General features: G+C 42.7%; 3 protein-coding genes across 7 annotated transcripts; all 3 read right to left on the bottom strand.

Moving 5' to 3' along the window:
* Positions 1-6,750: 6,750 nt before the first annotated feature.
* RTP1 (receptor transporter protein 1) lies at positions 6,751-9,557 on the bottom strand. Its single transcript, XM_041003014.1, has 2 exons — positions 9,286-9,557; positions 6,751-7,292 (listed from the first exon to the last, which is right to left on the bottom strand). The coding sequence occupies exons 1-2, from the start codon at positions 9,555-9,557 to the stop codon at positions 6,773-6,775; spliced, it is 792 nt and encodes a 263-aa protein (XP_040858948.1). The 3' UTR covers positions 6,751-6,772.
* Positions 9,558-89,038: 79,481 nt separating this feature from the next.
* Positions 89,039-204,752, bottom strand: ST6GAL1 (ST6 beta-galactoside alpha-2,6-sialyltransferase 1). Of its 5 annotated transcripts, XM_041003090.1 has the most exons (9): positions 204,447-204,752; positions 174,137-174,278; positions 152,756-152,934; positions 112,280-112,419; positions 106,535-107,189; positions 103,012-103,109; positions 94,851-94,949; positions 93,527-93,701; positions 89,039-91,627 (listed from the first exon to the last, which is right to left on the bottom strand). In XM_041003090.1, exons 5-9 carry the CDS (start codon positions 107,136-107,138, stop codon positions 91,386-91,388), a joined length of 1,218 nt encoding a protein of 405 aa, XP_040859024.1. In that variant the 5' UTR covers positions 107,139-107,189; positions 112,280-112,419; positions 152,756-152,934; positions 174,137-174,278; positions 204,447-204,752; the 3' UTR covers positions 89,039-91,385. The 5 variants fall into 5 exon arrangements, with proteins under 5 accessions (XP_040859024.1, XP_040859025.1, XP_040859021.1 ...); XM_041003091.1 differs by lacking the exon at positions 152,756-152,934 and having other exon boundaries at positions 174,137-174,274; XM_041003087.1 differs by lacking the exon at positions 152,756-152,934.
* A 67,237-nt stretch (positions 204,753-271,989) lies between these two features.
* ADIPOQ (adiponectin, C1Q and collagen domain containing) lies at positions 271,990-280,077 on the bottom strand. The gene is made up of 3 exons (XM_041002873.1): positions 279,973-280,077; positions 273,555-273,776; positions 271,990-272,778 (listed from the first exon to the last, which is right to left on the bottom strand). The coding sequence occupies exons 2-3, from the start codon at positions 273,769-273,771 to the stop codon at positions 272,258-272,260; spliced, it is 738 nt and encodes a 245-aa protein (XP_040858807.1). The 5' UTR covers positions 273,772-273,776; positions 279,973-280,077; the 3' UTR covers positions 271,990-272,257.
* Between the last annotated feature and the right edge of the window lie 8,281 nt (positions 280,078-288,358).

The following is a 288,358-nucleotide window of genomic DNA, read 5'->3' on the forward strand; positions in this document are numbered from 1 at the left end:
ATCCAGCCAACACTTCTTATTGCCCCTACACTAAGAGTTCAGTGCATGCCACTCTCCCCCTGGCTCCAACACCAAGACTGTGCACAGAAGCTCCAATGGGAGAGGCTTTGTATTCTGGAATTTCCCTGAGGAGTTTATTTATGACACACAGGGTACATCTAACAAGTTCATCATGTGGTATGTGGCAATATGTGACAAGAAACAATAGTCCCATAGAAGTTTTTACAAGACAGGAACCCTGAAAAAGGCTAGAATTCATTATCTGTGGCAGGGCACAGGAAGGGTACACTCCAGACACCTTCCAGGTGAGTGAGAGAGTTCTTGGCTAAAACTAGGTGAGAGAGAGATTCCTAGCGCTCCCATGTCATGACAATGGATCTTAGAATAAGCTGCCCCATGCTCTGATAAAATCCTGTCATCTACGAAATAAAGTGGTGGAGTCTCAAATATTTTCCCAACACTGACACCCCATGACCCTGCAAATATTTGTTTTCCTTATTAGACTTTCAGAATTATAAAACTGGACAGTTGTCTAGGCCACCTGTTGAAATGTCAGCACTGACTCACCCCTCCTTAGTTCAGCACAGTCCCATTCTGGAGTATGCAGCAGCCCACTTCCAAATCTCCTCCCTCAGCACAGAACAGACCTGACTGGTGAGGTACAGACCCTTTCCATGTGGAATCACCCACAGGACTTCTATCTCCAGCCTATGGAGTCAGATAGAGATCTCCACTCTGAAATTCAGCAGGGAGATAATAAACCTACAGACACGTGGAAAAAGACATGCAATGAAACATCTAAGACCCATAGGCTAGGCTAGGGTTAACTCTGAGTACTGAAGACATTCAAAAGCAGAGCTGTATTCTGGGGAACTTAAAACAAAAAATAAAAAGAAAGAAAATCCACAGTCCCAGGCCAGGACACCTGTTCCAAAAGACTCATGAAGACTTTGAGCTTTCATCTCTCACAGACTGCTGTACTCAGCTAGGTAGTGAAGGCATTCGCTGAAAGACAATCAGCCTACAATGCCTGCACGAGGTAGCTGTTTCTGCAAATGTTTCGTGTAAGATAAAAAAAACAAACCACCAAGTTGAAAACATGGATTCAGACAGATATGTGTATATTAATGTTCATAGAAGCTTTATTCATGATAGCAAGAAGTAGAAACAGCTCAACATTCTCAAATGAATAAATGCATAGACAAAACACGGTACACACATACAATGGGAGTATTATTAAATATTACAAAAGAGGGAAATTCCCATATACATTATTACAAAGATAAACCTGTAGAACAGTATGCTAGGCAAAATAATGTGACACAAAAGAACAAATGTTACAACTACCATGACCCTAGAAAACTGAAGCTATGTTTCAGAAACAAACAGAAGAAAAAAATAAGCGACTATATGTAGATTAAAGTAAACAAATTTCAACTGTTAAATCCATAGAGATAGAAAATTGATGGGGGTTGGCATGGCATGGGGTGGAGGAAGATTAATGGGGAATAAGTGGTTGATTAGACCAGACTTTCAGTTTGAGTGAATTACAATGTTCTAGAGAAATATAGTTGCACAACAGTGTAAATCTGCCTAATACCACTGAAGTGGACAAGGAAGAGTGATTACAATGGTAAATTCCTTGGACAACAGAATAGACAGACAATTCCAAAACCAGTCTGGGCGCATCAGCTCTGAAGTGCCTGTGAAGGAGCCTAATGGAGATGTCAGCTGAGAGGTCAGCCATCAGTGTTAGTGGTCCAGATGAAAGAGACTTTATGCCAAAGGACTTGATTCAACTCATCAGCATACAAATATCAAGTAGACATCTCAGGACATATCAGATCACTCAAGGGATGTGGGTAAGAATAAAGTCCTTGGAACAGGACCGTAAAGAGCATTAACGTTGGGCCCGGCGCGGTGGCACAAGTGGTTAAAGGTCCTCGCCTTGCACGCCCGGGATCCCATATGGGCGCCGGTTCTAATCCCGGCAGCCCTGCTTCCCTTCCAGCTCCCTGCCTGTGGCCTGGGAAAGCAGTCGAGGACGGCCCAAAGCTTTGGGAACCTGCACCCGCGTGGGAGACCCGCAAGAGGCTCCTGGCTTCGGATCGGCATAGTATCGGCCCGTTGCGCTCACTTGGGGAGTGAATCATCGGACGGAAGATCTTCCTCTCTGTCTCTCCTCTCTGTATATCCGCCTTTCCAATGAAAAAATAATAAAAATAAATCTTTAAAAAAAAAAAAGAGCATTAACGTGCAGGAGAAAGGCAGAAGCAGATACTTTTAAAGGAAATGGAAAGAAGGAAATAGAACAACTGAAGTACAGCATTGGGGAGATGTGTCCCTGAAACCAAGCAGAGTGGTCAATGATGTTGCACTCCTTTGAGAAGAACAGAAAAGTAAGACTTATGGGCAAGAATTTAGCCTGCTGCTTAAAAGGCCAGTTAGGATGCTTGTACTCCATGCTGAAGTACCTGGGTTTCATGCCTGGCTTGGGTTCATGACTTCAGCTTCCTGCTAATGCAGTTCCTGGGAGGCAGCAGTGATGGCTCAGATTCTTGGGCCTCTGCTGCCACATTGGAGACCTTGATTGACTTCTCCTCTGCTGTGTTAGCCAAACCTATTCTGATCTTTGTGGATCTTCAGGATGTAAACTAGTAGCTCCCTCCCTGCCTATCAAATAATAACAATAGTAACAATAACTTTCAACAGTAATTGAAAGTGTGCATTTGCATGTAGCCACAAGATGCCTACTGATGACCTGTGCGACTGAAGATTATACTGTAGAATTAATGAGAAATGAAAATATGGAGACAGATCAAATTGATTATTTCTGAATTTTTAGTTGGGAAAAGACACAGAAAAGGCAGGATCTGGAGTCAAGGAAGAGGGTCAAGGAAGCAGCTTATATCTGGAGGAAAGAGAACGTGAGATCCCAAAAAGGCAGGCCCGTACAGCTCAAGTCTGGGCCTCCATCTCAGAGATGCCCAAATGGGGTTTGTCCAGAGCTGGGAACCTGGCGTGTCAGTCAGAGTTATTTCATTGAAACATACAGAGACAGTGGCTGACTTAAGTGTAAATGTAATGCATTGGAAAATGATGGGGAGAATTCACAGAATTTTTTAATCAAGACATTGGCTAACAAGTCTCTGTAAAGAATAAAATTTGGTCATGCTGGGCATTTGAATAGCATGAACTGTTTCACAATCATGCCGAAGGGGCTGGGGACCACTGAAATTAATTGCATTCCATCTGTTTGTAGTGGTTTCATCACTTATTCATCACTGCAGTTCCAATCAACCTCTCATTAAGCCCCTTGATTGGCACTGGGTGGAGAGGAAGAGTTCCTTGATAATCCTCCAGGCCAGATTCCAAGGAAACAGGTGATGGTTGGAAAAGGAAGTCAAAGAAAGGAAGTGAGTGCTGAGTCCCCCAAAAGAAACACAACCAGAAAAAGACTGCAAAGTCAGAACCTGAAACTGTCAACCCTGAGAAAGTTAGGGCAAGAACTAAAGCTTTGTCTTCAGTTACGCATGCACATAATCACACAATTAATGTACTCACAGTCCATAGTATAGGGACATTACCACCCCATAAGGCAAACCCTTAGCCACTGGAAGCCTAGACCCAGCAGATAAGCTCCTTCTAACCCACTCTGAATGATCCTGGGTGCATTTTCTAAGATATCTTCATGGCCCTGTGCAACTCAGCAACCAGGCAACGTAAGAGGCAACCAATAGGGTAAGATCTTTCATGGGCTTTCCCTCCTGACCCACTTGTCCCTCTTTCCTCATTCCTGCTTCCTAGAGCTACACTGAACTTCAGCTTCTGTTTTTAGGGGACCTGGGAAACTCAGGGGGATCAGAAGAGACAGTGGGGTGGGGCATGGGAGAGTGATGGAAAAGATCTAGACGAGAAGAGACATGAGTAAATGAGGGAGGTCAAAATTTACCAGAGATCCAAGGAGACTAAGGATCTCCTGAAAGACCCACATTAAACTAGCATCCACCCAAATCCAGATGCAGCCTCAGAACCCCTTATATGGTTTCATGTTACTGGCTTCTTAAAAACAGAACTCTGTTCCTCTCCAAGTAATTTCATTTAAACTAACTTAAGATTTATGAGCACAGGATCTAGGAAAAATGAATGATGGGGTGAGGGAAAGGCATAGAATATTATCACAAACATGACAATGTGCTAGCAAAGGGAGGACCTGGCAAGAGATGATCCATCTCTTTGGTTCAACAGATATTTCATTTAGTACCTGCCATGTACTCATTAGAGGTTTAAAAAAAATGATGTCTGGACTTCTTGAAGCCTACATTCTGGCATATACAAACCAATAGAATGTTTAATCAGTGTCCCACCAACCTCAGGGTAGCAGCAAGCCAAGCTGGAGCAAGTGACCTGAGGAGTTGTAAAGTTCCCAAGACAAAGCTGGGGAATGACTAGGACCCCTGAAGAGGGAAAGCTGAGCCCCAGTCCTACAAGGCCCCAGGGTATGTCATTTAGGAAAGCTCACAGCCAAATGTAAAGCCAGACACAAAACGAAACCTGTTCCTTAGAAGTCATGACACCAGGCAGCACAGGTAAATCACTTGGGAGGTTTTGGGGTTTTATTTTATGTTGTTTTTCTAATTCAGATAGAACTTTAGTCTCCATCCCCAGAAATTCTGAGCCAACTGGTATTGGGTGGAGGCTGAGCACTTGTATTTTTTGCAAAAGCTCCTCAGGATTTATAATGTGCAACCTGGGTTGAGTGAAAGCCTCTGCAGTAAGCAGTGGATCATCTGCGATAAGCCACAGTGTCTTAGAACCTAAATCAGGACTTGAAGGCAGTGGGTACTGGATAAGGAAATAAATACTGACTGAATGAGGGGCAGGGAGTCATGGGTGGTTACTACAAGCAGAACAAGGGCAGGAGTAAGACTAGCCTTATGTTGATCTCCTAAAGGACTGACTAGCATTCCTCCTGACTAGGGATAGGGTTTCCCTAGAACTGGGACTTTGCAGGGCCTGGTGTGGGTGCCCCACAGTGAGAGAAGGGTAGTGTGGGGAATCTCAAACAGTAATGACAACTGAGCCTGATGGAAAATGTCTTGTATTTATTCAGTGGCTCCTGTTCTTCCACCACTTACAGATGGTGATGACTTTGCACTAAAGGGGAGAATAATGGATGAAGGGGGCAAGGAGTTGGGATAATTACACAAGTGAGATATACAGAGTACAGGGTGGCATTCCAGGTCCTCTTTCTACCTTCCCATCATCCCCATTCTACACACCCACTACCAGTGTATGTCTTCTCCCAGACCAAATCATATTGCATTTCATTCTTAAATTTTTATTTTCCTCTGATTTGAGAAACACAGAGACAGAGATAGAGACAGAAGAAATTCTATTTCCTGATTCTATTCTCTGAAATGTCCACAATAGCCAGGGGGCGGATTATGCATAAGCAAGGCGCCTGGAACTGAATCCAGGGCTCCTGTCTGGGTACAGGGATCCAACTGCTTGAGTCAGCATCACTGCCTCACAGGATGCATAGTAACAGGAAGATAGAATCAGAAGTGGAACTAGGACTCCAACACAGGCATTCCAATATGGAATGCTCGTGTCTGAAGTGGCATCTTAACCACAGTACCAAGCACCTGTCCCCTTGCACCCCACATATCCCCATCTGTGGCAAAGCACTTTGTGTCTTCAGTGCTCCCTCTCTTGCTCAAGACATTCCATCCCTTTGGTTCTAGACGGGCCATCAGTTTTTGGCTAGGGCATCACACCTGGCCAAAGTGGAAAAATCACTCAACTACAGCTTTCACAGAACAAACCTAAAAAGGAAACAAAATACCTTAAGAGGCCAAGCCTCATCAATGTTCTAGCCATGAGCCCTGCTAAGAATCACAGACTTGGTCCCTGAATTCTGAAAACCCTCCATTAGAAATTTTTGTCTCCCAAGGTTTCCGTGCTATTGCTAAACCTCTTTCATCTAAGCCACCCATAAACTCGCTGCCAGTTCATAGGCTGTGGAAGACCTAGCCACACAGGACTCCAACCCAACACCAGTTTTCCAGCAGGCTGACCCTGGAATCTGTCGGGTATGCAGGGAAGCTGGAATCTGGGACCCTGTAAAGTAGAAGCCAGAGTCCTCATGGCCCCAGCAGCAAGGGGACAATGTGGTGTCACCTCTCCTCTCCCTTCATGGGAAACCTCTGCAATGTGCGTGCAGGCAGAGCTGCACATGAGGCTAACACAGAAAACAAAGACGTCAACTTAGGCTGCAACTACAGGACAAGGAGATAATAATGAGGTGGGGTGGGAAGGAGGTAAGAGGTGTACAGTGGAGCTCATTGCTGTAGCAATGTCTATGGAGGTCACCTAAAACCATAGATTGCATTTTTTAGAAGCAATTTTTTTTCCTACAGAACTCTTAAATGGAATTCCATCTAAGTGTGTCCTAATAGAAGCAAGAGGAGAAAGCTCGAGTTGGAGATGAGCAACTGGTCTGGGAGCTGGAAAACCACTCAGTCTACCTTCTAAGCCCAAAAGTCACCTACCCAGATCTTGGGGGTTCTGGGTTTCACTTTCAAAAGTCAATGAACTAGCCAAACCTTCAACTTCATAAATAGGAAATCTGAATAACTCCAGAGTTCCTAATCAGTCAGTGGTGCTACTGGAACTCAATCCCATTCCTAATCCAGACCTCTCCTCATTGCTTTCCTCCCACCAGATGAATGCCCGCGTGCCCACCAGGGTCAGGCACACCAAGGGCATCTTAGACGGAGCTGCTGAAAGAGAACTGCAGGTAGATAATCAGCAGCAGGACGGTGGCCCAAAACAAGCACCAAGGGATGGAGAAGAAGTTGCAGCCCGAACCTTCCTCGGTCTGCGGCTTGGTGGGACTCGGTGCCCGGGAGAAGGTGTAAGTGGTCGCCTCCTCCTCCAGCAGCTTCTCACTGGGTTTCCAGTGCACGATGCCCTCCTGGCAGGCCTCGCAGAACTCGCCACGATGCCGCCGGTTGTCCTGGCGGCTGGCCACGTGGATGCGGTACTGGCCGCCACGCTCGCCATAGCACTGCTCACGCAGGCTGGTGATGAGGTTGTCCACCAGGCTCTCGATGTTCTCCTCCAGCATGCTCGACTCGTCCAGCCGCGCCGTGCCGCACTCGTAGCACAGCTGCTTGAAGACGCGCATGCGCACTGAGCCTGCCCGCTGGGCGCGGTCCAGGTGCATGTGGAAGAGGATGACCACGTGGGGCGACTGCCAGGTGTGCCAGCACCAGGAGCAGTGGAACCTGCGGACAGAGGTAAAGATGGTATCTCCTCCTAGCGACAGCCTGCCCTGGGGAGGAGAAAGGAGAGGGCGGGTCCTGTGCCTAGAAGCAGAGGCGGAGTGTTTATTGCCCTGTGGGTTCCTTAGCTTGGAGGCTAGCGGGATCTGACCTCCTCTTGGCAAGCACCCTAGGGATTCCAGCGATGCCCTCAAGAGCCTGGCCTTGGAGCCACCTGGCACTCAGCAGTACCCTGGAACCTATCTTCCACATCTCTCCTATTTTCAGCTCCCTGCAAGCCAGATCTACGCCACCCTGCACCTGGATGCTTCAAAGGGCCGCTCAGCTCTCTGGTTCTCAGGCCAATGAATGCACAAACTGGAACTGGAGGCAGAGACACACTCCTCTGGATTCATTAGCTTTCCCGTGGAGGCCACCTAGCCCGCCCCTTGTGGGTACCTTTGGGACTGGAGCCAAGAATCAGCATTGCTCTTCTCCCTTCCAATTTTCCAAAGGCTTCTGCTACCTCCTCCCCAGTGCCACCCCACAAGCGGGCCCTGGGTACCACTCCTCATCTGGGCAGTTCATACGGTACACCCAATAAAGGCTTACTGCTCACATCTTTAAGTCTGACTATGGGAATGGCCAGCACCAGGAACAAATCAACTCTATGCCTTCATGTCCATGCTGACTTTGACCTGGTGACATACAGCCCAGGAGCTAGTGACACCATGATCATCTGCCTGCCCCTGACCAGTGCCAGCCAAGCCATCCAAAGACTTGGAAGCAGAGGCAGTCTGGCAGTCTATGTCTGAAGTGACCCCCTGAAGGCCATGGTTTCCTGGGTCAGCCTGGAGCCAGCTGGAGGAGCACAAGTCACCATCCAGGTCTGCGAAAGCCACAAGGCTTTCCCACTCAGCTCCTCAGCCTTTCAGGTCTTTATAAAGCTCCTTGGCCCTTTGCACTGCTGCTGTGAGTTGATTTAGGAGTTTTGTTTTCATTCTTATGCCTTCTCACTTACTCACATTGTTTGGGAAAACCATTTTCCACTCTTAGACTAGGCTACAAAATTTAGATTGAAAAATATCACAGACATAGAGCATAAACAACCCATCCATGATACACAGATAGTCAAAGGCAGAGCCAGCATCCAGCACCTAGAGGTGTCCAGTGATACTTCTCCAATTGAATTACACTGAACAGATTCAGATGAACCAATGAGCCTTGCTTTTGAGCCCCTGGCTGCAGCATGAAGCTGCCAACTGGCTACAATTTCGTGCTATTTTCAGCCTGAAACCAGCACATTGTGCTGATGTCCCAAGGTCAAGTCTTCACAACCAATAGGCAAGAATGCTAGAAGGCCATCTCAGATATTACCAGACATGCAAGCACAAATCACCTAGGGATTTTCTGAAAATACAGCCTTGATTTCAAGTCCAGGATGGCATCCAAAGTCCTGCCTCTGCAGCAACTTGCAGGTAGTGCTAGTTCTGCCACTCCCTGAACCAAAAGACACAGGTCTGTGCTGCCTGCTCATGTTGCAAATGGAGAGTGAGGTCCAAGCAGGAACCTGAATAACTCAAGGGCTGTGAGCTAAGGGTAGAGCCAGGTTCTAGCAGACCTCAAATGTTCCATAGGTTCAGTTAAATCACAGATCTCCTGGACCCATGGACCTCAAGTCCCTCTCGTCTCTGCTTTCAACTACTTTTTGAAAGATTTAAAAATCTGCAATCATATAAAATGTCTACATTTAGGATTCATATATTCTACCAGGTGTGAAAACTTGAGAATCAAACAGAAAATACACAGGTGAAGAGCTCAATAGAAAAGCTGAATCAAACTCAGGTGTCCTGGCTCCCCATTAGAGACTTATTCTCTGCCACACAGTCTACACTACTCTAACAGGAAGATCAAAGATAGATACTGAGTCCTATGTGTCTCCAGCTCTCCTTGCAAAGTGCCCACAGCTAGGCAGCCAGGGTTCTGCCTGCATGCTCTGATTTCCTGGGCTACTCACCTGCCTGAGGCATGCAGTTCCAAGTACTGTTTCCAGCCAGGGGCCAACACATTATGCTTGAGGTTGGGGTCTATGATGAGGTCCCAACTGTCTGCTGGCTTTGCTTCTTCCATCTTCTCGTAGAAGACCTTCTTCCATTCACCTGTGGTCACACTTTTACACATGGTCTCGTCAGGGGTGAGGGAGGGCAGGCTACACTTTAGTGAGGGCAAAGAGAAGGAAGGCAGGTGCAGGGCAGGGCAGCGCAGTCTCCACGGTCTAAAAATCCTCATCGACAGGACTAGAAGGAAGCAGGACCTTGCTCCCGCCTTTGTCCGCAGTGGAACCTGTTGCCACAGCAACCAGGCAAGGTGCCAGGAGACAGAGCTTGGGGAGAAAGAACTCTCCAAAGGAGGTTATCCCAGGGCCCTGAACTCCAGCTATGGAGGCAGGTTTCTGGGTCTGGCTGACCTGAGATAGTAGCAGATCTGACGAGAGACTGAGCTTCCAACTGTCTCACCCTGGTCTGCAAAGGGCATGGAGAAGTGAGGACTTGGGAGCAGGTTCGATTTCACCTTGCTTCCCCTGGAGGCATCATCATCAGCTGGCTGCTATGGTAACCATGATGCCTTAGGGAGTCAAGGAGAAATAAGAAAGGGGAAGAGGTAGACTCATTAGTAGATAAAGCAATAATAATAAACTCTTCTTCTGTATGCCGCTATCTCTTGACCAGGACTTCGCCAAGTGCAGAATGCAGTTGGAGGTCTCTTAAACCACACTTATTTGTTGTTGCTTGGAACTGTCTAGAGGAAGCAAGGCTCATATCCAAATCCATTTGACCTAATAACAATCTATTCTTGTACTCATTTCAATCATATCCACTTATCAAGCTTGGAGCCAGGGTATTGTAACTAGATCTATATCCAGGAAACATAATGGAATGGGATTCCTGCTATAATGGCCATGAACAAGAGCAGCCTCCTGTGCCCAAAGGCAGGAACCATTGCATCAGCCAGCCAGCCAGAAGTAGACAGGATAGTTTCCAAGATGATTACAGAAGACAGAAGGGGAGTACAAGTTCCACACAAAACAATCTGTACTGCAGATGCCCCTGTGGTAATTTTTTAAAATAAAGTATTTGCCCTTAAGTTAGGTCTGTCAATTTAAAAAATATATATTAAAAATAGGAAAAATTACAACAAATAAAAAAAAGTAATATTTCTACTGAAGATGAGTGATATTGATATCATGAGGTACATGTTTTATCTATAAAACACTTTAAATAACAATATACCAGGAAAACTTTCCTAGGTCATTGATAATCCATAGTAATGCTGATATGGGAGAACTAGGCAGGGAGCTAGATAGGAATAAGTAAGAAATTCAGTTACAGAGAGAGAAGGGAAGAGAAAGAGATCTTCCATCTGCTTATTCACTTCCCAAATGGATGCAACAGTCAGAACTGGGCTGGGCTAATACATGCAAGGAACTTTTTCTGTGTCTCACATGTGGGTGGCTTCTGCTGCTTTCCTAAGTGCATTACCAGAAAACTAGATTGAAAGTGGAGAGCTGTGGCACAAATTGGTGCCAATACAGAATGTTGGCATCACAGGTGATGCTTTAATGTCCTATGCCACAACACAGGCCCCTGAGCTGGAATTTCTGTCAGCTCTGCATCATAACTCTATCCCCGTGCCTTTTGGTCTAGCAGGCCCATTTTTATATGATGCATCTCTGACTTATTGGAGTTAGGAAGAAGACCGTGATGGCCATGTGGAGGTTAAGTTTCGTGTGAAGATACCATAAAACTCAGAAAACCTCATACATGCTAATCACCTGATTTATATATTCAATTATGGAGCCATGGTCTGTCTCACAAATGAGCCTGGTAACTTGGGAGAGGGCCCTTGTTTAACTCTGGGTTTGGGACAAGGCTTTTGTGTTCTTTGGTCTGATCCCATTCTCCTCATGGATAACTCTGACTCACTATGATGGGCATCTCTCCATGTGGGATGGCCCACACTCATGTGTAGTGCATACTCACTCTCTTTCTCTTTTAAATAAATCCTGCTCCCATTTGCATACAGTATTGATGTCTCTGCTTTGAATTCTTATTTTTTTGACAGAAAGTACCTGGAACAGAGTAAGAAACATAGGATCATGAAAATACCTTACAGACTGCTTACCTGTGTTCTATTTTATGAATGTTCATAATTTGTTTAGCCAATACTGCATTTGGGAACATTAACATTTTATCTCAGTTTCCCACAGTTACACTCTTCTACCAATGTGCATAAAACTTATCAACAGCATTCTGGTTGTGAGAGACAATGGTTTCTGAAACCAGAAAACTTATCCCTTGCCTCTACTCTCTGCACAAGTAAGTTATATAGAGCAAAATACAAACAGGCTTTTCAAACAGCACAAATTAAAGATAACCTGCAAATCTTGAAGTTTAAAAGTGAAAAGAAGGGCCTAAAAGTCCAGCCCCCAGGGCCAGCACAGTGATGTTTCAGACTAAACCTCTTCCTGCAAACACTGGCACCCCATATGGGCATTGATTCATGTGCCAGTTGCTCCACTTCCAAACCAGCTCTCTGCTTATGGTCTGGGAAAGCAGAGGAGGATGGTCCAAGTTCTTGGACTCCTGCAACCATGTGGGAGACTGAGAGGGGGCTCCTGACCTCTAGATATGGATCAGCTCAGCTCTAGTCATTGCAGCACTTTGGGGAGTAAAACAATGAATGGAAAACCTCTCTCTCTCTCTCTCTCTCTCTCTCTCTCTCTCTGTAAAATCTGCCTTTCAAATAAAAATAAATAGATCTTTTTAAGTCCAGTCTCCCACATGATACCAGACACCATCTTTCTAATGCTCCTTCGGCCTCTGCATGATTGTTTGATGCCTGGATTTATGTAAATTGAGCCTCTGTTTAGTCCTGTGAGCAACAGATAATAGAGAAGGAATATCTGTAGTGAGTAACAGCAGAGGCTCTAGAATCACTTCTATTATTTTTCTGAATTGAGCATGTCCTCATGGGTAAAGGTATACTCTAGCATGTGTATATATTTGTCATCACTTTAAGATTCTTTCAGCTTACAGTTAGGAGGTTACAGTTCAGGGTTGGGCCAACCCCTGGTCATGGCAGATGCAGAACAGTAATCACTTGATGAGCCAGAATACAGAAAAACGAGCAAGGTAAAACGTGAACTCAAGCAATAATCAAATGTCTCTGGATAACCACTCTTGGAAGATACGCCCCAACCTAAACACCTCTAACCAGATCCCTCTTTCAAATGTCTTAAGGATATCAAGTCTCCACCCTTAATCCATAAACCATTACAAAAAATATGTCCTTCTCTAATACATGCAATCAATTTCATTCCCAAAAATCTCAACAAATCTTGACTTAGTGCAATAATAATTCAAAAGTTCACAGTCTTCTCTGAGACACAAGAGACTCTCTTAGCTGTCAACCTTATCATTAAAAACATATCACATGCTTCTAAGATGCAATGGTGAGACGATGGGTGTATATTTTCACTTCAAACGGAAAAGACAAGAAAACAGAAAAGATTCACAAGATACAAGCAAGACTGAAAGCTTGCAAGGCAAACATTAAGTCCTAAACTTGTGTCTTTTATTCTGGACATGCTGCAGTGGTTGCCAGTCCTGCCTCCCAGAGCTTTGCTACTCATAGCCCTTGTTTCACAAAGATGAAATCTGGCTGGAATCCTCCATACCTCCATTGTGCTGCTGGTCTTTGCACATGTGCTACTCACTGAGGCTGCACATTGATTTCTGCAGCTCTCCCAGGCTAGCCTGTCACACTGCTGATAACTTTATGTAGTATCTCATGTCATTAGCACCTCGACTACTGGAGGTTTTCTTTGCAACTCCACTTCCACAGCTTCACTATACGTTACTTTACATAAGGGTTCCAGCCCTGAAACATGGCTCTCTGCCTGGCCTACAAGGCTTCCCTTTAAAATTTTGGTGGAAGTTGTTATGGCACCATAACTATTGTATTCTGCATGTTGGCAAAGCCAGCAGCACATGAACAACACTCAGGTTGGCCACCTTCAGGAGCCATACCCCGACCTGCCAAGCCCCAATCCTCCTGAGGCTCCTTTGTAAAGGAACTCTCTACTGGAATACCCTTGAACTTGATTTGAACTTCTATATCTCTGTTGGCCTGTGGTGGAAAGGGCAAACTCACAAGATCTCAGAAATGTCTTCATGGTCTTTGTTTCAGTGTCTTGGTCATTTGCACATAGCTTCCTTTTGCATGAATTTTCTCTGTCAAGAAGTTTCTTGATAATACACCGCTTTCTTTTCATTGCTTCTCTGGCCAGGCTGCCAGTTTTTTAAAATCTTTCTGCTCTGTTCTCTCTTGCTCCTCATTCAAAGAGCAGCCATTAACACTCATTCTGCAGCCTGGACAACTGGCTGCCTTGATGTTTCTTCTTCCAAAAATATAGTCCACCATCTTTAATTTCAGCCTCCCACAAACTCTCAGGACAGAGACACAATATATGTGACAAGAGTGAGGTTATCCAAGCCTGCTAAATATTGGCCACACCTTCAGTGGATGGCACGGGAATTGTCTAGCTAGTTCCTAACAGGTTGAGAGACCACCAATGGGGAACATCCATGCAAGTTTCTGCCCAAATAAAAGGAGGTCAGGGAATGCTTAAAATCTCAAGATCCTTTAGAAAAGATTTGCTATGTCTCCCTCTATCCTTTCAAGAAACACTGCTATCTCCAGGCTCCCTCCTGGGAGGTACTTTCCCTTTCCCTATTCTTTCTATGTTCACCTGGTCACTTTGCAAATAAAACTTCTTTGTCTGCAACTGATTCCTGCCTTTTTATTTCTATACTATGTTGAAGAAAGAATCCACCATGCTTTTCTGATAACAGTTCGCAATAAGATTTCTATCTAAAACCTCACACGAGTATGCCCTTTTATTGTCATCCACATTTGTACCAACATTCTGTCCTCAATCATCAGAATTGCTCATGAAGCTCAGTATGTGTCTCCAAACTTCTCTGACTTTTCCCAGTAAGTCAACTCCAAAGCCTCCACCACATCTTCAGGTATAGTTAATAGCAATGATCCTACTTCTCAATATCAAATTTCTGTTTCTCCACTTTTCATTAGTTTAACTACAATACCCAAGAAGAGCTTCTTGGGAAAGAAAACAGTTATTCTAGCTGACATTTCGGAAGTTACTGGGACTTCCATGATGGCTCAGTTGGCTAATTCTCCCCTTCAAGCCCTGGCATTGCATATGGGCACCAGTTAGTGCCCCAATTACTTCACTTCCCATTCAGCTCCATGCTATGGCCTCAAAAAGCAGCAGTAGAGGAATGTCCAAAGTCATGGGACCCTGGACCCATTGGGAGACCTGGAGGAAATGCCTGGCTTCCAATCAGCTCAGCTCTGGACATTGCAGCCATTTGAGAAATAAACCAGTAAATGAAAGATCTTTCCCTCTGTCTCTCCATTCTGTAACTCTCCCTTTCCAATAAACATAAGTAAATCTTAACCAAAACAATGTGGGAAGTAATAATTAAGGATCAGATGGCTCCTCATGCCACAGCTGATAGAAGCTGGTCATGGTGGGTCTGAGAAAGTGATTACATGGTTAACCAGGAAACAGATAGACAGAAAAGTAAAACTTAAGTCAAAATATTAATCAGCCTTCTCTCAAGAGCCACCCTCTGAGGGTACACCTCAATGACCTAAAATAACCCAACCCCATTTCTCAGATGCCACAATTAGATCAAATCTCTACCCTTAATCCAAAAGCCATTAACATGAAGACATCAAAGTTTAAGACATAAATCTTGGGGAGATAAGTCTACTCAACCCATAGCATGAGGTAAAGTATATGCTATTATCTTCTATAAATACATTTTAATTTGCATATTGATGCTGTGGAGATGTGAATTGTCTCGATTACAGCTCCTTTCTCACACAGAGGTAAGAATTCTAAGCAGAGACATACTTGAAGGTGCTCGAAGTGCAAACAAGATTTATTTCATAGATGATAAAGTGAACAAATATTCATGTGTGAGCATGGGAGGAACATCCATCAGAGGATCAGAGGATCACCCAAAGTAAAGAGGAGGAGAAAGAAAAACCTGAAGGGCACCCCCAACCATGTCCCAGATGAAATGAGGACTCTGCTGCATTTCCAACCTCTTCTACAAATATGATGTGATTCTTCAGGAGGCTGAAGCCATTTGGGAAGCTTCTGGCACCTCCACAAACTGCATATGGAGTTTAATATCCTTATGATCCACACACAACTCTCCTTTCTTATTGCTGGATGAGACACAGGGGCATCTTGTAAAGGTGGGTGATTTTGACTAACACAGAGGTAACATTCTGTTCTAGAGCTGTAAGATTCCCAGCTCACTCAACTTTAGCTAGCTGCCTACCTATCTACATTATGTCAATAACAGCAATCAGTTGTGGAACTTACTGGGTCCCTGGCATTATCTTAAGTACTTTGTCTATATTAATATAGCTCACCCTAATAATGGTCGTATAGAGTATCAGTAGCAATTCAGTTTGTTCCAATATGTGAGCTAAAGCATACAGGTTCTATAAACAGTCCAAGACACAACAAACTGGAATCTGAACCTATATTACTACCTCCAAATTCCAGCCTTTAACAATGCTCTGCCCAACAAGAACGCATCACCTGCTAATTAAAAATGTGCTTCTCTCTTCTCATTGTATGCTATGATCTTTCTAAATGACAAGAATTAGAAATGAAATATGTATCCTTTTAGCAGGCTACACTGAAGCCACAGCCCCTCTTCTGGAGGAAGAATGGCTTATATTTGTGCTTCCACAAGCTCCCTGCTTCTAATGAACATGCTGTCATCATTGCTGGACTTGGTAAAACAAAAATGTCCACAGACCCTTGAAACTCGGTATAAATATTATAGAGCTGCAAAACATTTATTTCTTACCAAAGCAATTATAGTTCAGAAAGTCATACCCAGTTATGCCAACTGGTGAAGATTTAACTATTTGATACCAGTTACCCTGGTTTAGTGAAACAAACACAGCCCTGGGAATTAAAAGACAAAAACAGATACCCCAGGTCTGCTACTGGGTGGTTTTGTGACCTTGGGCAAGTCACTTCCTTTTTCTTGATCTCATTTCTCTATCTTTTCAAAAAATTAAAGTCAATGACAACTCAAAGGCTCACTCTGTAGCCACATATTGTTTCAAAAAGCTTTATACTTAGAAGGAGACCTCTGGAGGGGAGAAACTTACAAGAGTCTCACCCAGTGATATCTTGAGCAGTTACATATTTAAAGAGCTCTGACAATTGTCACTACCGCATTTGCACTAGAGACAGTAGGGGAAGAAATTAAGTTTAGAGCCATAGAATCTTAATACTGGGAAGGACCTTGAAGTTCTCTGAGAGCCTACATTAAAGTTCTTAACACTTCGAGTTAATACTCATGCCTCTGACTGATGGCAATAGACATACAGATAATCAGCCTCAGAGTTGTAATAAAAGCCCCTGGCCAAGGTGAAAGTGGAGGCTGGAGTCCTCCTCAGAAAATGTGTGAAGCTGAGACAAATCTGAAGAGTGTTGCTTAATCTCCAGAACTAAGTATTTTGTTGCTACAATAGACGCTGTTATGAAAAACAAGTAGACAGAAAGTAAGAATCACCATAGATATGTGTGTGTCTGTGTGTGTGCTTATGTATGCATCCAGCTGATGCAATCCCCATTGGCACAAATTAAGTTTAATTTAAAACCTGAGCTTGCTATGCAGAGGTCAGTGTCACACATCCTTCTGTGAAACAGTGTTTTCCCTCACAGAACTATTTCTATCCAGACAAAAGACACTGCGGTGTTAAAACTTTCTCTTGATCTAATTATTTCTGGATCCACAATTTCAAGATTGCCAATCTAGACATTTTTGATCTCTAAAGCAGGAGAGCCCCAATTTTTGTGGAGAAAAGGCAAAAAGTTAAGATTGCTGATGCAGCACTGGAGACAACTTTGACAAAGCTGTTTGCTTTTCTACCCCCAGTAAATTCTCAGAACTAAGAAAAATAGCACTGCATTTTGGATTCAAATTCAAAGCATATATCACATTATTCCATCCCTGGCAAGAGAGGACTCAAAGTTAGTTCTATAATTGAGTCTTCCAACAATCAACTCACTGCCTTTTCTAGCTAGCTGCTTCACAGTGATGGGTGGTAAGTACAAACAATGAATGTCAGGAACTTTAAAATGAATCAGAAATGGTGCTATATTGAATATCACAATGGAAAAAAAGATAGCCATTAAAATCACAGCTAAATGCCCAAAAATTGACATGGTGACTGGACATGATTCCACGAGAGACTAACTAACAACCTCGTGACAGGTTAACCACATTTAATCATTTTCATGGGAGGCGAGACCAAGCTTTGTCTTCACTGGAATACAGTTACTACAGATGTGGCTTCTCCTTCCTTCCCCACAATACTCTGACAATGTGGACTTTCTTATTCACTTATCATTTCGGCTTTCTCCCACCAAGAGGGTTGGTTTCCAAGAAGAAAGAAATGTCTAGTCTTCTTAAGGCTAAGGCAAGAAATTATAGAGCATCACACCTGATAATGTTAGTCAAGACAATCACAAAAATAGACTGGTTTTAGGGGATGGGAAATAAATCCCTCCTGATGAAACACCTACCGAATAGGAAGGAATTGAAGATAGTCATCTTTGAAGACTTGACACTATAACTGATCATTTTTCCTCATCCTCCAAAAAAGCTGTGCACCTTGAGGAAGCTATATCAAAAATCTAAAACTAGATTTTGACATCATTTTGCTAACTAAGCAAATTAAGGATCAGAGAAGTAAAGGAGCCAAAGAGTTAGCTGCTCTGCCCAGCCCAATTCTGAAACAGCCAGAAGGAAGCAGAATGGCTATTCCCTTTGGAGCACAGCAATGGTGGTTTTTTGTCCATTACCACACACCTCTACATGTCTGATTCACGATCTATAGGAATCCCTACCTCTCTAATCTCTCCTACTACTACTACAGACGTTGAGTTTTTCTTGTAAGTTGCCACTCAATTTCCTCAGGCCTTGGTGTAGCCATTGCATTGGAGAGAACAACATCAGAGTCATATCTGTATTTTACAACTCCAGATTTTTCAGCCTCAGTCCCAAGTCCAAATTCCCCTAGTCTTCAGGCTCTTGAACTCCTACCTTTGTAAAATTCTATACTTACTTTTTGGAAACATAACCTGATCTTTGAAAAGACTCTGCATCAGGAACTGGTTTTTTTATGATTTATTCATTTTTATTTGAAAGGCAGATTTATAGAAAGAAGGAAAGACATCCGATGGTTCACTCCATAAATGGCCACCACAGCCAGAACTGAGACAATGGCTGGTATTGAGGGTTACTATCAAAGTTCAAAAATAACTGATACCCACTGAGAGTCGGGCAGTTAGCCAGCCTGAACATGCACACCCCTGGGTACTGAGAGCTCACCCTCCAGAGACAATAGTTCCAATCCTGCCTGATGGAAAGAGCTTCTTTTCTTTGTGCCACCATATCACTCCCTGAAACCTTGACTTGCTGTGCCTTGCAAGACAGAGCACTTAATAAAGATAAAACCTATGGTAGACAGACCACAAGTATTAGCTACTTTTAGAGAAGAAAGGAGTGTGTTATAGTGGTTTTTTTTTTTTATGTTAGGTACCTGTGCTTATAATTTGCATTGCCAGAACACTATTTGTTTAACTTTTTAAAAACAAAAGGTTTCATGAAAAATATCTTGTATTGAATTCAGACAGTTTCAGGAGAAGTATGGTGTATTCTATTCTCAGCACAAATCTTTTGCAATGGCATAATCACCTCAATTTGCTAATGAGAGTGTTATGGAAATCTTCAAGCACATATAAAAGTGAAACAAACAATGAAACTCCACATACATGCCACCCAGCTTTAGCACTCATCAGTAGTTTGCTATTCCTGGATATTCCCTGTACACAATTTCTGAGAATGCAGATAAAATCATAAATTGATAACTGGTGCACAGATGTTTGTTGTATTATTGTTTCCAGCTTCTTATATTTTAAATATTTCCATATCCAAAGGTAAATAACCTTCCTTGTTTATTGTGTTAGAGTTCTTTGGAGAAAAAGAACAATAGAGATTGATTGGCTGATTATAAGGAATTACCTCATAAGTCATGTGGACTCCGGTGTCATGTTATGTAAGAGGCGGCCCCATAACCCCTCACCTAAGGAGTTTGGCATCTCTTACCTTGCAATTTAGATGGTATGCTTACTTTTTTTTAATTTTATCATTGTTTAAATCATATTTCAGACATCCAAGAACTAGTCCTCTGAAAACAACTGGTATCTAATACGACTAAGTGTTGCCTATATATACCTTGTATGCATAGCTTCATGAGCCTATCTAGTAGGTACCTACAGCTGTGAACTCCCAAACTACAGGAGACAGAGCATTAACAAACCAAAAGAGCATGCAGGAGAGCAATGGGAAGACTGCGTTCTGTCGCTGCTACGTGACTGACCTCCCCGATCCTGCGCATGTGTCCCTAGTATCAGCAGAACTCTACCACATCATCTCAAAGTTCCCTCCCTGCTGTAAGAATTTGTGGCTCACAACTGTATGAAACACCTACAGCTTTGATAAAAGCAAGATACTATCCCAAATTGCCCTAGGTACACAGAATCATAAATAAGGAATTCTTTTCTATTTTCCCTATAAGGAGATACTGCTGTCTCCATAACTTTCCCTTACTAAATATTTTCTGAATAAATAGGGATCAAAGGTTTTCTAGAAACTTCCTCAAATCTTTACATTGTTAAAATTATAAAAGAATTCTCCCCCACCCCTTGGTGCATCAGTTCTCTGTTAGCTCTCTGTTACATTTTACCAAATCAATGTGTTTTCCCATTCCAGTTTTTTTCCTAGTTCTAAGTTAACTAAGCAAGGGTCTGCAAAAGAATGATGCTTATGTGTCGTGAAATCAACCTTTGTTCTCACACTTTAGGACTCCACCTACTGGGTTAATTCCATAGCAGAGTTCACAAGTTCCCCCGCAATCTGTTTTCATATGATGGGCTCCACTCTCTAGACAGCTCCCTAGAAGTGAGCATGGGAAAACAAAAGAAGATGCCCTGAATGCTTGGTCCCCTTCCTTGATGTGGGAGAACCACATGGAGTTTCATGCTCCTGGTTCCAGCTAAGCCTAACCTTGGCCTTGCAGTCATTCAGGGAGTGAACTAGCCAATGAAAGCTGACTTTCTCCCCCTGCTCCTAGTAACTCTGCCTCTGAATTAAATGTAAGAAATGTTTGACGAATAAATCACCAAAAATACTTCTTACCACCTGGGCCTTTTTCAACCCATCTGGCTGATCATTTTTTTTTTCCTAAAAACACCTGGCCTCTCACCTCTGTGTCTTTGTTCTTGATCCACTTCCACCTAAAATATCTTGTTCACATCTTCATATACATCACCTAATCTGCCCTGGCATAGTTCTTTCCTACATCAGCATGGTTGGATTGAGTTCTAATGTTATCGTACAGCAGCATCAGTGTTTGGAAGGATTCCATAATGTTTGGAAGGATCACTAGCATTTATTGAATTCTTACTATATGTCCAGCAGGCACTTTTCTGATGCCTTACATTTGCTGCTCATATCAATCTTATGAAGTATGTTTATCTACCCCTGGGTAAATCACACAAGACTTGTAATAGCTTAGTAACTCTCCCTGGAGCTAGCAGGTGATTATAGGAAGAATCTAAACCTGGGCAATCTGAAATCAGCACCCAGTCTATTAGCCACTGGGTAATGCAATAAGATGAATAATTATCTGCACTCTATAACAGGTAAGCTCCCTGGCTTACCTGGTGATGCAATCCCAGCATCAAGTACAACATCAAAAAAGTTGGCATGAATGAGTTAAATTCCTGCCTACTCTGGAAGATGCTTCCATTTTCCCTGCAGTGCTCCGTCTCTTCTGGGTTGCTACAAAATCTTCCTGGCACTATTAATTACACTTGCTACATTATTTTGTGTATCAGTGAGCTGTGACAATGATAGTACTTCTGTGTAATGGCAGGTGCTGTATCCGGTAGAATGAGAGCCACATGGGCTTAGTGTTCTTGAATTTGAGCCCAGGTGAATTCCTGGGTGGTAGACGGGAGCAATGAGAGATCTGCTGGGTCCCAAGCAGCTCAGCTAAGTTTTCTGTCCTTGCCCTCCATCCCAATGTGAAAACTAGTCTCACAAAGGAAAAGAAATCACTGCATACTTGGTTCACACCTGCTGAATAGCCTGCTGCTTAGAGGCTTGACTGTCAAGGGTGTGATTATTTTCTCACTCTGGGATAATGGGCCATGATGTGTCCCTTGGGTGGCAGTATTTGTAGACATTTTGTAGATTACTGAGTTAAGCAACTCACCCAGTGGAAGAGAAATTGCTGACACACCAGTCTATCACTGTTGCTCCCGGGCTTTTCCAACAGATGGCTTCCATACCACTCTCATTGTGCTGAGATGTCACCACTTCAGACACTCGGAACTTGCCAGAGGAAACCTGTGGATTCTGGAAATTACCTGTCTAATTATCCCAATCCAAGCTGCATCTTTTTCCAGCTGTGTGACGATTGAGTAAATGTTTTGACCTCCCTGTACTTCAATCTCATATCCATGGAATGAACAATATAACAGTGACCCCACTTGATAAACTTGCAATGAGTCTTTAACAAAATGTTTATGAGTCTTAGAATAGTCTGACATACATAGTAAATGTTGAACAAATGTCAGTCAATGTTATAAAATTTCTGCACTAGAATGGACTTTGAAGGTTAACCAAGTCTACTCTGATCCAGTTGAGAAAATGCTCTACTCTTTGTCAGCATTTCCAGCTTCTGCTTGAATTTCTCATCTGGAATCCTTGTTTCATGACAGATGCAATGAAGCATTGCCTTCCATTAAACTCTTCTCAATGAGGTGAACTAACTGCCATCCTGTTTCATGAGTACAGTGAATTATTATTGTTTTGGAACCACAGTGATTAAGTGTTACAACCCCTCACTCTCAACTTCATGAAGTCTTTTAGATATTTATTTATTTATCTATTTGAAAGATTTTGAATTACAGAGAAAGAGGGTAGGCAAGAGCAAAAGGAAGAGTAAGTGAGTGATACAGATTTTCCATCCATTTCTTCATTCCCTCCCTAATTGACCACAGTACCCAGGGTTGGACTAGTCTAAAGCCAGGAGACAGGAACTCTATCTACATCTCTCACATGGGAGGCAGGAACACAAAAGCGCAGCCATCTTCCGCAGGAAGCTGGATAAAGCAGGTTGCCAGCGTTAGGGCAAAGCTAGCGTTAGAGCAACATTCCATACAGGCACTGGTTCATATCCCAGCAGCTCCACTTCTCATGTAACTCCCTGTTGATGTGCCTGGGAAAGCAACAGATGCTGGCTTAAGCACTTAGATCCCTGCTACCCACACACAAACCTGGATAGGGCGCCCAGCTCCTGGCTTCAGTTTAGCCTTCTCGAACCTTTGCAGCCATTTGGGGCGTTAAGTATTAGGTGAAAAGTTCTTCTCTGTCAATGTCCATCACTAGCTCTACCCTTCAAATAAATAATCTTTTAAATGAAGAAGGAAGAAAAAGAAGAAGAAGAAAAGAGGAAGAGGAGAAGGAGAAAGAAGAAAGAAGAAAGTAGAAGCAGGATTCAATCCCAGGCACTTTGAAGGGATGTGGGCATCCAAGTGGGCAGCTTAACCTGCCCTTCCCCTTCAGATTTTAAAAATATGAAATTTAGAGCTTTTCTGATTCTCATTTCAAGATACAAATTTCAGAAAATGGTGCTGTGACTACTATTAAATACAGGAAGCAGAAGTCATGGGACAAAAGATCAAGGGTCTCTAGGAAGGAGATGTTAACACCTGAAGACCCACCAGGTACAGGCCCCACCATGTGTGTTCTATGCATCACCTCATACCTTTAGAAGCATTCGGACTTCCTTAATCACAGCAATCTGGAGCTTAGTGGCCTGCACCGACTACACAGTAAAGAACAGTCATCTTATGCCCATATTCTTCCTGCCTTAAGCCTCTAGAGTATCTTCATAGCATTTTTAATTTTTATTGTTAGCTGTTTGTATTGTGTATGAGTATACTGGGTGAGTGAAGATAAAGCACCCTTATCAAACACAGTCTGTAGGCTTCACTCTAGTTCCACACAGACCCCTCCTTTCTGCAGATGTCACCATTCCCCAGCTGCAGGATAATGGCTGCTAAGGGTCTCTTGGAATTCTCCTCCCCCACATCACTGACCCAGATCCTTTCATTTAACTCCATGAAAGGTAATCAGTTCCACGGCTACCTGCAGGATGGGCTGAGACTCAGTCTTAATCTCCTTTCTGCTGTACCTCCCCAAAGCTCTTCCATAAAGCTCTACTCTGAACTTTCCATGCAGTCTGCTTCCAGAAAACTCAACCTATGATACATTAGACTCCACATGCAGCATTGCCACTGATATACACCTGGGGCATCTTCCTTTCTTTAACATGCCTGAACAGGTGAACATGGAGTCAAGGGAGAGCTGATGTAAGACAGGAACTCAAATACTGCAAGTGAGGAAGCCACAGAATGAAATCTCCCCCTGGAATCTCATGGATTGGGAGTCTCAGTTCCTGCTACTCACACTTTGACAAAGGATAGAGAAATAAGGGGAGATTGAGTGACACATCCATCCTTAACAAGGATGATGTAAACTAAAATTAAAGGGGGTGGGAGGAAATAGAGAAATTAAGATATAGTAGAAGAAAGACGAGAAAAAAAAAGGAAAATTGCAATGAGAGACAAAGTGGTCACAGAAATAAACAGAGTAGGACAAAGAGGACAAACTCTTAGCAAGTGTACCTTGGAAGCCCAAAGTAACTAATTTTAAGTTTATACTTCTCATAGGTATAATGCCTTTGTGGCTTCAACGTCTTGTAGACATCACCTGGGTTACACTTTTATTTTTATTTGGCTTTTGTTCTCCTATGTATTCAGATTTCTAAGATCCACAAAGATGCCGTATTTGCCAGTAGATGGTGGCATGGAGTTTTTTGTGGGAAAGAGCTGGAACACACTGATCTAGCAACAACATTCTCTTCAGTGGACTAAGAGAAGGGAGAAGTCTGTGGACAATTCCTGATTAGTATTAAATTCTAAAACAGAGTCATATGCCCATAAAAGAGAGAAATACTCATGCATATTCTCATAAATTTATTTTACTCAGTGTGTGTCACAAAGTATTATAGTATTATAACAATAAAAATAATTTATGTCTTAAATCTGTTTAGACATCAAAGTAGTTTTCAAAGATGCATAAAATATAACAATACATTCTGTGTTTTAAAACTGCTGAAAATATCTAACAAACATACTCATTTCTCTTTGATGCAGCAATTCCATGTTTAGAAATCTATGCTTAAGATGTGCTCACCAAAATAGAAAAGGCTATTCAATATGTCTTCAGTAGTAATAAGAAACTCAAAACAATGCCAATCCTTAGCAAAAGGACATTTAATAATACATGGATTGTCATCCAGCAGAGAACCAGGGATCTAAGCAAAATTATGCAAATGCTCTATATAAGCTGTTACAAGGTGTTGTCCAGGATACTCTCCTAAATAATAAGTAAAGAATTAGAACAAAACAATAAGAAGAAAGCAAGAATGAATCAAGGGGCTCTATACAGAGACTCTTACCTTTCATATAAGGTTAAAAAGATACATTGAAAACAATGAAATTCTACCATTTGCTGCAAAATGAATGAAATTGGGGGATATCACGGTGAGTGAAAAAAGTTGGATGTAAATATTACATATACTTTTTTATATATGAATGCTAAAATGAAAAAATAAAAAATAAATATTTACTGGAATACACTTAAAATGAATGTAAGAGTAAATTAAAAGCTAAGAAAAGTTAGCACTCCTCAGTGATGAGGGTACAAGTGTAAATTAGATGGATCTAGGACTGGAGCCGGTCACACAGATGAATTCCATACATGTCCTGTACATGCCGTGCTGGAGAGTCACACAACCGGTTCTCTGAGTGCAACCACTGCTGTAAAAGAGGAAATACAAAGAGAAGATGGTGCTCAGTGCCTGTCAGCAAAGCAAACAAGCTTTTCCAGCTCAGCACCATTTCCAATCTGAGTCCTGACCAACCTCACCATGCCTTCGTTAGAGAGCCACTGTGAGATGCAGCCTCAACAACACATCCAAAACAAAGCCAACAGCCCTCCATTTTAAATCTTATTCATCAGTTTAAAGTCTTTACTCCATGCCCTAACCATCTGCAAAAGACTCTGTTCTCATTATTCAAGAAATTTTCCTTTGAGATACATGCATTCCAGTGTGCGTGCTAAGAGATGACAAGATGTTCATAAACGAGGTAGTCCCTGTCTTCAGAGAACTTAGTACACAGAGAAAGAATGGCATTCATACAATAACAGAATAGTGTTCAAGGTGAGACAGATTATGAAATTAAGCAGGTCTCTGCAAGTACAGAGAAGGCTCCAGTGAAAATTCTCGGGAAAAACTGTGTTTTGGAGAAGTAGCATCAGCACAATGGACTTCACTGGGAAGTGGCAGAGCCATCCATCACACAATATAAAAGAAGAACAAAGACATACAGAAGTGATTTGCACATCATGCTACATACTTAGTACAATACTAAGTATTAAGTAGATATATATAGTTGCCCATCAATTAGGCAAATCATATGCAAACTTTGTTAGTTTCCACAGAGATAGTGATGCCCAAAGCATCCCTTTCTGATGACTTTCCTCCAAGTTAAACTGACCAGAGATGGTAGCAGAGGCTTAAGCTTCTTCAATCAGCATTTATGTTCTGTGTTTACTTTCAGAAATGACAGAGACTCTTTGAAAATCATGTCTGTGGAGATTACAGATCATCTCTGGTTTCTGACAAATTTTTATTTTGCAATGATGCAAAAACAATAAATGTTCAGTAGAAACTGTACTTTGGTTTTTGGATTCTGACCTTTTATCCAGGTTAGATATATGTACTAGGAAATTCTCTCAAAATGCTGGGCAGATCCGCCGGCTCTGCTTCCCATCCAGTTCCCTGCCTGTGGTCTGCAAGAGCAGTCGAGAATGGCTCGAAGCCTTGGGACCCTGCACCCACATGGGAGACCTGGAAGACACTCTGGGCTCCTGGCTTAAGATTGGTGCAACTCCAGCCATTGCGGCCACTTGGGGAGTGAATCAATGGATGGAAGATCTTCTTTTCTGTCTTTTCTCTCTGTATATCGGACTGTTCGATAAAGCAAAAATAAAAATAAATCTTTAAAAAAACTGGACAGTGGCAACAGTCACAACCCACAGTCAGCCCCACAACCTCAAGGGGAAACATGCTCTACAACATACTACGTTGCTCAGCTATGTTGTTCAGCAAGTCAGATGAACTACATTTTCAAGTTTCAATTTACAGTAGGCTTATAGGGGCATGATTCCATAAAAGGTTGCAAATTGTTGTCTTTTGTTAAGATAGCTAGCTAGATGAACATACATACACATAGACATATTCTCATAAGCTGCTTTATAATGTCAATGTATGTGTGCCTACAAGGATATATAATTATATATATATGTGTGTGTGTGTATGAAATGTAATATTTACTTAAGCAGGTAAATATTATGTTTATACCCGTGACATTGTCTTCTAAACTCCAATGAGACTATCAATTCTCAGTATCTAGAGAAATATTTGAAATGAGCTTTGCACAGACACACAGGCAGTAAAATCTGTCATGAGACTGTGTCCCCAGAAATCCAACATTTAGCCCCATCCAGGTAGCCAGAAACACTTGCTTGCCCAGTGGTCTCAAAGACCACTAACATTAACCAGGAGGGATTTAGGCAGATATGTTTTAAGGATGGCAGAGAGTTGAGCCTAACTTCAAAATTTCTCTTCCAACAAAGTGATTGCCAGAAAACTCAGCTCTGATCTAAAAGGGGCTTTGTAATCTATTTGGCTTAAGTTCCAACTGGCATACAAATTTCTTGTGCAACATTCAATTACTTATCCATTGTTACACAAGAACTATTCTGAAACTTTTCTGATTTAACCCAACAATAATAGCAACAACAAAAATCAACTCTTTCACCCAGTATAATGTTTAGCATGTGGCTTAACTGAGTCATTCATGATCAGCAGCCAAGATTTGACCTGGGTCACAATCATCTGAGGGTTTGCTAGGGCTAAAGAATTCACTTTCAGGACAGTTTGTTTACACCATTGGTTTTTGTTAGGAGGTCTCTGTTTCTAGTCACCTGGACCTCTTCATGAGCCTGCAGCTGTCCTCACAACATGATGTTTGGCTTTTCCAAGTGGGAATGATGTCAAAAAGCACCAAAGAGAGAGAGAGAGACAGAGAGAGAAAAAACGCAAGACCTTCCATCCAATGGCTTGCTCTCCACATGGCAACAATTGCTGGGGCTGGTCTAGGGCCAAGCTAGGAGCCAAGAGTTCCATCCAGGCAGGTCTCCCTCATGTATACAGGATCACAAGCACATGGGCCATCTTCTGCTGCTTTCTCAGGCATATTATTAGGGAGCTGGATCGAAAATGGAAAACCCAGGACTTCCACTGGTGCCATATGGTATACTGGCACTGTAGATATTAGCTTAACTCATTAAGCTACATCATTGACCCCAGCCACTAGGTGTTTCATGACTTAGTCTCATTAAACCATAATTTTTCCATAGCATCCTACTGGTAACATAGGTTAACACTATTCATGTTCAAGATCACTACACAAGACGTAAATAAAGGAGTCAAAGATCGCTGGCCACCATCTGGGAGGCTGACCTAACCAATCAGAGGCTCTCCCTCTGCCTGAATGCTTGCAGCAATGGGAGCTTTTGTCACAAAGCAACTTGCCCCACCATTGGCCATCTCTGATAGAAATGTCTCACCGACATTTTGTTAGTTGTAAGTATCATCCCCATCTTTTCAATTCTATGTATTTGGAAGTTCACAAAATAGTTCCAATCATTCTAGAAAATAGCCCTTCAGACATTTGAAGGCAGTAACACTGTTCCTTCCTTCCAGTCTTTGTAAACTACACTCCACCCCATTCTACACTGCCAACCTTTTCTGTGAAATTGTAGGGGAAGTATCAAATATTTGTCTTAAAATATTTACTTATAAAGGGAGGATAGCACCCAGCTATCTCCACCGAGTGTCCCCGTAACAACTGCGGGACCTGTTAATTTCTTTACACCAGCTACCAAAGGCAGGCTCAATTTTTTCAAGAAGGAATATGATTATTCTTTAATATGCACAAATTAATCCACTACAGATCTTATGTGGGATCCAAAGAAGGGAAGAGAGTCATTGGGTTTCTCCTCAATTTATTGACTTATGCTAACCTCACAGATTATGGCTCAAGACACAAAGGACAGAGAATTCCATCTCAGGGTAGTCTATATAACAGGGTGGTGGGGATAGCACTGTAATAACCCACTTTTTGTGCAGCCTGAGAAAGGTTAATTTATGAAGAAAACAAATCTCTAACAGTTCTAGATGCTGAAAAATCCAGGTTCAGGACACCTGCAGGTTTGGCTGTCTGGTTTAAGCTCTCTCCACTTCTAAGATATTGCCTGACTGCCACATCCTCCAGAGAGGTGGTGTGCTGTATATTCACACAGTAGAAGGTGAATGGGCAGAGACTGAATCCTTTGAGGACTTAGAAAGACTCCAATCTTTCCCAAAGGAGAAGCCCTCATGACCTCACACTGGCCATCAGGTTTCAGCACTTGAACTTCAGAGTATACACATTCAGACCATAGGAGTAACTATTCAAAAAGTTGCAATCCTTATATCCTTACACCAGTATGTCCTCAAAAGACACCCTGAATGTGACCACTTTTAAAAGTCTCTACCACTTCACTTAGTCAAAATGATCCCATTTCTTTCCAGGGCTTTTGCAGTCCTTTTTAGTTTACCACTCTACTTCTACTTTGTTCCCTCAGAATCAATGTTCTACTCAGCAACTAGAGTGATAGCCTCCAAGATAATTTAGAACATCATGCCATACATCTGTTCAAACATCTCAATGGATTCCCGTTGCTTGCAATAGAATCCAACTTCCTCGTCCTATCTGAAAGTCCGTACCCTGTCTTTCCATCTCATCTGGTACTTTTAGACTCTTCCCTGTGCTTGTAATTACCATACTGGTCTTCTTGCTCTTCTTCAAACATCCCCAGCTCATTCCACCTCAACACTGTTGCTCTTCCATTTCACTTTGCCTACAGTCTTCTCTTGGACTTCCTGTGGCTTGCTGCTACTTCATCCACATTTCTATATACTGCCTTTTCTGAATGGTTTTTCCGAAATCACTCTATCACACCTTAAATCTTTACCATTATCAATTTTATTTTTCATATTTTTCAATAACAAGACTATACCAAGATAATCATTTTTCTATTTGTATAGTGTGTTTGCTTAATTTTGCATTGAAATAGCAAGAACAGTGTCCAGCGCTCAACAATATCAGATGAATGAAAGAGTAAGACATCCACTGAAGTGAATTTTCCTGGGCTACTTTCCCAAGACTTGGTCCTGGATTAAATAGTATTGTAAAAGGCATCTGTTTTTTAAAAGTTTCTCTGGTAAATATATTCATTCTAAATTTATTTTTGTTCTTATCTTCCTCTGCAGAGGCTGCTAAATCTGAACTTAGTGGTGGTAATAAAAACCTTTCCCCCCAGAGGAGGATTCTTTCTGAGTTCTGTGGACTCCTAACCCCTAGGTGTAATTTGGACAAATAGACATGTGAAACTCAAGTTTTGATGTTGGTATTCTTTGTTTATCTAAAACAGTAGCGCATACCTCAATGTATTGTGATGTTGTTATACTGCTACAAAACACAAGAGGGCAGCAAATCCAACTCTTAAAACCTTTTAAAGATGACAGGAGTTTTGAATTGATGTTCCATGCACAGGCTGTGTGTAAAAATGAATGAACTAAATAGTTACAAGCAGCAACCTACATAAGTCTTACAAGCATCAGCGAATGAAGCAAGACTCAAAAGCATACATACAATTGAATTCTAAGTACAGAATGTTCAAAAACTGAAAACTGATGTATATTGTTAAAATGCACGAAGAAGTGACAAAACTATAACAAGAAATGATAGTCACAAAACCAAGGCCTCAGAGGATGGAGGGTTTTTGAAGGTACACATGGAAGGCTGTTGGGGTTGAGGCAATTTGAGTTCACCTGCTTCCCTTTTCAGAAGTTATACAGGTATCCAATTTATACTAATTTGCTGAACTTAACATTAATGATCCACATTCATTTCCACATGCAGTTCTATATTTCACACTGCACTTTTTGTTGTTGTTATTGTTGCTGTTGTTTATTTAGGAAAGAGAAGATGTTAAGAAAGTGAAAGAAGGGCTCAGTGTGGTGGCCTAGTAGGTAAAGTTTTCTCCTTGAAGGCACTGGGATCCCAAATGGGTGCCGGTTCATGTCCTGGCTGCTACACTTCCCATCCAGCTCCCTGCTCTGCTGTGACCTGGGAAAGCAATGGAGGACAGCCCAAAGCCTTGGGACCCTGTACCCACATGGAAGGCCTGGAAGAGGTCCTTAGTTCCTGGCTTCAGATGTGCTCAGCTTCAGTTGTTGCGGCTGCTTGGGGAGTAAATCAAAAGATGGAAGATCTTCCTTTCTGTCCTTCCTCTCTCTTTATATCTGACTCTCCTATAGAAATAAATAAATCTTTTGTTTTTAAGTGAAAGAAAAGAGAATCCAGTACAGGCAGAAATACAGACCACAAAATAAAGAAGAGACAAAGCTCATAATTAGATTTTAAAAAGTAGATGCTGAGGAAGAGGGAGAGGAAAAAGAGGAGAGTTGGGAAGAAAGCGAACCAGGAAAACTCAGAAATAGATTTTCAAAGGAAAAAAAGAATGTAACAAAGCAGCAAGGAGCAGAAAACAAAGAACCAGAGGAGATGAAAAGTGAGAAAAAAAAAAAAAGAGAGAGTGGAGGGAGACAGAGATGTAGAAGATGAAGAAACTTCTGCTGGGAGGAAATATCAAACAGGAATGAAAGACAGAGAAGTGTGGTTAGCCTTGCCAGACAGGCTGGCACGGAGCCCAAAAGCCCCTGGGCAGCTCATCCAGAAGCCCGTGGGTCGTGACGAGAAGAGGAAGAGAGTAGAATGCTAAGGCATTCTGGATCTTCAGCGTCAGCAGAAAGTTCTCCATCTGCTGACTTGTCACAAACATAGCAACAGGGCCGAGGCAGACTGGTGGCACTAACAGGATGGATGGAAGAATTCACACCAGCCCATCTTACTTGTAGATTCTTATCTAAACCCTATAGGATTTTCTTTCTCGCTTTCTCTTCCTATTTTCACATTTAGCCTATTGCTTCCTCTCTTCTCCTTACCAACTTCCACTCTCCCATTTACTTGGCTGGGATCCCGAGTCAAATGGACATGCTGGACACAATCTGATGCCTTGGGCACACCAGTCATCTCATGCTGAAGCACAGGTAGAAAGGACAGAAATCAAGAAAAGAAATCGAGAACCAGAGAGATTCAAAGGCAGAAAGAGGCAGGGAGGAAGGGGAAGAAAGACACTCAGAGCGAAGGAATATAAAGTGTAACAAAGAAAAGAGGGCAAAAGAAAATTCTGAGTGTCCAAGAGAATTACCAGGGGAGAAAGTCAGGCAGCAGCTGGGGAAGCCCTGGGGCAAGGAAGAAACAATGGGCTAGAGACCCACAAGCAAAGAGAGAAAGCATTCAAGAGTAGGGAAGTTTAGATAAGGAGAAAGCACTGCAGTGGGGAGAAGAGTAGTGGGAGGAGGGGGGAGGAGAAAAAGAGCAAAAGGGAAAGGATTGTATCTTTAACAGGAGACCAGCTTGTCCACCTGTCATCTAATTGTGATTACATCTGAGGTTCAGTTTTCTCAACTGCACAATGAGATGCTTCCTCCACACATTTTCACAACAGCTAAATATGAGAGTGTGTGTAAAAGCTCACATTATTACAGTCACTGGGTGATTCTCTTTTCATGAAATGCTGCAGCTCTAATGCCAACAGTCAACACGACTCTAAATTACTCCTGTTTTTATTCCCAACATTCAACCTGATTCTAATGTGTGTCAAATGAATTGGACAAGAAGACCTCATAACTCCCTGCTACTTTTTGGAACCTGGTTTAAAAAAAACCTAGAGTCAGTTTGTGTAATTTCAGTACCTTATTCACAGGCAACGAACTCTACTTATCGTTGTTAACTGTGTCATCATACTCTTGGGGTGGCATGAATCTCAGCCCAGAGCCTCCTTCAATATATTGTGACACTTTGAAGTTAGTGAGAGCCACACGTCACCCTATGTAGAGAAGTTAGCCACAAGAGAAGTAGTTAGGATTGATTAATGAACAAATCAACCAAACAGTTCCCTCAGCTCTCTACCTATTTCCCTGAAAACTGCCTCCTCTCAAGAAACCTCTGGGAGATTCATTGCCTTAAACTAAAAATGGAGACTTAATATCAGAATCTATATTTTGAATTAGCAGACATCTGGGTAAATGGTGACCTAACTAAACTGGTTCATTACAAGCAGTGAACATGAAAAAATAGTTTTGGCAGAACGACTTGATCCAATGACATCGGATAGGAAGGGAGTATTTTGAATATAACATGCTATTTGTCACTGTCCTAAGGGAAAAGGGTAGAGAGAACTAAGAATAAAACAGCTATTTTGTTAAATACCATGTTGAACATGAAGGAACAAGCATTATAGTCACGGTGCCCAAGGACAAGGTTTGATGTCAAAAGATGAGGAATTTTCTCCTCTACCCAATGCCATGGAGCTTTGACACATGGTAGCTTCACTGTATCATGACACCCAGCAAGCAGCTACAATGCCCAGTGATCAAGATAGCACCAATGGGAGGAAGTAGCTCTGAAAGAAGGCAATGGTATCCAAAACAAAGTCAATAGCAACAGTGTTCAGCTAGGAGGAACACTGTGCAGCTAAAGCAATGCCAATGTTCAAATGAGCAGGAAAAGGAAATGAAATGAATAATCAGTGTCATCAGAACAATGCCCTAACCGCCAGGGCAGAGGGAAAACCAAAATGTTCTGGTAACTCTCAGAGATGATTATTGGGGAAGCGGCTTCTTTATTAAAATGATGCTTCTGTCCTAAACACTGTCAGGAGGAGGGAGAACCGGCTCTTTAGGAGACACAGTTGAACCCACAAGCTGTTGCTCTCACTCTTGAGTATCATCCTATGTATGAGAAGTAAGCAATCTGCACTGTCTGGAACAGTGCCGGAAACCAGACAATGGCTTACTCTGACATGACTGAGTCGTGGTGTTCCTCCAGATTCCTATGTGAAAAACACAAACTCAAGTCTGTTTCAGTCACTGCAGGCCTACCTTATGTCATTTACAATTTAAACCTTGGAACTAAACCCAAGAATATGGAACTAGTTACCAGATACAGCGCTTTGTGTGTACATGATCCCCAAGCAATCTTCAAGGTTACTGACTTCTGATATCTATTGACCCCCTTGCTATTAGCAACTATATATTATCCATCATACAAAAATTTTTTAAGCACAAGAATCCCCAGAGATTAGAGACAGCAGAAAAATAGCTAAAATGCATGAAAAGTAACTCCTTATGAGGGGTAGACCTAAATCAGAGAGAAGTGCTTTACTTTGGAGGGGTGCTTTACTTATTTTATAAAATACAAGAAAGAGAACTTACAGTATTTACAAAGATGGAGAAACTGAAAATAGAGTTCCAAGAAGGAAATGGTTGCATCAGATGAGGATTATCCTGAGCAGAAGGTCTATTCCTCCAAAGCTAAAAACACAAAAGATGAAGATTACAGATTCAGATACATGAGCAAAAACAGGAGTTAAGTAAAGCTAAAAGAAGATCCTACTGGTCAAGGAACAAGTACTAAAGGTAAGGTTGAGACATGGGGAGAAGTAATGAATGGAACAACCTTTGTGAAGAATAGAAGAGGAACTGTTTGAAAGGATAAGAAGGCCACAATTAAGAAATGCTCTAAGCTTACATGCAATGAAATTGTTTTCTGATTCGAATTGGCAAAAGTTTGAATACTTGCTTAATTTTTGCTCCCAATGCTGTATAAAGACAGGAGCAAATAAATGTAAAAAAATATAAAAACACAAAATAAATCTTCCATATGACCCAGCCATCTCAGTCTTGGAAATTGACCCAAACTAAATAAAATCAGCATACAAGACATTTATTTTATACTTATTTTTATTGTAGCTCAATTTAGAAAAGTTACAATAATGAATCAACTCAAATGTCCATCATCGGATGACAGGCTAAAGAAAATGTGGCATATATACACTGTGGAACACTGTTCAGTCATAAAGAAAGAACAAAACCCTGTCTTTGCAGCAAAATTGATACAACGGGAAACCATAATACTTAGTGAAATAAGTCAGTCCCCCAAAAAAACAAATATCATACATGTTCCCTGTTCTGTGTTAGTTAATACAAAGTACAAAAAAGGTAATCGATATGAGTGATATTGATATCTTGAGATTTGATTGTTGTTTTAAGCCTGTGTCATAGTCTCAAAACATAGTAGGTTTTTTTCCCTACTTACTATTGTTTAAAATATTTATCCAATGAAGTGTTAAGCCTGTAATTGTAAAGTGAAATGACAGTATACAATTATAAAACTTTTCTGAAAAAGAAGTAAGAAATGAGAAGCATGAGTGGGAAATGGGCAGAAGGGAGGAGAAGTATCTACCATGCCCCTAAATCTGGATTGCGAAATATGTGAAACTTGCCCATTTTATAGAAATAAAATAAGTTATAAAACAACAAAATCTATACCAACAGATACAAGGAGAATATCCCTACAAGATGGAAAAACAGTTAATAAAATTTTGAAAAACAAAATGGGTTGAATGAGTGTGAGAAGAGAGTAGCAAACCAACGGTGAGAGAACAGTGTGAAGCAGGTGAAATGATATAACATATGCCTGAGGCATCAGTATCATATGGGAACTTGTTAGGAAAAAGGATACTCTGATCCCACCAGAGACATACTATATGAAACTCTTTGCGAATGGGGCTTAGACATCTAGGATCCCAGAGGCTCTTCAGGTGTAGAAATTCTGCACAGTGTAAGTATAAAAACTACTGCAGTAAGTAGAGGGTCAAAACCCACAGTCTTAAGAATTTGAAGTGTCTGGTAGCACAGGAGTTCAGTGAGGCTAAATTTCAAAGTATTGGCTGAAAGTCTATTTGAAGAGAAGTTATAAGCCCAGATCCCTTCTCTCAGTTCAACCAAGTCAATAATGTTCTTACGATAGTTGATGAACACGTGGATTTGAAGCAAATGTACTGGGACCAGAAATGACTCAGAGAAACAATGAGTCAACACACCCAAAGAAAGAAATTATTGAAAGAATTTGATTATTGAAAAGTTTTCTCCACTCTTCGAAGATGAAAATAAAGATTATAATTGATGATTGATTTCTCTATAGGCATGTTGAAAGGTCTACAGATATTGACATGAGAGGGTAACATGCCAACCCAAGAAAAAACTGAGTCCCTTGTTGCCCAGTCACTATAAAGTAAGGCCCACTGGCCTATAAGCCCTATCTATGTTTAGTGCCTTTCTTGCGTATGAAGGGTCAGCCAACTTTCACAGAGCATTCGATGAAATCCTATGATATACGAGATGCAAAAACAGACTGTCCAAAATACAGGAGACAATGCAGATAGAAAAAAATCTCCCAAATATAATTAGTGTCTCTTAAAAGATAAGAAAAGATATTATGTAAAGGAAACAATGAGCAGTTATTAAAAAAAGTACTCAAAAATAAAAGAGCTTTTAGGAATTTTAGAAGAGTCTTTAGAAGAGGTTAAACTTGTAGGAAAAAATTAAATGGTAAAATTGAGATTTCTAAAACAGTATAATGAAACAAAAAAAGGGGACAAAGACAACACATAGGAGAAAATAAGCAAGAAATAAGAGATCAACCCAAGATATGTAATATTTAAATAATAAGGCTTAAGAGGGGAAAAAAGAGAGAAAGGAAGGGAAGAAAATTGTAAAATGAAATAATTTCCCGGCACTGCCACTACAAGACACAAATTTGTTTATTTAAGGGACCCATTGAACTATAAAAGCACATTAACTATAAAAGGAACCACAAGACATTATTATGAAATTTTAGAGCACCAGCAACAATGAAAAGATCCTAAAATTTTCCAGAGTCAAAGAAAAAGAAGTCACATACAGTCAGACACTGGCATTCTTCATAGCAACCCTGGAAATTAGCACAGAGAGTAAGGTCTTCAACATTCCAGGATGCATTTACTTCCTACCTACATGTATTCACTGAAAGAGAGTAAGGAAAAAGATTTTTGGACACAATATCTCAAAATATTTCCCCCTCCCATATATTCACTCTTAGCAAGCTAGAACAGAAGAAGTTTCAACAGGATGAGGGAATAAACCATGACTAAGGAAGATATGAGCACAGAACACAAGGGAGCTGTTGAGCAGAAAGAAAAAGAGGTTTTAGCTTGACGCTGTGAACAAGTCTTCTGCCCTGGAAAGCACTCCAGGACAGATTCTCAGAGGAGAGTTTTCTTTACGGAAGGCCAACCGTGGGTTATCACTTCTAAGATTAAGGTTTCACTTCTAATATTAAGGGTCCTTGGATGGTTTCATTACAGGTGCTGCCAGGAAATAGGGAATATTAAAGTCTGTCATTCGAAGATCTAGAGTCCATTCAAGCTCATCTCCGATGGCAGAGAATTTTCAGGTGGCTCATAGAGGAAATCTATTGAGACAATGAAGGTCACAATAACACATGTCACATGGGCCAGGGAGGAAAAATCCATCTGTTTTCTGTTTAGGTCGTGAGCTAGGACTCCTGATCTGACAAGAAATACTCTTCACTAGGACAAAAAGGAGAAGCACCATACTTGATAGTGCAAAAAAGAAACCTCCAGAGGCCCCAGTCATGGTGTAATAATTAAAGCTGTCAGCTGCAATGCTGGCATCCCCTAAGAGGACTGGTTCAAGTACAGGTTACAACCCTTCCAATGTAGATCCCTACTAACACTCCTGGGAAAGCAGCAGCAGATGACCCAAATACATGGATCCCTGCACTTACCTGGGAGATTCAGATGAAGCACTTGGTTCCCAGACCATCACTGGCTGTTGTGGCCATTTGGGGACTGAAAGATATGCTGTTAAAAGATGATAGAAGATATCCTGTTCTACTTCTCCCTCTCTATCTGTAACTCTGTCTTTCAAATAAGTAAATAAATATTTAGAAAAAAGGAGGAAGCATACAATAATCCAAATATCCATTGATATCTATGCATATTCTGCTCAACTGAGTGTATCTTTCCTGCACCTCCCCTCCCAAGCAGGGAGAAAGGGGCCCTATGTTGAAAATGGTAGACATGAAGGATACAGGAAAGCTTAGGTCAATAAGTATTTGGAACCTCTGCATTATAACATGGAGCATGATTCAAACTTACACCCAGTATGAGAGGTGGAGGAGTTGGGAACTTCAGGGAATGACCAGGAGCGACCATACAAAGCCATAGACGTACCCAACTGCAGATCAAAAATGTTTGGAGAAAACAATGTGGCTATGCTGAACAGGTCTAGAAGTTTCTTGTAATTCTTCTTCAAACACTGTGTAAATATTGTTAATATTTTCTTAGTTATTGTAAATAATCTAGAGATGATTTAAAGTATATGAGGGTTGCATAGGTTTTATGCAGATTCTGTTGCTATTTACAATAAACGAATCAAGGGCCTTTGGATTTTCATATGAAAGAGGTTTCCTAGAATCTACTCCCCATAGCTATAGAGGGATGACTGCCGGTCAGGAAAGAACTGACAAAACCAGACAGAGATGAATTAGGAACTGACACAGCTTAGAAAAAAACTTAAAGCTAAACCATCAAAGAAAAAAAATTGTGACATTCAAAGCAGCACAGAAAAAAAAAACATAAACTAAAAGCACTATGATGGACAGAGGGAAAACAAATGAGAAAATTGAGTCAAATTAAATATAAATAAGAGTGGAGATGTTACAGAAAAACTAGATCTGAAAGATACACAAAGGAAAGCGTAAGTAAATAAATATTTGGAATCTCTACATGTAAACATGGAAAAGCATGAAAATCAAACAATGTTTCAAAAAACTTTCCAAAATAAAAAGGTATTTGATTAAAAATGGAGAAGACACACAAATTTCCAGAAATAAGTAACAAAGAAGCATATTGTAATAAAGCTATTTAATTTCAAAGGCAAAGAATTCTTTGGGGAGCTCTACAAAAACGTTAAGTCACTTACAAAGGGAAAAAATAAGACTGACTTAAAATATCCCCAGAGCAAACTCAAAATCAGAAAATAATAGGATAATGCTTATGAAATCCTAAAAAAAAAATAAATTGTAACCAAAGAATATTTTACTTATTCAAAATATCACTCAAGGGCCAATGTGGTGACATAACAGACAAATTTTGGGCCGAAGGCACTGGGATTCCATATGTACATTCCAAATCCCAACTGCTGTGCTTCCAATCTAGCCGCCTACGGATGAAAAGCATGGGAAAGCATGGAGAATCACCTTACGTGGGAAGCAGCAGAGAATCACTTGGATCTTTGGGCTCCTGCATCCAGGTGGGGGACCAGGAAGAAATTTCTGGCTCTCAGCTTTGAATCAGTTCAGCTGAGGCCATAACAGCATTTGGGGAGTGAACCAGCAGATGGGAGATTTCTCTCTGTCTCTCCCTTTCTCTCTATAAATCTGCCATTCCAATAAAAATAAATAAATCTTTGTAAAAAAAAATGTCATTCAACTCTAAATGCAAGAAAACTGCATTTTGAATTATCTGATGCAATACTTCTTGCAAAAGTACAAAATGATGAATTTCAATCAACCAAGATGGAAGTGAAAAAAAAACAACAGGAGTATCATTGAGATTAAATCTACTTTACTACAGAATAAAGATTTAATCAATAAATAAAGATTGAAGCAAATTACAACTAATAGGCATAATAACTGCATGTTAATGTATGTAAATACCACTCATCTGGAACCTGGTAAGCAAAGTGAAACAATGAAAATTTATTTACTAGTACAAAAGTGAATTCTAAAAAAAAAAAAGCAAAAAGCAAATAAAGCTAATTAACAAATTGAAAGGGTGAAGAGCAGCAAAAGAAATCGTACTCATTTCTATGTTCCCAGTGTGGAATTAATAGATTCTGTCTAAAAAGAAGATTAAAGATTTTTATTCTAAGCTGTGGTTTTAACTATTTTAGATCAAACACAAATACTTTCCATTTGTTTACTTGTTAGAATCAACACGCGTATTCAAAAACATTACAAAATGCCTTTCATGGAAGATATTACAATAAAAATATAGCAAAATAACATGACAGAACTAAACCAAACTTAGCCTTTACAGTGGTGGTCTTTAAACACTCAATCACAGGACGGGAACCAGGGGTTGGAGAGCAAAACAAAACACTTTGACTGTAGCTTTGTTGATTTCTATGATGTACAACTTTTCACGAGGGCCCAGTTTCAATCTATGACTCTGAAATCACTGTGGAGTTAGATGTAGATGAACAGCTTTAGGTGGTAGGAGCTGGCTCCACTGTACCACTGGCTGATAACAATAACTTAAAATTAGCTAAAGAGATTTTTTGTATTGTATTACAAAGCAAAACTGAGAACAGCATACAGCAAACCCTCTTAAAGTGGGTGAAGACTTTGAAAGCAAAATGGTGGGCGTATGAGGCAAAGAGAGAAGAGGGCTCACACTCTCATACTAACAATGAATTTAGGAAAACAGTATAACATAAAATGTCTCAAGTTATGCTTTGTAGCTATAAAGTATACAAAAAGTATAAAATATAACAAAAATTATACCTACAAATACACCAAGAAACATATTAATATCCATAGATAAAAATTGCAAGCATTGAGAAGAAAAACTTAAAGCACATTAGTAAAAACATGTCATAGCACTTAGTCCAAGAATTCCAAAGTGAACAGAAAAATTAATAAGATTGTTGAAGATCTAAGTAGCATAAAGATATTTTGTATCAAGTTATCCTGGACAGGAGAAAAAAACATCTTCCTGCCAAGAAACCACAGAAGAATCATGAAAATCAGTCCTATATTAAACAACAGCAACAACAAATCAAGAACAGAGAAATACTGTTCAGACAACAATCTCTAACCACAAAGAATAAAACTTAGATATTTATAAAATTTTAACATAAAATTCTACTACTATTCTGTACATTTTTATGTCACAATCTTTGGAACTATTTTTGTATTAAATTAAATTCAAAACTGAAGTTACAGAATTACTAACATAGTTATTATGTTTATCAGAACTATGAGCTATAACTATAGCAGTGATCAGAGAAAATTGTGTAGTACAACTTCTCTCACTAATAAAAATAAACGATTTAAGAAACCTTAGAATTGTTAGTATGGAAACCTGCATTTGAAGGGTGCCTATGACAATCATTGTAAATACAGTGACCCATGGTTAAAACATGGTACCCTTAAGACACCTGTACTTTGTGCATGCCCTACTGACTACAAGCGGGAAATGAGACAACTGGACTGAGGTGAGGGTGATTCCGGTGTCTGAGCAGGTAAACTGGGGCCAGAACATCCCCTTGAAATCCTGGCACTTCCTTGTTTGCTGACCCACTCGAGCCCAAACTGCAGCAACACCTTACATTGCATATCCAGCAGAAAGAGTATTATATCAAACTCCCTGCCCAGCATGTTACCATGCATCATCCAGCTCCTGGCAGTGCCACCGGGCCCTCAGGAACGCTGAACCCAAAGCCCCTTGTGGGAGTCCTGGTACCAATCTGATCTCCTCAGATGGGCGGGGCCTGTAACCTGGGATACCAGTTTGGCTGCAGAGAGTTTCCAGTTAGCACTTTCAGGGTGTTGCTGCTGCTGGGGACACTTGAGTGGTAGTAAAGCTCCAGGACCAGAGGATCCGCTGGGAGGGACTCCAGGATCAAGCTGCTTTCCAACGTGTAAACCTTCTAGAAGTCATTCATTGCAGCTGCCATTCTCTGCCACAAAAAGGAGAAGGTTGACCTAGAAGTAACCCTGAGGTAGTGGGGCAAAGGCCTGCGCCTCGCCTTTGCAGATGCCAGCCTGTGGCCCAGGGAGGGCACAGAGGAGCCAGGCCTGACAAATTACCAAGAGAACAGATAGGCATCCTGTATCAGCAGCTCCAGGCATCTGGTCTACCTTCCCACATGCTTTCTGCAGTTGGCCTCCCAGGAGGTTTTTGCCCATCCTCAAATTCTCCCCTCCTCAGTGAATCACATTGGACACACTGGTAGTCTCCTGTAAGGTCCTGCTGCCTTGTGGACCACCGGAAACCTCAGATGTCCCTGGCTTTGATGCATCTGCCCCTCCTGCAGACTCCTGACCACTGCCAGTGCCAGCCGCTGGGGGGGCACCTATGAGATCTCACCAGGGGTAGCAGCACCAGATGCTACTGTGTTTTCTGCTGCTGCAATCTTGAAGTTCTCGGGTATTAAGTCAGCAAGTCCATATTTTCCTTTTGCGCTGGGTTTGCCCTCTACTCTCATCTTTTCTCAAGGGCTCAGTTTGCTGGCAGTTACACAAATAACTTCTTGAAGGAGAAGCATTCATCTCTGGGCATGGCACTGGCCACTAAGACATCACAAGACAGAGGAGGGCGGCTTTGTGTTATCTAAGCTGAGTTGTTGGAATCAGAGAACTGTGGATGCAATACCTGCCTCCCACTTCTTCCCACTGGACACATTTTAGGGTCCTTAAAGATGCATGGAAGGAGAAACAGTTACAACTATGGGTGATGGTGTTTGGCCCTCACCTGAAGTCCTGTGAACAATCCTCTGACGGTATGAGACAGGAGCCCTGCGAAGAGGTGCTGAGAATGAGGATCCACGCAATGACTGCCCTGTGTGTCCTGACATGGGAGAGGTTGCTTAAGAAAGAGACCTGCCAGGTCCCATGAGTCATGCCACACCAACAAGCCATGTGTGGCTATGGAGCCCTTGAAGCATGGGCAACTGAGAAGAACTGTACCATAAATGTAAAATGTACTCCACATATGAATGTCTTTGCTGCAAAATGCAATTATTTTTACTTGAAAGAGTTACAGAGAGAGGGCAAAATGGAGAGAGAAATTTTCCATCTGCTGGTTCCCACCCTAACTGGCCTCAATGGCCAGAGCTGAGCAGGTCTGAAATTGGGAGCCAGGAGTTTCTATGGGATCTCGCACATGGCTGCAGGCATCGAAGGCCTTAGACCATCCTCTGCTGCTTTCCCAGGCCAATAGCAGGGAGCTGGATTGGAAGTAGGGCAAATGGGACTAGAACTGACAACCATATGTGATATAGGCTCGATAGGTAGAAGATTAGCATGCTATGCCACCATGCCAGCCCCAAATGTCTTAATTTTAAAGCACTTTATTCATCCTTGCATTAATTGCATGTTGAAATATTTTGCATGTGACTGGCAGAAAACCTTCAAGTATATGTAGATAGGTCACATACTCCATTTGGAAAATACTGTTTTAAAGGTTTTAGAGTATTGGAAACTGTTCACCTAAAAGGTTAAGAAAAATGATGTCCCCCTTCAAAACACATACACACACACACACACACACACACACACACACACACACACACACTATGCTGCTCCTGTCCCCGAGAAAATATCACTATCTTACCTTTTTCACATGCCTCCAAATCCAACAACTTTACTAAACCAACTTCATTCAAACTGAGAGCTTTGGCAGTTAAAGAACCTCTCTAATCACAAATGGTTCAGGACTGCGAAGTTAACCGCTACTTTTACAGGAGGCAAACGCTTGAACTTCTGCCAGCTGCCGCACTAGAAGCAAGGCAGTTGCTGGCAGAGCTACTTCTACTGCAGTGCTATTGGCCCAGTTTGGAGAGGTACGCTGCAGAGAAGCTGCAGAGAAGGAAGGGAAGAGGTAACCCCAGAGAGCTGTCAGCACTGCCCCTCCCTCAACTCTCACTCCTGGACTCCAATATCCTAATCTTTAGTGCTTTGAATGGCTGTTAAAAAATGTGGTAGTCCCGGTGTGGTGCCCTAGTGGCTCAAGTACTCACCTTGCAAGTGCTGGGATCCTATATGGGTGCTGGCTCTAATCCCAACGGCTCCAGTTCACATTCAGCTTCCTGCTTATGGCCTGGGAAAGCAGTGGAGGATGGCCCAAAGCCTTGGGACCCTGCACCCGCGTGGGAGATTTGGAAGAGGCTTTGGTCTCGTAGCTTCAAATCACCGCAGCTCTAGCCGTTGCGGTCCCTTGGGGAGTGAATCATCAGACAGAAGATCTTCCTGTCTGTCTCTCCTCCTCTTTGTATATCTAACTTTCCAATAATAATAATAATAAACAGTGTGGTAAGGGAACGTGTTAGATTTAAACCATCATGTACTAGATGCTAGTCTTAGTTTAATATTTCTGGAGTCTGTAGTTCCTTGGAAATCAACCTCAAAGGTTTTGTACTTAAGACAGTGAACTCCAAGTTTATGACAGTGTGAGGTTCTTGATGCAAAACTGTTACTACAGTGTTGCTCTGAAAAATTTTCATGAAAGAGGTCAGTCTCCAAACCTGTGTTAGTCACTGCAAGAAAAAAGCAGGCATGCATGGAGGTCTCACAAAAGAAAAAAAAAAAAACAGGCTCACACGCAGGTCATATCAAGGATGGCTCACTCAGCAGACATAGGAAGATGAGCCTGCTCTGAGTTGGGAGGGACACGACCAGTACCACCAAATGCTAAGATAAATTGTTACCTAAGCAGGTAACAGGCCTAGAACAGTGTCATAATGTTTTGACAGTCCAAGTCTTTGCTTTTTAATAGCTGAGTCTTTGCCTCTGTATCTTCCTGCTTACTTGAACCTGCCTGTGCAAAAACCACGCTTACACCTTATACAAGTTTATGACAAGAAGTTAAAGCTCAACCTTTTTGGGGTCATCCCAGATAATATCATCTAGAGTAAATAAAGGTTACTTCTTTCCCCACAGGTGGCTATGGGCTCCTTAATAGTCTTACCTTCACAACACAATGAGAGCACTTGTCATTCTTCCAGCTTTTGGGGTAACTTCAGTGACATAGCTGCAGTTTGCTGTAAAATCCCCTTTTTTCTCGACTGCTTCCGTCCTAGTTTGTACATGCTGTCTATGGAAGGAGCTGGCTTCATTTGTGAGCTACTTCAGCTCGCAAGTGTGCCTTGTCTCCTGACTGCTTAGCTGTGCCCTCATAAGGTTCAGTGTCAGCCTTGCTGCTGAACTGCTTCCTGCATGTGCTACGCTATTTGATCAGTCCAGAATTTGGGTGTCTATGCCCTCATACATGCACAGGTGACAAAAATAAAATAGTCCCATCAGTGGGAGGGCTACCATTCAATTTCCTGAGAAACTAAGAAAGATTTAAGCAAAAAGCCTTGACAAGTAGCATTTGAGAACTTCTACCCTCAACTCAAATTACTCAAATTTCACCCACCATGCAAAGGCCACGCTACACCATCATAATCAAGTCAACATACTGAGATAGGATTGAGGTATCTACATCAAAAAATGTGAAATATTTGGAATTCTTGTAAGTATAAGGGAGAGAAGACAGTGATATTAGAGACAGTAACTTGGAAGACATAACTTGATATCCAAACTTCCTGAAATTTCTGGAAAGTGCATTTTGAAGTTCATGCATTCATGTAGGCATCAACTATAGCATAGAGATGTGTACTAAGAATGGCTAGCTTGGTCTTGTCCTGATCTCTGGCTTTTGAAAGTAAAATCATCTTGGCCTATGGTTTTCTGTTAGGAGATCTTTAACTACAAATTCAATATCTCTAGTAGATGTAGAAGTATTTGTTATATACTTTAAGTTTTCCTAGTTTGTGTGTTTGAGAGAAATTGGACTGTTTCTTCCGAGTTGTTGGCTTTATGGGCATACGGTTATTTGTGATATTTCTCTATCCTTTACATCTCCCAATACCCATAATGTTGTCCTTTTTCCATTCTAAATATTTGTAACTTGTGTCTTATCTTTTTTGTCAGTCAACCTGGAACCATGTGATCATTGCTGACATTCTGGGGGGTACATATCTCTTTGCTGTGTAGCACTTGACTCTGCCTTGTAGGATAATTAGCAGCTTTCTTCTTTTCTAAATCCACTGGTTACCATTAACATGGTTGCTATTCCAGTCCCTACCTCCACTGTACCACCAACAACAAAATGTCTCAAGATATTACTAAAAGGCTCAGGAGAGGCAAAATAGCCCCTGGTTGAGAGGCACCATTTTTTACTTCTTTATTATTTTTCCATTTCTAATATTTCCATTTGATATCTATGAATTTTCTGTTGTATTTTTTCATCTGTTCATTCATGCTGTCCATCTTCCCCACTATGAATTTCAATGTATTTTACTAGTGTGTTAGTAAAAGTTTGTCTTAAATCTTACTTTAGTCCTAACATTCCAAACATATCTGAGTCTGGTTCTATTGATCATTTTACTCTCAACACGAAATTGTATTTTCCTTTTTTATGTGCCTCATAATCTTTTATCAAATACCAGGAATTTTATGTGCTGATATTAGATTTGAATATAACATATGATTTACGGCAAGTTATGCTACTTCTTTTTTTTTTTTAAAGATTTATTTTATTTTTATTGGAAAGGCAGACATACAGAAAGGAGAGACAGAGAGGAAGATCTTCCGTCCAATGATTCACTCCCCAAGTGAGCGCAACGGCCGATCCTATGCCAATCCGAAGCCAGGAGCCTCTTCCAGGTATCCCACACGGGTGCAGGGTCCCAAAGTTTTGGACCGTCCTCGACTGCTTTCCCGGGCCACAAGCAGGAAGCTGGAAGGGAAGCAAGGCTGCCGGGATTAGAACTGGCGCCCATGTGGGATCCCGGGCGTTCAAGGCGAGGACCTTAACCACTGCGCCACTGCGCCGGGCCCAAGTTATGCTACTTCCGATACACAATAGCATGGGGCATTGAAGTCGTCAACTCGATTTTTAAGCTGGGTTTCAGGCTTTATTATTCCTTTTTTAAGATTTTTTTTTCTACCAGAAAAGCAGATTCATGGAGAGAAGGAGATACAGAAAGATCTTACATCCACTATGGAAAGTGGAGTAGCTAGGATTTGCATCAACACCCATATGGAATGTTGGCATTGCTGACAGTGGCTTTACCCACTACATCACAACTTTGCCTCCTGAAGGACTTTTTTTTTAAAGATTTATTTATTTTTATTGGAAAGGCAGACTTACAAAGAGAAGCAGATAGAGAGAGAAAGATCTGCCATCTGTTGGTTGTTCACTCACCAAGTAGTCACAACAGCTGGAGCTGAGTCAATCCGTGTCTTCCATGTGGATGCAGGGTCCTGAGGCTTTGAGTCATCCTCTACTGCTTTCTGAGGCCACAGGCAGAGAGCTGAATGGGAACTGGATCAGCCAGGACACCACCCGGGGTCCCTATGAGATTCCAGTGCTTACAAAGTGAGGATTTAGGTACTGAGCCCTTGCACTGGGCCCCAGGCTTTATTATCTTACCTTTAGTATAACACTGGTTCCAAATTCCTCTTAGGCTAGAGTGCTGAAAGGATTTTGTCAATTCTCCTGTTTTTCTCTCAGCTGTTAGTCTTTCTTGTAAGTTTATACCTCAAAGGGTCTTCCCCTGCTAATTACACAGCATTTGCTACCTTGTTAGTACAAGTCCGAAAACTCAATCATCTTGGTTCAACCTCAGTCTAAGCAAGTCTTATATTCTGAATCTTCAACAGTCTTGTATGCTGTTCTTCTTATGACTAGCAACCCTTGTATCTTCGTTGGGTCTTGAGAAGAGGAGAATGTCCTGACCATTTTCTAGTGTAGATGTTCTCAAATTACATAGGAATGGAATGCTGGATCCAAGACTCTCCTTTCCTTTCTTACCCAGTATCGCAAGTTGTTTATTCTCACTATTTCCTCTTTACTCAATTTTAAGGTATTTTTATTTATGTACTGGATACCATAGAGTTTATGCTCCTTCCCCATCAGGAGGCTTAAAGCTATTAATGACAGGCAAGGAAGGCTCTAGAATCTTCTACCTTGCCCAAAGTATGTGCTAACTTCCCTCCGACAGACCCCACCACCAAGGGAGGTTCTGTCTAGTGTTTTGATTTGTGTCAAATCTTTCTCATCAGTATCCAGCAGACACAGGGAGAAGAGAATGAAAGTGGAAACTCACATAAAATAGTCTAGGATTCTCAGGGGGCTTATACTCACATACATTTACATACTTGGCACATAGCAATTCTAACTCACTTGTATGTTGTTTGATGTCTCTTCTGCAGAAATCACATCCTATTTCTCTTTGATGGGGGACCAGTCTTTTCTTGAATGTCTGGCTCCTTGATTGGTTCATGACCCTCAATGAGGTGAACAACTGTTCCAGTTTGCCTGGGGCAGAGGAGTTTCCCAGGACGTGGAACTTTCAGAACTAAAGTTGGGAAAGTCCACACTAACCTCAGCTTTTTGATGGATTCAAGAAAAGCTATTTTGTGATTTTTTTCTCATTGTTAGGGCAGATGCAATGCTCTTTCTAAACTTTTATATCCTAAGCAGAAGCCAAATGGTGAAATATTTATGAATGTTGAGTATGGACAAAAGTGGTTCTTGAATTGGTGAGAAAACCAAATGGGGAACCATCTGTTTCTTACTAGAGCAAGCAGAGTGTGGGGGACAGACTCCTTGTGAAATCTTTCCAAAAATAGAGAATAAGCAAAATGAGTTCAGTCTTTGTCATTCTTTTGTCTGTCAGCAGCAGACTTATCCAATTACTTAAAATGAATTCTAGCTGAAGTGATGGATCTACATCTATGCCTTCTATAACTATACTCAATACTTACTAGTAGCTGGCTTATAATTTGAACCTATATAGCGTTTATGTATCTGTTTTCATGAGTATCACTTACAGGTTTTATTTATGTATTTGAAAAGTGGTTATAGGCAGAGAGGGAGAAACAGAGAGAGAGAGAGAGATATCATCCTATCTGCTGATTCACTTGTCAAATGGCTGTAACAGCCAGAAACGGGCCAGGAGGCCAGAAGCTTCATCCGGATCTCCTGTGTAGGTTCAGGGACCAAGTATGTGGGTCATCTGATGCTTTCCTAGGTGCATTAGCAGACAGCCAAATTGGAAGTTGAACAACTGAAACTTCATCAGACACACAGGATGCTGGTCTTGCAGGCAGCACTTCAACCTGCTTTGCCACAGCTAAGGATCTTGAATAAAATGCTCTTAACATGTTTCTTTTTTATGGAAAAGGGGGAAGGCTGAGAGCAACATCAAGCTTTCAGCAAGAATATTGGCCACTTATGAGTGAATGTGTATGTGTGTACACATGTGTGTGTGAACTTGCTATCAACAATCCGAAGACTTCATTTCACTTAAGTCATAATGAGTGAAAACTCTATTTTTTTTTTAATTTCAGAAACCATAGGAGCCAAAAACTCATGTGATTCTGCAAGCCATTTATAGCGGCTCTGAGGTAGGCAGCTACAAAAAAAAAAAAAATGCTCTGCATTTTATGTTATAATGAAGTTATATTAGGAATAGCTTGTTATTTTTTGTATATCCAAGAAAAATATTGACTCTTGATAAGGACATATACTGCCTATGTGATGTCCTTTTTTAAAATGATCAAGATGGCAAGATTAGCCATGGAAAGAATCATAAAACTAGGAATATTTATCATTTAAACAGATATAAAATTTGTATAATCATTCTCAAGACAATAACAGTTAAGACTTGTCTTCACAGTTCTGAAAATTTTATTTACACTAACACTCCGAATCCTCATACATATAAACTGCATTATCCATACTTCAAAATAGAAAAATTAGGAACAAAGAGGGGTTAATGTGTTCCAGGTCATATTAACACTAAGTGGTCTCTGTTTCCACAGCTCTTTTAATCACATGACAATGGCCAAAAACACAGATAAAAATTTCAATGTGCAGAGCAGTATTTGGAGAGTGAAATTTTGTGGACAATAAAGAAAGCCTTTTAACAATATGTTTTGTTTCAACGAGCTTTATACAACCAGTAATGCACAGAAAAATAAAAAGGATGTACTCAGTAAAAGCATCCAGAAATGGTACAGTCATGCCTTGGGCTAGTTACAAATCCACAGCATGAATTATATAGAAATTTATGGCCTCATGATGGAAATATCATGTGCTACACATGATCCAATCACAGTGGAAATGCTAACAACAATTTGCAAGATCTCCATTTCTGTATCCAAAATTCCTGAGTATCTTCACTTTAAATTGAAAGATTACTCTGAAGTAATTTGCCATGCATAATAGTTTCAGCTGAAAATTTGTATTAGTCCTATTTATGATAGTGGTTGTGAGAAAAAAAGTTGGAATTTAAATTAATGGCAGAAATTTTATCAATCTATGTGAAGCACAGTGAAATTCATGAATGACTAGGCTATTCCACAAACCTCCAAATCAATTCTTACATTCTAGAAGACATAGGAGAGATGAGAGTGTCAGCATGTAGACTTGAGACATCTCGGGGGTTTGTGAAGGAGCTTGTCTTGAATAAGTAGGATGTTTGAGGGCTCTGTGACTGCTTTTTCAAGTCAAGTGATTATTATAATAAAAGGTGTAGTTTGTTAAACATGGAAACAGTCTTTAGTCTATACCATCCCCAATGTCTTCTATATACTTAATGATGACCTAAATAAAATCCATATACCTTAAACATTTTTTGAAGATTTATTTATGTATTTGTTTAGAAGGAAGAGTAAGAGTGAGAGATAGTGAGAGAGAGATTGTCTTCTGGTTCACTTTCTAAATGGCCAATATTGACCAAACCAAAACCCACAGCCAAGGTTTTAGGGGTCCAGGCGCTAGGTCCGTTATCTTCGGCCTTCCTAGGAACACTGGCAAGGGGTCAGATTGGAATTGGAACAGGCAAATCAAATCAACTCTCCAATATTAGGTTGCCAGTGTCACAGGCAGTAGAATAACTTGTTATACCAAAATGCCAGTTGCTTTGTACGACTCTTACTAACTGACATTTATGTGAGAACTTCCTATTTTCATAAATCTAAAAAGGATGTTGTAGTGTATGGGAGCCAAGATTGTACCAAAAGATCTAAAAATGCAGCAGTCCTACAGGATCATTTCTTAAAGTCTGCCTTTGACCCTAGTTCTAAGACTTAGTGTTTCATTAAGTGCAATGCACAGATCTTAATGAAAGCATGTTAATTTGTGCTTTACTGTAGCACTTTTGTCAAGACAGGTAAAGCAGCCAATTTAATATTGTAAGCTAAATTGAATCATGACAATTTAGAATTTTCTACTTGAAAGAACTGAGTGACTATGTGCTTTAGAAAGACCTCTTGTCAATGAAGAGACATAGCATCCCTGCTCTTCTAGGGTCAGTTCTACTCCAAAGCCATGGTTACCTATGTTTTAATTGTTTTAAACTGGTTTGAGCTTGGTGAAGAATCTATTGTGAATGATGTATCACAGAAGACAGTGGGTTGGAAGCATTCAATGTGTGTGGCTTTTCTAGTCTTCCCAGTTTCTCCCAGCAAATGAGTTTAATCTGGTATTATCCATCATTTTACATGTTCAGGATGGGGAGCTTAACAAGTCTATTATATCCTCAGCTACATTTTCCTGAAATTATAGAGCATCTTCTCAAATGGTTGCAAAAAAAAAAAAAATGCCTATCACGAGCCAGACCATCTGGATCTAACATTTGAGATTAAAAAGCAATTTACATGAAGACATCATCGCTGTCTTGCCACATTGTCTGCAGTTGATACAGTAATGATTAGGCATCACATATCCACAGTCCTTTTGCCTAAGCATAAGGGCAAGTGGCTATAATGGACATGTGTGCTCAGCCACTGTTTTGGGAAGAGGGTTCTGAGAAAAGCAGATCTGGTCAAGTGTTAACACACAAAAAAATGGAAATACATTAGAGTGTTAGAAATGTCGTGATGCTTATAGATGCATGTGCTTTTTTGTTATTGTTTGTTTGTTTTTACCATATCCTAAGTAAATAGCTTGCCAAAGGAAACACACTTCTTCCAGACCTGGGCTATGGCAACCATACCTGTCTGGCACGTCGCAAGGCATAGGCAGTTACTTACTAGCTGCTAGAATCAGAAACAGCTAATCATGTGAATTGTTGTCTCACAAAGCAAACATAAAGGCTTAAATGAAAGGATATGTGGGCACTGTGAACTGAAAGTGGCAATTATCACTGTATAGTTTGTGGGAAAGGCTTATTTTGTACAAATACAAGAAATAAGTGTACACATCCAGATTTTCCTGATGCTCCTCAAGGATTTGTGAATGTGAATTTAAAAGCACAATCCTAATCAGTTTCATATAGTGTTTTTCAACTTTTCATTGTCTTCTTCAACAAAGAGACTGTCTATATTTTCTGATAAACTTTCTCAAATCTCAGATGAATTGATGAACATTGCTTTCACTCAAGGATAATGACTAATTGAAAACTGGTAGGATTGTATTGTTACTACTACCAGCACTACATAAATTCATTTTCAAATTGTAACTGAAGAGAACTCCCCTGCTAGGCCACAGCTCCCACTGGTGAGCATTAGAATTAGGACTGGGCTGCAGCATGTGTTGACACACGTGGTCAATGGGGTCTGAGGGAAGGCCAGACAGGATCAATCCACAACATGCACTAGCACAAGTGAGAGCCAAGACGGAATGTAGGCCAGTTTAGGTTGGACTGCAACATCTCCAGTTCACATGAGGGCTAGGGTTGGGGCAGGCTGGGCTAGACTGCTGTACCCACCAGAAAGAGGTAAGACTGGGGAAGACTGGTTTCACCAGGGCATAGCACCTGTTGGCAAATGCCAAGACTGAGTGGGCCATCTAAAGCTGGGTCGCAGCACCTGTTGGCACACACAAGAGCTGGGGCTTGGAACTTGCATGGTAGGGAAACGTTGGGGACTCACTTGCTGGACTGCTACTTCCACTGGTGAGCACGAGAACTGGGAATGGGAGTGGGATGGTCTGGAGGTGGGCCAGCCTGGGCTAGGCTGCTGACCTGCTGGTATGCACAAGAGCCAGATGGGTATATGCCAGCAGGCTAGGCTGCAGCATCACCAGAGAAATGTTGGGAGTGGATTTGAGTCATAACTTTATGGACCTTTATGTACTGCATGCAGTATCACCTAACAGGTGCAAGATCCAGGAACAGGAACATGCCTGGCAAAGGAATTGTGGACACTCCCCTGCAGGATGTACCTATCACTGGTGAGAACACATACAAGGGCTTGGGGTGGGCCAGGCTAAACAAGGCAGCAGTGTCTGCCAGCATATATAAGGCTTGGGTTTAGGGACAGGGCAGACTGATCTTAGCTATAGCACAGACAGATGTGTATGGTTTACTGGCTGAACTGGGCTAGGACACAGTATACACCAGGGCTGCAAGCAGGCTGGTGGGGCTTAAAAGAGGTCTCTCTGACTAGGCTGCGGTGCCCGCTGCCATGCATGAGGACCAGTCAATTCTTGTGAGTAATGGGGTTGTGGTGGAACTGACCAGGGAGCTGCATCCACCAGTAAGTGTGTTGGCTGGTACAGCTGATATACTTTACCTGATCCTGCACTGGCTTGCACACACAAAAGTCAAGTCCTAGATCACCCCAGGTGAGGTTTGTTTGGGGCCCAGCTAGACCACTGGACTCAGACTCTGGTCACAGAGAAAATCACAGGATGTGTGGTCCAACCTTGGAGTACATGTAACAGAACTGGGCCTCCTCAGTTGTTGTGTCTGTGTGGTATACAGCTTGTCCAGATGCAAATAGGGGACATAAGAGCAAGCTCATTTAGGTCAGCAGAGGCCCTCAGGCACCCCATTAGAGGATGCAAAGCAGAACAAGTGAAACAACTCTCCTGGCCAAGCTTTGCAGCATGCTCCTGTGTTTGTGGATGAACTAAGGTAGACTTGGTCAACCAATAAAACTTGAAAAGATTTTTTTCAACCCTTTTGCAATGAAACCAACAGCTTGTCAAAACTATCAAAGCCACCCAAATGGCACCATCCAATGATGCGCCCCCCACCCCCCGCATTCTCAGGTGCTGATGTAGTTTGACTACAAGGAACAGCTTTCTCCCTCTCCTCCCCTGTGGACACACACACACAAATTTAAAAACAAACATTTGTTCCACTCACCTTCTTCTGTACCTGAGCCTCCCCACTCTAATTAAAGGCCCACATGGGTGCACATCCCTCTCAACTATGCAAAGCATACTAAAAAGAAAATAAAATTTTTAAAAGAAGAAAAAATTATAACTGAAGAGAAGAAAAACTAGGATTCCCCTGTCCCTGCCTTTTTTCAACTTGTGAAAGGAATTGAAACAATAAGTATGTTTTACATTGGACACTTATTAAAGGGTTAAGATAATTTCTTTTTATAAAGGCTTTTAAAATTGGGAATGAAAATTAAATAAGTTTTAAACAAGATTTTCAGGAGCATAGACTAAATTTCTCATTTCAACTTTAAAGTTGTTTAATTTGGAGAGCCCAATATATTAGGAATTAGGTGAAAGAAGTTATATTATTGGTTCTTATACATTTTTGCATTTATACTTTAACAATTATTTACATATATTACATTTATACTTTAACAATTCATTGCAGATTCTCTTTCTGTTGTCTGTCATATCCACTGATTTCAGTTTTCTTACAAACTTGGCATATTTGACAATGTACTACTCACTGAACTTAAAATGTCTTGTGGAAATAGTAGGCCTTATAGAGAGGTTACTTTGCTCCACATTGTATTTGTGAGGCACCTGTAGTTTGGACCTACTGTTCAAAGTTGGATATTTCCTGGATGGCTCAGTGTAGTCTTTCCAGATTTGAATTCTCTTCAACTTATACTGAAATTTTTACCTTCACTCTGAGATACTGTATCCCAGATTGTTGTGGGGGACAGTCTCCTGCCAGATTCCCTAACTTCTATGGATCTAGAATTTTTGATCACCCACCCCCACGACCCTAGGAAAGTGATCAAATGGAGATTCTAACTTCAGAGAATTAACCAGAACTTTCTTACGAAAAGTGGCTTTAGGTTTGTTTACTTCCCTAGATTGTTTATTTCCCTTTTTTTGTCAGATTATTTCTTAATATTTTGCAGTCTCTTTGTTGCCTTTGGAAAGATTATTTTGAATGTGTTTTATTCCGTGTTCTAGCTGCTTTCAACAGACCACTGATCAAAAACCTGAGCCACCATAAGCAGAAACAGGAAATCTGGAAAATTAATCGATAATTCACAGTTTTTTTTTTAAAAAAAATATTGTGGTTATTCAAAAGATTAAAGAATAATGGATGTTTATATCCTGGGGGGAATGTTCTCCTTTCAGTGTATAATTTTAACCAGTTATGACACACAAGATAAGCTCTGGCACAAACATTCTGCTTGTGAAAAGATTTCTGAGTTCTATACTAATGACTTTAAATCACTTCAAAGTGCTCTGATTTTACTTGTGGGTTTCCAGGAATGTGCATCTCCCACAACTTCAGAAAGCCTCGCAAAATGCAGAAATGTGTCTTACACAGGATCTATTTCACAATATGTGGCATTTTTTTTCTATGAGACTTAATCTTTTCATGTCTTTAACCAGTTGAAAAGCAATTTAACAAACATCAATGACATGCACTCTTACCTCAAGAAAGTTTCTTTTTGGAAGAGTGTGTGGAATGCTTGTACATTGTCTAATGTCAAAATCTAAGCATTCAATGTGGAATATTTTAAATATCTCTCTCTCTACTCAAAATTGCATCACATCTATTTTTTCCCCTGTTTGATTCCTGTGTCACAAATAGGCAAGAGCATCAATGAAATAATCCCTTTCCCAACCTGTTCGTGACAAACCAAAGCACGCTCTTCATGGGTAAAAGAATTGATCTACTATATTTATTTATGAGTGTGAAGGTCTTGTAAATGGAAATATATGATTACTACACATGTAAATTTTTAAGGCTTCCCAAATGATATATGTTAGGATTTGTAACAATTGTTTCAGGCTAGAATTGGGTAGGAAAGAACAAACTCTGACAGCTTTCAGGATGCTTGACAATCACTTGATGAGTGACAGCAGAACACCCTAAAGATGGTAGGATTGGTTATGGTGAAGTCCATGGGCGTGTAATTCTATGGGTCAGAAGGAGTATCACTGAGTTTGTGATAAGCATTAGCTTATCACAGGTAAAGACTATTACCATTATTTTATCTCAGATAAAGGCTATTACCAACTATTTAGTACAGAGAATGCCTTCTGATACTAGAGGAGCCACTCTGAATAGATGTGCATATGGGTGAGGCTTGCGATAAGAGTCCCACTAAATTAGATGGGTGCTGAGACACTCAATCTGTTTTTCTTTTCTTTTCCCTACTACCAGCTTGTCAGATACCACTCCCATTGTTATTTAAATCATGAAATCTGTGTTCCCATTGTCTTATTACTGATTAAGCATTCTTGAATATATTTTTTAATTTGTAAAGGCAGATATTTCCAGAGAGGAGAGACAGAAAAAAATATCTTTCATCCACTGGTTCACTCCTCAAGTAGCCACAATTTCAGGAGCTGAGCCAATCCAAAGCCAGGAGCCAGGAGCCAGAAGCATCTTTCCAGTCTCCATGTGGGTGCAGGGTCCCAAGGCTTTGGCCAATCCTAGACAGACTACAATCCAAGGACATAGGGCTTTAGACTAGATTTCTTCTGAGCAGCATTTCTTCAGCATTACGTTTATGCAGTGGGTCATATATAGCAGCCATGTCATAGATCTCTGAGATGGGTCTTTCCATCAGAACTTTGGAAATACAAATTCTCTGCCTGAGCCTAATATGAATGTTTGGGAGTCATTTTGTGGTTTACAATGCTGGCCTAGTTAGTCCCAAATAACCTTTTTCACCATATTCTTCAGGCTACCACTGGTGTCGATGGGATCCTCATAATCAGCAGATAGAAGAATGAGAGGTGGGTCTACACTTCACTTTTTGCTAAAATCTAGAATACAACATGGAGTATATAATATAGGTATCATGGGCCCTGTGTGAGCATTCTTGATCTTACAAGTACTGATACTTACTGCTTCAATTTACAGGCTCACATACAGGTACAGCTAGAGAATATGATATGACAGCAAGATCCAGAAAACATCTCTTGTCTGGAGGATGGATCATCTCTCTGATAGCTCTGATTAAATAGAAAAATGTAGATGACCCTATTACCACTTAATAATGATTTGTCTGTGTCCCCATATTCATTTGTACCTTCTTTTAACTATAGTAGCCGTTCCATTTATTATCATTTATAAGCTTAACTGTTACATAGGCCATCTAGGTTCTGGAATTAAATCAGCTCTACTTAGTATCATAATTCCTTAGCCTTTAATTTTCTAGAATGAGATGTCTGGGTTTTATATTATGCTGTGTTGGCAGCTTCTACACTAACTAGATTATGACACAAGGCCAAACATGTAAAATTCAGTGCTTTCTTGTGAAGATTCAGTTCGTAGATTCCTTATGAATATTTTGATATATGCAGGGTAATTAATATGATCATCCTTTCCAGGTAGAACTGCCCTCATCAAAATTAGTATTATTGTAGAATGAAGATATGACTTTTATTTTTATCATAACCTTATTTCAAACAGTGTTATATCCAGTTATTCCAGGATGTATCTCCCCCATCTTGAATGTGGGTAGCAGATCTCTGAGGATTTCCCCCTCAAAACTCCCATGCAAAGTTAGTTCCAGCTAAGAGCTAGAAGACACTGGCATTTACCTCCCAAGCAGTGCTTGGGCAGAGCTTCAAACCCAAAGAGCCCTGAAGCTAACACCTGGAATAGTACAATAAATTTCTTTGCCCTAGTATACTTGTCTTTCTTACCTTAATAAAATTCTCCTGAAGAAGCTTTTCAAGCAGGAATGATCAAATAATCTTGAACAGTATAACCAGGATTCTCAAGAGAGATGTCAGATGTACTGGATTTATTAACAGTCCTGTCCAGTTCTTCCCCTGAATCTACTGAAGTTTATTTCTGAGATGATTGGATACAAACAACCACGGATGGAATAAATCGAGATTCGCTCACACTAGCTTGTGTTATCCAGACACATAGATATGTGTTCTGAGAACCTCTTTCAATTTGGACTTCTCTATAACATCTTTTGATTGTTTGAGGAGCTCAAATTCTTAGAAGTCTCCATATGCCCTATTTCCAAAAGTTCAAGTATAGGAAAAATGGCTACTTATCTGTTCTTCCACTTGTTCTTATTTGAGGTTACTATTAGAAAGTTGATTTTCACGGGGAAAGGGCAGGTTTCTCCTCCAAGACACTCCATTATCTATCCTTCACTAACCAGGATAGCAATCTAATGCAGGTCTCAGCAAGAATCTTACCGCGATTTGATGGCAGAGTGGCACTTCCAGGAGAGCTCCTTAAAACGCTGCAGCTTGCAGTGTGCCCTTCTTTCTTCCTCTTTTTTTTTTTTTTTGTGTGTGTGTGTGTCTGTGTTGTAGTAGAGATGTTGGACAGAAAGTAAACACCTTGCAACAATGAAATACCTAACACAGAAAAGTCAAGAAAATAGCTTGAGGTACTTCTGAAAAGACCAAATCATTGTGGTAGACAGGTGCTATGTAAGAACCCAGTCAGATTGTGTCATTTCTGGATGCTGCCATTACACATCTTGGGGTTGAAAAGAACAATACCTTCTTCATAACACGTTTGTACTATTTTTTTTTTGTCTATCTGCATTATTTTTAAATCTGTACTATTTTATATGGTTCGTAACAGAATTCTGCTGCCTTAAGTCTAATCATCCTTGCCATCTAAGAAATGTGGTTTTTGTTTGTTTGTTTATTTGTTTGGTTTGGTTTGTTTTGTCTGCATTGAAGATCAATAAAAATAATTAGTTGTGCCTCTTTGCCCCATATTCAGAGCTTAATAGCTTGATAATGAGGGTTCCACCATAGAAGTCATGGCACACAACTTGAAAGTAATTTGGCAGATAGCAAGATGGCAGATTTTGACAATTAAATGTAGAAAGTCATATCCACAGCCATTGCCTTTTAAAAATAGTAGGATGTAGATGTACCATGAGGGAGTTTTACAACATATTATCTATTTTAAATGTATAGATTTCTGAGTTTAACATTTGTGATTGTAAATTACTTGTTTTTTAGATATCTATTTTCAGCCAATTATTTATGTTTCAGTCTTTCTGTGAAGACTGAAACAGATGTAAGGTCTCTGAATTAAAAAGATTGTTGCAACAACTTATAAAGTTGCAAAATATATCATATATTAGATGGATTGTGGTCACAAGCTAGTATCTATAATGTCACAGTTTTTAGAAAAATTTATGTGCATACCTACATCCTATCTGGAAAGCTATTATGTCAACTTGTTAAAGATTTCTGGGATGTTTTTGTAGATAACGTAAAATATCTGTAAGTGCTGTGCTTTAATTTTTCTGTCATGAAATAGTTTTATTGGTTTTGTTTGTTTGTTTGTTTATTTGTTTTAAAGAAAGAAAGAAAGCCTCTTGGGCACAGCGCAGTAGCCTAGCGGCTAAAGTCCTCAAGTTGAATGCACCAGGATCCCATATGGGAGCCAGTTCTAACCCTGGCAGCCCTGCTTCCCATCCAGCTCCCTGCTTAGTAGCCTAGGAAAGCAGTCAAAGACGGCCCAAAGCCTTGGGACCCAGCAACCGCGTGAGATACCTGGAACAAGCTCCTGGCTCCTGGCTTCGGATTGGCTCAACTCTGGCTGTTGCAGTCTCTTGGGGAGTGAATCATCTGACAGATGATCTTCCTCTCTGTCTCTTCTCTTTTCTATATATCTAACTTTCCAATAAAAAAGAAACAATCAATCTTAGAAAAACAGCCTTTTAAAAATTTCCCTTGATGAACAAAAGTGTTGCTTAGAAATGAGCATCCTCAGTTCAGGGCTGGTAGGAAACAGGGGACTCCTGGTTCCTGTGCAGAGCCTTCAGCTCAGCTCTGAGGTTGCCCAGCCAGTGACTGGGCCAGCTTTGAGATCTTCATTGGTAATCTGTGAAACTCTGATAGGCTCACCACCACAGAAACATTGAAATTGTATTAGTGAGACTACCAGACCTTCATAGATTCAGTCTGTAGTGTGAAAGGGGCTAGTCAGATCATACAAATGTAGAGAGAATGGAATGGGATAAGAACTCTAAGGGAAAATAAGGTGTTAATAAAATGATAACATGGTAATTAAAAATAACAACAGGACAGTGTTATGGCACAATGAGTTAAGATGCTGCCTTGAATGACAGTGCTAGCATCCTATATGCGTGCCACTTTCATACCAGCTGTGCTGTTTCCAACCTGTCTCCCTGCTAATGCACGTGAGAAAGAAGCAGAAGGTGGCCCAAGGACTGGACCACTGCCACCCACATGGCAGACCCAGATGGAATCCCAGCTTCTCTTTTTCGACCTGATCCAGCTCCAGCTGTTGTGAGTCATTTGGAGAGTGACCCAGGAGATGGAAGATTTGTCTCTCTGTCTCTCCCTCCAACACACTCTAAACTCTGCCTTTCAAATAAATAGAACAAATCTTGTTTCTTAAGAAAAGTTAGACTTACTGGAAAGGGAAAACACATTCAATAGGTGTGTGGAATTCCATTTTAGCCAAGAGCCAAGGGCAAGCAGGAGTCAGGCAAGCAAAAGTTGTGAAAGGCCAGGAGTTCAGATGTCTTAACTGCTAATTCCATCCCCCAATAGTGTTAAAAACATCATTTCCTCCAAATTGATTTATAAAATCAAAATGTAAAAATAAGTAAATAAACCTTGATCCATAACATGTCCTAGGTAAAGACAAACTTAAGCTATAAAAGGAACATGGAAATCAATGTACAATGCTATCAAGCCTCTAGAAGAAAACCTAAGAGAAGTCTTCAGTTTTGGATGAGTGAGAGGCTTCTTGAATATGGCACCAAAAACAAAGATCTATTGGATTTTTAAATTTGACTTCACTAAATTTAAAGTCATTTCTCGTCAAAAGAGTTAATATAATAATTGGAGGGAAATATGCAAAATATTTAATAAATATTTATTAATACATATATCATGCTAATTAGATAAATAATATTTGCTAATCCTTAATAAAGCTCATATATCCAGATTATAAAAAATAACTTACAAAGTTCATAATAAGAGAACAACACAGTATCATAGTGGACGCTTTCCTTCCAAAAATATGTTTACTTGGAACCTGCACCTGTGACCCTATTCGGAAGAAAGACTTTTGCAGATGTAATTAAGTATCTTGAGATATTACCCTAAATTCTCTGAGTGAGCCCTAGTGCTAATGGCAAGTATCCTTTTATAAGAGAAGATATACCAAGAAGAACGCAGTGTGGAGCTACCTGGAAGCAGTGGTAACAGTGATGCTTCTACAAGTCAGAGAAAAACAAGGATAGGCGGCAGCCAGCACAAGCCAGAGGAAATGGAGGAAAACAGACCCTAGTGACACCAGACTCCCAGAGTTCTGTCCTCCAGGATGAGAGCGAACTGGTTTCTGTTGTATCAAGCTGCTCAGTTATTGGTAAGTGGTTCCAACCCTAGGTCCCTTGTGACAATTTAGTTTTCAGCACTGAAATGATTTTTATTATTATTTTTTCTTGATTTCAAGTAGTATTTTGTGAATTTCTTCCAAGTCCATTCCTGCTTTAATTGGTTACTAAATGCAATTTTTGATCTATCCAAATGCATGGTTGAGGTCATCTAATTCAATCTGCAGTGCTCCTCTGCTTTCTGATTGGCTTGTTCTATTTTGTTTTCTTTTAGTTTCCATTGGAATCATTGGGGGATTTTTATCAGTTGAGATCTGTGTAGTCTCTCTCTTTTCTTTAAGCAGTTTTCATACTTTGTGCCATTTACTATTCTTTTTGTGGAGTTGAGGTGATTTACCAGATTCTTAGTTTAATGCTGCCCTCTTCTGTCAATGTGGCAAAGCACAACTTCTTTAATTGTGTTTTAGTGGTTGGATAAGAATTGTGTGTTCCCTATATGAGATCCAAGCCTCCATCCCATTGCTCTCTCAACTTTTCAATTCAGGGTGGTGGAAACTTAATGGTTCTTGGGGTCAACACAATGAATCAACTAGCTAATCCTCCAGCTCCAAGGGCTCCCATCTGGATGCCCATTCATGTCCCAACTGTTTCACTTCCCATCCAGCCCCCTGCTTGTGCCCCGAGAAAGTAGTGGAGGATGCCCCAAGGTCTTGGTACCCTGCAATCATGTGGGAGACCCAGAAGACGCTCCTGACTCCTAGCTTTGGATTGGCTCAGCTCCAGCCATTATGGTCATTTGAGAAGTGAAACAGCAATGGAAGATCTTTCTTTCAGCCTCTCCTCTCTGTAAATCTGCCTTTCCAATGCATAAATAAACCTTTGAAAGAAAAAAAAAGATAAGAAAAGGAAGAAAAGAAGGAAGGAAGAAAGGAACTTATTAGTTCCTAAGAAAAAAATCTTCCAAAAGCAAATGGTATACTTGCATTTTGCCAAGGTGTGAACTTCATATTTCCCTATATAGGGTGCTTTTTCTAAATCACCACTCCCTTCATATTAAACTCTCTCCTTCCACAGGCAGACTAAAGAGCAGAATGGTGGCTACAAAGGCCTGAGTCAGTGGAGACACACCGCATTTGGCACCCAGATAACCTGACCTTCCCACAAACTCCTACTGTGGCCAAGGAAACATCTATTGTATGGTAAGAGGAAGTGAGCCAGGTGCATCTTGGACCACTGTAGGAACAGTGAGTAGCCGCCCCATTGTTTGCCTCTCCCTGTGTGTAGATAACATTGAGTGCAGGAATGTAATGTCCCCCCACCACCACCCCGTTAATCAAAACAATTCTGCTAACTATTACAGGTACCTTTCAATTTTCAATGAGATTTTCTTTGATTTGGAGTGTGTTTGGTAACCACACATAACACTGTGTTGTTTATATTTGATTCAAGGCGTGTACTCTCATCCTGTAAGAACACTTGAAAACCTGTGACCAAACTCAGGCTTGTATGATAGCCAATGCAAGAAGCTTGAAGGTTGTTTCTGGATTATACTCCTCAGTTTGACTAGCTAAATCGACTTTAACTATGATTTTCTAACCAGACTTTCATTATTTCAGTCAACATATGCCCTCTCTTTTCCAGGAAACCACTGTTCAGTTATGTCTCAAAGAAATAAACAGGCATAAACCAAAAAAGAAGCAGGATGAGGAGGAAAGAAAAAAAAAAAGCAGGATTCAGAGTAGATGGATGAGGTAAATTCCTGAGATAGCAAAATGCTTGTTCAATGTAGGATTTCAAATCACCAACTCAGAAGGAGAGCTCTCCAACAGATGCTCCTCAAAAATGAAGCTGATAGAATCTCCAATACTTATAAATAATGTATAGCTCTATAAGAGGTTGCAAATAAACTGGTGCTATTACAAAAGAACACTAAATCAACCAAAAAGGCAGTCATCAACTCCAGACCAGTCAGAAGAAAGGAAGGTTTACAAGAAGTGTAACCATGAATACTTGTTTGTAGCTCAGTCATAAATGTCACTTACATAGTCAAAACGTAATCATTGCATATTGACTTCATCAATATGACACTAATCCTGCCATGTTAGGTGCAGAGTACCTAATATGGTAAGGGATGAGCTATAATACACTTTTCATCTTCCATTTTACTAAATATTTTAAAAATTTTTTTTCTTTTTGATGATATAGTTTACATAGTTGAACAGGTGGGAAGAGTCAAGGACTAGGAAAAAGTGAGTGAGACCTTTGTTTCTAAATTTTCTCTTTCTGGGAAAGGTGGGTAATTGGGGAGACACCAGCCTCCCAATCTCCTCTGTACCAGGGAATGGAGAACAGCCACCTGATGTCATACCAGGATCCCTGATGTGGAAAACACAACGAAGGGATGCTTTTGTTAGGATACTGATACTATAAGCTGAGGGTCATAGATAAGAAAAAGTGCAAAACATTCTCCTGTCTCTTTCATTTATACCGTTGTGGTTTGGATAAATATTTTGGTGTACTCCAAGTCCTACAAAAGTAATTTCTAAGGAAGAGTCCAGTTCCCAGCTGAGCCCAAATGCTATGTAAGTAAAATTCCTGTAACTTATTCACACATTTTAGTTTTTAATAATACTAGATCAAGATGGAACAAAAGTGGTTAAATTTACTCTTTTATGAAACAACTAAATAAACAGGGAAAAAAAAGAAATATTTTTTTAAGACATTGGAAGTCAGGTAACAAAGAACAGTGCTCCCTGAAAAACAGGAAATAAACATGCTCAGAAGTAGTGTTGAAAGGGAACAAAATGGCTGCCTGGAAGCTTAATTGCTTCCTAGGAAAAACCTTAAGATATTTATTCAAATACAAAAGTTCCTAGCACCCACAAAGAAAATATTTGCGATGTCTGGCATCCAATCAAAAATACTAAGCATGTAAAAAAGAGGATGAAACCCAATTAAAATTGACGTAGAAATTACATGCCTCATAGAAGCAGTATACAAGGACTTTAAAAATTGTTAAAGATGGATTTTATGTTTTCAGGAAACTAAAAGCTACAATATCTCAGATGAAAAAAAAAATGCCCTGGATATGATTAATAGCTAATTTGACATTACAGAAGAAAAAAATTGATGGACTTGAAGAAATAACACTAGAAAATTCCCAAAATAAAACAGAAGAAAATATAACTTTTAAAAAAGTGGAAAAATGATAAATGAGCTATGAGATAGTTTTAACTAATGTAACATGTATGTTATAAGGAGGGAAAAGAGAGAGAGAGCAATGAAATCTTTGAGAACATAATGGCCGTTGTGTTTCAAAATCTAATTAAAACTGCAAAGACAGATTCAAGAAGTCCAAATAATCCTAAGCTAAAGAAAGCAAGAAAAATTGTCACTACATGACATAAAACCATTGAGAAGGAGACCAATCTTCAAAGCAATAAAGGGGGAAAAAAGACAAATTAGGAGTGGTAACAGCAAAAAGCATAAATATGAACTTTCCAACTTCACTATCCACCTTAGGAATAACCTGACAACTCTTCGCAGACAAAAACATCCCCAAGAATATCCCAAAACCCAGGGGCAAGACAGATACTACTGCCTTGGACTGTAGAACTGATGGCAGCCACATACAAAACTAAGAGGGACAGTTTCACTTGAAAGACATAAATTTTTTCTCCAGGCTAGCACAGCACCATATAGTGAAGATCCCTATAACTTCTGGTTGTTACAGAGGAAGGAAAGATTTGGAGGCCAAAAACCCAGCTTTTTCTCCATGCTGAGACTGTTGTCTTGCTTTACAGAGACATCAGGGATATTGACGGAGCTAGGCCACTGGGACTCAGTTGGGGACAGAGAACACTTACTAGGGTTCATATGGCTAGCACAAGGGTGTTGGCTATTGCTCTGTGTTCAGAGCAGCAGAATTACATACAACAGAGGCTAGCCACCAGCACCACTATGTAGATAGCACAGTGAGCCTCCTTAGATATCCAGCCAGATCCTACAATCAGCTTCAATGCTCTCATTAAACCTTGCCTAGTCTAGAAGGCATACAAACATGTCATTGGCTATCTTCAAAGGGAATATCCTTACCCAGACCCAGGACTAAAGAGCTAATACACCAAGCCTCAGTGTTCTACTTAAAGAGGCAATCCTCATGTCCATGTATATTTGTGAAAAATAACCCCTGTCCAACACTAATTGCTAGTAGTTGCTTCAGAAACCTTGCTCAGCCTCAGACCCCAACATATAATCCTGCCCAACTATAGGTCCTAAAATGCAGTGCTGACCAGCAAAACAAGTCAACATATAACATTACTCATCATAGGCAATTGCAGAGCCACGTCACCAGCTGTTACTGCAAGGTCCAGCCAGTGATCTCAGAATGCAGTTAACCACTGACCTCTGCCCATGGTTTTCTACAGAAGGCAAAAGGAAGTGTCCTAACTAGAAGACCAGGCTAGACTAAACGATGAAGCTCTACTACCACTAAACAGCATCTGCAGACTGGGAAGGATGGTTATTTTCTCAAATGCACAGGCAAAAATTCTGGAGCATACATATTCTAAGATACATCAGGGAACTATGATACCATTGAACTAATAAAGCTCTAATAACGAATCTTGACAAAACAAAAATCTGTGAAATTAATGACACAATAATCCTTTAAGGAGATTTAGGGAACTAGAAGAATGCACAAATAATAAATGAAATTTGGAAAATAATTCATGAACAAAATGAGAAGTCTGACAAAGAAACAGAAACAATCTTAAAGACAGTAATTCAGGCAGATAGAGAAGGCGGCTGAGAGCGACACGCCAGGGAGCTCCTCACTGAGACATCAGTTTGAACAGCTATTTACACGTCAAATCACTTTCACAGTGCCTGAAGACAGAGTCCATGGCTCTGCCTCACATAGAAGTGGAGACTGTAATCAGCCAAGTTTACATCCTGGCCTACACCTCGTATTGTTGATGACTATGACTTTGGGTACAAATCCATCTCAGCAGTGTGCAGCCTCCAGCGAAAATGGAGTTTGTCTCTACCCCGTGCTATGACAGTTGTGGTAGACTCTGGATGTGATATAGCATTGTGGGTATGATACTTCTTACTTCATTTCTCCCTTAGCCCTCTGCTCAGTGCGTTCCTCCCCCAGCCCTAAGCACAGAATGAAGAGAGTACTTGTCTTTTTATTTTGTAGAATTAAAGGCCTTACATAGATACCTAGCATTGGCACTGCAGGAGCTTATAGGCATCTACTACACTTTGGACCAGTGAAATCATGATCCAAATTATCCCCTGCCAATGAAAAGACCTAAGAAAACCCTCCTTGACCCTTGAATGATGCTCCCATGGCGCCAGCCAGAGTGGACTGAGTGCCAACTCCGCTAAGACACACACCCTGTCGAATCTGAGACTAGTACCCCTCCACTGGCAAGGCTATTAGCAGAGGCAGAGAATATAGAGAGAATAGACAATAATATCCAGCTTGAATTAAAACCAAAGCAGCTTGACAGGCCAGCATGTGAAGACATCCCCAGGAAAAGGCTCTTTACCACAAACGACATTTAAAAATGGTAAAATACTAGTTCACGATATGCATATAATAGGCAACAGGAAGCATGAAATAGCAAGGCAATATTGTATTCCAAAAGCAACATATAATGCTTCAGTAGTGTGACAGAGTACAAATAAAAGATTGATAAAATGCCTGACCATACATGCAAAGAAATTACTATAAGAATGCTCAAAGGGTTCAAGAGAATTCACGAGGTCAGGAAAATAATGCAGGGTATGCATGAGAAAACTCATCAAAGAGATAGAAATCTATACAGTCATTAGGACATAAAAGAGGTTTCAGCAAATCAGAAAACCTGAAATCACATCATGTATTTTTTTAAGATCTAAAAGGAATATAACTAGAAATCAGTAACAAAGAAACTCTAGAAATTATCCAAATACTTAGAGATTTAATATTTCTCAATGAGCAATGGATCATTGGAGGAAACAAGAAAATCTAAAATTTTTCAAACGTGTAGAAATGGAAAATACAGCATTTCAGAACTTATGTGATACAGTAAAATGGTATTAAAAAGAACTTTCAGAAGAATATCAAGTAACCTAACAAATGCATCTGAAGGGCCGATAAAATAGAGACCAGACCAAACCCAAAGTTAGCAGAAGAAAAGAAAGAACAAGATCAAAGAGAAATAAATGAAATGGAAACTTAAAAAAATTCACAAAACAGGGTCCAGTGCGGGTGGCCTAGCAACTAAAATCCTCACGTTGAATGCATCAGGATCCCACATGTGCACCGGTTCTAATCCTGGCAGCTCCACTTCCCATCCAACTCCCTGCTTGTGGCCTGGGAAAGCAGATAGGATGGCTTAAAGCCTTGGGACCCTGCACCCGTGTGGGAGACCTGGAAGAGCTCGTGGCTCCTGGCTTCGGATCAGCACAGCGCCCGTCGTTGTGGTCCCTTGGGGAGTAAATCATCAGATGGAAGACCTTCCTCTCTGTCTCTCCTCCTCTCTGTGTATCTGACTTTGAAATAAAAATAAATAAATCTTTTTTTAAAAAAACACACAAAACAATGAAAAATTGGTCTTTTTAAAAGACTTCTAGGGCCCGGCAGGTTAGCATAGTGGTTAAAGTCATCGCTTTGCACTTGCCGGGATCCCATATGGGCGCTGGTTCTAATCCCGGAAGCCCCACTTCCCATCCAGTTCCCTGCTTGTGGCCTGGGAAAGCAGTCAAAGATGGCCTAAAAGCCTTGGGACTCTGCGCCCATGTGGGAGACCCAGAAGAGCTCCTGCCTCCTGGCTTCGGATTGGCTCATCTCCAGCCCTGTGGACGCTTGGGGAGTGAATCTTCGGATGGAAGATCCTCCTCTCTGTCTCTCTTCCTCTCTGTGTATCCGCCTTTCCAATAAAAATAAATAAATCTTAAATAAAAATAAAAAGCCTTCTCAAAGAAGACTTACAAATGAGTCATAGATGAAAAGTAACACCTTAAAATATATACTACAGAAATACAAAAGCAACTATTTGACCAAAAAGTTGGAAAATCTGGAAGAAAATGATAAACTCCTGGATAAGTATAACTTACCAAAATTAAACCATGAAAACAGGAAACTTAATTAAACCAATTAAACTTAATTAAACCAATAATGAGTAATGACAAAAATCAAAGCTGTTAGGAAAGAGGTACAACATGGAGAAAAAACAGGATATGAACTCACAGCCAAATTGCGTTTATTGAATGTTTATAAATTCTTTGAGGTGAAGCATGTAGCAGAGGCTACGAATGGCCATCTGCCTGTGTGTAAATGCAGTGAACATAAGGTAAAAGCAGACTAAGCTTTCTATATTCTTAAGAGTTTTGGGATATTCAGGAAAAGGCAGGGGAATTCTGATAAATGGAGGGCGGATGGGTCTAGAAAAGCTTTCTCATGAGCCTTTTGATCTTGGTTTACCTATTTTCCCAGGGAGTAAGGTAGTTTGGAAGAAAGTCAGAGTTGGAAGTGAGGCGCAAACAGTGTACCCACTTGTTTTCTTTTGAAAAGCAGAAACAAGTCCTTCACAGAGGGTTCAAAGGTCATGACCCTGATGCTTGTGTCCTTGTCCCTTGCAACAGTCTGCCAACAAAGAAGAGCCTAGGAAAAAGAGCACCAAATTTATAGAAGGAAAAAACCTATTGATTCACTCTATTTGAAAGGCAATGAGAGATTGATGCAAAGGCAGAAAAAAAAATTTCCTACCTCTTGTTCACTTCCCAAACTGCCAGGAAATGTGGGGCTGGGTCTACCCCAAAGACAAGAACTAGAAGCACAAGCCAGGTCTCCCACAATGACAGTAGTGACCCAACTACTTAAGGCTTCATATGCTGCCTTCCAGGATGTGTATCAAGTTGGAATGTGAAGCACTGTCGTCAAACCCAGGTACTACAATATGAAATACTAGTATCTGAAGTGTTATCCTAATTGCTATATCAGATGCCTCCTAGTGTCAAACTTTTTTAAATATATTTTTTAAATTTTGTTTTATGACACAGTTTAATAGGCATTGAAATTTCCCCTCATAAGCTCCCCCTCATCGCACTCACTTCCCCTCCAATTTTACAATGAATGTCTTTCATGAACAGTCCTAAGTCCATCATGCTGCCACTGAAGTGTCTCCGAACAATGTAGATATGAACAAGGTCAGAGAATCCAGCATCCTACTGTCAGGACATCTTCAACCATTTTATTAGGGGCCCATCCTTGTTTTGTCTGCATAGAGAATACTGCTCTCTGACTCTGCCTCTGAACATACCAATTTCTACTACACTTCCAATATGCAGCCCCTGAAATACCAAGCCAGTGTACACAGTTCACAATGGGGAGAAAAATAGTAAACTTGCACCAACATGAAGTTAACGAGCATGCAACAAAAATACCAGCATGTTGCTAGAGTGATGAAAAAGAGCATCAAGAGCCTTCATGTCCCGGCGCGGTGACCTAGCAGTTAAAGTCCTCACCTTGAACACACCAAGATCCCATATGGGAGCTGGTTCTAATCCTGGCAGCTCCACTTTCCATCCAGTTTCCTGCTTGTAACCTTGGAAAGCAATCGAGGATGGGCCAGAGCCTTGGGATCCTGCACCCTCATGAGAGACCTGGAAGAGGCTCCTGGCTCGTGGCTTTGGTTTGGCGCAGCACTGGCCATTGCGGTCACTTGGGGAGTGAATCATTGGATGGAAGATCTTCCTCTCTGTCTCTCCTCCTCTGTATATCTGACTTTGTAATAAAAATAAATAAATAAATATTTTAAAAAAGAACCTTCATGTAGGAATAGATATCAGCAGGTGACCTATATAGTGGCAAAGAAATTACAATAAAGACTAGAATATCATTACTCGTGAGATGTAGCAATAACCCATTACCAAACTTTTAAGAAAGAACTAAAGTCAAACATTCTTAAATTATTCCCAGAAGTTGAAAAGAGGGAATCCTGCAAAATTCATTCAGCAAGGCCACAATTTGTTTGATCTCCAAAATCATACAACAGAAAAAAAAAAAACTATAGATTCACATCCTTGATAAACACAAATGAAAAAATCCTCCACAAAAAACTGGAAAGTTTGAATCAACAACACATCAAGAAGGTTCATTCATTATGATCCCATGTAGGATTTTTCCTATGAATGCAGGGGATGGCTCAAAATATACAAATCAATAAATACACATCTCATCAACAGAATGGAGATAAAATTTGTAGATCACTTCAACAGACATAGGAAAAAGTATTTAATAAAATTTGACATCCATTCATGATAAAGATCTTGAACAAATCAGTGATAAAAAGGACATATTTCAGCATAATATGACAAGGCTATATATGACAAGTTTACACTCAAAATCATATTGAATGGAGAAAAACCAAACTTCCCCTAAGATCTGGAACCAAACAAGTATATCTGCTCTCATTTTTCTCTTCAATATAGTATGGAATTTTTAGCTGGAGCCAGTAAGTGAAAGAAAGAAAAAAAAGTATACAATTAAAAAAGGAAATAGTCAAAATATCCATCTTTGTAGATGAGAAGATTCTACATACAGAGAAACCTTAAAGACATCAGCAAAAGATTATTATAATTCATAAAGCAATTCAGTATAGTTGTAGGACAAAAAAATAAACACAAAAATCATTAATTTTCATACAGTACTAAGAAACTCACTGGGAAAGAAATTTTAAGGGAATTCTATTCATAATAGCTACAAAAATACCTTGAAATAATCTAATTAAGGATCTAAAAGACCTCTAGAATGAAAATTACAGAACACTGGTGAAAATAATGGATGGAATCATGCAAAAACAGAAATACTTTGAATACTTTGTATATTTTAAGACTGGAGAAATTAAAATGACCATATAATCCAAAGTGAGGTACAGATTTAATACAATCCTCATCATAATACTAAAGGAGTTCTTCACTAAATTAGAAAAAATAGTTCTAATATCGTGTAGAAACACAAAAGGCCTAGAGTAACCAAAACAAGTTTAAAGCAAAAAAAAAAAAAAAAACAGCTGGAAGCATCACAAAACCAGATATTAAGAAATACCAAAGCGCTATTGTAGCCAGAGCAGAATGCAGCCCAATGGAACAGAGATTCTAGAAAATAATCCAGCTGTTCCTTGACAAAATTATCAGGAACACGCAGTGGATGGTCCTGGGATAACTGGATATTCATATGCAGAAAACTAAACCTTGACCTCTGCTATCACCGCCTCTCAGTATGAACAATAACAACAAAAATTAAAATGGTAATACCTAAAACTACCAGGTACTAGAAGAAAACAGTGCAAGACATTACCATATGTAATAGACTTTGAATAAAACCCCCAAAATACAGATAACAAAAGTAAAACATTAGTTTATTAAACGAAGAAGTTTCTGCACAGTAAAGGAAACAATGAAGAGACAACTGAGAGAACGCAAGAACTCATTTACAAACTATTTGTTAAAGGACTAACATCCAGACTAGCTAAGGAACTCAAAAAGCTCAACAATAACAAAAACCGACAATATAGTTAAGAAATGAATAAACATTTCTCAGAAGAAGAAATACGAGTGGCCAAAAAATACATTTAAAAGTTTCCAATATCACTTGTCATTACAGAAATGCAAATCAAAACCTCAATGAGATACAATTTCATGCCAGTTATAATAACTATTATCAAAAGACAAAAAAATAACAAGGAGTATAAAAGGGATGGCAGAAGACTTTCCACCAGAAATAGTGCAAGGAATGTTGTTTTTGTTTTCTCACAAAATGATGTGATTGCCTATAAAAGAATCTCAAAAGATTTGCAAAATAAGTTTTCTGAAAGTAAATTGGTCCAGGTCACCAATACAAAATCAATACATAAAAATTTAATTGTTTTTCCATTTACTATTAATGAAGACTCAGGAATTTTTTAAAATGTAAACATTTATAGTAGTTTGAAACATATGGAATACTTATAAAATAGATTAAGTACTATTAGTCTAACAAGAAAAATGTAGAATTTATACTCTGGAAAAGCAAAGCATTTTTGAGAGAAACAGAAAAAAAACTGAAAGTGGAGAGAGATTTGTGTTCATGAAATGAAAAAAAAAAAAAATCAAGATTTCTCCAAATTGGTCTGTAGATTTAATTGCATGTTGGCCAAAATAGAACCTCCTTTGATTAAATCCTCACTGATAAAAATGCAGAATCCACACCATGTGGCATCATTTATATAATCCTAGAAAATGCAAACCAATATATAGTGCAGATGAAGAAAGAGCCCAGGAATTGGTAAGCAAGAAAGAATGGGAGGACGGATGATCCCAGATGATGTAGAAACAACCACAGTGAATCAATATGTCGATTGCAATGATGGACCTTCAGGTGTATACCGAAACCCGGGTGGTGGATAAGGGCACAAACCAGAGAAGGCTTTTCAAAAAAGTGCTATTCAGTGGTGAGCTTTGTTTTGGCAGCCCTAGTTGGAAGGCATAGTTCTCTAAGGCAATCTGTATAACTACACAATAGAATTTTTAAAATTCTTTGTCAAACAAGAGTCCAGTTTCAAAATGTCGCTTTGCCCACAGATATGTGGCCTTCTCTGCCTTAGGGAATGGGGGATTTTAGCTAAAACACAAAGAAAGCCACAGAAGAATAGACAATAATCCTGGGCTTTTCAGTTTTCAAGGACACAGAAGTGGGATTATGGGCTTTTTGAGGGGATTCATGATTTTTGCTTTCTACACTAACTTATAGGATTCTGCCGTATCATGTTTGGAAGGAAAATACTTTACGTCTTAGGATTTTACAGGTAGGCAATTCGTCTTTTGTATTTGAAAATGTATATTCTTAGGTATGCTAAGGATTCACATATCCTTTAAGAGATCGTTGAAGACATACTACAACAGAGTGTTAAATGAATGAAACGAAGAATATCAAGAATGGGGCTACAACAGCATAAAAGGATGGATGTGGAGTAACTAATCAACTTAAAATATAAACATGCCTTGAAATGTGCTGCAAATTTAGCTAAACCACTAAATCATACTTTCAAATATTATTCTTCAATGAAGAACAATAGTCCAAATCTGAAATCCTAATATTAAAATAAAAGAAGTAAATGCAGATGACAGGGAATAAAAGACTAACTTCTTTTTTTTTTTTTAAGATTTATTTTTACTGGAAAATCAGATATACAGAGAGGAGAGACAGAGGAAGAGCTTCCATTCATTGATTCACTCCCAAAACATCCACAATGGCCAGAGCTGCACTGATCCAAAACCAGGAGCCAGGAGCTTCTTCCAGGCCTCCCACGTGGATGCAGGGTCCCAAGGCTTTAGGCCATCCTTGACTGCTTTCCCAGGCCACAAGCAGGGAGCTGGATGGGAAGCAGGACAATCGGGTTTAGAACAGGTGCTCATATGGGATCCCAACGTGTGCAAGGCAAGGACTTTTGCTCCTAGGCTAATGCGTTGGGCCCAACTGTAACTTCTTGAATAATATATTTAGGAGTACAAAGATATCATTTTATTTCTGACTCTGAAAAGAGATAAAATATAAGATTCACACTTTTATAAAATCTTATTACAGTATAAAACTTTAGGGTAGAATGGAATGTAAGGTACATGCTATGCAATGACCTAACGGTGACCAAAGTTCTGGCTGTCACCTTGACTGTAATCTGTGAGAGCCTTCCAAACCAGATTACCCACCTAACCACTCCTGGGCCTCTGACTTAGAAAATAAATGTTTATTTTCTGTTATGGGCTGAGTTTCATGCCCTCAAATCTCACATGTTGAAAACATATCCCCTGATTACTCAAAATACGTTGAGTTTTAGAGAACAGAGCTTTCAATTCAGTAGAAATAAGGCCATTAGAGTTGGTCTGAATTCAAAGATTAGTGCCCTATTTGTAAGATTTATTTTATTTATCTGAAAGGCAGAATTACAGAGAGAGAAGGGGAGAAATAGAAAGAGAGTTCTCCCATGTGCTGGTTTACTCCGCAAATGCCAGCAGTGGCTGAGGCTGAACCAGGCTGAAACCAGGAGCCAGGAGCTTCTTCTGTATCTTCCTCCTGGGTTTAGGTGGCCCAAGAACTTGAATCATCTTTTGATTTCCCAGGCACATTAGCAGGGAGCTGGATCAGAAGTGTAGCATCCTGGGACTTGAACTGGTGTCAACATGGGATCATGACAAAGTAAGTAACTGCTTAACCTGTTATATCACAATCCTGTTTCCTGTTATCCTGACAAAGAAGCAGAGATGAGGACACATAGAAAGATGCCAGATTATGAATGTACCCAGAGAAAAGACCGTGTGAGGACACAGCAAGAACGCAGCTTTCTGTATACCAAGAACAGGAGTCTGAGGAAAAACTAAACTTGCCAGCATCTTGATTTGGGGCTCCAGTCTCCAGAACCGCAATCTCTGCTGTAAAACTACCTTGTCTGTGACATTTTATTACAACAGCCCTAGCAAATGAGTACTATTATTTTAAGCTGTTAGGTTTGGAGTCATTTGTTAGATAGAAATATGAAACTAATACAGACTCTCAGTTTTTGAGCATTTTGTTCCTAAATTTTTATGGAGAACAGGAAAAAAAATAACAAAATAATAAACTAAGAAAAGTCATAAGGCTTCGGACTTCCAGAAATGCTAGAATATTTTCCTTGATTTACTTTGTGGTCTGTCATTTTTCATTCCCTAAGAGTGTTTCAGAAATTCCCCAACTGTGATTCTGTATCTCCCAGCCTCAACTCCCCAGGGAGAGAATGCAACACATCTCATGGCCTTTCACCAGCCTAGGAATGAAATCAAAGATGAGGACATTTGCTAATACATACAGAAAATCAGATATAAATATGTTTCTAACTCTAGTGTAATTTATATATTCCACATAAATTATAGATCTTTATGATAGATTATGATTCAACCATTACGAAACATATTTATAAAGAAGCCCTTAATGGTCTGGAGCCATTCTTATGATAATAAGGTTAATAATGATATTGACAGAATAAGTTGATAGTATTACATGGCAGAATGGAGTGAACTTAGTTCATATTCACCTCTTATACATTTTATGAACAAATAGAAAAGGAGCTTCAAGTTTAATCACAAACTAATTGTAGAGAAATGTTGCTTACCCTGATATGATCAGTAAACATTACATAAATGTACTGAAATGTAATACTCTAGTATGCATGATTATTATTAATTTTTTAAAATTTAAAAGTAATGTGATCTTACTTGTGTAAAGTTATATACATAATGCATTTTAAAATAGAATTGAGAGACTATCCTTAAAATGGCAAATAGGGAAACTACTTGCACTGTAAGTTCAACTAGCAAGTCTCCACAGAAGTCTCCACCCTCCCAAACGGCTTTTTGAAAACTCTAATATATGGAAACAAACTTGATACACATACAATTCCCAAAGCTGAACAAAATACACATTAAAAAATTATGAACATCGCTACTCCAATTGTGCCTCCCTGACCTCTCCCACAGCAAAGCACAATGTCAGATATGGAGAATTTCCCTGATTGCTTAGTTTCTACAGAAAAACAATAGAGTTGGAGTCAGCCATCCAATGTCCCTAGCATTCTGAGATGCTTCCAAGAAAGTCAATTTCACTCTCACGTCTTGGAGAGCACTGTGGGAAACAGCATGGCTAGACCACTGGAGTCACATAGAAACAAAGAAAGGAGGCAGAGATCCAAGTGACGGTGCACAGATCTTAATGATATTTCTGTACTATCACTAGATACAGTCCCTAACATAGGTACTAACCAACCTCACAATTCAGTGGCAAACTGAAGGTATAGTGGGAAGTTCAACCTAGCGTGAGTCTTTCAACAGCTAGTCTTTATGTACTGCCTTAAACACCATCTAAACATCACCACACAGACAGGAGGACTTTCAACTCCAAATGCGTTCATGAAGTTCAGGAGCCACATTAGCTTGACCTAGAAGTCAAGCAGTGGCTTCACCCAACCAAATAACCCACAGTAATTCTACCCAGCGATGGCAGCTTCCACCTTCTTTCATTTCAGAGCAGTGGTCTAGACTCAGGAGCTCCTGCAGTCATTAAACCAAGTCAAAGACTCTATAGCTGTGCTCTGACACAGAAGCAATTCTGAGTCACATAATCCTATGAAGCATAGCCGTGGTCCCACTCATCCTAAAAAAAAATTAATTCTTTCCTCCTCCCAAGATTTATGTATTTAGGTGAAAGAACACTACAGAGAGAAAAGGAGAAATCTTCCATCCCTTAGTTTATACTCCTGGACTGGGCTGAAATCCAGAGCCACTAACTCCATCTTGGTTTCCCATCTGGATGACAGGGATCCAAAGCATTTGGGTCATCTTCTGTTACCAGGCATATTAGCAGGAAGCTGCTGCAATGGAAGCAGAGTAGCAGGGACTTGAACTAGCACTCAAATAGAGGCTAGTGGTGTCACAAAGGCTGATTTTGTGCCTGGTGCAGTAACCTAGTGGCTAAATTTTTGCATCACGTGTGTCAGGATACCATATAGGTGCCAATTCATGTCCTGGCTGCTCTACATCCCTTCCAGCTCCCTGCTTGTGGCTTAGGAAAGCAGTAGAGGATGGCCCAAATCCTTGGGACCCTGGACCTGTGTGGGAGACCCAGAAGAAACTCCTGGCTTCTGGCTTGAGATTAGCTTAGCTCCGGCCATTGCAGCCACTTGACGAGTGAACCAGCATATGAAAGAGCTTTCTCTCTGTCTCTCCTTCTCTGTAAATCTGCCTCTTCAATAAAAATAAATAAACCTTTTTTAAAGTGCTGACTTCACCTGCTGTGCCACAATGCCACTCCCAATCCCATCTATCTTAAATAGCAACTCTAATTAACTTTGGAGTCCAGCCTACAATCCTGCCCAACTGTGTATTTCAAAGAGCAAAATTACCCAACCAGAGAATACATCCTGTGACTGGTGTCACCCAATTCCATTATAGTAACAGAAACTACCTGTTTGAAGAGCTTAGCTGAGGCTCTCACTAAACACCAGAACCCAATCAGAAATCCCATTGGGCATCACAGCAAAAACAGCAACCAAGTCAGAGGACTTGGTTTACTTGTTCAGAGTTGTTACCATCCAGTGTTTTAGAATCACAGGCAGAAGTAAATGGTGATAGTCTATGCCTGCAAAGATCACCTGATAAGGTCAGAAAAGTTTACTGTCTCCATTAGTGCACAAGCAACAAGACAAGTCATCAGCAATTATAAAGAATCGAGGAACCATTACATCACCAAAACAAATTAAGGAAGTTCTAATAGGAATGAAAAATCTATTAAAGTTGGGCAAGGTATTTAAATTAATACTCAAAATATACTAAAGCAATGTATGAATATAAAACTTAGTAAAATTCAAAAAGCAGTACTCAAACAAACCAAGGAGTCTAACAAATAGGAACAGTAAAAAAGGAAGTAAATAGCAATCCCTGAGATGAATAATGTAACTAATGAAGTAAAAATGCAGTAGAAAGGCCAGCACTGTGGCTAGCACTGAGTTAAGCTGCATCCCAAGTGGGTTAAGCTGGCATCCCAAGTGGGTATTGGCTTGAGTTCTGGCTGCTCCACTTCTGATACAGCTTCCTGTTTATGTGCCTGGGATTTCATGGCAAGATGGCCCAAATCCTTGTCACCCACATGAGGGGTTTGGGAGAAGCTCCTGGCTCCTGGCTTGGACCAGCCTAGCTCTGGTGGTTGCCGCCATGTGAGGAGTAAACCAATTGATGGAAATCTCTCTATGTCTCTCCCCCAGCTCTCTCTTTGTATCTGCATTTCAAACAAACAAATGAATCTTTTAAAAAATACAGTTGAGAGTTTAATAGGGAGCTTGATCAAGCAGAAGAAAGGATGAATGAACTAGAAGACGACATTTGTTATTATTCAGCCATGGAAGAAAAATGCTATAGAATGAGAAACAAAAGAACCTGTGGGAAATATGAGAAAACATCAAGGAACCAAACTTTCACAAAATAGAAGTTTCAGAAGAAGACAGACAAAAATCCCCAAAAAGAAAATAAGGAAAATTTCTACAATCTTTCACTCTTTCTCTCTCCTTCAAATAAATAAAACTTAAAAGAAAAAAAGTTATGCATCTCTATTTCCAATAAAAGTAGGACTCCCAGTGAAACTTTCAAATATGTCTCTAAAATACAATACTAGATTTTTCTACCTTTTCCTGTACTTATCATGTGTTGATACATTTAAATGTCAGAAAACTAAATTTGCAACTTGTATTAAGGAAATATCCTCCATTGTGACCATATGGAGGAAATGGCCATAGAGGAAAAAAGCAAAAGGGATGGCATGGGGGTGGAGGCAGGGGATGAATTCCCATACCTATAAAATGTATTTTGGAAAATAATTAAAAAATTTTTAGAAGATGCTGCCAAGCGTAAGATGTTCTATGCAACTCTGTGGTAATCACAAAGCAAAAATCTTTAATAGAAGCTCAAATTAAAACATAAAGGATTCAAAGCATATAAATCCAGAAAATTATCAAACCACAAAGGAAAATAGTAAGAAAAAATAAAATATCTACAAAATGAGCAAAAAGTCATAAACAAAACAGGACTGATTAAGTTGTTGCCTACCTACAATTACTTTGAAGGCAAATGAATTAAACATTCTAATAAAATACATGCAGGAACTGAATGAATATAAAACTGAAAGACAAAGCCAGAGTATGTTCTGTTTAAAGAGGAATCAGTTCATTTCTAATGATACATACAGACTAAATGTACAGGGTTAAAAAAATCCACACAAATGGAAATAAATTAGAGCATGGGGTGGCTATCTTTGTGACAGATAAAATAGAATTTAAGTAAAACACTGTAAAAAGGAACAAGAACATTATAAAATGATATGGAGTTCAATTCATTCAAAGGCTGCAACAATTGTAAATATAGATACTCAAATATAAGACAATTATTAAATATTCTGAAAGGAGTGGTAGACTGCAGCACAATAAAAACAGGAGACTTTAATAAATCATTTAGATCTAAAACACATATACAGAACATTTTCTTTTTATGTGCTCGTGGAATATTTCCCCCAAAATATTGCATGCTCTTGCATAAAACAAAACTTGGCAAATTTAAGTCTGATCTTGTGTCAAGTTATATTCCAACCACAGTACTACATAACTAGAAATAAATTACACGGAGAATTTTAGAAATTAACAAATACATAGAAATAAACAATATAATGCTTCTGAACAATGAGCCTATGAAGAAACTTTAAAAGAAACTGAAAAACATCCTTTTGCATTTAATCAATTTTATTTTTAATATCGTTAACATAGTTGAGAGGGATGCATACACATGTGGGTCTCTGATGACGGTGGGGAGGGTCAAGCTATGGAGAAAGGTGGATGGAACAAATGTTTCAATGTCTTTTTTATCTCCTATGTCTGCAGAGAGGAAAGGGGAGGGCCCCCTCCTTGCTGGCAAACTACATCAGCACTGGGATTGGGAGACAATCATTTGATGATGGCTTAGAGACCCAATATGAGGAACAGTGTTCTGAAGGTATTACTTGAGTGGTTTTGATAGTTCTGAGACATCATCAGCTTTGTTGCATCATCATTATTGAAATCTTTCCAAGTTCTGTTGGCTGACCACGTCCACCTCAGTGTGTATGCACAGGCCCAGAATCATGTTGTAAAGCTTGCCAGGAGAGTGATCCCACCTGTTCTGTTTTCTAATGGGGCACTCAATGTTCTCTACTGGCTGACTGTCGGGTCTCCTGTGGGTATCCGGGAATACTATGCAATGCATTAGCAACTGAGGAGGCTCAGCCCTGATACATGCACTCCAAGATCAAACCACATATATTGTGATTTTCACTGTGGCTGGAGTTTGAGTCCAGTTATCTTGTCAAGGAGTCTCCCAAGAGACCTCACATGGGATGACCTCAGACTTTTTGTGTGTGCCAGCAAGTGCAAGATCAGATTCATTCTGTCACCTGCATCAGCCAATGCAACTACCAGTGGATTCAGCTGCCTAGTCAGCACTTCTCTCAACCCCATCTCTCGTGTGAACTGATGGGTGCTACAGCCTAGACCAGCCCAGCCCACCATAGGACTTGTCTTCACAAACACCAGTGAATGCCACAGCTTAGCCATGGTGACTTTCAATAACCTCTACTGAATCTGCTCCCAGCCCTTGTTTTTATGTGTGTTGGCATGTACTGTAGTGTATCCTAGTCTGTCTCATGTTCCATCTGGCTCTCATGTACTCCATAGGTGCTATGGCTTAGCTCAGCTTGACCTGCCCACAGACCTGGCCCACACATAAGCTGATGGGTGCTGCTCTTCTTGACCAATCTGATCTGCTCCCAGCCTAGATTTCACTCATGCCAGCTGGTACTGCAACCCTGTTGACATGGTCTGCCCTCAGTCCCAGCCTTTGATTGTGCAGGCTGGAGCTATAGCCTGGCCTCACCAAGCCTCCTCCCAGCCCTGGCTCCCATGAGTGTCAGATGAGTTCCCATTACATGGGCTCTATGGTTAACCCTGGCTCAGCCTCTTACTACCTCCAGTTCCCCTGCACAAACCAATGGGTTCTGTAATCCCATGGAGGGGAACCCACAAGTTCCCTATAGAGTCTGCTCCCAGATCCAGTTCTCTAGGATTCTAGTAGGTACTGTGGCCCAGCCTGACATGGCCCACCCTGGCTCTGAAAAGCCCAACCACAAGGTGAGTGTTGTTATCTGGCCCAGTCACACATTCAACCCCTAGCCGCAGTTTTTGTTTGCACTAGCAGGTGACAGGCATTGTTATTCAACTAGGCTATAGTTCCCATGTGGGCAGGTGCCATGGCATAACCCAAACATACCCTTCAGTTTCCCCCACTCAACCACCTGGTCTCAGCTTCCTCACCTGTTTGGGAGTGCAGCTGCCTGATCCATGGAAGACCCCAGAAGTCACTTCTTTCCTGTCAAACATGCCCTCAGCTGATCCCACTCAAATATACCCCCAGACGCTCTTTCCTGGGCAGTCTGTAGCTACTCCCCAGGAGCCAGAGTGACATGTCTTGGCCCACCATTCTTTGCCTCCCCACATATCTTAAAAAGAAAAAAATAGAATAGGTAACTATGTTATTAGCATTCTGGCATAGTTAACACAAATTTGATATCAACCAGGCCCAGAATGCCCACCAGCTACTGGTTGTTTTTCTCCCAGCAGTGTAACATTTGTGTAGTTAGAAGGCAACCCAGGGTAGAAAATATCTTGAGACAAGTGAATATGAAACCACAAAATAATGAAACGTAGGAGATTTAGCAAAAATGTTTCAAAAGGAAAGTTTATAGTAACAAATGTCTACAGTATAAAAAAAGAGAAGGGCGGATCTCAAATAAATTATGCTGTAATTTCAGGAGCCAGAAAAAGAAAAGGCCACGCCCAAAGCCAGAAGAAGTAAGGAAATAAATTCAACCTATAGAAGGGAGCAGAAGTAATTGAAATAGAGACTTTAAAGCCCCATAAAACAACAATGAAATTAAGTCATTTTTTGGAATGACAAAACCGAATCAAGAAACATTCGGGTAAATTTTATTTTTTTTTTTTAAGATTTATTTTTATTATTTTTTTTATTGGAAAGGCGGATATACACAGAGGAGAGACAGAGAGGAAGATCTTCCGTCCGATGATTCACTCCCCAAGTGAGCGCAACGGCCCGATGCTATGCCAATCCAAAGCCAGGAGCCTCTTCCAGGTCTCCCACGCGGGTGCAGGGTCCCAAAGCTTTGGGCCGTCCTCAACTGCTCTCCCGGGCCACAGGCAGGGAGCTGGAAGGGAAGCGGGGCTGCCGGGATTAGAACCGGCGCCCATATGGGATCCCGGGCGTGCAAGACGAGGACTTAACCACTTGCGCCACCGCGCCGGGCCCCATTCAGGTAAATTTTAAAAGGAGAGAATATTCAAATATGTAGAATTAGAACTAAAGAGGAGATGCTACAACTGACAATACAGAAATACAAGGACTCAAAAGAGACAGCTAAGAATAATTATACACCAACAAATTGCCAACCTGCAAAAATGAGTACATATCTAAATATATATATATTTTTTCAATAGCAGATCACAAAGAAATAGAAGATCTGAACAGACCAAAGCAAGGTAATCAAATCAGCAATAAAAAGCATTCCATTAAGAGATAATCTCAGGACATAATGACTTCACTGATGAATTACACTAAATACTCCAAGAAGTAATTATGGTTCTTCTGAAACTCTCTCGAAATATCAGAAATTAGGGCTACTTCTAAATGTTTTTATGAACTCATCTGTAATCTAATCCTAAAGTAGATCAAGGACATTAGAAAGAAAAACTGAATGATTATGCTATTATAATAACTTGGGAACAAATAATAGGAAGGGATTATAGGGAGAGAGAAAGGCAAGGTAGAGGGATAAAATCCTATGCTTATACATCTGTATCATGTGGACTTGGGAAAATTCACAATAGACATGTGAAACTGGAGGGGGAGAACAGAGAAAAGGGGAGGGAAGTTGGGAGAGGGGGAAGGGAGAGTCCAGCGCCAACTAAATTGTACTACTACTACTACTACTAATACTACTACTACTACTAATATTAATAATAATAATAATAATAAAAAGTCTTATTTTATACTCCATGGGAAAAAATCTGTATCATGGAATAATTAATTAATTAATTTGAAAGAAAATCACAAAACAGTACACTTATTCATAGATGTAAAATATTCACACACAATAATCAAGTGGGATTCAATGTACAAACAGTTCACTCTACCAAAATCAATAAATAACAGAACATCACAGTAACTTATGAAAGACAGAAAGCATACAATCATCTCATTAGATGCAGAGAAAATATTTGACAAAACTCAATATTCTTTCCTGCTAAAATTCTTAGCAACCATCATGGGAAACAGTAGGGAAGATTCCTCAGCTATCTGAAAATAGATCTACCGCTCCTGAATATGACCCTGCCATTTCACATCTGGAAATGTATCCAAAGGAAATGAAATTGCCATATGTACCCATTTACTAATAGCAGCTCAACTCACAATAGCTAAAACATGGAATCATCTAGATGTCTATCAATGAATAACTGGATATAGAAAGTGTGGTAAAGACGCACTATAGAATGCTACTCAACCATTAAAAAGAATGAAATCTGGCCTTTTGCAACTAATTGAATGCCACTGAAAACCAATATGTTTAATGAAATAAGCTTGTTCCAAAGAGGCAAAAATAGTGTGTTTTCCCTAATCTATGATAACTAATACAAAGAGTCCAAGAAAAATGTAATGTGCATGTGTAAAAGTGACTGACACTCTGGGGTTTGATTGTTGTGCACAGCCTTTGCTTATAATCCTGAGAAACAGTAGGTTTTTGGTCTTCTCTGTTTGCTTACTTTTTCTGATCCTTCGTATTATTATTTTCTACTTCTAATCCTTACAAAAATGTTCTTTAAAAAACAGAATGAACCTCAACTCCATAAAGACCATTAAGATTATATTCAAAACCAACAACTTGCTTTGGGACATGTGCCTCCTCTCACTATTTCTACTCAATGTTAAGTTGGAAGTCCTTGACAGAGCTATTAGACAATAGAAAGAAATAACAGGCATTCAGATAGGAAAAGAAGAAATGAATGTGTCACTCTTTGCTATTAACATGATCTTACACTAAGAAAACTCAAATTTCAAACTTCTTTCAAATCTGGTTAGAACTAACATGAGAACAATCAAGTTGCAGGAGACACAAATAACAAACATCAGTAGCGGTTCCATAACTAACAAAAAAAATAGTTATAACATATAAAATAGAATTTTAAAACTTAAATTATAGATTTGAAAATTCACTGATGTGAGAGATTTGAACACTGAAAATTTTAACATGATGATGAAAGAAATTAAACATTGCAGAAATATATGGAAAGATAACCCATGTTCAACGAATTGGAAGAATTAATATAGTTTAAAATGTCCCTAATATCTTAAGAAATGAACAGATACAACATGTTCTCTGTCAAAATTCCAAGGTCATTTTCATAGAAATATAAAAGGTAATATTATGTTCATATTGCATCACACAAAAAAATACCAAATATCAGTTGTGGACAAAAATAGAGAAAATGGAGGAAGTAATATGTGCTCTGATTTCCAACTCTACTACAAACATTTTTTTTTTAATTTTGTTATTTATTTTTATTGGCAAGTGAGAGATACAGAGAGGAAGAAGATCTTCCATCTGTTGATTCACTCCCCAAATGGCCGCAAAGGCTGGAGCTGAACCAATCGGAAGCCAGGAACCAGGAACTTTCTCCAGGTCTCCCACGCAGGTGCAGGGTGCCAAGGATTGTGAGCCATCCTCAGTTGCTTTCCCAGGTCACAAATAGGAAGCTGGATGGGAAGCTGGGTTGCCAGGATTAGAAACAGTGCCCATATGGGATTCTGGTGTATTCAAGGTGAGGACTTCAACTGCTATGCAATGATACTGGGCCCCCAACTCTACTACAAACATTGTAACTGAAACAGCACGTTACTGGTGAACAAATGAATACACCAATGCAGTAGAATAAAGCGCAGACACTAATTCACATATACATGGTCAGTTGATTTTTGACAAAGAGCACACAATAAAGGATATTCTACTTAATAAGAAATGCTGGGAAAATTCAATACCCACATGTAGAAGAATGAAAGTGTTCCTTATCTCATACCATATACAAAAACCAACTCAAAGCTAGCTAAAGATGTAAGCATAAAAGCAGAAACTCTAAAACCACAAAGAGAAATCTCTTAGGAAAATTGTCTGACGTTGGTCTGAACAGTGATTTGTTGATTTTGACACCAAAAACACAGGCAACAGAACCAAAAATAGAAAATGGGATAACGTTAAACTAACATGCTTCTGCACAAGCAAGGAAGCAATGACTAATTACAGAAACAAGCTATGTATTAGGAGAAAACATTTGCAAGCCATACACTGATAATGGATTAAAATCTAAAATATACAAAAGCTCAGTTGATTGAATAATGAGAAGATAAAACAAGAAACCTGAATAGACACTTCCAAAGAGAAGACATGCAAATAGCAAACAAATACATAACAAATACATAAGCAAACACTAAACATTGCAAATCATTAGGGAAATATAAACTAAAACCATGATGAAGTACCATCCTAACCTTGCATGCACCATATGGGCACCAGTTAGTATCCCAGATGCTCCACTTCCCATCCAGCTCCCTGCTTGTCACCTGGGAAAGCAGTAGAAGATGGCCCAAAGCCTTGGGACCCTGCACCCATGTGGGAGTCTCCTGGTTTTGGATTGGCTCAGCTCCAGGTATTGTGGCCACTTGGGGAGTGAACCAGGGGATGAAAGATCTTTCTGTATCTCCTTCTCTGTGCATCACTGTTTCTCTGTATAGCTGCCCTTCCAATAAAAATAAATAAATCTTTTTAAAAAATATAAATATTGGGAAGGATGTGGGAAAAGGGAACTCTTGTAAACTAATGGTGGGAGCATATATTAGTGCAGACATGAGTAGAAAACCATGTGAATATTTCTCAACAAATAACTATCATACGATCCAGCAATCTTCCATGCATTTTCCCATAAGATTTGAAATTAGGTGGTTGAAGAAATGTCTGTACTCCCATGTTCACTAGCACACTATTCATAAAAGCCACATCATGGAGTCATGAATTGAGTCCCCCTTCTCCATCCACTCCAACCACAGTGTGGCCTCCATTAGGGTCTGTCAGCAACAGCAACCTGCAAAGGGCTCCTGGTGGCCAAGGAAACACATGACAAGTGAATGATGAGAAGAGTTGTGCTGTGAGGAAATAGCACTTGATCTTATAGGACATTTCTTTAGGGTCGAGGGTCACTGGCAAGGGGTGACTGAGAGTATGAACCCAGAGTAGATGGCTGTGGGAGGCAGGCAGGAGGTTCTCTGAGAGCTTCTTGCTCAAAGCTCGGCCTCAGGTGACAGCTGGTGCCCAGGCCCTGCCTCCTCGTGTGCATGTCCTCAGAAGGGCACTCTGCAATCTATATTGTTAACCCCCTCCCCCAACAACAATGGAACTTGCTAAAAACTAGAAAAAGAAATTTCTAGTAGATACTATCTTTGGAATGTGGGATATGGAAATGGGCATTTTATCCCTCTTCCTAATTTTGTGCTCTTTTGATGATGAATACGTATTACTTTCATATCACAGAAAGCATTTTACATAAAGAAAAAAGGGAAAATCCCACTCAACCCCAAGACTCTTACTAAGAACCAGTCTTTTTCCTCTATGCTTATATCACAGTTTGTCTTGTATTAGCACATCTCTCCCTGTTTGCCTAGCATTCTTCTTTCAGGCAGTTATGAATGTGTGCCTAGTTATAGCAGCATTATCCAGGCTTAGCATTCTAGAAAATGACATCACTCTTCTCTCATGTTAGCATTGTAGCAGTCACACACTCAGACAGGTTTGTCCTTCTGTGATGAAGTGTTGTGGGTCTTAATTCCTGCCTTCCAGGGATAAATTCAATGTGCATTCACTGGATTGAAGAAAATCCCTCTTCTCATGGTCAACTTGCTTTCCAGAAATGCTGGAGGCTTCCAGCATCTGATGATGAAATGTTAGGGATACTGGCAAGCCCATCTCCTCTTTGTGCCACAGATATCCCATTATCTTTAAATTGTCCCAGCACTAAAGAATGAGGTTTCAGGATTCCTACTCCTTGGATCCACAACGTACACTCGATCATATGAAAACCTGTCCTAAAAGACTTCCCAAAGAAGTCGACAAGAAGGAAAGTAGAAATCAAGGCCACAGGGAGGACAAGAAACTGGTGTGTTAAGATAGAGATACAGTCACCAGGTCCCAATACATCCTGTCTCTACATCATGCTTGTAGTCTAGGGAGCTGGGTACATAGGTGGGATCAACACATTGCCAAGCCAAAGCATCCTCCTAAGACGCTGAGAGATGGGATCTGCCGGTGAAGATAGCCCTGCTGGTGGTGAAGGGTGGGGTTGTGGGGAGCATGTTAGACACTTTTCTCTATATTGGTCTTTTCCTTTCTGGCTCACTCTCCTTCCAATCTTCCAAGGAGCCAGCATCCCAAACTTCCCTACCCCTAATGAACATGTTAAACATGATGTAGACACCAGAATGAGTGGGAGGCAACAAGAGCAGTACCAAGTGACTATAGGAATCTTTGCCTAGACTTCAGTGGTGGGGCCTGGTATATCCAGTTCACCAGCAGAAATAACCTTACACAGATGGAGGATCCTGTGAATTCAACAAGCACAAATCACAGTACCCAAAGTAACTGCAATCTGTGTTTCTCCAAGTAGTGCTTTCAGCAACCCTTCCACTAGGATTCAGATAAACTCAGCCTTAGTTTGAGACTAAGACTAGTTTCACACATCTGAACTCCAGAGAGTTCAAAAGGCTAAGGCATGGCTGCAGGATTGAGGAGATGGTCGACAGTGTACGCTGGCCACTCAGCACCTGAATGAGATGTCCCTTGTTCATTATGTCATCAGGAAGACAATCCCGAGTGTCCCATCTGCCCAGAATGCAAGTCACAGGAATCCTCAGGGTCTGAGGATTTGCAGGTCAGCTATATTTCTGGTCAGGAATCAGGCTCCCAGGCTTTAAGCAGACATAACTGGGGAACTCCAATATTGGAGAGTTACAAAGGCAAGGAGTAAGAGATGTGGGGTATGGGGAGGGCAGCACATTAGCTTGTTAGGATAGCAAACCACAAAAGCACTTCAAACTACACAACTTAAACAACAGAAGCTCATTATCTCACAGTTCTGGGATTGAGATATCGGTAGAGTAACTTTGCTTCTGAGTGCTATTAAGTTTGTTCCATGCCTTGCCCTACCTTCTGATAGTTTGTTGGCAATCCTTTGGCATTCCTGGGCTTGCAAAAGCATCTCTCAGATTCCAGCCTTCATCCTTCTATGATGTTTTCCTTGTGAGTATATATTTCCAAGTTTCTTGTTTATGTAAGGACCACAGCCACATTGGATTAGAACTAGTTTGAACTCATATCTGTAGTGAGGCCACCATCCAAGGTATTAGGGGTTAGGACACACTCAAGCTATATCCGTGGAGTGGGGGATTTATAAGGAACAGGGATCTTCTATCCTCTAACTTCTGATCCTCTTCTGGGATTTTTTTTATCCCAATATTTTGGCTGAAGCAAGGTCCTTCCTTTCATTCTGCTTTCTGCCCTATTGCATCCCTTCCCTGAGGTATTGAGTGAATAACCACTTAGTTATTTGAACCCATGCAAGAGTAAAAAGAAGAAAAATCAATAAAACAGTTGACATTTCAATTATTCTCCATCTAAATAAGTACTCCTTCTTTTTCCAGCAGTATGGAAGAGAAAGGTGCATTAGTTCCATCCAGCACTACAGGGAAACACTGGATCCAAACAACTTATGAAGAAAGGTTGATCTTAGCTAATGGTTTTAGAGGCTCACCGCCCAAGATTCAGTAGTCCTCACTGGTGTGACAATCTGGTGAGCACAGTATTGGCAGTGCATATGTAGATAAGTGGTTTTCTGATTAACCAGTAAGCATGGGGAATAAGAGACTAGATCTAACTCAGGCTTTTATAACCCATCATCTCACAAAGGCAAGCCCCCTGTGATCTAAGAACCTCTCATCTCCAAATACTGGTCAAGTTTCCATCTTCCTTAGTAGGATTAACAGAGGACTTCTGGATTTAAACTTTAAATATTTGCATGGGTTCAGAAGCCATTTCCTATCGGAATAATTGCAGAAGGATGAGGCCAGGGAGGTAGTGGAGGATGGTCAGAATGGAATTTCTTAGCATCCCAGCTGTGTTTCTTCCTTCACAACCATAGACAATCAGCAGTCATAAGTAAAAACAAGAAACAGTTTGTTACAAAAGGGCCATATTTATTTTAAAACTGTACATAAATCATAATCTTTGGGTGATTCAGAATTAATTTAGATTTGTTTCAAAAGTTCCAAAGGTCAGTTACTCAACTCCAAACCAACAGACTAGCTTACTTGGTTGGTAGAAGAGTAAAAGAACTTCATGACACAGGATGAGCAGGTGGCTGCTAAAGACAGAACCCACTGAGATGAAAGGTTTCTCATAGCATCCTTCATAATTTTAAAATAATCTGCACCAACATCAGACACCACACCAGACCCACAACGATATCCACATCTTATTTTATCAAAATGTGGAAGCATTTTATCAAAGCTTTCACATTTAGAGAGCACAGAATTATAAGTTCTGTAGACCTCAGATTCATGATTAAATTAATTTGATACCTTATATTAATAATAACAATTAAAAACTAGAATCTACCCAGTGTAGTCTCAGTCTCCATGCCAAAATGTATCTCCTGCTGACCAACTGCCTCCCTCCTTGGAACTCAATGATTATGATTCCAAGTTACAGTAAGTTATATCAGCACTTGCAGCAAGCCAAGAATGCACGGGCCCAGACAAGAGTATAGGGCTTGCCCCACACAGCAGTTAAGCAGCCCAGATGCTCCACCCATGTCCTCACAGAATTGGATCTGTAAGGCAGGCAGTGAGGAAGACATGCAAGCTCTGCACCATCCACTGCCTCAGTTTTGTGGGTGTTCCTGTGGAATAACAGCTAACTCACAATAGGGATACCCACTTCCTGCCTGTCTTCCTTCCTAGCAGTGAATAGCCCAGGTATAAGCACAGTGAAGTCCTTCATAAAGAAAGGGAATTAACTGCCTATTATGTGCTAGTACAGAACTTGGACAGGTGCTTTCATGTAAACCTCACAATAGCCCTGTGAGGTAGGATCATCACCCCATCTTACAGATGTAGAAACGAAGGCTCAGGGAACAGAATTTTGTCAAAATGGCACATCTGTTAAGTAGAAGTACATCAAATGCAAAACTTGAAACTTCTCTATCCTGTGCGCTTACTCACATAAACCAAGGGTTTAGCGGTAAATGAATAAGCCAGGTGCAAGATGAGTTCCTTGAGCATGTGGGGCCAGCCTTGGGAGTACTGGTATGAGAATTCTGGACTTGCTCTACTCTGTGACCCTGAGTAAGTTGTTTAACCTTTCCATGCCAGGGCTGTAACGGATCCACTGTGGGAAGAGGGTTTAGTAAAATCATTTGAAAATCACAGCTGCCAACCATAGTGGGCTGGCCTCTTGAGAATCTTGGTGATGCTGTCTTATTGTACAAGTGGAAGGCATGCCAATGGCACCACATGCTGCCAGTAACCTCCAGTAACACACGCAGTAACTGCTCACCTTGTGAGGACTGGCTATGACCTCCAAGAACAAGCCCAGGCAAGCCTTTTACAATAATGTAGTTGATAAAGGAAGAAGGGAAAGTACAGCTCAAGTAAGTCAAAACCTGCTTGATGTATTTCTCTCTTTCTCTATGACCCACTTTATGGTCTAGTCCTCTGAAGTGCTCTATAATTCATAGACACAACCTTTTGTCAACATGCCCACATACACTAAGTCCACTGAATCTCAAAAGCCTGCATAGATGTCAGTCTCTCCCACTCAGCTATGAACAACTCCAAGACTGGAGCTGTATCTTTCTAAACGGTTTTTTTCCACCTGAGAGCAAAGTAGAGCCCATCAAAACCATTTGCACATAAGCACACAGGCTAGGGACCAACCCAACTATCCTAGAGTGATAGAAACAAGTGTTATGGGCAAGGACACTGACAGCAACTTTTCTCTGAAACAATCAGGCATATTTCTAGTACTCTGTGTCACTTACTTTCTCTGTAGAGTCAGCCTATATCTGACACATTCATAATTTGTGAAGATTCTTTTACATGAAATCAATATCTAGGTGATGACTTCTGGCCACACAGAGCACTGGTTTGCAAGCATGACATCATTCGAACAAGGCAAAACAAAGGCAAGCCTTGGCAGTCTTGGCAGAAAGACAGATGGCAGGTCTTGCATCCACCTATGTGGAAGGAGGGGAGGCTGATGTTTGGAGAGAATGTTGGCTCATCAGTGTGAACAGGAAGGGGGTGAGGCTTGCTCACTCCCTGTGCCTACTGGGAAGATCACACCTGGTTCCTTCCCCCAGGTTCCTAAAATCCCAGGATCTTGCTGACAGAGACCCCTAGAGGGCAAAACAGGAGGCTGGGACAGTCCTGGAAAATGGTCTTCGTGGGTGGGCTAGTATGATCACCAAACCAGTCACAATACCTAATGAAGGAGAAAAAAAGAGGACCTGGCCTCTTGCCCTCTCTCAGCAGTGAATACTCCGGAAGCCACGCAACGTGGCTTTGCCATACAGGTAAATGTCCTCATCTGTGCCCTCATTCAGATGCTTCACTAAGTTCTTCTCAAAGAGGAGTGGGTGGTAGGCCCCCATGGTGCAGGCGCTGTCAAAGAACTTGTGGTAGTAATAGCACACGTCAGTCTTGCGCTTGGATGGGAGAAACTCGTAAATATCCACTTGGTCACACAGCGTCAGCATGATGAAGATACCTGTGGAAGGGAACAATGATGAGGAACGCCTTGTGGATTTAGCAGCTTATGACCCCACACTTACACTAAAGTCTCTATTTACTTCTGTGATCCCCATGTTGAGTTCTTTGGTCTAGCCCAGCAGATTGTTCTCTGGGCTGTAAGAGCATTATGGATCTTCATATCTCCAGGATCCAGACTCAGGTGTGGTATCTGAAAGGCCTTTCCTGAACACTAGCAAATCTCAAGGCTCCACCCTTCTGTCAATGACTTATCAATGGAATCAGTTCCATGGAGAAAGAGGACAAGACAACTGAGACAATGCCACTGTGGTGTAACTAGCATTTTCAAGCACATTTATATCCTGGAGGAGCCTCTTGGATGATAGAATTTGAAAGAAGGTTGTCTCTTCCAGTCCTGGCAGGAACCTGTGTGGGCAGCCACACTTTTCTTCTATTAGTAGAGCGAAGAGACAATTGGACAAGGAGCAGCCCACGGTCAGCACTGATGAACTTGGTTCATTCAGAGAGAGTGGGGTGGAGTGGAAGTTGTCCTCAAGGGAGGTGGTACAGAACACTGTGACATAGCCCAAACAAGAGGTAAGAGGCTCATGCTATCACTCAGGATAGGCCCCGATCACTGAGTCATCTTGTGCAGGGTGCATAACCTCCATGGGCCCAAGCTTGTACCTACCCCAAATGACCTACCGCATAGACCACTATAAGGATGAAATAGCATCATGACTCTAAGATCATTTTTTGCCCAATATAAGTATGAATTTTTTAAATTTGGGAGGGATATGTATTATGAAAAACTGTGCATTTCAACTTTTATTTGTAATCAAAATTATCTTCTAATCCTACTTTTTTCTTTTCTTTTTTTTTTTTTAACCAACTTTTTGAAGTATCCTCATAGAAGAAATCTCAATGATGGGGCAGTTCTTACTGACAGTGAAACTGTAAATCACCTTTATCAACTTTGTTCTAGTAAAAAATCAGGGATGGGGAAAACTTCTGGGTACCCTTAGCTCAATGAGAGAGAAAAGTCAGTTCTATCAGTCACTGATGTAGACATAGGTATTGCCCCCAGGAATTATAGGAAGCATCAATTCTCATGAGAGAATACTCAAGGAAGCCTTTGGGAAGCACTGGTGTGAGGGGTGGAAGGGACCACGGACATGGAGGGTGCAGAGGGAGGACTAATGATGGAGGTTACAGTATCGGTAAAGGTAGGCAGAGTGGCAAAGGAAAGGTGTATTCCTCCAGAGGCCAACTACTCCTACTCCAAAGGGTGCCAGGAAGCACCCACTCAAAGAGTACATAAAAGGGTATAAACAAGATTCCCTGACCTCTTTCTATTAAAAGTATGCTCTATATTAACATTTATTTATTCATTGACTCAGGGAACATTTGCTCAAGGGCCAATCCTTGTCTGACCCATTAAGGAATGTTAAACAAAATCCCCACCCTGAAGGAGTCAATAGTTTAATGTGAGAGATAGAAAAGAAACACACTGGAGAGTGGCTGGGACCATCTGGTGGGAAGCAGTGTGGGGACCTAGAGAGAGGCTCTTATCACTATGCACACAGCACCTGGAACAATAGGAAAGTGTTTCATTGAGCCAGCCAAACTCTCAGAGAAAGGCAGACAGAAGGTGTGGAAAAGTCCAAGAAGAGAGCTTTGGCCAGCATTTGGGACTCCCTACACTCTGCCTCCAGCTTATCCCATATCCGACCCTATTGCCCCATACATTCCCACCATCATCACCAGCTGAGTTTCACTGCTCACACAGGACACTAGTCTAGCAAAATCCTAGCAGGTGTTTGGTGAACTGTGACTGGATGAATGGATGAGACCCCAGAAGATGACTCAACTCTTCTAGAACCACATACACATGCTCTGCCCCCAGATACAGACTCACCAAGCATGCCAGAGGATGGGGGGTTTGGCTGAATCTCTTCTGGGGAGATTTCTTGCAGGATGTCCCAAAGCTCCCAAGGCATCTGGGGCTTGAGGATATAAAATGGCTGGTTGGGGTGCAGATTGCGATATCTCTTGTAGTTATTGAAGAAATTGTAGTCGGGGTTCTGGTACCACTGGAACAGAAGGACAGTGTTTTCTTAAGAGGAGAAATGCACCAGGGTTCACACACACTCTTTCTGCCCAGTCATGTTCAGAAGAGGACTAGGAAGACCACAGAAGGATCCTAAGACATAGCCCTTGAAGCAGATTCCAGACTTCCCACTATACCACAGATCTCTGTGAACAGCAGAGGGAGAACAGCATGTAACCTGTGCTTACAAGGGATGTGGAGCTTAAGGAGGAACCTGAGTAGCTTCAGGTTTCAGGAATGCAGCCTCTAGGAATGGCAGCAGAACTGAAAGGGACCATGATACCTTCTAGTCCCATCATGCATTTCTTAAGCGAAATTGAAACACAGGTTGCCATATCTGTGAGTGTAGGGTTTTCTTCATCATTTGAAACCTAAGGGAAATCAGTGCAAAACTGTAGAAACCAAAGTAGTCAGGGTACCAGGGTTCATCAGGAAACTGTTCAACTAGTAGTGGATGCAGCTTAAGAAGAAATGTCCCAAGAAGAGTACTCTCTGACCATCCTCCTTAAGCCATTTGTTCGAATGGCCACTGCAGCCTCCTTCAGCAACAGATCAACTGGCACACCGGTGACTCTTATCTCCTTCCCTGAAACAGATGATGCAGATCTGGGCCCTCTGCCTAGTACTTTACATCCCAGGACAGACAGACTGTTCCCTTCTCACTCCAGTTTCCCTATCTGTAAAACGGAAGCAAGCAATGCTTCAATCTACTTCCTCCTATTGTTAAGATGAGTCAAATTAAGAATTCTGGAAACTGGGACTATGGGACCAAAATGTGCTGCTATTATTTATTTATAAGAAAAGTAACCACCGTCTGTTCTTGCTTATTAGGAATAAATGCCTTTGTGAACACAATCTGGCCCAGAGGGTGAGAAATCCAGCTGTGATTACTCCTGGTACAAAATGTAACTGGAAGGTAAATGCAGGGCAGGCAGGGCATAGGTGGCAGCTGTTATGAGACAGGAATACATCTGTGTCTACATGGTCAGATATAATGGGGGACCTTACAACTCAAAGAATAAGCCCTCAAAGGCTGGCGCAGCTTACCCAGAACCTTGAGAATTTAGGAGCTCAGGAAAATAAATACACAACCAAAGGATTTAATGTGTGTCTCCCACAGACACAAACTTACCTTTGGGATGTCTGCATGGTACACAGAGGGGTCCCACACAATTAGGATGCCTTCCTTGTACAAACTGTCTTTGAGGAAGCGCCCATCAGTGGTGACCAGCTGCAGGGAGCAAGAGACAAGCTGTCACTTGACTTCCATGTAAACATTTAACTTATAATTGTAACTGACACATCAGAATAGAGCAATGCTTCATATCAGCAAACAAACAAACAAACAAACAGGTACAAATGGCAGCCTGAATTCTGTTACCCTGAGAGGACATTTTGGTCATATAGCAGAACTGGTCCCATGGAGTAAGGGCATATTGAGAAAAGCAAGGTGTTTTAGGTCATGGAATCATGTCTTGTTTAGGGTTGTGGGAGACTGGGTAGTAAGGGTTAAAGTCAGAATCCTATAAAACCACAATGAGCTAGGAAAACCATTCAAACAACTAGAAAGTCCAGCATATAGAATGTCCTCATCATGAGGAAGACCAACACAATCTCTCTCTCTTTCTCTCTCTCTCTCTCTCTCTCTCTCTCTCTCTCTCTCTCAGCCCACAGCAGAGTGCATCAGAGGAGTATGTCTTGTTTGAGCATCAGAGAAAGTAGTTGGCTCATATGAAGGGACTGTGGTGTGTGTATGAAACCATGATGCATCTTGGAACAGGAGACCCTCACCAGGCTGCTAAGAGAGCCATGGGTATGTGACTTCCATTTGAGCTTGACAACCATCTAGGCACAATTTCCAGAATCTGCCACAAGCCTTTTTAAAAGTTGTATTTATATTCTTTGACTCAATAATTCCATTTTGGGGGATTTATTCAAGGAATTCAAAGTCAAGGAAAGAGCTGAATACAGGAAATTCTACACAAACTATGTGGATTAAATTGCCTATCAAAAACAAGGAAAGTATGATAACAGAAAGTGAAAGCCTCCTGAATTGGATACCAGAAAGTCTGAGCTGAACTTCTCCTGTGACTGGGAGGTTATCTCCAGGCCTTCCCTTTTCTCTTCTGTGAATAGGGGAAAAGAATTTGCTTTGATTTCTCCAGCAGGGGCTTCCAGATCACAAGGGAGCCAAGATTGAATGAGAAATACAAAAGCAGTGACCCTAAGGCTTAGCAACAAGGAAACCATATGCCTCTTAAGAAAGCCAAGCCTGGCATAATGAGGTCAGCTGTCAGGTCTTTACCTTAATAAAAGGTAAATGGGAGATGACATTACCCTTACAAAATTGATAGACACAGACTTCATAGATGAAGTCAAGAGAGCAAGATGATCACAGTTATAATCCCTCCTACCTCGACCACCATCACCCAGGCTGAGAGCTAACCCACTTAAGGTAGCATCTGAAAACAGCCAGAGGATGGAGACGGCTTGGGTTGGCCTCTAAGACCAATGGAGCCAGCTCCAGCCCAGCTACAGGTGTAGGACATCTTCAAGAGCCTGAAGAATGTAACTTCATTTCTTCACTGTATCTTTGAAACAAGAAATGAAAATGATGGACCCACCTCAGCCAGGGACTGTGCAGACATCCTGGGTGTAAAGGAGCCAGAGGGAAGACACAGCTCCTGCCTGCAGGCAGTCGCAGGCTGATTGGGAAAGTGGGTAGCTGAACTGTCATGGTGTGACAGTAAAGGCACGGTTGGGTGGGCACAACAGTCAGTATGGTACAGCAAACAGATAAAGTAGTCACATAGTAATTTATCGTCATGATGAAGTACTGTATACTGTGTAGAACTGTGTGTGCTGGGCTCTTACAGGACTGGCAGCACCGTTTTTGTGCTTACACTAGCACAACCACACACACAAATATGCATTGTGCTGCAACATTACAAGGCAAAGGGTTTTTTTCTGCTCCATTGTAACCGTATAGGATTGCTGTCATGTAAAAGTCCAGCACATGTACTTTTCCTTGGGTTTGACTTAATCTCATATTGATTTTGCTGATCATGTCTCTAGGATCAATAGGCTATAAGATAAGCGTATGAACACAGACACACATGCGTACACACATACACATATTCCATAGTCTTACAATCTACAATGTTTACACCATGGCCAAATCACTGTGCTTTGAAACAATGCATTTCTCAGAATATGCCCTCATCAATAAGCAATGCATGACTATATACATATTTTAAAAAGTGGGACCAGCTATTATTTCAGGAGAAGCCCCATTAAGTCATGTGGAAATGACCTGGTTGAAGTTCAGCCAGGAGGCCCTCTCACTAGACAAACAAAGCCAGGTGTCCTGACACTAAGCAAACAGCAAACAAGGTTTTCTCTCTGTAGCTCTTGCAAAGCTTCTAAGGAAGCCACCGATATACATATATATTTTTTTTTGTCATTGTCTTCTCTCTCTCAGGCCCACTGAGCACAGCAGGTGCTCAGTTGAGATTCGCGGAAACCTTCCTATACTCAGAGTCAAAACTGAAATTATCAAAGCCCCATATTTAAAATTTTTCCTGTTGCATCTCAGAACCACACCTGGCACGGGGGACCTGAATAGGTCTGCTGAGCTGAAACCCTGATATGACACAGTTCTCTATAAAAAGCCATCTTCTCAACCAGAAACCCCTTTTTGTTCTCCACGCTGTCGTCATTGTTCAGATGCTCAAAAGACAACTCTGAGCTATGTATGGAAGAGGATCTTGAGCAAGGCAGGCCTTGCTGCCCTCAGAATATGGCTGCTGGTAGCAGGAGCTCCACGTCCATGAAGAGAAGGTGCTGGTCAAGGGCAGAACTCCACCCAAGCAGCACCACACTTCCAGTGCTTTTGGGCAGCCAGGTGCCTGCAGTGCCCGATGGTGTGGGCTCATTTTGCTCCCACACAGACACTGACACGAGATTGTGGCATAATTACTAGAAGGTAGGGCGGATGGCCTTTCAGCATCCTAGGATATCATGAAAGCACAATGAAGGAAAGGTACTAATCCCAAGTGCTTTAAAGGAGCTGCCCATGATCAGAGTATCAAAGAGATAGCCCAACTCTTTAGTGCCTTCCCTAAGGGTGACCAGGAAAAAGGGCTAATGTCCCGAAGCCAACAAAAAGGATTTCTTTGAGAGTGGACAGTGTTCCCTGTGAAGTGGAGCATCTTCCTCTCAGCCCTGTTGTGGGGTACAGAACTCTAGAAGCACAAGAAAAATGCGTGCTTCAGTGGAAAACTGAATGTCTGTAGCACACCTTGTTCCCACTCAGAGTCGGATTCTGCAGGAGCCATCGCACAGTTCTCTGTCATTGTGGGCAATCGACAGACACGCTGACTCAGTTCAGCCCTGAGGAGTTTCGATCGACTGACTTCCTCCTTTGCTATCTCATGGGAAAACAAGCCTGATTCCTTTATCTCACATTAATGCTGTTTTGACTTTTCCTCTGAACTAGCTCTAATTTCTACCTGGTTTCTCATGTGAGCACATTAAAATCTTAACCACAGATGCCTTTGCATGAGAGTCATAATCTTACTGTTTTCTGAAAATAAGCAGAAGAGAAGTCCTGTGTCTCTTATGGTGAGCACTGTCCAGGAGCACCGAGGCAGCCCATTGTCCCTGCTGGGAAGCAAGGGACCCGGCCACTTAGGATTTGGGAAGGTACAGTCAGTCCCAGCATCCATCTCTGCATCTCTGCAATTTTGTCATCTTCCCAAACTGAATCACAGTCCCTTGTTACACACCCCTCACTACCATCCCCAAACCTCCCCCCGTTTCCTTTTTGTATAAGCGACCACTGCCAGTATCTTATATAAACCTTGCAGTATTTGTCCTTCTGTGACTGTCTCCTCCACTGACATTATTTCCAAATTTTAATTTTGAATTTAAAATAGACCATGTCACCAAGCTTAAGAGTCCAGCTCAGAGGTATTAAGCATTTTCAAAGTGTTTTACTACTTTCACTAGTATCCATCTCCAGAATTCTTTTTAATCTTTTCAATCCTGAAACTGTGTTCATTAAATGGCAACTCCTCTGCCTCCCCCGCAGTTCTTAGTAACCACCATTCTGCTTTCCGTAGCTATGGTTTGACTCATATTCCAGGTAACTCATACTAGTGAGATTTTGTGATATTTGTCTTTTTTGTGCTGGCTTCTTTCACTGAGTATAGCTTCATGCTGTAGCATGTGTCAAAACTTCCTTCTTCTTTAAGACTAAGGGTTATTTCATTATATGCATCACACTTGTACACCACACTTTGCTCACTCATTTATTCATTGATAGACATTGGGGTGTCTAGTTTAACTATTATGACTAACAGTACCCTGAACATGGGTAGGCAAATATGTCTTCATACTCTGCTTTTGGTTCTTTTAACACTATACATAACAGAGGAGTTGCTAGATCTTATGGTAATCTTATTTTTATATATTTTGAGGAACTGTCATATCATTTTATAAAAGTTATCATTGTATATTCCCACCAATAAAAAATCATGGCAATTTTCTTCACAGAAGACATTCTAATGTTAGTCAGGTGGTATTGCACTGTAGTTTGATTTGCCTTTCTCTAACAATCAGTGATGTTGAGCATCTTTTCATATGCTTATTGGCCATTAGGAACCAGTGATCACAGCATAAGACTTTAGGGGTGGGATGGAATGCTACTGTGATAACAGCTTTAAATGAACTGCAATTCACCTTCTAAACCCTCTCCAGGAATTTACAAACCCTCAACCAGATTTCATAGTTCCAAAACAGTCACATGACAGATTCTGCCAGTGCAATGGCTGTCCGGGTACGGAGGCAAGCTGGGGTGCTTCCCACTCTGCCATCTTCGCAGGATCCTTCCCATCCCACCCTCTGCTGAATGCTAAGCTTATTCAATTCTCTCCAATCCTAGGAAATGAAAAGAACAAAAACTGCTCCTGAAATCCTCAATTCTCACAAGAGAGTGTTCCTTCCATTAGATTCAGAGTTACTGACCCCCAATTTCATTCTTCCTAGCCACCACTTGATACACTGCAGACTGGCTTCCAGCTTCATCTCTCTCCTCAGTGTTTGCTCGGATCACCAGGGGCCTCCCTTTTGCCAAAGAGAGCAAATGTTATTGACTCTTCATCTAAACTGGCCCTTTAGAAGCATCCGACACAGACAACCACTCTCTGCTTCTGTTTTTGCTACCCAAAGCTCCTAGACGGGACTCCTCTCCTCAACCCACTTTTCTCTGGTCCAGCCATTCAGTACCATGGTTTCACTGCTACACAGACACAGATGACACACTAATTCTCAACTCGTTTAGACCTGACTTTAAACTCCAACCACATTTATACAAAGGTCTACCTGACATCTCTTCATGGAGATCCAGAACATAGTTCAGATTGGTCATCCCTAGGACCAGAGTAGTGTAGTTCATATCTCTACCTTCCTCTTTGACTTCAGCCATCACCCCCAAGAAGCAATCTCAGTGATTCTAGCTGGTCTTAAGAGTCAGAAACAACTGCAGCTTTCACTCTTCTCCTGTTACTCATACACACTCTGACAGCTAAGCTTCTGTAACTGGGACATAAAACGAGAATGGGGCAAAGCTGTGCCCAACTTCTAGACCGGCCAGAGTCTAGGCAACCATGAAGTTGCAGGTTCACCTGCCTAGAGGCCTCATGTACTTTTGCCCTGCCAATTCCACTATCTGAATGTGTCCCTATTTGCCACTGCCGCCCCGCAGTGGTGATACTAAAACGACGAGGCACGCTCTGAGGCACCCTCTGAGGGTCTGGGAAAAACTGGAACCGCAGCCGGATCCCTTATTGCCAAAAGCGGCCATGTTTAAATCCTTCTCTCTGCTGCTCCTGTCCCCATTGGTCTAAGCTTTCCTCCCTGCTTTTGTGGCCGGCCCTCTTTCCGCCACCCTTCCTCCTGTTCTTCTTTCTGTACTTTCCCTGTCTCTTTTCCGCCACCCTTCTTCCTGCCCCGCAGTCTTTCTCGTCTTCATCTATCTGTCTGTCTGTCCATTGTCTGTCGCAGTCATCCTGTCGTCTGTCCATTGTCATCTGCCTAGCTTTTACCGGCTACTTCTATATTGTTCTCCACCAATCACTTATCCCTGTGGGTCCACCTGGCGCTACGTGACAGGCCAGTAATCAGCAAAAGCATCAGCCTATCCCTGTGACTTCCTATTTACCTGCTGGCGAGACCGACCCCGCCTCCTGGCCCTGGGCCAGCCGCCATCTTGTGACGGCCCCTCCTAATCCCAGAGCGGCTTCAGCACCCCGCTCCCCACACCTATTGCTATTTCTCCAAATCCTGCATATCTTTCAAAGACTAACTGTATTTACTCCAGAGTCTCATGCTTAATCAATCCCTGTCTTTAAACCTCCTTCTTCTACCTACAGTGAAAGTAATACAGTCACCAACTTACTCAACATACAAACTTTAGACTTCATAAAAGTAGTGTACTGGGCCCAGTGTGATAGAGTAATGGTTAAAGTCTTCGCCTTGCAGGTGCCGGGGTCCCATATGGGCACTGGTTCTAATAACGGCAGCCCCACTTCCCATCCAGCTCCCTGTTTGTGGCCTGGGAAAGCAGTCGAGGACATCCCAAAGCCTTGGGACCCTGCACTCATGTGGGAGACTCAGAAGAGCTCCTGGCTCCTGGCTTCAGACTGGCACAGCTTCAGCTGTTGTGGTCACTTGAGGAGTGAATCATAGGATGGAAGATCTTTCTCTCTGTCTCCTCTTTGTATATCTGCCTTTCCAATAAAAATAAATAAATCATTTTTTTAAAAAGTAGCACACTTACAGAACAATTCTCCACATTTTGAATTTTGGCCTTTTTGCAGGCTAGCAATAGGATACTATTGTGTTAGTTAACTCTATCCCAATACAGGACAGCATACAATCAGACATGCGTTCATGAAAGGAAGGAGCTCTCCTATATGGTGCATCATGTTGCAAAGCTGTGATATTTGCTGGGTTAGATGGATGAAGTGCATTTTGACTTAAAAATATTTTCAATTTACAATGGGTTTATCAAGGTATAAACCTCGTAAGTCAAACAACATAGATATAAGAACCCAAGGTGTAAGATTGAATGATATATAGGCATATCAGCATCTCAAAACAATGGGCGACTACTAGAGGATGTTATACTGACACAATGTGCCTTTCTTTCTTTCTTTCTTTCTTTCTTTCTTTCTTTCTTTCTTTCTTTCTTTCTTTCTTTCCTTCTTTCTTTCTATTTTAAGAGGCAGAAAGTATTAGAGGAAGAACAAAAAGCAGGATGGTGGCCATTTTAAACAAGTTAAGTTCCTCAATCCTAGTCTCATTATAGGAATATTCTTACAGTTGTGGGCCTACAATAAAAACCAGGCTATGCAGGGAGCAAGTCTGCCCAGCTGGTGAGTTCCTGGAAGTCAGGAAGTACAGAGAAAGAACAGGAGGGGAGCCCTGCCAGAGAAGAGATACACATTATGAGGGGGCAGCTCTGAAAGATGGTTTCTGTCGGGGTCCAGGGTTCACTTCATTTCTAGAAGACCTAACAAAGTACACAGAGACTAAACATTGCCCCAAATACCCAGAACTCCTCTGCTGACTTAGGACAAGGCAAATGTCCAGACACCACAATGGAGGCAAGCAGGTGTGCAGCCCTCCAGTGCAATCCTGATAAATCTGCAATCCAGTTTTACCCACAAATTAAATCTATTAAGATAACTTAGTGACAAGACTGTTTCTGAAGATTTCACTGGTACTGGGAAATCAGTGTGCACTGCCTCAGTGTACCTAAGGAAGCTAATTATCTAAGGGAATTCATGGGTTTACACACAAATTCTAATGCTGAATTACACCTAATCTAACAATGACACCTTATGCTTTTTAAACAACACTTTTACAGCTGCTACATGTAACATTTCGTTGACTTTTCATAACATTCCTCACTCTCCCTCTGGAATTCTCTGTTCTTGCTATGACAGTCCAGCTACAGCCTTTACGCTACGGGGACAACACATTTCTGCTTCCCTAGGCATTAGACAAATTATAGGGTGCAGATTAAATTCACAGGGGATTTTGGTGAGCATATCACCAGGCTGGGACATGGAATCCCTGTCTTCTCCTTCTCCGGTGCAGAATCCAGAACTCAGAAACACCAAGAAGCTTAAGCTGCATGTCTGATGTCCTCCCAGTAGATGCATTCTGCTGCACAACACACACGGTGGTTCTTCTCTCACTCTCTATCTGCTTGGGAGAATTTTTACCTGAGAGTTCATCAGGCGAATGGTAGTTTTTGTGCCCACATCCTGTTGGTAGCCAGCTGTGGGTGCCCCATTAAATCTCAGAACCGCATCATGACCATCTACAAACCACAAGGAAACACAAAAGAGGTGATAAGTCCTGGAGATACACAGCAAGACACAGAAGAAGGCAAGGGCAGGGAAATAATATTTCCCCATCTGTACCCATCATCATACACAGAGAAAATATTTGTCTGGTGCTTAGACAAAGCTCATATGAAGAAGTAATTATTTGTTTACTAACCATTGCCAAGGCTATCATGACATTCCTAAAATCCATTCAGCAACACCTGTGCACCAAGGTTAACACCAAGTGAGCAGAGTCAATGAGCTACTCAGTAGCTCACTCATGCTCCATTTATCAATTGGCAAACTAGATATTCTTTTCATGTTACCAGGAGGCCTGTATTTCTAGACCTTCAGAAAAATGAAGATGCTACCATATATTTAGTTTATCCCAACAGTGCAAATTACCCCTTTGTACTATGAAAAGTAAGCGGCACTTGGCAATGGAAGCAAATCATTGTGACATCCAAGACAACATCTAAGAGTTCTTTCTATTCAGAAACCTGAGGTTCAAGGAAGGGTCACAACTTGATATGGCACAAAAGCCACAAGAGGTCATAGGGTTAAGTCAAATCACAGTCTTATTTGTTCATTATTTCTAATAAGAATTCTATCAGAAATAATACACAAGGGTTGTTCAAACATTCATGGAGATGCATATTATGAAAACAACGTATAAATTTCAAAATTTTGCCCAAAAATTCTCCACAACTTCGCACCCCATTTCACATCCTCCTTTTTTAAAGGTTTAGTTGAATGGCAGAATTATAGAGAGTAGGAAAGCTATACAGAGAGAGATGGTTTACCCAATGTTTTACTCACCAGATGGCTGCAATGGCATGGGCTGGACCAGGCCAGGTTGAAGCAAGAGCCAGGTGCTTCATCCAGGTCTCCCATGAGGATGCAGGGGCCCAAGAACTTAAACCATTCTCCACTGCCTTCCCAGGTGCATTAGCAGAGAATTGATCAGAAGTAGAGAATCTAAGACTTGAAGTGAAGTCTTTATAGGATCCTGGTATCACAGGCAGCAGCTTAACTTGCTATACTGCGATGTCTGTCTACTCAGCTTTCTCTTAATGAGCACTTTGTGAGGCAGCGGCTAGATCACACAGCTGGGTCTCTGCCACGCACATAGGAGACCTGGACTGAATTCCCCAGCCTCAGCCTGGTCCAGCCCCAGGCATTGCAAATTGCGAACAAGTGGATGGGAACATTCTCTTTCTCTCTCTCTCTCTCTTTCTCTCTCTCTCTTTCTCTCTCATTCTGCCTTTCAAATAAACTTTTGAAATTTTTAAATAGTCATAGAACTTAGCAGATTTGAGTTTTCAACCCCCATTTGTATGGGTATTACTCCCATTGAAAAGCAGGTTTAGTCTCTCAAGTTATCACACAAAACTTTGCTAGTATTACTATTTGTAAGATCAAACAAGTTGAGATTATCTAATATGTTCAATAGTTGGGAATAAATTCAATAAATTCTGGAGATAGTAGAAAGACTTAGACCCTGACATGCTGCCTGAAATTTTCAGAATTCAATAAAAGGCGTTTCCCTTTCATTTCCCTTTAATGTTCTAAGCTTTTATTTTGTAATGTTGAATGACTTCATGAATGAGTAAAAAGAATAAATGAATGAATGCCTTAACATGCCTGTTAGTAAACACATAGAAGATATACTCTATAAAAGATAGAAAATATGACATTTAAGAACAAACGCTTATTATATCCCAGGATCAAGGTTCTTCCATGGTACTTATTTTAAATTGTAATAGCAGTCTACAGAAAAATTTTAAATTAGTGCAAGGTGTGGCAGGTGTTTGTTGCAATGGTCTTGACACCACTTGGAACACACACATTTCTGGTTCCATTCCTTCCTATCTAGTTTCCTGCTAATATGCACTCTGGAATGCAGCAGTGATGGCCCAAGTACTCGGATGCCCACCACTCAAGTAGTAGACCTGAACTGAGTTCTTGGCTCCTAACTTCCTGTCTCCCAGGCCTGGATGAATTGATCAGTTAGGGAATGAATCAGCAGATCTCTGACTAACCGCCCTCTTTCTCTACCTTTCAAATGAAAATATAAAAATTTTAAAATGAATAATAGAAAAATGAAAACAGATTATTTAAAAATCACTAGAAACCTTTAGCATAAAAGCCACACTATAGCTACAGTTCTCAGAGTTCTCATGCTAGGTGTCAAAATTCAACATAATTTCAACCAGGCATGGCAATGATACCTTGGTATGAAGAAGAACGGACAGCTACCACCTGGCATAGCCTAAACATTGCTATTATGTGGCAAAAATGGGGAAGAAAGAATGAAATTTAGTTCCATTGTGGATGAACAAAAATTAAATGCATTTAGTTTCTTGAAAACAAAGTGAATAAGAAACTAAAAAGGCAAAAGCATTAATTCAGGTAGAACTGGTCATTCAGCAGCTGTTATGAGTAAACACTGCCTGTTTGGGGAGGTAGAAAATGTGATCTCACCACTTCTCTCTGCTCTAGAGAATCCAGTCTGGGTCAACTTCTCTTCCTTGAGAGCCTGTGCTTGGGTTGAGACCATTTTTCCTGGCAGTCACATGAAGGAAATAAAAATGGAGACCAATAACTTTACCTGCTCCAGTCCCTCTGGCCTGACAGAGAAGCAAGGCTTCCTGCACTTTGCTTGTTTTAGTCTGATTCATTTTACAGTGATGGAAAATAGATTCTCTCCAAATTAGAGCAAAAAAAGGCTCTAAGCAAACCCATAGCTGTCTGTTGCACAGGTCTACAAATGTGGATCAACCTTCTATCTTTAAATGTTGACCAGTGATTTAGAATTTTTTTTTTTTAATCACAGGTGTCTCTGAGACTCAACTGTGAACTCTGTCTCTGGAAAAACCACAGACAGTCTTACACACACACCCCTCATCCACAGACATCCACGAATACAATTTTAAGGCTCATAAACCCTTCACAGTTGGTCCAGAGCTCCCAAGTTAAGAATTCCCACTCCAGGAATTATCAAAGAGAAAAGCAGAAGATCTGCCTGTTAGGGGAGGACAACACGATCTTTCCTTCAACAGATTTTCAGAAGCTGAAAGTGCAGCAGACCTCTATGTTTTCAATACTTTCAAAGATCAATGATAGTTTATTGTTATTGTTTTGTTTGCTTTTGCTTATTGATAGTGGCAAAACTCTTTTTCAAAATGAAAATATCTTCAGAACACCAATCCTGAAACAGCTTAAAAATATCCTCCCTGATAGAGGCGCTATGTGCCTCCATCCCCACTCCCATCTCTTTCAGCTGCCCTACAGCATTGCCGACAGCTGGAAACACTGCCAGGCACATGCACTCCTGCTCCATCAAGCCACACTTGCATCTTTGTCCCTGGGCTGTCGCTCAAGGTTCAGAGAACAAAAACAAAACCTCGGAACATACCTATTTCTCGACCCAGCTGGGAGGCTTTCAGAGATCCTGCTGACGAGACCACAGCACACCTGCCCCATGGCCCAGCTTTGGTCCTGATGTTCTCCTTGGGCAGGTAACCCTCCCATTCAGACGTGTTGAAGGGAAAATCTGTGGCCTCCACCATGGATACGTTTACATGGTCCCGGAGGTGGCAGCGAAGGGCCTCAGGACTGAACTTCACGCCTGGCCCTGGACCCATGTAGGACACTTTGTACTTATTCATGGTCAGATAATTCTTCCAGATCTTTTGCAGCCTGGGGATAAGGTTTTTGGATGAGCTGTCCTTGTTCCACACCTGGAAAGCAGCCTCTGGTTTGGCCTTGGCAGAACCCTTGGGACTATTAAGGGTCTGGCCATTCCTGAGGGGGTTTTGGGTGCTGCTTAAAGATGCAGACTGGGAGCCAGACCCCAGAGCCAGTTTCTCCAGATTGTTCAACACTTGGACCTTGGTTTGCAACTTAAGAAAATCATAGTAATTTCCTTTCTTCTTTTCTTTCCACGTACAGAAGAGAGCAAACAGGAGAAAAACCAGGAAAAAGAAGCTCAGCTTTTTCTTCAGGTTGGTATGAATCATAATGAAAGATGTGTTGGGAAAAGCCACTCCGTTCTGAGCAGGAGAACGAGCCTACAAAAGTAAAAACAAGGGGGTGGGAGGGAAATGATGCAACAAAAATCCACACATGGCTTTTGGGGAGGTAACCAGCTGATCCATGCATCTAGAATGAGACAGATTTCAACCCTGGTTTGCCTCCCTCCAACTCTGCAATCTTAAACAACTCCAACAAATTCAAACTCAGTTTGTTCTTTACATGTCACAAGTATTCCCTCAGACATTCTCCTCTTTATCTCTGAGCCCTCGGAAGCTTCTTGGATCCTTCCACCACTACCACGCTCAGCCTTGTCACTTCTGCCTGCCTTGGGCTAGCTCCCTGAGTGTGCTGGGAGCTTGCCGAGGTCTGGAACTACATCTTATACAGTATCTGCTTCCAGAAGCGGTGATCCTCTGATAAATGAAGGCAGGTATGATTGAAAACAACAGAACAAAGGAGGGGGCAGCCTGATCAGTGTACCTCTTCAAGAGGTCATGGATCCTTTTAAAAAAAAAATCATAAAAAGACCTCTTGCCTTCAATTTGTGGTGCACCGCTCTGAGAGCTGTGATTTTAAAGTACTTTCTGCGAAGAAAAGTCAACATTAGCTCCATGATATGACATTCTAGTTTGTGTAGTGTCCTATATAAGAAATAAAGAGGGAAGGGCCCAGCAGCGTGGCCTAGTGGCTCAAGTCCTCGCTTTGAGCACGCCCAGGATCCCATATGGGCACTGGTTCTAATCCTGGCAGCTTCACTTCCCATCCAGCTTCCTGCTTGTGGCCTGGGAAAGCAGTCGAGGACGGCCCAAAACCTTGGGACCCTGCACCTGCATGGAAGACCCAGAAGAGGTTCCTGGTTCCCGGCTTCAGGATCGGCACAGCACCGGCCATTGCGCTCACTTGGAGAGTGATTCATCGGATGGAAGATCTTCCTCTCTGTCTCTTCTCCTCTCTGTATATCTGACTTTGTAATAAAAATAATAAAAAAAATGTTCATTAAAAAGAAAATAAGAGGGAAAAAAAAGAGAGGGGGTGGGAATTAGGGAAATAAAAGAAAACTAAGCAATCCAGTGATATAAAACAGGAAATCTCAGTAATGCCAGAGAGGTAGCCAATTAGCGAAATTAAAACAAAAATGTATTAGGCATATTAGATGTTTTTGCATTTTACCATTTCCAATTTTACCCTATCCAGAGTCAGTGTGATGTGCAGCTCCAGGGAGCACCATACCCATCATGGTCTAATATGACGGGCACCTCCTGTGCTGGCCAAAGAGGCCGTGGTCATTACCAGTCGTAAATCATGAGAATGAAATTACAATCTCCATTCTTATGCATTAGCAACCTGATACTATGAGATATTAAGGGAATGCCTAGGACTTCAAATGGCTGCACAGAGATTGAAATCCAAGGGCACTCAATTCCATAACCCATGTCCTCTCCTCTGTATCATGTGCTGAACTGCTGAAAGTTCTGGAAAACAAATTACACTAAAGCAAATAGAGCCTTTACCTCTGGGTAAAAACCCACTTTGTTTTCTCAGAATTTATTGTGTAACTGAATGCAAGATGAGAGCACTTTGAACTCAAACAGTATCTTTTCCTTTTGGAAAACAAATTCTTTCCCGATCACTAGCCTTATTTACTGTAATATGACAAAGCAATTGCCTTCATTTACCAGAGGACCAATAATCTACCAGTAAGCAGTCTAAGGTGCCTTCCCGTGGTGTCTGCATCTAAAGATATCAGAGCAAAAAAAAAAAAAGGTGTTTTGCTGGGGATTCACAAATCTGAAGTCTTGTCTTTATTCTTGATGATCTTGAGGAAGTCAATATCTATGTAGGTAAATCTCACAGAGTGCTGAGACATTCAAATGGAAGGATGTTGGTAACAGGCTTTGAACTAGGTAAATGCAAAGAGACAGGAGAAGGTCTGAGCAGAGAAGGAGAAGCAGCCCCCTAGCCTGGGGGTTAGGTGGAGGGTGAAACGTGACAGAGTGCAGCACTGGCACCACTATTCAGCTTGAATGCAGCGTCCTTACCTGAGATTCTATTTTACTGATGTTCATGAGGTTCTTGGGCTCCTAGCCAAAGTGCTATCTCCTATGGTCCCGGAACTTAGTAACTAGAACGAGTTCCTACCTTGGGCTGCTGAAATTTTGAAAGTGGCAAAATACACACACAAGATGAAGAATTCAGACCTAAGATCACAATCGGGGAGGTAGCAGGGCTTGTGATAATATCTGAAAATCAAGGCATTCAGTTTCCTCTTAGAGTCAACAGCATGAACCACATGACCACGTGACAGCTGCAGAACTAGAAGCAAAGGGAAGTGGCAGTGTATGTAGGGCCTACTCCACAGTAGATATTTTACCTGCAGTTCACACTGACTCTTCAGAACACAAGGGGAGGGAGTATGGCAACCCTATCTTAGAAAATGAAGAATGGGGCCCGGCACAGTGGCGCAGTGGCTGAAGTCCTCGCCTTGAGCACGCCCCAGGATCCCATATGGGCGCCGGTTCTAATCCTAGCAGCCCCACTTCCCATCCAGCTCCCTGCCTGTGGCCTGGAAAGCAGTCGAGGACGGCCCAAAGCTTTGGGACCCTGCATCCGTGTGGGATACCCGGAAGAAGTTCCTGGATCCTGGCTTCAGACCAGCATAGCATCGGCCATCGCGCTCACTTGGGGAGTGAATCATCGGATGGAAGATCTTCCTCTCTGTCTCTCTTCCTCTCTGTATATCTGACTTTGTAATAAAAATAAAATAAATCTTAAAAAAAAAAAAGAAAATGAAGAAAGGGGGTCATATAGTGGCATAGCAAGCTAATTCTCTTCCTGGGGTGCCAGAATCCCATATCAGTGCTAGTTTTGATCCAGCTCCCTGCTTTTGGGTGGGAAAGCAATAAGGATAGATGCAGTCCTTCGGCTCCTGTGCCAATGTGGGAGACCTGAAGGAGACTACTGACTCCTAGTTTCGGATCAGCTCAATTTCAGCTCTTGCTTCCACTTGAGGACTGAACTGGTGAATGGAAGATCTCTCTCTCTTTCTATATATATATATATATATATATATATATATATATATATATATATATATATCTGACTTTCCAATGAAAAGAAATAAATGTTAGAAAAACAAAAAGACAGGAAGGAAGGAAGGAGAAAAGAAAGAAAATGAAGACGGGCCTGGCATTGTGACATACCTAGTAAAGCTAATATATGCAATGCCAGCATCCCATATGGATGCCAATTCAAGTCTCAGCTACTCCACTTCTGATCCAGCTCCCTGCTACTGCACCTTGGAAAGTGGTAAATGGTAAAAGTATGTGGGTTCCTTCCACCCATGTGGGAGGGAGACCTGGATGATGCTCCTGGCGTCGGCCTGATCTACTCATTGTGATCCTCTGGGGATTGAACCCCTGGATGGAAGATCTTTCTTTACCACCCACCAACTCCTTTTTTTTTTTAATGAATAAATGAATTAATCTTTTTAAAAGAAAGAAAAGGAAAAGGAAATTTGGCAAGGTCATAAGGCTTCTCCAAGGTCAAGAGCTAATCGGTGGTGGAGTTAGGATTCCAAGCTACATCTGTTTAACTCTAAAAGTTCCTGGTCTTCCCACCAAGGGGCAGGGACCTGTGACGAAGAACAGTGTAGAGTCAGCACTGACAAAACTGGATTAAAAAATCAGAATCTCCAGAGACAATGCTCCATCAGACAGGGGCAGAAAAGCCAGCTTCACCATCGGTCCCGCCCCAGCCATCACCAGGGCGCTCTGTTTCAACACTTGGGAAGCCCTTTCCTTCTGCTTAGGATTCGTGAGACCCACTCTAACCCTGTGAGGTAACCAGACTTTATTAACTTTGTAATCACAGAAAGGGAAGTTTTGGAATTGGAAGTAATTTCCCAAGTTGCATGAGTAACTTGAAAATGGGGGCAGGGCGAGCGTCTTTTTTCTTGATTTTCATATATGTGAGTGAAAGGAGACAGCAGGAAGGAGCTGTGATCAATCAAGTGTAGATGTTGGCTTCCTGTCCACACCTGCTCTGTAAGGTGAGTTTCTCAGGAAAGAACAGATTCCCCAGACAGACAGCCCAATATCAGTGTTGCAAGCTCCTGGGGTGCCCAGCCTTCATAGCGTGTGCTCTGTTAAGACTCCAGAGCAGGAAGACCTGTTTGGTTCCTCACCATCTCCTGGGTTGAGTCTCCAAGTCCACCAACTGGAAGGAGTTTCTAGAGAGAGGCACATAGGACCCACTCTTCTGCTCAAGTTGTTCTAGAGACAGAATGAAGAAGCTTCATCTATACAGCCCAACTGAAGCAAAGCACAACAAGCTTTGTTCCACAAATTCTTTGGAAAAATACACCAAGCTTTGAGTCTTTCTAATCATCCAGGTTGATTTTGTAAAGCTTCTAGGCATTTGGACTGCTGCATTCTCTCTCATTCATTCTCCAATTGCCTATATATAGCATCACTTCTCTGCTCTGCCTCCTTGGAGCTCACCTTCCCTTTAGCCCCTTTAGGCCCCTTTAGGGCCCTGCTCCCTGCTGCTCACAAACCAGGCTTGGTAATGCTTGTTTTGTTTGCCTGAATCACTGCTGGAGAACTTCCCTTGGCGTCATTCTGAAACCCCAGTACCCAGCACAGCACCTGAGACACAGAGAGAGGACACCAAGGATTTCAGAACTAACACAACTAGATGCATGACTTCTTCCAACCATGGTGATGTTTCTGGAAGAACACACAAACAACACACACTGTCACCTATGGAAACCAAGCCAACACTAAAACTAAGACAGAAAAGTCTCAAAGGGAGGAATTACTCAGCATTATTGGCTCTGTACCAAATAAATCCAGGGTTTGATATCGAGCACATACTCAACAAAGGCCAACTGAATTAGAGAATAACTTGGATCCAATATTTAGATTGTGGAATTGTCAATCCACTCACCCCAACCCTTCACTGGATCATTGCTTAAAGAGTACTATAAGATAAATGCATAGTTTAAAAAAAAAAAACAGCACAGCTATAGTCAACAAATTGTAACCAAAACTTGCAGAAAAATGCTACAGCTCAATTTTTCACTGAGGAATATGGTTTGCAGGCAAAGCTTCCATGTGCCCCTTACCTGCTCTGGGCGATTTATTTCCCTGTGGGCTGCAGGCCCTCCTGGTCCTCAGGAAGTAGTACAACTCTCCATGGGAGACAGGTTCTCGTTACTGGATCTGGAGGCCAAGGCTCATTTCTCTCAGGATGATCCAAAAACATCTGCAAAGGAAAAAAAAAATAAAGAAAAGAGGTAACAGCTGTTTTCTAGCGGAAGCTGGGTTAAACATTAACACGAGGGAGAAGTGCAACCCAGGAGGTCCTAAAGGCTCACAGAGAGACTTGCCTATTGTAGGTACGCAATGCCCTGGATCTGTGAACAGTTTAGAGAGACTAGAAATAGATCAATGGGAGACAGGCTAGGTAAGAATGTGCTCCAAGGATCAAGAAGTGTGTATCAACCAACTCAAAAAAAATAAATAAATAAAGGCTGTTTTATCTTTGGCTTAGGAATCAAGAGAAAGCAATTAGATTAATCCCAAAATAAACAAGATAATTTCCCAATTTTTTTTCAAAGGATATTTAATGGTACAAGAAAGCTCAATCAGTGTAATAGATTTCAATACTACCTAAATTCAGGGGAAAAATACAGTTAATACATAAATCAGAGAGAGAGGAGAAAGGCCACCCAGGACAGTACAATAATGGATGCTTTAATTTTTTTTGTTACCTTATGTATATCCCAAATTTTTCAAAATACATATGGATTACTCTTGGAATTATTATGAAAGCATACTTTTATATGTGTCATCTATTTCTGCTTTTTCATACAGTGTAGAAAATTAGCAAAGAAAACATTTGACAGATTCAACCACAAGAAAATAACAACTTCTTTACAAAGAAAACACTACAACTAGAGATTACTGCTGTGGCAAAACAGATTCAGCAGCCACTTACAAAACCTACATCTCATCACTAAGAGCCAGTTCCAGTCCTGGCTACCCTGCTTTTGATCTAGCTTCTTGCTAGTATGCCAGGGAAGGCAGCAGCTAATGGCTCAGGTCCCTGGACACCCAGTCCCCGTGTAGGAACCTCAGATGGAGTTCTTCGCTCCTGGCTTCAGTCCAACCCTGCCCTGTCTGGCTGTTAGAGGAGTGAATTACCAGATGGAAGACATCGCTTGCTGTCTCGGCTCTCCCCCGGACCAGTCTCTCCCCCTGTCTCTGCCACTCTTTCAAATAAATATTTTTAATAAGACAAAAAATATTAAAATATAATTAATAATACTTAATTCTTAACAGATTTATAAATCTATTTATGAAAATTAAATATTTATAAAATACTTAATTAGATTTAAGGTACAATCACTTCTCAGCCTTTTGGCTAAGATCAAGTGTAGATTTAAGGTCAAAAAGGATTAGCAGAGTAAGACTTTCCAAAATAATCAATGTGAACAGACAAATCACACATGCACAGGAAGAAAACACAGTTAACAAGCGTGACATTATGGTAAATTTTGAGAGGAACTCCAAGAACTTACTCAAATTCTAAGATAGAACTTTCCAAGATTTACATTAGTCAATCGTTCTCAAAATGATTGCACTCGTTGCTGAACAGGCAGCAATAAAAATGGCACACGTTCACAAGAACAGTAGAAATTAATTAAACCTTTCTAGAAAGTATTCAGGACACAGAATTAAGAGCTCATGACTACTAAACAAGTTACCATATTTTCAGGAAATAAGACTGAATAAATAATTCAAAAGGAATAAGATCACATGCTTTAATTTCCTCTTTTTTAAAAATTTATTTGCTTTTCATTTTTATTTGGAAGGTAGAGCGAGAGATGTTTTTTTCCTCTGACTCACTCCTCAGTCACATGCCTGTAATAGTTCCAGGAACCTGGAACTCAATCCAGGTTTCCACATGAGCAGTAGAGAGGTCTTAAGCCATCACCTGTTTAAGCCATTACCTGCTGCCTCCCAGGGTGTGCATGACCAAGAAGCTGAATCAGAAGGCATGCTCCAGTACTTGGACCAAGTATTTCAATATGGGATACATGAGTTCCAAGTGGCTATTTAACCTCTGGGTCTTGCACCCCAGCCCTAGCTTCCTCACCTATAATATGATACACCGATTTACAGAGTCTTGGTGAGGACTGTAGATGGATTTATGAGATAAAGACTCTTGAGTTCTAAAGAGCAATATGCATATAATAAAGTTTTTCATTACAAAGTCATTTATAATGGCGGAGTTCTGTGAACAGCTAAATTTCCAACAGTAGTTAAACCATGGTACATCTAGTTGAGAGAATATATACAATTGGGTACAATTTTATGTAGCAACAAGAAAGAAAATACATGATCATGAAAATACTATCTGTCTACACACTAATGTGACTATGCTTGCCCACACACACTTAAAAAAAGTGTGTGGTTCAGACCCAGAAAGCTTTTTCCATGAGCAAACTGAGTAGAGACTAGCTTCTTTCTTTTCAGTTTGACTGCTTGTGTTCCTGTCATATTAATTGAGTAATTAAGACAAAACTCATGGGGACACTGTTGCAAAGATACTTCAACTTCAACTTCACATATCAACTTAAAGAAAGATCTGGCACAATCAGAACCAGAAGCAAGACATGATTGGCCTCACCCCATGAACCCCAAAAAACCCTCCTTTGAAGACCATGGATTTGGGTTGGCAGTCCTAGCCTTTCATGACTGAGGGAGGCAATCAGACCCCTTGCACAGGACTGACAGCTGCCACCTGTGACACCAGGATGCTGTAGGAGCACCAGTTTGAGTTTTGGCTGCTGCGCTTATGATCCAGCTCTTTGTTGATGTGCCTGGGAAAGCATGGGAAGATGACCCAAGTGCTTGGGTACCTGCACCCACATGGGAGAACCAAAATAAACTCTTGGCTCCTGGCTTTAGTCTGGCCCAACCCTGGTTATTGTGACTATTTGGGGAGTGAATCAGCAGATAGAAGACCTCTCTGTGTCTTTCCTTTTCTCTCTGAAACTCTACCTTTCAAATAAATTTAAAAAAAATCTTTAAAAAAAATTTAGAGCTTTTATTATCAACACAGGAAGACTCATTTTCAGGCAGCCTCTTCAATCAAGAGCTGTTTCCTGTACTGCCTGTGCATTTGTGCCTATACATGTACTTCTCTTGTTATCTGAGTATGGTCCGTCTCTTTCCATTAGTAGGAAAAAGCTTTCCTCACTACAGTAGCCAGTGATTATCTCCAGGCACTAAATGAGAAAATCCAGCACATAGTAGGCCCTTAATAAGTGTTTGTTAAGTGAAGTAATAGGAGAGACCTCACAGATCTTTAGAGTTTTCTGCTTCCCTTACACCCCAACGTGGAAAAGACTCTTTCTCAGGCCCCTGATACTCGGATGACTCCTCTCGCACTTGCTCGCTGGTTTGCTGCTCTTGCCTCTTGTGTGGGCAGCTGGGGTGTTTGAGTTCAGCCCACAGATCTCAGAAGAATGCAGGGACCCCAGCCCTTCCTCCCTCATGTTGACTACACCTCCACAGAAATATTTGCCCTCTGAGAAGATAAAAATCGCACTTCGTTTTTGGTTTCCAAAAGCAACTATGTGAAAGGCGGTGCAGCTGTCTGAGTCGAGCTGTGGGGATGAGGGTCATACAAAAATAGCGCCTGCTGCTGATGAGATAGCAGCATGGGGGATCTGCAGCCAGCTGTGGAGGCAATGACAGAACCATAGCTCACCGAATATGAAACTCACAATCATGACTGCTGTGGCTACCACTTATCAAATACTAGCTGCATGCTAAGGACATGCTATAGCTTAGTGGGTAAGAGTACAACTTTTGGGCCCATCACATGATGGCCTAGTGGATAAAGTCCTCACCTTGCACACCCAGAATCCCATATGGGTTCTGGTTTGTGTATCAGCTGCTCCACTTCCCTTCCAGCTCCCTGCCTGTGGCCTGAGAAAGCAGTTGAGGACAGCCCAAAGCCTTAGGACCCTGCACCTGCTTGGGAGACCCTGAGGAAGCTTCTGGCTCCTAGCTTCGGCTCAGCTCTGGCCGTTGCAGCCACTTGGGGAGTGAACCAGCGGATGGAAGATTTTTTTCTCTGTTTCTGCTTCACTCTGTTAATCTGACTTTACAATGAAAATAAATCTTAAAAAAAATTAAAGAGTACAACTTTTGGATTCAAGCTGAGCTGGGCATGAATCTAAATTATGCTTCTCATCAATTACATGACCTTGGGTAAATTACTCAATTCCCTATGACTCAACTTCTTTATCTGTAAAATGGGGGGAAAATACCATATTCTATCTCGAAGGGTTACTTATAAACACAAGAGAAAGAACACTCCCAATGGGATTTGACATTAACTGTGACTACATCACTTATTGCTCGCCGTCCCCTACTCTGTAGATGCCATTTCTATGCACATCTTACAAACAGGAAAAATAAGGTAGGGAAGAGAAGCCATTTGCCCAGAGCAACACTAGTGGTACTCCAAGTATTCTAGACTTTCACACATTTTAGCTTTATACATGAAGTCCTTCTACATAGATTGTATTTTCCCTCCTGTTCACATGGACCCACACCTACTGCGTCCCCAGCATCAGCTCTAGTGCCCCTGGATGTTGACACTTTTCCCTGGCTCAACTAAGATTAATATAACTAATGTGCCTATTTAGAACTTCTCCAAGCTATATGACTCTTATCTGTTTGCAGGTCTGTCCTAACCAAATCAGGAATTTCTTTAAAACCTGTCTCCTCATCTTGCTATAACTAGGTAATGCCCAGTCACAACACCATCGTGTCCCTCTCCCACTACCTTCAATGGTCTGAATCACCTCTGCCCACCACCAGTCTCTTGGCAGCACTGTCATTGCACATGTTCCCTCTCTCTGCTGTATACATTGAGTGACAGGGAATCCACCACTCCCCCAGGTTGCTCTGCAAGTTAGAAGGTTCTCAAAATGAAAGAACACCTCCCTGTAACAATTAAACCCAGTGGTTGAAGCTCTGTTCTCTGGAACCACACAGGCTCCGATTTAGAACTGTTAGCTGTGGTTGAACACATACTATATAGGCAGACTCGGTATTGAGAACTTACCTGCATCAAGTCATTTCATCCCTGCAGCAACCTCTTGCAGATCCTGCCACCTACTACCCCACCTGACTTGCTTCAGCTGTCCTCTTCCCCACCCAGAGCACTCCTTTGTATTCCTGGAATATTTGAGCTCAGGATTCAGCATTCAGCGTAATTCTCTTCAATCTATTTCTTGTGACATTTAAAGGATATCCTTGTACCCTGGCCTCACTATTCTTTGATCTCTTCTTTGCCAAAGACTGTGACATCAGTCACGCAATCCCAGGGTTATAGCTCTGACCTGGTCATTTCCGAAACTATTCTCTCCATAATCCCAATTTAGGCATCCCTTCTCCCATCATTACCCTTATCTTTGAAGCTTATTCCAACCCATACCCCAACTCCATCAATCTTCTTGTGGGTTTTCCTACCACCTTCTTGTAGTTCCTCACTTCCCTCAAATCCTTATTTCCTTTGCTATCCAGCTTAAGGTTCAGACCAAGCATTACTCTTTGCACTCTCTTTCTTATTACACTTGGGTGGGTAAAATCCAGTGCTGGCTAAATACAATTCTCTTTCCTACTCTACACTTGCAAGCATGCAGGGAAATATGGCTAGAGAAAGCACACAGTGACCACACACTGAGTTCACTTCAAGTTCATCACTAACAGCCAGGAAGTTGTTAGAGCTTGCCACCAATCAATCCTTTGCTAGTTTTCTATTCACCTATCTCTCTCCAAAAGGACCTTTGACTTCCTCCCATCATGCTTACTCTTCCCTGATGAACCAGTGGTTTGTCCATTGAGGAAAAGGAAGCTATCAGAACAGTGTTTCTTGAGGTCCCTTACATTACTGCCAGTTACAACTCTATGTCTCTGGTTACTATAGATTAACTGCCTGTGTCCAACGCTTGCAGCAAAGAGAGCTTGCCCACCAGATTCTACACATTTCTATCCAATTAGACAATGATTCTAGAAAATCTCCCTTTGCCTTCTGCATCAATAAGCATCCCTCTCCCAAAGACCATTCTCATCAGCACATTGGCATATTGTTGTTCTCCTTGCTTAAAAATGAAAGCACAAGACCTCTCATGACTTGAGTAGTCATCCCTCGACCTTCATCAGTCTTAGGACCATTAACAGGGAGACACTCAGATAACACATGCCTTCTGAACTGACGCACTACGCTGAGCACAGCATACCTATGAAAAATTCTTGCCCAAACCCTTATCGTTGATATAGTGTCAAGTCAGCATAAGAAATTCCAGATTTTAGGAAATCCTCTGAAGAATAACTTTAAAAGCACCATAGAGCAGTTATCAGATAAGCATGCCTTACTATGAAAAAACCTGAAGTGGATTCTTCAGTTAATCAGTAACCATTACAATCATTATGGAAGACAGTAGGAAGATGCCTCAGATATCCGAAAATAGGGCCATCATATAACCCAATCATCTCATGCCTAGGAGTTTACCCAAAGGAGATGAAACCTGTATTCCATGCCCATAGCATATGGAATCAACCTGATGTCCATTCACTGATGACTGGATGAAGAAAGGGTGGTTATACACAATGAATTACTACTCAGACATAAAGAAAAATGAAATTCTGTCTGTTGCAAGTAGAAATTGTTATTATTAGTGAAATAAGTCAAACTCAAAAACTTAACGTACAAGAATGAAATTGACATCCTGTGATTTGATTATTGGTTATAGCTTTTGTCTATATTCTTAAGGAACAGTGGTTTTTGTAATTTCTACTTGTTGAATGTTATATTTAGTTGAGCATTACCTCTAATTATAAAATAACTTAGAGGTATATTTCAAAGAATTAAAATGAAAGAAAGAATGGCAAGAGAGAGAGAGAGAGAAAGCATCATTAGATTCTTAGAATTGTATCTATGGGGTCCATCAGAGTAGCCTAGTGGCTAAAGTCTTCGCCTTGCATGTGCTGGGATCCCATTGTGGCCCCAGTTCGTGTCCTGGCTGCTCCACTTTCATCTAGCTCCCCGCTTGTGGCCTGGGAAAGCAGTGGAGGATGACTCAAAGCCTTGGGACCCTGCACCCACATAGGAGATCTGGAAGAAGCTCCTGGTACCTGGCTTCAAATCTGGTCAGCTCAGGTTATTGCGGTCAATTGGGGATGGAAGATCTTCCTCTCTGTCTCTTCTTCTCTCTGAATATGTGACTTTCCAACAAAAATGAATAAATAAATCTTTAAAATTAAAGGGTTGTATCTATGAAACAGATGACATGAAATATATTCTCTTTAAATTAATATAAAAATGAAGAATATGGCTTAAGAGCTCTCATAATATGTCCTATGTGGCTTTTGCTTGAATCTTAGTTGGAATAAAACACCTTTGGCAATAAATTAAGATACTTGAATATATATTATCATATGACAATAAGATCATTATTGGTACATTTTATTAAGTGTAATATAATAGTTATACTTCTTTTTTAAAAAGTCCTATGCATGTGCAGTAATAAGAGATAAAATATACTTTAAAATATTTCAGCCAAAAACAGACTAAAAGCTCTATGAAAAAATGAGCCATTTTTTGAATATATTCAAATAAAGCTGTGTCAAAGTACATGATCAATTTACAACTTCATCTTAGACAATTATATCATTTAGAAGTGGGGAGAGTTGTAAATAGTTACAATAAACCACATTTTTCTACTGGAAGATTAATATAAAATACACGCAAATATGATTTTACAAAAGTCACATCTAGGAGTTCCCTGCAACTCCCCTTAAACTTACAGAGCTCATTTTGTCTTCCTGTTTCCTGCTCTATTTCTCATTACTTTATAGTAAAACTCCTTCAAAGACTGTCCAGAGGTCCTATCTGATATTTCCATCTCCCCATTTCCACTTGAACACATGCCAATCAGGCATCCCCTATTTCTATGGCCTCCATGTTGCTAAGCAGATAATCACAGCTCAATCTTTGTCTCATTTAGTCACTGCAGGTGTCTGACTCAAATGATCAGTAGTATTCCACACAGTGTCCACAACCTTCTTCTTCATCCTAACTCCCAAAACCATGCACTCCCTGGCTATTCTTCTTAATGGGTCTCCGTGGCTGGCTTCTTGCCATCTCCCTGGCTCTCTTCACTTGGTTCTATCTACACTCACTGATCCGACCGACCTCCTCCCTCTGTGCACATCTTAGGTTCAGTTCCTCTCTGTCCACCCTGCAGCTTGGTATACATTTGGTATACATTTGCTGAAGCGCACTTCAGTGAGTTCAGAAGACAGTTTCTGTGAGTTTTAGTGGAAAGGAAGCCTTTAAACATTTAAAAAGTGTGTGAGAAAAGGGGACTGAAATAAAACATGGAGTTCACTTCTCTTTTTAACCTCTACTCTTTTATGTGTAAGAGGGGAGCACTTGGCATAGGATGAAAGTTCTTGGAGCACAACACCATTGTTAAAATATAGGTGCCTGAATTTTGTCTCAATCATTCCTATTCAAGTAAAGCCCGAGTGGAGCTCATTACTCAGGCTTTGCAGGTGATTCTGATTTAAGTGGTCACATGGTATACTTCAGTCTGAGAAAGAGGTGGTCTTGCTGTGCCACTCAAAGCAGGAACTGCAGACAGGTGCCAGGCTGAGAGAGCATTTCAAGGTTAGCATGTGAAAAGCACAGGAATTGAACATAAGCAACTTTTACAGCAATTGAGAAAAGTTAATATGCCTGTTGAAGCTAACAATTTTTAAAATGGCACCTGTATGTTACATAACCCTTTTTCATTTTGTTATTCTATAATCCATGTTTGTTGTACTTAGCAAAGCTATTGATGCACGAGAAATTGAGGGGGGGAAACACAGTCATTTATTATCAATAGTTTTAGAGGTTCTGGCTTTGAAGAAAATTCATTCAACCTGTCACCTCAAAATTTCATTTTACAATTCTGGCTTCTCTGCCTGTTGGTAATATGATCTTGGGCCAGTTAGTCAACTTCTTTGCCTTGTGTGTTCACAAGTATGGATCATAATACTTTAAAGTTTACAGAGATTATGGTAGCTAAGAAGGATAGATTCTTATCACCATGTTAGCCATGTGCTAAGCATTTTATTCAAAAAAAGCTTCCGTAATTTGGTAATGCTGATCCAATTCCTACAGCAACCTGGTGCCTGAAGCAGTACAGTTATCACCAGCTGCCCAACACCTCCAGGGAGCTGGACCAGGCTGTTTGGCTCCTGGCCACTGAGCACTCTATTGAGTGAGAGCCAGCATGGACCCAAACATTCATAATTCTGTCAAATGCTTCCAAAAAGTCCCTGTGTTGCTCAAGAAGTGAACAAAGGTCAGAAACGCAAAAAGCAACAGGAAACAAACTTGTAGCTGCGTGAGTATGAGAAGAAATTCTTGCAGGAAGCCCACAAGATCGGCAACATCTAAACAGCTGTGTTTGCAAGTGTCAAGCAGACGAGCAGCTAGTCTGCAACAGTGTGAAGGCAAGGCAGGGGAGATCCAGCCCACACCACAGTCCTGAGATCAAGGAGGTTTCTTCATTCTTGCCTGATCCAGTTCTTTCAGACTTTTCAGGGATTAGTCTCTTGGGATCAGCTTATTGGGACTGATGGAGAAGATAATGACATCCTCTCAAATGCTAAAGAATTTTGCAAAGAACACAGAGAATAGACATCTGTGGGCATGGGGCATCCCTGGCAGGTAGAGGGAACCAGTCCCTAATCATACACAGTCCCTCAGAACTGTCAGGAGAGTTCTGAATCCAGGATTAGCAGAGCTGGGGCCAAGGGCATCACAGCTACCAGTTGCTCGCTTTCTCCAGCCCTGTGTCCTGTGGACCCGGACCTGTGGAATTGCTTGCTGATCTTTTCAACAGCATATGATGGGCCCACCCAAGGACCAGTTCCTCTGCTTTATAATGCTCAGACCCTAGCCCCAGCTCCAGCAGCCATCTCCCCAGGCTTACCTCACTGAAGACATGCACTCATCTGTACTCAGCTCCATTATTCAAAGAAAAGCAGAGAAGGGCAAGTCAATGGGCCTATAAAAAGGACTTCCCCAACAACACGTCAACCCTCTTCTTACCACTCCTCTCACTACACCACACCCTGTATGCTACAAACAGTAAGAGAGAAAAACAAGTCAGCCTCCTACCCTGGAAGGGTTGTTTCATTTCCTCATAACTTTACTAACCCCCTGCTGCCATCCCTCACATCCTTGTAGTCATTGAAAGGGAATGTCAGGTGTCACATCAGTGACTCTCCGCTGGCTCTTCCTAGGATATCCAGGGTACAGAATGTATTAACACTAGCATCTAAAATTGAACCATTTTGGGGGGAGAACTGAGACCAGAGGCCCTTAGATAATTGCATGAGACTTAATTCCCTATTCTTTCCAATCCACCCCCCTCCACACACACACATATACATATACACACATCAGGTTCTTCCAGAGACAACATGAATCTATAAGACAATTAACTATGACCACAAAATCCAATGATTCAAATGAGATTGGCACATTTTGTTTGAATGTCAGACCATTTTAATACCCTTTTCATCTCTACCAGTTCCTGACTACTTTATGTACTTGGTATTTTTCCTTTTTCAAGGTAGGCATGTATTTGTTGAGGAAACTAAGTCTGGCAGCCTCTAGAATGTGCTCCATTCTGAATCCGTCTGATGACTTTCTCATGGAGTTTAACGCATTCCTCTTCACTCTGTGTCTCCTGCTAACCCAGTGTAGGATTTCAAGGCTGGTTGAGACGCCGTGGTTTCAAGTTCAATGGTTCTCCCAGGTTTTTTCTTTTCCTCCTTTCTTTTTTAATTCTAAAAAGATCTCTAAGTCCTGATAGTCTAAGAGAGTTAGTGGTGGGGAAAAGGAACTGGAGACCCCAGCGGCTTGTCTACCTTGCAGGGTCCCAGGGCTTGTAAGAAAACACACACCAATATGCATAATAGGTTCATTCATTCAGCAAATGGTCATTGTGAGCCAGGCTGGAAACACAGCAGTGTGGAGACTAGTCCGAAACTCTAATCTCCCAGCACTTGCCTTCTTGGAAGAAGGTAAATAAAAGCAAACAAAAGAAATACATATGAGGTGCTTTGCAATGAAATAACTGCTGTACAGAAAACTAAACTAGGGGCGAAGAATGGGGACAACTTGGGTGGAGGGGGGGTACAGTTTCAAATTGGATGGTCTTATAGTCTCATTGAAAAGACATTCAAGTAAAGACTGGAGGGAGGTGAAGGAAAAGGTCATGCAGATTTCTTTTTTCTTTCCTTTTCTCTCTTTTTTTTTAAAGATGCCTTTGGACACATGGCTCAGTGGCTAAATCCTCGCCTTGCATGTACCAGGATTCTATATGGGTGCTGGTTCATGTCTCAGCTGCTCCACTTCCCATCCAACTCCCTGCTTGTGGCCTGGGAAAGCAGTCAAGGATGGCCCAAAGACTTGAGGCCTTGCACCTGCAAGGAAGATCTGGAAGCGGCCACTTGAGGAGTATAAATCTGACTTTCTAATAAAAATAAATAAATCTTTAAAAAACAAAACAAAACTAGAAGCCAGGAACTCCTTCTCAGTTGCCTGGGTAGCAGAACCCCAGTGCTTGAGTCATCATATTCTGCCTCCAGGTGCTTTAACAGAAATGGAGATGAGAGGTCTCCATCCCAGGCACCCCAATCAGTCTAGGATGCAGGCTTCCGAAGCAGCAGCTTAATCTACCAGGTCACACACCTGACCCATCCCACAGATTCATGAGGGACGAGCCTTCTTGATGGAGGCAGCAGGAAGACTCCTAGGCAGGGAGCAGCATGCCCAGAAGATTTCAAGAACACAGTGTCAAGACCTGCAGCAGGGGTAGGTGAGGGGTTGTTTGCCTCCCAAGAGTCTGGAGAGGGAAGAGATCAGATCAAGAAGAGTTCCAGACTGTTTAAGAATTTTGGCTTTCACTCTGAATAGAAGTTGGCTGACTTAATGTCTGAAAGTTATCATTCTGGGTACTGCATTGCGAGTCAGTGTGGTAGGCAGCAGGTCAGGGAGGGTAAAAACAGGAAGGTCTTTCCAGAAATTAATTCAACTATCCTCATGAGAAAGACCCACACACCATTCACTGAGCTGTAAATGACAGCTAGTATTTTAGGTATGCTACCAAATTTAACACTGACTTTCACCACGTGGGGTGGAGTATTAACAACTCTCAGAAATAAATGAAGACATGAAAGCTCAGGGAGACAAAGTCATCTGCCCAAGACTGTCAACAGTCAAACTGGGATGTGAAATGGATCATTCCTTTTTCTTTTTAATATTTACTTATTTTTATTACAAAGTCAGATATACAGAGAGGAGGAGAGACAGAGGAAAAGCTTTCGTCCGATGGTTCACTCCCCAATTGACTGCAACAGGCGGTACTGCGCTGATCCAAAGTGAGGAGCCAGGAACTTCTTCCAGGTCTCCCACACGGTGCAGGGTCCCAAGGCTTTGGGCCGTCCTTTGGGCCGACTGCTTTCCCAGACTACAAGCAGGGAGCTGGATAGGAAGTAGGGCCGCTGGGATTAGAACCGGTGCCCATATGGGATCCTGGTGCATTCAAGGCGAGGACCTAAGCCACTAGGCCAACCACACTGAGCCTGAACTGGATCATTCTAACCTGCAACCTGACCATGCTTTCCAAAATGGGCCTGTGCAGAACCTCCCTGCTCTACCATATCAACTCTACTTGCTTGTTACCTTGATGACACCTATTTATATTGCCTGGATCTTTGCTTCTCAAATGCATGCAAACCTCACCTTCATGTGGACCTTCGAATCTAGGATTTCTGGCCCCAGAGACTGTGACGCCCTGCTGCCCACAAGGGTTGGTTATCTCATCCAGCCCCAGCACCTCCATAATGCAGCCCATGAGGCCCAACCTCCCCTGTAGACTCTGCTATGATAAGCACCCCCTTCTGTGAGATCCAAGCTCTTCATTTGTGCTACCTGAGATGCACTTAATCTGGTAATGACTCCTCTTTCTATTTCCTCATGTCAGGGAGAGCTAAGGCCCCACCAAAAATGTACTACTTCTGCCAACTCCTCTTTGCATTTTTTCATGCCATGGGACAGCTGGCTCCTCTCCAAAACCTTGCTCCTTTTTACTTTATAGAGCCACTCTTTATAAATCACTATCCAGACAGGGTTTCAACTTTTAAGCAAGTGCATATAAGCAAATATACACTCACACAAATATATATACACCTTCTTTTTAAACATTTTATTTAATGCCCTTGATGAAGTGTGAGTTAAAGTGTATAATTACCTCTTCTAGGCCAAGGTGATTATCTAATAGAACTTTTTAGCACAGACTTCCTGAACTCTTCATTTTGTTTTATTTCTTAAGGTTGATTTATTTTTATCTGAAAGGCAGATTTAAGACAGAGAGGAGAGGTGCAAGAGAGAGAGAGAGAGTTCTTCTATCCACTGATTCACTCCCCAAATGGCTGCAATGGCCAGAGCGGAATTGATCTGAAGCTGAGAGTCAGTGTATCTCCCAGGTTTCCTTCATGGACACAGGAGCTCAAGGGCCATCTTCTGCTGCCATACAAGGCCATAAACTGAGAGTTGGATGGGAAGTGGAACCGGCCCCCCTATGGGATACTGGTCCTAATTGCAGAGGATTAGCTTGCTATACCACACCACTCCCATTCTTTGTTTTATTTCTTAAGATGTGTTTATTTACTTGAAAAGCAGAGAGAGAAAAAGAAAGATTCCATCTGCTCATCTACTCCCTAAATGGCCACAATGACTAGAGTTGGGCCAGGATGAAACTACATGGATAACAGGTCAACAAGCACTTGGGCCAACTTCTGCTGCTTTCTCAGAAACATTAGCAGAGAGCTTGATCAGAAGCAGAACAAGGCAGTACAGGAACTGCACACTACAAAAAAATACTGTCCCTCTGAATATTTATTTCTTCTGGTCTAAGATCTTCATCAGAATTATTAACTACAGATTTTTTTTTTCATCTCTGCTGATCCCACTATTTCAGTGGCAATATAAAATAAGAAGCTCTCCATAACTTTAAAAAAAAAAGCTATCTCCTATATTTTGCTTTCTCAACTTGATTCTCTAATTTTGAAAGATGTTATCATTTAAGGAATTTGAGCTTGTATTTGTTATCAGATTTTGATGTCCAATCTTGACATGCATGTGATTATTACTGTAACCACAGACAGATGATTTCCTTGGCTATTCCTACTTGTTTTGGCCAATGTGCTTCTTCCATTTTGAAATATCTTTTTGAAATACCAAGAGTGTTTCATGGTCTCTGGGTTGGTATTCAGGTGTATCTAGTTCACCATAGTCAATCAAACTTTCTGATCCTAGCAATAGCCTAGCTTCACTCAGCATTTCTTCTTCCATGAACAGATTCTACAATATAATTCTATGGTTTCCTAAGAATACAATTACTTATATAACTACTCCAACAGACCCAACTGTGTAGATGAAGCCATTCTATGCTTGATCAGAAGAACATGGCCTCATATGGGGAGAAGTCAGAGCAGCATGTCAAGCCAGGATTGCAGTGACTGCTAGATCAGATACAATTCTCTTCCCTCTCAGTTCACAGCAAGTGAATATAGAACAGCAGTTACATCAGAAAGATGCCCTCCCTTAGGACTGCTGAGGAGCAGGTAAAGATACTGGGCAACACAATAAGGAGCTGAGAATTCTCCTGGTGAACTGCAAGGGAAAGCTGTGGGACAACACAACAAGAGGGACATAGTCCTATTGACATACCCAAGATTAAGAATTTTCTCTTAAGTGCTACTAATAAGGGTCTGACAACCCAAATGTGTTTCTTTCAATCCAAGTTTAACTGTCTTTAGTAAGGACAAGGATGTCTGCCAATGTCTTTAATTTGTATTTCCTCCAGGAGCATCAGAGATGGGGTCATGCCAAGATAAGATTTGTCTTTCCTTCCACCTTAGTGTTACCAACCTGGATGGGAAAAGGGCCAATATTCTTTGACATTTCCTGAATTCCAGGTTCACTGGAATACAACTTCCTCTCCTTCAGATCACCCAGGTGCCAAATATTTACTGCTCTGATGCATTTCTTGGGACTCAGCTCAGGGCCAAATGAAGAAAGGGAAATGAATGCAGAAAGAAGTATTCTCTTGTAGTCTGTCTTCAGAACTGCCCCTACCCTCCCACTCCCAAGAATCACAGCCATCCCAGGCAAGGTGAAAGGAACTACTTAGAACATAGTATCTCTGCCTTGCCTGGGCATTAACATCACCTAAGAAGCATTTTTAAAATTTAAATATTCAATACTATCCTCAGTAGATTCTGATATAATTGGTCTGGACCAATAACATCACCAGAATTCTTGAAGAACATAGACATTTGGGCCCAATGTGATGGCTCAATGGTTAAATCCTTACCTTACATGTGCTGGGATCCCATATGGGCATCAGTTTGTATCTCGGCTAATCCACTTCCCATTCAGCTCCCTACTTATGGTCTGGGAAAGCAGTGGAAGATGATCCAAAACCTTGGGACCACTATACCCATGTGGGAGACCCAAAGGAAGCTCCTGGTTCCTGGCTTTGGATCATTTCAACTCTGGCCATTGCAGCCACTTGGGGAGTGAGTTAGCGGATGGTGGATCTTTCCCTCTGTCTCTTCTTCTCTCTGTAAATCTTCCCTTCCAATAATAAATAAATAAATAAATCTTTTCTAAAAAGAACATGGACATTCACAAGAGGTTGGACTTCACACGGTGGGAGGGAGAACAGGCCCTACAACATGAACAACACCAGCTCAGCCCAGTATGGCATGACTAACTGATGAGGCATCTCATGCCTGCAGCCTATTAAGGTACTTTTAGTTTGGACTTCCCACAACCTAGAGAACTTTCTGCCAGACAATGGCCCAAAATCACCAAAGTGGCAGCAAATCCTCAATGCAGATTTCTTGGAATTTCACATTCAAATTGTCATCAACACTGGAATCCCCACCTAAAGGGAATCACTTCTTCTGAAGAATGCCATGTCTGTTTCCAGGTGAGTGAGTACCACAGAAATAACCAGGAGCCCTTGCATGGAAGTGAGCTTTTCACTTTCATCTTTCCCAGATTGTGATCTTGCATTTGGTCATGAGATGACAGACATGCTGAAGATCAATCTGTCAAGCAAAGGGGGCTGCCATCAGCTGAGCAGACTGGTGAGTACTGGAGCTCCACTTGTGTTCTTGGTCCACCACATTTCCTTCTTTTTCTCCAGGAGTATTCATGCTTGCTGCCCTTTCCTACCACGCATGTTAACTGTTATTGATTTGGTGCCTGGTGAAGCATGTTAACCAATGGAAGGTTTGAATATATATTAGGGATTAAACACATAGCTATTAGCATTCAACAGTTACCTAAACCCTGAGCCTCCCACTCATCGTACCCTCCTTCACTTCAGACACCCTAGGGTGGACCCAGGACTGATCTGTGTTCCTGGGGGACACTTCCCAGTCTCTCCAGGGTTCAGTCCCCAATCTGTGTAGACTTTTACTCACTCTCCTGGCCCACGCAAACACTCTTGTATGATCTTTCCAGTGCTGTGTGTATCTTATTTTACCAATCAAAATCAGCCATTCAAGGGTAGAGATTATCAACACCCCCTCCTCTGTCCATTTTCAGCACCTATTGCTAGAGTGTCTGGGGTGTGTGTGAGTCGAGGGATCGGGGAAGAGTTGTGGAAGTAATTAATTTACAAATAAGAAAATAGTATTAGACATGAACCAAAATCATCAACATACATAAAACTCTTGCGGGGGGGGGGGAGAGACAAGTTGTGGTAAGCACTCACCGGGGATTTCTCAGTTGCTAGGCACTGGCTGTGCCAAACCTGTACTTACAACACTGCATTCCACCTACACCACAGTGCTGAGACTAACACTATCATCCTGCCAAATTCCTGAATAAGAAAGCTGACTATCAACAAGGCTAAAAGAGTTCTAGAATGCAACAGAGCCAAGGCTTAAACTCAAGGCCATGTGTGCCTAAAAGCCTGTCTTTGGATTGCTTGTATGACAACAATCATCTTGCTTGCCCTGGGCGCTTTCCACCTCAAGCATATCCAAATAACCCCAGAATAAAAGAGTTTCAGTTCATGAGGAAGGCCCCAAAGCCCAGAATACTCTTGGAGTGTTAAACCTTGGACTTCGTATTTCAGTGACTCTCCCAGCAGCCCTGGCTCCCTGATGATAGAAGAGCATTGAGAACATTAACATTTTGGTTCATGACTACTGAGATTTTTATATAAACCAGCCTAATTTCCCCAGGAGTGATTGCAAAACATGTGCCAAAGAAAGTTGACCAGGGTCAGTCCTTAAGTGAGTAAGAGAGCACATACCCACATTGGAAACCAGGGAACAGGGGAATCTGCATCTGGAAATGAGAGAAGTTAACTGTTGGCTTGTAAATTCTGGTTTTCCACAGAAATCAAACTGTGGTTCCCTGTTAAAGAAAGTCCACCCTTCATGCTAAATTGCTTTCAACAGGTGTAGAAATTCCCACAGCCCCATATTTAATCTATTATTAAGGAACAGAAATCAACAATTATGTCTTCTAGTAGTGTGAAAATGACTTACTACTTCATGCCAAGCAAAACATCCTACCTTAGGTCTATTGCACACAATACATGAGATGATGGCAATAAAGATGAGGATTTAGTGTGACTTCCAAATTATATCAAGGGAAACTTCTCATAAATGCCAGCATTGTAGTCTACTGTCCAACCCTGGACAGTTGAAGACAGATCTTAGGATTTGCCAAAGAGTATCTGACTATGTATTGTGTTGCATTGCAGTATGCATCTTTAGTTCCAGACAAAGATAGACTCCCAATGAAACTGTTTACTCTATCTTTACAATAGGATGCTGGACTCTCTGCCATTGTCCATGTTTGCAATGACGGACATATAACTGTGTATGAAGAACTATACTATACTAATGATATAGGGGAACTCAGTGAGGGGTGAGGAAACTGGAGAGGGGATAATGAAAATCCCAGGGCCTATTGAACTGTATCATAAAATGATAATAATAAAAAGAAGTAAAAATAATAATAATAATAATAATAATAATAAAAGAATATCTGGCAATGAAGCCAAGCTGCTTCCCTTTCCACAACTCAACAACAAATCCTCAAAAATAGTTCTAACTCCTAAATGCTGATCTAGGCACAGAATGTGATGTATGGGAATGGTAGGAGGAGATGGAAATTTCTACCTTAGGGCTACCCACCTACCCTCCTCCCAACCCCACACCTGCTAGAAAAGACCAAGCTATGAGCTCACCTGTTTGATTGTATCCATTCAGATCAATCAGTGCAACTAAGAACTGGTAACAATGAGTTCAGAACAGCCAGCCAAGAGAAAGCTAATCCTTCCTGGCCTGAGGAAGCCAGTGGTCTCAAATACCATGTAAAATCAGACAGCAACCCAAGTACCTCACTCAGTATTTACTTCATCTACCCCCTCACGGACAGTGAATCTTCAAGCCCTCTGTTTCTCCCTGTGTCCTCAGAGCCCAGGTAAGAGCCTGTGGCTCAGCCTTATTTGCCAAGTGCATGGATCTTTTCTTCTTGCAATACAGGTGCTTGAGAATCTCAGCCCAGGAAGAAGGACCCACAGTCAGCCTAAGATCAAAGAAGTATTAAGGGTGGATGAGATTTCAGCCTCACCCCCATCCCTAGGAGAGAACCTGAGGATGAGCAGGGAGTGACATGGAGACGGCAAGGGACATCACAAGAGGTGTGAGGCAACCTAGCAGGTATGGAGGGGACAAGGAGTTGAAGCTCACAGGGACTTTTCTATGTGCTATCCTGAGCATCATGTGGCACAGGTTAGGTATGCAGTAGAGAGCAGATGATGAGCTTCAGAGCAGAGGCAAGCGAAGTTCCAGTGCTAGGTTAGGTGCCCAATGAGTTCATCAGAAGGGAAGGCCTGATGCAGGACACAGTGCTCATAGCACCCATTCCCTGCTCCTGCAAAGGAAGTGATGGACACTATGTGCCAGGGACTACGACAAACACCACCTGCAAAATAATAATCCCTTTAACCTGTAAAAATAATCCCTTAAGGAAGGTAGCTGCTGGATCTGCTTTTTAAAATTTATGCATTTGGGCCCGGCGCAGTGGCGCAAGTGGTTAAGGTCCTCGCCTTGCAGGCCTGGGATCCCATATGGGCGCCGGTTCTAATCCCGGCAGCCCTGCTTCCCTTCCAGCTCCCTGCTTGTGGCCCGGGAAAGCAGTCGAGTACGGCCCAAAGCTTTGGGACCCTGCACCCGTGTGGGAGACCCGGAAGAGGCTCCTGGCTTCGGATTGGCATAGTATCAGCCGTTGCGCTCACTTGGGGAGTGAATCATCGGACGGAAGATCTTCCTCTCTGTCTCTCCTCTCTGTATATCTGCCTTTCCAATTTAAAAAAATAATAAAAATAAATCTTTTAAAAAATTTATGCATTTACGTATTTGAAAAACAGAGTGACAGGGAGAGAGGCAAAGAGTTATTCCATCCACTGGCTCTAACCTCCAAGCCTGGGCCAGGCAGAAGCCCAGGAGCCAGGAACTCCATCCAGATCTACCACATGGGTAGGCAAGGACCAAATATTTGGGTCATCAACTGTTGCCCACTGAGGTGCATTAGCAGGAAGCTGGATCTGAGGCAGAGCAGCTGAGACTTGAACCAGCACTCTAACCAGTACTGGGGATGCCAGCACTGCAGATACTGCTTAACCCACTCTGTCACAAAACTGGCCATTGACCTATTTTCTAAGTGAAGAAAGAAACACTCAGAGAGACTTGGAAGTTGCTCGCAATTGCTCTGCTATTAAAAGACAGAGCCAAGGCCCAGTGCAGTAGACTAGTGGCTAAAGTCCTCAACTCCCATGCACTAGAATCACATATAGATGTCCGTTCTAATCCCAGCTGCTCCACTTCCCTTCCAGCTCATTGCTTGTGGTCTGGCAAGATCAGTAGAGGATGGCCCAAGGCCTTGGGACCCTGCACCCATGTGAGAGACCTGGAAGAAGTTCCTGGCTCCTGATATCATATTGACTGAGCTCTGGCCATTGTGGCCACTTAGGAATGAACCAGAAGATGGGAGATCTTTCTCTTTGTCTCTCCTTCTCTCTGTAAATCTGACTTTTCAGTAATAAATAAATAAATAAAGAGAAAGAGAGAGAAACAGAGCCATGATCTCAACTCAGATTTGACTGAAGGCCCAAAGTCCAAGAAAATCTCAGTGTAGAGCCTGCATGCTGAAGAGACCAGGACCAAAATGGGGAGAGACCCCAAGACAAGGCTCTGCTCAGACCTGATACCAAATGTTACTTGAACCAAGCTCTGGAGTCAGATTACTCACATGAGTGATTTGGGGCCAATGCTATGAACACTCCAGGCCTCAAGTTCTTTATCCATAAAATGTGAACAAAACCATCTCTCCCATGGGCTTGCTGAGAGGATGAGCAGTATGGATGGTGCACTATCAGGCACTGGCAGGTGCATGTGAACTTGGACCTACCTAGTAGGAGCAGTGGAGGAGAGACAGCCTGAAGCCAGCGCAGCTGCTATTGGGTAGAGGAGTTCTTCATTTCTGAGAAGATGGAAAGAACATCCCAAGAGTGCCATGAATCAATATTTTTCTTTGATTAAACATGAAAACTTGATTCATCTCAACAAAAACACTGCATGCTGCATTTGGTGTAAGCTACTTCAAACAGTGCTCCACAGCAAAGAGAATGTGAAATGTTATGGTTCTACTGTGGAGACAACACTAATGGAACAGGCCAGAAGCTAAGGCATGTCAGGGGGTCCCCAAGTTCTTCAAACCAACCACTTGTGCATTCTTAGAGAATTCTCTTTCTCTCTCTGAGTCTCCATTTCCTCATGAGAAATGGGTTTAATTATCCCTACTTCGGAGGGTTACGGTAAAGTTCAAGGAAAATACTAGATGAAGAAGCAGCATTTAAACAGTACAGATGAAACTTAGATTTCTCCAATACAATTCTATTACTCCATCATATCTGAGAACTAAGGGGATGGGGAAATGGTGTTTTGGCACAGCAGGTTAGGCTGGGTTGGGTGTCAATTTCTCCTCTTGTGATCTAGCTCCCTGCTAATGTGTCTGGGAAAACAAGCAGAGTCTGGCACCGATGCTTGGGCCCTTGACTCACATAGACCTGGAAGAAGCCCCTGGCTTTTGGTTTCGGCCTGACCTAAATCCAGCTGTTGTGGCTATCTGAAGAGTGAACCAGTATCTCCCTTCTCTCTCTCTCTCTCTCTCTCTCTCTCTCTCTCTCTCTCTTTCTCTCTCCCTCTCACTGCCTCTCACTTTCTCTCACTTTGTCTTTCAAACAAGTCTTTAAAATAAAATAAAAACCTAAAGTAAATACAGCTTGCAAGTAAGACACTCTCCCATTTTGGAGAAACACAAGGTGCTAAAAGTTCTTCTATTCAGTTGTCATACAATTATGAATTGAGGAGAGTTATAACTGGTGAAAGAATCATTTCTCTGTTATCAGGAACCTGAAAAAACAAAACTGTGAACTTCACTCAGAGCCCTGTGGACAGAGGAGTTGTAGTCTCAACCCCATAGGGCAGTCCCACTTGGGACAGGAAAGCCAGGGACCACACGCCCACTGAAACCTACTGACCCTTGTCTAGATCTGTACTGCATCTAAAGAACTCTGTTCTCCCCACCTCACTCACAATCGAATGTGCCCAGCATGGAGACTTGGAGAACAGTGTGGTGGTCCCACCAAGACCCCAGAGGCAGCTGGCAGCAGGGCCTGCCTCCAAGCCTTGACCTCAGGAGCAATAGCCCCACACTCAGTCAGTGGCACCTGCTCTCATGACGAAGGGTTGTGTGGGGTTTCCTGGCCTACTCATAGCATCGACCCTTTCATTTGGTGTTCAAAGCACCTAAGGAAATAGCCACCCTTCTCTCTCCCCATGAAACTGCAGTAAATGAACAAAACTCACTTTCAATTCTCGTGATGCCAGTAAATGAGTTACTTATAGCCACAGCTCTTTTTCTGTTTTAGCTGTACTTAGCCATCTAGAAAGGCAGCATGTGTGTGTTACAAGAGAATATCCAATTTAGGGGCTCTGAGCCTGGGAATACAGTTTAGAGTGGGAGGCAGAGGAAAGGCCAAGGAAACAGCATGGAATTCAGGTAAAGATGCCACCCTGTTCACCTGGGTCATGCTGCTAAAATCACACCCAAGTCTGAGTCCTCCCCTAAGAGAGCAAGTTCAGACACTGCCCAACAGCTCTATTTGGAATTTAAGCCAGTCCTCGAAGCCAAGTAAATCAAGGTGTATTTGGAGTCCATCATCTGAATAGCTCCCAGCAATCAGAATTTGTTACCCCCAAGATCATATAATTGCCCAAGATAGATTTCCTAATCTTGTGACTACTATTACTACCCTCAGCAATGAATAAAAGTCTTCAGGGCAGGGAGATTGTAAAGAAGTAAAAGTGAAGAAGCAGTGTCCTAACAGCCAGCAGCAATTCCTGCAGGGGACAGCCCATGCTGCAGAGTCCAGCACTGCCACTGCACAGGAGAGGAAGAAGTCACTGTACATGCTGGGACTCAGTTTCACAAGGACTGCAAAATCCACCAGTTTCAGAATGACCACTGTGACAAGGGTCTTTTCCTGCCAATCTTGATTTCTTCACAACCCACAGAGGCCCTTCTGATGTCCTATTTCTTCAGTGAAAACTTACAAGCATCAGAGACATAAGGGTTACGTAAAATAAGTAAATCAGCAACTATTAATTGGTAGAATCAGGATTTAAACCTAGGGCTCCTGGTGCTTGTGTGTGATGCTGGTCTTCAAATGGAGGTGCAGTGGATTTAGCCACCTTCTGTAGAACCCCTGATGGATGCAGGTTTAAGATCTGGCTGCTCCACTTCTGATTCAGCTCCCTGCTAATAAGCCTAGGAAAGCAGCAGAAGATAGTGCTTGGTTCCTGCTCCTACACAAGAAAATCAAAAGAAGTTCCTGGCTCCTGACTTTGGCCTGTCCCACCCCAGCTGTTGTGGCCGTTTGAATGAGCAGATGCAAGACCTCCATCTTTGTCTCTCTCTGTAACTCTTTCAAATAAATAAATATTTAAAACAGACAGAAATACAATGAAAAGAATGGCAAGGGAGCAATAAACACCTTTTGTTGTGTTTTTTTTCTCTGCTTCCTCCCTAAAAGAGGATGGAATTGACAATAACAGGCCAGGGGTTCAATGTCGCTGGTCATTAAAGGGGCAGACATTAAAATAATAAAACAAAATCCCCCCAATCAAATTAACAGAAATAAAATGCTATCACAGGACCCGGCGCAGTGGCGCAAGTGGTTAAGGTCCTCGCCTTGCAGGCCCGGGATCCCATATGAGCGCCGGTTCTATCCCGGCAGCCCCGCTTCCCTTCCAGCTCCCTGCCTGTGGCCCGGGAAAGCAGTCGAGGACGGCCCAAAGCTTTGGGACCCTGCACCCGCGTGGGAGACCCGGAAGAGGCTCCTGGCTTCGGATCAGCATAGCATCAGCCATTGCGCTCACTTGGGGAGTGAATCATCGGACGGAAGATCTTCCTCTCTGTCTCTCCTCTCTGTATATCTGCCTTTCCAATTTAAAAAAATAATAAAAATAAATCTTAAAAAAATGCTATCACAGAGCTGACAGGGACACTCTCATATACTGTTCTTGGAAAAATAAAATATAGACTGTCCCCTCTGAAGAGCAATTTGATAAAATGCACCAAAGTGTTAAAAATATCTATTCTCTCTTAATCCAGAAATTCCATTTCCAAAAAGGAAACAGAGAAGCTGTCAGACGATAGCTTGATCTGAGCCCACACACAGCCCGGGACAACCTCCGTCCCCAACAGAAGTGGAATCATCGACTAGGTTATGAAATATTCCAGCAGTTAAAAACCACACTTACGAATATCTCTTCAGGTGTTTTCATGAGGACATTTCAGACAGCAACTGTAGATGGGAATATAATGAAGCACCAGGCATTCATTCATCAGCATCCACCATGATCTAGGCACGGTCAATCTTATTTCATACATACTCAAAAGCCTCCAGGCATTTCAAGTAAATTCCAGACATCAAATAACTCAATTCACCAATATATCAATATGTACCCAATATGTACCCTTTTGGAAGTATGAAATGCCATTATCACACCTATGTTTTTAAAAACTTTGTGAAGAGTCTTAATAGGAAAGCATTCATCATAAAATATAACTTTATAAAAGAGTACTATAAAACTATATGTTAGACAATCTTACATTTTTAATAAAGAAGAAAGTGAATAGAGGAAAGATTGAGTGAAAAAATGGAGAAAGAAAGAAGCAAAAAAGAAACGCTCATTCACAGAAGAAAATGATTTGAAGTAACCTCAGAAAGTTTGTAGAAAAATGGGTACAAAACATTTGGAAATGCGTGTGTCATGGTTCCAGAAGACACATCTCCACAAACTTTTTAAAGATCCATCATGTATCACATATGTTGCCCATCATCTTTAGCCACCCATGTCACGGGGCTAGAAGAGATTGTGGTTTAGTTTTATACATTTTGTGTTATATTTTTATTAAGAGGAATACACCTGCATTCTCTCACGGTTAGCACCTGTTGTCTTTCCCTTTGTTAAGTACTGTTTCTCCTGTTGTTGTTTTTTAAATACTGAGTCAACCTGACTTGTATCCTGGACCTTTGAATATTATTTTGTGTGACTGAAAGTTGTGTCTCATTTTTTTCCTGAATGTTAATTCTAACTTCAGTTCAGTTTTCAAAGCCATTTGAATGACACTTGGATGTACCTGCCACAAAGGTCAATCAAGAGCTGGCCAGCTTGCCTCTGGGAGTTTAAGTTTCCCGTACTCTTGTGCATAAATATGTGACAAGGGTGGCTCTAAGACCTTATTCAAGTGTCAGCCCTCATATTCTAGCTGTCAACAATGACCTTTCAGAGTTCTCAAGTAGTTGCCATTCGCATTCCATCAGCTTTTAGTTGTAAACTAAACTAGTAGAGGGAGACAGTAGTTGATCTTGGTCATTTCCCTCCAACCTTCCTTTCTGAGCAGTCTTTGTTTTGTTTTCTTTGTTTTATTGTAAAGTCATATTTACAGAGACAAGGAAAGACAGAGAGAAGGAGAGAAAGATCTTCTGTCCTCTAGTTCACTCTCCAAGTGGCCACAATGGCCAGAGCTGAGCAATCTGAAGCCAGGAGCCAGGAGCTTCTTCTGGGTCTCCTACATGGGTGCAGGGTCCCAAGGCTTTGAGTTGTCCTCAACTTCTTTCTCAGGCCACAGGCAGGGAGCTGGATAGGAAGTGGAGCAGCTGGGACACAAACTGGCACCCATATGGGATCCCGGGACATGCATGGCAAGAACTTTAGCCACTGGGCTCCCACACTGGGCCCTTCTGAGCAGTTTTTATGACTCAAAATTTCACTCATCTTTCAAAGCTCTGTTAAAATACTACCATTTCAAGGGAAAAATCAGTGATGGGAGGGGATTGGAGGAGACGCACAAGAGATCCCAGAGCCTATGGAATTGTATCATAAGATCATTTAAAATAAAAGACAATACATTTCTTTTTAGCTTTATGGGCAACAGGTAATAGTATATGATACCTATGGTTTTATGACCTGCAGGTGTTACAACTAAAAATGAATATAGAGATATAGATCCAAAGCTCTGTATAGATCCAGTGCTATGATCTCTGCATAATCTTTAATATAAAAATAAACAGTTTAAAAATCTTTTTTAAAAGTACTGCCCTTTCCAAGAAACCATCCTTTTCCTGCTAGCTAGAAAAAGTTCTCCTTCTGAATTGGCAAAGATTCAGATGTGGCAATACTAAGAATCACACTTTAAGTCAAATCCTTTCAAAACTCTCTTTGTTCAAACATCCGAGTTGAAGGACGTGACTGGCTGAAAGTCAAACCTAATCCAGAAATATCGCAGTGTTAAGAACCCACTCTGGAGCCAGACTAAATCATAGGCCTGCTAATTACCAGACACAGATCTTGGGCACTTCATCTATTTCACTGGACCCCAGTCTCCTAATCTGTGAAGCAGAAATGACAGTAATACCTAGCACACAGAATAGTGATGATAATAAATACGTGATGACCAGTCTCCTGTAGGTTACAGTAATTATACCAGCAGATGAAGGAATCTTATGGAGGGAAGGAGAAGAGAAGCAGAGAGGGAGCTGGTTCTAGGCCCACCTCTTACTGATTTATGGCCTGAAAATTACTAATCACTTTCATTTCAGTAAACACACAAGAAAGCCGGATTGATGTGTCTATGAGGATGTTCCATAGTACAACGGAAGGTGAGTCAAGTCAGACTTCCAGACTGAGTTTTCTGTTCTAAAATACGACATGGTAGACTTGCCTAACTCCTCGTAGCTGACAAAGTGATCCTTACAACAGGCAAATGGTATTGGGTCATTTCTCAGTTTACCCTCATACAATGGCTTCCTGAAACACTGAATAAAATCCAAATTTTTTGCACTGTTCCATAAGACCTGTGGTGATGATTGCTGCTGCACCTGTAACCTCATCTCTGCCACTCCCTATCAGCCCACCTATTTCAGCCACATTGAACGAGGCTGACCAATTCCCCCTCCCGTTTCCAACATACGCCCTCTCCTTCATCCTTAAGCTCAGATATCTCCCACACTATCTGTCAGCTCTGCATATGCCTTGTCTCCTCCGCCAACTCTTTGTGGACTTCTGTGAGCTTTCACGGGCTCTCTTGGACCCTGTTGCTCAGTCCCCAGCTCTTTCTGCTCCCACAGCCCTCTGTGTGCACCATAGTAGCACACTTTCACTGATCAAAGTCACTTTTGGAAGGGGGATTTCCCTCTCCTTTATTATAGCAATATTTTTCAAAGCATGCACTATTTTATATTAGTAGGCCTCAAAAATCAATTCAGAGGACATTAACTAGATCTTAAGATAGAGTAAAATAAATTTTTAAATATTATAGTTAACTGCATATAATAAGAGCAAATTGTGTTTCATAAAATGTTCGTTTAATGTAAATGATTAAAAGATATATGAAGATGGCCCTGCACGGTAGCCTAGTGGCTAACGTCCTCGCCTTGCACATGCCAGGATCGCATACGGGCTCCGGTTCTAATCCCGGAGGCCCTGCTTCCTATCCAGCTCTGGCCATTGCGGTCACTTGGGGAGTGAATCATCAGACAGAAGATCTTCCTCTCTGTCTCTCCTCTTCTCTGTATATCTGCCTTTCCAATAAAAATGAATAAATCTCAAAAAAAGATAGATGTAGATAGACAACAGAAAATAAATTTGAATGAACCCATGACCTAGATTCAACACTTACCAACTGATGGCCATTCATTGTATTGTGCTTGTATTTCTACCTATTTTGTATCTCCTAGATAATTTTGAAACAAATCCCAAATGCCTTACCATTTCACTCATAAATATTTCCATGAGTATTTCTTTAAAAATGGTAACATTATTAGAGTAACTATAGTACTATGACATGTATTCCTTATTGTTGGTGGAAGTCAAAAGGGCTTGTACGACTGAGGAAGCTCCTAGGAAGTGCTGCTACTTACTTCACTTATCTTACTCCCAGGGCTTGGCACTCAGCGACTTCTAAGTGATGGAGGGAAAAAAAGGACAGAAGTTAGAAAAGCTGTAAAAGGCAGGGAAAAGATAGATGATTTCTTCCCATTTTGCATCACATTGAGAGTATTTTCGATGAGTTTCTCAAAAGGAAAGAAACAAAAATTCACTAGTGGAGGCTCTTCTTCCTTAATTCCTGGATAATTAAGAACTCTGCATTTGCTGTGTTCCCCCTGAATGCAGCGTATGACAGTACAAGTTATCATTGCCTGCAGGCCTCGGCTTAAAGGATACATTTTCCGTTCCTTCTGGAAAGCACAAAATGAGCTCCAGTGACAGTGTTGTCCCTCCCACTTCACTGCCTATACATGTAGTGATCTTGGTCCCCTTTTCTCCCGCTGCTGCCTTCTCTTTGCAGGGAAGCCACAGGCAGGTGATTCTCTGTAATACTCGGCCCCTTTGAAGTGTGTGCACAATAACAGTCCCAAAAAAGGCCATCTTTAAATAAAGTGCCCTTGGTGTTGGAATAGGATTTCTCTTTGGAAAAATCCTGGGTCTGGAATTAGCTCTGCCTGCTTGCTGGTCATAGGACTTTGAGATGACATCCCTGAGGTCCCATGACCTTATATGAAAGCAGAGAAAATAATACCTTCTCTGTGTCTTTCTGGGAGCTTCTGCAAAGAACAAAGGAAGAAAATGCTTTGGCAATGGTCAAGTGGCAAACAGATGTAAAGGATGTTTCAGTAATGACGAATGGCTATGTCCAGAAGCACAGTTCCATAGTTCTGATGGATTGGGAATTATGTTTCTCAAATCCTGCATTATAATTCTTTAAAAGCACAAGCTTCAAACAGTTGGAGAACATATAAGATTCATCATAGCAAAATATCAACTACCATGTGGAGTTATTAAATGTCAGTTTAAAAATATTGAATATCAAGAAGTAAATTTAGTTAAAGAAAAGCAAGCTTTTACTGGAAACTACAAAACATTACTGAGAGAAAATTTTAAAGATCTAAATTAACGGGATTATATACCATGTTTGTGAATTGTAAGGTACAATTTTATTAAGATGTCAATTCTTGAGGGCCAGTTAAGCCACTGTCTGCAATGGCAGGATTCCATACCAGAGCACCTGTCTGAATCTTAGCTTCTCAGTTTCTGACTAAACTCCCTGCTAATGCACCTGAGAAAGCACTGGATTCTGGCCCATGTCTTTGTGTTTGGGCCCCTGTTACTTACCCACGTGGGAGATCCATATAGAGCCCCAAACTCCTAGCTTCACTGTGGCAATCTGGTGATGGAAAACCTCCCTCTCCCTGGCACCCACCTCTTCTCATTCTTTCAAATAAAAACTTTTTTAAAACAAATTCAATTTCTTCCCAAAATAATTGAGATGTATCAACTTGACTGTTCTACCTGGTAACCAAGCATCTGGTCAAAAGTTACCCTGGATATGTCTCTGAGGGTGTTTTACGTAAGATAAAAGTCTGAACCAGTGGACGGAGCACATCAGATTGCCTCCCCTAATGCAGGGGGTCTTTTCTTATCAGTTGAAGTCCTGAATAAAACAAAAAGGTTGACAATTCCACACATAAAAGAGAACTAAGTCCTGCTACCTGACTGCACTGAACCATGAGCTCTTCTACAGTCTCAAGCCCAGTGGTGTTTGGTTTAACATCACACCATCAGCAATCCAGGCTCTAAGACATTCAGATTCAGGTTGGGACGGGAGTCTCCATTGGCCAACTACAAATCCTGGGACTTGTCATATTCCAGAAATACGTAAACAAATTCCTTACTTATTACACATATATATGCATATAAATATACATTTGGACACACACAATCACACATTATATTGGTTCTTTGTAAAATCCTAATATTTTGACTTATACCTTTAACCCATTCTCTATCATAACCCCAGAAAGCATTAGCTAGTTCTAAAATTTGTAAGGAAATACCAAGGATCTAAAATAGCAAGAGCAATCTCAAGAGAGAATAAAATTAAAAGACTCAACTTCACTGGATTTATTACAAAAACATAGTTATCAAGGTAAATGTTATCAATAAAAAGAATCCAGAAACAGGTACCCCTATACACAGTCAATGTTTTACAGTGATGCTGGTGCAGTTCAGTAGGGAAAAGATAGTCTTATTAATAAATGAGTCTGAAGTAAATGAATAACCATACATTAAAATAAAAAGTCTTGAACTCTAAGTCCATCACTCTACCCATAAAATTCATCTGAGTCCCAGACCTACATGTGAAAATCCAAACTAGAAATCTTCAGAAGACAGGAGACTATCTTTATAAACTTGACCCACATCAGAGCTTCACAGGACACAAGTGGCACCAGTAATAAAAGAAGGAACATGAATAAGCACAACTTTCCTACATTCCAAGTATAAATTACCTGAAAGTGGCCTTGAAACTGGATTTCAAATTTTAGGTTGGGATCAACTGAACATTTGGGCCTGGAAACAGCCACTCCAGTGTGAATACATGCAACATCAAGATATCTTAGGACCTCATACAGAAGGGCAATAGTCTTCAGTCTCACTGACATGGTAGGAAGCATGTTAGAAGACGAGAAAGGTCTTTGTGTTGGGAGACCAGAGACTCACTGGAAGTGAAGACTGATTCTAACCTGTCTTCCCAGCAGCAACGTGGGCATGGGTGTAAACATGTCAGGTAGGAGCCAACATATTGGAGGTGGGGAGTAACAGGAAATACTCCGAGAATATGGTCTCACTCTCCCCTTTCACAGATGAGAAGACAGATGTCAACAAAGAAGGACAAGGCCTCACCACCAGCTTGTGACACAGTTGGGATGGAATCCAGATTTCTTGGCTTCTGTCAAATTTTCCTTCTATCACCAAATCATGCCTCTGGCTTCACCAACTAGCCACACTTTTCAGAACATCAGTCCTGAAAGTATGAGTGCTTAAAGTAATATTTGTAAAACTTCTGATAATGTCCAGTATACACTAGGTGCCTAGTGAGGAGTACTATGTTAGGTTAGATTATGTATCCCAGATGAATTTTGATAAGTTTGAAGAACCCAAAGCTCACAGGTGAATAGCAAAACACTTACCATACCAAGGATTATTCCCATGGGGCAGGGATTTGGACCAGCAGTCAAGACATCAGATGAGATACCATAACCCACATCAAAATACTTGGGATGGAGTCCCAGCTCCATTCTCAATTGTATCTCCCTTGCTAAAGTGCACCCTGCAAGGTAGCAGCTGCTGGTTCAAGTGCTTGGATCATTATCACCCATGTGGGTGACCCAGATTGATTTCCTGGCAGCCAGTTCCTGCCAGTAAGTTGCTGGAGGTACTATCCTTGTAAATGTTGAAAATGAGGTTCACACCCACAAGTACATTTACTGATTACTAATTCTGCACCCAGCACTCTTCTTCGTATTTTTTAAATAGAGCAGATTTATTCCTGACATCTACATGGAAGACACTATCATTTCTACTTTGGATTAAGAAATAAGACAAAGATAGATTAAATAACTTGTCCAAAGGCAAATATCTCTGACTCCAAAGACTGTGACAGATTGATATAAAATCAGGAGCTTGAAAGGAAATAGGCAAAAGACCCCTTCCCTCTGGCTGTGTGATTGAGAATGGAGTACTGAGCTGTGTCTAGGCCACTGAGGGAATTAGAGGTGACAGAAGTACCATGGGCAGCCTGAATTTTGTGAGTCTTGTGTTTGACCTTCACCATGAGACCATAAAGAAACACTGTTCAATCTGCCTTCTTCTAGAACATCAGTCCTCTCCCAACTGTAGCGCCACACATGCCATTCTGGTCCATGACATAGTAGTGTTCTGAGAACTAGGTGGGGAAGTACACCCCAGTGTTTGGCACATTTTTGCCCCAGTTAAATTTAGTAAGACATTTAACGAATTTTCATGCCCAGTGTTAGGCATGAAACTGGGCACTGAGGTGTAACTTCTGGCTGGCAAAAATGAATCAGTGCCCAAAAATGATCAATACTTTTTAAAATGCTAATTGTGTTCTAGCTGAGAAATGCAAAGCTGGGGTATGTGTTATGAAAATGTAGTTGAAAACTAGAACAGAAACATAAGCCTTTGGTTAGTAAGATGTAGCAGCAATGTTGAGAAACTTTAAATAATCTAAATTTCCTAGCCATTGGAACAAGTGAATTATGATACATGATCCCCTGTGACATCCCCGACATACTATATGCAGTCTAAACATAGTTAGAAATATTTATGACAAGGGAAAAATAAAATCAACATTTTATTAACACTAAGTTATAATTATAGAGGCTGACATCATGGCACAGTGTTAAACTACCACCTGTGATGCCCCTATCAGGGCACCAGTTCAAGTTCCAGCTGCTCTGCTTCAGATTCGGCTCCCTCCTAATATGCCTGGGAAGGCAACAGAAGATGCTAAGTGCTTGCATCCCTGCATCCACCTGGGAGACTCAGATCAATTTCCTGGCTGCTAGTTTTGGCCTGGCCTAATTTTTGCTTTGCAGCCTTCTGGGGTGTGAACCAACAGAAGAAAAATTCTCTTTCTCTCTCTCAATCTCCTCCTCCCCAATATGCTTTTTTGCGCAAAAAATTTGTTTTTAACAGATTCAATATAGTTCAAATAAAATTCTAAGAATATATTGATATGCCCTTCCTCCACCTCTTCCTCCCTCCCTTTTTCTCCCTCCCTCCCTTTTTCCCACCAACCTTCCCTCTTTCTCTATTTTTTTTTAGTTTTTGTGATGACATATTTTAAATCTATAGCTTGCCTTTATTTTATTTGAAACAATAATAATAATAATAAGACATTTTGTAATAGACAATGATGAAAGGGGAATAAAGTAAAGTTTACAGTAATGGGTCAGGATGTCAGAATTTTTAAAATGTATGTTTACTGCTATTGTAATACAACAAGAATAAAACAAGAGAAACTTTGAACCAAGCCAGTTGTCCACAAAGGAGGCACATGACTCTGGAATGCACTGCTTCTCTATTAGAGGAGAATAGTCGTCCTTAAAAAGCATAACACAGGGCCCATGCCACACTATCTGATGCATGGACAGAGAGGAGAATAAACCCACTCATCCAGCAGAACAGGCACAGCTGAGCTCTCACGAAAACTTACAATCTGCAACATTCTTTCTAGAAGGAGAGCAGTGCTCAAGTCCCCTCTTCCTAGGAAAGCTCACAGGTCATGAAAGGGGTACTCTAACCTTGACCTGCATCTTTGATGACAATGGCTCCTTGGTTTTCCCATGACCTGCCATCTCCCTTTTCGAGGGCCTCTTCAACCATTAGGGCAGAAATCAGCTGCTCTGCTTCACATTGAGCCCCCTTGCCCACTGCCCACAACAGCAGCTAGGCCAGCAGCAGCTTCTTCTACAGGGAATTTCCCAACATCGAGGCCATCACTCCTGCCCACTGCTCGTTCACCATCCTTTCAGGCCCAGATCCAATGGCTCCTTCCACATGCTGGCAGTCTTAGAAAGAAGAAGTACAGTCCCAAGGCAGACTTCAGTTCTGTGGTCTTCCAGGCAGGGTACCTAGTTGCTCTGACTTCACGTCCTTAGCTATTAGATGGTATTAGAATGAATTCTTCATGTGATCTACAAAATACTTGATGGTAAAATACAAAATGCTCATGACTGTGCTGCCCAGGGTAAGAGCCAAGAGCCACATGTGGCTAATATGAATTGAAATATGCTGCATAAAGAGACACACCAGAATGTCAAGATCTCATATGGACATGGAATACAAAATGTCTGATTAGAAGTGGGTGTTGGGCTTAGCAGTTACAATACCTGTGTCCCTTCTCAGGGTACCTGGGTTTGATTCCCACTTACTGCTCCCAGTTCCAGCTTCCTGTTAATATGCACCCTGGGAGCAGCCAATGGTACTTGGGTTTCTGTCATGCACTTGGGAAACCTGGAATGTGTTCCAAACTCCCAGCTTCAGCCTAGCTTAGTTTTGGCTTTCCCTAAGAAATTTGAGAGTGTGAACAAGCAGATAAGAATGCTTGCTCTTTTGTCTATCAAAAATGTTTAGAAGTCTGATCAACAATTTCTATATTAACTATAGGATAAAATGACATTTCGTATATACTGTGTCAAGTAAAGTGTAGTATTATTAGGATTAGTGTCATCATTTGTCTCTTTTTTTGGCCAGGACTGAAAAGAATAGATACAGTCTATATGTGGTTTGCTTTCTATTTCTGTTGCACTGCTCTAGTTTAGGTCACAGTAATTGCTCAGTGTTCTTTCTTTCTCTGCTTCTGCCTCCCTCTTCCTTGGGCACAATGATAATTCCACATCATCAGCACCATCTCAAGTTCTTCCATCCTGGGACAGATAAAGAGCAGTAGAAAGCAAAATGGACTTAGAAAGCCCAGCTCCAGTCCAACTCAACTCCTGCTATGGATCCACCAGGACCAACTAGGCAACTCTGAACAGACATTTCACTTCCTGCAGCACAGTGTAGTCATTTACCAAACAGAGGGTAATGACACCCCATTCAACACAGGAGAGAACACAAGTGACAGTGCTGGGAAAACTGCCAAGGACAGAAGTCAGGGTCAGAGGTTGCATTTCACATAGTGAGGAAGATGGGCAGCCCTGCCTGTGTCCCCTAATATTGTGTCTTCCATCTTGCAGTGTTAATGATTTTCTCTGTCTCAAAAAAAACAAATGTCCCAAGAACAACCAGCCTTGTCCCCAGCACAGCCCAAGCCCAGTGTTGCCACAGACCCCTCCAACTCTCAAAAGTATACGAAGTGAAGAGGCATGAGGATCTCCAAGTGGAGATATCTTTGCAAATGAGTTGACAATACCACACAGGCCATGCTTGTGATAGAGTAATCAAGCATGCTAGAACCAAGCAGAAGAGTGAGAGGTACAAGATAAGAAAGCCCTGGGTCCCAGAAAGGACTCTGGAGGGCAGATGTCTGCAAAATAGGAGGGCGGAAAGGTGTCAATAAGCATGAAGCAGTCAATGTATTGTTGATAGATCTTCCTGCGCACAGAACACTATTGCCTTTCTACCACCTTTGCTTATTCAAATTCTCCCCAGTATCTACGCAAGGATGAGTGCAGCTAGCTCATAGAAGCTTAAGTACTACCTGTGACAACCACATGCACTCAACTAGTTGCACAGAAAGGCTGGTGAATGCAGGAGTCCCTGCCTCCAAACATCCTGTTCCTACTTTTAGCCAGGAAATTCCTCTTCACCACCTACACTCTACCTACTTCTTCCCAGGGCCAAGAAACATGGAAAGTACAAAACTGTGTTTTAACACGTTTCTTCTCAATTCCAAAATGAGAGCCAGGTAGCTTCTAATTACACTAAGCTGCAAACGCTTATTAAGAATACCAGGGTTTGTAGGAAGGAACCGCCCAGCAAATGCAAAAGTTCAAAGCTTCATGGACAGAGAGGAAGTTGGAAACTCAACAGCAGACTTGTGTTTTGACTAGATTCCTTCAACCCAGATAGAAGACACAGGCATCCCAAGCAATGTCTTACCTGCTATGTATTTCCACCTCCCAGGAGTGGAAATTCTCTCTCCCTATAGAAACTCACAATGAAAATTATTATAAGAATCTTAAAAGTCTTGGGCCCGGCGCAGTGGCGCAAGTGGTTAAGGTCTTCACCTTGCACGCCCGGGATCCCACTTGGGCGCCGGTTCTAATCCCGGCAGCCCTGCTTCCCTTCCAGCTCCCTGCCTGTGGCCTGGAAAGGCAGTCGAGGACGGCCCAAAGCTTTGGGAACCTGCACCCGTGTGGGAGACCCGGAAGAGGCTCCTGGCTTCGGATCGGCATAGCATCGGGCCGTTGCGCTCACTTGGGGAGTGAATCATTGGACGGAAGATCTTCCTCTCTGTCTCTCCTCTCTGTATATCCGCCTTTCCAATGAAAACAATAATAAAAATAAATCTTTTAAAAAAAAAAGAATCTTAAAAGTCTTAAACTAGTGTTGTGGCACAGCAAGTGAAGATATGCCTACAATACATCCATCAATGTGGGCACTAGGTCATGCCTTGACTGCTCCACTTCTGATCTCGCTCCCTGGTTCAAGTGTTTGTGCCCCTGCTACCCATGTAAAAGACCAAGAAGAAGCTCCTGGCTTCAGCCTGTCCCAGCCATATGAGAAGTGAACCAGTAGATGGACTGTCACTCAGTCTCTCCCTTTTCCCCTGTAAGTTTACCTTTCAAATTAATAAATTCATTTTTTAAAGTCATATTTGTATATTGCAATGCAGAGAGACTAACTGGATTCTAATTTGAATAAATTATAAATAAATAAACAATTTCCAAAAATATATATGCATATGCATAAACACAATATGCATACATATATAAACACCCACATTATATATATATTGTGGGCATATATATATATATATATGCCCACAATATATATACCCACTAGCATCCATGCAAATGGCAGTTGGGAAAATTTGATTATTGACTCAATATCTGATGATTTTATGTAAATTAAGTCACTAAGCCATTTCAAACATATGAACTGAAAATTTTTTATATCATCTTTGATGTTTATTTTTAACAAATATTACAAATCATTATGATTATGAAGTGTAAGAGTTAGATGAACATGAAGTAATTTCTAACTGTTATTAACAACTCATAAAATAGGGTGATAACATGAACTATGTAGATGTAGAGTTTTGTGGGTTTTTTGTTTGTTTTTAAGATGAATTTTTTTTCAATTGTAAAGGCAGATTTACAGAGAGAAAGATCCACATGCTGGTTCACTCTCCAAGTGACTACAACAGCCAAAGTTGAGCCGATCAGAAGCCAGGATCCAGGAGCTTCTTCCTGTCTCCCATGTGGGTGCAGGGTCCCAAGGCTTTGGGCCATCCTCTACTGCTTTCCCAGGCCAGAAGCAGGGAGCTGGATGGGAAGTGAAGCAGCTGGGACACAAACCGGCACCGATATGGGATCCTGACAGGTGCAAGATGAGGATTTAGCCACTAAGCCATCACACTAGACTCTAAGTAGAGTTTTAATGAGACTATTTTTTGAAGAAAATACTTAAATTATTCCCATATATGAAATATTTACAAGTAAAATAAAAACATACATAACTGAATTGGAACTTACTTAAAATAATATATTATTTTATATGGATAGTTCACAGTCTGCATATGTAAGTTAAACAAAAAGTTCCCCTACTTTAAATCAACCATAAAACACAGACTCTATACTCTGTTTGCACACCTGTACACATCCTTACAGAAGTTTGTTCTGTACATCCAGCACAGCTGGGATAGTCTCCAACCTTGCAGAAGTTCCCTGGCTTTCTTTTAGATGCCAACGGAGGCAATCATCTTCACTTTAGTACAACACTGTAATAAGCAGTGTAAAAAGATGCTCACCTTCCACAGGTGAAAGGAACCCCTAGCTCTGTTCTCCACCTGCATATGGGCAGGGTGTACTTAAACCAACTGAACACACCTGCGGACATTGCTTCAATTACTCTCTCTCTTTCTTCCTCCCTCCTCTCCTTTTTCAGTAGAGTCAAATTGTCATGGTGCTGCAGATGCTCCTGTTTTATATCTCCAGGGGGAAGCTATACCAGCCTCTAGTATTAGTGCTGAAGATACACAGATGAAAAGACAGGGGAAGACGGGGAGGATACAGAGTGGTTCAGATCACAAGGACCCTGTGGTGAGGAACATAAGCATATCTACCATATGCAGTGGCACCGAGAGCAGGAGTTGATAGCCAATGGCTATGATTCAGACCTTCCTTCCCATCACTACTGCACACATCTCAACAAGTGCAGTGCCAGATGCTTTTAGCACTTGAAATCTGAAGAACTCTGCAGGCTGATGATCTCACAGGGGACAGGCTGAAGCTCAAAGTTATGGAGTGCTTTCCTGGAGGCCACACAGCTAGAAAGTGGCAGAACCAGAATCCATATCCAATTCCACAGCCTATCATTTTCTCTCCCGCCATGCTGCTAGCCTGGCTGGACTAGAGACCTCTGAGGCACAGCTGTTTAAGTATACTCCTGTATTTTCTAAAACTTCACACTAAAAAAAAAAAAAAAAAGCAAAACCCTTTCCAATGGTGTCACAAGCAGAGGCAAACCTTGCTCTATAAGCCCAGTGGTGACTTTGGCGAGCCTGCAGCAGTACTGTGTGCAGTTCACTTCCAGCCACCCTGGCCACCTGACCCAATTAGCCATGCTGGAGACAGCAGAAAAGACAATGACTTTTCTGCTTTGAACAAAAACAAAAAGGCAGATTGCCCATAAGCAAAATAGACAAAAGTACTAGATAATTTATATCAAGTTGATTGGATCCACGTGGCCATATAATAACTAGCAAGACTCCTTGTTCATGAAAATAACTGCCCAACCGTGTAACAACAGGGAGATTAACCTTGGGCTAGAGTTGGATTCCTCATTATGTGTTCCTCCAGGGCCTGCAAAGGGAGTTCTCACCCCAGGTCAACTGAGGCCAGCTGGCAGGTTGCTCAGATGTCAGGGGAAGAGAGTGTTAGGGATGGAATGAGTTATAATGTATTATCCAAAAAAGAATCTCTCAAAGTATTGGGTGGGTTAGTAAAGGGTTCACCTTACAGGTGCTGGCCAGCAGTAGGGGACTAACTGACCTGCAATGGCTGGGAGTGTCAGAGGACAAGGACTATGTCTAAACTACTTTTGTATTTCCAAAAAAAGTGTTGATGTTCTAGCTCATGCAGGGACATGAGCTCATATTGTAAAGTTATATGTTATAAGTTATATGTTTTTGAAGACTTACTATTTATTTGAAATAGTTAAGGGTTAGGTGAAAGATGATGCAGAGAGAAGGTGAGGAGAGAGATCTACCTGTTCACTCACCAAATGGCATAACAGCCAGGGTTGGGCCAGACCAAAGCCTGGAACCAGGAGCTTCATTTTGGGTCCTGATGTGGGTACAGGGACCCAAGCGCTTGTGTTATTCTCCACTGCTTTCCTTTGCATGTTACCAAGCAGCTGGATCACAAGTGGAGCATCAGGGACTGAAATCAGCGCACATAAAGGGTGCCAGTTCGCAGGAGGCATAACGTGTTATACCACAGTGCCAGTCCTATAAATTTAGGATTTTGCAAGATACTTCTGGCTGGATACTGAAACTATCCCAGGGTGCCCAAAGAGAATAGAGGGCTCAGTTTGAAGAACTAAAATCCCATCCTTAGAACTGATTTGATCATATAGGAATACAGCAGGAGATAAGGAGGCGGGGAGAGGGTAAAATAGCATCCAAAAGCCCTTTCTAATATCAGCTGGACCTGTAGATAAGCTGAAAGATTATGAGGGGTGACCCTGAAGCCTTAAGAATGGAGGAGGGGGGCCAGGGAACAGGATCTGGGCTTTTATTAAAGAAAGGTGAGTAGAGTCAGTCCTATGAGTCAGTGGAATTCTCTTCTGCACAAAAGCTCAACATTCACCTCATCAGCAGCAGTGGGGTTGCCGGAGCAAAGGGGTAAGGCAAGTAGGGCTCATGGTGGAGGCACTAGTGTGGGCAGCTCAATGCCTGCATGATGGAACAAGGCCATCAGGGGAGTGAGCATGCTTCTCAAGAACACACAGCTTCACAGATGAGCCCAGGGAATGCAAGACAAGATGATCCCTCAGAAGAGCAGAGGGTACCAAAAGACCAGTAGCTGGTCATCCAGTGTCCCGTGTGCCCCTTGACTGTGTGTGGGGAGAAGCAATGTGTCTGGTGTACACAGCATGCTAGAAATGAAGTGGTTCAAGATCAGGAGTCAAAACTCCCTAGCCCCCAGGGTGGATCTGAGCTTTCCCCTGTGTTCCCTGGCACCTTTGCAGCCTCTGACATGGAGTTTCTCTCCTACTCTCTGCACTGCCTCTTCCATGAGGATATAATAGGGGTGCTGTCTTAGCCATAGGTGCATCTTACTCATCTCTGAAGCCCAGGCACTCAACATGCTTTCAGATGCAGACTGGACCTCAAGAAATGATTTTTGAATGCCCTGATACATGAAGCATGAATGAGATGTCTACTGGGAAAGTCACACTGCAGCCAAGAGCAGATGACCATAACATGACTGAAAAACCAAACCATTTCAAGTGCAGCAGAGGCAACTAGCCAGGTGTTATCTGCCCCTCTGGTGTGGTACACTCAGAACAGCAGTGGAAAGGAATAGGAGGCAGTAACAACCAATCAGTAACCACCAAGCACAAGGGGTAGAAGCCTGGCAGTGGGGTTCATGCAGGTGACTGTGAAGCAGGAAGGAGGGAGTAGGGAGATAGGCAACCATGATAACCAAAAAGAATATCTGAGTCAGTGGCTTTCAGAGAAGCCAGGAACTGGTTTGTGCTATTTTCTGAAAAATTTGTAGAGGAAATCCGAAAAAGGGAAATCCTGGAGTGAAAATAATTGCAGTGGTTTGAGAGAGTAACTGGTGAAGAAGGTAGGGAACACCAGTAAATGCTACATCAATGCTGATACCCCCTAACCATAAAATCCTTCCTGTCAGGAAGCTATGCGTGGTAGGTTGAATACAGTTGTTATATATGGTATCAGTAACCATCACAAGCACCACCATCATTGACACACTTTCTGTCTCTGTCTCTCCTTCTCTCCATGATCTGCCCTTGCCATAAAAAATAAACAAATCTTTTTTAAAAATCAGAAGGAAAAGAAGAGGAAGAAGGAGAAGAAGAAGGAGAAGGAAGAAGGAGGGAGAAGAAGGGAGGAGGAGGGAGGAGGAGAAGGAGAAGAAGAAGAAGGACTCAGGTCAGCCTTCCACCTGACAAGCTAATTCTCTTTAACAGGAACAGTGAAATGGCCAGTCAGTGCCTACCTGCACAGCTGTAACACGAGAGCTCTTCCAAAAGTTCAAGGACATGGCATGTTGTGAAAATCTGGTTATCGAATCCAAAGTTTGTTGCAGCCAAACAGGCCTTATCTTTTTATTTCATTTCCCCCTGAACTTTCTGAAGTCGCCTCATAATGGTAATCTCTTCTTCCAAGGCAGCCCATCTGCAGAGAACCAAATATTAAATACGGCACATTTTGTGCTCCTGCATACTCCCCTCAGCTTCTACCTGCTGGTTCCAATTCTTTTCCCTAGAGTAGAACAAATTCTTGTTCTTCTTTCCATAAAACAATCCTTTAGGACTATGGTATCCACTCTAAAATTTCTCTTTTTCAAGCTACCTCTGAAATAGTCTTATTTGTGAGCCCCCTAAGTTTCCTGTGTACCTTCTCAGGGCCATTTCCTATGTGTCCACATCATTCCCTCAACCAAAGCATGTCTCCCAGGCACAACTCGTCTGGTATGGAACAGGAGGATGCCCACATTTCCTTGCAGTAAACTTTCAGTAGTTTCATCCTAAGGACTCTAAGTTGAGCAATCCACTGAAGTCAAACTCATAGCCATTTGCCACCAGTCCACCTCCCCACTGTCTTACTCTGCCCTTGGCATTTAGAGCCTCAGGTCAACCTTTTACTCTTGGTGCATTTCCCTGGATGTTTCTTACATCCTACCAAGCTTATAGAAAAAATCTCAATTCTGGCAGTATTTGCTAGCTCTCCTGGATTTACATTATTCAGCAACAGGATCAGCATTCCTTCATGTATTCAGCCAAATCACAGGTTAGAGTTGATGAAAGGAACTCTCCCCACGAACAATACAAATCAGCAGCCTTTAATGACAGCTAAAGAAGTACTTTCAACTGCCAGGCAGTCTACATTTTCTGTCTTGTCTAGGAGAATATAAACCCTCAGTTACTGAGTTTCTAAAGATGTCCGTGGTCTAACAGAAGAGTTCTAAGTGAATTTGTATCACAGGTCGCCTACTTAGCAGTTTCTCCCTATTTCTCTTTTACACAAAAATGTCTGGACCTTGAAGGGTTATTTGAGATGGTCTTTCAAATACAGGTTATGGGGCCAAATGCAAATTTCATGGTCCAGATACCACAGGGAGCAGCTAAAATGGAGGTTCAGATGCCGGGCATGACCACCAACCAGGAAGATATTACCTCACAGAACAGGACATTCTGGATAGAGAAAACCACAGATTTTCCCAACACCAACCTCAAATTAAAATAATCTGGACATAATTCTGTCTCATGTACCAGGGTGCAGAGAATCTGCAGGCATATGTTTATCAAATGATAATTAACATTTCCAGTAAGAATCATAATTATCACTATGTGCTATGCATTTTACTTTGGTCATCTCAGTTATTGCCTGGTGGTGTCAGTTTGTAATTAACCCTTTTGAACATTTAAATTCTACTCTTCTCCCACTATGTTTCTCTCCTTCTCTAATAAGACCTTGAGGACTTCAACAGAACCTCAATGAAAAACATTTCCAAGTTTTCTTAGGGCCTATTCAAACCAACACTCCCTTCAATATATATCCATTTCTCAAGATTCTCCAAAGAATGAAACTCTGTGTTGGGCACCAGGGAATCTGGCTCTCTTCAAATCCACATTTCTTGGACTCACTCCTCTTTGGCATTGGTCTTATTTTCTCTCCCAAATACTTGTTCTAGTCCTTTACCCATTGTTGGTCATGACCTACTTAGAACACTAACCTAATGCTCTTTGCCCAATAGGGTAGCTACAAGGAACATGTGTGCCAGGCTCAGTTCCAAAGCATATAATATTTTATAAGCTGAATGGGTTTTTTTGGGGTTTTTTTTTTTTTTTTTTTTGGAAAGGCGGATATACAGAGAGGAGAGACAGAGAGGAAGATCTTCTGTCTGATGATTCACTCCCCAAGTGAGCGCAACGGCCAATACTATGCCAATCCGAAGCCAGGAGCCTCTTCTGGGTCTCCCACATGGGCGCAGGGTCCCAAAGCGCGGGTGCAGGGTCCCAAAGCTTTGGGCCATCCTCAACTGCTTTCCCGGGCCACAGGCAGGGAGCTGGAAGGGAAGCGGGGCTGTCGGGATTAGAACTGGCGCCCATATGGGATCCCGGGCGTGCAAGGTGAGGACCTTAACCACTTTCGCCACCGCGCCGGGCCCAGCTGAATGGTTTTATATCTTTTCTGTCACTGTTTCCTGTCCAGTTTACCAATCTGTATCCTTTTAACAAAGGTTGGAGGAAAGCAGGAGTCGAATAGTTCCACTTTTTCCTGGGACAGGTGTGAACATTATGTTGTTTGCCACCATTGAATACCTAAGCCTACATTATTTTCATACCACTTATTTACAAAAGAAAATTAAAAAATAAACTTTGGGACTAAATATTTTTGCAAGTCTCAGCTGCTTCCCCGCCACCAACCTTTCCTGACACTATTCTTTTTCTAAAATCCCAAAGGAGACTATCTTGGGTCATTGTCCAGCTCCCAGAGAGGGGGCTCAATGGAACTGATTTGGCACCATGCTCTGGCTTTGAGTTCAGTGGCCTTTGCCATGTTCAGCCAACTCTCTTGCTCCTCTGCCTTCCACCTCTACGGAACTGTGAAGCACCATGAGTGAGTTCCTCATTCTAATCACATGGGTCAAGATGAATTTCCTAAAATCACAACCACAGTGCAGTAACAAGGACCCTATGATTTATACATACAGTGTGTCACTCAGGAGAGAAGGACCCCAACAATTGGTTGATCATATGCCATTCCCCTATATCAGACACTCTAGGAATCTGGCACTACACTATTCTACACTATTCATTTTTGTCTCAACAAAAGCTTACTATGCGTTTACTATGTGCCAAACACCGTGATACGAGTTTAGACAGTGGCAACTGCCTAAGACACAGGTCAGCTATCATTTGAATGTTGCATAAGCCAGGCTGGATGCTGTTAGTTTACTGTGCTACTTCCCCAACCCCACTTACCCAACAGCTCATAAAAGAAAAAAAATTCCCTGAAACAATCCACTTCCTCAAGCAGCAACTTCATCTTGCTTTCCTTGGGGCAGGGTGCCTTGACTTGTTTACACTTCCTCCACTCAGCTTGTTCTTGAAATAACTGAAGTCAGGCCACAGCACTCCACAGAAGTGGTCTTTCTAATTGGAAAATGCAGACTTGCCTCCTACCCATTCTTCAGTCATGGTTTCTCAGAGTCTGGTCAAACTCCTCCACTTACCCTCCAGGTGCTCTTGACACTTCCTGCCCCGACACCCATCTGCCCCTGCTCCAGCCACCTGTTCTCCACCAGCCCTGGGATTTCTACCTTACTGGGAGACCTGGTGCACCTTGTACATGGGTCCTCCCATTCTCATAGTCAGTTCCTTCTGGCACCCCTATACCCCAACTGCAGAGATCACATCTTTAAAAAAAAAAAAGATTTAAGCTGGAGACTATTTGGAAACTAAATTGTACATTTTTTCATTTAAAAATGTATTATTTTTTCTGTGTTCAGCACAATTTTTAGTGCCTAGGATGTAACAGTGAATAAAACAGAGACTGCTCCTAGAGCTTTCCATTCTAGCTGAAGGAGACTCAAATAACTGCATGAAACAAAGGAGTATGTCATTTAGTATCTTAAAAGATACTGGGGCCTGGCAGCATGGCCTAGCGGCTAAAATCCTCACCTTGAACGCCCTGGGATCCCATATGGGTGCTGGTTCTAATCCCAGCAGCTCCACTTCACATCCAGTAGCCATTCAGCTTCCTGCTTGTGGCCTGGGAAAGCCATTGAGTTCTTCTGCCTCTCTTGCAGGATTTTTGCTTTTCTAACACATGAACTCTGTGCTCTAGAAGATGCAGAGCACACAGGAATGGAAGGACTCAGGAAACCTGCCTTTTCAAGCTTATTAAATGACACACAGCTTATACCATCTTCCTCCCACTTCACCTGCACAGCCCTCACTACTTCTCAGCAGTAGCAGTCAGTTTCCTGGACCACAACCTCTTTGCCTCTAAACCACAGCTCCTTTGCCCACAGCTTGTCACCATTTTACCATGACACGTCAGTGAGAGTCCTAAGCAATCAGCAATCAATCTCTTCTGCAATCACCAAGAGCTGACTAGGGGAAGGCCCTGATTATTCCCATTTCAAAAGATTAAGTATGACTAAATGTGAATGTCATCCCTTCGATATTATCTGTAGATAGCTTTGCTCTCATCAGCTAGGGTGGTCAGAAAAGTTTTTTTCCTCACCAAACAAACAAACAAAAAAAAAACCAAAAAACAGACTTCCCATTAGGCCAATAAAGCAATATGACACAAGTATAATAGTTCCCAACTGGGGAGTCACACAGACCTGGGTTAATAGTCCAACTCCACTGTTTACTGGTTCTGTTAACTGGGCAACTTAGTTGAATTCTCCAAATCTCAGGCAACCCATTTGTAAAATAGGAATAGCAGGGCCTGGATCACAGCATGGCTACTATCATAATCCATGTAGAGGAAAAATGAAAGAGATACAAGAAGCACCCCACAATCATCAACGTTCAAAGTGGCAGGTATTACATGGGTTCTAATTCCCAGGTAAATATCTCTGATGACTCTCAGGGAGGGAAGAAGGCAGGTTTTTCAGAGGACTTCCTTCATCATTCAGCAGTGTCTTACAGACTGCTCCTGGTCTGTAAGAAAGTTTCTTTTGAGCAGCAGGTATTGGATGCAGCAATTAAGACATAGCTTGGGATGCCCAAGCCTATAAAAGAATGCTTCAGTTGGAGTCCTGGCTTGGCTTTCAACATAAGTTTCCTGCCGCCTGTTGCAGGCATTTGGGGAGTGAACCAGCACGTGGACGAGCGCTATCTCAATGTCTCTCTATCTTTAAACAAATGCAATTTTAAATAAATAAATAAATAAATAAATGCAGGCATGCCAAACCCAAGGGGGAAAGAATCTTGAGAAAACCACTTTGACTGAATTTCATCACCAAGGTTGAGATTAGATGCAGTCAATGGACAGGGGCAGAAGCTGAGTTTTGTCTGGGCTCTGATGAGACAGTATCCAGTGGCTTCCTTCTCTAAATTATTGCCCTTGGGTTGCCAATGAGAGACAGAAAGACATCTGGCAACCATCAGTCCCTGAGGAAGATGAAGTGTATGTGTGCGCTGGAGGCATGGTGAGGAGTCTGGAGGCTCCAAGGCTGCAGAGGGGACTTCAGAACAGGCTCCCCTGGGAGGAGGGCAGGTAGTGATGGCCCTGAAGGAGCTGCTTACATCAGCCTCAGTCATCCCTCTGCTAAAACGAGCAAGAAGGAAGCCATTAGCCAGAGGTGGCTTCTATAACGAGGCTCCTCCAGAAGCAAATCAAAACCCTACTCATAAACAACACACGGAACTGGAGACTTTTACAATCAGAAACCACCAACTAACCTCTGCCTGGGCTCTTTCCACTCCAGCCAGTCAAATACATTGCTTTATCTTTCTTCTGTAAAAGCTCACTGCCACGGTGCCCTCTGAACCCCTTCTGCCCTGACTGTTGTCTGACACACGAACCTCTCTTTGCTCAGTTAAATGGCTACATTTACCTTTTTTAAAGATTTACTTATTTGTAATGGAAAGTCAGATTTACAGAGAGAAAAAGAGACAAAGACCCTTCATCCACTGATTTACTCCCCCAGTGGCCAAAATGGCTAGAGCTGAGTCCAACCAAATCCAGGAGCTTCTTTCCGGTCCCCCAAGCACCTGGACCATCCTCCACTTCTTTCCCAGGACACAGGCAGGAAGCTGGATGGAAAATAGAACATCTGAGACATGAACCAGTGCTCACATGAAATGTTAGTGCTTGGAGGTAGAGGATTAGCCAATTGATTCATGGAGCCAGCCCCAACTACAAGCTTTTCTCTTAACATCTCCTTCCTCTCTCACGCACCTCCCACCCTCAGAGATGGGTCCCTTCCTTCATTTACTTAACTGCCCCACCCTCTTCTTTAGGAATATCTGAAGTTCTCCTGTTTTCCTGAATGGCCACTGCAGCATGCTAGCATAGAGCAGGCACAGACTGAGCCCCAGGCCCTAGGAGAATTCAGGCCCCAACCACCCCTAATACACCATGATGCCAACTGTCTGATGAAAAGTAACAGACTCTTCAAGGCAGTTTGTTCCATTTACAGAGAGCTCTGTGGTCAGAGTTTTAGAATATACTCAAAGATCTGCAGACCCGGAACCTAGTTCCACTTGACTTCTATCTTTAAGATCTCCTGGGACAATCGAGCTTTTTAAAAGCTTCATGTCTTTTCACAGTAAGATATCCTTTCAGTCCACTCATGCCATAGCACTAACCGGTAATATTTATTACATGCCAAGTATAAGCCACATCTTACAGGCAGCAAAACACAACACAATGTTTCCTAGACTTGCCAAGCCCTAATATCATCCTGCGTGCCTATTATGTCCACCGCTGTCCATGCCCCACTGCAGCCGGGCTGAGTCATAATCTGAGAAAGAGCCTGGGAACTGTTCTCCTACAAGAGCCCTACAAAGTCAGAATCAGGCAAACTGGAGTGTTGGCATAGTGATTCAGGTGTGACAAGCATAGTTCCGTGACATGACCCTATTTTTTCTGCAATGTTTGTAGTATGACCTCAGGCTACTTAGCCCCTCTGAACTTCAGGTATGCATCTGTGATTTCAAAATGCAGACAGCATCCATGAGGGGTCTTCAAACACTTCACAGAACGTATATATTTTGAAACAGCTGAGCATGGATTTTAATTCAACTCTCCCACAAATGTTTTGCAGTCCTCTCATACTTTCAGGGTGTTCAGGAAAGTCAAGGCAACAACGATCATAAACCCTTGAGCAAAATGCCTGGCACCTGGAAATCTCTCCAGAGAGTCATTTTCATCCCCGAGTCTAACGACCCCATAAACATAATATTCTTATCATTTTTTTCTCAGTGCTATGCATTTAGCAGTTATAGTGCCTGAGACTAGAATATAAACCCAGATGTGACCCTCTCCAAAGTGCTAAGGGCCTAAACCCAGTGACTTCCCAGAAACCTTAGTAGGAGGGGAAGGAGGAATCAAACAAACAGCAGGACCAGTAACATGAAGCAATGAAGCAACTTATTGATTGAGGTTCTGGCTCCAAACGGATGCTTAGATTACACCCGTGGGACCTGGCATCAGACAGCCACTCCTACCAGCAACACGCCCCAGAGGGCCACAGCAAGGAAGGACCGTGCACCTTGGACCTCCCCCATGCCAGCTGATACTTCTCTCCTGCATAGGCCGGCCTTTTCTCCATGGGACCATCCTGAAGCCCCAACTTCTGCTCCAGGTCTGCACTCAGCTTTGTCCTACCAAGCTCCTCCCCTAGAAGGCAGTCCAGACATAGAATTTGTGACCTGCTGTGAGAGTCGTGGGCAATAACACTGCCAGCACAGTGCCTAGCTCACAGGTCAGCTCATCACTAGTGCCATAGCTCTCTGGCTTTGCCCCATTACCTCTCCTTTTGCTGAACGCCCCTGACTTAACATTTCAGTTAAAGCAGAACTGCCTATGCTTGCATAGGCTTCGGTATAAGTGCTCCTGTATTTGTTTACACACACATGCCCTACGTTCAGGGGACCAGTGGGGTCTAGTTAGGTTCTGCTGCAAACATGCCCCAAGTACAAGATCAATATCGACCTAGGCCCTGTTGTTGATGTTTTAAGGGAAGACAAAGACCATAAACAAATAAGGAAAAACCATACAGTCACTCGGAACTAAGGTTGGCCCTAAAGGAAGTCAGCAAAGGTGAAGTTCATCTTGGACTCCGAAGGATGAATAGGAGTTTAACAGGTACAGCCAAAGCCAAGTCAAGACAGCAGGACACTCCAACCAGGGCTGGGGAGAAGCTGTGGGGTAAGTAAGGCTGTGAGAACTACCATGCTAGAAAATAGGCCCACACAGGGTAACTGCTCCAGATATAAGTTTTTCTCATCCCACATGATCCATTGAGGATCAGGGGCCAGCCGAGGCTTTTCTAACCAAGTAAATGACACGAAGAAAAGCGCTTTCAAAAGTTAACAGAAAATGCATTCTATGAAAAAGTTGTGTATGGATTTCAAGATTACTTTACACTGAAATAAACTTACCTTTCAATTTGATTTTTCTGTGAGCTTTGTGAAGCCCTCTTGTATTAGATTTTTGATTAGCCATGAAGAAGTGAAAAGGGGCCATTTTGGTGAATAGAGGACAATGGCTCCAAATTGGATCTGCAGCTGTACCCGCACTTCCTGGCCCCGTTGACACTGAACCCTAGTCAAGTCCACTCTAGAATACCAGGAATGGGAGAGATGAAGATGACTGATGAAGGAGCTGGGTCTTTGGTAATGACAAACTGAAGGTGAGTAGGTGTCTCACAATAACCAGGAAGAGATCGGTTCAAATCTCATCACTGCCTTTATTACCTGCATAACTTTGGCTAATCTATTTGCCCTCTCTGTGGCTGTTCGATTATCTGGTAAATGGAGACAGGAGCCACACATACCATAAACTCTTGTGCTGAGAATTAAAATCAACTTATTCCAAGTAGTAAGGAGAGGGTCCACCCACAGGAACAGCAGCTCTCTCAATACCACCAAACTGATCACCAATAACCTTGTTTGTCTCTTAAAAGGCAAGGGGACCTTTAGCCGGTCCCATTGAGGCACTAGCCTGGGGAGCCAGCCCTCCAGAGACGCATCTACCACCTGAGGCTCTGACCAGGCCCTTACAAGTCACTCTCTGCCCTCCTTGGCTGTTGGCAGTTTCAGTGGGATCACATTTCCCAGCTGACCCAGAGGGCCAGGGAAAGCTGCGGGCCTGGAGCTCAGGGCTTCTCAGAGGTCTCACATGACAACCTGGCCAGGCGCAGCTGCTCCCAGCAGGGAGCATGAATAATACAGGTCTTTTTCCGCAAACTCTGGCAAACAGTCTACAGTGACAAGGGAAAACATCAGGACCCAATCCTCCCTGGGGCTCAGGGTGGAAGAAGCCAAGATAACTCACCTTGGTCACGGCTAAACCATAGAAGTGACTCAGTTCTGCTGAGGGTAGGAGCTGAAAGAAACCCTAAAGCCACGAGGCTAGAACTGGGATGGGGGCGGGGGAAGTCTGAGGGAGATGGCGGGGGGCGGGGCGGGGAGGTGGCGCAAATCCTGTTTCTGACAAATGTTTCTGAGACACAGGACAGAGAAAAAAAGTCCACATGGCTAAATGGAGAACTGGGAAATGAACTTCATTTCAGCAACAGCCAGGGAACACAGCAACACTGTGGCTGCAAAGAATACAAGTGACCTCAGGAAGAGTAAGTCCACCTGTCCTCACAAGCTGGGGACAAAGCAGGGCCAGTTCAGCCAGCATTTTGTCCCCTTTGTCCACATTGGGTTGACACCCAGACAGTGGCTGGCAGAAAAGCTAGATGGCTGCAAAGACATGTGGTATGGTGAGATGCAGTGTGGTATGCTGCAGTGTGATGTGATGTAGTGTGGTATGGTGTGGTGCAGTGTGGTGTGGGGTGGAGCTTGGGCTCTAGCTCAGAGCAGCAGCAGCAGCAACAGCAGCCAGCCAGCCAGCCAGCCAGCCACTATGCAAAATAAAGCAAACTATTTAGTCTCTCTGCAACTGAGCTTCCTCATCAAGAAAATGGGAGACTGACACATTCTTGGAGCGGTTCTTACGAAAACTAAATAAAATCATGTGTAAAAGCCCCTACACTGACACTTGGTAATTACAGCATTCAGTAAATGAACTTAAAAGAATCAGACCTCAGTGTTCAGCCTTCAACCTCAACTCTCCATTCTTAGTGGGAGTGCTATGGACTGTCCAGAGGTGAGTTGATAAAAGGAGTGCAGAACAATGGAAGATGATAAATCGAAGGAAAGCAAAGACCTGCAGTGTGACACCCTTATGGCCCTAGCCAACTCAGGGACTTCTCTATGTCTGTTAAGGTGGGGATAGGGGTTCAGATTTCATCTGTGTTCTTCAAACAACTCCAGGACCTATAACAAGACCTTGGCAACCTTGAGGGGTTATCCTGGAATGGACAGTAGGGAGACAAGGGATCATACCCACACAACTCCTTGTGTTTAGCTTTCTTCTGGGAAACTGCCCCACCTACCCCTGAACCATCACAATGTAATGCTTTCTTCAAGGCCACCAGTGACCTCCCAGTGACCAGTTCTACCCACGGTCAGGATGAGGACCAGGCAAGGGAAGCAGCTCAGGTAGAAAATGTTCAAGATGCTCTATTCTCTGGGTTGTGCAAGTCCAGAAGCATCCGTCCATTTGGCATCCATCTTGTACCAGCCTTCTTTCAATGTTCAGCCTCACTCTGTCTACAGCATGGATGGGTCACCCTCCCTAGAGAACTCGCTGAACTATGTCCTTGCTGCCTCTCCTGGCTGATTTTTGTTCTTCCCCTCTCTCTGGTTGGGAGGAGTGGGACAAGGGACAGTATGTAGCAGCAGGAAGCTGGCAGGACCAGAGGGAAAATGCTGTGGGGAGGCTACTGAGTGGGGCTGTGGCTAGGTCAAGTCTAAAGGACCAAAATGCAACAGGCAAATGAATGGATAGGGTAGGCTTGAACCTTGCAAAAAGCTGGGGGTTGAAAGATTTTCTTCCTCATTTGGCAGTCTCCCCTCCACTTCTTCTATTACCTTGCTATACCTACTACCCAAAATGGAGCTACATCTCACCAAAAGACCTCCCACCAACCTCCCAACCTGTTTCCACCTGCCTTGCCTCATGCAAGATTCATCTTGTGATATCAGGTTTTGAGAAATAAATCCCCAATTCCAAAACTTAAGGCAGCACCATTCCAGTTTGACTGCATGTCTTTACATACAAGACCATCCCTTTGCCCTATTTCTAAGCCTCTAAGCAACACATTCCTAAGTTCCAGACCACCTAATCTGTTGTTGTTCTGCCCCAGCCAGCTGTCCAGACTTGGCACAAACCCTTTTCCTCCCCTGATGCACCTGCACTCCAAGACCACCTGTCCAATCTCTGCCCTGTGAGCACAACAGCCACTTTTCTCTCTTTCTTCAAGATACTGCAGGCAGCCCAGCCAAAGCTCAGAGCTATTTACAGATGTTGGAGAACACATTTCTCTGCTTGGCGAGTAATTTGATGTAATTCCCTGTACTGCAGAAGCAAAGCGCTTGCCTTGTTTTCAGTTAAATCCAAGGTGTGAGAACACCTATGTATCCTGCAGGGCCCCACATCCCATCTGCCCAGGTAGGGTACACAGAACAGAGCATCTGCAGGACCAAGCTCATCAGCCGCACAGCAGCAGCCACTGCCTCTTGTTTATCTCTGAATTTCCTTTTGCAACCCAGAACAGCTGAGGGCTCCAGCAGACCCTCAGTAAATACTAATTAAATTAATTACTGAGATACTCCTACAGGAAGCAGGGACCCCAATGATTCGCATACCTTCTGCCTTGTGAGGTGACCCAGCCGATGGTGGGACTGTTCTGATATGTGATGTTGAACATGGCTGCATCTCTCAGTATATTTAATTTAAAAGCAATAGATTTCATATTCCCAAGGTGGGTGCAATTTTGTGAAATAGCAATTGTACTCCTATATAGTTGCTTTTTTAAAACCTGTAAGCTGATAAAAACCTCACTGTGTTAAGCTGAGTGATAAACTATGGAGTCATGAACACACTCAAAAGCAATAAGCTAAGCCTGCCTTCAGGCAAAGGAGCCGTGAATGGTTGGCCATGGCAACCTCCCAGAGCAGTCTGGAACGTTAGTCTGAAGGAGGCGCCCTGGAGTGGCCAGGCATCAGATCAGTCCACAATCAAGTCCACAGTGGGCTGACTGATGCTGTGAAAGGTGCCCCATTGACTGTTGTTCAAAACCAAGGAATCACTTCCTGAGGAAGTATCTTCGGGCCTCCACCCCACCATGCATGACTTCACATGTGACTGTGTTGCAATTGAACATTCTTCTCTCTTTTCAGACCACACACTATGTGAGGTTGAAGACTGTGGTTCATTGCTCACAGTGCCTCTTACAGATACAAGCACATAGCAGCTGCTCATGTAAACAGCTATGTGAATGGACACACTTCCCTGGCCACACTGGGGCAAGGCACACACACTCGATTTCCTTTCAATACTGCCTGGCCCTGCAGCTGTGTGTTTGTAACAAAGGTCCCTGGGAGAGGGATAGAGGTGTGAGAAAGGGACAAAGAGTGATAAGAGGCAGCCAAGAGCAGCTCAGAGCACTTCTTGGCCTCACTCCCATCCTGCCCTCATGACAACCTGGAAATTGGGAAATATTCCTTCTGCCCTCTTTCCAGGGTCCCAGCCAAGCTCTACCAGGCTAGAAACCCCTTGCTAACTTCCAACATCTGCAAAGAAAGGGGTAGACGGAGTGGGATGCGAAGGTTATCACCACCGAGGCAGGTATTGTGAATTTGAAAACCTGAAGTATGACCTTCAAACTGTAAGTCAAAAGGGGCCTTTTCCTTCCCAAGACACTCCCTCGTAGGTATTCTAATGAAAGTAATGAAAAGCTGATTACCAGAGGGTTTCTCCAGCTACAACAACATAATGACTAAGACATCCATGATGGTCACCCTGCCTAAGTCCTTAACAGCTATAAAACCTCTCTGTTCCTATTTCTTCATCTACAAGATAAAGAAATAAATAGCACATGTGCATGAATCAGGATTCGTGTGGGGACTGAATGAATTAATATGTACATAATAACACTTACTTCCTGGTAATAATCATTGAAATACACGAAAAGTTTTCAAGAGGTTTGTGGAGGAACTGGTGTTGTGTCACATCAGGCTAAGCCACTAGTTACAGTACTGGCTTCTCATACCCAAGCAATGATATCCAGCTGCTCTGCTTCTAATTCACCTTCATATTGATATACCTGGGAAGATCGCGGGTGTTCAAGTACTTAAGACTTGCCACCCATGTGGGAGACCCAGATGGAGTTTCCCATTCCTGGCTTCCTATGGCCATTTGGGCATTGAATCAGCACATAGATAATTTTTCACGTGTGTTCTTCAAATAAATAAATAAATTGTTTTAAAAATAATATTCACCCTTGAAAAATGAAAATAATGAAAAAAATTCAAATGATAATAATATTCACAGAAAGCACATATTGTGGAAAAATTGTATAGCTCTCATAAATTTTGCACCAAAATGACATGTTGATTCCACAAACTTAGCCCTTGGTTACTGAGAACAGCCATTATTCTTCCAAGCACATTGAAACTGTCTTTCCTTCTGCAAGCAGAAAGAGCAAAAAATGCAGTCGGGGGCATGAGGCCATGGAAGCCGCCCTTGGACTGTCAATGCTCTTCCTGGGCCAACTCCAGAGGTTTCTGCACCTTGACTATCCATAAATGCAAATGTTGACACATCAGCACCAGGAAGGGACAGGGTGGAGGGCATGTAAGACTCCATCACTTACAGGCTGTTTGCTCATCTGTAAAAACATCCTTCCTAGGAAAATATATAGCTCCATAAAATCTCACTTCCCAGGAGCCACCCGGGAAAATAAAGAAGACTTGCCTAAGAATGTTGAGTTAGATCAAAACACAAAGAAGTCACACTTCTAGGGTAGCCCCGAAAACGGTGGGAGAGAAACTGTCACCACACAGTTCTGCTTCCTACAGGTGGGGAACCTGCTGTGAGGGTCCAAATTCAGACTGCCAAGCCTGGGGAGAGGAGAGAGACAAATGGCCAGCCATTGGGGAAATGCAAATGAAAACCAAGATGAGAAATTCTCATAGACTTACTGGAGCAGCTAGAGTAAGAATGGTGACCAGGCCAAATACTGCAAGGATGTGGAAGAAGTAGACCACTTTGCCAGTGGTACTGTAAATACAAAACCATCACTCTGCAAAAGAGTGCAGTGTTTCCTTTTAAAACTAAAGCATGGGGACCCAGCACAATGGCTCAATTGATTAATCCTCCCCCTTCAAGTTCCAGGATCACGTATGGGCCCCGGCTCATGTCCTGGCTGTTCTACTTCCCATCCAGCTCCCTGCTTATTGCCTGGGAAAACAGTGGAGGACCTTAGGACCTATCCCCATGTGAGAGACCTAGAGAAGGGTTCTAGTTCCTGATTCTGAATCAAGCTGTTGTGAGCACTTGGGAAGTGAACCAGCAAATAAGAGGAACTTTTCTCTCCTCTCTGCAAATAAAAATAAATAAATCTTACCAAAAAAAAAAAAATATCTGTGCAATTCAGCAATTGCTTCCCTGAGTTTCCATCCCAGACAAAAACCTAGTTCCACGTAAGACTCTGCGCACAATTGTTCTCAGCAATAGTATTTGTAATCGCCAAAATAACATACGTTGTGGACACTTGGCCCAGTGGTTAAGAAACCGGTGTTCCGTATCAAAGTGCCTTGGTTCGATGCCCCATTGTGGCTCCTGACTCCAATTTCCTGCTCACACAGACCATGGGAGGAGAGATGGTGGCTCAAGCTTCCTGCTACACATGTGGGAGTTCAGGACTGAATGGTTGGCTCCCAGATTTGTGCCCAGCCTAACCCCAGCCATTACGGGCATGTGGGGTGTAGACCAACTCAAGGACTCCCTCTCACTCTACCTCTATCTCTACTATTCTCTGATTCTCAGTTTGAAGGGAAAAAACAGTCATTCAACAGGCAAAAGTTAGAGTAACATTCACACTATGGGATATGATCAAGAATCAGGAAAGAGCAAACTGCAGATACACTCAGCCACCCCACTTCACATCTCCATGGGCCTCAAGGGCATTATGATGAATGACATACACCAGTCTCCAAAGGCAGAGCCTGTTGTATTCTTAAAACAGTGATAATATTCTCAAAAGGGTGAAACTGTTGACATGTAGAACAAGGGAAGGAAGCCGGTGGGACAGTAAAGAATGGCACATGGGAGCTCTTTGTGGAGATGGAACAGTGCTGCACTTTAACTGTACAGATGGTTATATGAATCCAGCCACATGAGGAACAACACAGATGCACACACATTATGCTACTCTGCCAGAGTGCTAGTTTACATGTTGTGCTGTAATCATGAAGATGAAACCATTGCTGGAAACTAAGGGAAGGATGCTCCAGATCTTCCTGTACCAGCTACACAACTTCCTTTAGATCTATAACTATTGAAAATTGGAAGAATTTTTAATGAAAAAACGTTGCATAGCCAACAAACAAGAGGGCCTGGATCACAGACCGCATTCTTCTGATCCAAAATTTCAGAGCTTCAACCAGGCCAGATGACCCAGTTTTGATTATGCCATGCCACGTCACATCTCTGCTTTTGCATATATGAACTTTGCCCCAAGCTGCCCTTCTCTCACCTTGCTAACTTTCCTTTAAAACCCAATTTGCATACCTTAATCTTCAAGCAGCTTCCGTAACTTTCCACCCAAAATTACTGCTTCTCCGCTACACTTGTGCGCAAAGCCGTCATTCAACTAAATTGTAATTATTTGTTTTTGTTTCTTACCATCTGCAAGCCACAGAATTAGAGAAAATATTTACAAAGCATTTCCAATAAAAGATTTATCTGCAGAGCATAAAAGTAACTCTTCCAATTCAACGTTAAGAAGACAAACTTGGAGCCCCAAGTGGTGGCGTCACAGGCTGATCCACTGTCTTCCACACAGGCAGCCTATATGGCACCAGTCACAATTCTGGCTGTTCCTCTTCCAATCCAGCTCCTTGATAAAGCAGCAGAGAACGGATCAAGTGCTTGGGCACCTGCACCCACATGGAAGACCCAGAAGCAGCTTTTGGCTCCCAGCTTCCAATTGGCTCGACTCTGGCTATTGCAACCATTTGAGCAGTGAGCCATTAGACAGAAGATCTCTGTGTCTCTTTTTCTCTCTCTCTGTAACTACTTCAAGTAAAAATTATTAAATCTAAAACAGAAGTGACAAAGTTGGAAACAGCTCAAATTTCTTGTCAACAAGTGAATGGATGAATAAAGCATGGTATATCTATAATAAGGGGGTACAATTCTGCAATAAGAAATAAACCATTGGCACAAGCATAACAACAAGGATGAATGTCAAAATAATCCCACTGAGTCAAAGATGAAAACTGTATCATTCCACTCCATGAAAATGTAGAAAACGCACAATAATTTTTTTTTAAGATTTATTTTTATTATTTTTTTCATTGGAAAGGCGGATATACAGAGAGGAGAGACAGAGAGGAAGATCTTCCATCCGATGATTCACTCCCCAAGTGAGCGCAACGGGCCGATACTATGCCGATCCGAAGCCAGGAGCCTCTTCCGGGTCTCCCACACGGGTGCAGGTTCCCAAAGCTTTGGGCTGTCCTCGACTGCTTTCCCAGGCCACAGGCAGGGAGCTGGAAGGGAAGCGGGGCTGCTGGGATTAGAACCGGCGCCCATATGGGATCCCGGGCGTGCAAGGCGAGGACCTTTAACCACTTGCACTACCGCGCTGGGCCCAATGCACAATAACTTAATAAGGATAGAAAACAGACATGAGGTTGCCTGGGGATGGGAGGCAGGTTTTGAAAGTAACAGGAGGAAGGGAGAAGGCAAGAAGACTCTGAGAGGTTGGGGGAGGTGACACACTGGAGAGCAGAATGATTTCATGAGTGTATGCTTATGTCAAAACGCATCAGGCTGTGCAATTTAAATGCATGCAGACTTTTGTCCATCAACTAGACCTTAACAAAAGTGCACCAACATAACAAAGGTACCACTTAAAACTCATTCTCTGTTCTAGGGGAAAACTGGACATCAATGATTACAGATCTTCATTCAAGGTAAGCGTTATTCGGCCTAGTGAACACATGACGAATCTGGGTCAGAAAGCCTAGGTCATCCAGCAAAACCCACAGGCTGACTTCAAAGAGAGGACTCTCTGAGTTGTGATGCTTCCACCAACTGCAAATACTCAGCACAAAGGTGGGGGTGGCCGGGGGGTGCGGGGAAGAATGGTTCCAAGATCTCTATAAAAAGGATCTGTAAGAAGGAGGTTGGGGCCCGGCATGGTGGCCTAATTGCTAAAGCCCTCGCCTTGCACGCACTAGGATCCCATCCATATGAGCACCAGTTCTAATCCAGGGAGTACTGCTTCCCATCCAGCTCTGCTGTGGCCTGGAAAAGCAGTGGAGGATGGTCCAAAGCCTTGGGACCCTGTACCCGTGTAGGAGACCCAGAAGAAACTCCTGGTTCCTGGCTTTGGATCAGCTCAGATCTGGCCATTGTGGCCACCTGGGGAGTGAATCATTGTACAGAAGACCTTCCTCTCTGTCTCTCCTTCTCTCTGTATATCTAACTTTCCAATAAAATACATAAATCTTTAAAGGGGGAGGGGGTGTTTGAGGGACAGCATGGGAAAGGGTTTCTGACTCAATGAGAAAGCCCCCACTGCTTTCAGTTCACCAGTTCTCCTCCAGCCAAGCCAGCTGTGCCTGCTTCAAGAACAACCATCCCTCTACAGCCTGGGCCAGTCTCAGGAAAAAAAAATCCTCAAGTTCCATGGGTGCCTAAACCATGCTATTCCCCTTTCTGGGCCTCCACTTCCTCTGAAGAAGACCATAAAAGTTAACCCACAACCTTCCCAGGAACCTTTCCGGCCCACACGCGTAGCTCCAAGTGCCCTGCTGAACCACACATTTCCTCCTCCTAAACTTGGGCAGGTGCCACACATGAAAAAAAGTTCTCCATCATCTATGAAACCACACCAGGCCCCCATCAATCCCAGTTGCAGAGGCAGAGCATGCACCCCCACTTACATGCAGCAATGGCTCAACTTACCCCTCCTAACCCCTGGGGAAGTCTTTCACAGACTGTGACCTGACCCCACTGCCAGCCCCATTTGTTGCTCTTTTCCCCACCTGGCAGATTGAGGGCCTGAATCTCTGCACGTTACGCGCCTGGGAATTCAGCAAGAGTCAACAACTTGAGCCATAATACTGTCTTCTGTATTCCAGAAGGAAAAGCTGGAGATGAAGGGGTCCCAGGATAAGTAGGACAAAGAGAACATTCTGCAATCTTTATGTAGGAAAACCCCTCCTCCTGCTGCTGCTGCCAGAAGACAGAGCTGGGCCAAGGTTTCTTGCCCCAACAACCTGAGCTGCTTAGCTGAGCAAAGAGTAGGCTTTCAGTAAATATCTGAAACTAAATTACACCTCTCTTGTCAGAGGAGTAATCTCTTTCCTAGCCACATAGGAAATCCAAGGCTATCCTTTCCAATGTGGTCCCAGCAAGGGCCCCTGAGGCTGAAAGACCACCTGCTTTTACCTGAAGCCCTGGGGGTCCAGGGACCTTGCACCTTACCCCCAGGGGCACTGGAGTACAGGAAGACTGTGTGTGGGACTCTACAGGTGCGCCTTGGCTCAAAGCTGTCTTCCACTATAAGGAGGAGCCCTTGGGATCTGGGAGGAACAGTGGAGCATTTTGCACAGCTCCAGGCATGAGGTTTGCAGCTGTTGAAATGGCTGCAGAGTTGGGAGCATGTCCCTAAGGAGAGACTCTGCTCATGCACACTGTTTTTGGGGAGATCCCAGGTGAGTACTTGCTGCAAGAAGCACTCATGGGCTTTGAGAAGCCTTGGCGGTCACAGGCAGGCTTAGCTTCAAGCTCTGTTCTTTAGGAGCTGTGCAATGTTAGGGAAGTCTCTTGATCCCTCTGGGGCTCAATTTCCCTATCTGAGTCAAGGGTGTAGACTCCTTGGTAGATAGCCTCAAATGAAATGAAATCGTGAGGCAGCACAGAAAACAGAGCCTGCAACCTTCAACTGACCTGCAACTGACACCCTTCTGTGTAAATACAAGGGCATCTCGAACCGTTTGTGAGAAAACACAGTGCAAAATATTATTTTGGTGCAAAAAGAAATTGAAATTTTACAATACACAATCATCCATGAACTTTGGACACACTTGACTCAGTGATATGATCTTAGCTGGTTTTGTGAGTCAGACAGACTAATCAATAGTTAGGGTCTCAGTCCCTTGGTGAAAATATAGTATCTTGCTCTGCCAAATGTTTACCAAGGCCATATTCTAAGTCAGTCCTCTTGAGGGAAATCAACGGACAAAATCAAAATATCAATCCCCATCTCTGAGTTATTGTCACAGCAAAAGCAAAGAGATGGCCAGTCACACCTTTTGGATAGCCTTTTTGTTTTGAGCAATGAACTAGATAGGATCACTGCCCATTGTGAATGAGTTTTCACTCCACCCTCTGATTTATTTGTCCCCCTCAGTGGGATGGTGCATAAAAGACAACACTTGCATCATTTTCTCAGGTCTTTCCTCCTTTGGAACGCCCTCCCCAACCCCTTTTCCTAAAGCAGGAAACCTCTTTCCTAAATAAATCTTGCTTTTCACACTGAAATTGTCCGCGCGAAAATTCTTCTTTCCTGTGAGAGAAGAGTTTACTGTTATCTTTCACATCAAATTCCTCGCCACAGTTTGACTGAAACAGAACACCAATGTGGCCCTGATGGAGAAGGGGTCTTCCTTCCCAGCTGGAGGAGCATCTTACAAAGTGCCCTGGGGCCAGAACAGCAGAGGACTTGAACCTCACTGTGACCATGGCAGCAGGTACAGAAAGCAATCTAAGAAAAATGGGGGTGGGTTTGGGAGCCAGAGCAGGCAGCTGAAGTCCCCAAGCGGCCTTGGGGATGAGAATGCCAAGAGTTTAATGATCTGGTAGCCCGAATGAAGCATCACCTCCCCCACCACCACCCTGGGCTCCAATCTCCCCAGGAGTACATACTTTCACCGGTGGCATTGACAATTATCAGCTCAAGAAGAGGGCAGGGGACCATATAGCCTCTGAATGCCTTTCCACTTCTCTAACTTGTCAAGCTGACAAAGATATACCGGCACTCCTCCCCACTCCTCTAGGACATAACATAGGGAAGGCTGCAAGTGGTTAGGGAACCAGGAAATCTGAAAGTGGAGGAAGGAGGCCAGAGGCTGGGGCTGCATTATGCTAATTTAATTAGCTCTAATCTGCAGCAACAGCAGGGACTAGAAGAAAGAGGCTTTTGTTGAAATTTCACATTTGGCAGGAAGTTCATCCCCCCTCCACCACCACTTTTCCCTCACCCCTACTGGAGATTATGAGTCAAAAGCTCTGATTTCAGTCCTGGCTCTCACATCCAGCGTGGCTGAGGCTTCCCTTTTACACTTCTCTGACCTACTCCTTGACTTTTCCAGGAAGGAAATACACCCCAGATGTTGCTCAGTAAATGGAGGGTTTTCATCTGTCTTTATGAAAGCATGTCAGTCACCCACAGACTGCCGCGGGAGAACCCCTGTCAGCTTCTCTCCATCAATTAGCCCCCTCCCTACATGGGCAGAAAGTTGGCCAGGGTGCAAAGCATGCTCGCTGGCGTTAGCTTAGGGGACCCTCAAAACATCTTCATGAGCTCAAAAAGACAGAAATCTCATTCTGGGCTATCCGTGTAGCTCCCACTGAGCACTCCTTGTTTGTACAAGAGGAATGAAGAAGCGCACAGGTGAAGTGACTTGCCCAAGGCCTCACACCTGGTGTGACAATGTGGCCATTGTAACCAGAGATGTACTAGTGTCATCTGAATTTTCATCACCCAGAAGCCCAACTCCCAGCATTTGCCCACTTTTGTGACATAATTCCAACACCACCACCCCATGCTCAATTGAAAGCCATCACCAGTTTTTAAACAATGTTTTTAAACAGCTAATTTGCAACATCTCCAAATATTTCAAATCCAGCTCTAGAGTTTCCACACTGGAGACTTCTTATGACTCCTAGCTGAGTATACTTTCTGCCACACCTCCATACGCCAGGCAGGAGGAATCCATCTGGTGCAGCAACTCAAAGAGTAGCCTGCACAGAGCAGGATCTGAAGGACTACCAGCAGGGGCAAGATTTCAAACATGTTGTCTTTGCTTCTACGTCAATAGTTTTCCAGAAATCCTGGGAGCACATTTTGCCCTTATACACAGAACATATCTAAGTAACAGAAATCATTTTTAATCGGCTTACTGGAGTGTTTTGCCTAATTTCTATCCTGCTTTCCTTGAGTTGTCGAACGTGTTTCCTAGGAGCTTAATTTCCCTTGCAGAGCACAGCAGGTGCACGAAGTTAAGCATTCACCTGAATCTGGTGCAGCTGGAGTTCAGATTTCACCGACGATGGAGAAAATATGAATCAGTATCAAGATTTCAAAAGACCTGCTCTGACAAATATTTGGCTACGGGAATGACCTTGCCTCCCAGTGGGCTTAGGCCAAAACAGGTGGCTTGACTATTTCAGAAACAACTGCTTCTTTCCTGAGCCCTAGAAGAGGAAAGAATGCCTGCTCCCACCCCCAATAGTCATTTCCCTGCCCAAGCTGGAGTCTAAGGGATCTTACCTCAGTGCTGGGCTGGAGATCTGGCACCAGGACTTGGGAGAGGCTCCCAAGGGCCGGTACATTTCAGCTGGGCTCAGTAACATCCACTATTTCCTTCCAGGCTCCTTGCAGCCAAACTGTGCTCAACTGGCTCTAGCGCTGCCTGCAGGGGGACAAGCAAAGCAAAAAGTTGCAGGCTGATTACCAGAAGCACCGAGAGTACCCTTCCTCTTCCTCCTCCAGCACAGGCCTGCTGACTCCTGCCACTTCCAAGCCCCTTTCCCAACCACTGCCCACTCCTCCTTGCCAAGAACCAACCTCCTTTACAGGGCCCCAGTGGGTCATCCATTCACTCAGACCCACCCTTTCTGGGGCTGCCCAGTTTCAAAATGAGTTGCAGATGAAACAAACAAGCTGTTGCATCAGCCATGGAATCCTGGTGCTACTTGCTACTGGTGGTAAGAAATAAGGGGAAGAAGAGCCAGCCCAAGTCTTGTGTTTGTATAAGGTGTGAGCCTCCACGAGTCCATCAGACCTGCTCACTGCCTTCCCTTGACCTACAATACATCATTCCTTCTCTTGCAGGTGTGAATGTAATGTCTAAATCCTTCCAGACACCAGCATTTGCAACCCATGTACTATCAAAGCCATCTGAGTGAAAAGCATTCAGTTTTAAGGTAACTGTTTTGCTTGGACCAAAGAAATTTAGGTTCATTCAATACAAATTAGCATCAAATTAAGTAAATAGAAGGAACACATTATCCAGTTGTTCTCCACCCAATAGAACTACAAATTGAGCAGGTTTTTTCCCTTTGTTCCATATTGTTATTATATGGATTTTTTTTTTTAATGCAGAGATGAGCATGGCCTGGTGCTCGATATGGCCTAGTGGTGTGTCATGAAACTCTCTTCTACAATGCCACTCTAATGGCTTCCTCAGTTGTGGATCTCCTGCATGGCACACAGCCATACCAACTATGGCACCCAACTCCCAAAAGCTGGACACTTGCGACTTGTCAATTTTTGTTTGGGAGAGCTTTGGGGGTTTGGTTTGGTTTTTGGGGGGAGAGTGTTGCTTGTTTTTTTGTTTTGCAATAACAAGCAGTGTTTGAACTTAATCTTTAGACAAGTTTATAACTACTTTTGCCACAATTTTAGAGTAGCCCTAAATGTTGCATGAACTATTAAGCTGGTTCTCAGTGTGTCTATGCTGAGATGGTATGGTGGGTCCTGTGGAAGAGGACTAAGTTTCTTTGTTTTGTTTTTGTTTTGTTTTGTTTTGTTTTGTCTTGTTTTTTGTTTTTAGAAGAAAAGCATCAAATATCCAGGAAAGTTCATTTTTAAATGATAAATCAAATAGATACAGCTTTCATTTACCCACACATGCATAATCCAACCTAAATATAAAATGTACTCAACTAGCAAATCATACAGGAAGTACAAAGGGAATGCAATTTTACATGTGCAATGATTGTTGGCTACTACAACTTGACAGATTAATGGAAACATACATTAAAAAAATCTTGGGCCCAGCATGATAGTGTATAGTGGTTAAAGTCCTTGCCTTAGACAGGCTGGGATCCCACATGGTCGCTGGTTCTAATCCGGCAGCCCTGCTTCCCATCCAGCTCCCTGCTTGCAGCCTGGGAGGGCAGTCAAGGATGGCCCAAAGCTTTGGGACCCTGTACTTGCGTGGGAGACCTGGAAGAAGCTCCTGGCTCCTGGCTTCGAATTAGCTCAGCTCTAGCCTTTTGCGGCCACTTGGGGAGTGAACCATTGGATGAAAGATCTTCCTCTCTGTCTCTCCTCCTCTCTGTATATCTGACTTTGCAATAAAAATAAACAAATCTTTTAAAAACATCTTAAAGCCAATGACCTATCATAAACCAAGGGAAAGGCTAATAGGGAATGAGTGATTTTGAAGTAACGATCAGGCACCTGCTATAAATTTCGAGAAGTAAATTTCATTTTCAAAGGTACAATAAAATACAATTAGTTAGCCATCACTTGTTTCCAAGAGGGAAACTGGTATAGAAACTGACATACTACGTGAGAAACACAGATAATATCTCAGTTAAAAGCCTGCTGGCCCAAGGTCACCTGATTCCTATGCCAGAGTGGGTACAGAGGACTAGGTCTTTGAGGGTTCTATGTTTGGAAGGGATTAATATGGTTTCTACTGGATGCTGGTCAGTTCTCATGAGAACAATTGGAAAAGGGCCACACCTCACTTCTGGATGGCTTTGGCTTCCTGCCTTATCAAGTAACTGCTCTTTCCCTCTCTCACATGCCCACACCATAATATCAGTGACCTTGTTGTTATACAACCAGAAAGTCCAAAGACCTTACCAGAGGCCAAACCAATAAGAATGCCCCAAAACTCTGAACTATAAAGCAGCGGGGTAGGGGGAGAGGGGGGACACGCTACAATAATTTATTTAAGACACCGGCTTGGAAATCAACTTGCTGGATCAGGTTTCCAAATTCCTCAGATTTGGAACAATCTCGGCATGCTACCTCTAGGACTACTTTGTCCTAGAAACTCCTCCCCAGAAGAAATGCGCCAATTCCTCTGGCATTCCTCTCTCCCTGGCCCCTCCTCCATCCTTATCCTCACTCACCATGTCTAGTGGACATGAATGTGAAGTTCCAGGAGTCTGCCTTCACTGCTCTCACTCACATGCAGCTCAGCAAAGTCTAAGGAAAGATCTGTGATGTTGCAATGAGCTCCCCTAGTAAAGACTAAAGGAAGGGGGTCCAAAAGGCAAGAACTGTTTCACAGGAGACAATTCAGAAACCCACTGAGGAACAGCAGGGAGAGAAACCTTAGTAGCAATGAGAGTCATGCCTGAGAGGGTGGATGCTAAGAGGAACTCACATCAGATAAAATTCAGCTGACATGAGCCATCAGAGGCGGTAGAAATGTCAAGGCCTCACAGAGGTTCGGGACATAGTATGGCAAACAACAAAGGTATCAGGTGAGACAGGAAAAATAAAAATGTCACTTCAAGGTCTTGTGCACTTTGCTGTTATCTATAATTAATGCCAACAAAACATTGGATGACAGCATCCCTATGGGCAAAGGAGGACAGACAGGCAGGTGATCTCCACATGCATACACAGGCAGAGCCAGCAGCCAGCCAGGGCTGCCAGCAGGGAGTGTCCGCTGGGGACAGCTGCACAGCACTTGCAGGGAAGGGACACCCTGGGCTGCTGGCTCAGCCCCTCCTTAACAGGAAGGGACACTCCCTATCTACCTCTCTCTAGGCAGCTTCCTGTCTCCTTGCTTTTACTCCAGGCCAGAGCTTCAGTAGGAGATGGACGACTCTTCAGATATTCTATCTACACACACTACTGGGTTTCTGCAGCCCTAAGGCTGTGGGAGGACCCAAGTTGCATGTCCTTCCCTCTCGGACCAGCCTCCTTGGCCTGCCACCCCAAACATCCTGCCCTCCAACCACGGCAATCGGCAGACCTGAGATGGAAAGTAAAGCTCCAGTTCTGCTGTTTAACTCCCTTGGGGGATGGCCGACAGCCCCACACAACTGAAATAGCCATGTTTTGCTACCTACCCACTCCACCCTGCCCCACCCGCCATAGAGCCTCCCTTGAAGGACAAGGGCGCGACTTGGACTTGAGGATCATTCATCCAGAAACCAGGTGCTGGATGATCGTGATCATAGTTCACAGCTGCAACTAGGGGAAAAGACTACAGTTACGGGAGTTACCGCAAAGGTGGCAGCAGCACTTGCACAGCAAACACCACCCACTGCACAAAGGATGGGGCTGCAGGGTTCCTGTGAGAGGTGAGAAACTGCCTACCAGGGAGTGGCAGACAGGAAGCTATGGTGCCTCATGAGGACAGATGCTTAGTAAGTGACGGGCAGCTGCAAGGCTCATCTGCACTGATTCCAGCCTGAATCCACTGAATCCTTTCAATAAAACCCCTGTAGGTGGAATTTAGGTCAATCTCCGTTTGCTGAAACCACATTGCCCCAACTAAATCAATCTCTTGCTGACCTATAGCTGCAGCAATCTGAGGTTAGGAAACTGGGGAGTAAGAGCAGGATTTCTCACCAGTTCTGTTCAACGTAGCAAATGTATGCAAACCCAAGAGTTTGGCACTGAGAACGGAAGCTGCCAATAGCCCAGCCTGAGAGCCCAAGTGAGCAAAGAATAGCACAGGCCTTGGTCTCTTAAAACAAACTGACTCTGGCTATAAAAAACTAAGGGAGTTGTAAGACATTGGGGCTTTCCTAATGCCAATTCATAACTCTAGGACAGGGCTTGGTTCTATCACTAGGGCTACTCAAAAACTTTCCAAAAAAACATTAAGAGGCAGGAGCTGATGCTGTGGCACAGTTTGTTGTTAAGCCACTGCCTGCAGCACCCACATTACATGTGGATGCCAGTTGCCCCACTTCCAATCCAGCCCCCTACTCATGTGCCTGAAAAAAACAGTAGAGAATGGCCCAAGCGGCTGGGCACTTGTGCCCATGTGGGAGACTCAGAAGAAGCTCCTGGCTCTTGACTTCAGCCTGGCCCAGCCCCAGCCCATATGGTCATTTGGGGAGTGAGCCAGCAAATGGAAGAACTCCCCCCCTCTCTCGGTAACTCTGCATTTCAAATAAGGAATTCTTTTAAAGGGGGAGTTGCTGGTGGATGGAGGAGGATATTTGGTGGTACGGCTGGGTGTACAGCTGCTTGAGACAGCAGCTTCCTACATCACAGTGCCACGGATCTGGTTCCAATTCAGTTTCCTGTGGATGTACACCCTGGCAGGCAGCAGACAACAGCTCAAGTACGTGGGTCCCTGCCAGTCACATAGGAAAACTGACTGGAGTTCTAGGATGTTGAACTCAGCCTAGACCAGTCCCAGAAGTTGTAGGCTTTTTGGAAATGAACCAGCAGATGGGAGAGCTTGTTCTCTCGTGCCCTCTCTCCGCTCCCCCCAGCTACACTGTCACTCTGCCTTCTAAATCAACATAAATAAACCTCTTTTTAAGAAAAATGTATACTTATTTATTTGGAAGGAAGAATGATATAGAGAAAAGGAGAGACTGTGTCATTGCCCATTCATTCCCCAAATGCCACAACAGCCAGAGCTGGGCCAAGCTGAAGTCTGAAGCCTAGAACTCTGTCAGTCTCACCCACATGGGTGTCAGGAGCTCAGGCACTTGGGCCATCTTCCACTGCTTTCCTAGATGCATTGGCTGGAAGCTGGATCAGAAGCACAACAGTCAGGACTTCAACTGGCAAACCCATATGCCACCCATCACATGTGGCAGCTTAACTTGCTGCTCCATAATATGGGTCCCTTTGAAAGTCCTAAAAAATAAATAAATAAACATGTGTTCAAATTTGTGGCTGGATTTTTTAAAGATTTATTTATTTTTATTGGAAATGCATATATATATATAGAGAGAGAGAGAGAGGATGAGAGACAGAGAGGAAGATCTTCCATCTGATTCACTCCCCAAGTGACCGCAATAGCCGGTGCTGCGCCATTCCAAAGCGAGGAGCCAGGAGCTCTTTCAGTTCTCACATGCGTGTGTAGGGTCCCAAGGCTTTGGGCTGTCCTTGACTGCTTTCCCAGGCCACAAGCAAGGAGCTGGATGAGAAGCTGAGCTGCCGGGATTAGAACCGGCGCCCATGAGATCCCAGTGCATTCAAGATGAAGACTAACCAGTAGGCCACTACGCTGGGCCATGGTTGGATTTTTAAACAGATAAAGCTAGTGGGTGGGATGGATCACCCTAGAGTGCAATCAGAGTACTTCATAAATCAGCAGAGAGGAACAGTTACGCTACTGCTTTGGATCCAAGCATTTCGTGTACCATTGTGTGGATTCAAGTCCCTGTTCTTTTTCTGATCCCTTCTTCCTGCTAATGCATATACCCTGCGAAGCAGCAGGTGATGGCTGAAGGACTTGGGTCCCGCCACCCACGTGGGTGATCAAAATTGAATTGTATCTCCTGATTTGAGTCTGGTCCAACTTCCGTTGTTGGATGCTCCACTTCTGATCCAACTCCCTGATAATGGCCTGGAAAGGCAGCAGAATGTAGTCCAAGGACTTGGGCCCTACACCCACACTGCAGACCCAGAGTGGCTCCATGCTTCAAACCAACCCCCAGTATTAGCCACTGTGGCCATTTGGTTAGTGAACCAGCATATGAAAGATCTCACTCTTTCTCTTTCTTTCTTTCTTTCTTTCTCTCTTTCTCTGTGTAATTCTTCTTTTCAAATATGTAAATCAATCTTTAAAAAGATCTTAAGGTTTCCTAAGCAGTAAACCTTGAAAGAAGAAAAGTTTCTTTGAGTGCAAAAATTTTGAAACATGAAATTGAATCGAAAAACAAAACAGATTTCCCCCCACAAACTTCTTAAAGACCACATGTAAAGTATAGCTTGATAACTTTTCTACTCTGAAAACAGATCAGTTGCATAGATTACACAAATGCCTTGGGTCCTCCTACGGGGCATTACACACTCAGCTGGTCACAGGATCCACTTGAACGCCTCCAGCCCACACACTCACCGGCTTCCAGTCAACCCATATCCCCACAGCACTCTTATAGCAACAGCTCTGCTCCCTGACTTGGCTTCTCAGCTTTTCTCCAGAGAACTAGCTGAGATTTTTTCCAGTCCCTTCTTCATGCTCTGAGTCTCTTCCCCACGATCTGCTTCTGCACTGCCCACCCACCCACTCACCCACTTACACTCTCTGGTAGCAGCTCCGCTGATCCCTTTGTCTCCCACCCTCAGAGCCAGAAGCATCAGAAAACACCCAAGGAAATCAGATCAATGAGAAGCCGCCTTGGCCTCAGAACCTTCTGTTGTCTCCAGCACAAATGTTCCCTTCAGTTTTACGACAGTGTGTGAGGCACTAATGATGGGCTCAGAGCCCAAAGTTACAGAATCCACCCAGAACCAAAATAAGTATGTAAGCTGAGCCAAGGAAACACACCCAAAGAATTTCACAGCCCAGTGTCATTGTGCAGGGCAACTTACGAAAGCCCTGCAGGAGTCAGAGAATGAGTCAATCTGATGCAGGAGGAATACATGAGCTCCAGGACCCTGGCTTCAGTGAGCAAAGTCACCAACAGGCATGCAGAAACCGTTGGGTAGAACTTATGCACCCTAAATTGCCATCACACAGGATCTGAGATGTCAGCATTGTTCTGGTTGCATCTGGATATGGAAACAAAATTAGCTAAGAGCTTTTACAGATTCTGGGCATAAGACATCCTAGGATCTGGGTCTCTACCAATTTGCTGAGCCCTTGCAGTCCAACTGGAAGACACTGCAGGCAAAGTGCAGCAAGAACTTTTGCTTCAATCAGGAAACTATCCACATTCTACCCACCCATCCCCATTCCTCCACACCAGAGCTCAACACCCCTTCTTGAAGGCCCATGTGTGGGGCTGAGACCCAGCATTATGGTACTCTTGTCCTTGACCCAGTGTTAATCACAGGTGGCCCCTTTGTTCTTTAGGCTTTTCATTTTAAGGTATTTTTAGGCACTGTTATGTGCCAGACACTTTATACACATTAAATTATGCATGTATTCTTCACACAACCCTTCAAGGCAAAAAATATTTCCTCCATTTTCAGATGAAGTAGCAAGAGCTTTAGTAACAAGCTGAGGCACAAAGCCAGTGATGAGTGAAGGCAGAATTCCATACCTAACCCCACTGCCTAAAGACCTGCGTTTCCTCCAGAGACAAGATAAAGTCAGGCCAAAAGAGTCAAGTCAAGTCAAGAACAGTAAATTCACGAGTAGGTTCTACCTCAAAGAGAAATTGTGGAAGAATCCATTTCAGAGGACCAGAAAGGGGATGTTCTTCTACCATGGCCATAGGCAAGTACCCAGAAGGGAGTCCCATGTGCTCAGACTGTTGACCAGATTGTCCCCATGTTCTCTGTCCCAAACAATGGCAAGACCCATCTGGTTACACAGGAAGACACTGAGCCCTCTTTCCAGCAAAGCAATACACACATCCTACTATGAGAGTCCGGTGGTCTGCAGGTGTTCCAAGGAGAACACCTTCTTTTCTGCTGCCCAAATGCCACAACTTCCAAGTCCCTAATCTACTTCTCAATCCTCACAGCATGTCTACATCAACTGTTTCGACCACTCCTTTTTTTCTGGGTTAGATTTTATTCATTAACTCCCTGTTACAAAGAATGAGGATTTCTCTCTTCTTTTGCCACCAACTCATCTACCGATTCTCTTACCCACATTCCCCAACAGAGTTGCTCTCCTTTTTATTTATTTATTTTTAATGGAGTCAACACTAGAAGTTACATTCTCATGATTATGATTAGATGACTTAGCATTTCTCACTGAGCTATGAGGAGTGTTTGAATCATTTTTTTGTGTGTATATTTTTTAGATACTGTTCCAGGAGTACTTTGGGGCGTCCTCTGCTTGCTGTCAGTAACTCAGCCCTCCATCTGTGTACAAAATTATGGAATTCATCATGGTACAATCCAACACCACCATTGAATCAGTGTTGTTCTGTTTTTAATTCCTTGATAATCTGATTTCTGGAACTTTCTATCCTCCTACTCTAACTTGACCTGGTAGTTTTCAGGCATAAAGGGAAATCCCATTGACTCTTAGTTTTCTGTGTGGTTCTGAAGGGACAGATGCATAGTAACTTGCACAGAGAGGCTGTGTGACAAATAGAATCATTGAGACTTCTCACTTATCTTTAAATATGTGTATCCTGCCCTCATGTCTGGTAAAAACTTTGCTGGGATATACAGTCTCACATGGAAATAACATCATCTCAGAAATTTATAGCTATGGGTGATCATATTATGTCACAACGAGTTAAGCCGTCACCTGCAGAGCCAGCATCCCAGCCACTCCACTTTCAGTCCAATTCCCTTCTAATACACCTGGCAATACAGTGGAAGACAGTGCAGCTGCTTGGGCCCCTGCTGTTCACATGGGAGACCTGGAAGAAGCTCTGGCTTTTGGCTTCTGCCTGGCCCCTCCTTCATGGTTGCGGCCATTTAGGGAGTGAAACAGCAAATGAAAGAAGGTTCATTCTTTCTCTCCCTCGCTCACTCTAATATTGTCTTTCAAACAAATTTTTAAAAAGATAAAACATTTGTAAATCTGGTTTCCTTATTTTCTAGCTTCCAGTGTTACTGTGGAGACACCTGATAGCAATCAGAGACCTATTCTGATATATAATCTGTGTGTGTGTGTGTGTGTGTGTGTGTGTGTGTGTGTGTGTTCTGTCTAGAAGCTGTTCTTCAGCTGTGTCTTTTTCCTTCACAGCCCTGGGTATCTAAGCAGGCTTTTTCATCTAGAAGTCCATTTCCTTTCTGGTAGTCTTTCTTTGGCCATTTTCAGCCACTATTGTCTCTGTTCTCTTTCTTGTGAGCTTACTATTTAGATGTAGGAATTCTTGGAATAACCCTATGTTATGCTTCACTTCATTGTCTTTTGTTTTCGACTTCTGTAAAACTCTAAGTTTTTTTCACTTTATATTCTGAAACTTACACTGATTTTTTTCTTTAGAAATAAAAAGACTTACTTCTTTTTATTGGAAAAGCAGATATACAGAGAGGAGAGACAGAGAGGAAGATCTTCTGTCTGCTGACTTCACTCCCCATGCAGCCACCAGGGTCAGAGCTGAGCCAATGCAAAACCAGGAGTCTGAAGTCTCTTCCAGGTCTCCCATGAGGGTGCAGGGTCCCAACGCTTTGGGCCATCCTTGACTGCTTTCCCAGGCCACAGCAGGAAGTTGGATGGGAACCGGTGCCCATATGGGATTAGAACTGACACCCATGTGGGTTCCAGGCATGTACAAGGAGAGGACCTTAACCACTAGGCTACCGCACTGGATCCATGATTTATTTCTATCATTCTTTCAATTGCTTATTCTCTGAAAACACATTCTTGTTGCACTGCACGACGCTTTTCTTTTATTCATTTACTGTCTTCTCTGATCTCTTTAAGACAAGATTACCTTTCTTTTGAGTTTCTTTTTATGTTGTTGTCCTTGTGTTAACTCTGTCCGTTTCTGTGTTAAACATTTCAAACTTTCTTCAAACATCTATTGATCCTTAGCTTGAAACAGTTTTAAATTTGAAACTTTCCAAAGCTGACTGCATGCTCTGTCTGCATGGACAAGGCTGCTGAAGTGACAGCTCTCATTAGAAGGTGATTGATAATGCGGACACCTCTTGATTTGCCATGGGATCATATTCCATCAAACCCATCATAAACTGAAAACATCCTATTCAAAAATACACTTAAAACATCTAAGCTACAGAACATCACAGCTCAGCACACAGCCCACTGCAGAATACTCGTTGTTTACATTCCTGTTCATGGAGCTGGCACCTGCCCAGGATGATGAGAGTATCTTACCACATATCGCTGGCTCAGAAAAAGATCCAAATTTCGAGTCTCTACTGAATGCATACTGCATTTGCACCATCATGAAGTAAAAGAATCCTAAGGGGCATCACTGGGAGGTGGGAATGGTCTGTAATCTGGATATTGTATTCGAAGAATTCAAAGAAACAATGTCTACAGGCCTTTCCTCTTGGGTTCTTCATGCAGGATGAGTTTGGTAATCGCAACACTAGGGAAAGCAGGGGGAACTCCAGCTTTGGCAGCACAGTGTGAAGGAAGCAGAGAAAGGAGATTGGAAGAACAGGGATCTGGGGTCTCACAGATGGGAAGGCAAGCTTCTGCTGTTCCCGCTGACATAAGTGCCTTCCTCAACTTGGCCTGCCATGCTTGATCTCAATCAAGATGGTAAAAACTGAATATTTCTGCAAAGGTCCTTAAAAGACATAGTAGTCATCAAGGGAAAAAAATAAAAGGAAATATTTTGCAGGTGTAGATTTACAAATAACTGAGTTTCACCACCGAATGGGTTAAACTGGATTGTTCACAGATCTCTGGACTGGGAAATTGGAAACAATGGCTATGTGTGCAATTTCTACACCTGCAGCTACATCTGCATCATTTTCTGTAGAGACTTTGTGACTCCATGGGGCTGCTTGTTTGCAACCACACGTGGAGAAAATGAGACGTGGGTGCTGAGTGAAAGCCAGGCTCCGGGTGCTGGGGGAAGTCCAGGCTCCACAAGCAGACAGTATAAAGGTATACTTAGAAAATGTAATGCTCAGTTCCATGCTAACAAGCTGTGTTATTTTAAGAAAAATAATTCATCTCTCTGAGTTTCCATTTCCTTATCTATTATCTTTGGGTTTCCAACTAATTTTAATCATTGTAAGGATTTAGTTAAATTCAGACAGCAAATATGTATGGTGCGTATTATTTCAGAGGCATGGCTCAGAGTCCTATGAATATAGCTGTGAATAACAGAAATGAAGTTGCTGCCCTCATGGAAACCACCTAGTGAGAAGAAAAACTAAGTAAATAAATCAGATGGTTGGATATACTATGGAAGAACAACAGCAAGGCAGGATAAGGGGGTAGGAGAAGAAACTCGGGTAATGGTGGAGGAAGACAGGCACGGGAGTATTACCTTATACCAGGCGCTCAAGGGACAGCTCTAAGAAGGTGACATTTCACCAGAAACCTGAAGGGAGACACAGAGCACATAACAGACACCTAAAGGATCAGTGTTTCAATCAGAAAGGGAACATAAGTACAAAAGTTATAAGATTCACAAAAGCTCATAGAAGAAATAAGAATAAAAAAGATCAAAATCTATGAAAACGAAATCTATGAGACTGCGAAGGTCAAGCGGTGCAAAACCTCGGAGGTTCTTCTTAAAAGCTCAGGCCTTGAGGCCAACGCTGACATCTCATTTCCACAGTAAGAATTGTGGAGTACATGCAGGAGGTGGACAAAGCCCAGCTAAAGTTAGTCCCAGCTGGGTTTTTTTTTTTTTTCTGATTCAACTCCCTGCTAAGGTGCCTGGGAAGGCACTGGAAGGTGGCTCAAGTGCTTGGGACCCTGACACCCACATGAGAAAAGAGAATGCGGTTCCTGACTCTTGGTTGTGGCCCTGGCACAGCCCTTACTGCTGCAGTCATTTGGGGAGTGAACTAGCAGATAGAAGCTCTCTCTGCCTTCCTCTGTCATGATCTTCCATACATCTTTAAAATTTAAAAAAAACACCCTACTTTTGAGTGAAATAAGATTTTCTGGGTTTTGAGCAGAGAAAGGACTTGGCAATACAATATTTAAAATGATCGTTCTCGTCAGGAATAAACCACAGAAGCAGGATTATAAGTAGGAGATCCACAGTGAAACTATTCTAAAAATTCAAAGGTGGAGATTCAGCTATGTAAGGCTAGTGTTAATTTGGTGAAATAAATAAGTAGTCTGCTTCCTGATTCATTTTCAAGGTATAACTGACACAGCTTGCCAAAAGCCTGGATATAACAGGACAGAAATAATGTAGATTGAATACCATTTTAGGAACCAACAACTGGGAAAATGAAGCTATGATCTATTGATATATTCTAGAGACAAAAGCAACCAGACTTGTATTTGTGATGTCTGTCAGACACCCAAGGAGATCATCTACTATTAAGTAGATGGTTGAATATATGAGTGTAAAGGTCAGGGAAAGGTCTGAAACGGAGATATAAATGGAAGGTTGATAGCACATGGACAGTAACAGATCATCAAGGAATAAAGAGACAAGTGAAGAGGCCAAGTTCAAGGGTTGTTCTTAGGGGCACTTCAAAGTGAGCAAGAGAAGATGAGTCAGTCAAAGAAGCTGAGGAGCAGAAACCAGCAGGAAAAGAAACAAAGAGAGGAACGTGTCAGAAGCAGGAGAATACATACTGCTGATGCATCTTCAGTAAGGATGATCTGACTACACCGCATTTGGCGATGTGCGGTGGAGTGCATATCTAGCGGAGTGGCAGGGACAGAAGCCTAGTCAAACTGGGATTACATGAGAATGAGAGAAGAACAAGGGAAGACAACTCTTCGAGAGCAGAGAAATGAAGCAATAGCTAAGGGAGTGGATGAGATCTGCAGAGGATATGTGTACCCGTGCATGCAAGTAGATGAAGGTAGGAGACACAACAGCAGACAGACAGACATGGAATGGTACAGTACAGAGAGAACATCTGAAAGAAAAGACAGAGCTGATAAAGTCATGTCCTTAATTAACAGGGAATAAGATTTATACACAAACGGGGTTGGGGAGGGACATCTTAAAAGGAGCTAAAAGAATTCAACATCCAGAATGTTAGGCAGAGGTGGTGGAGGGCACCACAGTCTTGACTGGTGGTGTCCTGTCAAAGTTCTTTTCCTGAAATCCTAGTCCTTGATGTGATGGAGACGGGACCTGTGGGAGGTGACTGGGTCAGGAGGACTCCACTATTACCATGATCAGAGTTTCCACTAAAAAGCCCCAAAGGAGCTAGCTGACCCTTCCCCAATCAAGAAAAACAGCAAACTGTTGCTACTAGTGCCAGAAAAATGGCTCAACAGGCTAATCCTCTGCCTTGCAGCATCAATATTCCATATGGATGCTGATGCCAGTCCCAGATTCTGTACTTCTGAGCCAGCTCCCTGTTTATAGCCTGGGAAAGCAGCAGAGAATGGTTCAAATCCTTGAGCCTCTACACTCACGTGGGAGACCCAAAAGAAGCTCTTGGCTCTTGATCAGCTCAGCTCTGGCTGCTGCAGCCATTTGGGAAAATGAATCAGGAGATGAAAGATTCTCTCTCTGTGTGGCTCCTTCTCTCTGAGAATCTGCCTTTCAAACAAAATCAATAATTATTTTTTTAAATGCTGCTACCTATAAACTAGGAAGGAGCTCTCATCGGACACTGAATCTGCCTGAATCATGATCTTGGACTGCCCATTGTCAGGAACTACATTAAATAAATTTTGATTGAATATAAGACACTCCATTCATCTCAGTGTTGTTTTAGCAGACTGATAAGAATGAGACAAAATTCTCAACATTCTTTTCTCTGGTACAGATAGGAAAGAGATGTCAGGGGGCGAGGAGAGGGCTTGGAAGAGAGAGAAAACAATGTGACACCATCTTCTAGGTTAAAGAGAATGACAATGGCACTCAGACATCACTGCCCATTAGAATCAACTGTAGAGCTTTCAGTATGATAGTCATGGCCAGGCTCATCCCCTAGAGTCTTGGAATTCATTGGTCTGAAGTGCAATTAAGGCAGTAGCACTTTTGTTATCTCTCCTAGGTAATGCTAATGGTGGGAAGAACTGAGTCCTACAAGATCAAGAAATGCAGTAAGGTGGCCTGACACCAAATCCACTTGCATTCATTGTCAGGACTGGTTTTGTGGTGTGGTGGATAAAGCCACTATCTGTAATGCCAGTTATCCCATTGGATGAAAGTTCGTGTCCCAACTGCTCTACTTCTGATCCAGTTCCCTGCTAATAGCAGTGGAAGATGGCTCAGATACTTGGACCCCTATTACATCAGAGTCCTGGATGAAGTTCATGGCTCCTAGGTTTAGCCTTGGCTGAGCCCTGGCCATTATGGCCAACCAGGAAGTGAACCAGTGGATGGAAGATCTCTCTCTCTCTCTCTCCTCTTTTGCTTTCTTTCTCTCTTTCTCACTCTCTGTAACTGATTTTCAAATATGTAAATACATTAATAACCTTTTTTTTTTCATGATATAGTTCCTTTGGTGCAGGGATTCCCCCCTTCATGTTCCCCCCATCCATACCCCCACGCCATTTTCCCCCATATGATCATAATAGAATAGTCCTTTAACAACACAATTTAAAAAAAAAAGCATAACGGTCATGAATTAGAGTAATGGCATGCTTTTCTATGCTCACTGTCAGGTTTGTGGAGCAGGTATGGCAGGTCGATAGAAAGGTAAATGCTAGACAGAATGATGGATAAAAAGGGAGCTAAATTTAACCAGGATTAAGTGAAATGTTTTAAAGTACATAACATGCCCAGACATGGTAAGAGTTGAGTAAATAAAGCTTCTATGTTTATTTTTAACATCAGCTAAGCGCCACACATCATCCTTGTAGCAAATATAGCCCTGTTTTTATCTCATCCAAATGATTCACTGAATTTGTGTAACTGATAGGGTTTTGAAGTTGCGTGTGAATGACTAAAACCACAAGTGTAATTCCTGAATACAAAGCAGGTCTCCTCTGACCCTATTGCATTTCATTCTGAGCAACAGAGTTGGGGTCAACAGTCTTCCCAAAGACTACAGAAGTCACTGGCTCCCACATCTGCTACGGTTCTGTTCTGCCGACCACTCTCCCGCTCGCCCACCCTGAAGCCTGCACTGTACTGGACTCTGTATCTGCAACTTCTGTTGGTTGATCTATTCCCGTGCCCCTGAGATCCGCTCTTGATCCAGCCCTGAGATGACAAGTGCCAGCTCAACACCCTCTTTGCCACCAAGCCTAGTTGAGTGTCTACCTACGTCTTCCCACCAAGCCTAGTTGAGTGTTTACCTACGTCTTCCCACCTGCTGAAAACAGTAGACTCTATCCTGCCTCTAACGAGGTCCATGCAGGTGCCAGTGAGGGTGGACACCTCACAGGCTCACCTGCCAAAGGAATCTCTACTGTCACCCCCTGCCCTCTCTTGTGAGTAGTTCTTACAGCAAATCTCACCTGGGACCTTCCTTCTGTCTGCTTGAGCTGCTGTCTTCTCTCTCCCACCCAAATGCCTGGAAAACTCCTCTTCATCTTTCAGAGCTCTCTGGCATTTCATTTCTTCTCTTACCATTTTACACAGGTAAAGTGGATGCACCTGCTATTGTCTCTTGTTTTTTCTTGTCTGTTGTCCCTCCTTGGGGACTGAGAGCATGTCCAGAGAGAAGCTATACCCCAGTTGCTTTTACGGTTCCAAGGCGCAGTACAGTGCCTGGTCCATTGGGTAACCAGTGAGATAGCCAGTAGTAAATGCAGGAAAGTCAAGGTAATCATCGCTTATTGATCATTTCAATCATGTCCCCAGCACTTGGTTGAGCACTACGTGTAGTTCTCACATCAGTGCAATAAGGTAGCAGATTAACATAAGCTGAGAATCTAAGAACCAAGGAAGTTTCCAAGTTCATACAGTTGAGAATGGGTACATCTTAAGCTTAAGCCCAAGCCTATCTGGGTGCACAGTGTGGATTTGCTGGAAATCATAAGGGTTCTCCAGAGAAAGTGACCTTGCAGTGGCAATGGGCAGTTAGTGAAGAGACTCCCAGCCCTCCCACTGTGAGTCATGGGGCAAGGGCAGGACTCATCAAGTGCAGAAACATTTCCCTGGGAGAGGTCTGTGTGCCCCCTGCCTTGTTCTTTTCCCTCCTCCAAATTTATGGCCTAGAATAAGATGTTCATTGTGCAGGCCAAAAAAAGGGAGCCACCACCGCAGTCCTCTAGCAGGAAACACTTTCTGGGGGTTTATTCTCAACACTGTCATCAGCCACCTCCAACATGGGACCCCAGCCAGGCTCCGCCCAGTGCTGGCACCACACAGCCAACAAAGGCAAGCCCTGCAGTCTGCCTTGAGCTAACTGATGACTCAGCCTGACCACCCTGTCAGAGCCCCTGGCTGCCTTCCTCCCTCCCTCCCCCACCTGGGACAAACTCCTACAACTCCGGTTCTCAAAAGAATAAGACAAGCAGAGCAAGGTCCCAAGTCTGACTCCCATCAGGGCTTAGAGAGAACATGGACCATTGCAGAGAATTTCCCCCTCTTACCCTCTTCTACATTGCTGCCTGGCTGTTACTGTCAAGGCCCGATTGATAGGTAGAATGCAAAAAAAGACCGGCCTGGTGGTCAGAAGGTCCCACCTTGGCCCCAAGGCGTTCCCCATTATGGGCTTTGCTGCTCTTACACTGGACCTTCCCCCAGAGCACCTGCACATACCCGTTTGTGCCTGGGTGTAGCCTGATGGCAGTAAGCAGACCAGCATGAGGGTCAGCAAGCCACAGCTCTCTTTACAAGGCCTCCAAGGGCTGGCCACTGTATGGAAACCCAGGCTGTGAACAAAACACAAGTGTTGTACCCATCATCCTGGACGCCACAGTCAAGTGCAGCCAACTTGATATATTATAGCCCATATAGACTAAGAGACAACAAGTCTTCTCTATCCTTGGTAAGACCAAGAAGATGAGGGGAACTCATCCTTAGATGAGACCAAGTTGAAAGGCTTGGGTCTCCACAGCAGAGATCTGCAGAATGAGGAAGAAACATGTGTCTGACAGTGGGGGACAGCTGAGGTCTCTGCATAGCAGTCCACTTAATGACACACCTGGTGAAAAAGGCTTTGCAAGCCACCTCCAGAGCACATCGCTCCCCAACCCTAGAACAACCCTGATTCTTTCTGGAACAATGTGAAATGCCACAGGCTCTGGTGGCCTAGTGCTAAGGCCTAGTGGCCAGACCTCCTGGGCATGTTTTGTCAGAAGCCCTGCTTTGCCAATGATGGGCTCCACCTTGTCCTCACGGGTGACTCTGCCAACCACAGAATCCCTTGCCTCCTGTCCCTCCTGGGCCTCTCACACCAAAAGGAGCCTGCCCATAGCATGGCATATCTGGACACCCTTCTTCACCTCTGGAGTGATGTCCACCAGACCCCATCCAGTGCTCTGTCCCAGACCCTATTTGGTACCTAGGAAGACAGGGAGAGTACTTTCTTCCAGGGGCAAAGTGCAGAGCCAGACCCACTGCTACCTGACTGGCCCTCCACCCCAGCTGATGTGAGTCACAGAGCATACAGTTTCTTGTCTGTTGACCAAGCTGTTTGTCTCAACCCTGCAGGGACCATGTGTGATGGCAAGAGTTTTTACAGGCACCCGTGGGTGCTTGTGCAGACACTCACTCTCAGAGGAACAGGGGTTGTGTCAGCAACAACAAACCCTTTGGTGGGGCTTGTCTATGCTTTCTCACCTGGGCACAGCTGCGATCTCATCAGGACATGAAAGCTAATCTGAGGCTGGGCAGTGTCACAATTATATCCTCTTTTATGGATAAGGATATTAGGGTTATGATTAATAAGCCTGGGGCCATCCAGCTGCCAGTTGGCAAAGTCTAGACCATAACTGAAGTTTTTATACTTACCTAAAAATGAACCTGTAAAATTTACACATAACATATTTATTTCATAGGAATATATAGTTGTGCAAACATGTGGAATATATTTACTTATATAACACAAGTCAGCTATACATAAAATATTTACTTGTAAAATATTTACCTATGAAAAGTCACTTCACAAGAATTTGTATTTTGATATGTCTACTTCATAAAGGAAACTAATTCAACATAAGTCACAACACAGTGGAAAAGCCTTGGGCACCAACACAAAAACAACTTGGGACGGTCACACCATGTGTGCCTTCAGGCTCCTCATTCATATGGTAGAGATAATGACCACCTCTCTACAGAGTTGCTGGGCAGCCTGAAGATATCTGTATACTGTCTGGTACATTGTGGGCACAGAATGAACAGTCACTATTCTTTCATTCATCTTTGGCGCTCCAACCACAAGTGACTCACGGTCACCCAGACAGGCCAACATACTTTCACTCCTCCACACTGGTGCTCCTGCTGCCCCCTGCACCATTTCTCCCATTCCTGACCTATCAGTGCTCTCATCCTCCAACAGCCCGGGCCAAGCTCTGCCCCTTCCGGGACACATTCCCCATCACCCTCTGGGCCCCCACAACCAGTGTTTCATCTTGTGTACAATGTGTTTTGTACTGCCCAGAGTTAGATATTTACATAACTGACTCCCTACCCTCCCATGAAAAGACATTGTCTTTCCCTTCCTTTGTACTTCTCAACCTACTCTTCCTTCTCTCCCTCAGCACTAGTAGTGAATGATGCCTTATAGGACACCCCCAGTGGGCTTACTCAAGTAAGATCAGCTCATAATTCTTAAAATATCAATCAATAGACAAAACCAAACAGAGTTAAAAATAATCCAAGATCCTCCATACATAAGAAAAAAGATGCAGTAGGATAGATTACTACCATTCCTTGCATATTCTTTTATTTACATATAGATTGGAGCATGAAGGCTGGAGAGAACAGGTGAGAGAAGGATGCAAGGAGATTGCTTTATTAAAAAAAATTGACTGAAAGGCTAACTCTATCACTTTCACACCTCACTTAAACAGTGTGAGGGTGGGAAAGTTAGCACTTGCATTATCAACTGGTTGTTCCCAAGAAAGGCTCATCCATGCCAAATTCCCTGAGTCCTTGCACATATGAGGTATGCCTGCCTGCCTTGTGCTTGCACAATAATGTTACTGCGCGTGAGTCCATTGCCTTTCCCCCAGAACTCCGTCAATACTTTACTTCTAGTCTCTCTCTTGTTGTAGATCAAGATGGAAGCTAACATGATTCCTTCTTTCAGTAACAGAAAACCTTGCCCAATCTGAGTTTTCAGAGATTGCACAGCACCCAACTGGAAACTTTCTCAGCCTCCTATGAAGCCCAGATGTTGGTCCACACAACAGAGGCAGAAGTGGCAAGTACCCTCCAGGAATGCCCCCGACTCTTCTTGAGGGGTCAGTTTTCTAGACTTTAACATCTCTGATCTCTTCTTCTTTTTTCTCAGCGTGGGCTATGATTTTCCTCAAGCCTTTGTACTGAAAGGTACATCATTTTCCATGGATTCCAGCCTGTCCTGTTTTTTGGCACTGATTTTGTTTGTATCCTCAATCTTCTCTCTTCACTCTTCATTGGCCCTTTTGTTTTAGTCTGCAGTCTCAGTCTCTGCAGACTCCTGTTTTGGAGTTCTCCATCCATTTGTTTTCAATATGATTTCTTTTGAATGAATTAACGTATCCTCTCTGCTACAGAAAAGGCCATACCAACCCAGAAATCCTTTGAGGGACAGAGAAAAAATTTTAAAAGATGTCTCATTCATCAGCAAGTGGAACAGAATGGCTTTGCTGTCCTGGGTCTACCTTCCCAATTCCAACTCATCCTTAGTGGAAGAGCTCATGACCCACATGTTCCAGATTTCTCCAGCCCAGGCTGACTGTTCCCATTCAAGGGCTTCTCTCAACTCACCTTGTCACAATCGCCTGACTTCTGCAATGAACCTAAAACTTTTAAAGGGGGAGATAAACCTTTGTCTTCTCCTTTGTCACACATGGCTAGCCATATATAGGTTTCCTTTGAAGATTTCGGGGCTAGTGATTGGCCGATAAAGAAGGAAGTTTAAAAACTGGAACTGAGACTGAAGAAGTTGTCAACATCAGACTTGTCATTCAATTTAATAAGAAGTTGCAGAGCAGCAAGAGGCAGGAAGAAGATTCAGCAAAGGGTGGTGTCCTTGAGAGAGTCAGAGAAGCATCCAGCAAGCCAGAGCTCCCCAGCCTGGCCCTGTAGGCATGGGACCAAGGCCCAGAGCACCGGCTCCAGATGTAGCAGACAAGCTTACAATCCCTCCATTCACTCACAGTGAAGTCACTGCTTCCTCACCTATCTCACTGAGGTAATAACAGAGGGAGGTTATGGAAATTACAGTAGACAATGCACATAACAGGTTTCAGCCTTGTCTCCCACCAGGAACACCAATGCTGCCAGCACTGCCCTGGGCATACAGTAAACCAGCCCTCAGCCTCCACCCTTCATTCTTACAGCCCCTTTTCCCTGCACCACCCCTTTCCCCAGAGGCCAGCAGCAATGACTGCAGAGACCCAGCTTACTTGCCACCTCTTCCAAAAAGCCCTTCCAAACTCACTGTATCTCATTCCCATTCTCTGTGCCTGCCCAAACCAACATATGGATCACCCCAAAGATATAACTAAGATGTGCTTGTCTACCCCTAACTAAGCCCTAGAAGAACACAACTGCTGGGCTTACTTGTCTATGTTATCGAAGGGAGCACTGGGCATGGCACCAGCAGGCATTCAAGGCTTGTTGAATGAATGAACAAAGCAAGGAGTTTAAAAATAAAGGAAGAGAGGTGACATGAAGAGTATGTCTACAAATGAACTTCCAAGGCCCTGCCAGTTACACTGAATACACATGTATGCACATCCACGAGGTGTGTTCTTTTGCAGGCACTTCCAATACTTAGCATATAATAAACACTCGATAAATATTTAATGAACAAGTTAATGTTGAATACACTAGATCAAAGAAGAAATTGTTTAAGCACAGCTGCAAGATAAGCCCTTAACAATACTTATATTGAGTTGCAATTATAAGTTTAAAGGCACTTAAGGGAGACAAGCTATGGTACCCATCAACCCGAACCTTATTCACTAATGGTGTGTTTGGCATCTGTCATAACTCGATAACAAGCATGAATATCACAGCTTTAAGGGCCAAAGGGGAAAATCTGCAAACAGACTGCTGACGCAAACAACTCTACTCAAAAGGGAAATGAGCACGGGGACAAGGGATTAGAAAGTCATGCTATCCGCACATGACTGTCCCATAAGCTCCATCATATGTCCTTAGGGGGATAATAAAAAGCTTCCATCAGGATCTGCAAGAATTATTCAGCTGGGCCTCAGTTAGCCACAGAACTAAGCCTTTCTCAGCACCCCCTCCACTGTGCAGCATTGGGAAATCCTGCAGCAAGATGCAAGAAAAGAGGCTAACAGACTACACCCAACACCTAGCTTCGCCCTCAGCAGCAGTGAGACCCCTGGGGACCCTCTAGTCAGTCCTGAAGCTTAGTTTTCTCATCTGCAAAATGGAGGTGATGAGACACCAAGGGTTGCTCTGAAGGAACACACAAGGTGGCACATTAGATTGCAAACTCTGCCATGCTTGCTTTACCAAACCTAGCTAAGGCTTAAGTCAAAAGGCACTTCTTTCACCTACAGGACACAAAGGGACAGGGCTGGGCACTCTCAATTCTACTCCAGGGAAACTTAAACAGTTAGTCAAAGGTAGAATGTTCCAGAAGTTAAGGCTGCCTGACGCCTTGGCCTGAAACTCCACAAACCATGACATGGAAGCAGAATTAGAAAAACTGTAATGAAACAAATTTACAGTCCACCTCTTGGGACATGTAGTTCTTTTCCAGTTGCCAGACTTCCTGGTCATCTGAAGTGTATGTGATATATTTATTCCTGTGGAAATAATTCATGAATGTAAGGTCAAGCAGAGCTGAAGCCAAGGACAGCTCAGGGGAAGGGTTGCCAAGATTCAAAGGAAAAAACGTTGAAAACTCCTCTGAAGACTTTACTTTTATTCCACCTTCTTGCAGCAGGTGAAAATTGTTCCCCATGACCCATCCCTACCCTTAAGCCCCCAGTCCTAATTTATATCCATTTGCTTCAGGTCACATACTCACTGACTCTTAAATTGCAGGATGGAGCCTCAGTGTGTGCTTTTATGAACCCCCTACCCTGGGGGAGTCCTCTGATAATGGACAAGTTCACTTCCAACTTTTGCTTGGCTACATGCAATGATGGGTACTTCACTACCTTTCAGCAGCTGGCTCCATGGCTGCAGGTGGTTCATCTGTTAGGTATGTCCTTTATCTGCTTACTGGTGACTCTCGCCCCAGCTCCCCCTCACCCCAGCTCTCTCCCCAGCAGCCATTTGATGTGACTCTAGTCCTTCACCCATATCTAATGCCTCCGCAGCAGGTTGTGCTAATCTCTGGTCACCCAAGGGCCCACCTCCTGGGGCTGCCTTATTTGAACCAGGAAGCAGTCCCCTCCAGATGAGTCTGGACAACCAGACTGCCAGCAGAACTGTCCCAGTCGCTCTTCCAAAGCTAGAGAGCAAGCAGCCCTTCCCTTCTTCCCTCGCACTCTTCTCCCTCCCTATCAGTTACTGCCAGTCCTCCCTCAGATTCTCCAGTTATGACTCTGGGAACAAAATAACAAACTCAGACAGCCCTGGGTTGTGGGGAGAGGCAAGAGAAGGTGATGACGCAGCTCAGTTTTTGCGCTGGTGGCTGAGGACACACAATCAGGCAAGCTATCTCCAAAAATAACCTTTCCTACCAACAGCCAACCTGTTAGTAGCTTCCCAGGAACTCTGCCATCCAGTTTTCCACAGCATGGTCTTCAGTGTCTCTGCACCCATTCTCTTGTCACTCTTCAAGGAGGTAGATACAGTCACTGTTTAACCTGCTGACACTTGCTGTCATCTTTGCACACGTTTCACATCTCAACACACATTATTATGAGAATACATGATTATCTAACAATAGAAGATAGGTTAAGAAAACACAATCAAAATGGAGAAGGCAATGCAGGCATGAAAAAGAATCAGTGGAGGTAGTGTGGCGGTACATCAGGCTAATCATCTACCCTGTGATGGTGGCATCACATATAGGTGCTGGTTCATGTGCCAGCTGCTCCACTTCCCATCCAGCTCCCTGCTTGTGGCCTGGGTAAGCGTGGAGGATGGCCTAAAGCCTTGGGAACCAGTACCCGTGTGGTAGACCCAGACGTTCCTGGCTTCTGGCGTTTGCTCAGCTCAGCTCTGGCTGTTGCAGCCTTTCGGTAGGATGAAAGACCTTCTCTCTCTATCTCTGTAAAAATCTACCTTCCAAATAAAAATAAAATAAAATAATCAGTATACACTAACACAGAAATGCTTCTAATCCATATAATAAGAGAAAAGAAGCAAGATTGTAAAGTGGCAAGTATAATGTAATCCATTTACTGAATTGTAAAAACCTATTTGTAAATAACCACAAATGCATATATAAATACAGGCAAAGAGGACTTGGAGGACTCACACTAACCTATAAATTAACAGTGGCTTCAGAGAGAGTAGGATGGAAAGACTACAGAGAGGGATTAATGGCCTACCTTGTGTGAGTATCCTACAAGAAAATTCTGCCTTTTTTTTTTAAATATCCTTCCATTTTTACAAATGTCTTTCAATGATATCAGAGCTAGAAGGGGTTGGGGTATGTTCTAGATTGAGCCCAGGACATGCCACGCCAACTTGGGTTGGCATCTATAGTCTAGGACCATAGAGCTAGCCAGTAGCAGCCATATGTCACATCATAGTCCTGGCCCTGAATTTATGACAGCCATGATAAATTAAGGAGATGGTTTTGCTTTGAATACTACATCACATCATCTTTCCTCCTTTATTTGAGGCAGAAATTCCATCTTTGTTATGCCAGTGAGTTAAAACAGCTCACGATCCATCAGAATTGAAAAGGGAAGCCCATCTTTTCCCACTGAAGAAAACTGCCACAAAGCACACCTGCCACTCAAGGCACAGCTGGTAGGACCAGCACCTTCTCTGGAGCCCCTCACCCCTACCCAGTCATCAGAGGGGAGGGACTCACCAGTGAGAGAGAGCAGAAAGGGGATGTGCAGGCCCAGGGTGCTCTGTTTGCCTAGTACTCATCTCAGCCCCAGAGGTGATAGCAACACTTCCAGCATGCGCTGTGAGGAAGCTGGGCTGTCAATCCGGGACCTTAGTCCTGTGTAACAACTGCTGCCCAGGGAGGGAACGCTGGGCTCATGTCTGAAGTCCAACTAATCGTCAGCCACTTGGGCTGCTGCATCCATGACCTCATTCAGTACTCATCAAATTTTGGGCTTTAAGAAATGCAATGGGACTTGGCAAAAGCATACAACTGGAGATGGGTGGGGCCCCTTTTTCAAAATCAGGCTCCTGCCTCCAAATTCAGTGGCCCTTCCACTCTGTATCCCTGACTGCAACAGGGCTGCATTCCTCAAGCAGTAAAACTTGAAAAGTTCTGTTTCTCTCTCTCTGTGTGTCTCTCTCGATTCTATATACACACTCCCACAGCCCCACAGCAACAGCAGAGACAGGCTCTGAGCCAGCACAACTCCATGCCTCAAATATGCATCAGGAGACCTGCTGAAGCATTTATGGCTAGGCTGGGATTAGCTTCAAAGCCATCTGGGTTGAGAATGGGTTATAGACCAGCCACAGATTTTGATAACAGTTGAAGTGAAATAGTATGATATGGGGTTCACAGCACTTTTCTTTCTATTTTGTTTGTTTGGACTCTTCCATAATCAACAGCTTTTAAAACATACACACACACACATAGAGCAATGATTTTGCTCTCAATTTGTCACCTGGTAGGAGGCTCCATTTCAATTAACTTGCTCTTCTCTCTCCACGGCAAACCACACAATGCTCTGTTACCATTGTTAGAAAAACCATCTAGGCTAAAAGGCTCTGCAGAACTCCAGTCGTAACATCAAAGCCATCAGTAGAGGAGAGCTTCCGATTGACCTTTTTACCTGTGACTTCATCCAATGCTTGCAGCTTCCCTCTAACATGACAGTTCTGTGGGCCCCTCACCCTACAGGCAAGAAAACTGACGCTTAGTAAACAAGCATGGCCTAGTTCATGATCAGTAAGAACTCAAACCCTGAGTCACTGCGCTCTTAATTTCTACCACTCCCACAACACAGTCAGACTTGAAGAGTTTATATAATTGGGCTAACTGTTGGAAGTGTTTTAAATGGTAAGTCCATCTTGCAGACCCTATCTCATGGAAATTGGAAAACGAATAGATTCATTCACAAGCACACTCATCACAATGTCAAACACCAGAGAGAAGCGTCAGGAAGAGTTTTTCCACTCAACAGCGGCCATAGTGCAGGAAACCTTCCCACTGCTCAGTCCCATGAACATCTGCCTCATGGTCGCACAGCATCCTGAGCTCGTCTCGTATTAGCCCTGCCCTTCTTGCGGGCTGTGAGCTTCCATAAAGTTGAACTCTTTTAAGTTGTCTTTGGTTTAGAGTAGGCATTTCAATATATGACGAATGAACTTAAAAACAATCCCAGAGTTTCTCATTTAACCCAGTGGAAATGGAAAACTAAGGTTTTATCCAAGAAGCTTCTGGAGGTCATATGACTGGACTAGAACAGAAGGGCTCATTTCCCACCACAGTGTAGCCAGTAACTTTGCTGCTAAAAAAAATCCAGGATGGGGATTCCAATGCTGGAGGCAGAGGTAGGAACGGCAGAGCCTATCCTCTCACAGCACTTCTCGAACCTTCTCTGAAATGGGAAAGGTCAGATCCCACACAACCTCAAGACCCTGGGGATGTTGAGTGGCTGACATGGGTGACAAGTGAAAGGCTGCAGCTTTAATGTGCATGTAAACCATGAAACTCATATATGAGGACGTGAAGTTGAAAGGCAAGAGCCAGGCTGCAAATACTGTATGTTCTCTATCATCTAGAGGAAGCAAATCCATAAAAATATATAAAAATAAAATGACCAGAAGGAAAAGAGCCAAGTTTCAACAGTGATTGTCTTTGGGAAATGGAATTACTGTTGTATTTCTCCATATTTTTAAAGTGAAGAGGAGCATGCTTTGTTTTAATCATTAGAACAATAAAATTTAAATCACACCCTTGATTCATAAGGCTAACCTCATCCTTCTAGTCATGACTTAAAGCATCACCACACTAGTTTAATCACATGCAACTCTATTGCTTGATATGTTACAGTTCCACATAAGCCTATAAAAAGTGCATCTATAGGCCTCAGAATGCTATTGAAGTATGATTGTGGGTAACCAAAAAAAAAAAATCCTCACTATTTTGTTCACAATGACCACCTTTCCAACTCCTCGGGTCTCTATTGTTCCAGATGCTTTCTCAATTTATTATTCTTGCCATTTTACAGAACAGCCACATCCTCACACTCATGGAGAACCACTTTCTCTTAGACATCTCTTTCTCTCTCAATTAACACCTGTTCTTGCCTTCACCCAGGAAGAGACAGAAGCCCCAAGAGGTCACCCAGGTGATTCTCTATGGGTCCATAAGGACACTTAGTCTCTAAGGGAGATCTAGAAGTGTACTCAGCAAGGGTGGCACAGCTGGGCCAGGACTCCTTGCAAAGCACTCAATGCCTCAGGGCACAGAAAGCATCTCCTAGTTTTGTGTAACCCCAGGCTGAAGCTCTAGAACCCCCAACCTCCTGCTTGTCAGTAATTATGGAAGGGCTCAAGCTGGTACTCACCGAGCAGTGAGAGTTCAGCTTTTGCTTCTCATTTGTCTTTTACTGGATCTATTACCCCATAGTCGCACAGCTTCCCAACCACTCAGAGCCCCTCCATACACTGAGACAGGCACTCCCATCCTTCCCCATCCCTCTGTGTCTGGCCAGGCTTCCTTATCCCAGCACTTGAACATACACTATGAAGTTGCTCTCTCACCATCATTCACCACTTTTTTTTTTTTATTTCAGAAAGACAGAAAACACTCCCAAATGCTTATGACGGCCAGCACTGGACCGAACAGGTAGCAATGCAATCCAGATCTTTCAAGTGGATGATAAGTGAAGTTAGTTACTTGAGCCATTACAACTACCTCCCAGGTGAGCCTTAGGTGGAGTTAAGAACCAAAGGAAGATGTTGAGCCCAGACATGCAGATATGAGATGCAGGTTTCTGAACCCATAGGCAGACTGCCTACTCCCACTCCCACTACCTTCAAAGCTGAGGAGTACTCCGTCTGACCAAAGTGCGGCCAGTTACAAGCATGTGTAATATGACTTATTCCATGAGTTTCAAAGGCATTATTCTTCCCGCATTGTACGATGGGAAGCAGTCTGCCAGTTTAGATATCACACAGAAGAGAAGAGGTTTCAAGTGCCCTCCTGCCTCAAGGCCTAAGCTTCGCCCACCCCATTAGAAGAACAGCTGTGCAAAGGCTGGGCAGGTGCTCTGCACAAAGCACAAAATGGGATCCCATGAGGTGAAGCAGCATGCACAGGCAAGTGGAGCCTCTCTGTTCTGACGTCTCATTGCCATTATCTGCCTCACCATGACAAGCAAAGGAGCTGACTGCAGAAACACCAGACCCAGAATATGAGAGTTCAGTTCAAAAGTAAAGCAAACCACTTGGTGAACGCCCCAGAAAGTGAACTCACTGATGAACTGTAAGCCCCTTCACCACATCTCCCGCTGGGATCCCTGGCTTTGTTTAATAACCAAACCCATGCAAATCTGTAAGGAACTCAGCCTCCAACCTAAGGGAGTGTTGTCATAACAACCATCACAACTCTGACTTTACTCTGGGATGCCAAAAATGACTTGTTGAATGAAGTCACTGCCCTTTTACACAAAAAGAACCTCTATGAGTAAAGCATATATTGTTGGGTGTCTTCAGGAAAGTAAGTTTTGTGTGTTCACACCTGGAAAACAAAAGGGACCAGAATCCAGCCACAAGATTCCTGAAGTTCTTTACTGGGTTGGCATCCTGGTTGAAAAAAAGAAAAAGAAAAAAAAGCTACACTTCAGTGCCAAGTGGAACTACAAGAGTGAAACATCTTGGAACTAGCAAGAAAGAAACAAGTGCAACTCTAAGATAACACAGGCACAGGAGAGAAGACAACACTTTAACTTGGGGGGAACTCTCCCTCCCCTTAGCCTCAGAGAGATTTTTTTTTTTTTTTGGTTGTCTAACTTTTCCTCTGCCAAATCCAAAAATAATTAGTTACTTCCGTGGGACTCTCACCAAGAAATTAATTAAGTGAAATCAACGAAAACAAGTCTTTGTTCTCCCACGAGTGGCTCAGGAGTCACTCTCTAAGAGACACTTTCCCCAGTCGACTGATGTCAACAGCCCATGCTTTTGCCCAAACAAAGGCCTCCTGGCACCAGGATGAGAGGCAAAACATCGAAGTGTCCAGAATTGTCCCTCTTTCAATTTGAAGGGAAAAAAAACAGTCGGGAGAGAAAAAATAACTTAAGCTCCTGAAAGGCTAGGAGGAGAGCAAGGAATTGCTAAATCTATCTTTTCTCAACTGAATAAAGAACTCTTGAAAGGGACCGTCGAAGGGAGCAGTCCGCAACATGAATTGCTTTCTTTGTTTAATTCTATTTCGCCTAAAGCCACTTCCTTTTTAAATCAACCGCACCACCCCGGTTTTGCTCCCAAGGGTTGGAAATGTGGAAGACACACACTCAAATCTAGTCCCGCTTTGCTGATTTCACCCAGTTTTAAACTTGGACAAGGGGCTGGACTCTCAGGCCTCGTCTTGCTGCCTGGGAAAGCAGAAAGTTCTGCCAGATGCTCTCTTTCAGAGTCGTGCGGAGCTGGAAGCTGGCCAGCTCCCCACAGGGGCAGGTTCCTCTGCTGCCCTACTCGCTGAGGACACCTCGGCTCCGGCCTCCAGCACTGCACACTCAAGGTCCTGCCGCAGCCCTGCCGCCAGATTCCTGCCCGGCACCTCTGCCCCAGAGGCCGATCCGTTCGCTGCTACCTCCTAACGCTGCCAACCCAGTTCTGCTAAGCAGACGTAAGCAAAGGGGGGGGGGGGGGGAAGGCAAAACAAAGACTTCTGTTTGCAAACCTAGGAATTTCCCCCCAAATAAATTTAGAACTGAAACGAGGACACCCCTTCCCCCAGCCCCGCGCGCACACACACACATCTAAAAAGGAGCCTTAGGCGGCCCTGCTGTAAAAACGCAGAACAACATAAGAGGCCAGTGACACCAGCTGTCCAGGCACACAGACCTACCCGGCTAGGCGCAGGCGACACCCAAGACCGCACTGGGCGCTGTTCCTCCTGCAGGCTGGGGAGGCGCTCTCCATCTCCCAGCTCAAGCAGTGGCCAGAGTGCAGGGACAATGGTGTGCCGGGCACGCTCCTTTGAGGGCTGGGGGCTGGGGACAGAGACCCTTCAAGTTCACGCACACCTCTAGCAATCCTTCTAGAGGTAGAGGCGAGGAGTTGATCCACCTCCCGCCGAGGAAAGCGCCACGGTCGAGGACACACTCTCCCCGCTTGGGCAACCTTTTTTGTAACTGCGTTCTTGTTTCGCTTTGCCCCTTTGAAGTGTGGCTGTTGAGTCGGATGCCCCAGTGGTACCATTTGGAACGTCCTCCTCGCGCTCCTCTAGCAAGAGATGCCAGCAACGCCGCTGGCTTCCCCGTTGCACAGACAATGGCCCGGCCGCAAAGGACGGCTGGACAAGGCTTGCGGCGCGCCCAGATCTCAGGGCAGGGTGCACGTGTGTTTGTTATGGTGCCTGTGCTCCTTTCCCCACCCCCTTGACCGGCCTCAGTTTATCTACCTGCAGACGCAGCGGTTAAGATCTGAAAGAAGCCAGACCCTGCGAGGCGTCCCGCCCCCCACCCAAACTGGCCGTGTCCTGGAGAAAGCAAGGTTCCCGAGGGCCCCGTGCACGTGGGTTTGTTGTGGGTCTTTAGGCTACAGAAACCAAGGCAGCCCTCCCCCCACACATATAGACCCGGCCTGGACAGAAATAAAGACACCCTTGGCCCTAAGGGGGCCGGCGACACTGGGAACTCGGCTCCAGAGGTGCTATAGACAGATCGGATCCCCGCGCCCCAGGCGCGCCCCAGGCCCAGTCGCCCCGCGCTCCTCCTGAGTCCCTTAGCACCAGTCCTCTCTGGGGGGCCCACGCCGCGCTGCCGCCCACAGTACCCCCTACTCACTGGCTGCGCTTGGGACCGCGCAGGCTGCGGCTGCTCCGCCCGCCCGATGTCTGCAGCCCGCTCCGCGCCCACGCCGGCCGGCAGCCGGCTCCCTTTGTTAGCGCCGGGCAGTGCCCCGGGCTCCTTCCCCAGCCCAGCCCAGCCTAGGACTCCCCCCCGGCGCCTCCACAATCCCCGCTCGGCTCAGGCTGTACAGCTCCGGAGCGCTGGGAGCTCCACGAGGGAGTCCCTGGGAGGAGGGGTCCACTGGGAGGGAGAGGGCGACAGGGGATGTGGCGTGCAAGGGACCGAGGAAGGAGGGAAGAAGAGCGCGCCAGAGGGGCGGGGAGGAAGCCAGCAGTCTCCGTTATGCAAATACAGTCTCTAAGACTAGGTGGGTCCCCTGGGTGCACGCGCCCCAAACCAGCCGGGCCCTCCGGAGGTCGCTAGTGAGCGGATTTTCGGGTTAAAGGTGCAGCGGAATCAGTAACACAGATCCCTGCTTTTTCAATGGTCAAGGCGGGGCGGAGCAGAGGGGGTTGCCACGTGGCCCCAAGGACACCCCCAAAATGCTACCTCCATCAGCACTCTGCCTGTGGGGCTTAGTGATTCCAACTCTGCCACCACCTCGTGCTGTGACCTTGGGCAAGTCACTGACCTCTCTGAAAACTCACCTTCCCCTTAGGAAGAATAGGAAAGAACAAATCTGTTTTATAGGTTCTGGAGCCAACCTCGGGCATGGCACGTAGTGGACACTCTTAAAGACAACAAAGTAGGATGAGAAGGGGTGACCTGGAATTTATGCACAGGGAGACTGCTACCCCCGTCAGGCGCTCCAGCTAAGCTGGGAGGCAGTTCCTCTCTTGCACCTGGGCTCAGCCAGGCAGGTTAGGGAAAGCTATCCATTGAACAAACATGGTACACAGGCCAAGCCCAGGGCCGGAGCTCCTCTTCCCAGTCCAGGTGGTGATTCATCCCCACCCCAACCTGGAGAAAGAAGATTGCATTAACAGATCCTCAGCCCCCTTCCTCCAAAGGCTTTTTTTTTTTCCCTCTCTCTCTTTCTCTCTCTGGGCTCTTAGCCTCTTCTGCTCCCTAACCCTTCCCCCACTACCCTGGAGGTCTTGCCGCTGCTTGTTTTAGAGAGTGCCAAGCAGAGAGGGTTCCAGACCCTCTGACCTACTAGCTATGCATTCTTGGGCAAGGTTCACAGCCTCTCTGAGCCTCCCTGTCCTCACCTGTAACCTGGAGGACAAAGAGAATGTTCTCTGGGCAAGCCCTTAGCTTGCTACCTGACGCATATGTGAATGAATGAGTGGAAGCAGACAAATTTATGAGCGTTTCTGAAGGGAAGCTGCTTGGAAGGTTTTAGACTTTATGTGCTGAAAGATGATGTGGAGTGGCATGCCATGCATCTTTGTGTTGTATGCTGATTTCTCAGGCATCATGCTGGAAAGGGGCTTGCAGGAGCAGGGAGCACAAGCCCGGAGACTAGAGAGGCAGCTGACATCACTGCACAAGAGGAAGAGAGCAACTGTGACCAGGACAGAGGGCAAGAGAAAAAGTACCTTGATAATAGCTACCATTGGAAAGCAGAAGTACTTTCCTTATGTGTTTGCTTGTTTTCTTATTAAAAAAAAAAAAAAAAGAACATTTCCATCTACTGGTGGGGACTCCATCAGCCGCTGGCACATAGGGACCTCACCACCTAAGCCATCACTCGCTTTCCAGGGTCTGCATAAACAGATGCTCTGGTATGAAGCATAACCATCCTAACCAGCTAGACCCAGGGTTCACCCCCACTTGGCTTTTTACGTAGTCCCGCCTTATCATAAGAGAGGCAGAGATTTTTGTCGCCGTTGATAGAAGAGGAAAAGGAAAGAAACCGGACTCTGAGCCCTCTTCCACATTCACCGAAATCCTTAGTCATTTCCTTCGTCATCACTTTCTGTTCAACACCACTTAGGAGCTGACAACAGAAAATGGGCTCTTTTTAAAAGGATTCCCTGTTCTATTCAAAAAGAGATGCAGCCCAAAGGGCCCATCCAGGATTCTTGGTTTATCTGTAATCACCAGAGAAGATAAGACAGACCCAAGAAGTTCCTGGGGCTCCGAGGCAGGGATGCAGGCAGGCCAGACTGCTCCTGGTCAAATTCCAGAGGGGTGCCCTTGTGCATGCCTTGCTTGAAAACTACTTTCTCATCAGCCCAGGCCTTGTGAGCTGGGAGAGGCAGGAAGCTGGGCTCTTAGTCAGAGAGTCCTGTCTACCCTAGCCCATTGCTAGCCTGAATTTGAGGCTTCCTCTCCTATTTTTCCAAGATGCATGCCTTCCTTCCCCTAACTTTCCACTTGACACTATTATGGTTCTGCAACCACCACTCCCACCTCTGTGTTATGGTTGAGATGTCTATATGCCCCCAAGATCTATATGCTGAAATTCTACCCCCATGGTGACAGTGTAAGGAGGTGAAGCCTTTGCGAAAATCTCCATGTCACAAGAACAGAGCCCTAATTAGTGGGATTACCTCCCTTATGAAGGATACTAGAGAGCTAAGGAGGTCCTTCACCATGTGAGGACACAGCTAGCAGGTGCCACCCTCAAACTGCAGAGTAAGCTCTCACCAGATGCCAAATTTGCTTTCACCTTGATCTTCAACTTCCAGATAAGAAGAAATGAATTCCTATTTATAGGCCACAGATACATAAGGTATATTCATCATACAGCCTGAACAAACTAAAACTCCACATACCACCTCCACCCATTTCCAACCTTGGTCCACACATAATATTTCAGGAATTGCCTTTCTCTGTCATCATTTCAGGCAGTTTACTAATGCAAATAATGCTCACTTACAATAATCCATTTCCAGGCATCATTTTCTTCTTTTTTTTTTTCTTTTATTGTTGCAGGCATTATTTTCATAGCACTCTTGCACTGGTGGTCATGTTAGTAGAAAGTCATGTCAGGGAGAAGGAAAGTATGAGGCAGTAGAAATTTTTTTTTTTCCAAATTCTTCACCATCCCCACTATAGGTGTTCATCAAGACCCTTAAATGAGCTGCACAAATCTCCTTCGCTTCACCGCATGTGCAAAGATTGCCCAATGCCAGGATAAGCTCAGGGACCTGAAGGAAGCATGGTGCCCCCAGGCCCCTTCAACAGCCCTCAGTGCTGTCACCCTTAAGGATGAAGACATATGCATACAACTATATCTGCACGGCTCAAATGAAAAAAAAAAATAGAATCATAGCATCTCTAATTTAAGCACCCACCTGTCTACTGTGAAGCAGACTGACACAGATGGGCGAGTACATGGTGAGTGGGTGCAGGGTAAAAAAGCTCTGGAAGACAGAGGCTGGAAACTAGAAACAGGTGTCTTGGGAGACATGAACCACAAGACAAAGGAAATGGCTGGCCCCACAGACTCTCTAGGGGCAGGAGCCATGACTTAGCAAGCTAATCTTCTGATGGCAGCATTGACATCCCTTTTGAGTGCCTGTTCATGTCCCAACTATTCCATTTCTGGCCCAACTCCCTGCTTATGACCTGGGAAAGCAGCAAAGATGGTTTAAGTCCCTGATTGTCTTCTACAGACAGGAGGAAAATAGTAATTCTGGGAAACTGGGTGTTCCATGGATAAAGTCTGTGCCTTCTCCCTGCCCACCCTACTTCTGCTTGAGCATGCACACCTTCATCCTGGCACCCAAACCCTTCTCCAGACACGTGGCAGACCCTGAGGAGACTCCTGGCTCCTGACTTTGGCTCAGCTCTGGCTATTGAAGCCCTTTGGGGATCTCTCTTTCTCTCTTTCCTTTGAAAATCTAATATATATATGAAAGATCAACTACAACAAAAACCCACAACTGCTGGCTTCCAAACCTCAAAGTTAAATATGGGAATATGGTGTATAGTGTGATATGAGAAGTCAGAGAAATAAACCTATCAGACAGACCCATATGTAGCTAAACTGACTTCACCTCCACCATCTTCAGTGTCCACCCCCTTCCTAACATCACTGGGGAGAATACCAGGAAAAACCAAGACAGCATTCCCAAACCACTTGTGTTTTAAGTATAAGGTCTTCTGGCTCATTGCGGTCATAGCTACCACATACTAGCCATGGACTGTGTGCAAGGCACCCTATATTTTCACTGAAGCCCTCCTGGGAAATGAGTAGTAATCTTAAGACCTTGGTGGATCTAAGTCATCTCAAGCTTTTCTACAGTTCCTTGCCTTGAGGTCAATCATAGCATGAGATTCATGCATGAGAGAGAAGGGGCAGGAAGATCAAAACATCAATGAGACAGAAATGTCATTACCAAATTTTTAAAAGAGATTTATTTATTTGTTTAAGAGACATGTGACAGAGAGGGGGGCGGGAAGAGACAGAGATCTTCCATTCACTGATTCATTTCCTAAATGGCCACAAAGATTGGGGTTGAACCAAGCCAAAGCCAGGAATTGAGAACTCCATCTCAGTCTCCCATGTGCATGACACAGGCTATTTGATCCATCATCAGTCACTTTCCCAGGGACATTAGTAGGAAGCTGGATCAGAGGTGTAGTACCTAGAACTGGAACCAGTGCTTAGATGGGATGTCACTGGCACAGGCAGCAACTTCACCTGCTGTACCACAATACCATCCACTTAAAGTTCTCTTAAGAGGACAGAATAGTCATATTCATCACGGTGAGGCAAGACTTCCCGGGAGCTGCTGATGACATGTCTTTCTCCACAGTCCTCCTGCTTCTAAGTAAGCTCCCGTAAGTCATGAACCACATTGCCATAGCCCCTTCCTCTCTGCCTGTCTCACTAAGTGCTCTCCTTAATTTTACTCTTGTAGGAAAAAATGAACATCTCAGTGACCACACAAGATATGAGAAAAAAAGTGGGGAGCCCCAAAGCAATGAAGACAGTGAAGCCAGGTCTTCAACTCATGCATCTTATTCCCACAAGCCCCCTGCAGACTCGCAGTCTCCTGAGAATCAGGGGTGGCTCTTGATCACCCCCATTTATTATAAATGAGGAAACAGGCACAGAGAGAAAAGTAGTTGTTCAAGTCAACCAGTGAGTGTTAAGCTGAGTGTTGGAACTTTGAATACTATCTCTGACTCTGGGGCTGTCACAGGCTGGACACTTCCCTCTAACTGCCAGTGATAACTTCCAGCTGCCAAAACCACTGCCCTACTGCCTGGGGCTATCACAGGAGACCAGATGTACCAGCAGTGAAAGGAAACATAGGAGCAAAGCAGAGATGCTCGGAATCCTTTCACTCAAAAGGATCCAGGAAATTGACTTCTCTTGGTCTGGTTGTGTTGGAACGAAAGCAGAAAGCTGCCTTCTGTGCATTTATCAGTGGAGGATGATGTCAGAATAACCCGCAGTAATGGTTGAAGCTTTGTGCAAGAGCGTATGTAGGTCAAACAAAATCTCTTGGCAATTAACAAATGCTTGCAGCTCATGTCTGTTTGTGATTCATCCCAAACTCACAAATAGGATATTCTCCTCTTCTTAAAAATCAATGTTAACTCTCTCTTTCTCTCTCTCTTCTTGGCCTCCTCTCCCTTGCTCTTCCCCTCTCTCCTCCTTCTTTCCTCCCTTCCCCTGTTCTTGCCCCACTAAGGCTCCCAGGTGCGGTTCTCTCTCTCTCTCTCTCTCTCTCTCTCTCTCTCTCTCTCTCCTTCTTCTTGGCCTCCTCTTCCTTGCTCTTCCCCTCTCTCCTCCTTCTGGCCTCCCTTCCTCCCCTTCCCCTTCCCCTTTTCCTGCCCCGCTGGAATAAACTTCCCAAGATAAAAAAAAAAAATCAATGTTAATAGCTTCCTCCCTCCTCCAGTTTTGCAGATAAGATTTGGTGTAGAAACGTGGGAATTACATGAAGGACTACCCATCCCATTGCAACACTAGAGGGAAAAATCAGTAGACAGGGAAGAATGTTGGGGAGGGGGATCGGAAATCTAAAAGTCTATAGAACTGCATGGTAAAATAATAACAATAACAATAATAAAGAAACTTGGGAATCAGACAAATATAAAGAAGCAAGGAAGCAAAAATAAGAAGTGTCAGCCCCAGTGCCAGGATTTGGTATTCCCAGTGAGGTGCTGCTTAGGATGCATGCATTCCTTTCAGGACGCCTGGGATCCAGTCACAGTTCCACTCTCAGCTCCAGCTTCCTGCACATGCTCACCCTGGAAGCACCAGGTGATGGCTCAAGTACTGGGAGCCGGTCATGTGGATGACTTAGATCAAACTTCCGGGTCCTGTTGCAGCCCAACCCAGTCCTGACTGCTGCAGGCATTTGAGAAGTATATCAGCAAATTGGAGACTTCTCTTTCTCTCTCTCCACTTCAAAAATATAAGGTTTGAAAAACATTGTCAGTCCATCAACCACAATCAGAACTGGCCTTTAATCCATTTTCTGCTAGTTGTTTGCTTTGCATTTTTCCTTACGTTTTCATAACTAAGATTAGCCTGCTTTTCTTTTCCTACAAGTCTATAAGAGTAACTTTCCTAGTTCATGTTAGCCCTCATTATATAGGCAAACATTCTTAGGCAAATTATTTGTAGTTTGTTTCATCCACCATTGGCTAGTAGAAAGTTCAGCTTAGTGACTGAGGTGCGGACTCTCCAGCCAGGTTGAGTTTGAATACTGTTTCTGCTGCCTCCCAGCCGCATGAGCCTGAAAGAATTACTTAATTTCTCTGACGTTGTTCCTTTACCTGTAAAATGAGAATAGTGATATCTGCCTCCAAAAAAATTTCTGAAGGGCAAATGAGTTAGCTGTAAGAATAGAGCGTAGAACACTCCCTGGCAAGGAGCAAGTAGTGGCAGTTAGCAACCTACGTCATAAATTAGCCAATTGTTCTGCAGCTGCCTGCGGGTTTTCCATGATCATAAGTAGTCCTGCAGAAAAGCACTTACTGTGTGCACAGGGAAAGGACAGGTAGTTGGAAATGTTACTGTGACAGGAGATCCTGCCTTTATTTGACAAGATGGTATTTAATTCCAGTTCCCGTTTATTGAGCTCAGTGATGGCAAACAGAGTCCAAGCATAGACATACATCAAGGTAAACAAGGGGTGGACATCACCCTTAAGGAGCTTTAGTCAGAGGCACAAAAATTTTCATTTGGTTACCTGCTCCAAGAGGATGCTTTTGCTCTTATGCTTATCTATGTACCACCTATGTGAACAGAGATCACCGAGTGCCTGGCCTGAACAAACAGCAACAAAGGCAAAGTTTGATTAGTCATGCCTGCTGCAGAAAAATGTTGTAAACATTAAGCATGGGGTCCATGCATTAAACTAATTCCAGTAAGCTGGTGACCTAGGTAGAATCCTGGTGGCTCAGAGCTTCCATTCCAAAAACGTCACCCTTTTCGGTTGTGTTTTACCCATGAATCTTTTAGTCTCCCCAAAGAGGACTTTGTTTGATGAGAATGGCCACACATCCCAGCCAGCCCAGGAGTCAGCAGGCCTGCCTTCTCCAAGTAACTCTCCCCATTCAGCCGCAGGTCTCAGCCAGACATTTCCTCTTCCTGTCTGTTAGTTCCCTAGGAGGCATCTAAACTAAGTCAGTGGTTGCCAAGCCTGACAGGCCTTCGGAGCCACCTGCAGACATTCCTTACCAGTTCTCATGGTCTTCCCCCAAAGCAAGTGGCTGTGGGTTCCGGTGCTGGGTATCTGGGCTGGTTAACAAGTTCCCCAGACAATGATGATATGCAGGGTTTGCAAACAAGTTAGGCCACCTCGAAGTTTTGCTCGCTTCTCCCTAACAAGTTCCTCTATCAAAGCCACTCAGCATGCCTGGGCAGGGCTGTGCTCCAAGACCAACGGAGCACACTTGCCCAAGTACTCCCCTGAAGGAGGAAGTCTTTGCTAACGGACTCTGCCCTCCAGACAGCAGTCAACCAGCTGCTGTCTCAGCCACCTTTGTTGTGTCTGACCATCACTAGCAGTTAACTGACTACAAAGAGTTGAGGAATAGCCTTCAAAAATCTTTCCATCATCAGGACATTTCAAAAACCATATCAATTTTGGGGTTCCTCTGTGGGTGGTCACAGTGCAAATTCTTTGGTCACTTCTGATGAGGCACCTAACCAGAACATATAGCCACAGCAGTGCTCTTCGCAGTTGCTGGTGGGAGGTTGCAATTTGAATGAATCTATAACCAGCTCAGCTAATACCTAAGTGTAGACAACCAGAAATGCATTGGGAGGGCACTGAAAAGGGTTCAGTGCCGGAAATAGCCCTTGAACAATGCAGCATTATTCATTACAGCCTTCCTTGGTGACCTCATCGAGCACTCAACTGTCCAGTTCAATTAGCAAGCAGGCTGTCTATAATCATAATAACAGCCTACACTGCTCAAAGCTAACAGGCCCAGAGCACTAGCAGGCCATGACCTGAAGGCCTCAGAATGACTCCATCCAGTTAACACCCACTGACGTGGAAGGTTTGTGTTTGCAAGTAGTGGAGGGATGGGGATTTGGGCATCTGTATTTTTTTTTTTTAAAGATTTATTTTTATTATTTTTTCATTGGAAAGGCAGATATACAGAGAGGAGAGACAGAGAGGAAGATCTTCCGTCCAATGATTCACTCCCCAAGTGAGCGCAACGGGCCGATACTATGCCAATCCGAAGCCAGGAGCCTCTTCTGGGTCTCCCATGCGGGTGCAGGGTCCCAAAGCCTTGGGCCGTCCTCGACTGCTTTCCCAGGCCACAGGCAGGGAGCTGGAAGGGAAGCGGGGCTGCCGGGATTAGAACAGGCGCCCATATGGGATCCCGGGCGTGCAAGGCGAGGACCTTAACCACTTGCGCCACCGCGCGGGGCCCTGGGCATCTGTATTAAATATACACAGTAATATCGAAAGAGTTGTATAAACTCTGCTGTGACCCAAGTGAGGAATCTGCAGTTGCAGCGAGGAGAGGATATCATTTATCATATCCCATTGGCCTGTTCCTTTACAAGGCTTTCTTAAAATCACAGGAAGGATGGATACTAGGAACTTCATTTCCTTGCCCTGAACACATACCAGGGACACAAGTCTACATTCAGAGTGAACAACTAAGGAGGGATTTCATTGCAGTATCAGAATTCAATGCTGGTTAGACTAAGGAGAATGAGGTACACTGCTTCTGCTTGTGATCTACCTCCTGAGCACACACTGTGTACATAAAGAACTTTCAATGTGCTTCCCATACATCTTTCAGGAGAGCCCTACTCTGTATAGACCAATCATCAGAGGTCTAGAAATTCAGATGACCTGCTGTGGAAGGCCTCATAAATGAATGGCAGACCTTGAACCAGGACCCTTCTCTGCCGAATATCTTTTAAACATTCATGAGGAACAGCCCAGAAAATAGAGTCAAAGCACTGCTAAAGTAGAAACTTCTGTGGCCTATCTTTCCTAATGAAGCCCCGTAGAGGAACAAGGACCTGATTGTTATCTGTCTTTTCAGAGATCATTAGGCTGGCTTTTCAACCTGTCCCTTCAACATGCTCATATATGAAGTCATAAGCAGAAACAGTAGAGAATGATTGCAAGTCCCAGGGGAGGGCATTGCTGTTGAGAGGCTGCACATCTGAAAGACAGCTTCGTGTGCAGCTGATTCTGCCAAGTGGTACATTGCCCACACTCATTGTTTCGGGCATAGAGGGCAAGGCCATCTTACAGCTTCACAGGTCTTGTGAGTTAAGAGAAATTATAATCTTCAGTTGTTGGTTCCTGAAGTGAAATAGAGCATGGCTAAGATTAGGATCTGGATATCCCAGAGTGATGTGAGAGATAATAATGGCCTCTTCAAATTGCTGAACCAGGAACTGAACTACGGGATATTTAAGTCTCATAAAGAGATATGCATCATTAACCACATTTGGAGAGGAGGTAACTGGAGCCTAAGGAGCTTGAATAATTGCCCAAAGTCTTGCAATTGCCAGATTTGGGGATTGTGCTGGGATGTGGGCGACATGAAAGCCACCCTTTATTCATCAGGCTCATCAGTTTTTCCTTAAAGGCAAATTCTGTCAATGTATATAGTCAAGGGCCTTTGGCTTTGACATTCTTCCAAATAAATAGACATTAGATGTTTCTTTTTGAAATATTTATTTATTTCTATTGAAAAGGTAGGTTTCAGAGAGAAGGAGAGACAGAAAAAGATCTTCCATCTATTGATTTATTCCCCAAGTTGCCACAGCAGCTGAAGTTGAACCAATCTGAAGCCAGCAGCCTCTCCTGGGTTTCCCACAGCTTGGCCATCCTCTGCTTTTCTAGGCCACAGCAGGGAGCTGGATGGGAAGTAAAGCAATCAGGACAAAAACGGGTGCCTACATGTGACCCTGGTGCTTGAAAAGGGTGAATTAGCCAATTGAACCATTATGCCAAGGCCAGCTTTGATGTTTCATAGAAGCACAACTGGTCCTGTACAAATAAATTGACAAATCAGTCAAATTTTCTTTTTCAGATTCAAAGATGTGAATTGAATCTGATCAGAATGTCTCCTCAAACATTCCCCAAATTCTGGCCTAAGATCACAAGGTAAATTTGTTTTAATTCCACTTTCCATGAAACTTTTGAAGTACCCTTGTCCTAGCAGTGGCTCGTCCCTGAGTGGGAAAGTATTAAAAGTATTCCTGGGAGACCGTCTATATTAGGATAACAAGGATCTCATTTCCATCACAAGCAGATTCAGGGATGATAGCAAAATCTCCCTTGTGCTTCAAAGACACAGATCCAGGATTGCTCAGATCTCTTTCTGAGACCTGTTTAAACATATCCCTGAGCAACCCTTGAGTACCAGCTGCGGGCTGCTTTCAGGTAGAAACAGGAGAACGTGGACCCCCAGCCCTGCAGGAGTTCAGGAGATGGAAAAACAAGTGTTACCACCTACAGGCAGCTATAAAGGAATGGTTGGAAACCCTTCGCAACTGACAACTGAGGAGTATAGCCCAGACTGTGAGTGGGCTCCAAGCATCAGGAGGTATACTTGCTTTATCTACTCCAACACGTGGAATAGCCCCACTGGGGCAGTATGTATAATTGCTAGTTCAATTAATGCACTCTTGGAGCCATGGTGACTAATAACACATTTCCATTTTCCCCTAGGTAAAGCACGCATAATATTGTAAAGTTGAAATAATATGTGCAAAGTGCTTTAAAATGTGCCCACAAAGAGGAAGTACTGAATAGACTCAGCCATAATTATTATATTAAGCAATTCTATTAGAAAAGAAAATTAGTATTTGCTAAACATACACATACATGCTTGGTTTTCTGAAACCACGCTTCTGTTGGCTGTGGATTCAAGCAGCCACAAGTGGAAAATATTTAGGAAGAAGTTTGCATCTGTCCTAAAGGTGAACAGACATTTTTTTTCCTTGTCATTGTTCTCTAAACAATGCAGTATAACCGCCACCATCATAACCTTTACATAGCATTAGTTATTATAAATTATCTATTCAAAGTATACAAACACCACTCCATTTTATAGAAGGAACAGAAACAGCCTCACATTTCAGTACCCTCCAGAAGTCCAGGAACCAATCCGCTATGGGTGCTGAGCGACAATCGCATAGACTGGTTAGGCCATGACATGCCATTCCGTGAATGTACAAACGAGTGCAACAGGGGGTCAGAGAAAAGGGGTTCTCCAGACTAAAGCAGTGAGCAAACATTCCTAGCAGAGGCCAGACCTGTTGCAAGAAGCTGGTGAAGTATAGACTGACCAGGACGAAAGAAGAAAAGAAAAATACATCTACTTGTGAAAGACCTCTTAGACATAAACATGTATTTCAAGATGATTACCGGGTGTTATGCAATCAACAAAACATTGGAAACAACCTAAATAGCCACTGGGACAATTAAACACAATTTGATGAACTCACAAAGTGATTCACTTGAATCCATTAAAATAATTTCAAAATACACTCTATGACAATAGACTTAGATGATAACTCTAAGTCACCACAAAACAAAGCCCACACAATGCAGTCTCAACTGAGAAAACAAAATAACCCATTTGCACATAAAAAGAAAGCAAATATGCCAAAATGTTAGAAGACAGAAATATAAATAGCTGTGCTTCTTCTTTAAATATCTCCTCATTCTTCAAATAGTCTATCATAGGTATATATTAATAATTTTTACCTTTTATTTATTGTGGTAAATACACATAACAGAAAAAATGTGCCCTTTTCACCTTTTTTAGGTGTGCAATTTAATTGTTAGTGTTTTTAAAGTCTTACTGTGTTATTTTATTTTCTTCAGGAATCTCAAACTCAAGCACAGTGTCCCTGACAAGTGCAGGGCATGGACCCGCGAGCAACGCTGGAGCCCAACTGTCTGACCCCTTGGCCCTGGGAATTAGGGTGCTGGTTTTGGAGTGTATCACTGCTTATGGAAACCAGACGCTCTGGCCGGGGGTTGGGAAGAGTTCCTCGCGAAAGTCCACTCCTACAGCCTGTTGTGTGGGCAAAAGAGTGCCTCCTCTCCGTGCTGCCTCTGCCCTTGTTCCACACCCGTGCGGCTTTCAGATATTTCCGTCAATGCTCATGAAACACGCGCATGCCCCAGAATGCCCTTGGAAATTTTGTGCCTTCCGGGGAGTGCACCTCGTGAGGCTGCAGAGACCCTTCCCTCAGCGCCGCAGGACTGGCTCCTGCCATGGCTTGTGGGATGAGTCACATCCCACTCAGCCAGAACACCTTGTGCAAGAGAAGCCTGGCCAGAAGGAAGGGCTGTTTGGCCACAGGCCCATGGGAGGGGCCGGCTGGCACCATCTCCTTCACTCCCTGGGCGTCCATCTTCTTCGTTTTGTGTTTGTCTCCACAGGTGAACTCAACCATCATGGTTTGTACTTAATTGTATATGCTACCTTAGAGATAAGATACTGACACCAAAGTTGGCATTGCTGGTCATTTTATTAACTGTCAAGCTTTGTGCTCAGAGGTCTTACCTGGACTGTGTCACTTAAATCACAATGACAACAAATCCATGAGGAAGGGATTAGTAACTTTGTTTATAGAGTAGAAAGCTAAGGTTCAAGGAGGGATATTTGTGCAAGAAAAGTTCCGGGTTATTATGGAAAAATTACTCTAGAATCTTCTTCCTCCAATATGGAAACCAGTGAACCATAGCAATGAAAATAGGAATGGAAGAAAACTGCCAGGATTTGCACATTTGGTGCAAAGTGTCTTCCAGACCCTACTCTCTTACAGGTAACAGCTACTTTAGAACCCTGAATAGATTTTAAAATAAATAAATGAATTGAAGATTCTTAGAAAACAACCTGAAGGTTATCTAATGTAGTCCATTGCTTTTCCAAACCCTATGTGCCACAATACACACCCCTGGTACTCATTAACTTGATTGTTTTTGTTTTTGCTTATATTTAAAATTTTTGTTTATTTGAAAAATAGAGTTATAGAAAGGAGGAGAGGCTGATTCACTCCCCCAAATGACCTCAATGGGCCAGGCTGCATCCAAGAACCAGGAGTTTCTCCCATGTGAGTGACAAGAGCCCATGTACCTGGGCCATCCTCCACTGTTTTCCCAGTCATATTCATGGGGAATTGGATGGGAAGTGGAGCAGCCAGGACTCGAACTTGCCCCCATGCGGGATGCCAGTGCTACAGGCAACCAGCTGTACCGCAGTGCTAGCCCCAAGGATAGTCTCACATAGTCAAGGCCCCAGGAATGTGGCTTACAAGCACAAACCCTTCTTGAATACATAGATTGTAGCTAGTTGAAGGTGGAATCAGAATAAAAGCTCAAGATGTTAAGGAGAAGTCTTGGTGGTAAGCATCAAGTCCTTTTACATATCAAGTTAGGTTTAAATATCAAGGCAAAAAATGGGAGCAGAATGGGTTGCATACATCATGACCTTTACAAAGAAGGAATAACTGATGAGCAAAAAAACAAAAATGTAGAAAAGGAAAAGGAAGTAGGAGACATTAAATAGTGTCATAATTTCTAGTAAGACATAAATAGAGGTGTCTAAAATTATAATAGGGAGTTTTTTCAAAAACCATAGTACAGCAGTCCTGATGGCAGAGGATATAGCCTGAGACCCCTAGGAGGTGTCTGAAACCACGGACAGGCTTGAAGCCGGTACGTACAGCTATGTATGTGAAAACGGTTTCGTATCTTACCACAAGTAACTGTTTTCCCACCTTTTCTCCCCGCTAGAGAAACTCATTCTTTTTTTTTTTTTTGATTGATTGATTTTATTGCAAAGGCAAATTTACAGAGAAGGAGAGAAAAAGAAAGATTTTTGTCCATCCACTGATTCACCCCTAGGTGGCCGCAATGACTAGAGCTAAACTAATACAAAGCCGGGAGCCAGGAACCAGGAGCCAGGAACTTTCTTCAGGTCGCCCATAGGGGTGCAGGGTCCCAAGGCTTCGGGCCATCCTTGACTGCTTTCCCAGGGAGCTGGATGGGAAGTGGAGCACCCAGGACAGGAACTACAGCCCATATGGAATCCCAGCGTGTGCAAGGTTGAGGACTTCGCCACTAGGCTTCTACACTGGGCCCTGGAACTCATTCTTAATATGATTTATACGTATATATGCTAGAAATTATGATGCATTTAAAGTGTTTGACACACAGCACATGGCAAATAAATTTTGCTGCTATTACAGATTATCTTTAGAAATACCACAAGAGGAGTATGTCTGTGTGATATGTGAAAACACAGCGGAGAAATGCTAATCTGAGACAGCCTTCGTGGAGATAATAAAAACTGATTTTTTTTTAAAAGAAACTGGAAAAGATTCTAAGACCAAAGGACTGCTTATGGTTCCTTCCGTCATCTTTCTAATGCACCCTAAGGTGAAGCACAGTTTGTAGAGAGCTGTTTAAGACTGTGGCTCTAGAAATGTGGACCACAGACCACCAGGGCTCTGTGAGACCCTTCAGAGGACCATAAACTCAACACCGCTTTTACAATAAAGACATTACTAAGGTATTTTAGCTGTGCTGCTTCGCATTAATGGCACCGCGGTAGCGATGAACCAAACGCCGGCTGGCTCCTTAGCACAGTCAAGGTGCCAAAGTGCCCTTGTAACCTTTCATTATTCACTGCACTCACAGAGGGAGGAAGCTCATTTTCTTTAATGTGTGCTTGGCGAAGCAGTAAGTAGCATTAATCTTGTCAAAGCTCCATCTTCGAGAGCACATCTTTTTACTATGTCGTATGAAACAATGTAGAAAGCTGGCATAGAGCACTTAAAGACTCAACTGTGATGTTAGTCTTCATTCAGTTCCAGGCTGAACCATTTCCACCTAAAAAAACTGATGATTTGATTGACATTTTCTTGAAAAATAAGCAAAATGAACTTTCCACTTTAAAGACAAACTTTTTCCTGGTTTCTGTTGCTGAATTTGTTACTAGTTACAGTTCTAGCCTAAGACACATTCTAACTTTTCCGGAGGAAACAGAATTTAGGAAAACTTGTATCCATTTCTATAAATGTGGCAGCTGCTCAATTCTTTTTTTTTTTTTTTAAGATTTCCTTACTTGAAAGGCAGAGTTGCAGAGAGAGAGAGAAGGAGAAACAGGGAGACAGAGATCTTTCACTCATTAGTTCATGCCTCAAATGGAAACAACAACCAGGCCTTGGCCAGGCTCAAACCAGGAGATGGCAGCTTCACCAGGGTCTCCCATGTGGGTAGTGGGGGCCCAGAGACCTGAACCATCTTCCATTGTTTTCTCAGGCATGTTAGCAGAGAGCTGGATCAAAAGTAGAAGGTTTACCAGAACTGGCTGTGCAGGCTGCAGCTTAACATACTAAGCCACAACACTGGTCCCAACTGCCAAATTGTTAAAGATTTTTCTGATAAGGTTAATAATGGTTGTAGATTGAACTGTGTCTCCTAAAAAGACACACTGAAGACCTAATCCCTGGTACCCATAACTATGACCTTCATAAGAAATGGGATCTTCGTAGATATAATCAAGTTACGGCAAGGTCATATTGGGTTAGGATAAGCCTTAAATTCCATGAGTCGGCACAAATAAAGATTGGAGCTCAGAGGCATAGCCCATGCAGAAAGGAAGGACACATGAAAATAAAGGTAGACCAGGGGATGAAGAAAACCCCAGAATTTCCAGAAATTACTAGAAACAAGGAGAGAAAGGCAGGGAAGGCATCCCTCCTTAGTGACACAAGAAGGAACCAATCCTGCCAACATCTTGACCTCAGTCTCCAGCCTTCAGGAATATCAGAAACTGTTGTGACCCATGCAGTTTCTGCTACTTTGTCATGGCAGTCCTGGGAAGCAAAGGAATGGCAAAAGTGTCCAACGTGGCCTTTTGAGATCATAGAGGAAAGTATGTCAGCCTTAGCAAGACGTGTGGGTAACCCAACGCACTCAAATTTCCCTAGGTCAGTGTCAAATGCCACCAAACCAAGCTTAGTTAACAGATTAATTCAACATATACAATAGATTTTATGTAACAGTATGATTTTAATGTGCCAGTATGAAAAGTGTATGGTTTCAGAACTCACTCTACAGCTAATGTTTTTGAAACATTTAGTTGTTAATATTTGAGGTATCATCAAAGATCATTGTCCACAGTTACCAGAGAAAGTTTTTAAAGCTTCCTTCCATTTTTTCACCTACTTCTTAGTTCAAGGATGAATTATGCTGTACATATCTGAAGCAAAATATAATGTTACAACAAAATAGATATAACCCACTTCTCTTCTGTTAAATGAGACTTACAATATTTGTAAAAATATAAAGCAGTGCAACTCTTTTCACTAATTTTTTATATTTCACAATTTTTTTTGCTTTGAAAAATAGTAACCTTCATAGAAATATCAATGTTACTATGTGAGTCATATTTATATAGTTGAGTTTATTATATTAAATATCTTGCTTTCAACTTCTATAAATATTTATAAATCTAAAGTTATAAATACAGTTCATGTACATAGAATGACTGAGATTCTCAATGATTTTTAAGGGTATAAACGATTCCAGAAATCAAAGTTTCAGAAGTACCTCCCAATGATGAGGTGATAACTTAATTGCCTGACACAACACAGACTATACATGTGTTATAACAGGACTGTGTATGCTGTAAATAGAAAACATCTTCAGGAAGTTGATGGAAGATGTATGCTAATACCATTTTACCACTAATTTTTTTTAAACATTTTTTAATTTTTTTATTGAAAGGTGGATATACAGAGAGGAGAAACAGAGAGGAAGATCTTCCGTCCAATAATTCACTCCCCAAGTGAACCCAACGGCCAATGCTATGCCAATCCGAAGCCAGGAGCCTTTTCCGGGTCTCCCACGCAGGTGCAGGGTCCCAAAGCTTTGGGCCATCCTCGACTGCTTTCCCGGGCCACAGGCAGGGAGTTGGATGGGAAGCGGGGCTGCTGGGACTAGAACCGGTGCCCATATGGGATCCCAGGCATGCAAGGCGAGGACCTTAACCACTGTGCCACCGAGCCAGGCCCACCACTAATTTTTTTTAAATCCTCTTGTTATTAAAAAAAAACTATGCATTGATTTAAAAATTCTTTTGCATCAAAATGCATGTATTTTTAAATTCCATTTTCCCACAAACTTGCTAGAGTGCTCTTGCATGTACAGTTGGTATGTATCAATTAAAAGTATTATTTTTTTTCGGCTTTTATTTTGAGAGACAGAGAGGCAACTCTCATTCTCTACCCCCCAATGCCAAAGCCCAAATTTAATCCAGGTCTCCTACCTGAGTGGCCTAAGTACTTCAGCCATCACATACTACCTGCAAGGCAAGCTTGCAGAGGGAGACTGGATTCCCCCAGCTGTAGGCAACTGCCTAGGTTGCCTTGTACCTAGACAAGTGTTACACTACTGGGAGAAATGCCACCAACAGTTGGTGGACCTTCTGGGCCTGGTTAAGGCCAAATTTGTGTTAACTATACCAGTGTGCCAGCAGAGTTGCTTCTTAAAAAGAAGAGGAAGAAGAAATAATAATGTGGGGAAAAGGAAATCCCAGGTCAGGACATACGACTGTGGGTTCCAAGTGGGGGGGCACTGCAGATTGCCTAGGGAAGGGGACATGGTGGAGTGAGAACAACTAAGGGCACGTTTGACAGGGGAGCAAAGAATTCTAGAGGCTACCACAGACCAGGCCAATGTACTCAGATAGGCAAGGGGGCTGAGACAAAGTGGTTTAGGGGCGAAAACCAAAAGGCACGTCGGGATCAGATCAAGGAATCTGCCCACGTGGGAGACTTGATCTGAGCTAAGTAGCATCTCCCTCAGCTGGCCAACACACACACAAAACCTTGGGGTAATGGATATGCCCAGCTGAACAAGGTCATAGTACCTGTCTTCAAGCATCAGGGTAGGGGATAGACCACATCAGGATGGGCCATAGCACCTACCACAATGTGAGAGAACCGAATCTGGGGGCAGATTCTGTAGGAAACTTGTGGGTTTTCTCTGTGGGACTGCAACACCCAATGGTTTGTTCAGAAGTGCTGATGGTGATGGGCTGAGCCATCCTGGACCACACCTGAAACTCTCTGGAGCCAGAGCTTGGAGGAGGTTAAGTGTGACCAGGCTGTAGCACCTGCTTGCACACGCAAAGGCCAGAACCGAAGACAGACCTTGCCAAATAGGGCTGTGGCACCTGCAAATTTGGGGCTAGGAGAGATCTTGGTAACAGAACTTAGGGAACTCCCCTACTAGGCTGCATCACAAGAGCCAGGGTAGGGGGTAGGCCAGGTCAGACTGGGCTGTAGCACCCACCAGTTTATATGAGGGTTGGGAGTAGACCAGACTAGACAAGGTTGTTGCATCCGCTGGTGAGAGTTTAGGACTCAGAGTAGGCTGAGATTACCAGACTATGGTACCGGATAGTAAATGCTGATACTATGAAATGGGCCATCATAGACTAGGCTGCAGTATCTGCTGGCACACACAAGACCAGGGACTGGGAGAGGACCCAGCAGGGGAACCTTAGAGACTCCCCTGCTCAACCGCTGCTTCCACTGATGAGCGTGAGAGCTGAGGCTGGGGATGGGGTGGTCCAGATAGGGCTACAGCACCCATCAGCTAGCATCCAGGCTGGGTATGGAGGCAGACCAGGCTGGGCTAGGCTGCCACACCTGCTGGTTTGAGAGAGAGCCAGTACCATCAGTCCTGGTACCGGAGCGACAGTAGAAGCTCCCCTCGGCCTGCTAGAGAGCACTGGGAATGCTGTCAGCTGAGCCCAGAGCTGCAAGACACACGCTTAAGGAGGCAAACAGAGGTTGCAGGTTGCATCCCCAGGCAGCAACACTCAAGCTGTGGTTTGGCCTGCTCCTGAGGTTTATGGGGGAATTCTGGAGTACTTCACGCAAGGGGATGATGTGATCTGATACAGGTTTCAGATACTGGAAGGAGGCCAGAGGAATTTGGGAGACAAATGGAAAGACCCAGTGAAGACCATGTTGGAAAAGAGAACAAGTCTTCCACAACATGAGAGTATTTCTTCAAGATAGGGAAGCAGAGGGATCACTTGAGCCAACTGGGGTAGTTCCTGTTATTTCGGAGCTTATAGGGTTTGGATTTGGTTCCTCTTATAGCTTAGGAAGTAAAGACTCCGTCTGTGGAACAGGTTCACACCTATGTAGACAGTCAAAACCAACCTATGTAGAACTCATTATGCATTCACCATAGCATGCTAAATAGCACATCAGACAATAAGAAGTGAATTTAAAAAGGAAAAAAAAAAATAGTGAGAGCTAGATCCTGGGAAAGTTTAACTACTTCCCAGAGAGGCCGTGAATATTCATCTGCTTTGTTAGAATATCCCTTCCCTTTCATTAAGGCATCTGCATACTGTTAAACTCAGATACATCCAAACCCTCCCACATAAGCCCACACTCTCATTATAGAGTATGTGGTTTTTGCTTTTTCAAAACAACTCTTGTTGCTCATGATTCTTTATCCATGTTTTCTCATGAATTATTTCTCCACATGGAGTCAAGAACTTAGGTACTGGGAAGCTGACGTTGGCAATGTGCTTCCGTTTTCATGGGCCTCTGGTGTGCAGAGCAGGACCGGCCTTTCTGTGCCACAGCTTCTGTGCCGCCTTTCTGTGCCACAGCTTCTGTGCCGCCCACCAGTAAGGACACCTCATCCTTAAATGAGGACCAAGCTGCCCACGCTTGACTCGATGCAGCAGCCATGTCTGTATCTGTAGTGGCTCTTCCATAACCCATTGTCCCTAGCTGGATTCTCCAGAAGCAGACCCTAAAGCATTGACTTGTGGATGCAGTGCTTATTACGGATGAACACCTCTCCAAACAAGAGTAAGGAAATCAGATCAGCCAGCAATATGTTAAATGATGATGCAAGTCTGAGCAAAAGTCAGGAGTCTGTTGCAGAGAACTGGAGAAAGGACTACCAAATTAGCATGAGGTGCAGCTTGCCCTGGCCTTTGTGCCACTGCTTCTCTGCCACTGGATGCAGGCTGTCCCAGGAAGGGCATGACCATCTGGGAGGCCATGCTACAGCCAAGACAACGTCTAAAATTGCTGACCTGGAGCCTTGCTGCCATTGGTCAGCAACTCTCCCTGGAAAGAGAAACTAGACAAGGCTGCCACCCCTCAGCCACCCACACTTCCTCCTGGCTGTCAGCTCCTAGGATGCCGCACCAGCTCTGCAACTCTGACAGCCTAGGGAGGCTTACCAGTAGGGCTTTAGAAGGAACCAGGAAGAAGTGCAGAACTTGGAAATGCTATTTATCTATAATCATAGCCGTGGGGCTCCCATTATTAAGAAGGTGAATTCACTTCCAGTGAAATTGCATAATACCTTCCCTGATGAAAGACACTTCAGTAAATTTTTTCTGATTGCTAAATGGTGCTTGATTCATACCCCTACATTAAGTAATCTAAAGTCGAGAATGATGACCAGGAAGAATCTGGGAGCTTCTGGAACCTTGGCCATCCCCATCGCACACCCAGATATGAGAGTGACACTGGCCAGGTTTGCCCAGGTTTGGAAAAATAAATAAATAAATAAAGGCTTAAAGTTAACTAGTGCTAATATTTGCGGAACATTGTATAGAATCACCTGCGAGCTGTTTAAGGGTAAACTTTGGAGTCTATCGTCCAGTCAGGTGCCTAGTTGAATGAGACTTTGGCATAGCTGATTTTATCCTGACATTCATCCGAGAAAAGCACAGGTCTCAGTTAACTAACCTATCTCCATTTAATTCTGTGGATTCTGTGTTTAGAAAAGGGTCTAGATAGGTAGAGACCCTGGGACAAAGGGAGGGAGAAATAAGCAATTCCAGAGGGGTATTTTCTGACCTCACTTCACCATAGTCAGCCATGAATTGTACAAAAGCCCTGGAGTTCTTGTTTGGTTTTTAAAAACCTTGTTCCAGCTCTAGCTCCCAGTAAGCCTCTATTTGTACAACAAACATATTCTTTTTAAAAAAACATTTATTTATTTTTATTGGAAAGGCAGATACACAGAGAGAAGGAGTGATAGAAAGATCTTCTGTCTGCTGGTTCACTCCCCAAGTGGCTGCATGGCTAGAGCTGAGCCAATACAAAACCAAGATCCAGGAACTATCTCTGGCCTCCTACATGGGTTCAGGGTCCCAAGGCTTTGGGCCACCCTCTACTGTGTTGTCAGATCAAAAGCAGGGAACTAGATGGGAAGTGGAGCAACAGGATATGAACCAGTACACATATGAGATCTTGGCATGTGCAAGGTGAGGATTTAACCCCTGAGCCATCGTGCTGCACCCCAGGGGTATGTTCTGCATCATTGCCCGGTCATAGTGTGTTCTCAGAAACCCAGATGTCACTGCTTACTGCATACCTAGGCATAAGAGATACAAGTATGGCCTAGGTATGTAGTGTGTATACATATATTACTTGTGTGTGTGGCATGTATACTTATATTTTATGTCCATATATACATATATATTACACACATATAAGTGTATATATATATAATGTATATATATAGTGTGTGAATATATATAATGGGTGTAGCCTACTACTCAAACATCATGATAAACAAAAACACAATTCAAGAACAAAAGAAAATGATGCTAGTGTAACACAGCATATGTTTTAGAGCAAACTTTTTTTAAGCAGAATAAAATGAACTCTAAAATCACCATAGGCTTGTATTAAAGTAGGAATTTGCCAGCTCTGATGCCCACATCACATGTGGAAGCACCTAAGCTCAAGTTCCCACTCCACTCTTGTTTCCAGCTTCCTCTTTTTTTTTTAATAAAAAAATTATTTGAAAGAGTTACAGAGAGAGAAGGAAAGATGAGAGATCTTTCATCCACTGATTCACTCCCCAGTGGCCACAATAGCATGGACTGGACCAGGCTGAAGCCAGGAACTTCATCCATGTCTCCCATTTGGGTATAGGGGCCCAAGAATTTGTGCAATCCGCCACTGCTTTCCTAGATGCATTAGCAATGAATTGGATTAGAAATGGAGCAGCTAGGACTTGAATTAGTGCTCATGAGATCCTGGCATTGCAGGTGGTAGCTTTACCACAATGCCAGCCCTTCCAGCCTAGTGTACACTCTGAGACAGCAAGTGCTGGCTCCCATGGCAGGATCTCTGCCACACACCCAGGAAACATGGATTGAATTCCTGACTCCCAGCCTCAGACTGGCATAGTTCCAGTCTCCGGGGACATTTGGGGAATGAACAAATAAATGGGAACTTTCTCTAGTTCTCCTCTTTCCCTCTGCCTCTTTAAGATGTGTTTTAAAGCATTTTTTAAAATACCTGTATAATATTGACAATACATAAACCAGTAACATAGTCATTTATTATCAGTTTCAAGTTTAAGGTACCACACAACTTTTGATGCATGCTAAATACTATTGTGCACTTTCACTGATTTCTTGTTTTAAAATGCATCTTACAGAAATGTCCAGGTTAGTACACATGGAGTTCTGTATTCTTCTTCAAGACTCTAGAGAATTCCAATGCATAAAATGTTCAGTAATTTATTTAATTTATTAATGGTTTCTAAATTATTTCAAAAGTTTATTACAAAGACAACTAGAGTGATTCATCCAGAATCCACGTCATTTCATATACTTTTATACATGAATATTATAAAGTCAAAGTCTAACTATTGGCCCTAACGTAGATCAAAATGTTAAAAACATTGCCAAATGGCTTTTCATCCAAAAATTGTAAAAAAAAAAAAAAATGTACCTTCCTATTACAAATGCTTCTTTTAAGTTTTGCCAATATAATGGATTAAAAAATAGTGTCAAACTTATACATAAGGTTAAGTGACTTCACACAGGTTCAAATTTCTTAACGTTGTAACTATTCATTTACTTGAAATGTAGAGTTAAGGAGAGAGAAATCTTCCATCACTCCAGATGACCACAGCACCTGACCTGGAAAAAGCCAAGAGCCAGTAACCATATCCTCATCTCCCATATGGGTGGCACTTATACCATCTTCCTTTGCCTTCCCAGGCACATGAGCAGGAAACTGAATTGGAAGTAGAATAGCTATGATCAGAATCAGCACTCACATGTGATGCCAGCATCCCAAACAGTGGCTTACCCTACTGTACCACAACACTGGCCCCACTTGTCTGAAATTTTATCTAATTTGAGAGTTGAGATTTTGAGCATTTTTCTTCTCCTATCCTGCACTGAAGTCAGGGAGGACTAACCACTACTCTGACCTCTTGTCTACCTGCCATATGGCATTTACCATTTTTCAACATGGCCGAGTTTGTTTGTTTCTGGCTCCTGCAACAATTGAAGTCACCATCACCCTAGCTATCATGGAAACATTCACAGTACAGTCATTAACACTTAGACATGAACACATTTAACAGACATTTAACAAATGTTTGCAATTCTACATCTACCTGGTGATACCCAAAACAGAGATGCTATTTAAAATACTGATTCAAACCTGTCAGGAAAGAAACCATTTTAGGAAGGTAAAGAGGCATAAAATTTAGAACATTGCATTCTTACAACATCAAGTAGTCTGGTAGGACATCTAGTGGGAGGTGTTGATGTTGTAAATAGGGTAATGACACCTAGACCCGGCTCTGCTCCAGCACCTGTGGGTGTTAATATCATGCACTCTCTCTACACTCCCTTTGCTCCAACTAATCTGCTTATGAAGAGCAATTAGACAAAACAAAATTACTTTAAAATACCTTTACCACCTTTTCCAATTATTGTAGAAAATCTTATGTCAGAAATTCAATAAATACAGGACTACAAACAAATGTAAAATAACTGGCAGTATTTTATTGAAAATCTTTGCAAAATTCTCTCCAAATACATACCCTAAACATTATAAGCCTGGGCACACACATGCATACACTCATACACACAGTACTAATACATTATGTATTAGTACTATAGATAGTAAATATAATGTCTAAATAGTTCATATAAATGATTCTTCTCATTAACAAGTACTTACAGAAATTTTCATACCAATAAAAAAAGAACTGCATTATACTAACCACTGTCCCCAATACTCCATTGTTAAAAGTACGAGAATTCGGGCCCGGCGCAGTGGCGCAAGTGGTTAAGGTCCTCGCCCTGCATGCCCGGGATCCCATATGGGCGCCGGTTCTTTCCCGGCAGCCCCGCTTCCCTTCCAGCTCCCTGCCGGTGGCCCAGGAAAGCAGTCGAGGACAGCCCAAGACTTTAGGACCCTGCACCTTGGGACCCTGCACCTGCGTGGGAGACCCGGAAGAGGCTCCTGGCTTTGGATCGGCATAGCATTGGCCGTTGCGCTCACTTGGGGAGTGAGTCATTGGACGGAAGATTTTCCTCTCTGTCTCTCCTCTGTGTATATCCGCCTTTCCAATTAAAAAAAAAAAAGTACGAGAATTCATTGACTAATTCTTAATTCTTTAGGGTATCTAAACTAACAGCATGGTTAGAAGGAACAAATTGTGTATCAGTGTACACCAAGATACCTTTGGTGTGATGATATAGCTTGGTTGATCAGTTAGCTGTTGAACTGACCTGAGGCTAGCTAAGTCTTCTTGAGAAAGGCTGACTTCAAGTCATTGAAGGACCTATCTTGCGCTTTCCATTCTGGCACACATGTCAGTTGAACAAAGTCATTTTTCCCATCCTCCCCCTCCTCCTCGTTCCAGTTCTCCCAAATCTGCCCTGTGCTGCAGCAGCAGCACCTCACTGTCTGAGGCTAAAACACACATGTATCATTGCACCACTTCCCTTCCTCTCTGAGCTATTGGGATGAAGTCAGGATCTAAATGATTCTCCCTGGGCTCTTGAAGATTTAGACATTTCATGCTGAGCCCTCAACGGCAAAGTCTATGAGCTTCAGTTTCCTAAATGGACCGTGATAGGTTAGGCAAGAAGTTTGCTGCTGTCCATACAGTACTGCAGTAATGCGTGGGACCAAACTGAATGAATGACCCAGACTTTTACTTGAGGACAATGTTCTGATGATTTAATTGGAAATTAGAGATACAAGTCGGTGAAAAATTCAGCAATTTGTTACCCAAAAGCAGCTTAGGGCCACAATGAGATGAATATCCAAAGAGATCATGGATAATTATGACAAGAAGCACAGCAGGAAAGAACTCCAAGAAAGCAGATATTAAAGAAGATAGAGGAGGGCAGGGCAAGGAGGCCTCCACCTCTTTACAAAGAGGAAATCTTACCCTGAATCCTGTCTCTGGTTACATCTACAAGGGCTCAGGTTCCCTGGACTGTATTCTTCAGAACTCTATCCCCAAATCACCCTTTACCTGCTTGTCAACCTCTTTCCAACCTTTCCCCTACTCAGGGACTCACCCCAGCCATGACTGAGGCAGAAATCACACTCACACACAGCTGTGATGGGATGCATTAAAATATTTTTTCCTTCAGGAAATCTCATTGAATCTTTTTGTTTGTTGGTTTGTTTTATGACACAGTTTAACAGGCATTGGGATTTCCCTTCCACCTCCCCACTGACTTCCCCTCCAGTTTTACAATGGGTGTCTTTCATGAACAGGCGTTAAGTCCATCATGCTCCCATTGAAGTGTCTCCCAACAATGTAGGCATGAACAATGTCAGAGTCCAGCATCCTACTATCAGGACATTTTCAACCATTTCACTGGGAATCCATCCTTGTTCTGCAGATGCATAGAAGTGTTGACAGCTCAAGAGGAACCTGACAATATCAGTAACTGAAAGTTGCTGGGGAGATTTCAGGAACTATTTCAGGCATTGGCACAGTCCTGAGACAGAGACAGCATAAAGTGGATGCCCATATCAATGCTACCATAATTCATATGAGCAGCAACAGTAACTAATAAATGAAGGTCCCAGGAAGGAGCACTTGGACTCAGAAAAATAAGCCAGCAAATGGAATAGCATTCTGATTCTCATGAGTTCTGACTCTCATTACATACATCTCATACTTATATTCTCTCTAATACTTAACATCCACCTTCTCCAAGTGCCAATCATTTCAAGAGACCTCCTAAGAGCAAGTTCTGACTTGCAAGGACTAACAGGTGGTTTCTGCCAGGACTCCAATGGGGGAGTGGCTTCCAAGCTCGTGACCCTGAACTACCTCATTATGTTATGCAGATTCTGTGAGTTCAAAAAGGGACACTGTCAGGATTATTCTGTTCTGCACTAGCAGGTCTGGGACCTTGGTTGAGATGACTTGAAAATGCAAGAGTGACTTGATTGGCTGAGGGCTACAAATCATGTTGGTAAATCCAGTTGCAATGTAATTTCTGCATTTGTAGGACTGGTCCCTTGGCAGAGATGGCCTGGAACGTGGGACTCAGCCAAGATGTTCCTCCAGAATACCCCAGAACGTGCTCCTCGCTCCAACACAGTCTCAGGGCCATCAGACCTTTTATATAGAAATTCAGAAGTCCAAGGAGGGTGTTCCAAGAGCCTGGGACAGAAGCAGCCTGACCTTTTAGGACTTGGCTTTGGAAGTCATGCAGCATTACCTTCATTCAATTCAGAGAGTTAACGTAATTGTAACCCTCAGTACTACAGAGCCTCCTATAGAAGAACAGAGTCACAGAATTTGTGGTCATGTTCAAAACTACCCACAGTGGTATTTTCTATGATACCCCAATTCACCAAAGCCAGTGAGGAAGTCAAGAAAGGGAACAGTTGAAGATATAAACCTCAGTTTCACAGTGTAATTCAGTCATTTTCTAACTGGGTAATTTTGAGAAAATCATTTAACCTCTGAGCTTCCTATTTTCATTCTAACCAGTGCAGTGATTGTGATGAAAGGCAATGTCTATCTTGTAACAACAATATTGCTCAAGCTGCTTCTATCATCTCCATCTTTCTGAGAGTTTCCAGCTGGATGACTTGCTGCCTTCCTACCCTATCAAATACAGGGTTTCTCAGCTTTATGGACCCAATCCTTGTTGACCCAATACCACAGGTCTAATTTTTAACCACAAGCCTTAGTCATTACAGACAGCTGTAGACCCAGTCTCAAACCACAAAAATTTGAGTGGCTGAGAGGGCTCCTATCACTACAGGGGTAGACACATACATAGTAGGGTCCTAGCTTGAGTCACCATCCTGAACATGACAGGAAAGGATTTGGGGGTAGGAAGATTGTCTCTCTCCAGAAAAAAACAACAACAAAACCCAGAGGTCCAGACACAGAGCGACTCATGAAAAGCAGACCACTTTCTATGGCAGAGGTCCCCTGGCCTCAGTGCCGAGTTGGAGAACCAAGCCCTAGGACCTTCTATATCATGAGGATTGTGTGCACTGGGCAAACATTTCTTGGCAAAAACAAGTTGTCAATATAAACTGAAGAGCAGAGAAATGGAGTTGCAGTATCTTTACACATTGCTGCTAAGACCATAAATTGGTGCAGCCACTTTGGGAAACAGTTAGCATTGCCTCCTTAAATTTAAGTTCACATACTCTGACGCAGAAATCACTGGTGGAGATAAACACCCACCATAGACCAGTTGGAGACACTTAGACAAACTACAAGTGTTAGGAGATGTATAACAAAGTTCATAGTAACAATAGTAAGGAAAAACTCAAATACCCCCTCAGGGGAGAAAGGAAATCTTAAGTTTTTCTATATTCAAGCAGTGATGCATTGTATAGAAGTCACAATTAATGAAGTAATGCATCATGCAGCCATATAGATGCCTGAGTAATATAAGCCTAAATTTAAAAAAAAAATCCCAAATAATTGTAGGCTATACATAGACTAATACCCCCATGAATTTTACATATGTAAGAGGACTTTAAAGGCTTATTGGAAAATGCAGTTCATTTTTTCATGAACATTTGAAAGTACCCTTATATATACTCCATTAGGCAAAAAAATGACAAGCACGAAGGATTGCTTCAGGTACAAGGGTGCAAGAAAGTACAATTAAAGGAATCCTGGGTTAGATTATTCCAGTGGTACAGCTTTTGTTCTGGGTCTTGCTTTGGTATCATATATTTTTACTATTGTTCAATTTTCTGTCACTTGTTGCTGGTGCATACATTATCTACCAGAATAACTTCTGGGTCATAGAGTATGTGAACTTCAACTTTAGAATACAATATCAAACTATTTTCCAAAGCCTATTTTTGCTTTTTAAAGCAGGATATACATGGGCTAATGAAGATAGTATGTTTTTTAGATTTATTTATTTACCAAGACACAGTTTTGTAGATATAGGGGATTTTCTTTCTCTGTTCCCCTTGTACCCTCTCCATTCTCTGCCCCTCCATCACCATTATTATTCTCCAAATGGTTATGATCATATAGTCTCTTAGTAACAGTTACAAAATTAACTTTCTGGTATTTAATTGTATCATGATGGGCTAGGTTTGAGTAGAGGTAGAATATCCAGCATCCTGCTGAACATGTGTATTTACATATTTCACAATCTGAGTCCTTTCTTTGGGAGTATCGATGCATATTATAAAGCAACTTTACCCCCAGTATACTAGTCGCCATCCTCCTGTTCATCTGTGAGAATGTATACATATCCTTGGTAACCTATACCTATTTATTCTGTAGTTAGTGTAAGGGCTGTCTTAGAGAGAACATACAATATTTTTTTTTTCCTTTTTGGACTGGCGTATATCACTAAGCATGTGGTCTCCAATTGCAACCATTGTTGAAAATAGTAGAATTTCAGTCCTTTTTATGGTTGAGTAGTATTCTACAGAGGAGATGTACCACAGTTTCTTTATCCATTCACCTGTTGCTGAACATCTGGGATGTTTTCATATCTACCCTACTGTGAAGTGTGCTATTTTGAACCAAAGATGATTGCCCTCCTCCTTGCCTTTCAATCTGGAACTCCCATCTATCTTTTATATATGTATTGGAAAAAGCATTCTCAGGGACACAGACCTTCAACTTCCACCATTGTGTATACCCTGAGATTCACACATTAAAGCTGAAATGCAGACCATGGACTCAGTATCCTTCTAGTGTATATTGAAACTAAATGAAAACTCTTTGGGCTGAGAAACATGATAGCCTTATGAACAAAACTCTACTTCAAATTAAAAGCAAAAATTGCAAAATCTATTTAAAAAGTAATCATGCAGGGGAGTACACACTTCTAAAAGATATACTCCAAGAAGATACAGTGAGCTGTCCTTCACAAAATTAAGTTAATTTCTTCTACAGAAAACATAACACAAGTAAGTTAAAAACCCAAAAGGAAGGGCATTAAAAAACATTGTTAAAAATAAATTTGGAGGGGAATATGGAGAGGGGATAAGGGAAATCCCAGAGCCCATGGACTTGTACCACAAAATTAAAAATAAAACAGAAAAAAAAACCAAATTTGAATTACACAGAACCCAGAAATTGAAAAAAAATGCATCTATTATTTATTCACTCAACAATATTTACTGAATGGCATGCACTATTCTAGGCATTGAGGATACTTCAGTCAACAACAACAACAAAATCATTGTCTCCCTAGGTATTTCATTCACATTTTTAATTCTTAGCATTTAAAAATATATAAATACCTTAAATATCAGATTAGACTGGACTAAAAAATTACTGAACTGAAGGATAAGTGAGAGAAAAATCACTCAAGATGCAATGCAGGTAGCTCAAAAGATACAAAGCATAAAAAGCTAAAGGGCATAGTGGAGTACAGAAAAATAAACAAATAACCTGTCAAACTGAACATCACGCACCAGTCCTCCTTAGACAATTTGGCATCATTATTGTGAAATGGTAATAAAGGAAACAGGCTTATTTGCACTCATGCTTCTGGAGGATCACAGACTATGATCCAGTTATCCCCCTTAGTTCAATGTCTGCTGATGGAGTTCTTGCTGGCAGAGCCCAGAGATGGTACAAGGCACCACATGGCAAGAGACAAGGGGCATGTGCCTGTATACACGCCTCTCTGGATCTCCTTACAGAGCCACCAGAATTTAATCAGGAGGGCTCTACCCTAATGACCTCATCTAATCCTAATCACTACTCAGAGGCCCTTCTTCTAAACACCACACTTGGATTACATTTCTGCCCTCTTGCAACCATTACGCCCTTGAGTTTTAAAAAGTCCTGCTGTGTTGTTGGGCCAAGTGATATTCAAGTAAGGATAACCAATGACCAATCCCAGGAGAGGATTCAAGACCTTTTTCCCCTTTGCATCGTGATATCATGGTCGCCCAGGAAAACACAATGCAGTCAAACGCTCAACAGAACAGTGTTTTATTTACTCGGGAAAGAGAGCTTGATCAGTCGGCACTCACTGGCCATGCCTGGTAGGTGACTCCCGGCAGCCCACACACATGGATGTAGTCTAGATACACCCCTGCCTCAGCCGGCAATGGTAGGACCCAAACTCCCTGGTGAAGGCCAAACAGTGAAACCTGGGGCTTGCCTCGGACTATTGACATCTACCTCTAAGCGCAACAAAGGAAACACATTGAGCCTTCCCACACAAGGCAATCAGCGGGCTACAGGCTTTGAGAACTCTTTATCTCTTGCAAAGGAAGCAGTCTAGGCTCACAGCCCAGTCTTTTCCAGCCAAGCAGGGGTCAAAAGGCTATGTACTGACACTGCCTTTTCCAACACTAACACATATTTCTGACGGGAGTTCCAGATAACCGGCAAGGAACAAAGGCAATATTCAAAGAGATCTTGAATAGCTAAGGATTTTCCAGGACTGATAAAAGGCATACATTCTTAAGTTTTAAGAAGCAGAGTAAGACCAATGCAAGACAAGTAAAACTAAACCCATATTCAAATAGCATTATGATCAGACTGTAAGACAAGAAAGAAAGCTTAAAGATATTCAGAGACAGAGAGACAGGTTAGTTGCAAATGAGCCACAGCTAGAATACTGGAAATTCTGCCATACTAAAAAAGAACCCAAAAGCTGGAGGAACTTCTTCTGTAAGAGGTGTAAGCCTTACTAAACTACCATCCAGAATAAGAGTGAAATGAAAATAGTTCTGAACACTTAGGAGAGATTACCAGTAAAATAAGTCTTTGAAAGATTCAAAAGTTTTAAAGGACAAAGCCTGTCGTGGGAAAGAAAGAGGAAGAGATAAGGTCTATGGTAATAATATTGATCAATACTTTGGAGAAGGGAGTCTTTGATCATGTTAGGTGTGAGGCAGACTACTAGACAGAATTGAACAAAGATCAAAAACAGAACCCACGGGGTCATTCTGTGCGGGTGAATTGACTGTGCCTGGGAAGGAGCAACTAATTCTTAAATACACCCAAAGTAAAACTAGATAAATCAGACTTCTTCCAAATTAAAAATACCTGCACTTTGGAGAACGTTATGAGCTAAATTGTGTGATCCCAAAACTCATTTGTGCAAGTCCTAGTACTCCAGAGTGTGACTGTCCGGAGACAGGATTTTTGGCATGGCAATGAAATTAAAACAAGGTCAGTAAGAGACTGGCATTGTGGCATAGTGGATAAAGCCTCCATCTGTGACACAAGAATCCCTTATGGTTGACAGTCTCTGTTCTGGTTGCTCCACTTCCAATCCAGCTCCCTGATAATGATCTGGGAAAAGCAACAGATGCTAGCCCAAGTATGTGGGCTCCTACCACCCATGTGGAGATCTGTATGAAAATTCTGGCTCCTGGCTCCTGGCTCCTGGCTCCAGCCTGAGCCAGCACTAATTATTGCTGCCATCTAGGGGATAAAGCAATGGATGGAAGATTTCTTTCTGTCCCTCCTGTCTCTGGAACTCTGACTTTCAGAACAAATAAATAATTGAAAACAAAATCAGGTCACTAACTTGGACCTGAGTCCAATATGACTCATATCTCAAGAGGAGAAGGCCAAATAACTCATGTCCTCATGGCCCATAAAAGGGACCAACCTTACCAACAGATTGATGCCAGAACTCTAGAATACTGAAGTAATTTCAGTGGAAATCACCAATCTCAGCTGCCTTGTAAAATTAATATAGGATACTTTCATGAAAATGAAACAATAATCAACAACAGAAAATATTTGTAAATGATACACTTGCTAATATGCTTGCATCTATAATGTATAAGGAGTTCTTCAATTAAAATAATACTAAGGTAGATAATCCAATCAAAATTAATGAGACCATAAACAGGTACTTCTGCAAAAAGATGTGCAAATGGTGAACAGTCAGAGACTATATTAAGCGTAATTATACTATAAAGATGACAAAGCAAAATTACCATGAGATACCAGTTCACTTCCACTAGAATGGCTGTAATTTCACAGACAGATAATAGCAAAGGTTGACAAGGATGTAGAATAATTGAAATTCTCATACACAGCTGCTAAGAAGACAAAATTATGCATCCACTTTGGAAAATGATCTCATAAGTTAAAAGGCTAAACACTGAGTTCTTCTAGATACATACCCAAGAAAAATGAAGGTGAGTGTGTCTATTCAAAATAGCATTATTTATGATGCTAAAAATTCCAAATGCCTACCAACTTATGGACAGACAGATAATATGTGGTATAATAATCCATTTGACTATTAATCGATTAGCAGGAATTAAGTATAGTCCACAGGTTCTGAATGTTCATTTCAGCCTAACAGATCAAACACAGCCAAAAATTGTCTGAATCTGTACAAATTTTTAGTGTAGTTTTCCCTAAATAATATGATGTAAGAACTGTTTACTTAGCATTTATGCAGAACCGGGTGTGATAAATGACCTAGAGTTGATTTAAAATATACAAGAGAATGTGCACAGATGATTAGCAAAGTCTATACCATTTTCAATAAAGGACTTGAACATTCTGGAACCAATGCCTTATGAATATCAAGGGAGGCATGCACTAGATACATGCTACAATGTAGATGAATCTAGAAAATATTATGCTAAATAAAAGAAGGTGATCAGAAAACAGTATAGAGCTGGAGGATGTAGGAGGTGATGGGGAGAGAGTGACTGCTAATGGTTATGAAGTTTCTTCTGGCATGATGAAAGTGTTCACAATGCTGGGTATATGCCCTTGATTTGGGGTGAATCACCTTAAAATGGGTAATTGTATGATATGCAAACTATGAGTACACTAAATGAAGCCATTAAGTGCAAAAAGAAGAAAAAAAGATAACTATGGCACAGCTCATGCTTTGGAAGAGCATAACCCAGGCACAACCCTTTGTGTCATAATAAATATTCCTGAATTAGCTATTCTACTGTTTCAGAAAACTTCCTCCCAGTCCCTGAGTCTGCTTGCCCAGTCACTAACACTGAGATGATGAAAGAAAGTGGAAGTTTATTTTGCAATGTACAGTGCAAGAAGTGTGACAGCCAACTCTCAGTTTCTGCACTTCAGAAGATTACAAGAGGCATTTTACAGATTAAGGTTAGTATTGAGCAGTGCAAGACCAGCTCACATGCAAATCTCCAGTTGGATCCCAGTGCTGCTTGTAACCCTCTTTGATTGGTCAACAATTGGAGGTAGGCACGGTCTTCTGAAAAATACTGTGATGGCAAAGTGGACCTGACCCATCTGGAGTCTAGGAGTAGATTGGTTATCACTTTGGTTGCACTGGGCCCTAACTTCTCTGCAAAGCATCTCAAAATGGAGTCCAGTGTTAGAATGGTAATTGAGTCCTGAGTCCAGTGATCTGAGGTCTTGAGAAACCAGCCTGACCCTTTTCCCACCCCTTAAACCTTGGGAATTAGTCTTCAGGGAGGAGTTTACTTGCAACCACCAAAGTGAAGACAAAGGAACTCTCAAGCTAAGGGAAGAGATACTGGTCCCATAAGTTTAACATAAAAGGCATTAGGGATGGGGCTCAGTTCCACCAATAAGACCAATAAGCAGCATATAGCATAGCACACATAAGGAGATCAATAAAAAACATCCTGAGGGGGAAAAAACACAGGAAAAGGGTATCGGTCTCAGTGGTTAGGTGGCTGTTGGGGACACCTGCATTCCATATCAGAGTAGCTGGGTTCAAGTCCAGCCCAGCTTCCTGATGATGTGCATTATGGGAAACAACAGGTAATGGTTCAAGTGCTTGAGTCCCTGCCATCCAGGAGCCATAGCTTCCTGCCTGCACCAGGCCCTGTCTTGTCTCTTGGTAGGCACTTGAGGAGTGAACCACTTGATGGAAGCATACTTGCTTTGTCTCTCTCCCTTTCAAAGGAACAGAATACATTTTAAGTCCCAATGAGACTTAAAGGAAACAATTTCCTTTAAAAATGAACCAGAAAGAGAATTACAAAACAAAACAAACAAACAAAAAATTCCCCTAACCTGTGAGTAGGTAATAGGAGCAAGAAATGAACATCACCTCTATTTTTTTTCAAAGATTTATTTTTATTACAAAGTCAGATATACAGAGAGGAGGAGAGACAGAGGAAAATCTTTCGTCCGATGATTTACTCCCCAGCTGACCGCGGTGCTGTGCCAATCCGAAGCTGGGAACCAGGAACCTCTTCCAGGTCTCCCATGTGGGTGCAGGGTCCCAAAGCTTTGGGCCGTCCTCCACTGCTTTCCCAGGCCACAAGCAGGGAGCTGTATGGGAAATGGAGCTACTGGGATTAGAACCAGTGCCCATATGGGATCCTGGTGCGTTCAAGGCGAGGACTTTAGCTGCTAGGCCACACCACTGGGCCCAACATCACCTCTATTTATGATGTTCACACATCAAGACAAATGGTTGTGCTTGTTTGACTATTTTTAAAAATTACAGCTAGGTCAGTGGTTCTCACACTTCAATGTGCATGTCCACAAGGCTTGTTAAAACACATGTTGCCGGGCCCCACATCAAGAACTTCTGACTCAGTACACATTTGGGAGAAACTTAGATGATTTGCATGTCTAAAAAATCCCCTGATGGTGCAGCTGATGAGATCATCTCCTTGCAAATCACCAACGTGGGTCTCTCAGGCTGCAGGACCTGTCCTCTTGCTCATTTAAGCACATTCTTCAGGTGTTGGTAAAGTGAATGCCCTGCATCTGGCAGGCTTCCTGACAAGCATGGGGATGCTGTGGCCTTCAGAGGGCGAACCAGGTCCAGCAGGGCCTCTTCTGCTGGTAACCATGATGCCGTTTCACCACTGTTACTTCCTATTGAAACAAGCGCTTTTGCATTTTGACTGACCTGACTTATATAGCAACCAGGAAGCTTCCTGCTCGAATATCTTTCTCAATGGCTTCTATCTGACAGTGGGGAAAATAGTGAAGAACTTTTCTTCCACTCTTTCTCTCCCTACAGACACATGTTTCCTTTTCAGGTGCCTGATTTGTTGTTCTTGTCTTTCCTACCAATCTCCTGAAGCTGTGCAGACCCTCCTGGCTGTGCTTCATCCTGGTCACCTGCACTGTTTTGGACTCTAGCCCCTTCCTGGTCACTGTTGAGTTAAGGTTTTCACCACCACTTTGCCACTTCTGCCCTCAGCCCTTTGTCTCAGACTCAGTCTTCTGCCAGAACAGAAAGGAGACAGTCACCAGGCTGCAGGATCTGGTATGAACTGGAAACCAACTTTCCTTTCTCCCTGGGCCAGATTTACTTCCATTTCAAAACCCAGTTGATGGAACCAACACATGAACCAGTTGTGTGTTTTGGAAAATATATACAATGTGTCTTCAAATCCCCTCTTCTAGTTTAAGAGTAATCCTTTCAGCTTGTTTAATCATTTTCACTTTATGTCTTCAAAATTTTATTATGCCTATATACTCTTTGTATATAATAAAAACTGCTATAGTTTTAGTGCTATTTGGAGAAGGAATGAAGGTGAATGTATTATTTCCACCATTCTTTTTTTTATTTATTTTAAAGATTTATTTTTATTATTTTTTTATTGGAAAGGTGGATATACAGAGAGGAGAGACAGAGAGGAAGATGTTCCATCCGATGATTCACTCCCCAAGTGAGCGCAACGGTCAATGCTATGCCAATCCAAAGCCAGGAGCCTCTTCCAGGTCTCCCACGCAGGTGCAGGGTCCCAAAGCTTTGGGCTGTCCTCGACTGCTTTCCCGGGCCACAGGCAGGGAGCTGGATGGGAAGCGGGGCTGCTGGGATAGAACCGGCGCCCATATGGGATCCCAGGCGTGCAAGGCGAGGACCTTAACCACTTGCGCCACCGGGCTGGGCCCTATTTCCACCATTCTTAATAAACAGTCCTGCATATTGGACCTGGTGCGATGGCTCAGCTAATGAATCCCTTTGCAAGCCTCAAAACCCCTCATAGGTGCCGGTTTATGTCCTAGCTATTCCTACTTCCCATCCAGCTCCCTGATTATGGCCTGGGAAAGCAGCAGACTAAGTATGACCCTGCACTCACATGAGAGACTTAGAAGAAGCTCCTGGCTCCTGGCTTTAGATCGGCTCACCTCTGGCCATTGCGGCCACTTGGGGAGTGAACCGGCAGTTAGAACATCTTTCTATGTCTCTCTTTCTCTATGTAAATCTGACTTTCCAATAAAAATAAATAAATTTTAAAAGAGAGAGAGTCCTGCATGTTTTCTGAAACTTGCGTTATGTGGTGCTTGTGAAATTTGTCACACTGACACTAATGGCTTTAACTCATTCAATATCACTTTTTATGGTATTGCATTGATGACTCTATAACACTTTATTAATTCATTCTCTTGGCGTCACTTCCAAGTTTTGCTCTTACAGAACAATATCACTGTAAAAATTCTCTCTGAAAAGAAAGACAGGAGGGCTGGCATTGTGGCATTGTAGGCTAAGCCACAGTCTGAAATGCTAACATCCCATATGGATGCTAGATCGTGTCTGACTGCTTCGTTTCCAGTCCAGCCTCCTGCCGTAGCACCTGAAAAAAAATAGTGGAAGATACCCAAGTGCATGGGCCTCTGCCACCAACACAGGAGACCCAGAGAAAGCTCCTGAGTCCTGGCTTCAGGTTGGCTCAGCCCTGACTGTTGTAGCAATCTAAGTGTGTACTAGCAGATGGAAGATTTTTCTATTTCTCTTTGTTGTCTCTCTGTTTGCTTTCTTCCTATGTAACTCAATAAATAAGTAAAGTTTTTTAAAAACTAAAAAGAATGCATTGTAATGTCTAGGCCTCTTCAGCTGTATCAAACAATGCTGTTGATTTCCAAAGTTGTTGAAGCTGTTTTACCCTCATCAACTGTGAAATATGATTCTGTAGCCTTACACTTTCATTAATCCTTCGTATTACCAACTTAAAGCTTTTGTTGTTGTTTTGTTGTTTTGTTACAAATCTGTGGAGTTTAGAATTTCTCCCTCCCAAACAAACAAGTGAAACTGGCAGAAACCACCAGTGGATGCTGCAGCCATGATGTGTAAGCTGCAGAGAGAAAAACAGAAAGCTCTGGCTGGCCCTGCGTGAGCTGAATGGACACCTGTGACATCACTATCCATGGGACAAGCTGGCATTACGGATCCCCTGAGATGTTGTAGTATTAGATTTACCTACAGAAAATTCTTGTCTATAGAAATTTTTAAATGAATCTACTAAAGTTTTCACCTGAATAAAAGGCCAGGAATGCTGGGGAGAAAGACACATCTAGAAACACAGGACTGTCCACAGCTGGCTGGTCTGGTGGTTAGTATTATGGGGGAACAAGATAATTGTCTCAAATAATCACTAAAGAGACGACACAGCCACAGGAAGACATGCTTCTTGACTGAACCTTAATTGAGATCAAAGAGACATTTGGGGTAGGGAAAATGAGTGCACTGGGTGAGCAAAACATAATATTAATAAACTATTATTAATTTAGCCTGGCATAGGAAAGTAGAGCTATTAACGTTTAACAGAGTTAGTCATTATAATGAGTTGTACTATGTATTCTTGAACATTATTAAAATGTTGCCTTCTTTGCTTTAATCATAATTAAATCTCGGCAGTACATGGTGGATGCAGAGGGAATAATTATACTATTCTTTCTATTTTGTGTGTTGAAATTTTTATTAGGATTTTTATAAAGATTTATTTATTTTTCTTAGGCAGATATACAGAGAGGAGGGCAGGCAGAGAGAAAGATCTGTCCAGTGACTCACTCTCCAAATGTTCACAATGGCTAGAGCTGAGACAATCCGAAGCTGGGAGCCAAGAGCCTCTTCCAGATCTCCTGCACTATGCAGGGTCCCAAGGCCTTGGACCATCCTCGACTGTTTTCCCAGGGCACGGGCAAGGAGCTGGATGAGAAGCAGGGCTGCCAGGATTGGAACCAATGCGCCTATGGGATCCTAGAGTGTTCAAGGAGAGCACTTTAGCCACTAGGCTACCGCACTGAGCCCATTAGAGTTTTAAATTAAATATTATAACAGTAAAATGTGCTTTATATTGTATTTTTTATTGTTTAAAAATCTTATTTGAGAGGTCAGGAGATGAGGGAGAGAGGGACAGAGACACAGAGAGAGGTTCCTGTTTGCTGGTCCACTCCCCAGAATGTCTGCAGTGGCAAAAGACTGAAACGAGGAATCCAAGCCAGGTCTCCCACATGGATGACAGAGACGGAACTATCCACACCAACTCCACGGCGTCCGGGATCTGAGTTAGCGGAAAGCTGCAGTCAGGAGCCAGAGCTGGTTATGGAAACCAGGTACTCTACACTGGCTGCAGGCCCCTTTTTTTTTTTTCACATTGTTGTTATTGAGTCAACAGATTTTATTTAATCATGAATTAAATAAATTTAAGCATTTAGTAAGTGATTGCCATAGTGATATAGCTGATGATATAACTCTTGACAAGGGGCCTCAGCTCAAACTACTCATGTGCAACAATTTCATGTAGAAATTCTAGCAGTGGCATTTGGTTTTGCACAATGATGTATTTTCATTTATTATTATTTTGAATCCTCTATTCCCAGTATAAACATTAAAAGTTCTATCAGTAGCTCCCATAGAGTAACTCTATATTACGTATTTTTCCTTTAAACAAAATATTTAACACCCCCTTTATTTTTTTTTCTAAAGGTTTATTTTTGTTGGAAAGGCAGATTCACAGAAAGAAAGTGATACAGAGAAAAAAAATCTTCTGTCCATTGGTTCACTCCCCAAGTGGCTGTAATGGCCAGAGCTTGACCAATCCAAAGCCAGGAGTCAGGAGCTTCTCTCAGGTATCCCACATGGGTGCAGGGTCCCAAAGCTGTGGGCCATCCTTGACTGCTTTCCCAGGCCACAAGCAGAGAGCTGGATGGGAAGTGCAGCAGCTGGGGCATCAACTGGTGCCCACATGGGATCCTGGCACATGCAAGGCGAAGACTTTAGCCACTAGGCTATTGCGCTGGGCCTATAAATCTTTTTTGAGAGCCATATTATAGGAGACAGAGAGAGACATGTCTGCTTGTTTACTCCCCCAAGGGGTCACAACAGCCAGGTCTAAGCCAGGACAAAGCCAAGAGCCATGAGCTCCTTCCTTTAGTCATCACCCATGGCCCACATAGATGCATTAGCAGAAAGCTGGATCAGAAGCAGAGCAAGCAACCAGGACTCAAACTGGCACTCCAATATGAGATGTTGGTATCGTAAGCAGCAGCTCAACTCACGTACAGCCCCACATCCAGCCCCAGATATTATAATGTCTAAAAGCATTGGAGAGGGCACAGTATTTGCTTGCCTTAAGCGTATCCTGCAAGGAAAAGTTAAATTTTGTGGTGTTGAAATCCATAAAGCTGTTATCTCAGCTTCATGTGTTGAATTATTCATTATTGTCCCTCTTATCTGCAAGGCAAGTACCATTATGAGTATAATTTTTGCATATTCATGGGTTTATAACTAATTCTGCGTATTTCTTTGTTTTTGAATTTTACTACATTGTCTTAATTACTATAGCTTTATAATAAGCCACATGATCTGAAAGGACAAATTCTCCAAATATGCCTTTCATTGAGATAAATTAACCTTTCTCATCCCTTTCTTGTTTCCTGTAAATATTAGAATCAGCCTGTCAAATTTGGTGGAAACCTTGCTGAGATTTGATTGGAATGGCATTGAATCCACAGATCAGTGTGGCAAGAACTGACGGCTGTCTTTCATGAACCATGCCTCCTTTCCAGTCTCATTTCTAATAATCATCAGGCAACCCAATATTAGGCCCAGAGGAGAAAGTCAGCATAATTTGTTGACTTTCTCGAGATAAATCCATCTAAAGTATCGGGAGATCATTGCCACTGACGTCGGCCAGGCTACCATGCAGTCTTGCCTGCCATGAAGCATCTCCAGGATTTCCAATCAAAGATTGGATTAGTTGGGAGAATGGATGAGAGCAGAAAGGCGGGCAAGGATGCAAGTCCCCCAACAAAACCTACAGAACTGTTTGCAACACAGCATGGCTGTTGCCTACTTCCACTCAGGTTTTCGATACTACTTCTATACCACATCCTTTCTTCACAAACATACCCAGCTCAGCCATTGTCTATTTAAGCTGAAAAGAAAAATGATTGATTAGAGGGTCCTAAAAACCAATTTAAATAATGCGAAAGTTTTCTGCTGTTTAAATTCAGTAACATTAGCAGAATAACTTTATTTTTACTTCTATAGGAAGATGTCCAAGTAAATTCTTCATCTTGACCCCAAGGGAAATCACTCTTTTACAAGTCACAATTCAATTTAGCTTTAAAAAAAATAATCAGTAAACTTTCAGCTTAATACTTTACATCATCCAATACTGTTTGAATTTGCCATCAGTTTTCCTACCAAGTACTGATTTATATTCTATATACTACTATAAACAAGATAACAAAAGCATCTTTAGAATGACAGCTCACAGCTTCCGTCTGACTCAGCACCTTCCAGCAAGTCTCCAAAATGATGAACACAAGGAGAAAGAGGACGAACACCTGTTCTGTGTTCTCTGGAACATCCATTCCAGACTTCCTCCTCGGGCCACATACACGCGCATCTGGATGGATGGGTAATGCCATAGGTATCAGGAAACGGAATGCCACATAAATGTGAGCTTGACAAAACTGCGAGAACCTGTGGTGTCACCCACACACTTGTTGTCAACAAACAAGAGCAAGACTCTTGCAAAATAATCAGTGTGTTCATCTAGCAGCCAAGAGAACTTCCTGAAATCTGCGACAGGAAACAACCAGCAAAACAAGGAAGCTCAAGAGAGAAGTCCCTGTGGTCAACTAAAGCACCAGCCTGCTCCACCCAAAAAAGCCGTCTCAGCTGGAACCTGTGGTGTGGAGCCTGTGTGGCTAGAACCTCTTCCCTTTGGATTTGCAGCACAGTAAGTGTAAAAATTAATGAGATTAAAGAACTCAGGACTGTGAAAAGAAAAGAACTTTTGCATATCAAATATTTCCCCTCAAGCTCCTGGGTTGGAAACCTAATCCCAAATGCTTTGGTGTTGGCAGATGGGTACTCCTGGGTAAGTCTGGGTTGGGGGTGTGGCACATTGTGAGCCATCAGGAAAAGGACCTTGCAGGGGTAGCTTCTGATTTCTGCCCTGTAAGATCAGAGTGTTCTTCACTCATGCTCTCTGCTCCCACCCCACCCCTCAGAAGAAGCAGCATTCAAAGCACCTGCGCTGGGGACAGAGACTAGATCCTCCCCAGCTGGCAGTGTTGTGGACCTCCTAGCCACCGACCGGCTCCATCAGAAAGATTCTCTTTATAAAGTATCCAGCCTCAGGTATTCTGATAAAGCCATGCAAAATGGACTAAGGCCATTATGAAATGCATGGTCAGTATCAGAAGGCTCTTCCCATCGGAAAAGTGTCAGTGACCCTGGAAGTCATGACCAGCAGCAGTACGAGAGGTCACAGAAATGCATTCACTTTGAAGCGTTTTTAGCCTCAGTCTTACAGATAAACACTAAACTATTTATAAGCTGCTCAGCATTCTCAAATGAGAAATGTTTACTTCTAAACTTGATTCATTCTTTCTCTCTCTAAAAGGACCTTTGGTACTGCTTTTTTGGGGGGGTGAGGGGCAGGGTTACTGGTAGAAATGCCCAGGGAGACTTCTTGGCCCTTCAGTGTGTCATCATTACAAACAGCCCTGCACATGGGGCAATGGGTGGCACGATAAGGGCCCCAGATACTCCACCCCTTCCACCTCTTGAGTTCCCTGTACTCCGCACAAATTCTAGGACTTGGACTTCCCTGCTCACCAGGGTCAGCCTTGCAAGATTTCGCCTGTCTGGTTTTGTGATTAATCTCTGGAAGATTTCACTCAGAAACAGGAAATCATTAGCAAAGTGCTGATTTAAAGGGAAAACAGGGATAAGGGAAGGATGTTTACCCAATTAAAGAGGAAGCCAGACTTGGTGATAATGTGCTAAAGGGAAGTGGTGAGCCTGCTTAATCTGCTAAAGGACAACGGCCATTCACACTTGTTTTGCCCCTTTGAGAGAAGGCATCATTGTCTGGCATAGACTGGAATGGGAATCAGACATATCCAAACCTGCAGGGGAGCACCTGCTTTAGAACACCCTTGATGAGGCGTCTCCATGAAGTCTAAATGCCTCACCATAGACCATGCAAGGGGCAGCCAAGAACCCTACGTATAAATACCTCTGCTCACAGAGTGGAAATCTATGAAGACAAAAGAAATACTTCCAAAACCAATGACATCCCATGAGCCCCTTTAGTGAAATGGGCTTCCTGGGAGGAAGTGGTCTTCCTCTGACTTGGGCTGATACACTTGCACACATCACTTTCTTAGGTGCACGGCCTCAGCCGGAGAGGCTAGAGATGCATGTCAGGCTCCAGGCTTGTTCTTGCTGTGAGAGCAGAGCCTGAGTCACCCACCCCCACCTTGTATATACTCATACTTCAGTTGCCTGGCTCATACCAACACTCCAATTGAATGAACTGGCCAAAACCTGACCTGTAATTTTATATCCTGACTTGCTCATTCTAAAAAAGAAATATCTCTAGAATTTACTTTCTTCTTCAACTCCATTACCATGCTTTTGTCTCCACTTGCTGGCACCGATAATTGCCTCCAATCTAATAATTGGACAGTGATAATGTCAGCAGGTGACAACACAGCATCAGTCTGACTACATTATGCTCCTGCTTAAGAGATCTGTGTTGGCCTCCCATCCACACAGGATGAAATCCAGACGTGTTCCAGCCAGTTAGTGTCTTCAGGGCTCAGCTCTTGCCACATCCAGTCTCATTCCAGCCTTTTTCTCTCTTGCCTGTTTCCTGCCCAGCCATACTGAATTTCTCACACCTCGCCTGTTTAGCCTAGTTACACCTTTTCAACTTGGATTCTATTTTTCACTGCATTTGGAAAACCTTCCCCTGTTCCTTCTCCGCTTAAAAATCCCTTCTCTTCTTCTAAGACCTGATTCAAATATGTGTCATTCCCAATGCAAAGACTTCCTGACCCCTGGGAAAGCCTGAAGTATTCTTCCATCTTAAATCCTTGTCTCATATTTTGTAAATTTTATGGAACTAATTATTAAGTTAAAAAAAGAAATTGCATTTTGATGTGCCTCCTAGGTAAGTGCAGTCCACAGACTCTCTGGAAGATGAACATCTTGCAACAGGGCGGCAACTCACGATAGGCGCTAATGAGCACTTGGAATGTGGGCACTCTCACCGGGGCTGTGAATTTTCTATTTCTTCATTTAAATTAATTTAAATAGCCACATGGGGCTAGTTGTTACTAAACTAAAAAGTGCAATTCTACTCTGGGCACAACCACATTCCTAACCAATAAATTGTAGGTGCCCCATACCTTTCTTTTGAATGGATAACGGATGGATGAAAAGTCCCTCGTGTTTGGCCACTACCCCTGGAAAGAATGCAGACAGATTTCTCAAATGTATCCAGGAGGCACAAAGAGTCACAGTGTTTCTTTCACACAGTAAAAGAGATATTCTGAATTAGGTAAATTGAAAATCAGAAAGTGGAATCCTATTCTACCCCTCAAAGAATACTTAAGGTGTTTAATGAGAACTCTTTCGCAAGATATATCCTCTTACTAAATTGGTGAGAACACTGAAACTGAAACTGAAACTCTATATAAAGAAGCTGCATGTCAGGTGTATTCTCTGACAATGACACAGCTTCCAGGACTGTTCCAGGATCCTGCTTTGCTTTGATGCACAAGAATGGAGTGCTGAATTCGCCTGAAGGTGACAGCAGAGGAAGATGATGGGCTCCAAAGGATGGGCCAGACCGGCAGCAGTAGTCCATGACCCTGAACTTACATAGCACAACAAATCTTAGCAAAATAAAGTCTTTTTAATTGGTCATGTCATAATCTAATGCAGGTTGAGGCCTTCTCTGCAGAGGCTTCTCCTAATCTAATGCAGGTTTTCTCTGGGGAGGCTGCCTCCAACAAGTGACTCAAAGATACAGCCTTACTTATAACTTCCCCACTAGCCATTGTCAACCTAGGCCTCCACTTTCACTGTGGAGAATACAGGGAGAGAGTAGGGACCTTGGACACATACCTCAGCCTGGAAATGATACCCATCATTCTATTCACATTCCACTTGGCAAACACATTCATGGAGACACCTTAACTGAAAGTTGTTTGAAAGCTATAGGTCAGCATGCAAATAGATATCTGAGAGTCCCTTTAGTCTTTGACACATGCCGAAGGCAATAGCTGAACCAACTAAAATTACCCTTAGAAACTAATTTTCAGTATTTTAGATATATACAAAGAAGTTGGCTTGTAACCACAGCTCTAACGAGTAAAAAATTCAGATTCAGATTTTAGCCTGGTGATAATTCCATGTCCAAAAAAGATCTCTAGAGAATAGCAATGGAAACAGAGATTCACATCTCTGTCCTCACGTTCACTGTGAGGACTCGAAAGCCCTACATGTTTTAGACAAACTTCTTTTAATACATGTGCATTTCCATAAAACTACTCTACAGTAGGAAAAGATACAGTGTCAGCTTCTTTTATTTTAACTGAGAAATCACAGCACCATTGTCTAATATTTGATCAGATTACCACTTGGAAATATCTTTTTTTTTTTAAAGATTTATTTTATTTTTTTATTGGAAAGGCAGATATGCAGAGAGGAGAGACAGAGAGGAAGATCTTCCGTCCGATGATTCAATCCCCAAGTGAGCACAATGGCCAATGCTATGCCGATCCGAAGCCAGGCGCTTCTTCCAGGTCTCCCACACGGGTGCAGGGTCCCAAAGCTTTGGGCCATCCTCGACTGCTTTCCCGGGCCACAGGCAGGGAGCTGGATGGGAAGCGGGGCTGCTGGGATTAGAACCGGTGTCCATACGGGATCCCGGGCGTGCAAGGCGAGGACCTTAACCACTGCGCCATCGCGCTGGGCCCTGCTTGGGAATATCTTAAAGCTCTATTACACCTGAGTCCCCCTCGGCATTCCTCCTCTTCACTATTGAAGACAATGGGGATCTATGCTCGTGATTGTATTGGGTCACAATTGGCAGTTTCCAGAGAAGCAATTTGTCTTCAGACATTACAGCATTTACGACAAGGATACAGCCTTGTGTCATTCTGCACTGAATCATTCATCATGGAATTGTTCTCTGAAAGTCTTCCAGGGTAGTAAAGAAGCTCAATAGAACTTTCCTTCCATGCTTCCCTTTGGTGTTTGGGATTTTTCCGTGAGTCAGGACAGAAAATTCCATCTTCAAGGATCAGTTAATGTGCTTACATTTATTCAAGTGAATGTTTCTTCCAAGTGGCTCAAACTTCAAGCCAGATGATATCTTGTATTCCATAAGTCCAAAGAAACATCTGAATCTGAGAAAGAGTAACTACTTCGACCATTCAGATTGGCTCGCCTTTGCCAAACCTCAGTCAGCCAACAGCTGTGTGTGTGTGTTCAGCAAAGGAATAATAAGGAAGTGTTCTACAAGCTCAAATTACAGAAAACTATTAAGCTTTTCTAAGGCCTGGACTTCATAAGCTTGACACTGTTAATAGTATCACTCAGCCATGTCTGCAAATCTGCAAGGCATTCTCTTCATTTGTATTTTCCAGCTGTGGTTAATTTGAAGCCAACTCATTCAGAGCAGAAGTTTGTCTGAGCTCTGACATCACTCTTCAGAATCCTTAGGCATTTTGCCCCGTTTATATACACAGCTGCCAACAAGTTTCGTCTCCAGGTACCCAAAATAACGTCATCCCAATAAGTCTGTGATATCCATATGATGGGGCATGATTCACCCACATAGAAATCACATTACAAAAAAAAAATTACACTTGCAAATTAGATTTCACAATATAGAGCATTCAAGTTGCAAAAGACAGGGCAAGACTACCAGCCCTGTTGGTTCACTCCCCGGATGGCTGCCAACAACACAGGTGGAAGCCAGGAAGGAGGAATTCTAGCTGGGTCTCCCAGTAGCTGGCAGGGACTCAAGCACATGGATCATCTTCCACTGCTTTCCCAGGAGATGAGCAGGGAGCTGGATCAGAAGTAAAGTAGCAGGAACATGAACCTGCACCAATATGGAATGCCAGCATCGCAGGCAGTTTTATCCACAATCCCACAAAGCTGTCCCCTTCCTCTGCCTTTCTTGCATCCAGCACTCCACAAGAAACTATGCTATAAGGCTGCAGAAAATTTAATGAAATGGCAGCATGGTGAGAGGAGGTAAGTTAAGGATCTTTTATTAAATCTGAAGGAGAGATCCCAAGATGCGAAAAACTGCACAGGAATCATCTTGTAGGAATAAGCAATGCTTGGCACACCCTCTTTGTTTGAAGCTTCTTTCATTCAAGCTTCTCTTTCTCTGAAACACAGCTCCATCTCACCCTAAGATCCATTTATTGGTGACAATCTACGCAAGCAATGCAGGGCTCTCAAAACATGAAGCAGTTCTGAAGACAACAAAATAGTATGTTAGTGGAGGCTGCTGTTCCTTCTGCATGCCACAGGCACTGTCACGGCAGCAGTACCTGCTGACTTAGCAGGCCTTTTCTGGGTGTTGCAAATAGTACTAGAATTCAAAGAAGGCTACAAATCCCAAAACACTGAGACTCCTAACCTCACTGATTTAAATATTAATGTACTCTAATCTGCATTATTTTACCTCCAAATTATATCCTGAAATACATTAAACACTTTTTGTTTACAGGTTGTCTAACATCTTGGCCTGTCCCTCAACATATTAAACATATCACTACCAATGCATAGTAACAGACAAAAAATGACCAAAATAAAAGGTTTTCTGAAATAGTTGCTAAGAATTGGAACTGTGATTGAATTTAGTTTTTGTTAGCTTTTCTGCATTTCTCATTTTTTGCAACAAAAATGAACTCTTTGTCATCAGAAAGAAGTTGGGAAACACTGTCAAGCCTTCCTTTATGCCAGTGATGAATTACCAATTTCTTCCATAAAGGCAAATGCCTTCAGATTTTATTAAGAAATCCTTAATGTAGAATAATAACATTATTATCTTAAAATTTATATTTGTTATTTCTGTCTGAAGATAATACTTACAGAGAGAGAAGATGAGCACTATCTTTTCGCCTGTAATTCACTCCCCAAACTGGCTGCAATGGCTGGAACTGAGTCATCCCAAGGCCAGGAACCAGGAGTTTCTTCTGGGTCTCCCTTGTGAGTGTGCGGACCTGAGGACTTGAACCATCTTCTACTACTTTCCCGGCACAATAGCAAGGAGCTGAATTGGAAGTCAATCAGCCAAGATCAAAACGGGACCCATATAGGATGCTGTCACCAAAAGCAGAGGCTCAACCCACTGTGCCAGACCTCCAGCACCCCATTACTATCCTTTCAAAATGTACTTACCCAGAGAATTGAAGACAAAGAAATTAAAAACATTCCAGGTTGAATCGTAACTGATTAATCTATCGTCTCCTTATCACTGAAACCCTGAGGTTGCATTTCCAACTATGACGAGCAAAGATGTGTAGAATGACCCTCCCGCTGAAAGCATCAAGCAAATTGGAAAACACACAGGGAAAGACATGTTTCAGGTATTGTATAAAAAGTGATTCAGGTCTGTGATCCCTGAAAGAAAGGAAGCAAATGAGGTGAGTCCTCCCATATTTTTGCTTCCTAGCAGTAGGTTACACTCTAGACAGAGGCACGGACAGGATGAGCTTGAACCAAACTGAGGGTCCAGAAGAGCTGGCATACTCCTGGGAAAAGAAGAACAATACAGAAAAAGAATTCCAGATCATTGAATAGATCCTGTTTTAATATTGACCTTAATGTTAATCAGTATACAATAAAGTGAGACTCCAAATATTCAACAATAATTTACAGGTAAAGAATCATCACTAAAGGTCAAGAAAAGAAAAATCCCCAAAGCTCACAGAGCGCCAGGAATTGTTCAAACACCCACCAGTCAGAGTGGAGGCCTCTCTATACACACATGACTCAGTAACATTTCCAGAAGAGTTAGGCTTTTACCTGGGGATGAATCAGTCCTTATCAATAGATTACTCTCCAGTCTCCCCAGAAGGTTAATAATAATAAAAAAAAAAAAAATTAAAAACACCCAGGAGGAGAGAGAAAGGAAATGCTATTAACAAAAAAATACAATAACCATTTTGCAACTGACTCAGCCTGCCCCAGGCTCAGCAGGGGACCTGAGGTTGTAGGCTTGCAGGGGGCCTGGAGGATGGCTCCAGCAGAGGCATGCAGAGACCTGGGGGCTCATGTCCAAGCAGGCGGAATGAGCCTGGGGATTTCCCCATGTGCTTGGTCCCTGGCCTGGTGGGGAGAGGGGAGAGCTCTAGGTTACGATATTGGCCTGGCGAGTTGGTGCACCAGGCTTGGGAACTTTAAATGGGCCTGGATCTTGGGTGTGTGGAAGATTAAGGTCCTAGGCCAGCACATGTGCCAGGGGCTTGGGTCTCTCGTGGACAGGCAAAGCTCCAGGCCAGCACACCACCCCACTGGAAGATTGGGCTCCAGAAGGCTGGACTGTGGAACCCATGCACACCCAGGCAAAGAGATTACAGATTGATCAAGGGAAGGTGTAAATGGATGTGTGGAATGGAGAACTGCAGAGGGAGTATATTGCAGGTGAGGAATGACTTCTGAGGGATTTCCATCAGCAAGACCACTGTACTTGCAGGTACACAAGGAGGCTAAGACCAAGTGGTTTGGAGCAGAGGAGTTAGAGGACATTTATGGGTCAGACTGATGCACCAGACCACATGGGAGACCTGAGCTAAGCTAATTAATGTGGATTGCCACCAATTACCATTCATTGGTGTATACTAAAGCTAGGGCTGGGGGCTTATCTGCCAGTGAGAGTCACAACAGGAGATGGGTAATGTTTGGCTGAGCCATGACACTAACTAGCATGCAAGAGAACCAAATCTGGGGGCAGATTCTGTGGGAGATACATGAGTCAACCCCCACTGAACTGCAATTTCTGCTGGCTTGCTGAAGTGCTGGAAGTAGTGGCAGGCTGAACTAGGCATGACCAAGGAACTCTCTGACACTCATGGGTGCTGGAATTTGGAACAGACCAGGCTGGTCCAGGCTGCAGCACCTGCAAGTGCACCCAAGAATAGCGTGTTGGGTAGGTCAGGCTGCTACATCCATCAATTCATACAAAGGCCAAGATGGAGAGGGCAGACTATGCTGGGTAAATGCCTAGCACCCGCTGACACATGTGAGATCTGGGTCTGGGATTGGGCCTGGTGGGAGAACGTGGGAAATTCCCTTGGTTGGTCATAGCTCCCATTGGTGAGCATGTGATTCTGGCCTGGATGTTGGTTAAGCTGTGAAAGATAGCTCTACCCATTGCCAGGTGTGTAGGTTGAATCAGGAGGGGGTGGACTGGGTAGGCATAGGCCAATCTTAGCTCACTGGCATGTGCAGGAACCACTAAAGAGTGGGTCATACTAGGCTAGGCTATCAAACCTACTGGGATACATGGGCCAGGGATGGGAGCAGCCTGGGCAGGGCTAGGCTGCAGCACCTGCCAGCAAGATTTGGGACTCGGGGCAGGCTAGATCAGGCCAGGAAGCAGTATCTAATGACAAAGGGCAAGACAAAAGAAGGGCTATGCTGAGCTTGGTCAGAGCAACCATTGGCATGTACAAGATCTGTGGCTGGGAACAGGCCTGGTTGGGAAGCTAAGAGGACACCCAGGTTGGGTTATGATCACCCACTAGTGAACAAGAGAGCCAGAATGGTTATGGCAAAATGGGCAGGGCATAACTGCAGTATCCCTCAGCATGGGTATGGACTGGGTCTGGGGTATGCCAAACTAGGGTAGACCCCAACACCCATTGGTATTCATGAGAGCTTGGATGGTTGTAGGATGGATTGAGCTAAGTCTTGGCACCTACTACACCATGTGAGAGCTGTGTCTTGACATGCACCAGGTATGGCTGGCCTGTAGCACCCAACTGTAAGAATCAGAACAGGTGTGGGCCAGTTGGGCAAGGCCACTGTGCCAGGACAGGAAATGGACTAAATCAGTCTGGGCAAGGATGTACTGGTGTGCACGAGATATGCCACTGGGAGATCTGATAGAGGAGCTTGGGGAACTCTGTCAGGATATAGTCTCTGCAAATGAGTGCAAGAACCAACGCTAAAAGCGGCTTAGACAAGACAGCACACATAGGAGTCAAGTCTGGGGCAGGCAAGGTTGGGCCAGTTCATAACATCCGCTGAAAGATCTGAGAATGAGAACAGGGTGTGTGACAGGCCAGGTCAGGCCGCAATACCAGCCAGTTTACATTAGGGCTGGAATTGGGGGCTGGCTGGGCTGGGCTAGGCTACAGGACCCACCAACATGAGCTGCAACTGGGGACAGACAGGGCCAGGCCAGGTTATAACACCTACTGGCAAATGCCAAGGTGAGGTAGGCATGCCAGACTGGGCCGCAGCCCCTACTAGCACACATGAGATCTGGGGTGGTGGTTGGGGGTATGAGCCCAATATGGGGGCTGCAGCAAGGGTTCCTCTACTAGGCCACTGCCCCACTGGTGAGCCCAAGACCTGGGACTGGGAACAAACTGGGCACGGCTCTTACACCTTTTGACCTACATGTGAATTGGGAAAGGGAGAGAGCCAGGCTGAGCTAACCAATTATAATAACTGGTGTAGTCATGAACCAGAGTAAGTACAGGCTGGTTGGGCTTTGATGCAGCATCAGCTGGCAAGTGCTGAAACCGGGGGTAAATCCTGTCAAGCTGAACTGCAGACCCACTTGGATAGTGCAAGATTTGGGACTGGGATTAGGCCCAGTAAGGAAACATTGAGCACCTCTCTGATAGGCTGCAATTCACACTGGTGAGTATGAGAATAAGGGCTGAGGGCAGGCCTGACTAGACAAGTGGTAGCACATACCAACATGAGTATGGACTAGATAGTGGGGTCAGTTGGGTTGAGCTAGGCTCCAGTCTCCATTGACATACATAAGAGCTGATTGGGATATAGGACAGACTGAACCAGTGTGCTGCACATACTGGCAAGCACAGGAGCGAGGGCTCAGTGCAGGTCTGATGGGAGTTATTGAGGATTACTCTGACTAGGCTGCAGTTTCTGCTGGTGTTTGTGAGGGCCAAGTGTGTGGTGGCTAGGCTTGGGCTGGGTCATGCCATCCATTGGTTTACATAAGAGGCAAGGCTGGAGACAGAATAGACCCAGTGTGTACATAGGCTGAAGTGAGTGACAGACAGAGCTGGATGACAAGCACACACAAGAGTCAGGTATGGGATCACTTCAGAAAAGGATTTTTCAGGATCCCTCCAGCTGAATTGTTCCAACCATACAGAAAATCACAGGAGCTGTGGTCTGATCATGGAATGCATGTGTCAGAACTGAGCCTCCTACGTGACTAAGATGGAGCAGTGGACAGCATGCCATGATGCACATGGAGGACATGGTAGTCCATTGGGGCCTGCAAAGGACATCTGGTACCATAGCAGAGGATGGAGGGCAGAAGAAACTGGTCGACTACCTTAGCAAAGCCTTGACAGCAAATGTCTGACAAAGACTCTAAGGTGGACTGTGTCAGCCAATGAATCTTGAAAGAATTTCCTCTTCCTTGGAGGGGCAAGACCAACAATATTTCAGAACTACCAAAACCACTTGAGCTGAACCCTCGTAGCATGCTCCACATCAGGGACCCTGTGATCAGGTGGCCATTCTCCACCCCTGAGTACAGGAGAGGCTGAGAGTGGATTCTACCCTTATCTCACCCTTTTCCTATGAATACAGGAAGAAAATTTGGAAACAATGGTCTCAACCACTTTCCCCTAATCCTTGACCCTTCCCACCCTAATAATTATGTAAAGATCAACAAAAATAAAAATAAGAAAAATATATTAACACCCATGTTCAAAAATCTAAAGCTTACAATGTCCACCATTCAACCATTTTTAACTAGCTGGAAAATGGGACCCATGAACAGAAGAAAAATCAGTGAATATACACAAACTCAGACATGCCAGAGATGATAGAATTAGCAGACAGGAGCATTGCAACTACAATAAATATTCTCCATATACTTCGTGACTATCCTAGTATTGAGGAGGCAGGGTGAAACGTGCCTGAGTTATACCCTCCATGAATATCTTCCCAGACACACCAGACTGAACGGTTGTGCATGTATCATGTCATCTTTATCCCAGAATGGCCAACAGAGCCATGTGAGAGAGCACAAGACGTGATTTTAGTGTAGGCACTGGCAAAGACACAATGAAAAAGGCATGGAGTTAAGAATTGCTGTGTTATGGCTTCTCCAATTCCAGGAAATGCAGCCCAGAGAAAAATGCTTCGACTTGGGAAATGGAGAGAGCCTAAAAGCCAGACATGAGACTTGAAACTCAGTACCAGATCTGCTCTGGTGAAACTTAGACTGAGACAGGGTCCCACAGCCTTGGCTTTCATCTTCACCATCACTCACCCAATCTCTGGGAAGCAGTGACGCAAGACTCCAGCCACTCACTGGGAAAGAGTGAGAAAGTGAGTCTATGGCTCTGCCTGGAAGCTCAGAGCCAGGCCTGCCACAGAGAGAGCCAGCACTAGGTAAAGCCCAAAGCACAGTGCTTGTAAAATCTGTATCCCGGACACCTGCACCCTAATGAGGTGAACTAGTTTGGGCCCACATCATTACTAATTTCCCAAAAGCCTCAATGATACTCTGAAGTTGTGCAGAACCCAGTGATGGTGAGACTCACATCCAATCCAATCTACTGTCAGACAGGGTGGTCAAGCACCTGCCTCCACAATTCTTCCCTTATCTTCTGGCAGACAGCAGAACCAGACTTCAACTTTTGGGGAATAGGGTGGGGAAGTGAGTTCAGAGCATTGGCTTGAAGCTCAGTGCTTGTCTTGCTGCAGTGAGATGAGCACTATATATAAGCCAGGGGCTCCTATGCCCAAGTCAGTACTTGCAAACACAGCCTTTAGACCTGGCCTAGTGTCTGGTGAAAATCCAAGTCCTAATTGGATGGATGAGTGTTTTAACATGTATCATTTTCAACCACTTGCAGGTTTTGTGTGTATTACCAGATAGATCAGGACACTGGAACTGTGATACTTGAGTGTACCCCAGCTTGATGTCAGCAGGGGCAGACAAGGAATTGCCTTTACTTCCCCTTCTCCACTGTGGGAAAACCACAAGGGTAGGTATCTTGTAGAGTAGAGCATCAGAGTGAGTCCTGTGGTCACTGTCCCCAGGCCAGTGTCTGTGGATGATACTCCTAGGACTGCCTAGTCCCAAGTGGAAAGCCATAGCCCCAGCTAGTTGGACTTGAATGATAGTCAGCATCACTTGTGGTTGTTTGCAGTGATCTTCGGCTATAAACCCACCTCAGCACCTTGCTTCCTACAGCCAAGTAGGCTTTGACCGTACTCCATGCTGTGCTAGTCTTACAAAGTCCAGCTATGGGCTTTGCAAAGCTGTATATCTTGCAAAGGCTATGGACTCCAGATGTGATCTAGCACTGTGGAATAGAAGGCCACAGGACAGCTCACTGCATTCTCCTCCAATCCCAGGCAACAAGTACAGCAAATAATTGGGGGAAGGAGAGGGGGGATGGTTGCCAAGATAAAGAAAATTCGGTTTGGCACAGTAGAGATTTGTGTGATCCTGACAGACTTTGGACCACTGCTAATATGATCCTAACAATGTCCTTGCTGAGATGACTCCCTGAGTGACTCTTCCAAGACTTGGGGGTGGGGGGCGGCTCTTACACAACCTCAACCATAGCAGACTGAGGGCTGGCACCACTACAATCCTGAACCCTGTCCCAAAGGCTGCCATCAAGATGCACAGTGTAGAACTGAGACAGGAACATCCCATTTTCCGACTTTTCCTGTCATCACAATTATTGAAGAAGAGACAATACACACTCCTCAATTTGCAGATAAAATAAAGCCAAAATAGTCTACCAAAGTGTATCTGAAGGCACATTGTCAAGAAAAGCTGCTCAGCACAAAAACCACTCACTGAAAGAAATAGAAACAACTAATGCACCAGATGCAACAGATACAAGTACAGGAACACAGCAAGTATAGAAAGCAGAGCAGTGTGACACCCTCAAAGAGGTAAAACAAATTGGATTGTTATCAGATTCCCAGAGGAAGGAGACTGATGAAATCCCTGGCAAAAAAATTCAAAAGAATGATTATAAGGATGGTCAAAGAGATGCAAGAAAATTTAGGTAAGATGAAAGGGAAATTAGGCTAACAATCTGTGATACAAATGAGAAATTCCAGAAAGAGTCAGATCTTGAGAGAAAACTGAAGAGAAATCTTAGAAATGAAGACTCTGCAATTTAAACATAGAATACAATTAAAAATCTTAATGATGGACTAGGTCAACCAGAAGAAAAAATATCTGAACTTGAAGACAGTTCTTTTCAATTATGCTCTTAAAGCGAAAGAAAGCAAAACAAAACAAGATTTTAAAAGACTGAAGACAGCTTTAAGACACCATTAAATGAATAGATATTTGAATTGTGCGAATTCCTGAGAGCAAAGAGACTAGAGGCTTAGAAGACCTATCCAATGACGTAATAGCTAAAAACTTCCCTAAACAGGAGAAACCGAAATAGCTATGATCACAAAAGACACTATCACACATTTTAGAGATAAATGTTAAAAAATACAAGAGAGAGAACACTAAAATTTTTAACAGAAATCACCACATCACTTTTAAGGGAACTTTCATTAAATTAACAGCCGATTTTTCAACAGATACCTTACATGCCAGGTGGGAACAGAATACAGGCCAAGTTTTGAAAGAAAACATCTGCCAACCAACAACACTTTACCCAGAAAAATTGTCTTCTGGAGATGAAGGAGAAATAAAGACCTTCCAAGATGAGCAAAAGCTGAGGCAATTACTCACCACCAGACCAGCATTAGAAGAATTGCATAAGGAGGGTCTACATGGAGAAGCAAAAAAAAAAAAAAAAAGCTATTATGAAAACTTGTGAAAGTCCAAAACCCACTAGAAAAAGAGAAAAGATTAATCAAAACACTTTCCTTAACACACACACACACACACACACACACACACACACACACACACACACAAATGATTTATTTACTTATTTACTTGGAAAGAAGAGTTAGAGAGAGAGAGATTTCCCATTTACTAGTTTACTCCCCAAACGGCTGCCATAACCAGAGCTGGGCAGTTCTGAAGCCAGTAACCTGTGCCAGGTATTCCATGTGGATGCAGAGGCCCAAGCACTTGGACCAATCTCTGCTTTCCCAGGTGCATTAGCAGAGAGATGGATCAGAAGTGAAGCAGCAGAGACTTGAACCGGCGCCCAGATGGGATACCAGCACCATAGTTTGTAGCTTCACCCAGTATGTCACAATGTCAGCCCCAAAGACTTTCCGTAAATGGCAAAACTAAGTCTTTACTTATCAATAACAACCCTAATAGTAAATAGACTGAATTCCCTAATTAAAAGAAATAGATTATCTGAATGTGTTTAAAGAAGGAAAAATGTCCCTTGGGGTCGGTGCTATGATGTAGCAGATAAAACCTCCACCTGTGGTGCCAGTATCTCATATAGATGCTGATTCATGTCCTGATTACTTCACCTTTGAGTGAGATCCCTGCAAATAGCCTGGGAAAGCAACAGAGGATATCTCAAGTCCTTCGGCCCTTTCATCCTCATGGGAGACTGGGAGAGGCTCCTGGCTCCTTTTTTTAGCTTGGCTCTGCGCTGGATATTGCAACCATTTCGGGAGTCAACTGACAGATGCAAGATCTCTCTATCTCCTTTCTCTCCCTGTAAATCTGACTTTCAAGTAAATAAGGTAAATCTTGGGGAAAAAGAAAGGAGCGAGGTGCTCATTCTGGCAGCACATATACTTTAAAAAAAAAAAAAGGAACAAGACCCAGTGATACACTACCCATAAGAAACCACTTCATTTGTAAAAATACACAGAGTGAAAGTGAAAGAAGGATAGCCCATGCAAATGTGAACAAGAGCAAGCACAGTTAGACTTGTATCCAATAGAATAAGGGAGTGAATCAGTGAATTGAAGATCTCGCTCTCCTCTCTCTTTCTCCTTCTTGATCCTCTCTCTCTGTAACTCTATCTTTCAAAAAAAAAAAACGAAGAAAGAATGCATCTTTTTAAAAATAGATCTTAAAAATACAAAAGATCAACAAAACTGAATTCATCTTGTTGAAGAGATAAGCAAAATTAATAAATATTTAACTGAGATTAAAAACTGATAATTATTTAACTAACATAACCAAGAAAAAAAGAACAACCAAAATAAATAAAATCTAAGATGGAAAAAAAGAGGCTATTACAACTGATTCCATAGAAATACAAAGGGTCGTTAGAGACTCTTCTAAACAACCAAATGGCAACAAGTTTAGAAGAAACAAATAAATTTTTGGATATATATAATTCACCAAAATAGAATTATGAAGACACAGTGGATCTGAATAGGCCAATAGTGAGTAACGCAATGAGTCAGTAATTGAAAGTGTCCCAACAACAAAAAACCCAAAACCAGATGGTTTCTCTTTGAATTTGGCCAAACTTAGAAGAAAGAGCTCATTCAGCTCTTGTTGGGGCAGGTGTCCCATGCACAGAAAAGATGCCACTTGGGACACTTGCAGCATGTGGTTCCAGTCCTGGTTCCGCTTACTATTCCAGCAGAGTTCTTGTTCAGTGCACGTCCTGGGAGGCAGTGGTGATGACTCAGGCAGCTGGGGATCCGGATTAACTCCCGACTTTGGTCTTAGCTATTCAAGAGTCTAGGGAGTGAACCAGTATATGGGAAACTTCTCTGTGTCTTTCAGTATTTCTCTTTCTGTCTGTGTTTCTTACCTTCAAATAAATAAGATAAATAAAAGCGTCTAAGCCCAGCTTTCTGAAACTATTCCCAAAAAATGAAAAAGAGAGAAGCAATCCTTCCAAATTCATTCCATTTGGCCAGAATTATCTTGATTCTCAAAACAGAGAAGGATAGAGGCAAAAATATAAAATTACAGAACAATATCCCTAATGGACTTCAATTTCAAATAACAAATTGAACTAAATAACACATCAAGGGTGATTCGTCTTGACTAAAACTTGTCCCAAGGATCCAGAAGTGGTTGAACTTGGTTGAACTGCACAAATCAATATGCAAGACGTATCATTTCAACAGAAAAAAGGATAAAATTCTTTTTATAAACATTGAAAAAATACACTAAATCAACTATTTTAAGATCTTATATAATCTCACAGTTCATCCTTTCAGATGGCCATCCCAAAAGAAAAAAATTAATACCCCTGAGAATTCACCAACAGCAACAGAATAAAAAAAGAGATGTAACTGCCGGCCACACACACCAGGACACGGCTAGTGAGGAAGGAAACAAAAGATCATGACAAATTTAAGAGAGGAAATAAAAGATTATGACAAATGTCATGGCTCCTGACTTTATCTCTCATAACTATACAAGGAAAGAAAGTAAATGAACAAATTCCTGAAAGTTCTCACTAACACCCTCAACTTAGAAAAAACCATACTCAAAAGTAAGGGAAAATTCAACTGGGTGTAATCCGGAATACCTGCAGTTCTCAATGAAAGATCTAATTATTCTTAGGGACTCTTAGAAATCCAGAGATACTCACCATGGAAATAGGATTCCTGACCAGCCAGAAAATTTAACTCCTGATATCAGATATGTAACATTATTTGAGAATAAAGTAAAGGGGTGGGAATCATAACATATTCATCCTCACTGTGTCAGAGCAATCTGAAAGCCCAAAAAGACCTACCATGTTCAACACACACAAGCTGCAACCAGCTAGATAGGAAGGAAGGAGGGAAGGGAGGAAGGAAGGAAGGGAGGGAGGGAGGGAGCAAGAGAGGGAGGAAGGGAGGGAGGCAGGAACGAAGACAGCAGCCCACAGAAAAACCCAAATTCCAGTCTAGATGAAAAACTCACATAAACCAAGGAAAAATGTAAAAACCAAAAACCTTCCCATAAGTGTTTGTTTTACAGAATATTGTGACAGGAACATACACAAAATAAAGCAAGGCGTTCAAAAGACAATACGATTAAGCATCAGAACTATCACAACATCGGAGAACGTAAAGATGATGAGGGCAGACATTTGGTATAGCAGCGAAGATGCTGCTAGCGTCTGCCAGCATCCCAGATCAGAGTGCCAGGTTTAGAGTCCTGGTTCTGTTTCCATTCCAGCTTCCTGCCAATGCACACCCAAGAAGCAGTGCATGGCCCAAGTGCTTGGTTCCCTGACACCTCCATGGGAGTCTCAGACTGAGTTCCAGATTCTCAGCTTCAACGTGGCCCAGGTCTGTCTTTTGCTGGCATTTGGAGAGTGACCCAGTGGATAGGAGATTTTGTCTGTTCCTCTTTCAAATAAGCATAAAAATCTAAGCATTTCTAAATAGTGAAAAGAGGCATCCTTGTTTTGTATCAAAGTTTATGGGGAAATGCATTAGTGTTTCACTCTTCATTATATGCAGACATTGTCTAGAATTTATTATTCTTCATAATGTTAAGGAAACAGCATGCTATTTTTAATTCATGAAATATTTGTAATAAAGAATAGCTGAACATTGACTCAACCTGTTTCTGCTGGCAAAGACAAGCTGTTTTGCAAGATCCTTTTTTTCCCTTGTGCCACACTACAAAGACTCTCACTGTAGGCTTCCAGACCTGTCCAGAGGAATGACGAGTGAGACATTTCATCATGCTTCCTTTAGTAACCAGACCTTCTGTCATATAGCACATTTGATGATTCATTTTGCAAAGGCAAACTTTTCCACCACCCGTGTTTACAAGATTACTAACATTAGGACTACAGGTTGTGAAAATGCTCTATCCTCCAAGAAAAAAAGGCAGCCACAGGATTGGGTTTGTTTTACCCGTGAGCATGGGCTTTGGAGCCCAGCAGTTCCAAGCATGAATCTTTGCTCTGGGATTGGCTATGGCTTAGACCAAGTTGATTCGGTTCTCTCAGATTCTGATTTCTTATCTAATAACTAGGTCAATCAAATCTAATTCACGAGGTGTTGTAAGAATTAAACAAATGATCATGTTTGAAGTGGAGGCTTAAAATGGTAATTTTTATCACTTTTGCTATCTTAAATAGGTTATTGCATTTCTGGTACACATTTGACACTCAATAAGTACTGACTGAATGAATTTAATGGTCTCTTCAAAGAATTCAAAAATAAAATAGAAAGCATGGCCACAAGCGATTTCTGAACTAGAAGATTAATTGCTAAGGAAGTAAATATAAATTAAGTTAGGGTTCTAGGCTTAATCTCATTCCTAATCACTGAACTCTATTACCTGACAACCAAGCATTCTTCCTCCCAGGGTCACACCCTTGTGCCTGGGCAACAGGACAGAATAATTCTGGGCCCTGTGTGCTTTTCTGGATTCTTATATAAGTGAACAACTCAAGTTCGCTGAAGTTCAAAGGGAGGCTTATATAAAATCCAGAAACTGGTGTCTCAAGGGATCCATTGGTAGGAATCCAACTAAACTGAAAAAGGATCGGAAACAAAACAAGGAAACCTCCCAGAACCCAGCAGACACCCCTTCCACCCCTGCTTGCAGTTTAGTTTCTCTCAGAGCCTGCATCATTATCCTTAACAGATTCTCCTTTCTCTTTAAAATGCAGGGCCAAAGGTGGCCGCCCATTGGTCTCAAATCTGTATGTTTTGCACCTACCCTAATTTATATTACTGGAGGAAGTTGTATCGCCCAGTGTCTTGATCTGTTTCATGCTACTATGGAATGCCATAGACTTGGCAATTCATCTTAAAACAGCAATTTATTAACTCATATATTTGGAGACTGAGAAGTCCAAAGTTAAGATGACAGCAGCTAAAGGCTTTCTTGCCATGTTGTCCCATAGAGGAAGCTGCCACATGGTGGAAGGGCAAAGAGAAAATCAAAAGGGTGAATCTACTTTGAGATCAGCCCTGATCAGACCTCAGATTGGAGGCCAATTCTTCATGACACAAACACCTCTCAGAAGTCCCTCCCTCTTAATACTATTACAATGATAATTTACTTTCAACAGGAATTTTTGAGGGGACAGAATACCTTTCTGGTTTGTTTGTTGTTTGTTTGTTTTAGTATTATTTTTTTTTATTGGAAAGAGTGATTTATGGAGAGAAGGAGAGACAGATCTTTTGTCCACTGGCTCACTCCCCAAGTGGCTACAAGGGCCAGACCTAAGCTGATGCAAAGAGGGGATCGCAGCCTTGGGATGACCAAGGGAAAAATGATAAAACACCCAACAGGTGACCCCTACACCACAGTCACATGGGCACAGCCCTAGCTCTCACCCCACCACTGAAGTGCCTATTATACCTTAACCCTAGCCCATGAATTCCCCTTATTCCACTTTTATAAAACATAAAGGGCTAATAAAATGAAGAAATCTCTGATTATAATGGTTTCCTCATTTCTGGAAAAGATGAAAAAAAATGTCTCTTATACAGTAAATTTTCTTAATAATTATGTTTCCTTCGCAAAATACCTGAGAATCAAAAAGATTGCAGAAGGGAAAAAAATGTCGTTATGTCTAAGCCTTCTTAAAAACCTAGATCTTCCCACATCTTCTTAAGCAAAAGATTGCATAAATCAAAGTCGAGATTTGGGAGTAAACACCTTGGCCTTGACCCTCTGGGAGGGATTGCATTTTAGATCTGGCACTAGCACTGACATCAATCATCAGTCACTGCAGGCACAGGAAAAACCAGAGGTCAGGGTGACGGTCAGGACCTTAACGGGCCCCAGACTCCTGGAACCACAGAATTTTGTGCTACTCTTCAAAGTCTGTATGCAGCAAGGCTCCCTCTCAAGACTGAATTTCTTTTTCTTTAACATTCATTAAATTCAGGATTGGTTCTGTGCCTTCCTGGAGCTCCTAGTATCATTCATTCTCTTAAGCTAGAGGTGAGATGTCTAGCATGTCTACTCTTCCCACTGGTAGTAACTAATACTGTAGAAAAATTGTAAAACAACCAAAAACCCTAAGGACCCTCCAAAGTAAGCAACAGCAGGCAGATGGAGTACGGAAAACCCAACTTTGACTACTAACCGTTATCCTGAGTGTGTTTTGTGCAATGTTTACATCTTATCTCCCTGATTTAATCTAAGCGCAGGCTAAGTCCTGGAATCATCACAGGCTCTGTCAGAAAAGCTCTGAAAGAAATTACATCTTCCCGTTTAGAGGACTGCGCAACAGAATGCAAGAGAAATTCTTGACTTTTTCTATGTGCCTCTTGTCTCTCAGCCAGTCCTGTCGGAAGGCCAGCCTCAGCTACTGGGCTGCACTGCCAAAGCAGCAGTAGTAACAAGAGCATCTAAAACTCCCAGGGAAAAGCCATTCCTGCCTGGCCAGGGTCATCAGCAAAACCAGCCATGCAAGGTAAATCCTGTTCACTTCTTTTTCTTTCTTTTTTTTTTTATTTTTATTTTTTTCTTGCAGTAACAATGAATAGCAAACTAGTGCGGGAACAAAATTCCAAGAGAACCCTAGCTTCCTGGTTAAAAGAACCAGGAAAGGGCGGGTCCTTGGAGATTGGAGAATATTGGGAAATGCCAAAGAGGAAAGAGCTGGAAAAAATATTTCACTTAAGTATAGAACTCATTGTAAGTCTGAGATTCAACTCCCAGTTGCATGCAAGACAGACCCAAAAAAGCGGAACAGTCTTCAAGAACTGAACTATCAAATGCCCAGACTAAACTTGGGAGGTTTATGCGACAAACAGACTTGAATACTACAGTGAAGTCTTAAAAACTGGACTGGCATTGAATTACTGCCCAAGGAAGACACGCCTTGTAGTCTGAATATAAGCCAGTTAATTGTCTACTAACACAAGCGAAAGTCAACACTGACTAGAAGATGTTAAGAGAACTTGAAATCTTAATTATAATATTCAAAATATTTTTGATTCAATACAAAACTACTCACTGCCCAAAGAACTGGGAAAATTCAACTAATATTCAAAACAATCTAAACTCAGTATAACTCAAGTTGAAACTATGAGACATTAACTTCACAACATCAACCATAACTGTGAGGTAAATATGAACATTCCTCAAATAAGTGGAAAGAAAGTTCTCAGCAGAATATGAGAATATGCACATACATGCACCATAGGTATATGTATGTGTGTGCATATAAAGGTACTTCAGAAACTGTAGAACATGCAATTAAAAGGTTAAGTTTATTTAGCACAAAAAAGATTTTAAGATTCATATATGTCTTCAAAAAGAAAATGTATGTTATGAGAAAATCTATTCATAGATTTCAGGTTTTTTACACCAAAATAAACTTATTTTGCAAAGAAAAAATTTGATTTATACAATGTGAACTTGTATACATTTTACTATGATCTTTTTAAAGTATCTGTATGCATGTGTGAGTGTTCAAGAGAAATTTTGAAAACTGGAAGATAAAACATCTGAAACTGAAAAATTCATTGCAAGGGCTCAAACCAAATGGGGAAGACAGAAAAGACTGCATGAGCTTTGAGATTGACTGAAAAGATTATATAGTAAGAACAGAAAAAGATGAAAAAAAATTTAACACAATCTCAGAAGCATCTTTTATCCAATATTCATGTCATTAGGATTCCAAAAGAAGAGGAAGAAATTGATTCAAAGAATATATTTAAAGAAATAATAGCAGAAAACTTTCCAAATTCGCTGAAAATCCAATATTTATGGATTCAAGAAGCTCAATGCAACCCAAATGGGTTAAACTCAATGAAAATGACACCCTGCTGTATCATAACCAAGCTGTTGAAAATCAAAAGTGATTAAAATATCTTGAAAATCATGAGAAAAAATGCAAATTTACATATAAGGGAAAATTATGATTATAAGTTTCCTATTAGAAACCCTGCAATCCAAAAGATTGTGAGACACTGTTTAAAGTGCTAGAAGAAAAAAAACTAAAATGTTGCAAATAAATAACTGTCAAGTCAAACAGGTGTCCATATTAATTTCAGACAAAGTAAACTTCAGAACAGGGAACTTATCAGAGATGAAGAACGACATTTCAAAAGATAAAAGAATAAATAGACCAATAAGACATAATACTGAATGCATGTTTACTAACCACAAAACTCCAAACTTCATGAAGTAAAAGTTGAAAGAACAAGAAATAGATAAATCCACAGTTTTGTGTAAAGATGTCATAGGATCGCTAAGCCTAAATCTTGACTGTAATTTCTTTCAGAAGATATGTAGGTAGACTGGTCCTCTCTACCTCTGGTTCCGCAAAGAAGTGACCTCGATCCAGAGGATTTGACGGTGACCATGGCCCATCTGCTGCTTCATTCTCCAGGTGGCCACAACGGCTGGAGCTGAGACAATCTGAAGCCAGGAGCCTCATCCAGGTCTCCCACACAGGTGCAGGGTCTCAAGACTTTTGGCCATCCTTTACTGCTTTTTCTAGACCACAAGCAGGGAGCTGGAGGGGAAGTGAGACAGCTGGGACACAAACTGGTGCACCTATGGGATCCCAGCACTTGCAAAACAAGGATTTACCCACTGAGTAATCATGCTGGGCCTTACATGTCAAAAATTTTGTATTAGCTATTTTCCAACCATATCACTGTGAAAAAGTTAAAACAGCAGTGTTAAGAGTTTGTTGTTGGAGTTAGCATTGTGGTATATTTGGTTAAGCTGCCATCTATGGTGCTGACATCTCATATGTGCACAGTTCTCATCCTGGGTACTGCACTTCTAATCCAGCTCCCTGCTGGTGCCCTGTAGGAAGTAGCAGAAGATGGACCAAGTGTTTGGGCTTCCCTTGCTCATTGGAATAATGTGAGAGTAAAGCAACAGGTAGAAGATCGCTCTCTCTCTCTCTTCTTAAAGGTGTATTTATTTTTATTGGAAATTCAGATTTACATAGAAGAGGAGAGACAGAGGGAAAGATCTTGTGTCCACTGGTTCACTCCCCAAGTGGCCACAAAGGCTAAAGCTGAGCCAATCCGAAGCCAGGAGCCAGGAGCCAGGAGCTTCTTCTGGGTCTCCCACATGAGTGCAGGGTCCTAAGGCTTTGGCCTGTTCTCTACTGCTTGTCGCAGGTCACAAGCAGGGACTTGGATGGGAAGGGGGTTGCCAGGACATAAACTGGCACCCATATAGGATCCTGGCACACGCAAGGCAAGGACTTTAGCCAGTAGGCTACCGCACCGAGCCCTTTTCTCTCTATCTCCTTGTCTCAACTTTGCCTTTCACATAATAAATAAATCCTTTAAAAAAGTTTATTGTGGGCAGATATTATTTTGACCCCATCATTATTTCTTCCACTTCTGATAACAATTTCAAATTTTACTTTAGCCCTGCACCAAATACTCTTAGCTCAAGCCGCAATTAAGTCATTCAATTCCATTCAACTCACTTCTCTTGACTTCCACAATGTGTACGTGTGTGTGTGCACGTGCACACATGTGTGTGTGTTTACTGGGGCTTCTGAGAAAAGGAATTTTATTTCTCCTTTTTTGGGAATCACCAAGAAAAGTGATGTGCATTTGACCAATCAGTGTGGTGTGTATGAGGGGACAAGTGCTGGGCAGCCAGTGTTTATAACACCAGAGCCCCAAACTGCACCCTGGAAAGGCACACTACAGAACCTACACTGTGGAGGGATTGTTCTGAATCTCTGGGTCAAGCCTCACCTAAAGACAAAGCATTTTCCGTCACAAAAATGGCTTGGGTTATTCCCTTTTCTTTTCTTTTTTGTTAGTGTGGGCTGGGGTTTCTGTCATTCGCCCCAGAGTTCTATCACAAGATTTACTCTCATTTCATCATCCCTCTATGAACCATTGGAAACAAGAGTCATGTGAGGCACACGTTGTCACATTGAAAGCTGGATGGCAGATAACAATGATGATAGTCACCTAAGGAATGGTACACCCATATGAAAGGGATTCATTCACAGTGTAAAATCTTAAGTAAAATAATAAGTTGCTTTCTGTGTTGAAATAGAATACTATTAACTCTGCTTTTGCTAAAATCTTTGAAAAGCATCATCTGTTATTGTCTCCAGAGAGAAGATCTGTTGTCATGAACTACTTGTAATTCTTTAAAAAAAAAAAAGTCTGTTTATATTGTTATTGAAAAGGCAGATTTACAGAGAAAAAGATCTTCCATCCACTGCTTCACTCCTCAAATGGTTGCAATGGCTGGAGCTGTACCAATCTGAAGCCAGGAGTTTCTTCTGGGTTTTTCACATGGGTGCAGGGTCTCAAAGCTTTGGGCCTTCCTCAGCTGCTTTCCCAGTCCATAAGCAGGGAGCTGGATGGGATGTAGAGCAGCCAGGATACAAACCAGCACCCATATAGAATCCTGGGCTTGCAAGATGAGGATTTAGCCACTGAGCCATCGGACCTGGTTTCTGTGATTCCTTTTTTAGCTTTTATTTATTCATTGACATATAATATTTGTACTTATTTTTCAGATATAGTATCTTAATTTGATACATGTAAGGATCAAGCTAGGCTCCTTAGGATTTCTCTCTCCCCAGATATTACTATTTCTATGTGTGGAAACCTTGAAACTCTTCTTCATTACTGTAAAATATGTAATTAAATATAGACTTGCCATTATCTCATCCTGCTTTATAGCATTATAACTACTTCACTCACTCATAGCAATATGGTCAGAACTAAAGGACATTATATAAGGTGAAATAAGCCAGGCACAGAAAAGACAAATACTGCATGTCCCCATTCATTTGTGGAAACTAAAATACTTGATCACAGAAATAGAAAGTGGAATAGAAGTCCCAGGTGCCAGGAAGGATATGGGAGGAACCACAGGGTACCAAAAAAGCTACCTGCAATTCGTAAAGAGAAAGAATAAATCCAGGAGGTCCAGTTTTCCACAATCGGTTGAGACTCAAGAATGAGAATGTCTTCTTAATTCCTCTTTGAGTTTGTATTTCAGGCTATCTCCTTGGGAAAAAATACTTTAAGTGTTTTGGAAAGTATGCTCACTGGAAATGACTCAAGCTGTCCAGCTCAACATAAAACCAGGGAGGTTCCTAAAGTGAAAAGGCTTTTTGTGGATGAAGAAAGATTAGTCAGAAAGATTAGATGGAGCTAATTTGGGATAGATGTGAAATTCAAGAAGCTGGTCTTCACAAAGCATTTCTCAAGGACCTGCAAAGGGTGCAGAGGTGGAGGAAGTGCAATCTTTCCCAGGAGGCTGCCTCCAGCCCAGGAGGGTGCGTCTCCCACACCCAAGGCTCTCAACCATGAGCCTGAAGAGGCCCAGGAGGCACTGTGTGCAAGGAAGGCTTAAGGGAAAGGAGAATCCACATCAGAGAGGCTCTTGTCCTCAAGGGAGGAGTTCAACATGTGCTGATGGGGTTGGTTTAGTTAGTCAAAGGAAAGGGTGTGAGGAAAGCGAGGAAATATACAGCAGTGTGGGGAGCACGGAGTCACCGAGCTAGTGAAGGAGCTCTGCTAGGGGGATGCTAACAATTCAGAGGCACTTGGTGCAGTGAGCAACAGACACCTGTCAACACCCCAGGAGACTGTGCTTCTACGAAGACTCAGTCTAGGAAAATCCATGTCACTGAACTTGACCTCTAAGTTTGCACTTAAAACCTGTTGACCTCCCAGCCTTAGGATCCCAGCTGTGAGAAAAACACACCTCTCAAGAATGCCATAAACATCAGGAGAGACAGTGGCACACAGCTTTGTCAGCTCTGAGTACTATCTTGTGGAAGTGACTTTGTTATGTATGTGAATTACCCAGGGAAACGTTACTTTCATTCTTTTATTGCTGCTACAGAAGAGATCCTTGAAACTACAGAGCATGTCTACTTCAGAACCGGGGGCATAATATATATCTATATATCATTGTGTTCAACAGATGCTGGATGAATGTGTGAATACACGAATGAGCAAGCGATGAATAGTATTCAGAGTCCTCCAACCAGATAATAAAATCAATCTCCTAATTAGGCCAAAAGCATGCTGGCTGCCCCTTGATTGACTTTGGGCTAGTTAGCCCAGTGGAGACTCTGGGGTAGTGGTGATCATTCGATATCATGATAGAGCAGGAAGCCAGTGAAGGTGGAATCATTGACATTGTCTGCATAGAGCCCGTTATGGTCTCCATCCCCGTAGACCTGGAGCCAGACCTGGTCATCCACCTCCAAATGGAGGAGGACAGAGCCAGAGGCCTGGTCCACGTTCTTGTCCTGGTACTGGTCGTAGGTGAAGAGCATCGCCTTGTCCTTCTTGAAGAGGCTAACCTTTACATCCTTCAAGTAGACAGTGATGTGGTAGGAGAAGTAGTACATCCCAGGAATGTTGCAGCGGAATTTGCCTGTGGTGCTGTCATAGTGGTTTTGCTGATTGTAGAAGATTTTAGTGAAGCGAATGGGAACATTGGGGATGGTGACCCGGCCCTCCAGTCCCACACTGAATGCTGAGCGGTAGAGGTAGGCACCTTCTCCAGGTTCTCCTTTCCTGCCTGGGCTTCCTGGAAAGCCACGTGGACCCTCAGCTCCTGTCACACCAGAGTCACCAGTGTCACCCTTCGGACCAACGAGACCTAGTGGATAAGAAGACTTCAGTGATCACAGGGAAAAGAACATCAGCCTATGTGGATTGAGGCTCCCAACCTGCTTGACTGACAAAATAAAGAGAGCCGGTCCTGCCTCTTAACACCTTCTCCATAGCCCAGCAGGCTCTCAGTCAGATCCCGCTAAGCCATCATAGACCCTCCTCTCTGCCAGCCCTTTGTGTGGTGCTCCACCCAAACATACACACCTCTCCCTAAGAGATGCCCTCATTTCTCTGTCCCGCCTGCCCATCCTTTAAGACCCATCTCAAGCCTGTCTTCCCTGAAGCCTTCACTGTTAAACCAGGTCTACAGTAAGTGTGCTGCACATTTGCTCACATTCAGTTTGGTGCGTTTGGAGTAGACTTCCTCATTACAATCACTAACACAATCTTGTACACTAGACTTCTCTACTTAACTAGATCAAGGAATCTCCAAAGCGGAACTGTGAGCTTCAGGATATACCCACAACAAATGATGAAATACCTCTGGTTAAAATGAGGATTGAGTGAAAAGTGAATACATTGGGAATCAGGATGTGAATATACTGGAAAGGGGGATAGGGGAGATGCAAACAGAGACAAATAGCAGGATACTTAATTATAGAGGCATCATGTATTCTCACCCCTAACAGACCAATCCCAGATATGTTGCCTATGGGTTGCATTAAAAGAGTTGACTTCTTGCCTGTGTTAATAACTAATGCTTTCAAAAAGCCCTGGAATCCCTTGTCTACTCAGGAGAGTATTATGAAATGTTGCTCTTACCTGCATCTCCTTTTTCACCCTTCTCACCGGGAATTCCATCTCTGCCATCACGGCCTGGCGTCCCATTGTGGCCAGGATGCCCTGGGACACCTGCCATCCAGCCTGCACAGGCTCCTTTGGGAACAGGAATCATGAATTCTGGCTTTTCGGTGGTAACAACCTGCCCATGACTAGGCAGAGCCAATAGCAGTAGAACCACTTGTACCAACAGCATCATGTACCCTGGAATTGACATGCATATCATCAGCCACAGGACAGCCCACACACAGCACACCCAGTCAGGATCTTCTCGGACCCCAGCCAACGCACAGTCCACTTCCAAGAGCTGCTCTTTCCGTACTCACCTCTTCCAGGCCTACTTCTGTGGTTATTTCAGCCCCCTTCCATCTCTTCCTACTCAGAAATTTACAATATTTAGCATTACTGTCCAAGTGCAGTCTCCTTTTCTCAGCAGAACTTTGAGATGAGCGATGGTGGGGATGGTTTTTCCTCTAATTCCATCCACACTTGAGCACAGGACCAGTCACAGGAAGAATTCCAATAGTTATATGCCAAGAATCCACCCTTGAGTTTACCAGGAATGATACTCAGATCGTTCCATTCAACTCGACCACACTCCTTCCTCTGGTTCCTTTCTTCTCCCCTCATCCCTCCCTCCTTGTCTGTCTAGTGTACCTTCTTTTTCCTATCCCGTTTCTACCTCTGCCCAAGTCCAGGTCATGATTGATCATTTGGTATGCTACACGCATGCTTGCCCACACTCAGGCTTGCCTTGAGTTAGATGATCACAGAAACATAGTCTCACAAAAAATCCACTGAACATTTGCCTGGACCTCCTTCATTTGCCCCTCGTCACCTGTTGTTATGGTTTGGATAATGGTCTGGATGTCCTCCAAAGGCCCAGGTATTAGGGGCTTGGTCCCCAAACCCCTGTGTTCACAATTAAAGGATACATGTTCTTTGGTTAATGCATTAAAGGCAACGACTCAGTCTCCTTGTGGCATTTAAGCTGTGGGCCCAGTGGGAAGTCTGGGTCACTGGGTGCTTACTACTAGAAGACAGTTCTCAGAATGAGTTTGATATTAAAGGCCACCTCATCTTCCCTCTCTTCCTCCTTCCTGGCTCATCATATGAGTGTTCCTCTTCACAGGCTATACCACTTGCCAGCTTACTGGGGCCACTTGGTTTGGATCGTGAGTCTCTAGACTAAGCCAAAATACACTTTCCAGAAAAGCTCCTCTCAGGCATCTTAAAGCAACAAAATGATGACTAACACACCTGGCTAATCCCTACGCATCCTACAGGATGCAATTTAGATGTCTCTCCTTCAGGAAGTCCTACCTGTCACCACCTCCCATCTGCTTCCAGATGATCTGCTCCTTGAATGTGTTCTCCAAGCAACCATGGACACCATGCTGCTGCACTTCTTGCACACACTATAATTCCGGTTTTGCTCACCCAGTTCCCTATTGATCTACAAATACCAGAGGTCAAGCCTAACATACCAATAGCACAGAACAAGGTTGAAATACAATTTTAATTTGAAGTCCCCCTTTTCCAGATTTTTAGCATTTTTACCTGAGGTTCTAACCTGCTCTCTTCATGTGCTATAACCAGCTCATCCTTCCACTTTCTCATGTAAGCACATGTACATATGCACGTGTGTGTGTATGTGGATACATATGACATGACTTCTTCCTAGAAGTGAATTATTGGATCAAAAGCAGTGAGTATTGCAGAGTGTCTTGAGACATGCTCTCACAGCGTTCTCTTTCACACTGGCCCCAGCATGTGTACAGGAGAATCTACTCTCACAGGTGTTAGCATAGAACGCACTCTGCAATGAGTTCGGTGAGTTTATGGAATGCTGCCACTGCTGTGGCTGCCACCCTGAAGTTTTAAATGAATTCTATATGTTACACAAGACTTGTTTCCTAGCCTAATTTCCTCATTCATATTATCACCGAGTGTTCTTTGTCACTTAATTTAATAGGGACATAGTGTATTTTATGATTCATTTTTACATAAGTTCTTTGTAACAACGCTTGGTCACATATTCTACGATTATTAGCATACGTGTACAAATTACCCTTTTTAGGTTTTCTTTTGCTTAGAATGTTTAGGTACAGATGATTCCGTTTTTATTTAGCCAGCACTTGATATCTTTCTTTGCTTCTAAGTGTTGAACAACCAAAAGCCTTTCCAGATTGTGCTTTATACTGTAGTTTTCCTATCTTTCACTAGTTGATAAAATTAAAGTCTTTCATTTACCTCTTACCTTTTGTGTATTGAGGTAACCCACAATCCAAAGTATGCAAATACTTTCTCTTCATTTGAAAGCCTCTGGTTTATTAATTAACTAATAAATTGTGTTATTTCCCCTTCTTGCTTGTCCGATGCATCATTTGGCAGATATCGAGAACTGATGTGATCTTACAGAGAGCCAGTCTGGCAGCTGAGAGTAGAGACAATAGTTGCCGGTCGGCTCAAGGCCCAATACTGCTGCATGTACTTTGTCGCCCTCTACTGAATTTGGAGGGGCCAGCAGCATGTTCTCAGCAGCTGCTAGAAGTGGTCAGAGAGAGGTGCAGATCTGTTCGGTTCCAGGAGGGAAGAGATAGATGAGGACAGGTGGTGAGAGCAGAAAGGCCTTTTGTATTCAGGGAGATGCTTATACTGAGCCTGGTAAGCTTTCACTGATCTCTAAACTTCTGCATTGTTTGTCACCTCTGCTCTTTCTCATTATGACTTTAGCAATAAAACTCAAGCACTTGGAGCTCCAAGTTTCTTTTCTCCAGAAGTGAGGAAGGAGGAATAACTGAGATTGCGTTATTGGCCAAAAAGAGAACTTAGAAAGTAGGAACTGCAGGAGCAGCAAAAAAGGGCTGCAAAGGTGAGGAATTACGGGCTCATCCCAAGTCCTCAGAGGGAGGCAAAGTCTAGCTCTCTTGTGTCCTCTGATTCCTCTGTTAAAAAGAATATCCCTTACCCCAATGGAATACATTCTGCTCCCAACACTTGTGTTTGATGCAGAGTTCCCCACAACCAGGTGCAAACAATCTGGGTTCCTGTCAGCGGGCATGGATTGACAGTGCTTAAATGGAGAGAGAGGAAATGAGCATACTACCCTATAAAGTGCTTTGCTTTTTGGGTTCTTATGGGAAAGACAGGGAGACATGGAAAGAGTCAGACGGACGGACACTTTCCCTCCGCTGCTTTGTTCCTGAAACTCCTACAACGCTCAGGTGTGAATCAAGTTGAAACTGGGAGAAAGGAACTCAATTTGGGTCTCCCGTGTGAGTGTTAGCAACCTAACTTCTTGAGCTATCACCTGCTGCCTTCCAGGGGGCACATAAGCAGGAAGCTGGAGTTGAACACAGAGCCAGGACTCGAACCCAGGCCCTCCAATTGGGTGGCATGTCAACTGCTTCACCAAGCAACCAGGAAGATGATGGTGTCCACAATCACTTTTGTAAAGATCATGTCCTAACCTCATCTTGGATGGAAAATCAACAATTAATAGCAAGAAAAAGTCAGCTGTAGAGGTGCCTAAATGTCAAATATTTCTACTTGAAATTATTTGTGGCTTTTTGTTTAGATGTATTATTTTTTTTTTACAAATAGCACTTTTTTTTTTACAATTTTATTTTTAAAAGACTTCTAATTCTCTAGGGAAAAACATTGCTCAACAAAACTATGGATACTGATCCAAGATTCAGTTATGCCTATCAAGACTTTTTATGTGGAACATGAAGCTAAATCCCAAGTGCCTCTTATGATTCTGTGCCTTTGTTGAATGTTATTTGCTCAGCCTTTTCCTGTCGTAACGCCCCACTGAAGTCTCAGATCCAGCCTGAGAAACTGTATGGGATAGAGTGGGGGCAAGAGCTCTAGGACCTTAGGACTTAGGATGCAAGCAATGTATTCTCACCTTTACCATAGCTTAGCCTTTTATGTTTCCTGAGGACTAAGTGGTATAATCCGTGCAAAGTTCTTTTAAGTAATGTCTGACACAGGTAAATGCTCAATATATTTTAGAGACAAGGGAAGAGAGGCTTCACAGATTGTCTGAGACCCCAGGGCTAAACAGAACTGAAAATAAACTCCGATCTTCCAGAGTCCAGTAACAGACTCTTGAACATAACCAGCAGAAACAATAAAGCCACTTTGCAGTCATGCACTCTGCCTTTCAATATTCTTCCCCACAGACTGGAGAATCTCAGAGAAAATAGGAAGAAAAGACCTTTCAATTCCCAAGGAAGTGGACTGGCTGCTTTCTCGACTAGGCTCCACTAATGTGCTGGCTGACTCTCGAGCCCTACGCCACCTCCTCAATGCCATGCTCTCTGCCAATAAATGCAGTAATTCTTATCTAGCCTATTTGGTAAAACTATTTTAAGAACCAAAGAACAGGGCCTGGCACTGTAGTCTAGTGGCTAAAATCCTCGCCTTGCATGTACCAAGATCCCATGTAGGCACTGGTTCTAATCCCGGCGGCCTTGCTTCCTATCCAGTTCCCTACTTGTAGCCTGGGAAGGCAGTCAAGGACAGCCCAAAGCCTTGGGACCCTGCACCGTGTGGGAGACCTGGAAGAGGCTCCGAGCTCCTGGCTTCAGGTCAGTTCAGCTCTGGCAGTTGTGGCCACGTGGGGTGTAAATCATCAGATGGAAGATCTTCTTGTCTATCTCTCCTCTCTGTATATCTGACTTTCCAAAATAAATAAATAAATCTTTAAAACAACAACAACAACAAAAAACCAATGGACAAAACATGTGAAGGAATATCTTATAAATTTATAAAGTATTCCATACATAAATGAAGAGAAGACAAATAAATATTTAATAATCCATAGCTCTGAATCACTGATGTTTCTCCACCACCCCTTTTCATCTCATTTCTCCTGTGCAACTTCAGCAGGTAGAACTGCATTCCCACAAGTAAAATCTAAGGCCCAGAGAGGTCCAGCAGAAGAGTGCAGAGGTGCAGCGGGCAATGAAAATCACTGCCTTGGCTTCCTCCTGCACTAACGTTTCTGGCCAACCTGGCACTGGTGTGAATTCTTGCACTCTTAAAATCTTCCAAGGGATTGGTCACCCATGTCCTCGGGAACCTAAAGGATCACAATGTGATCTTTCGTCTTCATTTTCAGATGTATGGGAAAGTCCACTTTGACCTACTGGGATTTCAGCAGCAGCAGCAAAATCTTGTGAAATGCAAGCACAGGGTGCCACTGGGGAGTGGGCATGGCAAAGAGAAGGCCCGACGCGAGGCACCAAGTCCTGCAGCAAGATGCAGGACATTAAAGCATCCAGCAAGCATGATTGTCACAGCCCAAAGGGATTGCAGAAATGATCTCATTCCTGCCCTGTTTTGACAAGAGAGGAAGGCTGGAAGAAGGAACGGGGTGCATATTTCAGATCCTTATAGAAGCCAACTCTCAAGCTAGGAGCCCTTGCATATTGACATTCTTTCATCAGGGAAGGAAAATGGCACCAGCTCTAAAGAGATTAAGGAAACGATGCCTTTGGGACACTGTTCCTTTACCTTCCAAATCAGTGACCCCCCTGCCATTCCACAACCCTAAAGGAATTCCGAGGAACCTCTGACTTAGCTCCAGAACCTGTCAGAAGGAACAGCTGGAGAGGAGGGGCGTAGGTGCCCTTTGAAACTGGCAAGGACTCTTCGAAGCATAGTTTGAAAAAGAAGCTTCTTAACTTCCATCAGGTCCTCATCTCGTAGGCCTGTTTTAGACTCAACAGAACTTGAGACCTGGAGAAGCTGGGGTGCTGGCTTAAAATCACACAACCACTGGCATGAATGATATGAAACTGCCACCTGGGAAAATCTCAAAGGCAGAACCTTGGCACTTCCACCTAGTGCCACCTAAAAATAGATGGCAGGCTCAGAAATCCATTAAAGCCTTTCATTCAGCACAGGGCAAGCTGTCAGCATCACCATGCTCACACACACACGTGTACACATTTATACACATATACATACATGCACAATCACACGCACACACACACACATCTGGACAGAGCTCTGCCTCTTTCTTCATCCTACCAGGTCATTCTGCAAAGCCATCTTTCCTCTTCTGCTTTGTCAAATCAGACCACCTGTGCATGCACCCTTACATCTCCCTAATCCTAGCTTTTCTTATTTTCTCACTGAACATCCTGGCACAGTGTGAATTGGGCAAAATTCAGGATGACCCTAAGCATTTTGACCAGAAGTCATGACTCCTCCCATCTGGGTGCTGTGGGGGAATAGAGGATGAAGTCCAGGGCTTCCATGCCTCTACCAGGGCAGACTTGGTGAGACTCTGCTGTGTCTGTCCCCACCCTACCACACACAGGACAACCTGAATGAGCACACAGCCATCCCTGCCCAGCCTGCAACATAACACAATTGCTCTTACCCTCTGGTAGGAGAATAGCCCCACAGACCACAGCCAGGATGAGGAGACAGGCCAGTCCCAACAGTCGCTACTCGCGCAGGCAAGCCCTCTTCATTTCACCACTGCCTTTTCCCATTGGCCAATCTTAAGGGGGTCAGATTAGTGGGTGGACACACTGCCCCCTGGCAGCTGTTTCAGTTTCCTACCCCAGGGAATTTGGTGCAACCCAGTTTGGGCTTGGAAAGTCAAGAGGAGCTACAATCCAAACCCTCATGTTCCCAGGCATTAGCTCTTATGTGTTCCTCCCAGGACAGCAACAGAAGATGGGGTAAGGGTCAAGATCACAGTAAAAAAAAAAAAAGATATTTCTGCATCCCACAGGGTAACTTTCTCTTGTACAATGAGTTGTCCAATGGTCTAGGAGGCCTCCACCTCCCACAGATTTTTTCATGAGTAAGTGTGAGACTGTGTGATTTGGACCCTGGCACTCAGAAGGGAACAGCATCAATAGGGACTGCAACAAGGGAAGAAAGAGATAGAATGCATCTTCTCCCTCACCCTGGCCCCGGACTTGGCAAAGACCTGTGTGTTAATTCTGAGAACCGACATGTGGAAAAGTTCCTGGGGATGGTATGGCTCCAGACTCAAATCATCACTGTCCCTGTGAAATTAAATGTTAACATAACAGAACACTTACATACAGGGTGATACTGGAATATATCTTTCAAGATTTTTGGCTCCAAAGGTCAGAATAAAGCTTTGCAAGCAATCTGTGTCCTGAGTGTGAGCCCCTGCTCTGCCAGCACCTTACACATACCCTGAACTGCACACTAGGGAAGCCAGCTGAGGACTGGAAGGAGCCTGGAGAACCAGGGACTCCACCTTCTTAGCTGATTCCAGAGGCTTGGGCTTGGAGTCAGGACCCGAGGCTCCTTCTTGGTAAATTTGGGTTTGGTTTGTGGAGCGTAAGATCAGAGTAGGTCCCCGCAACACGCAGATTCTGCTGAATTCAGTAATGACATTTGTAATGGCTCAGGATGCCAGCAAGAGCTTCAAACGAACATTCAGCAACAGAATATTAGGCAGCAACTGGGCGAGTGTCTGCTTGTCACCAATGGCAGCTCCCAGCACAGAGCCTGAACATCCACCAGTAAAGAAAACAGTTTCTCTAAAACGTCTAGAAAAGTCATGTGATGCCCTTCCCAAGGGTCCCTGGCGTAGATAAGGCTTAAAAAATGAGGTTCTGCAAAGGTTCCCAGGTGGATTGGATCAAGGAGAAAATAAAAAGAAACCACAGCAATTCTCAATGAGATTATTATTTTTAATTTTATTGCAACCTTTTCTTGTTTAGTCTTGCTTCCTGTTACTGTCTGTTGTTCCTGCTGATAGGCTGGAATGGAAACTTCAGGGCTTTGCCTGTCTGGTTAAAATAAACTTAACTTCTAATTTCATTTTTCTTAAGACTTATTTATTTGTTGTTTTGAAAGGCAAAGTGACAAAAAGGGAACAACACACATATACACACAGAAAGAGAGTGAGAGAGGCATCTTTTGTTCACTGTTTCACTCCCCAAAATGTCCACAAAAGCCAGGTATTGGCCAGGCTGAAGCCAGAAACAAGGAACTTCATCCAGGTCTTCACATGGGTGGCAGAGACCCAAGGACCTGGGCCTTCACCTGCTGCTCTTCCAGGTGCATTAGTAGGAAGCTGGATAGAATAGAAACAGAAAGGACTCGAACCAGCCCTCTAATATAGGATGCCGCATCACAAGCAGCAACTTAACCCACGAACTATGTGGGAATGCAATTTGTGCCGGTAGCCATTAACTTTCACATGCCATAGAACGTCTTTAGTTCTCAGATCAGCATGACTGTGTAACTGTGTTGGGTCTGGCTTTGTGAAAGCCTGTCATTTCGTGAGGCCTCAGGCAAAGCTGCCAACTCCCACAAAAGCCGTGATGTGCAAAGAGGCGTTTCTGCGGCACACTGGTTTAGAGACCAGAACTGCAAATCGCTCTGTCACAGATGCCCTGGTTCACAGATGCCCTCGGGCTAGTCTTTTTCCCAGGATGGAAGTGTTAATACTTGAAATAAAGCAGTCATGTGAATGCAGTCCTCTTCAAATCCCATGGCTACTGCGCAATGTCTTGTCAGCACAAGACTTGAGACATTGAAATAGGTTAAATTACTCAACCTGCCTTAAGTATCATTCTGTGTTGATATATATGATATATATATATATATATATACATATATATAGCAGAATCATGACTTCAAAAAATACTCTTAACTGAAATAGCTCAGCATGATAACTGTATTGTGAAAAAGAAAACAGAAGTTTGGAGACAGATGGCAGAGTGAACACACCCTACAGCATTCTCTTGTGTCCTGCAAATCCTTAGAAATGGCAAGGAAGAGGGCTCGGTGTGATGACTCAGTGGCTAAATCCTTATTCTGCAAACACCAGGATTCCATAGGGGTGCTGGTTCATGTCTCAGTTGCTCCACTTCACTTTCAGCCCCCTTGCTTGTGGCCTAGGAAAGCAGTAGAGGATGGTCCAAAGCCTTGGAACCCTGCACCTGTCTAGGAGATTCGGAAGAAGCTCCTGACTCCTGCCTTCAGATCAGATCAGCTCCAGCCAATGTGGCCACATGGGGAGTGAACCAGCAGATGGATCTTTGTCTGTTCTTCTCTTCATAAATCTTCTTCCATTCTAACAAAAATAAAATAAATCATTAAAAAAAGAGAAAGTTGTTTATCTCGTACAAACACTTAGCAGCAATCACACTTCATCCAAGGTAAATGCAGGTGATACCTGAGGTATCTGGTTTGCCACCTGGTGTTTTGTGGTGCAAGCTATAACCCACTGCCACTGGCCACGAGACATCACTAATTTAAGGCCAACCAGCTGGGCTTAGCAACATTAGACTCATACCTTTGGGAGCTCATGCCCTATACCTTCCTCTGAAAGCAAAATGCTGTTCTGGCCAAAAAAAGTTATTATAGTAATTTTGGAAAGATTAGAGAAGCAAAAGGAAGATGATGCAGCCAGAGATCGGAAAGCAGCTGCTGCCCCTGAGGCTGCACATAATTTCCTGCTAAGGACTCCCTCCCTCACCGCTTTGAGAAGGAGCCACCATGCCACTGCCACAGGCACTGCCTGAAACAGAGCAGCTCCTTCTTTCTTCCCCATTTCAGTTGAAATTGCTTGATTGACTCCCATGTGAAAAACCCAATTTGAGCTCATTTGATCAAGGAAATGTGTGGGTATGTCATTTCAGACATCTGTCTCCAGGAATACCAAGACTGTTAGAGAAAGCTCATGGCAGGGCTTAATACGAGCAAGCAAGTCGGACATAGGTCAGGGCACCCATAATTAGAAATAACGCAAATAGGAAAGGGGGTACCACTTAAGATTAAGGTTATTTGGAGAATCAAAATGGTGGATTAGGGTAAGGACACTTTTAAACAGATGGAGAAATATTAGTCAGTATAAAGCAAAGAGGGCACATTCCAAGAAATAAAAGACCAGAACAATAGCAGAGGGGTATCTGGAGACTGACAGACACAGAAAAGCAGTGGACACAACAGTGTGGTGTTGCTGTGACCAATACCCCAGCAGCATCCTGCAAGTGCTGATCTGAATTGCACCAGCAGCCGGAACTATAGCAGCAACTAGCTGGGAAGGGACTTTCACCAGGGATGCTCAGGAGGTGAACTCAAAGAACTGCTCATCCTGCTGGTCTGTTTGATTTGACCAGGAGCAGAGACAGAGCAGCAGATCCCAGATGGGCAGTGTGGGAATAGGGTGGATTTCACAACCCAGTCCACCCCCTAGAGCCAAATTGGGCACCATTTTGTTTAAGGAAGCAAGGGCTATGGAGCAGAACTGTGCATGCACGGAACTGGGAGTGAATTCATTTCTGGCTCAGTGAACTTCAACAACATGGGGTTCCACCAAAGACTGGTCAGGGTAGCCCTCAGATCTGACAGTCAGCAGATCAAGAACTCTAGTAGTAGCACATTGGGTGCTGTTTTGTACAGTGTGGCAAATAATTTAAGACTGCAGGGACAACAACGAGCTGCACATGCACTGAGCTTGGCAAGAACTCACTGAGCTCAATGCATTGCACTGGTCCCACAGGAAAATAATACTGACTATGGCATCGCACGGGTCAAAATAGGTCCATGCGGCCCTCAGACCTAATAGCCAACAGGTTCTGGCAAGATCAGCTCCACCAACAGCCTACTTACATAGGACACCTGGTGTCTCCCTAATCCTGGGACCTGCTACAAGTGGAAGTAGGAGAAAGGTTGTACAGACAACGGTGCAGCCTCAGCACAGTATCACAGGAAGTGGAGACTGGTGACCCAGGAGCTGGGATGACAGAGAACATGGTGGTAATCGAACATAAGAACCCAAACCTGGAACTCACTGGAGAGAGTGGCACAAGTGACTGTAAAGAGCCATGTACCAACTCCAATAAATAAAATCAAACTGTAGACCTATGGGTGACACAGCTTAGAAACTTGCCCCAAGGAGAAGAATCTGATCACCAGAAATACAGTGACCAAGAGCAAAAGAAGAGACAGAGGCACAATGAATATTACTGAAGACTCCCCAACAAAAGAGCAAAACCCTTTGCCAACTTCAGAGTTAACTGAGGAAGATGTCAAGAAAATGGGGGATACAGCATTCAAAACACGTGTTATAAACCTTCTTATCAACAATGAGAAGCAGGCATTCAAGAAATTTAAGGAATGTGTCACACTGGAAATGAATCAAATGAATGCTGGTTTATCAGAAATGAAGAACACAGTGGAGCAAATTAAAAGTATAATGGAGAGTCTCCAAAATAGAATGAAGGAGGCAGAAGAAAGAATCTCAGAATTAGAAGATATTTCTTGTCACCAGAGGGAAACAACCAAAAAGCTGGAAGCAGAGCTGGATCAGGCCAAAAAAAGTATTCAAGAATTGAAAGACAATATTAAAAGGTCAAATATAAGAGTTATGGGAATCCCAGAAGTTACAGAGAGAGAAACTGAGTTTACAACTGTATTTAGTGAAATAATTGGGAAACAATATCCAGGAGGAGCTCAGAACTCCCAACAGGCTTGACCAAAAGTGTTCTTCACCAAGACACATGATAATCAAATGCTCGTCAATCAAGCATAAGGAAAATATTCATAAATGTGCATGTGAAAAAAATCAACTGACATATAAAGGAATGCCAATTAAACTCATAGGTGACATCTCACAGGAAACTCTGCAGGCCAGAAGAGGATGGAGTGACATATTCCAAATTCTAAAAGCAAAAAAAATTGTCGGTCCAGGATAATGTACCCAGTAAAACTTTCCTTTGTCTTTGAAAATGAAATAAAATTCTTCCACAGTAAAGAAAAGTTAAAAGAATATGCCTCTTCCAAACCTGCCCTACAAAGGATACTTAAAGATGTTCTCTTGACAAAGAAAAGGAATAGCACCCACTGAAACCAAAGGCAAATGCGAACAACATCCCAGTAAAATAACAACAGAAGACTAAACCAATGAACAACCCATTCCTAAAATGACAGAACCAAGTTACCACCCATACAAATTAACCCTGAATGTAAATGGCTTAAACTCATCAATCAAATGTCATAGATTAGTAGGCTTAATTAAATCTAATTGTTGCCTACATATTCCACTAAAAAAGATCAACAAAGACTATATCGCATGGATTTTGATGTTTTTTGTTAGTTTGATCTCTTCAAAACACTTTCTTCTGATCAAATTCTTCAATGACTCATAGATCATACAGTAGCGTCATTTATTCAAGAAGGTTCTTGATTTTCTTTTTCATTTCCTCAGCAACACATTAGTCGTGCAGTAGTATGTTATTTAACATTATGGTGTTGTTAATTTCTTCTTTTTCCCTCCTGCTGTTGATTTTGATTTGTGGCCTTTGTCTTTTTTTTTAAAGATTTATTTTTATTATTTTTTTTATTGGAAAGGCAGATATGCAGAGAGGAGAGACAGAGAAGAAGATCTGCCGTCCAATGATTCACTCCCCAAGTGAGCACAACGGCCGATGCTATGCCAATCCAAAGCCAGGAGCCTCTTCTAGGTCTCCCACGCTGGTGCAAGGTCCCAAAGCTTTGGGCCGTCCTCGACTGCCTTCCCGGGCCACAGGCAGGGAGCTGGATGGGAAGCGGGGCTGCCGGGATAGAACCGGCGCCCATATGGGATCCCTGGCATGTAAGGTGAGGACCTTAACCACTGCACCACCATGCAGGGCCCAATGGCCTTTGTCTTAAGGGGATGTATAGTAACTGTGTAATGGAAACTATCATACCAGCAGCATGTCATTTAACTTCATGGCATTGTAAATGTCTATTTCTTCCTGTTGTTGATTTTGTATTGTGGTTTTTCATTCAAGGCAATGTATAGTAACTGTGTAATGGAGGCTATCATATCCATATGTGAGGATACAGTGCAGTATGCATCTCTACTTCCAGACAGAGATCGACTCCCAATGAAACTGTTTACTATATCTTGACAATAGGATGCTGGACTCTCTGCCATTGTCCATGCCCACAATTATGGACATATGACTGTGCATGAAGAACTATACTTTAGTAATGATATAGGGGAACTCAATGAGAGGGGAGAGAATTGGGGAGGGGATAAGGGAAATCCCAGGGCCTATGGAACTGTATCATAAAATGATAATAATAAAAAAGGAAGTAAAAAAAAAACAATTAAGGGTAATTATTACATTTAAAGATATACTAGGGTCCTTGTGCGGTAGCCTGGTAGCAAAAGTCCTCACCTTGCATGTGCTAGGATCCCATATGGGCACTGGTTCTAATTTCGGCAGCCCCGCTTCCCATCTAGCTCTCTGATTGTGGCCTGGAAAAGCAATTGAGGACAGCCCAAGGTCTTGGGACCCTGAACCTGTGTGGGAGACCTGGAGGAGACTCTGGGCTCCTGGCTTTGGATCAGCACAGTTCTGGCCATTGTAGCCTCTTGGGGAGTGAATCAACGGATGGAAGATCTTCCTCTCTGTCTCTCCTCCTCTCTGTATATCTGACTTTCCAATAAAACTTTTTAAAATATATATATTAGGATATATACATCCAAATAGGATAGGAATTGTCATATACGAAAATAATTAACATGTGCCCTGTCTACAATTGAAACAAAGATAAATGTCCAGTTTTGTTCAAAACATTTGTGGTGATTCACCTTGGCAATCCTAGGAAACCAACACAGAGAAGTTGAGCTAGACAGAGTTCAACACATTATGTTCTCTTTGATAATAAAAGCATGATGCATTTAAGAAAAAAAAATCAATAGCTGAAACTTCATGAAAATGAAAATTTTGAAAGACCTTGTTGAAAGGATGAAAAGATAGTCTAAAGATCAGGAAAAAGTGTTTGCAAAACATAAGTGTGCTAAATATAGCATCTAGATCAGAGGAAGAACCCTTAAAAATAAATAGTAGAAAGAAAATTCCACTCAGAAAATGAGCAAAGGACACACATGCTTCAGCAAACAGGGTATATAAGTAACACATCAACACTTAGGAAGATGTTCAACACTCTCAGGCCTTGGGGAATCCCAATTCAGACCACAATGACTGGTGTACTCAGCACAGCAGCACAGTCCGCTGCTTGGGGCATCCACAGCCCATTCAGGAATGCTTCAGATGGAGTCCCAGTTCCACTTCCAATACAGTGTCCTGCTGTTGCCACCTGGGAGGCAGCTGATGGTGGCCCAAGCACATGGGTCTCTGCCACTCATTCGGGAGTTACCCAGATGGAGCTTCTGGCTCCCAGCTTTGGCCTGGCTGGCTACTGCAGCCTTTTGGGAAGTAAACCAATAGGTGGAGGAAATTCTCTCCCTCTATTCATCTCTGCCTTTCAAATAACCACTTTTTAAACCGCAATGGGCTGTCACCACATACCTACTAGAATGACTAAAGTTTAAAGTTAGTGAGAAATACTGTAATAATTGGCTGCAGGTTATCACACAGTTATTGAAACCCAGGGAATGTATAGCCATGAGAATGAACTTCAAACTGTAAATCTTGGCAATTCAAACAAAAAAGTTGAAAATAGAAAAAGTATTTTAAAATTATAAATAGTGAGAATGCTAAATTTGGTCAAGTATGCATGAAAACGAATGACTCATTCTTTGCTAGTGGGAATGGAAAATCTTTCAGCCACACTGGAAAATAGTTTGACAGTTTCTTTAAAAGCAAAATGGCAATTATACCCCTGAGTATTTAATCCCAAAGAAAACTATGTCCAAAACTATGTTGTGTGGGGGGGGGGGGGGGGGCTGCTCACCAATTTGAGTAAATATAGATGATTAGGCTAGGAGTGGGCATTGTGGCCCAGCACTGCCTCTTGAGACACCTGCA

Source organism: Ochotona curzoniae, unplaced genomic scaffold, assembly GCF_017591425.1.
Source record: "Ochotona curzoniae isolate NIBS_2020 unplaced genomic scaffold, NIBS_Ocur_1.0 scaffold_2587, whole genome shotgun sequence".
Lineage (NCBI taxonomy): Eukaryota > Metazoa > Chordata > Mammalia > Lagomorpha > Ochotonidae > Ochotona > Ochotona curzoniae.

Coding starts and splice junctions, on each gene's coding strand:
- RTP1 (XM_041003014.1), bottom strand. CDS start 9,557: ATGAGGATTTTTAGACCGTGGAGACTGCGCTGCCCTGCCCTGCACCTG. Junction 7,293..9,285: donor GAACTGCATGCCTCAGGCAG/GTGAGTAGCCCA, acceptor CTCTGTCCGCAG/GTTCCACTGCTCCTGGTGCT.
- ST6GAL1 (XM_041003091.1), bottom strand. CDS start 107,138: ATGATTCATACCAACCTGAAGAAAAAGCTGAGCTTCTTTTTCCTGGTT. Junction 103,110..106,534: donor CCAGCTGGGTCGAGAAATAG/GTATGTTCCGAG, acceptor TGTGGTTTGTAG/ATGGTCATGATGCGGTTCTG. Junction 93,702..94,850: donor ACCATGCAGACATCCCAAAG/GTAAGTTTGTGT, acceptor CTTCTGTTCCAG/TGGTACCAGAACCCCGACTA.
- ADIPOQ (XM_041002873.1), bottom strand. CDS start 273,771: ATGATGCTGTTGGTACAAGTGGTTCTACTGCTATTGGCTCTGCCTAGT. Junction 272,779..273,554: donor GGGTGAAAAAGGAGATGCAG/GTAAGAGCAACA, acceptor CTTATCCACTAG/GTCTCGTTGGTCCGAAGGGT.